The sequence below is a fragment of the Onychostruthus taczanowskii genome, unplaced genomic scaffold (genome assembly GCF_017590055.1).
Source record: "Onychostruthus taczanowskii isolate IOZ18803 unplaced genomic scaffold, ASM1759005v1 scaffold119, whole genome shotgun sequence".
NCBI classification, from domain to species: domain Eukaryota; kingdom Metazoa; phylum Chordata; class Aves; order Passeriformes; family Passeridae; genus Onychostruthus; species Onychostruthus taczanowskii.
Genome location: NW_024498340.1, coordinates 604,575 through 869,441, shown reverse-complemented (window position 1 = coordinate 869,441; position 264,867 = coordinate 604,575). Strand labels below are relative to the sequence as shown.

The window sequence follows — 264,867 nt, the reverse complement described above, 5'->3', positions numbered from 1 at the left end:
CAGGCAATGCCTGAATGGAATCATGAGAGAGACCAAATTCAGCAAACCCTTTTCTTGCTTGGGATGTCACCTTTCCTACTCCTCATAGCTGCCTTAGGCAAACTGGCCTGCTCTCTACTCACTGGCCCAGATAGTTTCAATTTCATTCATTATGGCTTTATCAACGTTAGATCAGGAAGCATAGTTCTCAATGCTAGGATTTTATTTTATTCTTTCCTCCTCGTGGCCATTAATTCCTTCCCTGCTGCTATGAAGTGTATTCTTCAGCCTGAACTCCTTAACCATCTTCCTTATCCTTGCTGTCTTATAAATAACAGCATCCTGCTCCATCCAGATCCGGATCCAGATCCAGTCCCAGCCAGCTTGTTCTATCCTTTAATTTACGAGGAAAACTTCTCTGGTGTGCAATGGTGGCTCCAGGAGACTGCCAGGTGGCTTTCGGCAGAAGTGCTCGACTGGACAAGGAGAACCAAGCTACAAATCCGAGGTGAGGAGGAGCCCACCTCTGGTGCCTTGGTCCTGCTTCTCTCAGTGCAGCCAATCCTTGCCTCACTCTGAATTACTTCTGAGCTCTGGAAAAAGCTGCAGTTGCAGGTTGCTGCTTGCCAGAGCCTAATGCCAAAGTCCTACCTGTCCAGACATCCCATATAACAAGAAAGTGCTGATGGCAGCATGACAAACCTCTCTTTGGAGCTGATGCTATGTAGTCATGTCTGCAGCTGAAGCCCCAGCACAGCCTCACCAGCGGGTTGGTTCTTGTGAATGCTATTTTAAGGCAGAAGGGGTACAATGTGTTGCCACAGGATGAAAAATGAAATTTAAAATAGTGCATATTTACAGAGCAAGGTTATTCTGACTGTTTGTGAGCTGTGATCTTTTTCTGCTGAGTACATGCAGTGCACCATCTCATTTCATTCTGACACCTGTAAGCTTAGGCAACAAAAGTGTGCTATGGCATAGGGCTCTGCACATGGACTCATCGGTGTTTCCTACAGAACTCTCACATGCTGCTAATCACTTCTGGGATGTAGGGGTTTGGAGTTTTTTGTGGAGTAGTATCAGAGGGAGAGTCTCAGTGTAAGAGCCATGGCTGCTACTTGTCCACAGATGTCTCTTCATGCTTATCAAGATCGATAAAGAGCGACAGTCACCCCCCAGTGATGCACCCTCGCCCGCAGCAATTCCTCTGGGTCTGGAAGTTGTCAAATCGCTGTTTATCTGCTGATGGCTGAACTACCCTTACCCCGAATGTGCCTCTTTCAGGAAACATCCAGCAGAGTACTCACACTGGCCAGAGATCTAATTGCGTTAAACCTTCATCTTTTAATGTTGCAATACTGTAGCAGCTGCAGATTGTTTTAGTAAAAAACAAAAAACAAACAAACAAAAAAACCCCACAAACAAAAAAACAAAACAAAAAGAAAAAACCAAACAAACACCTAAAAATAAGCCCACCACAACAACCCCTAACCTGTTTCATCACCATTGTCTTCTCCAGATAATGTCCCAGCAGACTCGGCCAGGCTTCCCTGTGACTACAAAGAGGTGTTTCACTCACTAATCAGTTCTCAACGTCTCTCCTGGCTTCTTCCCTCCGGGCACCATATGATAGCCTGGGATGTGGCAGGGATGTTCCCTCCAGAAGCTGATAGTAATCATGGTCTTTGCCTCCTCTTCCTCTCCCTCCTCTGTGAATCATCAGGAATCACTCCCAGTCCTTAATCTCTTTACTTGGGTGTCATTTGGCTGTATTCATGTTCCTTGTCTTTCTGTTCTCAGCCCTTATGGCCTAGGTCTTTGTCCCCTGTTCTAACTTGTCCTTTGTTTAAGGAGCTGTGTGCAGGGGAAGGGGGAAGGGAGGGGGGCCTGTGATGGTGACAACCCACTAAACTGAAGATTTTCTCTGTCCTTAGAAGGACAATGCAGGAAAACCAAATTCCTGTTCACCCCATTGCCATACTTTGCTTTGTCCCATTTCTCATCTTCCCTCCATCTGGGAGCTCCCAGCCCACAGCAGCTAGTCGTAGCCTGGAATGGGTGGTTTTCTCCAAAACTGAAGAAAAGCCCACCTACATTGGAGGACGAACATCATAACAGAAATGCAACAAAAGTAGAAAAATTTGGATGAAAGGGAAAAAAAAAATACCAGCATTGTATCCCACACATGAAAGTGCAGAGTAAGCAGTTGCTGCCCTATAAAGCTTGTTTAAACGCCCGCGGTTTTGAGGGAGTTTGGTACCAGCTTTGGCTTCCAGAGTAGAATTGCAGGCCAATGCACATTCATCACTCTAATTTTATACAGCTGCATTATTTTCACAGTTTATGGTGCCACCATCTCATTTATGAAGTACACACTGCAGTTACACATATGGCTGTATTATTTTCAGCACTGGAAGTTCAATTAGTAGTTTCACTGAGCTAAGACTGTCAAAACAGCAGCAGGAGTACACACCGTATTGTAGCTGCCCAAAATTTATACATGTTTATGCAATAAATACATTGCAGTTTGTGTGCTACAATTTGGGTCACTGGTTCTAAAATAATACCAGAAAAACCAGGTGAAATTTGCTGTCACTGACTCAATTTCAATGACTGTAGCTCCAGCTCTTCATTTACACCTGGGATAATTATGGCGTGATCATGGTTCACAGAAACACGGCTTCTTCCCTGCCCAGAGATGTCATGAGACAAAACACTGATGTGAGCGACTGGGTCTCTTATTCACAGACCAAGACTTTAAATACAAATTCCTGTTCACCCCATTGCCCAAGCAGTAGGGTGCCAGAAGCTGGCCTTTGGACATCTCTGTCCATAGTACTTTATTTGAGTCATTTGCCAGCACCATAAACAATCTTCCCCATTAAGAAACAGTTTCCTAGGGGAAGATGGGCAGGATGGGGAGAAGGAGAAAAATTACTCAAATTTCCTGGGTGATTGCGCTTGCTGAAAAATGTGCCAGTTTGCATGTCACTGATTTATTCCTGGTGCATTAGTCAGTAGGGAAGGTAAAAGCACAGTGATAACGAAGGTGCTATCGGGTGCCACAAACAGATTGCGAACTCTGCTTTAGTCAACATCAGTGCTGACTTTCCCCAGCATGTGCACACTAGCAAATTTAGCAAAGAGGTGGCTGTTGTTCAAAGTTATGAGAAAGAGCTTGGTTCCTCCCGAGCACTCGTAGTGCTTCTGAAATGCTGACCTTTAATGCAGGTGCTGAGCAGTAGGAAACTCTGAAAATCAACTTTTCAATGCTCCAGTTTCACAATACGCAAACCAGAGAGAATAAAAACTACCTTCAGGTGTTTTCAAAAACTTGTTTATAGTCTTCCAAGCTTTCTTCAACCTCTGCATGGAAGGTACCACTGGGACACAAAGTGCAGTGAAGTTTCCTTCAGCTCCTATGGCTGGTTCTGGTACAATGAGAAGAGGAAGGGGCCTCAAGGCATGAATCCAAATTAACAGATGTTTCTAGCAGTCCTTCTTCCTCCTTGCTTCACGAAATTATGGATCTATCCTTATCACCATCCCTTACACATGGCCAAATATAAATATAAATAGGAAAATACTTACAGCAGGAAATGAAGAGTTGTTGTGGGACTCAGCAGCCTCTGAGCACGTTTTCTTTCACATCCTGACAGAGCCTGGCATAAATTCAGCTTCTGACACACAGGGGAAAGTATACCTTTTTTTGCTCTACTTTTTTGGCAGTTGTCATTAATTTGGCTCGCTTTCCCCTGCAGTAATGTTGACAAACACATTGCTCATAGTAGCATTTTAGCAAACCCATTCAGGCAATTTATGTTTCAATATTTACAGACAGCACTGCCTCATGCCAATCTGATCTTTTTGCAATGAATATATTTTGACTTGAGACAGAGTGGGAACTTGCCTGTCACAGCCACTGTGGCTGAAAGTTTATACCCCCAGTTTCACAGAAAAATAAATGTATTAACACCCATATTATGTGGTTTTCTAGGTTTAAATTGGTGTGTTTCCTTCCTGTTCTGCTTATTGACTCATTTCCTTAAATCTGACTTGAGCTTGCTATGGAGTTTTAGCCTCAGTACACCAGTAGTGGCTGTAACACCCCCCCAATTCAAAAGGAAGAGAGGTAACAGCAAAAGACAAAAGATTTAATTACTTTCATAAGATAGTACAAACTATTATTTTCTGATGAGAGACAAGGAGAAACAACAGTGGACAGGAGAACCATGGAGCTGAAGTATTTCTTTCAGAGGGAACCTTACCTGTCTCTCCAGTGTCCAAGCATGTCTTATAAATCCCACAGAAATGCTGACCTGGATTCACAGAGTTGTCATCAATTCTCTCTTGTAGTTGAACGTGTTTGAATGTCCCTTACAAGAGAAGAACAGAAGCCAAGAGTGTTTTTTTTCAGGAGCTGAGGAAATTAAAGAACAACTGCTTTTTCCCTCTACCTTAACAAACATTTAAGGTTTCCTGTATTCATTCTATCTGGATTCCACTGGACATTTTCCTTAATATAAATTCCTCTAGGTTTTTTGTTTGTTTGCTTTTTTAAGTGGATTAAACATTTATGACTTGATACACCAGAGCACAGATTTCAAGAGCAAATGTGATCTTGCTTTTCCATGCTCAGGCAGATATTTGCTCTAAGAGAACCCTTTGAGTGTAAATACCAAGGATACAGCAAATGTTCTTGATTCAAAATTCCTTTAAAGCCAGCAGCTGTCTGCTCCCTTATATCTAGTCCATGATTAAAGAAATGTTTTATTGAATGCTTGCCCCTGGCTCTCTTTCAGCAAGGTGAGAGACCTATTCCCTATTCCTGAGATGAAGTACATTGTTGTAGGAGTGGCTGGCTATTCTATTCGGTGTCAGCTGGGCTGTGCCCAAGCCTTCCATGGCTCAAGCACAATTTCCTGCCTGCAAGTGCACCCGTTTGGACATCTAACTACATGATCTCAAGGAAGTGCTGTGGCTCTAGTTTTTTGCCTGCACTTCAGCATAGATTTAATAATGAACTGCAGGCACCCTACTTGATACTCACATTTAATTGCACCTGAACTGTCAAAATGCAGCCTTTGATCAGAGGCAAGTTTCAAGCTCTTGCTTGCGGTTAAGGAGGATGTTACAGGAAGCATCAGCCTGCATTTGCAAAGAACCCATATGCTTTAATTCATGGAGAATTTGTGGGTAATGACACTATGAGCATGAACTGAGACCCTGCCATTGGGACAAAGCTTTAGGAGTCCAAGACCAAGACTCACACATGCCGTGATAGTCTTTGGCCTTGGGCAATTCTTTTAGCCTCTTTAGCTCCCCTAAAAAGACAATGTGATAACAGCTCACTTCCCTCACAGGCCTTAGTGTGAGCTCATTACTTAGTGTCCTTAAGATACTGCTTAGATGAAAAATGCAAATAACAGCAAAGGCCAAATCCTCTCCTCATTAATCCCAGCCGATATTAAAGTGAATTCAGGTGGAAACAGGGAAACCCGGAGGAAGACTTGGCTGTAGGCCTGAAGCACCATGACTGGTCTGTCTCTGCACAGCTCACCGAGGAAGCTTCTTGAGGAAGCTATTCCAACCAGCTCTCTAGCCTCAGCTGGCACAGAAGCCCCATGCTTATTTTATTTTGATGCTGCTTCTTTTTTTTAATTGGCCGCCAAGAACTCAGTACTCCTGTTTATGAAGCCAAAGGGCTTTGGCTTGTGTTGATCTGGATGATCTGCAGGCAGAGCCATCTCCTCAGGTTCTGCAGTGCAGGAGGCATCAGTTTGAGGCAGGAGGTGCAAAGGTGACTGGGAGCCACCTGCATCCAACCCAAACTCTGTGGATGGACCAGCACCAGTGTGCAGAAACAAGCCCCAGAGGAGCCCTGTGAGGCTGGGGTCACATGGACTGGCTGCTGTAGTCATCACCCATCCAATAGTCCACCAATAGTCCACCCTATAAAAAGAGGAGCAGAAAGGCAGGTGTGATGGCCAGGGTCATCCCTTCAAGGGAAACAAAAATGGGAGACTCTCCATCAGTTGGCTGAGGAAGCTTGACTTTTAAGGCTGTCCCATCTCTGTTTTAGGGACAGTGGCACTGAGTCAGCCAGGGTGAGGGATAAAATTCTCCTGCCCCAGGCAACTGGAGAACTCTGCAGGGACTCACCAGCAGCACACATCCAGGCCCCACCTCTGCTCCTGGGGTATTTTGATTGTAGTGAAAGGCTCAAGAGACAGAGAGAGGAAAAGCTTGTTCTATGCTAAATTGACATTTGAATTGTGAAATGCTTCTAATAAATTGCATATCAAGAAGAGGCTTCATCTGATCAGCATTTGGATGAGTCTGATACTGAATGATATGGTATCCTATAATACACACATCTGAGATTATTATTATTACTACTATTATTATTATCATTATTATAATTATTATTATAATCTCAGGGTCTTGGGAATCCAATCAAGAAAATATACATAGTGGTTTCATCTAGCCTAGACTGTACTAAAGAAGATAGAACTTACTGTCCCTTCTGCCTGTTTAGTGAGAAAGCAATGTCCTCTACATGTTCTTTTGGTAAAAAGGAAAAAAAAACCAAAAAAAACCAATCAAAAACATGTTCATGATACTGGCTCACTCATACATCAGAAAATCAAGGGAGACATCACTAAGGATCAAAAGCTGGCCACACATGCAGCTGTGAACTTACTAGTAGGGTAAAGGACTGTTTCCTCCTCCTTTCCCAGCCCCACAAGTCCCTGTCTGGTCCCTGCCTCATGCTGGGAATAAACACATTCCCAGACCCAATGAACACCATAGGGTTTATCAGCTGTCTCACAACTAGTGTCTCACAACTAGTGTCCAGCTCATGGCCTTTTTCCACAGAAGCCTCAAAGAAAAGAACATGCATACAGGCAAAGACATGGTACATATCATACTAAAACATGTCCAGGGCACCTCCCTGAGTCATGGGTGCACATGACTTTTGAGTTCCATGGTCCTGTTCTTTGCATGTGCCTCCTGAGCCATGTAGCTGCCTTTACACAAGTCATGCAACAGAGAAGGAGCAAAGCACGAGCAACAGCCAACAACAGTATCATTATCTTATCAACCTTGATAAATGGAGGTGAACAGCTTTTTATGGCAGGCAAAGTATGTAATAGTGGCCATCTCAGGTTTTGAGGTGATAAATGGCATTTTCAATACCAACATTATGGTTTTCCAGGGGTAACCTCTGATACTGAGAATAAATATGCCTTTCTGCTTGTGGCAGGGAAGGGAGCCGGCAGAGCTGTGCCAGAAGGGCTCCCCACGTGTCCCCATCTCTCCCGCCAGCCCTTCACACACTGGTGATCAGGGTGATAGCAATAATTCACCTCTAGCTCGAGATCCAAGAGCCTGAAAGTCACAAATAACATTGTCATCGCCTCGTGTGCCTCACCAACAGCAGTGGTGCCTCAGAGAGGGGAAGGCAGCAGTGGTGAGGTTGCATGGAGAAGGGTGGGGAGGGATGGCTGTGGAGAGGAGCGCTCACAGGGTGGTATCCATGGCAGTGCCCAGCCATGCTCAGCACACTGAGCTCACAGACTACCAGCACCACTCCAGGGAGAGCCACCATCCCAACTGCATTGCTTCCTGTGAGGCCAGCCCATGGGAAAAATCCCCCAGGTAGGTCAGTGGGACAAGGGTTTTCTTTTTCTGGTGATTCTGAGAAGCTTCTCCTTCAGGTAGACTGGGGTAAGGTACCAGCTGTAGACACTGTGCTAGCAAAACACTTTGGTGATGCAGGGTTTCCCCACACTGGCTTTGGTTAAAGGCCTTTAAAGCTCTTGCACACTTCTGTTGCCCTAAGGGAGAACTATCACCTAAAAGTCTGGCGCTTTATACATCACAGGATGTCAGGAGTAAAATTAAGCTAGATGTTTTCATAAAAGAGTATCATCTTAAAATGCACTTTGGTGTTGTTGAGTGAAGAAGCTAGGATCAGAAGGGAAGCTTAAATAAAAGCTCCACTTTAAAAAAAAAAAAAAAGATAAATACAGAATATTTGTACCTTGGGACATTTGTTTTCCCTTTTGAGACCCTTCATGAGCTATGCTGGTGTTCAGCTTCTGACTCATACACTTGTTCCCAGGAAATTAAACACCATATCCCTGATTTTTTCTTTACATGAACATAAGATGAGCCTGTAAATGTAAGCTGTCTCCTCATTTCTTAGTGAGCATATTGCAGCTCCTATAATTATCTAAATAAAATGCACATAACTGTAAGCTAAATTGCCTCTTACACCATTAACTCTGGTTTTATCTGGCTGTTGTTAGGGACAACCACATGTCACTTATGGAAAGCCAGAGGTTTTGAGATGTAAGCACAGGGGATTCATTAGTTCCCCAGCATCTGATCTGACCCATCTTTAAATAACAGGCTGGCTTTTCAGAGGGACGATCCTCATCACTTCCTTAAATTGCTCAAGCCTCCTTTAAGTGTCTTAGACGGAGCCCATTAATGCAGAACTACCCTGTGGCTATGTGCAATCATGGTATTTGTGTCCAGCTAAAGGACTAATTTTTTTCAATATCAGACCACCCACACTTGCATAACCACAAGAATAATCCAGAAAAAAAAAAACAAAACAGGTTTGACTAAACAGGATGAAAGAGCCACCAGAGGGACAAACTTGGTTCAACATACACATATTATGCAAACAATAAATGCATACACAAATATACATTAAAGCCAAAATACCCCAAATGCTCATGGTCCTTTCCTCCAACCCAAGAAACACTATAAAGGGAAATATGTTTAAATTTTCCTTTTTGTCCTAGGTCCTGAAAGCAAAACTGGTGGGTAGAAAAGAAAAAAGAAGCCAAATTTCACTGAACAACCCCCAAATTAGAAGCAACCATGCAAAAAGATTGGCAAATACAAATATGTTGAATTCAACTTCGTGTTTTCTTCATTTGCGGTAAGTCATGGCCATACTATAAACACTGGAAAAAGATTTTAAAAAAAACAACCATTTCAGCCGGTGGTGCCTGCTCAGAGCTAATGTGCATTGTGCTGTTTGCATCACGGCTGCATCAGGCTGTTTCCTGAGAGACTGGCTTTGCATTGCCTCCAGTGCCCAGCAGAACAGGATATAGCATATTACTGTCAGGATGCACCGGGCTAGGTACAGCCAGTCCAAAAAGTTCTCTGGGCCAGCTCAAGCAGAAAACAAAAGCTAGTTTAAAGTGGCTCAAAAGTAGCTGCTCCCAGGACTCTATTCATCATCAGTCTGCAGTCCCATAAACAAGCAGGTCATCCACCTCTGACTGGTAACCAAACAGGGTTGCTTTGTTCCAATGACCTGGGAAGGAGGAGAGAGAGCTGGAGAGCAGAGCTTTGAAAAGTGTAAGGGCTTACATACAGCAAAAGTGCCCTTCAGACTTTATGAAAGGCTGTTACGCACAGGGCCATCATACATGCTATGCCACTGTAGGTCTAAGTCCTACATTTGTATTTCATACACAGAAACTAATGTGGACTGAAGATATGGACTGCAAAGGCACGTAATAAAGTGCTTCTGCATCTGTACAATTTTTCACACTCCTTTCTGTATAGCTTTTACGCTCATCTGTCCCCTGAAAACACCCTCCTTCTAAAACACCCATAACTCAGCAGTTTTGAAGAAGCAGGTTCAGCCAAGCAGAGAAATGCAAGGGTGGAAATCAAGATCTAAACCTGAAACTCACTGAGCTCAGGCTGTAGCAGGGCTTTGATCAAGAAGCATCTCTGGCAAATAATACTTTTGATTCCCATATTGTTTGGGGGGCTAAGAAAGTGCACTCTTTTCTGTCAGGAAATGAAATCCATAGAACCCTCTTTTGGGGAAAGATTTTTCCTGTATTGCATAATGATAAATAGCCAGTCCTTCTCTTGTACAGCTGCCAAACCTCTTTCTTCACCTGGGCTTTCTGAAATAGAAATATTATTTTAGGATGACATTGGGGCTGCTTCTTTAAAAATGTCAAACCAAGGAACCAACTTCTTTCCCATGCAGGTGAGGCAAGTTTTCTGATACTTGGGTGTTAACACAGCTAGCGATGGGCATGTTCCTAAACAAAATTCAATTCTTCAAAGTGTGGTTAAATAATCCACCATGTTCCTTGGGGGTCCTAGATACTTCTAGAAGATCTTCATAGCCTGGAATTAGTCTGGGGGACATTAGACTTTAATTGGAAAGGCAAATTTAGTCCAACATCCTAAATATGGTCCTAAGCCATGGCTTTAGTTGATGTGAAACACATTATTACGGACAGCAGTGACAAACTAAACAGCCACTTCCTCCCCCAGTGAAGGCAGAAATCAAGTGTAAGCTGAACCCTGCCAATCATAGCACACTATTAACAGCAGCAATTACAGATAATCACCACAACTACTAATAAAACATTATCAAGGGTAATGAAATGGGTAATTGCTACCTTTCATTTAAGAAGGTCCAAGACCATGGCAAGCCACTCTCAAGAAGTATGATTCCCAGCTCCCTTCCTATTTGACAGTGCCTCTTAGGAGGCCTCACAGCTACAGCTCAGGAAGAGAAAGGGCAAAGGTGTGTCAGTCCTCTTCCCTGGAAGCAGCTTCCAGGGCAAGACTGGGAGCACAGCTGCAGTGAAAAGTACCAGTAAAATAACTACTTCTTAAGCACTGTGATACCTGAGTGTGACTGAGATGCCTGTGGACACCCTAAAATATTTCCAGCTTGATGCTTCCCAGAGCCTCAATTGAGAATCATGCTTGCAGGCTCTAGCTCAGGACAAGCTCGTGGAAATGCTGTGGCTTGGCTTGATGCTAAGCACTGATCTTTGGTCTCCATCAAGCAGGAGACCACACATCCTCCCTCAGTCTCCCAAAATGCGTGGGTGTTGGCTCCAGGGACTGAACACGGGGAGCTGTGAGAATTAAGCAAATCCTCACTTCCAGCCTCGTGTGCATTTGCAAGGGAAAAGTTAGTGCAGTGGCATTGTTAGGCCACCAGCCTTCCCTGGCTGAGGGTCACCTCTTTACATGGTCATTGGGGGACATAGGAGAAAGGTATTTTTCCAGCTGACTCACTGTCTTCAGAGATTTGCATTATACCTCACTCTCAGACTGATTTCCCACATTCTACATTAAATTATATATGAGTAAGTGGTAACTTGTGTGCAGAGTGACACAGACCAGCAGCAGCAGTTCCCATGCTGAAGAACAGCTCATACACTTGCTTATTCTGTCAGAGGAGCTATGCTGAGATGGATGTTTGTGTCCTCTGCAAAGAAACAAGAGTGGTTATAACATGGTGCACAGGCACTTATTTGACTGGTATACATCTAAAGCACAGGTACCCAGTTCCTGGGGGATTATTCCATGAGTAGTCCCTCTGAAACCATTTGGGTAGGCATGGACTGTGCAGCATGGTCCCATTTTGTGGGACAGTACTGTTTGCACAGGGTGAAGCAGCGGGAGGCTCATCTGAACAACAGAGAAACTCAGCTTGTTTGGTTCATTTCAATATATTCAAGTAAAGGAAAGGAGTCTCAGCAATGCACAGGATAAGAATAAGCTCAGTCTTGGTCCAAAAGTGAAGTAGAGAGGAAAATTATTGTTCTTCTACATGTCTTCTAACAGTTCACACTGAACATCAAATCATATCTCAATTCCCAGCACATGCAGCTTTTTTTCCCATTCATCAGAATATTTGCAGTCACAGGTAAAAGTACCTTTTGTTGGTTTTACACTCCCCTTATATTGCTGTAAAAGAAACAGGATTTGAGTCAGTAGCAACTATGTGTTGCTGAGCACAGAGCAAATTCCCAGGGCTTTTTATTGGATTTCTCTACCTGGTACTAGGCAAATCCCCCAGGGGGATCAAAATTACTGCAAAGTCCAAGAGGAGCAAAAGTTTCACAATAAATAGCTGGCCCAGATCCAGCAGGCAGCCTGGAAGGTTGCCAGGCTGCTATGCCTGAAGTAAAGATGGCTGGAATCTGCAAGTCAGGTCCCAGCAGTGTGAGCAAATTCAGGGTGATTAGCTGGCAGGTTGCTGCAGCACACACTGGAATAGGAGGGAGATCACACAAGTCTTCTGAGCAGGTGGCAGAAGGTCAGGGAGGAAGAGGACACCAAAAAGGAGTGAAGAGACAGTCTATCTGATCACTGCACAGAAAAAAAACACCCCTTGCCATTAGAGAAAGTAGCACCAAGGCATATACAAGTTCATTACACATCTGCCACGTGTGTAAACGGTGACAACAGTATCTGGCTTAAAACAAGGGCTAGAAGACCATTAAAAAACACTTTAAAAAAATCCACACACTTTAAAATGCTATATTTATATATTGACAATAGCATGACCAGCAGGTCAAGGGAGGAGATTCTTCCCCTCTACCCTGCTCTTATGAGAACTTGCTTGGAGTGCTGAGTCCAGCTCTGGGACCTGCAATATAAGAAGGACAAGGATCTATTGGACCAAGCCTGGAAGAGGAACATGAAGATGACCAGAGGGATGGAGGATTATGTTCCTCCTCTGTGAAATGGATGGAAGCTTCCATATGAAGGATGGAAGCTTAATATTCCTCCTCTGTGGAAAGGCTGAGACAGTGGGCGTTGTTCAGCCAGGAGAAGGGAAGTCTCCAGGGAGACCTTATAGCACCTTCCACTACCTAAAGGAGGCCTGCAAGAAAGCCAGAGGAGGACTTTTGACAGGGGCATGTAGGGAAAGGTGTCCCCGCTCATGGCAGGGGAATTGGAAGGTGGCAATCATTAAGGTCCCTTCCAACCCAAACTATACTTTGAAGACTATAAATTTGCTCTATAGTTAGAGAGGAAGCACAGAAAAAGAATTTTGCCGGATATTGTTGGTGGAAATTTTCTGCAATATTTTCTATGACTATACACTGTCCAGTTGCCTTTCCAAAGATGCTTTATGGCGAAAGTGGGAGCAACCACCCTATGATGCCTCAGCAAGAAAGAGCAAGGCTCTGAAACCTGAGCAGCATGCATACTCTGAGAGACACAGTCATGCAGAGATTTGAGAACAGCCATAAATTCCATACCCTGAATAACTGAGGCATTCTGCCCACCCTGTAAATATCACTGTTAAGAACTTCCCCATTCTGAAGGCAAGCCCTTGCTGCCAGCAAGGACAGCCTACAGGGACTATGGTGGAAGCTGCTTCTCCAGTGTGCTCCCTTTTCATAAAGCTGCTTTGGGGCCAACCCAGAAATCCTCACTCTCACCTGCAGGGCACACTAGGAACTGCTATGAAATACAAGTTTATCAGTTCTAGAAATATGCATGTCAAATGTGAGCATTTGGAACAAAGCAATTTGAGAGTGAATTCCTATGAACTGTACTGAGATATAAATCTCTTTAATGGACAACCATTTCGATAAGGCATTTCCTGAACAGGATGAGAAATTATGGTTAAATTTCTAGAGACTGACGAGCAGTTCTGGGGAATGTAAAAGAAACATCCCAGGCCTGAGCAAGGAGGGCAGCACTGTTTTTTTCTCAACTTTTCTACAAACATTTCTGGAGATTAACAACATGACAGATGTAACTGAAAACACTGAATGAGTAGATCAAATATATGGAAGAGCTATTTACATTAGGCTAATGCAAGTTTATGTTTTCAATCTGTATAACTTCGCTGTGGATTTAAATCTCAGCAAATATGTCTCTTCTCCTCTTAGACAGCTTCACAAAGTCATCTTATCCATCCTTCACTGCAGCATCTCTGCCTGAGAAAATGGGATTCATAATACTTGTAAAATATCCTGTGATCTCTAGATACAGGGTATCTCCACACCGTAGAATTGCTGGCAAATAAACATGGCTTTTCTATCCCACTCACTGGATATCGAGTCTGTATGTGCAATACAAAGGGTAGAAAAATCAGGCACACCAAGCTCAGTTGCTTTTTCATCCTTCAGCCCAAGGAGCCACAGGGTGTAAATGACCTGGGTTTTGCAGCTCAGGAGATCATGACTGGGAAGAGTAGAGAGCCTGTTCTCATGTTCCACTTAGATCTGCTGGAAATCACCCCTGACCAAACAAGGCAGAGCTTTAGCCTCATCTCTGGCTCCCCCCCTTTTGCCCATTGCCCTCTCCAGGAGCCACACACGGAGATGTCCAGACAACTGCCAGGAGGATCAACCAGGGCTACAGTGCAGCAGCCTCTGCTGAGGCTCTTGCCATCCATCCTTAGCCACGAAAATAGGCAGGAGGAGCAAAGGAGAGGAGGCATGACTTTCCACAACACCCTGCGGAGGCAACTCCACATCAGCTCTTTGGAAAGGAACAGTTTTAGTTGCCGCATGTAGGAGACGTGAGACAGAACTTTACCTACTGTCACTGCAATGTAACTTGCAATAATGAGCAGTAAATGTAAACTGTGGAGTTTCCTACCACCTACAGGAAATTTCTAGTATTAGGGAAGTGTGTGTTTGTGTTTCTGTGTGAGTTTGTATATACATACAAGCTTATGTACTTTAATGATGTTGGTTATTCCTCGGAACATGGCTGAGGATAGGCTCCATTTGTCCTGCAAGATTTAGAACAAAGGAACAAATTAATCCCTACTTAGGCATCATGCAAGAGAATGGGACTCAGCAGAAAGGCAGCTCTGCCTAGGCAAGCTTGTGAAGCAAGTTCAGGAAACCCCAGCAATCCCCAGAATGTGGGGATTGCTCCGAAAAGTCTGAGCTCAGTGTCTGCAGTGCCAAGCTGCTTGTGGATATGAGGTATTGCTTTCCACAGCTGAATTTTACAGAACCCATTTCTTCATAACAAGTGACACCAGCAAAGCACAAAAGGAGCAACCCTTTTGCTAATTTGTTAGCATCTTTGGAGAGGTTTGTGTAAGAGCACGTGAATTGTCTCATATGAGCACAGTTACATCCAAAGACACCAAGAGATTCACAGTCTGCTGGCATGAGGATAATGAGGTCTAAATCTACCTCGATGTTCATTAATTCAGGTCACACTCCCACCAGTGGTGCTCAAGTTCAAGTCCACCTCTTCCAAGTTAGCACAACACTATTATGGTGTCGTGTTTCTACAATATATGCTAAAAAGCAGATGCAGAGAGGTCATGGTAAGCTTTGATCACGTGGGAGCAAAGTAGATTCTCAGAGCCTTTAAAAGGCAAGAAGAGATAAAAGAGAAGCAAGACTTCCTTGAGGAAGGGATGATGTATGGATATTGCAGTGTCAGACTATGTAAACACAGCTGCAAATCTCCACGTAGAGTCAAGCTGCTTTATGGAGTGTTTATTACACATCTAGATGGATATCTCTTTATATACTTATAGAAAACAAATATCCACATAAAACACCCTTCTGCAAGCGCTACTCAGGCCTCGTCATTGCAAAGAAATTGTTACAAGCAGGATAAGGGAATACTGTGAAGCATTCAGATCAGAGTGGTGACTACAGTTGAGCCATCCCAATGAGCTCAATGGCATTACAGTCCAGAACTCTGCAGTACCAATATCAAAGCCTCTTCTACGGTCCTGCAAGCACTGCCACCACTGGGTCTTTTAACAGCAGTTTGAGGCCATCAATCAGCTGCCAACATGCCATCAATGCAGGGAAGAGTCACCAAGACAGGTCATAGCACTGCGGTATCATTGGACATCCAATAGAAATTGGCTCTAAAAGAAATGCAGACATAAAACTGAATAAAATCAGTTAGCTTGGCAAGGGATCAGTCTGCTTCATCAAAACATTTATGGATGCAATATCTTAGCTTGCTTTCCTGCAGGCAGTCACCAGGAAAAGAAACATGGCGGGAGGGATACCTGACCCCAGATTTTGCACCTTTATAGTAAGCTCTGCAAAGATTGTTCTCAACTTGCAACCAGCAGTGTAGCAGTTTTCTGGTTCTCATATTTATTTTCAGCCAGATCAGCACCCTAATCTCCAGCTTTTGTGTCAAAACAAAGAAGAGGGCAGGAAAAAACAGACAGTAAAAAGGCATATCTCCTTTACAGTGTTTCTTCACTGGCACAAGTTTTACAACCAAACTTCCTGTTAAATTTCCTCCATACCTTGCATCACATGTATGAGTTCCAATACCACCTGTATGTACCTTCTTTTCTCTCCAAATTCTTCCAGATTTCTTTCAGAGGGGCTATGTACCAGTCAGCAGAGGCTAAGCTAGAACTAGAAAAAAGAGCTGCGTAAGGGGACTAGCTCCAGCTGAGAGAATGATGACAACTTCCAAAAGGGCCTTCAAGGACTTCTCTACTCTAGGACTGACAGGTGCTGAGTAAGAGGGATGCTTTTAACAGCTCTCTTGCTACCCCCTTGGCCCCATGGCACTGGAACAGTAGGAGGACTGTAGACAGTGGTGTCTCTTGCTGGTGGAAACCCTTGATGTGGCTGGACAAGTATTGGTGCTAACCCAGCAAAACACAGATGCTACGCCCTGACCACCTTCTTACTGCATTACACACCAACCCATCAGAGCATGTTTCTTCAATACAGGCATAGCTGAAAAATTTGGAAAATAAAATACCAAAATAGAAAGCTGGGAAGAATATCTGTAACCATCTGTTGGAGGAAACCTAAACATGAGTGTGCATAAGTCCAAGGGATCTATGAGATGAGATTCCTCTGCAGGTCCTGGGGGACCTGAGAGATGAAGTCACTTAGCCACCATCTGTCATTTTTGAAACATTGTGGCAGTCAAATGAAGTCGCTGATGACTGAAGAAAGGGAAATATAACCTCCATTCTTAAAAAGGGACATGGCCAGCAGGTCAAAGGGGGTGATTCTCCCCCTCTACTCTGCTCAGATTCCACCTGGAGCGCTGCATCCAGCTTTGGGATCCCCAGCATAAAAAGGACACGACTGCTGGAGCAAAGCTAAAGGAGCAACACAGAGATGATGAGAGAACTGGAGCACCTTCCTTCTAAAGACAGGCTGAGAAAACTGGGGCTTTTCAGCCTGCAGAAGAGAAGGTTGCATGGAGACCTCATAGCAACTTTCAAGTTCCTGAAGGGAGCCTACAGGGAAGCCAGAGAGAGATTCTTCTTCATGAACTGTAGTGACAAGACAAGGAGTAATGGGTACAAATTTAAGGAGGACAAATTTAGGTTAAATATTAGTAAGGAATTATTGGCTGTGAGGGGGGTGAGACACTGGACCAGGTTACCCAGGGAGGGTGTGGACATGTCAGTGTTCAAAGTCAGGTTGGACAAGGCCTCAAGCAACCTGGTTTAGTGGGAGGCATCCCTGCCTATGGCAAGGGGGCTGGGACTAGATGAACTTTAAGGGCCATTCCAACCCCTTAATATTCTATGACTGAAGTAGTTATGTAGCATCTATTGCATAACTATCAGATATTATGGCATCTGTGGGCAGCCTTTATTATTTCCAAATTTTCTTTCTGTATTAAAAAAACCCCCAAAACCAAAGCCCAACTTCCTAATCACACATCTTTTCCTCACAGTTGACTTCTCACTGTAGTGACTAACCAGATATACCAACCACCTCAACAGAGATTCTCTTAAACTGTGGCCCACACTTAACATTTTCAGCATAGTTGCAGCAAGAAGCTCCATTTTATGATTTAGAAACTGAAGTTTTAGGTTGCAATAACAATTTTGCAGTCATTATGTATTTTGTTAAGGGGATTCTTGTAAACTGCCCCTGCATCAGGAGCGCTTTACCAGCAGAGAGCTTCTGGTGGAGATGCCTGGCTCTAATAAAAGTATTCCACTCCTCCAAACATTGTCAGATGAGATGGGAGGTTTTTTCCCTTATTTATTTTTCCTCTGGGCAAGCTTAGTACTCAACAACCCAGAAACTTCTTCAAGGACAATACAAGGCACTCTGAATCATGGATGTCTCAGACACTCTCATGCCTGCATCCCCTCCCACTGAGGGAAAAGTAGAGAAGGGTAACCAAATCCTCCCCCAGCAAAAATGAGCAGTGACAGGAGACGTAAGCCGCTTCCCCCTGCTTTTATCTCCCTCCATGTCCTCCCTCTGTGTGTGGCTCTGAGGAGGGTGGTAAAAGGTGCAAGTTGTCGTGGGAGAAAGAGAAGCAGCATTTCTCACAGCTGAATTTTTGCCAGTATGAGCTGTGGTTCATGAACTCAGCCTCTGGCCTAAGGCTAAGTTCAGTTGTGTCTGAAGTCTGATGAAATGCTTTGCATTGCTCTAATATAAATTTTTATTTCAGCTGGGGTTTTTTCCAAGGCAGGAGACAATTCCTCTGCTTGACTAAAAAACAGGCTTTGAGCGCTGTTTGTAATGTATTAAAATGTATTTGTTTTGTTAATTTTCACAAATACCAAGTGCATTCTGCAGGCATATAAAATGTACAGTAAAAAACAAAGGTGATCCATCTAAGGATCACAGAGGTTCTCTTCTTCACATTATGTCCAGTGGAGATGATCAAGATCCTGAACTTAAGGATTTTTTAATTCATAGTGAAAACCTTGACTGTAAAAAGATATTTCTAATACAAAGTTACTAAATGGCTCTTTACGAGACAAAAATGTAACAAGATCTAATGGCTGGAAACTTGGCTAAGAAGATACAATTAATTTTAATAATCTCTAACCATTGAGAGTAATTAGCTGCTAGATCAAACTACTGAATAATAATAATTTTTTTAAATCTTAATTTCTGGCTTCATTTAATTGAAAATACACGTTCCCTTATAAGGTGCACCGTAGCTCAAACAGAAGCTCAAACAGTTACAGGGCTGAAGCAGAAATTACTCAGAAAAATGCAATGATCTGCATTATACAGGTCAGGCTGGATGATCTAATAGTCCCTTCTGGCCCTAAATCCTATGAATTATGAATCTAGGGTGCTCTCCTTGGAGAGTTTGAAAATGCTTTGCTGACACGAGGTTATAATCCACTGTCATACTGCAGGCCAACCACGGCATCACCTCAACATCCAAAATCTGTGTTTTATGGCCATCTCTAAAGGGATAAACTTTAGTTATTAGATATTTAGTTACTAGGGTATTAAATAATTCAGAGGAACGGCTAGCAGATCTGATATGTGGAAAAATTCCCTTTTACAAAGGGAGAGCAGGACAGACAGGCACTATGAATGTCCCTGTGCCAAGGACCTCTGTCTGCCCAGCAGAAGCACCATCTACTTCTAGGCTGGCATCTTGATGTCACCCTAGCAGAGCCACTGAGACCTCAGCTAAGGATACGGGCTTTTCCTCTCCGAAAGGCAAATAACCTGACCATCCATCTACCCCATCTCTGTATTATAGCCAAAAATACAGGGATGAAGACTCTCCTACTTTAGGTACTGCTAAACAAGCAGTACAGCAAGGCAGTGCATGCTCATGTGGACACACTGACACCAATGTTAAAACACAGGCATGTGGATGCCCCATCCCTGGAGGTGGTCAAGGCCAGGTTGGACAGGGCTTTGTCCCTGCCCATGGCAGGGGGTTGGAAGTGGGTTATATTTAAGGTCCCCTCCAACCCAAACCATTCTATTATTACATGATAACAAGGAATAAATTTTCAATAGGCAACTTTAAGCTATACAGGGGTTGCTTATTTTAGTTGCAGACTAATAAGACTGCAGGTTGCAATTGCCTTTATGAACTCAGCTCAAACTTTGGAAGACTTCTCTGTCCAGACAGAGTAACACAATAAAGACTGATTCCAAAGCAGCTCAGGTCCAGGAGATGTCCCACTTTTGTGTAGCAGGGAGGCCAAGCCAGCCAGCCAACCTGGCAGACATAGGTGAGTTCTTCCCCCGGCACCCTCCCGCCACCAGCATAGCAAGATCCCCCTGTACCCAGGGTCATCTATGCTCAGCAACTTCATAGGTCTGGCTGGATCCAGCCCATGCTCCCTGGTACAGCAGATCTCCAGCACGGGGTGCTGAGCCATGATCCAGAGCTTTCCTGGACTTCCTAGTGCTACTGAGGGAAAGGATTCACTTCTGAGGATCAATAAATTCTGGAAAGCCCAAAGATGTCCACTGAAATAGCATTAACATGCCTGAACCCAAATGCCTCCTTTTTACAGGGACAAGAAGAGCTTCAGAGGCCTTTTCTGGGTGGCTTATAAACAGAGAAGGGCTGACCATGTACAAACCTTGATAGTGAAACATCAAGTATGTGAACATCAAGGCTTGCAACAACAGCGACCATACAAACCTCTAAGGGAATAGAATCACTGCCGGTGTCAGAGCTGCTGAAGCAATTTTTGAGAGCAGAGCAGGCAACGACCCCAGAGAGGGTCATCCCAGGCTCCTGCTCTAACAGACCTGTCTGTGACCAGGCAGCTGCTCGTGCCCGTGTGACTTGTGTTAAACCCCTTGAAGCATCCCTCCATTGCAATAGTCCAACCCCAGATCTCCTTCCCAAAAAGCTGCTATTGAATGAGCTTGAATGCTTTGCATAAAAGCCTGATCCAAACCTGCTGAAGAAGATATTGCATTTAACTTCTGCAATCAAACCTAACAGGTGTTTTTTAATATGCCACTGCATTGCTCAGCGTGCCCTTTCTCTCCCTTCACAGTCACATGGCTTTCCTACTGAGTTTTATTTTGACCTAAGGTAGCATTTTCAGCAGGCACACATCATGTGAACAAACCAGAAAATTAACAGGCTGGTGATTTGCTGCTGCTCTTGTTAAGTCAAACAGAGAGAGCACCCTTGTCTTCATAAAGCTCCACTACAAAAACCTCAGCCAGTGAGAAGTTAGGAAGTTGCTGCTCCAGTCAAATTACCCTGAGGTCTGTTTTGAACTGTTCTGTAACCAAGAAAAAATGAGGTACCAACAGCTTTGCTTCCTGGCTGAGCCTTGCTTTGGCCAAGGACTCTTTCCTTCTGGAAAACTTGGTCCTGTTCCTTAGACTGTGCTAGGGCTTTGTTACAGGATGTACATGGGTATGAGGCGGGTGGGAGCTGTAAGCAGCAGAGCATTGACTGTCTCCTCTGGGACAGGGCTTAATGGTTCTGAATCATTGTGCTGAGGATCTTCAGGACTTGGACAAATAGATTAAACATCATAATAAAACATATACTGAAACAAACACCCTTCTTTAAATGAGGAATAACCCCGCCCCAAGTTCAACAAATGCATGTGCTTTGTCTTGGTTCCCTTTGTGTAAAGAACGGGTTCACCAATATTAGTTCAGAGCAATGTGTTGAACTATGGATTGTGAAAGGCACATCTACCACAATAATGGAGCTCTATAAATAACCTAAACTACAAACACTTGGACAGACACATGTCGCTAAAGGACTTCATACTTCAGTGGGCAAAACCACAAAGTACCAAAATAATTAAATTTGTCCCTCAGAAGCCTTGAAAATAATTGGGTCAAGTTTCCCTATTTCATCCTCTCCTATTTTAGAAGATAATTATGAACAACTCAATACACCCAGTTTCTGGAAGCAAAATTCTGCACATTCTTCTTTTTCCTTTCTGCTTCCAAAGAAGCAAACAAAAGAAAGAAAAACTGAGTCTGAGCACAGTTAGGTCTGCAATGTGCCACTGGCTTTCCTCCACACAGCTCCCTTTAAGTCAAACCAGCTGATTAGCTCCGAGATGTCTGTCTCTGTAGAATCTCTCTTCCCAGAGCCAACAAAAAATGGAATTGTGGTTGCCTGAACCAGAACAGTGCTTCTGGGATTTTTTCATGCACTCTCCCTGTACAGACGAGTCAACATAATAGTGCAACATGACAAGATGTTGAGCCACAGTGCCAAGACAACTTGCACACTTTGCATTTTTCCTATTAGAGATGCATCAGTGGTTCTGGAAGGGAAGAGAGGGAGAGGAAAAGAAAGAAAATAGCGCAGAGGAGTCAAGTCCATCTCCAAAAGCCTTTGTGCTTTCATTTTTCTATTAAGATGAGGTATTACAAGACAGTGATGATTTGTAGACTTCAAGTACTGTAATAATTTTGCCCTTTTATTAAAACTGTTTTCGCAGGGGGGGGGGGGAACCCAACAAGAAAACCCAAAAAAATCCACAAAACAACCAACTAAACACTAAAGCAAACAAAAAACCAGGACCAAAAGAAAAAAGGACCAGAACATAACAAACTACATAGCATCCTCAACTGCACACTTCATGCTAAGATGAGCAAACAGAGAAAAAACTAAAAGCAAAACATTTCTGATCCTTCCTTACAGTATTTCTGGGAAACAGTCCCCTGAGATCACACTACCGAAAAAACTGTGAGTTCCATTTCTTTTCTTAATACCAGGAATGAAGAAACATGGAAAGTCCTGAATGCATTTTCCAATTTTCATTTTTCTTCTGAACAGAGACGTGATTTTAGGCCAGTTTGTCTGGATATTTTTGATTTAAGGGAAAGAGGGTTTGTACATTATCTCTGCACCCTTCCAAACCAGGCTTCTCCCCAGTGCCAATGCAGGGTGTGGCAGCAGCCAGAAGTTGGCCTTGTGCTGCCGTTCTCCCTCCCTCAGCATCCCTCCAGCTGGGTGCCCACTGGGACGTCCCTGGGGATGTCCCCTCAGGACTCTCAGCCCATCTATGGCTGCCCCTCTCCAGCCCAGGGTGCTGTGTAGCAGGGAGCCTTTCAGCCACCCCAAGCATCCAGGGTGCCTGCTCTGGACCCGAGGGAGTGAGCTGCAAAACTGTGCTTGGGCTGTCACTACCTGCCCAGGCTCAGTCCCTACAGCAGAGCACCAGGGCCACCACTGCCCTCCGGCCCATTTTTGCAGCCCATCCTACACCGTGACCTCATCTCACAAAGAGTCTGTGGCTTCTCACAGCTCCTGAATCCTTTTAATTTGTAGTGACAGAGAAAGGGGTTGCCCATTGCCAATGGCTGTGCTGGAGGTATGCACATATCTGTTCAGTCATAAGGAGACAGCAGCTCATTTTCGGCCTTTTCCACTCTAAATGCAATGGTAGATTATGGGGCAGGAGGGTGGTATAATTTCTAATGGAAATTACCTTAATTATAAATTAGAAACATTAGGAGGATTACTCTCACAAAGGAAAGTATTATCTCATAATTGTTATAAAAAACTTACTGCTCTGCTGTTTTAGCACAGTCAGCTTAAAACCTCAAGGCTGATAAAAGAGTTCACTCTCTGTGTTCTTTTTTTCAAGTAAGGAGAAGATATTTGGATTGACTTTCCTCGCCACCCCACCCCGTTCCTAAAGTGTCTCTAAATTGCACCACAGTGTTACTGATCCCTGAGCTGTACTGCAGATGTTTGCTCTTAAAGGTCCACAAATCCCAACTGTTTGTTGGGTGACAACCTATGCCTAGGGCCCTGGCAGAGATTATTAACTTTACCATTTAGTTGGCTTCCTGACAGAGATTTTTAATCCTGTGAATTACTTTTAGGAGGGCTACATCAAGAATTTCAGAGCTGCTTTATTATCTATGAATCAAGCCTTGGCTGCACATTCAGAATATCATCCCTACTTGAGAAGAGCAAACATATGTATGTATGGGGATGTAACAAATGAGTCTTTCAGACTCATCTTGACAATGAAGTTCATGGATTTACATCCATTCTAAAGAAGCAGTAGAAAACGGACAGAAGGTCACAAGTTTCTTTCCAATTTAAAGCCTGAATTTAGCCCCAACACAGCTTTGCTCTATGGAACTATGAGCCTGAAATTTGCCAGACACCCTCAAGAAAATTAACTGGAGATTTGTTTTTTCAAATATGGCTTAGCAAACAGTTACTTTCTGTTGAAATTGACTCCTGCACTGAACCAGTAACATTTCTGCACAGAAATTTTCCTGCAAAAGTAGTTTTTGCTCTGATAAAAATTTAAATATAGCAACTAGGCAAAGACGAGCTACTTTTTTAAATGTAATCACTTTTCAGCAAAACATTTCCTCTTTGGCTTTGTCTTTCAGTTAAAAGCACTTTACAAAGCTACCTTTTTAAAGATCATAGCATGAACACTGAAAAAGCTGGCCTTATGGAGAAGGGCAAGGCTCTACATCAGTTTTTCTTTATCCATCCATAGGGTCACATCCATAGGACTATTAGGCAAGTGCTGCAGGCACCTTTGGGGCTGTGGAAGAGAGGGAAGTACATGCCAGATGTGCATCCTCACACCCATCTGTGCATAAAGCTCATGGAGCAATAGCCTTGGCAAGCACAGCAAGCTCCTTCCGGCTCGGAAGAGCCCATGCCCTCTCCTTGATGGTGGCAAAACGCCACTGTCTTAGCAGGGAAGCACTGAGCCCTGAACACACCAGGGCTGCAGAAACCTCTCCTCAAGGCCACCAGCCAGGCACGGGAGGTCCCTTGATTCCTTGGGCTTGCATCTGCCACAAGCACGAGTGTAGAAAACGGCTGCAGAAGCAGCGACATACTGCCAAAAAGGCAACAGGTATGGGATTTGCCCTTCACGGGCTATGGGAATTCCAGCATCCCTTCTACAGCTCGTCGGGCTGGGAGTCCCAAAAACCTAATAAACTGGGAGGCAGGCATTCACCATGCTGGGAAGCACGTCCTCAGACCACCGTTTGGTCATGTTTATACATTTAGGCTGTATGCAAATCTCGTGGCGAGCTATCAATTATAAATCCTCAAAGGCTTTTGCACTGTTGTAAATGATCTAGCATGAGAAATGTTAGAGTCACGGCACAAGTGTTTTCCGAAGCAAAGGCATACAGCCCGGAGCCAGGAATGAGGTAATTACTTGTACAATAGAAATGTAAATTCAGTAACCTGAAGCGGGGGTGGGGGAACACAGAAGAGATACAAGTCCTTACAGAGCCAGGTCCCAGGGGTAAGTCTAAGGCTCCAAGAGGCAAGCAGACAGGAGGAAGAGAAAGTTTTTCTATGAAGGAATACGGCAACCAGAATAATCACCTTTAAAATCAGAGGAAGAGGTAACAGAACATCCCAGCCCCAGTAGCAGCAGATAATGAACCACTCCAAAAAGCTAGCTAGTTGAGGGAATAGCCAGAAAAAATAAATACTTAAAGTTAAGTAAAATAGTAATAATTCTTTTATTAACTTTATTCTAGTATCACATACCCTCAGGCCTAAGCAAACACCCTTTATCGTTCAGTCTCATCTAGTGAAAATGCTGACTGTCGAGAAACATAAAACACAGGGTTTCCAATCCTTCCGGGGTGGAATCGGAGGATTAGTATGCTTTAACAACAAACAACAGCTGAATTTAAAAAAAAAATAAAAATCCCGGGATATCACAAACTCCCCATAGAGGAGGAAAGCTCTTTCAAGAGCAGCTAGGCATGGGATCCCCTCTGATGTTCAGAAGGGGATGGGAAGGACCCTGGGCACAAAGGGTATGCAGCACAGATCCACGAGCAGCGCTGGAAGCCTCTCTGCCTCGTGATAAAAGCCACATACCAAACCCCCATACAGAAGGAGCTCAAGAACACCTACCTGAAGGAGCCCGAGGACAGGAGGAAGACCACTAGAACCACCAGGAAGACCCCAGCAATCCCACCTCTTGGGCTCAGCAGGAAAACCCTTATTTCCTAGCTGCTTCCCATCATTCTCCAGCCCCTCTGTCTAAACAAGTCAGCTGAAACCCATAGCCCAGGGGCGCGGCTGTTCAAATGGAGAGGGATAAACCAGCTGTGTTTTGGCCAGACCTGATTGAAAACCCCAGTCCTACGGTCAGCAGTGCACTGGCAGTTAAAGCTCATCAGCTGGTGAAAATCAGCTCCACATGCCCACCGGAGGTGCAACTGTAGGAATTTGCATCCTGGAAGATTCTGTTGAATGCATCCTGGCTTCCTTTTCAGTGTCAAAAATAAAGCTTGTTATTTGCTGAGGTTTGGGGTAGGGGGTGGGGATGTGACAGTAAGATTCTGAAATGTTTAAATAAATGGAGGCAGCAGTGTTTTGAAGTACTGCTTGTTCCTCTCAAGGCTTTGCCCAAAAAAAAAAGAAAAAAGAAGGATAAAAAAAAAAGTGTGCCCTTGTGACTTTTTTATAAAACCCTGCTGCATCAGAAAGTTGGAAATATAAACAGCTGCTTTTACTGACTACATCAGTGCAGCTGGGCTGCCTAATCCTTGGGTAGCAGTGCTTATAAATACTGCTCAGACAGGCAGGTTAGATCAGATTTTCCCATGAGCTCACCCAGGATGGTTGGCTTTCATGGACAGGCATGCTGTTATCTCTTTTAGCAGCCAGCGTTTTAACAGCCGGCTTTTGAAAGGCAGCCACAGTTTTCAAAGAGTCAGTCCTGGGGAGGAGGAGAAGGAGGTGGCAGAGGAGAGTATCTTTCATCACAAACCTGACACGGGAGAAGCTGCGCCTGGATTGATGCCACTGGAGAATGTATCACTCACTGTCAGGCAGAGCCGGGCCATTTCCAACAGGCAGCGACCAAGCTGCTGCAGAGCCCTGGGCTCTCCCCGGTGGGCACAGGCCTGTTGAGACCAAAGCGCCCCTGGAACACTGGAACCTGGTTTTGCTCGAGGGGTAAAGTGTAGCAACAAAAGATATGGAGTTAACCTCCTCCCTCTGCATCCCTGAGAGCATCCCAGCACCTGGTGCTCAAGGGATGGGGTCTTCCCACTGCAACCCCTCACCCTAGAAACACCGGTGGGGGAGGACAGAGAGATGGGATGTGCTTATTTCAATGAGGATTGTTTACCTTATCATACAAGCTGGCCTTTTTAACATCAAAGGGCAGCAATGCTTCCAGTTGGACCTCCTGGCACTGTGGTTCCTGCCCCTCAGGGGTATTTATCTCAGTGGCATGGTCACCTCCATGAAGCATGGCACACCCTTAGCTAGAGGAAAGCATCCTGCAATGAAAGGATTTACTGTAGAAATAATAAAATTAAGATGCATTATCAGTAGAGCTTAAATTGCAGGAGGATGACTAATCAGAGCCCAGCTTTGGATGTCCTGTGTGGCCTGTGCCTGGCAAGAAAGCGTTAACCCAAACCTCCTCAGCCAAGACACGCAGAAAATCACCTTCAGTTCCGCTGCCTTTGAGCTGATCACTACAGAGGTGCTTCAGAACAGCAAACGCAGGGCTGCAGCCCCAGGGAGGAATGAATCCATCAGGAGTGAAAGGGGGGGAGTCCCACAAGAAGAGCAGATGAAGGAGTGTTTTGAGGAGCGCGGCCAAGGCCCGGCCCGGCGATGAGGGAGCCGCCTCAGCCTGGGCCTGCGCTGGGCTCGGCCGGGCGCTGCAGGGCATGGGCTGCCCTCCTGTCAAAAGGCATTCCGCGGGAATCTTGCTCTGGGCATTTGGCTGATGTGTCAGGAGAGCCCCGAGGAGACCCGGGAGGTGACATTATTGCTGCCGCGAAGAAAAGTGCAGATAATGAAAACTGTGGCTGTGTCAACAGCCTGCTGAGGAAGGGCTTTTTCCTCTCTATGTTTCTATTTCTTCAAAAAGAGAAGCAAATCTCCAAGCACTGGCAAAAGAAAAAAGTGTTTTTATGGGAGTCCGCTGAAAAATGTAGCTAACATGAAGCCATTTGAGCTTGCTGGCTCCACTAGGGTTAAACCCAATGCATCCCTCAATGAAGGATCCTGGGCAAAAGGGCTTTTACCCACACTTCCTTGTCTGTCCTTATAGTGATGCCAGTGGCGCCATCCCAGCTGAAAAAAAAGATGTTGAAAAAAGCCACTACATCTTCATGTACACTCAGGAGGGGCCGGTGCATAATAGCTCCATGAAGAGGGTCTGAGCTCCAGCCACAGACCCAGGCCAGGACTCAGCAACCCCACAGGGCACAGAAGCGCCCTTTGTTTCCTGAATTCCATCAAGACTGAGAAAAAAAGGCCAAAGCTCAGGTCTTCAGAGCACCATTCCTAGTTCAAGGAAGTCAGTAGTGAGCAGTGGGACAGGGTTAGTTTCGGCCCATTTGGAAGTGCAGAGACAAAAACTTCATTTGCCAAAAAACGGGTGATCCTCCTAGATGATTTCTGCCAGAGGGCACGAGTTGTCTTTAATTTCCAATTGCCAAGGGCTGCAGTAAGAGAGGGGTGAGAAGGATGGTCATTAGGAGGCCAGAGTTATTAGCCTCTGTCCTCAGGAGAAAAGATTTCATTCCTCTCTGCCTCTCTCTCTCAGCCAATTTCAGCCGAATTCAAAGGAGTCTCAGAGGTATAAGTCTCAAAACAATTGAACTTCCACATGACTGATGAGACATAGCAGTCAGGGAGAAATAAGGTCAGAGGGAAAAGCACGTGGCCAAGACTGGGCACAACTGGCCAGTGGGTCAGCAATGCCATTTGTCTGGATGGCCCCCACCTGGACACTTGAGGAACATGGCCAGGCAGCCAGGGGAAGGGAGCACAGGCACAGCCTTCCCAAGGTCCACCACGTCTTCTGCTCATGGGACATAACTTCAAACAATATAGGATATTGCTGGGAAAAGGAAACAATTTCAAAGTAATTTTCTGTGACTGCTTTCTTTGACAGGGCGTTTCTATGCTTTAGATAGAGACTCATCAAATTCTTTGGCTGCATTTTGAAGGAACATTATCTAGGTTGGAAACAATCTCCTTGTTTTCAGAGGTGATGGGGATTTGTCCTCTATGCTGCACGAACACACCATTTCCAGCACAGGGTTGCACACCTTCCTGCAGCAAGACCCAGTCAGGGCTGTAGGCTTCATGCAGCAATATCTGGCAGCTGATCACACTGATCCACTGAGCCTTAAAATTAATTAATGAGAAACTGAGAGTAAGCTAATCACTTTCAGTTACAGTTATAATGGCTTCATATGATATCAGGATGAATACCTATCAGTTTGAAGAGATTACAAGCAAAAACTGAGGAAGAGATGAAAAATTCCTTCATTTTTGCTTGTGTATCACAAAGCAAAAAAAAAAAAAAAAAAAAAAAACAAAACAAAACAAAAAACCCCACCAAATAGATGCAATCTCTTCTTTCACAGCCCATTATACAGACTCCTGGAAAGAAAATACCAGCCCTACAAGGATCTCCATTAAAAGACAGATTCGGTTCCTGTTGCTTCTGACATGGAAGTGCATGCAGAAGTAATGAAGGTTTGCTTTGCTTACGGTTCTTTGTGCACAGCTGCTGGTAATTGTTCTTACTGAGCAGTGGAGCATTCTTCTCTATGGAAAAAATCAATAAATATTTAATTCATAAATGCAAGAGAGGTGATGAGCAAAATATACAACTAATAAAGATAAATGGCTTTTGTACTCATGAAGAAGTCTCATAAAGAGTCAGTGGAAAAAGTGTCCCTGCTGAGCAAAGAGAACAAAATAAATGGGAGATTATATACTGCGAACACAGCATTGAATTAAAAAAAAAAAAAAAAAAACCAAACAAAAAAAAATTTAAAAAAAAACCCAATACACAAGAGAAAACAACATCAATGCATCATTAATGCTGAGTGTTTAAATCTACAGAAACCAGTACAACATAAAGGAAGATTCCTGAGGCAACATTAATTGGGACTTATTGTGGGCTCTGTTACTGATAATTACATACATCCAACTGCATAAACAAATTGCCAAAGCTGTATACGACTGGAATGCAAATAAGGGATGTGCAGTCATGTGCTTTCTTCTACACTGTGAGACCCAGCAGGCAACACGTGCAGCAGGAACAGCACTTACAGATGCACACACATATATATGTCCCATGGACCAGCACAAGGCAAAAATTCCACCCACAGTACCTTCAACATAAGTTGTTTGTGTTTATTTATTTGCAGGCAAGTTAAAGATGGGGCTAACAATGCATTCCTTTAGTGCTTGCATAATTTAATTTGTTTCATCTGTTGTATCTGAAAATGCTGAGACATGACAAGAATGTAACACTCCCTAAGTACTTCTATTTAGTCATTTCTATGGCCAAATGAAAACTTTGTGTTATTTCATGTCCCACACTGCCAGTAAAACTGCAGCTGAGCTAACATGCTCCAATCCCTATGCCTGTTTTCCAAAGCACAACATCCTGGGGATGTAATCTCTAAATTCCCTGCAAGGGCTTTGGAACCACACAAATGCAGCCCAGAGAAAGAGCCTCATCCATCAGAAAGGCCAAGGTCTGTCTTGGCACCAGGCAGTCACAACTTGGCAAATGGCACTCAAATTGATGCTGGAGGGGGGTATTATTTGCACCACTGATATTCCCAAAAACCCCAACAGAGATCAGGTTCCTGCTGCAAGTACAAAGGAAATTGCCCTTCATGTCCAGGTAGGCTATTAACCTTTCAGAGAAGGGGTAAAGTGTGAGTGGGTCATCCTTTCAAACAATTCCCATTTCACAGCAGAAAAACTCCCTTCTGAATGTTGTGGATTGACACAGGAATTTTGGTGTTCTGACATTTTGTTAAAAATTAAATCAAGCTCAAAAAAGTGATCCCAGACACTTTATCAAGTTACCCAAAGTTGCACACTGTGACAGAACCCAGAGGTGCCACTCTTCCCCACTGGCATTCCCTATGACCAGCCAGTCCCTCTGCAGCTTTTGTGCCTCCTCTTTAATCAGGAAAAAAATAATGGAAGTGCTCATGCAGTGTTGCATCTCCTTTGTACTTTTGCTTCCAGGCTCCCCAGCATGTGAGCATGGGGTGAAACAGACAGGGGGGACATTCTGCTTAGATGATTTAACTAATCTTATGCAAATGTACTCAGCAGTCTTGGTACCCATTGTGTCTTCACCTACATAATGGCCAAGACAGCTGAATATAGCTTTTTCCAAGGATAATAGCATTTTTATGCATTATTCCTTAAAGCTTTTTTGTGCTCACACACTGAAAAACAGCTCCAGCTGAGGAATAGCTGAAGTCAATATACTCAGTCTCTGTCCAGGTAATCATGCATCCTCTTCCCATTCTAGATTAAGAAAATATGATAATGATAGGACATCATTAACATGTTTATTTCCCCTCCCCTTTTTCTTACTTTCAGCATGTGCAATGGAAAACTGCAGTTAAACATTTATTATCACATATTTTCTGACATATATTGCCTACTTATCCTGCATTTGAGAAACAGGAAGGATTTTGCAGGCAAGACAAAACACAAAAGAACTGGTTTAAACCAGAAAACAATACACTTACCTCTCCTGAATTTATGGGATTTACTGATTTCTTAATTGTCTGAGTCCAGAAGAAAAGGACAAAAAATCCTCCCCCAAAATATATATAATATATATATGTAGTTTCCTTTAGTAATAGAAGCAAAGCCACTCAATAATGGTAATGGAAGAGTTGTCAGCTCCTCTTCCACATTCCTCACCAATTCTCAGGTTAAATTGCCAGTAATAAAATCCCCCTCGATATACCTTCTTCTCAAGGAACCAGGATTGGTCGTGAAAAATCAATGTTAGTGGTTTTTCCCCTCTTCAGTTCTGACCAGGTGTTGCTCCTGCCCACATTCATGGGTTGACCAATGCACAAACACTTTTGAGTAAAGACTGGAATTTCAAATCTGAGACCAAGGGAGCTGGAGGATTTGCTGGAGGGAGTGGGGTGGGTTACATATGAGAAGACAATCAGCTCGTGGCCACCTGAACCATTACCTGGAAAAGCTGCAGCAATGTGGCACCTGCAATAACATTCCAGAAAGCCACAAATTCTGTATAGGTCCAGCATATTAAACCTGGCTGTAAAAAAGGAATGATAGCAGACTTACAAAAAATGTAAGCACTTGAATTGCGTAATAACCAGCCTTTAACTTACGCTCCTGAGAGAGCACTTTTGACTGTTGATCTATCTACAACTGACCCTTCAATCCATTGGCTTCCACGGGCTTTAGGAAATTCCTGTGGATTTTGACAGCTGTTGGCTTATATCCAAGGTCCTTGCCTTACAGAAGCATAAAACCCATTCTGATGCTTTAAACAGATATGGAGAAAGCTCCAGCCCCCACACCCTCTGACTACAAATATGTGACTGCTTTCATTGTGGGTGTGTCTTGTGCTGTTTGATCATTGTTCAGCATCTTTCAAGTTAGCTCCCCTAGGAGGAGAAATTGCTGAGGGATTCAGGTAATTTGATGTAAACCTGTTGATTTTGAAAATAATTAAAAAAAGAAATACAAAAGCCTTGAAGACAGTCTGAATGAAATCAGAGATAATGTATCGTTTTCTAGTCTGCATTCATATTTATTATGAGAATTTTCAGCCATTCTCTCCAAATTGTATTTCCAATTTTTTTTTTTTTCTGTCTCCAGGACTTTCTAGATCCTATTTTTCCTGCTTGTTCCCTGGCTATGTAGGCTGGCAACACACTCCAGTAACAGTATCTTATTGCTTAGATCTTAATTTGAGCCCTGGAAAAATATTTTCACCTTTTTCTCCTTCTTGTTAATTATCCAGAGCCTATGTTTTGGGCACTGAATCCATTCATATTTATTCCAAAAAAGGAGATTATAATTTTCCTTCTTGTCTCCTGAATGAAAGACACCATCACACTGACACGCTTTAATTAAGTTTCACCTAACCACCAAGAACTTCAGACATGGTTTAAGAGAGATTATATCAGCAAAGATAAAATAATTTTAAAAAAATTATGGAGCCAAAAAGCTTCCCAAAACGGAAAGAACATGCAACAGCAGCACGTATCACTCTGTGGTGACATAAATGTTCACAAGGATTGAGTGAATGCCTGGTGAATGTACAGTAGCCATTGCTCCCAGGTATCTGCTGGAGGTGGGAAGGGTAACTCGAGGAGCAAGTCACTCTGACAGCAGATATAAGCCCAAATATTCTCTTTAGAAGAGATAAAAGGAGAAAGCAGTGGACTTCATTTGTAGTACTCATTTGGTAAATTTCACCCTGGCACATGGAAACATTCCTGAATTGTTACCTGGAGACCAAAATCAGCTCCATCAGAATGACCCTTATGGCCCTTATGGGCTTACGCTTCAAGCATTACATCAGCTTCTTCAACCTCCAGCTTCAGGAACTTCCAAATACACTGTAAGAAAGTGGCTTGTGATAAAGAAAAGTTACTAACAGGATTCTTGGTGGGTGCAAAATTAATGCTGGAGAAGAGCCTCAAATTACTGGAAAATTAAAATGCTGTTGGGAGGTTGGGGGTTTTGTTTTCTGGGAGTTTTTTGGCGAGTTTTTTTTTGGCCAAATCTCATTTTCAATTAAACTATTTAGTGAAAGCAACATTTGGCCAAAGCAGAGTGTGATTTTCACAGAACAGCAATAAAATATTTAGCATGTTTATGTTCCCAAAAATTAAAAACAAACCAGAACAAAATGCACAAAACAAAACATTGTGCTGAAATGGGCAGACTAGATTAGTCTTTTGCTGCAATACCTCTGGTTTTGCCCTTTGTCTGAGAAATGCTAGGCAACAGACAATTCCCACTTCATCAACTGGAGCTAGGGATGCTCCATCTGTGATGAGCTCTGATCTGTTTACAGACCTGCTTACAGCTGCCATCCCGATTTAAAAGCATTCTACGAGAAAGCTTTTCCTGTTTACAAGCTCACTTAGCCAGACTCTGGTTCTCCTGGTCACTTAAGCACACATTTAACTGAAGTGCAGGAGCAGATTCCCGAACTTAAGAGAGGCCCTGACACTGCGAGCAGGGCCAGGTTGTTTGAAGTTAAGCACATGCTTAAGTGCTCTGCTGGATTTTTGCCCAAGCTGCCAATCTTTTATAGTTAATCATTTATCACCCTGCTTATGTTCTGGTAGTTATGCTTCAGTGTGCAAATATGTAAATTGCTTTCATAAAGCTCCACGCACTGAGCACAAATAATGCTTCCTCAGCCCTTTGCAGTTCTCCAGTCCTGTGACACCTCAGATAGATCAAGCCACACTTAGAACTGGCAAGAAAGTTACTTCTCCCTTAATTAAACAGAATCATTACCGTGTTCGTCTTCTTAATGGTGAGGCACATTCACAGACTTGCAAAGTAAGCAAATAAATAATGCCAGTTAGCTCTAACCTGACAAGTATCACACATTTTGCCTCTAGAAGCATGTCCACCGATCCATCTTCCTCCTCCACTCCCAGAGTGAGAAAGGAATCAAGCTGTCAAACGTATGTAAGCATATTTGCATAACTTTGGCACAGATTAAGGTAAATCACTGCCTACAAGGGTGTTTGCAATGCATCACAAGGTAATTCTCCCAAACACTAGTGACCATTTTAGTTTTTCTTTCCCTCCTGAGGTTAATTGCTGTGAACTATGGGAGAATGTCACCTCCACTTACCTGTGTTCTGTTGCTTTGTATTCAGAAAGCTCACAACCGCGCGATTTTTCACAAAGAATTAAAATTGCCACCAGGAGAGAAAACATAGTTACTGCCATTCAGTTCTAATATATTTATTGGAATGATAGGCAGCAATGGTGCCTCACTGAAACGGAGCCTTAAAACACAATTAGTTGCAGTTCTATAAATTGCAGAGCCAGTTATTCTGCGCTCCTGCCTGTGGGCCTTCCATGCACCCACTAATGAAAAGGCTGCTTTTCCCCAGATGTCAGGTACTTTTGCAAGAAATGAGCAGCAGGAAGGGAAAATGACAGTCTGTTCCCTTGCTCTGTAGAGCAACTTTTTGTAAAAAATTATTCTCTGTCAAGCAAACTGCCTGAAAAAAACCCCTCAGTCAGCTACATTTTCTAAGAGGAAGCTTGAACACTGCTCAGATTGAGTCATATTAAAACAAATTAATGCCGACAGCTGGTCTCACAATCATTACTTGAAAAAAAATAAACCTCAAGCTTTAAATATAAATTAATAAAAAATACAACTCCTAAACAAACAAACAAAGAAGCAGCAATCTAAGCAAATGGGCCCTCCTGTGATAGACTGGCTGCCACCATGACCCACTGAACAGGACAAAACTCATCCCCTGAACTGTCCTGGGTTTGGGTCCTGGGACTGCAAAACACTCCTAAGATTCTCCTGCAGAGTTGGGCTGGCAGATAAGGTCCTGGGCCACCCAGGACACAGATTGCTGGAGAAGCAAAGGCAGGAGGGACCAACAAGAGAAACCCTCACGCTTGGGGAAAGGAAATCTCAGGAAGGGTTCACTGCACGGCTGTTTTGGGATTGGTGGGGAAATAAAGCCCCAGGAAATGAGGAGCCTCAGACAAATTTCAGAAGGTTTCTGTTCAGTTCAGGTCCTGGATGAAGATTTGGCCTTCACCCCAAATACTAGGAGGTTTTCCTGCACTATGTAATTCTTTAAAAATTTCATGCATGTTAACTTCTTTTGGTTGTATCCACCAGCTAATTACCAAGTTACATTAGTAAGTTTGTAGCATTTCAAAGGAAATATCCTGTGTTAAAGTAGGTTAGAAAAGACACAGAAAGATACCACTTGTATGAAAAAATGCATGGTGGTGAAACAGATATTTTCCTTTCACAGTAGGTCAAATATAACAAGCCCTTGATGGAAAATATCCACTCACTTCTGGAGATCTAGTGAGATGGAGACACAAATATCTGAGCAGCTAAATATAGTTCTGGATAGCAGTGCTTTGTACAGTAAGTTCTAGTGTCTCTTAACTTAATATGGAAATTGATACAAAAATAAAATCACAGTGTTTTCAGAGTCTGTCTCTGCTTGTGTGCTCACCGCGACTCACACCACCAAATTTCTTGAAATTACTCTGCAGTGTTTGTCTTGCACTGCCTCACATGCCAAGAAGGCAGAATATGATGTCCATCACTAAAAGACCACATCTACTGAGATATATAAAGGTTACTCCACAGAAAGTCAATATGAGAACAGCACTGAGAATGCCTTGTCCTTCAGCATTTCTGCAAGAGCGATAAGCTAAGTTCAATTAGAGGAGTCTAGGTCTTGGTCAGGGGTTTCCCCAGCCCTAAATGCTGGTGGTTCAATAGTGCAATGTTTGTTACTGGACATGTGCCCTTTGGATCGGCCTGTGGTTGCTGAAGCATGGAGCCAGGCTTGGGCAGGTACTGCTGGAGCTGCAAACCCCTCGAGAAGGAAGAGGAGGCAGTGGGAACAGTGAAGAGCTGTGGTAGTGATATATGGCTTTCTCATATTTCTACCTTCTCATTTCGAGGCAAAAACTTTGGACCCAGGTGTGATTGCTTTTACAGAGATTTAAATTTAAATTCAAATTCCCCAGACCTGACTCTACACTACCCTGTCCCTTGCTCAACCAATGACCCCAGAATCAGGTGTGCAGGACTTGGTGGCTGTACACTGGGTCACAGGACAGTTCAGGTCAGGAAGGGCCTCCTTGCAGGAGAGGTGACACCCTGAGAAGGAGGGTGCAGACGACAAGAAGTTCAGAGCAGAAGTGGGCTCCATTCCTGGCCAAGTCCCACTGCAGTCACAGACAGCTGGGGTGAACATGGTCTGGTGCTTTTTCTCCCCACTGCAGAGAAAGCACTGGATGATATCCAGCCATTAGTAACAGGTTTGTCAGCAGTATTGACCTGAGCAAAAGGTAAGCCTTTAAGTCAACCTCATTTTTTGTAACATTAGAGGCATTTGCTCTTACAACGCATGTGGAAAATAAAATGCAAACAAAACAAGGTGTGTTGTCATTGCCTTCACATTATCCACCTTCAAAGTTAGAAAGTTATGCCAAGCATAAGTCAATAAATAAACAAATAATGAAAATATCAACAAGCTTGATTTCAAAGGTCATGGGAAGTGGGAGAGTGCCATGCTTTCAGCCTTCTTCTTCCTCTTTTCAGTCTTCAAATGGAAAAATACCATGCCCTGCCCTGGGGTGAGGAGGGAGCTCTTGCAGGGAGCAGCTGAATTCAGAGCCTGTATAAGCAGATGAACTGGATTCAACACTACACATCCTTATGAACATAACTGTCCAAGAGAGACTGAAGAGAACTGCAAATCATTTGGTGACTGCCAGCTGCTGTGATGGTCAGCCCCAGCTCACCATAAGCCCTGCCTCATGGATAGATAACCAGGACTGATGTGGGGCTGTACCACACACCTGGAAGCTCTGCAAGACAGGTTCCCAGACCTTCCCCAGCCAGAGAAGCTCATCAAGCAGCTTCCCAAAGACAACAACAGGAGAAGACAGTTTTTCATCTTCAGGCTGCATGAAGCCATGTGATGATGGAGAAGGGGGCATCTGGGGATGTCCCACCGCTGTGACACACAGCACACCCCAGAGTAGGTGTAAGACAGAAGTTCTTCCTTCCCTACTACAACTATAACTCCCAAAAATATTCTCTTGAGCTGGCTCCTGCTCACAGAGCCCCACATCTATCAGATGCAGAGCATGGCACCCTCCATGTTCTCATCTCTTTTGCCAAAGATATCTGGATGAAATACCGCCACCACTCCAAAGCCATAGGAAAAGGGTCTTCAGGATTCACACAAACAATCTGGAGAAGTAATGAGCATCACATCCTTACAAATTAGCCGGGGCGGTAAGAGCTGAAAAAACATTTGCATTGTGGTTTCTCCAAACCAGACACCACAGTTTAAGGTTTGACTGAGGCCATGAATGTTCATTCATATCTTTGTTCTCATTCAAAAATGTGAAGACTGTACCAGACTTACAATGAACAGGCACGGCATCGAAATCACCAAAGCTTGTAAAATCTGATTTACTCTGTGAGGGAGAAGGGGAAGTTATTTAGTTTGAGTCATAAGAGGTCTTGATACAATCTAGGCTTCATCATTTCTGAAAAAACAACTCACTCCCTGGGCAGATATCAAAAGGCTGCTGTGTACAGCTTTGATAACAAAAAAGCAGAGAACAATTCCTAGTGCTGAAGATTACAAGACATTTGTATCAGCTGCTCTTCAGTATAGTTTCTCTTGTATTACACCACCTGATGGGCACCCTAGGTTTATGGTTAGCTCTTCAGGGATCCATGGATCTGAAATCAGGAAGACAGAAGCTTTGCAGAGGTTTTTAGTTGAAAAAAAAAAAATTGTGCCACCCTTCGCATAAATAACAACGTCCATTTACCTGCCTTTTCCAGCCTGAGGCTTTTACCCTCTGTAGCATCACCTGCTCCAGAGTCAGAGAGTGTGCAGCTCTGCTGCAGGTGAAAGAAGGCAGGCAGAACGGCTTGGGGTAAATTCTGCCTTCATGTCCTTCATGTGTGCTAGAAGCCTCTGCTGGCTCAGAAGCCCCTTCTGTGGCCTGAATCCTGCTGGGACCCCATGAAGAGGGATGATGATGCTTGAAGACCCAAAAGCAGAACAAAAGAAAGCTTAAACAGCCAAACACAGAATTTTACTCCCTACCTTAGCTGCTAAGGTTGGGGAGAACGTTTTATTGTCGATGCCATTTGTTTCTGGAGAACATGCATCTGTGAGAGGGAAGAGTCGACTTGGTCACACACCCCATGGGGCTCTGTAAAGTAGCTGAGTGGGAGAATTTTTGGCACCTTTCCATGCTGGAGTCAACCCAGAAGTGTGGGCCAAGACTCGAGCAAGAGCCTCCCCTGGGGAGACATGAGAACAGCACAGCCAATCCTACCTCACCATGAGAGCTGCTCTCCAGCACTCCCGTGGTCTCTGATAGAAATTCACAAATGGCACAGAGATGTAAGGAACCAGAGGGGGAAAGGGGAAGGGCAGCTGAGGTTGCTACCACCATGGCCCAACCAGAGCAAATGGCAAACAAGAACAAACCCCTGCAGAACAGCACTGGGGAAAAACAACACGCATATTGCAAATATTCCCCTGTGCTCATTGTCCCCTTTCTTCTCTTACAAGGAACAATATAAGAAACAAAACACACTTTGGAGAAAAAGGTGCTATGGAAACCATAAGCAGAAAGAGTAACTGATGCAGGTTGCACTTTGCACATTCATTTCCACTTGCCTGCACACCAGAGTATGTAGATTATTCCTACTACCACAGATGAGAAGCACCAGATGCAGTGGGCTGAGGTGCTGTTTTATTACCAGCCCCTGTGGTAAAAAAAGGCATAAGGCTTGAGCTCCTCTGCATTCTCCCAGGGACCCTGCAGTGCCAGCAGTATGTACCTCCCAATAGGTAGGACATCCATTTGCTCTTGTCGTAGATAACAAGCAGTTTTGATGAGCTTGCAGAAGGTGTGACTTACAGGTGGCAGCCATGTGAGTCCCACATTCCCAATTTTTCAGTCAATTTCTTCACACCCCATCAATGCCAGCTGTTCAGCTGCATTTGTTCTACAGACAGTAGCTCTGCAAAGCAGTCACTCCAGCAATGGAGACTGGAATGGTCAATGGCTTAGAGCTTTATGTACTGATGGGAAGCACTGTGGACAGAGGTCTCAAGACATCAGCTAGGGCACAGAAAGCTGAGGATGCAGTAAGTAGCACAATGATAGAGTATATGCTTGTGGAGTAGATACTTGTGGAGTGAGGCTGAGGTGAGGATAGCTCTCCACAGCAGACACTCACTGGATTCTGGAATGAGTATGGCACATTCCCATGCCTATACACAGACTGTGCCATAGTGGCAACTTGCCAGCTGCTCATGGTTGCTCCTTGCCTTGGCTGTAGGGTACAACCACCAGCACCAGGCACGTCCACCTTTAGGTGTGCAGTCTGCAGGTACAGCCTGTAACAAATGCAAAATATCTGCTGCAATTGAGGCCAGCTGTGAGGCAACATGCCCAATAAGACCACTGGACCACCACCTAGTGGAAAAAGTAACTCTCTTAACAGTACTCAGACACTCTCACAAGGTACTCTGAAGCTGCATGGATGACTGCAGGCCCGTGATGCCATTTTTCTCTAGTATCCAAGAAGCAGATGGAGGTTTGTAACTGGTTTTTCCCAGCCAAACTTCCTGCAGAGGGATGACTAGTTTTCAGAGTGTTTAACAGACATGTGACCATGGCCAAATGCCAGATGGCTGGAAAGAGCATTGGAGAAGCCCCCATGATGCATGTCCAGCCTTGGCTGCCAGCATCATGCACCATATGTATCAGCTCCCAGACAGAAAGGCCTTGCTGCTACTCGGGAGTGTGACACAGGGGTATTACACAGCACAATTTTTAGTGATGCCTTCATAGAATGGGCCAGAATGAACAACATTTTTTGTTTTCCTTGCTTCTCTCTTGTAATCAGTATCACAGGGAATCTGCATTAGATTCATTGTGCAGCCATTACTGATGCTTACAGTAATGGAGCAGAACATAAGTGGAAAGAGAAAGAAGGACACCAAAAAAAAAGCCTCCACATGGCATCACTTTCTGAAAACCAGCAACTTCAGCTGCAGTTTCATGACCTCTTTATGCTGATTTAACTCTGGGCTGCTATGGAAACAATCAGCCCTAACCTTCCTGCCCACCCTGTCACGAGCTGGCCCAGGGAATTTGACTGCTATTTAACAAGGTTCCTTTTCATTTGGATCAGCTACCTGAGTGTCATACTGCTCAGCCTGCCCAAGCTCAGGAGGCAGCAGCAATTCACAGCAGGATGAGCTGAAAGATGTTGTCTTACAGCAACAGCCTCACAGCACACCAGCCTTAACCTGCCTCAAGATATTCTCACAGGCACATTGACAGGGCTTGCAAAAAGCACAGCCTGTTTCAGAGATATTCCACGCGTCCCATGTCAGGTACACACAAATCGGTGACCTGCCCAGACTGATTCCATTCATGCCTTAGTCTGGGAGGTGCTTATGCAAGACATTAAACTAAGCTAGAACTTCACAGACTCCTAATGAGAGTGTATGCAAACAAACAGTTGGCAGCCAAGTTATAACAACAAAAAAAAGAAAAAAATCCACCTCCCCAAAAAACACAACCCAAAAGACAGTTGCCTATGTGTTTTAAAAAAAAAAATGTTGCTGTTTTCATTTTCAAGAAATGTGTACACTTACACAAAATAACCAAAAGCTTTTTTATTCCCATATTCCCATTGGTATCTAAATGGCAACCCTGAAATGCAAATTTCAGTCATGTGACAGCATTTAATCTGTATCAGCACAGCACTTCAATGGCTGGATAGGATTTCAGCCCTCTAGTCCATTAACCCTCATTTACATTCCAGAGCTGGAGGTTGGTTCAGAGGAAGTCTGAGGATGCTTCATCACATGGAATGATGCTTACTCCTTCTGGGAAGTCCAAGTCTCTGTGTAGTTAACAGCTGGGCCAGTCCATTCATCACCATCATAAATATGGTCAGTGACATCACCAGCACATAGTGGCTGATGCTGCAAGGAAGAGACAGATAAAAAAAGTGAGAGAAAAATACAAATTTGCTGAGAAGAGAAAAAAAAAACCCCTGACTTAAATAACCTTCTAAATATTTCTTTTTTTTTTACCATTTTAAGTAGGCCTAATTGTACACCTAGGATGTAATTTTATATACACTGCTCTTAGAAGACAAGTATTACAGCAGTCCTGTCATGTAAAAACCCAAATCTCTGATGAAATAAAATGGTGGGGACAACAGAAAACACAACGTAGCACACACCAAGTGAGTAAGAGTACCAGGTGTACTTTTAATTCAAATGGATAATTCAGTATATGTGAGTGAAACAATTGCAAAACTTTCATTTGCTGTCAACTATATCACAGAATCTAGAGAGAACTTGCCATCAGGCAGACATTCCTTGGTAGTAAGACAACTCAGATATTTATGGCAGATGAAGTGCAATTTTCTAGAGAAAACACTATCCTAGTGACAAACAGCTTTAAGAGAAAAAAAAAAAAACAAAAACCAAAACCCCATTACTTTTTCACCGAACATTGCTAAAATCTGTAGAATTCTGTGCTGTGGTAGCACATGCTAAGAGATTAAAGAGATGAGTTCAAGAGTGGCTAGTAAACACAGTATGAAAATGCAGCTTCTGGGTTAGGATGTCCTGAAGCCACTAATGATTAAAAGCCTAACAAGCAGCAAGCTTGTTCTCCGCTTGCTCAAATTCTGTTACCTGAGGTTCACTTTACTGGTGTTACAGATGGGCTATTTAGGCTGAGACTAAGATTCAATCCAGGACATTCAGTATTCTGTATTCAATGGGTTCAAGGTCCATTTGGAATTAAATCTGGCTAAGGATGTCAAGAATAACAAGCGGGGTGGCTTCAAGACACCAATAACACAAGGAAAACTGTCAAATGTGGGTCTGCTACTGAATGGAGTAGGGACCTTTGCAATAGAGGCTGCACAAAAGGCTGAGGTACTGAATGCATTCTTTGTTTCAGCCTTCACTGTCAAGGCTAGCTCTCAAGAACCTTTGAGCCAGGAGATCAGGGAGAAAGTCTGGAGGAAGGCAGACTTTCCCTTCATGCAGGGGAATTGGATTATAGACCATTCAGTCAAACCTGACAGCCATGTGCGCAGGTGCCTCCTCAGCAAGTTCACCGATGGCACAAAGCTGGGAGGAGTGGCCGATACCCCAGAGGGCTGTGCAGCCCCTCAGAGGGACCTCAACAGGTTGGAGAGATGGGCAGCAAAGAACTGTCTGAGATTCAACAAAGGCAAATGCAGGGTCCTGCACCTGGGGAGGAATAACCCCAAGCACCAAGACCGGCTGGGAAGTGACCTGCTGGAAAGCAGCTCTATGGAGACGGACTTGGGTGTCCTGGTGGACAATGAGCTGTCCATGAGCCAGCAGTGTGTCCTTGTGGTCAAGAAGGTATCCTGGGGTACACTAGGAAGAGCATTGTTGCCAGAAAGTCGAGGAAGGTGATCCAGCCCCTCTGCTCAGCCCTGGTGAGGCCACATCTGGAGTGCTGTATCCAGTTCTGAGCTCCTCGGTACAAGAGAGACAGGGAGCTTCTGGAGCAGGTCCAGTGAAGGGCTAAGAAGATGATCAAGGGACTAAGAGACAGGAGCATCTTTCTAACAAGAGAAGGCTGAGAGAGCTGAGCCTGCTCAATCTTGAGCAGAAACAAGTGAGAAGGGACCTCTTCAATGTCTGTGAGGATCTGAAGGGAGCGTGTCAGGAGGATGGATGCAGGCTCTTCTTGGTGATGCCAAGCAATAGAGGCAATGGGCACAAACTGGAATACAGGCACCTCAACATGAGGAAGAACTTCTTTACTGTGCAGGTGAGTGAGCACCAGAACAGGCTGCCCAGAGAGGCTGTTGGAGTGTCCTTCCCTGGAGAACAGCTATCTGGGCACAATCCTGAGTAATGTGTTCTGGGGGACCCTGCTTGACCAGGGAGGTTGGACTAGGTGACCTCCAGTGGTCCCTTCCCACCTCAACCATTGTGTGATTCTGTAAGATCTGAATCAGGTACTGTTAATGTAAGCCACTAGTCATTCAGAAACCAGAAATCTTCCAAAACCAGTGACATTTCAGGTTAGACCTGCAGACGAAACACTGCTGCACCCATGCATCCAGTATGGCTTTGGTTTTTCTTGGGATTACTGAAGAAACTAGCACTCTGACATGAGAGGTACCCATACCTCCTGATGTACCCATACCTATTATTCCAAAGTAAATGGCTCTTTAGGACAAACAGAGTAACTTCAGACTCGATGAAGTCTGAGTTTAGTCACAAAAAAGGATTGCAAGGAACTGGCTTAATGACCTGGAATTTCTGCCAGAGGACTCATTCAGTTTGAGAGTTTAGCCACAGAAGAGCAGTAAAGCTCATAACGCCAACACTACCAACCCTCACAACCCTGAGACTGTGACAACTCCGGCACTAGTCTAGCACAATTTAGACCTGTGGAGAAGCACCAGCTCTCCACAAAGCTGGGTTGCTAACGAGTGTGAGAGAATAAAAGTAATCCAAAAAGTTCTTCCACAGCCAGAGTGCCAGCAAGCAAAGGACCAAACATGGAGAACATGAAAACAGACTTGATACATGCTGTAAGATTTTTGTTTCAGTTGAGTCTAACTAAAACACCTCACACACCTTGCTCAAAATGCATAGTTTTAAGAAATCAATTAGAAAAATCCACCATCATAAAAGGGCTCAAACCTCAATGAGAATAATGAGTGGCAGAGCAGCATGTCTACAAGAGCCAAGCTCCTCTCCTGTTTCTGTGGGAAAGGTGTAAAAAGGGACACAGGGAGAGCATGCAGTCAGGCACAAAGCCTACTGTCACCTGGGCAGTGCACCTTGGACTTCATAGTTCACAGCACATTTACAACAACAAAGATAAACTCCCTCAAGAGCTGCCCTTGAAAGAACACCTGGGTGTGTTACAACTTTGGTTTCAGTTCTCCATGGGAAAGGACACTTCGACAGATGAAACTCAAAGTCTTGCTGCAGTTATCTTCATGGTGTAATGTGGCCTTGAGGACTGTACATTCACCCCAGGTAGATAAGGTTGCTGGCTCCTAAGGGAACAGCCACTCTGGTAAACAGCTGGACACTTAAGATTCTCCTGCCTTATTGGTAACACCTCAGCCTTCCTTCTTACCTGACACCAGAATTCTAGTTTTTCATGTAAGCAGCAAACACCACTTTCCTTGTAACTTTCAAAGAAAGTGTGAATGAGAAATCTGAAAATCGTAAGCCAAATGAAGACCCTGCCTTTATTCCCACAGATACCTCAAGGCCATCACAAACCATGCACGGTCCTCAGACAGACATCTGAGTTCCTGTGCATCCCCCAAAAGGAGTTCTTGCAGATGTGATCAGGATTTGGGCTTCCTCAAAGAAAAAAGGTCTTTGCAAACTCTCCTTAGCCACCTGTCAGCTGAAGGACTGGATACTCCGTACTTTGGTAAAGAAGAGAGTGTTGCACACACTTCTCCCTTGCTATATTGCAGAGGTCTGCATAGTTATGCTCCTTGAATAAAATATCAGACATTCAAATATCTATATATAATGCCATAGAGCACAATAAAAACAATTTCAATCTGCTTGTCATGTAATTACAAACAGCCTCCATCTCTGGGGCTCAGCAACTGGTACTGCACTGCCTGCAGGCAGCTCTGCCTGGTGAATTACATCTTAGGCTGGGGTAATGCGTATTTAAACAAAGAAAACCAGACTCTTACAGTGTATGCCACAACAGCAGTGTCAAATCTTGGTCATTATACAATTCAGAACCTGCACCCTTGACTGGATCTGTAGTTACAGTGAAGGAGGTAATGCTCAAAACAAGCTTTCTGCATCAGAAGTCAAACCTGAGCTAATGAGAAGGAGTGAGATTCAGGCAAATTAGATTCATGTGGAGGAAGAAGAGCCATTAAACAGGTACAAGAGAAGAGCATAACAGGGCACAGTGGGGAAATGCTTATAAAGGATGAGATGGCAGAGGTAGCAGATGTGGGGGATCAGGGATGCTCCACAGTAAGGCAGCATTGTTCAATGGAAAGGCGAGTGCCCATGTACAGATCAATGTCAACAGGCAAAGCTGGTGGTAGGAAATTTTTTTATCAGGGAGCAAGACACCTGCTTCAGTGTCAAGGAACCACAAGGAGAACATATGATGTACTACCACCTCCTGGCTTTGTGACAGTGTATACTGGTGAGAAAAAAAGAAGACAAGAATAATCTAAGATATTAAAAAAATCAGGGGGATAAGCAGTAGGAATCAATCTTGCTCCAAAACTTGGCTTTCTCCCAGGACAGGCTAATTCTTAAGATGACAGACCTGATTAGAAGCTGGAATGACAAGAAGATGGAGTAAGTCACCATAGCAATTAAAACAACTAGGAACAAAATAAGTAAAACAAAAACAACTTGTGCAAAGACTTGGACAAGCACTCTCCAGAAGAGTCCAGAGACATTATTTCTTTGTGACATGCTCCTTGAACTGTTCCCAAACACACACTGAGACCCCAGATTTAGATTCTGAATTTTAAGCTTCCTGCTTTTTCAGCCAGGATGCCACACCCTCTCTCCTCAGTTTCACCAAAAACAAATCACAAAACTTATGTTTTAACAGTACAACCAAGAAGGCCCAGCACCAACCCCAAAATTGACTCCGTTATTCCTAAAACCTAATAAAACGCCAGTTTTGTGCTTTATTTATGTCCCCTGACCTTTGAAATGGCAGAAGAGCAGTTCAGATCATATCTTTATCTTCCAGCAGCTATAAAGAGAAGGAATAGTACAGTATGTGTCTGTATAAAGCTATATAATAGCCATATAAAGAACCTTTAAGGTTTATCTTTACTATCAGGTTATATAACTATTTACAAAGTGCATGTACTGCAAAGATATAGCAGGCTTTAAAGGCTATTTCTCTCTCTTTCTGGAAATCTACAGACAGATAGATAAACACCATTTAAGCTGCAGAGAAATTTATTTTAGTGACAAAGAAGCTGAAAAGCTAGCTATTCCATTTGGCTGTTATTCAAAAATAAAAGGACCTGTCAGAACAAACCTCTCATGATCATGTACTACACATTAATACATCAAAAACACTATGAAAATTACATTATAATTTAAAATAAATATTAAAGAAATTTAGTGGTGTGTTCTTCTGGGCATATGATGCAACTCAGGTTACCTCAAGGAATATAGGTAGAGGGCAAGGTTAAGCACACCTTAGAAGTTTATTTAAGCTGCTGCTTTGAGCTCTGCATTCCCTGCAAGACTATTATCCCATTATTATATCAAAACAATGAAAAGCACTCTCTGAAAGATAAGCTTACATTGATTTTGGCATCACCATTAAGAAAAGGGGTTTTAAAACTTACTAAGAGGCCATAAATATTTATGGTAATTGATAATTTACTGAGAGGAGGGAATCAGTGATGCGTTGATAATTTGCAGAATGTGGTAATACAGGACTGTATGTTGGATCTGTTGTTGCTCAGCATTTCATTAACAAACTGGAAGAATGGAAGATGTAGAAATCTTCCTCCATTCAAAGACAACACTTATGTGACCTGGTGAATTCCACTGGGAGAATAAAGATATATTCTTAAGGAAAATGTGAGGCATGGTAAAATGTCATGTCATATGGTTAAGGCATAGCAGAATAGGATGCAAAAAGCCAGGAGTTAGGGGTGAAATTTTTAAAAATAGAAGATGCCAGTTCAGTAAACAAACCTTACTTCCAAACAATGAGATCCACTAGGAAAGAAAACATCAAGGTGAAAAAGCAGTGAAGGTCTTTTTATTGCAAGGGATTTAAAGCCAGCTCATCTACATGAAACTTGGCTGTTGGAAAAACCAAATATCGCCTAATGAGTCTCCTACTCACCTTGCATATTCTTACTAAGAGAGAGAACACAGAGAACTTTTGAATGTGGTAATTAGAAAATCCCCGGAAAGCCCATCACCACAAAACAGGATGAGTAAGGAAACACACATTGAAGCTTTACAAATGTGGCACATACACCACTGAGCTCTGAGAGACTTTAGAGGAATGAATCTCCACCAGGCAACTAAGCTGCTGGTTTTCTACCTCTGATTTTACTGATGTGCTAGCCAGTAACAACACAAGTTCTGATATTTTTGCTGACACACATATACGTAGTTCCTATCAGTGTGACAAGAAAAAAAGAAAAATATGAGAGCAGCTGTCCCTAAAGACTTATCCTATTCTCAGGAAAGCTTTGGCAACATGGAAAATGTTGCCTGTTGTAAGACAGGGTATTTTCAGACCTTGCTGTCAAAGCAGCAACAGACAACACTGCAATGAGAACGCCACAGAGCTGTCACTGCACTTGCAACAGGAGGACAGGAAAGAGCTGTGTTAGTATCTCACTCCCACTGGTTTTGGGAATTACCCAAAACCCCTTGAAGCTCATCTTCCCTTTCAGGAACAAACAAACAAAATCTTCTGCTGTTGCCTTGCCTTGGCTAATTTTGCCAAGCCTGAGGATCACACATTAGAAATCTGCTCAGAGGAGAAAGTTCTGGTACCAAAACAATGATCATGCTAGATGATGGAAGGACCACTTAGCTCCACACCTATGGCTTCACTTCCTTTCTTAAGCAACCTGATTATTTTTCTTATGTGCATATACACACCTACATATAAGACATGTATATAGAGACTACAATAAAATAACATAGGTGGTAGCATCAAGCACTCAAAAGTGAAGTAATGACAGAGGTTGCCTGAACATTATGAATTTCCATGTTAAAAATTAATCACAAATTACTCTTTCGAAAGGCCTTTTTCAGTGCTTTCTTCAGTGATCAAAACACACACAGGCAGAATTAGTGGTGCATAATGAGCTCTCCTAAACTCTTCAGAACAAGGCAACCTTCCAGCTGAAATAGATCCAGCAATGCACTACTGTTGTAAAGCTCTAGCTATGAAGACCATGTATCAGGGAGGAAGCTTTTGTGTACTTGTAACAATTTATACTTTTGCTGCTAACTCCCAGTGATAAAACTTCTTGCTCAACAGAACAGAAATTTTCTGAGGGTTTTAATATCCTTATTAATCTGCAGAGGAATTCAAAATAAAGGATGAAGCCCTCTGACTTACCATAAACTGACCACAGCAAGGAAGTGGGATGCCCAAGTGACATTTTCCCTGTTTAATCTAAATGTACCTCTGGCCACTAGGAACCTTCAGAAGGCAATGATGAGCAAGAATTGGAACTTCCAAAGAACACGTGTGCACACGTGTGTCCTCACGCTGCTGGGAACAAAGGGGCTCACAGAAGCAAAGCCCAGAGCACACGTAGACTAAAGAGAATATTAACAATGGGTCACTATTCAGCTTCTGTTTAAATAACAGTGTCAAGTGACCAGATTGGCTGGATTAGAAACTACGCATTCCTACCAAGCTTACTACAGCATTTTGTCTATTTTCACAGCTCAGGGAAGGTAAATCTGAAATGTGTATTCCTTGTACGTGAGGTTAATATAACTCATAATGCAAAACAAATTCTCTTATTTTAGCTGTAATTGTTATGTTTAAATGCTAAACTCTTCCCCAACTAGGGGAAGGATAAGTGTATGGGCCTTGGAAACCACCAACATATTTCCACAAGGTTCACTAATTTACAGTGAACTGTATATGGAGGCTTAACTAGGAATAAGATAATTAACAACTTAAATAAATTGTTATTTTAACAGTGATTACAATTAACTAAAATGCAAAACATTAATTAAAATACTTCTTGTGTAATTACTCTTCAAACAGATCCTACCAACTGTACTTCTTGCCATGCTGCATTTATTACTTACTCTGTATTGCTCCGGCACAAGTTTTAGCTTGGGATATGTACATGTATGCATGCACATGTGTTTAAAGTACGTGGAACATCCCAAAAGCATTTGATTAAGCAAAGTAATTGGGAAAAATGACAATAATTACGAGTAGATAAACAATAGTATGAACCCATGAAACTTTAAAATTGCAATGGAAGCAAAAACGGTACTGTACCTTGTGCCAATATCCAGCCAGCTTCCATAGTCTTTAACCAAAAAGAAAAAATGCTAGGAAATAAAACAACTTTGATTAGTACATCAACACTGCACAATTTGAAAGACAAAATTCAACCCAATTTTTTTTCAGGCTGCTTACTCCAAATTTCTAATTCTTCACATAGAATAAGCACAACACCTTTCCAGGAATGATCATTTGGACCGCAGTAAAGAACAGTCTAGGAGCCAGAAATAGATTTAACATGGTATCAAACAAAAACATCAAGAGATGGACTAAGTTCTGTCTAGCATGGCTTGCAAAAACCAGAGAAACACCAGAACTTTTTCAATAAGGAAAGCCAGGCCACCTTATTGTTTGAAATAACAACATGCCAAATAATGCATAGTACCTAAAAGTTTTCATGGAATTTCAACACAAATATCTTTGGGCAACTCTGGCAGTTCTCTACCTGTAAAGTGGGAATAACGTTGGGAGAACATAGTATTTACCTATTAGTGAATTCCCCTAATTGTAGTTGGTGGCCCCATTGATTCAAGACTACAAACATCTTCTCTTTTTGCCCTGCTGCTTTCTCTTTTCTTGATGGAATTCCTACACGTCTCCTACAAACCTCTTAGGTAATTTTTTTTTGTGGTATACCAAGTACATGGTTTCAAAATACTTAAACCAAAACAGGAGAACACATGAGCTATAAGACCTGGATATACTGGGGCTTGCTACACACCAGTAAGTACCTGTAGTCTTCTTTTGGCTTAATTACACTGATTTTATTAGTGAAATGCTATGAATGTGGTTTATTGGTATATTATTTCTTTTCCTATGGAAGTTCATAAAAGCAGATTAGTCACATAGACTTACTTGAAACTTGACTACAGCCATACCTTCTCCTTTTCTCACTCTACAGACAAATTAGCAATTATTTGGTTTTTACTCACTGTTTTTCCTATCAAGTGATATTTACAGATCACACTGTACTAAGAAATAAGACCAGGAATGCTTACTCCAAGGGATAAAACAAAACCAGCACGTATAAAGTGACAATATCAGCTCTACCTGCTGATTTGAAAAGGTTTCTATTTACCAGTGGCACTGCTTGTTGATTTGAAGACAGCTGGAGTGGGCAACGAAAATACACTTTTAATCTGCAAAAACTGTGCTGGGGGATTGTTCAGCTTTGGGCTGTTTTGGCTTGGTTTGTGGATGCAGGCTTTCTGAAGAGAGCATTTCCTGACAGCTTATTACAAAAGGCACAAAATGTCTTTTTGGATGTTGCTGATCTCCTGGATTCTGACAAGTCTAATGGAGCTGGTGGGTAAAGCATTTCTCCTTTTCCTCTCTTTTTCAAGAGAAGCTGGGGTGGGTAAAAGGTCTGGAATTCCTGAACAATTAACTAAACTCTGCACACAGCTAAAACTGATATTCTTGTTTAATTTCTTCCAAGGAATTTGATTATAAAGCACATGAGGAACTCCAAATGTTAACTTATTGCTTCATTTTGTCTCTTATTATTATAAGATCATGGCTTCTTCAGAAGCATTAATTACATGAAATTTGAAAAGCAGTGATTGGAAGAGTTTTATCTCTAAGTTATGCTAGGATTTCAATCCAATTCTCTGCCCTAGTTAGAAAAACTTTGAAGTCTGAAACAAATTCAGATCTCTCTTGATGGAATTAGGAGAACTCTGTTTCTTGATCTTATTTGAAGAGAACGTGCAGCAACAACTTACCAAAGCCATAATGTCTGAAATCACAAGAACAATGAGGAAAAGGCTGCAAAGAAAAAAACCCAGCAAAGTAAGACCATCAACTTTTCTTTATGGACACAGCTATTAAGAGCTTATTAAAACCCACAGAAAGAAATCAAATAAAGACATGATTTCTTGCATTTGCCTTTCAAACAATCAGGTACATTTCAAACTACTAGAAAACAATTAAAATGCATGACTAGGACATCTGGTATTTATAATTTCACATTTATAGGGTTTCAATTTTGCAATGGAAAACCTAACATGAGTCATTTTTTGGAGAACAAAAGAATCTTACAAGGAGCATCTGGCCCATTCTTGATGCAGAGAGCTGTGTGCTGGTTGGACCAAATAAAGCTGATTTAGGAGCTTCATGATGGACTCAGGAGTGAGCAAAGCTGCTTGGCAGGTACCTGAACTGTTCAGTCCCACCTTGCTGACAACCACTCTGATGGGTCAGAGGCTGCTAAAGGTGCTGCTTGCCTCCTTCCAAATCTCTGGATGCCCATAACTTGCTCTGGGAACACCTAGCATTTTGGTGGTATGCTCCCAAACCATGGGCCTCTTTACAGGTAGCAGTTAACTTCTGGAAGTTAGGCTTAGGCTAGTAAAAGGAACCAGAAGGGAGGAGGCAGAGCTATTTTTTCCCCCCCATTAACCTAATCTTCTTTTCCTCAACTATGTAAATCCTAAATTACATGAAAGCAATTGCTGTAACTGGCTAAAACTGGTTTCTAAGTTAATGACACTGAAGTAATGTTGCAAACAGCTGACCCATTAACAAAAGTCTTTAACTAGAATACAGCTAATTTATCAGTACTACCATTATAAAACTACAAATGTTTTTTTGGAAAATGTCCTGCTGCAGCTTTGCATGAGCATACTGGGGAGATACCCATACCAATGCCTCCAAATGAGGAACTTGCTGATATTGCCTACATCAGTTGTGCTTCATTAGTAAATCAGGATGCAACAAACCAACTGTATCTCAGACACAGGGAAAGACTTCTCTCTGCTAACCTATGGCTCAGATAGGATGTTGCAATAATAGTGCTTAGGAGGCACTCAGCTAGAGGGAATTTTTATAGGCAAGCTCCAAGAACATATTGGGACAGAATATTCCCCACTGGAAAAAAAAAAAAGTCTTTAATCTGTAATTAGGGACTTTAGGAGCAATTTGTCCAAATCAAAAAAATCCACTTTTTGCCCTCCTAAACTGCAGAAAGCCTTTCTCAACAGAAGGGCAAGACTAATTTCAGGGCATATTTATACACTGCAAAGACAAGATTGTTCCCAGGGATGGCTTAATTTACCTAGCAGGGGCAGCAGCAGCATTAAGAAGTGCAGCACAGACTTCAGGATGCCCTGGCAATCAGAGCACAACCTCTCTGGGGATCCCGGGTGCGCCTTGCGGTTTCTGCCTTGTTCCCAGGCGGATGTTGTGGCACTATCACTGCATTTGTTACCTGAGCAAAGCTAAATGAAGCTGGCACAAACACCAGACAGAGTTACAGCCACAGCCTCAAAGTGGCACAGAAATAGTTGTGTCCCCTGGTTTATGAAGGCAGTATCATTTCCCCTCTCACACACTCAGATGCACATTCCATAAAAGTCTGCAATATCATCAGCGCTGCCAAGGCAAGCATTCACAAATTGGGAAATGCTGACCTTTATGATGCTTGAGCCCTAGAAATGGAAACCACTAGCTGGTCATCTGAGCAACCCCAGCTCCTCAATGCAGCCCTGCCCTTGTACTAGCCTTGGGCATGAGGATAAATGCCCTTCTTTGGGGGTCCGAGGCCGATGCAGGCACAGCGCACACAGCTAAGGCAGAGCAGGTAAAAGGGGTGGAGAGTGTCGTGCTGCCCTCCAACAAGGAGTCACTTTTTGGGGTGCCCCATCTCTCTCTGGTAGTAGGTGGTGTTGTACAAGGAGACAACAGCAGGGTCAGGCAGAATGAAAGCAAACAGAAAAGCAGAGGGCATCACAACAAGCGAGGGCAGCTTCCTCACACTCAGCTGAGCAATGCGCAGGAGAAAGTCCTTGAAGTCCTCCTGCCACACACAAGCAGGACTTTTGATCAACCCCACACAACATCCCACAGTGATAAAATCACAGGGCTGACAGGGACCTCCTCCATCTCAGCACCATCCATAATATCACACGATGAGCGGAGGATTCAGTCATGTGCACTGGGTCTGCTGAATGGGGTGAGCAGGGCTAACAAAATAAAGTCTTGGGAGAGGGAAAACATGTTTCAAGTCTGAATACAGCACCCCATGAGACTGGGCATCCGTACTCTGAAAAGTCCTTAGAGACAGGGAAAGGACTGGCATGTAATACTGAGCACATCTGGGAAGCACTGAACTGCAATGCAAGGGCATCCAGTGCCTTTTTTTTAATACTATTTGTGGTGAGGTCAGCACTACAAAGCTATAAATTGGTTACATTACAAATGGGCTATTTAAAAAATACTATGCTATAGGCAGAGATGCAGTATAAAGTAAAAATCAGACTTTAAATTCTGCTCATTTTTAACATTATGGAGGAAAAAGGGTCTTTTCTGTGTATTGCTAACAAAGAATATTAAATATCTGATTGCTTCAGACAAGGCCAGCACTTAAATTTATACTCATTTATCACTAAGGAAAAAAACCCTGAACTAGCAGAATTCAATGAACAAAACCCCAAGCCCTAATAACAAAAGCAACATTGAGATCTAATGGGGTTTTTTTTGTTTTAAATTTACATTGAGATTTGAAAATTCTGAATTCCTCCAAAATAGATTTGAAACCCTTACTAATGCAGAAATACAGCATGTAATGTACCTCTTAGAAGACAGCTGTGTTGTGACTTGAACAGCTTCGAAAGCACATGACACCAGAACAAACGGGATCGCAACCTGTTCAAAACACAAGCTACATTTTGGCTTACAGTCATATTTACAAAAAGAACCTGGGCAGGTTGTGGAAACATTTTCCTGTTTTTGAAATTATCACAGAATGGGTATGTTACAAAATAAAATATTGGCCAGACAGGGTAGAAAATAATTTTGCAGGAAACATTTTCAGTTTATTAATAAAAACCCCCTTCCATGGTCATAGCTCAACTGCAGTGAAATAAGCCATGAGGTAATATCAAAAACTATAATTAAAGCATATCCTCACTTCATTTATCCATTTAGCATTTATCCAGTGATAAATACTTCAACAAGGCTAGAAGATAGAACTATTCAGATCCAGCATCTCACATGACAGGCTGCAGAGTTTCAAGTGTAAAGGACAATCTCATCACAAAAGAAGTCTGAATAGAGAAGGCATTCAATAAGGCAAGGGTCACACTGCCCCTCCACAGCCAAGTCAAGCAAATGTAAATCGTTCAGTAAATTAAGAACAAAACAAACTAGAAAACATGAATGCTGCCTTTTGCTCCTTCCAAAGTTGATCTGCAATCCTTATGTTAGCAGTGTATAAAACTTGACCACTGGCATCCAGAAGTTTGTACTATTGATCTGTGTCCTGTAGGACAACATGCAGTGTGCCTGTAACTTCAGTCTGCTTCCTCGGGGACAGAAGCAGCAGAAAAGCAGCGGTAGAAAATACTGCCTATTTTAATAATAACAAATAGATTCAGTCCCCTTTTTAGCAGATGCTTTACTCAAATACTAGAAAAGGGCTACCACACCTTGCCTGCGCCTTGCAAACCAGAAATACAATCCAATCTCTGACAGACTATTAAAAAACACAGAAAATAATGGCCATTGTAAAATGATAACCTAATCAGTGGAACATTCAATACCTCTATTTAATGTAATATAGATAGAGCTGACTATATATACATATATCCTCAATGTTTCTGTTGATATTATACTACAGGAAAAGCTTATAACTTTAAAAATTGTTAAAGTACTTTCAACAATTGAAATTTCCATTTCAATACAATAAACTGACCCAATGCTGTTAAATTACACTTCCCCACACTTGAGCTTCTCCCTTGGGAAACAAAATGATCTCTCTAGAAACACTACAAAGGCTGAAAGCCTCACACATGGTTAAGAAGCCTAATGAAGCTCAAATACATACACATGTTCTTTTATGAATTGCAAAGTAACAACAACATGTGATATGCTATTTATTCCACAATTCTCTGAGAAAATCTCATCAGGCTAAGATTACTAACCTTCAGTAAAAGCAAGCCTCCCATCATGAAGGGACTGAACACAGTCAAGAAACAATAGACAGAAGCAGGATCAAAACTAGAGAAACATGAAAAGGACATTACATATCTTGGAAATGGCATTTTACATTTAAAAAACCCCAGCCTTTAATGACCCTGTAACATACTGGGTTGTATATACATTTTTAAACAAGGCTTCCAATTTTATCTTCTCTTGATGAAATATTAAATCAGCAGGGACTGCCAACCTCACCTGTCTTTCTCTACAGTTTTTCTCTGATTGTGTTTTTCAAGGTGCCACGCTGTTGGTGGGCAACCAAGCTCTCTCTGCTCATCCTGAGAGCACCGAATGGAATTGAGACAGCCTCACAACCAACAAGCTCAGGCTTTTAGGGTAGATGTTACAGAGAGCAAAAACTACATAAATTGTTATCTCTCCACTGATTACTGCTTTGATTCTTCTGCCCTGATTTTGCTAGCTAAATTTACATTTAGTATGTCAACTGCAGGAAAATTTTTTTGTACTCTGTGTCTCAAATAAATTAATAAAATTTACCTGTTAATAGAAGCTATATTTCCAGTGCCAAAAAAGGCTGTCACTATGAAGAAAACCTAGATATATTTAAGGAAAATACACTAAATAAAAAAAAAAAAAACCCACATTTCGCCTCCTTCATTCCAATTTACTTTGAAAATCTAACATGAAACCACAAGAAGCTGTTCCACTGCTACAGATTTACAGCACATTAAGAAATCCAAAGCATTTTCTAGCTCTACCCTAGATATCATACACAACTATACCAATTTTAAAAGACATACTGCCTAGGTAAGGTTTTAGAGCCTGTCTTGACGCCCTTGTAAGAAAGCTGCAGCTGGCTTTTTGGGTCTCTGCCTAGCAAGATGAATACATCCCTGGACCACAAACCCAGCAATGCATTCAAAGACATGCTTTTGCAGGAAGTAATGGCACATGCATGTGTTCTGCACTACAAAAGAGATGGCTTTATTGAGGAATTGACCATGGAAGAGGTTCCTTTTTTGAGGAATTGACCTCTTAAAAAAGGCTAGAAGTTCCTATGCTATCCTTACTATAGATTTTTTTTTTTGTCCAAAGATTATGCTGAGTCTAACCATAGCAATATGGGACTCCCATTTTCTTCCTCACTTGAGGGAGGATGACTCCAGCAGTATCTGTACAGCTAGAAGCTTTTTGATAAACACTCCCTTTTTCATCCAGATACAAACACTTGCTACTACATGAGCCCATGAAAGGTATTTTTCTTGCTCCTGAGCTCATTGGAACCCAGTATAGCTCATATGGCTTCGGCTGAAGAATGGCTTTTAACTTATTTTGCATGGGGCAGAGGGTCATAAGTCAGTGAGGATGGGCTGCTGTTGCCAGAGCTCCCTCTGGTCCTTTTGCTCCTATTATAGCTCCTGCACTGGATCATTTAAGTCTCTCAATAAACAATTTGTTACCAACTGTTCAGTAGAATCGTTGGGATCCTGCATGCAATATTTTGGAAGGATTAGGTCAGCATAACTGGAGAAATCAGGCTTCCCAAGAAGCCTTACCACATCATTTCAAGTTCCCTAACACGGCAGTCTAACTGCCTAGTGCAGTTCTGCTGGTTGAGATTTATAAGAGCAGCTCTGCAATAAAACAAACAAGAAAATACCAGTAACACACAGGTCTAATCAAAATGCTAAGCATGAGCAATCTGAATCTTCTCCTCAAAGACCAGGCTATGTGATTTCTCAGCAGATGCCAGCTACTGGGCCCAATACAGGAGCCCTGGGACAACCTTAAGGCACACACAGCTCAGAGTCATAGTTGCAGTAAGACTGCTCTAGCAGAAAAGGTTTTTCTCCTCTAATACCACTATTTCTAAACATTAAACAGCATCTACATTTAAAAAAGACACAACATGTTTTGAGCAGACAAAGGAGATCTGCAAATTGATTATTTTTTCAAGAGCTGAGCAAAACATACTCAAGTGTTTTAAAGCAGTGTTTTAAAGCCTCACACTTGTGGGGCAGTGTGAGGAGCAGAAAAGGCCTTGACTCCAAGCAAGTACTGCATTATCAACACTGCTGTCATCACAAACGCAAAACACAGCCTCACACTAGCTACCATGAAGAAAATTAACTCTAGTCAAAACCAACATAGCTACATTCCAGTGTTAAAGAAGTGCTAAGTTGTAGCTTCAAAAAATACAGTTGGATTAGTTGATTTATTTTTACTAGTATTTAGTAACCGACAGCAGTAGCTTTACTAAAGTTTACTAAAAGCATATTTTTTGTTAAAATAGCAAATGAAATTGATGCATTTATTGCAAGATCTCAGCTCTTTTTAGGTATACTAAAGCAAAGACAAACATCAAGCATCTAGCAAATCGTTTTGCCTTCTTTCTTATCATTCATCTGCCTTCTTAAATTGGTATCTGTTACACTTTCTCTGCTGCAAGTTCCCAATGTCCAACAACACAGTTCCAAATTCCAAAAGCGTGGACTCCATGACTGTGACCCACCCTCTCAGAGCTGGTTATCTGACAAACTATAAAGCCTGGTTTTGTAGGAACCAGAATCGAGACAACTTCCTCCCCAGATACAGTAACTGACCTGCATAAAAACCCCCTGTGCTCTAGACTAGCTCAATTTATCTCCCATTTGCCCATCTATCTTCCATGCTACCAAATACTTTTCACTTAATTGCAGTCCCACAATGAAAGAGAAAAATGATACTGTTATCAATGTACACTATTTAAAAAAAAAAACAACAGCTGCAGTATAAGTTACAGGACCACAAACTAACTGCTGTGTTAGTGAACAAACAGCTCTTCTCTCCTAAGACCATATAATTTCTATCAGCAGAAATCACTTAAGATATAAACAATTCTAGGCCAGATTCTGGGAACATGTTTCACTACGAGCCTGCAGGAACTTTTCTTCTTGCTTCATCTTCCTGCTACTAACATCTGCTTCCTAACACACCGCCATGCTCTAAAAATGAGAATAACTTTACTATCACCTACTTCAACTGATTTGTGAAGGTGAGCAAATTCCCTCCAGCCAAAATGAAGCCAAACAAAACCAAACTGATAACAGAACTCCTCAAAAGAAAATTTACCTCAGCTGCAATGGCCATAAGTGGGCAAAGAGCCAGATTCTAAAACTGCATTGTTAACTATCTCATAAAATGCATAATGTACAAGACCACTGCCTTTTGAGCGATATAAGTCAAATCATCTTTACCAGCTTTTGTTCTCAGTGAGTACCAGGCTACAAATTTTGACTGCAGGTCCTTTTGAAACCCTTTTTTTGCCCTGGAGTGCAGCAACCAACCAAAGGATACAAAGAAGAAGGACCTCCGTACATCATCCAGGTGGAGCTGTCGAAACTGAGTTATATCCATAGTACAGGTGAAGTTGAAAACAGCAAGCTGGAAAGACAGCAGAAGGAATCAACAGCAAATATGAACTAATGGACTTAGACAGAGCCACTGTATTTTTACTGAAATGAATGAGAAATAAACCTACTTCCCTATTGCCTGGTATTACAGTATTATAATAAGGACTGCAAACATTTCTCATGTTTTCATTATACTTTAATGAATTAATGAATCTGCCAGAAAGACTGTACAAGTGAGACGATCAAATGAAGAGTGAAGCTTCTGCTGTTAATCTACACTAAAAATGAACTTCTATGCCTTAGACTTATAACCATCTTATTTCATCAGAAATATTCTTCCTACACACATACACTTCCACTGCTCACATGAGCATACAGATAAAGATCCTCAGAAATAAAAGACTGCAATTATCCTCATTTGACTTATTTTGTGAGTGAAAACAGTAAAATACTCTCCATCTCCTCTACTCAGCCCTCTGCACAATATCACTTGACTCGAAGAGAAATTATCTTCATGGAATTTAAGAGGTCAGTGAACTCCTTTATATTGGGAAAAATAAAAAAAATTAAGTAATAGACATTCAAGACTGATAACATTTTAATTTAAAATAATCTCTCATCAGAGAATTGAGCTGTATTATCCAGTACAAGATTCACTTTGCAGCATATATTAACAGGCATTCTAGGGATGATATTTTCTAATGTAAAAATAGGAAGCAGGGGTAAGCATTATTGTTCCTTTCACATGAAATCAAAAGGCTCAAGTGAATGTTGACAAACACTGAGTGACAACTTAAAACATAATTACAGGCTACCTATATTCTTTTCATTTGCACTTGATTAGTGAAGTGTTTATTGGTGTTTAATACTACTTTAATAGAATTTTATTTTACAATGAAGAGAACACCAGACTAACAGCAGACAGGCAAGCATCACAGATGCTTGTAACAAGATGCAAAAGACAGAGTGGGTTCTAGAGTGGAAGAAAAAATATATCCCACAGATGCTAAACACCTTCAGTCACAATTGTGGCATCACACTAATTGTAATTGTGATATTCAGATTCCATCCCTATTGCCTAAGATGCTACAAAACACAATCACACAAATTATCCTAGTAAAGGTAGCATAAATAGAAAATTACTCCTATTTATATTTCTCTTTTCTAGCTTTGAAGTGGTAAAGCCTGCTCTCTCAAGTTTCAGAACTGTCTTCCTTGTAGGAGCACCACAAAACCAAAGTATGTGTCAGGTTTGCTCTGGTGACTGTCTTGGCTCAGGTTTCCACCTCCAGGACTTTTCCCTAATTATTATGAGCTGCAAAAGGAAGGAAAGGTGTGTACCAACACTTCAAGTGACTCTGGCCACTTCCATGCACGTGTAGCCAGGAGGGCTCATCTGGGAGAAGCCAAGGGGAGCTGTGGCGCACACCCACCTGTCTCCAAGACGCAAACCACTGTAATTGGCACTTGGGACCTGACCAAAACAGTGGCACAGCCCCAGTTTGTTCAACCCTACACCTAACCTAAGAGCTAAGTTGCAATATGAGCAGCATGGCCTTTGCAAACTGTTGACAATATACTAAATTTTAAGGTGAACAAGTTGCATTGATTACAAAACTCCCTTTTCTCCTCCAGGCAAATCTGAGAAGGTGCTAGTTCCAAGTTGGTCTCCAGTTCCTTGTCAGTCTAAACAGAAATAAGTCTCCATCCTTGGACAAAGAGAGGACAAAGTCAAATTAAGATTTCTAATACTTCCTATGGGTCTTGTCAGAAATCAAATAATTTCATTTCAGCCTCTCACTCATGAATCTGCAATCAGACCAAAAAAAGTACTGCAACACTGCACTTACTCTGAAGAGCTCCTGTATTATGCTGAATTATCACTACACTCGACAGAGACAGCTCTGTAGCCTACAGACCATACCACTGGGTCTTACTAAGCCAGACTGTCTTCCTGCATTCCTAGAAATGGCTCTGATGTGCAATATCTTCCATAATATGAATTACAAATCTTACTTACAAAGTCATATTCCTAGTTCATGAAACAGCTAATACTGACTTCCCAAACTGAAAAGAAACATGAAGTGCTGCTTTCTGAAAACCACTCAGAATATTTATTACATCCTCACAAAAAAAAAAAAAAAAACCAAAAAAAACCAGATAAAGCTGTTAATTACATTGATAAATCTGTCAAGAGCTGTTACCTTTGGTCTGAGTGAAAGACTATAGTGCTGCAGTGCTTCTTGTTCCATGTTTATCCACACAAACATCAAACCAAACAGTGCCAGTGGAAAGAGAGCTTCATATCTGAAAAGTAATGCAATAATCATGGTAAGTGCAGCTGCTGACAACTGATCAACATCAAATGCTGACGTGTTTCTTTTCTTTTTTCTTCACACAAAGAATATACCAAGACTTGGTGGCATTCTTCCCCTTCTTTCCCCATTTCCAAATACCTAGCAACAATTGGTTGAATTTTAAAGCCATAAAGTAGTTAAATGGCAAAAACAGGAGAAACAGAGTTTGCTTCAGCTTTGTCATGTTTTGTATTTTTTTGTTGAAAGGCTGCCACAATGTTGGATGAATGTCTTTTTTAATTTTAACAAAACTGGAATAAAGTCAAAAGAAACAAGAAAAAAACCAAACCTATATGACATTAATTTTCTGCCAAATAGAATATTTCTCAATGAGAGCCACTTGGAAGTGAGGTGTTACAGTTCAACTTAAACACCAGATAGAGATTGTGTCTCTTTAGGACCTAATCACACACACTCATTATGGTGATCTCAGTTTTGTTCTAAGGAAAGACACATCTGTATAATAAAAGGAGCACTACCTTTCACTTCAGTAAAATGCTCTTTTCTTCACTGTGTCCCAATCCTTCACAAAAGCAACATCAAGTCACACTCTAACCATGGCCACTAAGCTGTTCTAGCTACACCCCCCATCTCTGAGGAGTACTTCTGACTCCTACAGCACTCAAATTCCAAAGTATGAATGTATTTATGTGAGAGATTAATACCCCCAGACAACATAAGGGTGTAAACTGAAATTGGATAACATGTAGTTTTCTCCAGTTGCACTTCACAGTACCTCCCAGGCTTTTTTCTTTCAGGATAAAATTATAATACTGATACTGACTGTAATACTGATACTGACAAGACTGCAAATGTTTCCTTTTTTATTTTTTCCTTCTTAGACAACCACCTGTTTGTCTAAAAAAATAAGGAAATCACTGCAGTGAATCTTGGGATTGTTTCTGTTGGGCTACAAACCAATTTCAAACTGGAACAAAAAATTTTGAATAGACATTTCCATTTTAATTATCAGAACCACAGGCAGCTAAACATGAAGATGAAATAGTTATGCTGTCAGTAATAGAAACACTACAGAAACACTACTTATAATGGTCTACACTTGCCTTCAGATTAAATGCCTTCAACAGAGTTGGTGACATGTGGTTGTATGCAACCATGCTCTTAGGCTGGCTTCAGTATTTCCACTTAACCACCCCTAGAAAGGGGCTGCAATTACCCAGGCAATGTGCTGGGTTATCACTACATGCTAGAAGAGTGCACTGAGGAGAGAAACACTGGACACTTTTGGCACCAGTGCCTCAGGTTTTGTTTTCTTTTTTAAGAATCGCTCCAAGATTCTCTCATCAATTTGGACATTGCAGGAAGCCAGCAGAGAACTGTCAGCACTTACATGGTCTGATGCAGGGCCAAAATACAAAGAGGGAGATTGCCAGCCTTGGAGAGAGCAACATTCATGCTTTATACAGCAGCCAGCACAGGCTAAGAGGGTTGAGTATAAGAACGTGTATGCAGTCAGGAGTAACATTAGGATCAAAACCTTAATGGGGAAGTGGGAGGAAGGAGGGGGCAGAAGACTGGGGAAAAAAAAAAGAGATACTTTAACTAAAATGAGAGTATCCACAGGAGGCAGCTACTGCAAAATGTCTGCTCCAAGATGTTTTATTCCACTTAATTTTCCAGTGTAATTAAATCCAGAGGATAAGTGGGAGGGGAGGCGGAAGAACAGTTCCTATACTCCCCATTAATTATGCTCTTAAGAGCTACCAAGTCTGAGAAAAAAGAAAGGGTTGGCTGACACAGTGTTTTCTTCATTTGAAGCGTCAGAGGAATTGAGTTTTATCCAAAAAGAAGCAAGGTCTAGTCTTTATGGGAAACAACATCCCTTTTTAAAAAAATATTACTTCCACAAAAATCTCTCAGAAGGCAATTTTCCCTCGTTTTAGGACTACCTGTTTCCTGGCACACATCATTTAAGCCATAACTAGACACCAGTGCTGAGCAGCTGGGAGAGATGCTATGTTTGTGAGCAGAAAAGCACACGTAAAAACAGCAAAAGGCATAAACTAAACCAGACTTTCTTATTTTGGTGCAAGATTGTTTGAACATACACCCTTCCAGCCACTGCCTTGTCTAGTTGAAAGGAATGTCAACAAACAGTGTTTATAATACAAGGAAGAACATGAAAGGTTCCCTGAAATTTTATTTAGTAAACTGAACAAGGAAATAAATGCTGGAAGCACATGTTACACCTTTAACAGAAACGTGCATGAGATGAAGCAGTTTCACATACAGTCCTAGATTTTCATATATAAAACCAACTCAAACAGAGTAAGAATGAAGTACCCTGTGCTGAGGAGCAGATAGGTGGACATCAGGGAGAGCAATATGCTGAACAGTCTCTCAAAGAGAAATGTGGGGCTCAGTAGCAGCAACACTGGGGAAAAAACTGCAATAAGAAGAGATACATCAGTCACAACATGCAAAACAATGCATCCTCAATAACAAGATAACTTTCCTCAGCTCCTGACATTTTATGTACAGAAATTCAATACAGATCATGTATGACCCTCTATTTTGAGAAGTTACTTTTGCTAAAGAAAACACCGTGTTTGGAATGTTTCACATTCATCAAAAGTAACTTCAGTTCTGTACCATTTTAATTCCTATCTTTCCATGTCACAGCCTTTATAATTTCTCATTTACCGATGTTAATAAGTTTTTAAGATGATGTAGAAGCACTGCCTTAAAATCCAGTAAAACCTGACAGTTTAATATTACTCTGAAAACCACTTACCATGGCTCTGAGGACCTCTGGCAGCTCCAAAACTGCAGTGACAAAGCCACTGCTCCACTGGATTAGAACCATAGAAAGGCTTGGGTTGGAAGGGACTTGAAAGATCGCCTAGTTCCAAACCCCCTGCCGTGGGCACGGACACCTTCCACTGGGACCAGGTTGCTCAGAGCCCCATCCAACCTGGCCTTCTATTCTTTGTAATTAGATTAGGAACTGGGCTACTACAAAAATGAGTAAAGAGGAAGAAAAACAGGAAAGATGGCCAGTGCTTGAATAACAGAAAGGCAAAGGGAGAAGGACAAGCATTGCTGTGACTTAATCTTTAAACCTGTTTTTTTTTTAATATGAAAACTGCATGTTTATAAAAAACTATGCTGACAAGTAACATTCATGTGATTCTTCATTGCAGTATACAAACTTCACATTACTAAACCATTCAAAGGCTGCATCAACAGTAAGTCAACATTAATAATCACTCTAAGGAACACAAAACTATAAGATATGGAAAGTACTCCCTTGTGATTATCATCACTGTATCCATTAGTATTTATAGTGAACATATCAATGAAAGAGAGGTGAGGAGGTTTTTAAGTCTTGAGGGTCAGTATGCTTTATTTCCTGCCTTTCAGCTTTGGCCACTGCTTCACTTACAGAATAAGTGACTTCAAGGGGCTCCAAGAAGGCCCAATTCAAGGAGGAATTCCACGGACCTCACTGAAAGTCAGAACAGCTGGAAATAAAATTCAGCATGGTAACTGGCCTCTGTGAATGACACTGAACATATCAGATGTGTATCAGTCTGAGTGCACTCATAGATGAGAACAGATGAGTGGCTAGTAGGTGATTATTAGTCTCTCTTTCATCTCTGATGCAATACATCAGATATTAATCATAAAAAGACCTGTAGGTTTCTGGCTGACCTACACAAACCTCTGTATATGACCCCTGCACACAGTTGTGACACCAAATTCCTCAAAAATTAGCAAGTTGCTATGATAAATTCTCACAGATGAAAATTTTAAGACCTAGCATACATTCATTTAAAAATGTCTGCTAATATTAAGAAGGTTCTGAAGAACATGGGAAGCAGTTGAATTATTGTTACACCTCCTGGTTTTGCCTCTATGTTTGCAGTTAAGTAGACTGTATGAACCATAGAGTGTTACAGGTAAAGCCACTTGGACACAGGCCTGCAGGAACCCAGCTATCACTAATTCATTTGCCTGGTTCCTCAAACACCAGTCTTGCTCCAAAAAAAGAAAAAAAATAGGTCAAAGTTAAAATTTAAACAGTTAGGCTTCATATTAATCAGGATACATAGCTGAGAAGGGGAACAAAAATTCCCTAGAAAACTTCTGAAGTATTCATATTATCCTGACACAATAATAAAAGAGTATTATTATGAATAGACCCTGTTAACTGTGTGTTTCTAGTTCTATAAATACACAGAGATGCAAAAAGAGAGTTCACTAAAAGTGCCATTCTTCCACAACTATGCAAAAAGACAAAGAGGAGTTGGACCACCTGTAATCCCACCAACCTTGGAAAAGCTATAGTAGTAGAGTTTGGTACCTTAATTCTTATTGTATCCCGTTTGTGGTACACACTGGCAACAAGGCAGGTGCCAGTTGTGGTTATGGTAATGACAAGGCATTTCTCTCCAAGAGGAGTATTGAGGACATGTTGGATGCCTTAGTGTTTTACCTGCTTATTTCTATGTTTAATTATGAAAAGCAATTTTAGCAAGTACACAAAGCTCCTATCTTGTATATCATATTTACTTAGAATGATTACTTCCAGTCTGAAAGACTTTGCTAAAATATTCAATACTACTGTGGCAGCAAGTAGATATTTTGAGTACCTACAGTTTACTTCAGCGTTAGCTTTATTTTTATCATAACCCACAACAAAGAGAATTTCTAATATACTTTTTCCTCATAACTCCAAACCTCTTTGACTGCCTGAATCATCTCTCAGATGAAAAATGTTTTTCTTTCATCCTTACACAGGAGAGAAATATAACCTTTACACTCAATTCCTGCTCCAGTAAGCCAAACAGGACTTCATCGATTTCATTGACTTTACAACTGCGAGAAATTCATCCACACAGAGATCCCCATTTAGCTTAGCAGGCTACAAAGAGTTAGGGGAGCATGATGGAAAGGAAAATGCTCAGAAGAAAAATGCATTACTAAGAAAGCATTGCTCACACACACTGATCACCATCACTGGACTTAATCTTGAATCTATTCGCTCAAACAGAAGCAGGATTGCTAAATCTGACAAGACCTGCTTAAGTTAAAACAATGTCACCAGTACAGGAATGTACAAGACAACCAGCAAGTATATGGGCCACAGTTCTTTTATTAAGTTATGTTTAAATTCCTAATCTCAACTTCTAGCAAAAAGCTGCTATCAAACTTTATATGGGATATGTTTAGCTCTAAAACAAATCCCACATTTCAGATCACTCAGGGATAAAACATGCTCAATGTTTTCTAATGGAGCCCTACAGAAATTATTTTATAGCTGAAATATGACAGGTATTGCTTCACTGTATTCCAGAAGTCCAGTAACAATTCCATTTGCTCTGTTTAATCACACTAAGATTTTTGAGTGGTGAAAAATTCACAGACTTGCAAATTGCTTTTTTCTTTAACAATTAGATACTAAGAGATACCAAACATACACTATCATCATTATTTCACAGGTATTTTGCAAAGCAGCTCTCAAAATCACTTCCATAAGGGTCACTGCCATCTGCTGAAGCTTCAAGTTTATAATGAATTACAGAAACAACCTTTGGTCATTTCCCTGTGCTCAACTGGACTGATGGCAGAACATCTCAGATCACCCATATCCAGATCCAAGTGAAACAAAAAGGGCATTTATGCCATTATATCCCTAAAAGTGGTCATCAAAATATTCAGAACACTAAAAATAAAAGATAAAGCTATTTGTAAATCACAGGTATTTGTATTTTATCACAAACCTACAAAGGACTATTATTTTAGAAGACTAACACGTATCTCAAAAAAAACTCACTTAGGAAAGCAAACACACACAAGAATTACCAGCAGTCAGATAAAGGAAAAGAAGATGTTAATGAAAAAGTGACATCATCCCCCACCCAGTCCCAGACTCCACAAACTGCCAGCATAAAAGTTTGAGAGGGAAGATTTTCTTACCTAGTGTCATCCAGCTAATAATTTGATTCATTACAGGTAATCCCTGCTTGATCTTAAGACTGTTATGGGTACTGCCCACAACATATGTCGAAAGTGCAACACTGAATATCTAGAAAGAAGAAATTGGGCAAAGAAACAAAATTAATGTATGGATCTCTGCCCTTCCATCCTAAGAAATGTAAATATGCTTTAGGGTTGCATAAACACCTCATTTGAATCACCATAAGAACAGGAAGTCAAAGACAGTGGCAAAATTTGTAACTTTTTATAACTTAGAATTAGTGGCTTTTAAAAACTTCCATCTAGATTACTTTTTATTAGCATTCTTGTTATTTATTTACACTATTTTAGAATAGTAGACACAAGTGACCTGGACCACTGATTTGACATGCTATGCTCTTTGTCAAGAGTAACTATTTAAACACTCCTGCAATCCACAGAAAACACACGTCCCCAGTCCTTCAAGGGGCACTTGTCCTCAAACAGCAGCCACAAAGAACAAGCAGAGCCTTTGGCTTTGCTGCAGAATCAGGTACAGGGAGAAGGGCAAGGCTCCTGGAAGAAGAGAAGCAGCAGCAGAACAAATTGTAGGTGTCTTTTAAGAGACGGAAAGAAGCTGTTGGGTTTTTTGCCCCCCAACTGAATTGACTGAACCAACTGAAGCAGAGCCCTCAGCCTTGCAGAAGCAGAAAAGTTGGAGAGGTTTTTTTCTTTGACTAATTCTAGAGACACCATTCAGTCATCAAGTACGTGCAAAAAACCTTTAGAAAATTACCCCATGAGTCAGTTATTTTTGAAAGGTGACAATTATCCAAGAAAATGCTTGAGCCAAGTTTTCAATTACTGCTATTTATTCACAACTCTGCAGTTCCACTAAAAGGCAAATCAAGCATGCACAGTACTTTGCAAACACGTGCTTTAAAACTGCATTACAAGATGTAATTGCAGTCGTGGCTTTTCAGTGCATGGCAACTACACCATTCACATCCACCACTTTGTACCACGTGAATAGCTGCTATTTCCCTGCTAGACTGCAGTGATACCTAGTGGGATCAGCCCAGATGATACATTTAGCATCAGCATTCTCTTTTGACAAGTTTCACACGTGCTCAGTATCTGCTGCTTCTAATTAATTTCAGGTCACAAGAACATGTACATTGTATTTCTCTGTGATATCAATAAACAAGGTCAAAAGATTAAGCATCCAAAAGCTCAGGGAATTTTAGACCTCTGATGTTTATTTTGGACACTTTTGCTGTATTTGGGCCCTTTGATAGATCTTATCAAGTTCATTTTGGTGTCACGAGCCCTGGTAATTCCTCCAATATTCCCTAGACACTGGTGAAGTCACTTGGCACTGACTGTGTCAACCTCCATAATATATCCTGTGCCTTGAAAGACTTGTGATGGCCTGGCAACATTAGTAAGCACAAGGAACTGCTGCTAAATCTATGCCAGTGTCCAGGGAAGGGCTCAGCAAGTGCTTTTGAGAATCTGTGTTCGCGTTTTAAGTAATGTTCAAACTGGTCTTGGCTTTCACCAACACCTCCAGGACTGTGGAACTGAGCAGAAGAAACTTGGAGAGGGAAACTGAGCTGAGCCAAGAGTCTCCCTTCATCCTTCACAACCCTCTCCCATGTTCAGAGAATTCTTGAACAACTTAAGAGCAGGTCTCAGACACACACCTCTAGGTCATACAGCTACAAAAAAGAAACCAAGGGTGACACCTGCAGTCCCAACACTGCCAGCCGCTCTGGCTGGAAGCTCTCCTAAGAATCAAACATCCTAAGGACCCATAGGGAGAATGGCAGGAGAACCAGCTGGGCACAAGGCTGGCTGAAAACACCCTTCCTGTCCCCTGGTTCCATCAGAATGACATGGATTCCTACTGTTGACTACTATGTTAAACAACATGTAGATGTAGCACTTAGGAACATGGTTTAGTGGTGACCTGGGCAGTGTTAGGTTAATGGCTAGACTTGAGCTTACAGGTCTTTTCCAACCAAAATTCTTCTATAATTCTAATTGAGAGGATGAAACTCATAAACTGACCACCTCGGAAACACATGAAGTCCAAGCATCCTGGCAATAATAACTTGGTCCAACATTATCAACCAATGAAAACAGCAGGTTTTCAGTAGTGTGGCAGAAACTGGGCATTACCCATGAAATGGATGGCAAAGAGAAACTGGTACTCTCTCCAGCAAAAATAAAGTTATACAGTAAGCACTGCAGCAGTCTAGCTGATGGATTATGAATGACTTCTGTCTTCATCATCACTGAATGACTTCTCAGAGATCACAGAATCAACTGGTTAGATTGGCTTAGGCTTAACTCATCAGTGACCCCAAAAATTAAGTAACAGCATTATCAGAGGAAGGCATAACCTTTGATGACTGCCTCCAAACACCACTTAGGGGGGACCTGCAAAACCTACTTTTAAGAAATCCCTTGTCAGACGCAGAGCAGGAATCTGACTGAGTGTGCCTATCTACTTGAATGCCAGAGGCCTGATCACCATTTGTCACAGCAAAATAGGTACTCTCCCCTGACTAGGGAATTCATCTCACCTTTAAAACTGTCTGGGAATTGTAATCAAAATTCAGGATCTTAAAATGAGCATTTTTTAAGATTACCCCTTCCTAGTAGAATTAGGGAATTTCATTGACTAAAAATACCAGTATTCTGACAAGCATTTTGTTTTTTGTATTCCTGTATGTTTCAAAGCAACTAAATGTAACCTAACACCAAGAAATTTATTTAGAAACACATATAATGTCTCTGTAATGTCCTTTTATCCCTCTACATCTGAATAATCCAAATCCTTTCCTTACCCAAAACATGAATGGTGGATCCCATATTTGCCATTCCCAATTAAGGTACTGAAACAAAAGTCTAATAGAGACTAGTAATTAGATGTCACTATTGTAAAATATCTTCTGATTAAGAGGAAATTTGAGGAACTTTATGATCCTCTTAAAAGTTGGAAGGAAAAGGAAGATATTACTTCCAGAAGAAGCAGGCAAAACATTTTCCTCTAATTAAGTATCACTCTGTGAGTGAATTTCCTGATTCTCTATGTTTGCTCAAGAATAGTCTGGCATTACTTTTTTACTATGCACCAATTTCTTCATCATCATGAGATGCTGCAGCAGTTGTGGGGTGAGTTGAGGTTGGCCAGCCACTTACTGGGTTGCTCCCTCACTTCCCCACCCAGTGTAAGCTTTTTTTAGGCATTCCAGCAAGAAACACATTGACAACTGTACACTGGGAATTTATGTTTTAAATACTTAGGAAAGGAACTGACATCTCTTTTCCATATACAAGCTGAAAAAAATAAGAGACATCACCACCATATTTGACATCCATTCACGCTCAGCTAAAGCCATTTTAAGCATTCATTGCTCTTTCCCTTCCTCCTTTCAACCAATTTGAGCTCCATACCTAAATCACTGATATAATAAGTGCATTGCTTTGCTCAGCAAGAAACTCCACCATACACTAAATCATAACAGATAAAGCTGGTCCTGTAATAAAACTATTATCTTGTAATAGGTTGAGGGAAAAAAAAAAAAGAAAAAAAAAGGACAGCAGACATGCAAGGTATTATTAGAATATTAAATTAATTAGCTCCAAGAACGAAAAAAAAAACCTACCTATTTCACAAAGATATAATTCACCTGAAAGAAGACTTAACCAACAGAAAACCAGCTCAGTATCAGTCTCCCATTGTTCTTCTACAGCCAGAAACTAGAACTAGGTCAGCCCCCAAACCAGCAAGCCCAAGTGTGCACATGCAACTACAGCAAAGGTCACTGGGAGTGATATCCACAGACCAAAGGTGGGACAAACTCTCAAACTCTCTAAGCTGAGCATCAAAATCTATATGCACATTGATATATCAAGCAATATAATTATGCACAGGATGGGGGCTTTTGGGAACACAGCATGATGATGTTTAAATACGCACACATGGTCCTCTTAAAATAGCCAAGGAGAAAACTCTTAGGAACAATCATATTTTTCTTGAAAATTGTGGCCTTGGTAGAAATATGTTCTTAGAAGGTAAGTAAAGATTTGCACATAAAAACCCTCTAACATTCAGAATTACTGAAAAGTAACAACTGACCTGATAAAAATATACTTTCAGATCTTCATTATCTCTGTACTTATTTTCACTTTTACAAAGAGATGCCAACGAGAAGAAAGATATCAAGATGGTCAGCAAACCAGCTGCTATTCTGCAAAAACAAACCAAAGAACAATAAAATCTCAGAAAACAACATCAAAAATTTCTTTTGCTACTGTACACTGTCTTGTTGCACTTGACATCCCACATCAGATTCAACCCAAGGAACGCTTTGGGTTTCCTAGTCTATCCTGCATATTCAGTGTCTCCAGGTTCCTCTTGGATTATCTAGCCCTGCTTTCATCCCAATGTTTCCTTTTTATGACTGAGCTGACCCAGGAGCTCCCTGCTCCTACCATACAAGTTTCATTAATGTACTGAAAAGTCCTGACTTGACAGTACCACCGTCCAAGAAGAGAAACACCTATTTCTCACTGGCTTTCTGATTTCTCCCTCTTGTATCTTCTCCCCCAGCATCAACTTATCTGCAACATCCTGAAATGTCACATATATTTTTAAGTGCTGCTCCAAAACTTTCCAGCTCCAAAACTCCCTTGAAAAGTTGCAGACAAACACAGTGTTTCAAAGGTAAAATGTTTCATCAGAAGAATAAATAGAAAGATGTACAGCCTGGGCAAGGTGAATATAAAGAGGTGTCAAAGAGGAAGATCTGTAGGTAATTCAATTCCATTTTGATTTCTAAGCTGTGCACATATATTCTAAAGAACAGAAAAACCTCAGTTTGGACCAGCAGAAATACATATATGTGTAGATACAGCTGAGAGGCTGTAACACAGTCAAAGCAAATCTGTGCTGAGTATTTCTAATGTGCCCAAGGAATGAGACTAAGAAAGGTTTTCAGAGATGATAGATTTAAAACACAGTGGAAAATATTGAGGGAGAATGTCAATAATCTTGGAAATATCTGGGCTCATAATTCTATCTGCAATCACATATTACTGCTCAAATCCCATACTTCACTGAGGATCAGGCATCCTGGCTCCGCTAAGGCACAGTATCTTCTGCCAGCCAGCAGGAGCCATGGCACCCTGAGGTAAATTCACTTTTTCTGCAGTAACTACAAAGAGACCACAAGCCTAACCCTTCTGGCCAACCACCTGGACTGCATGCAAATATGAGAGAATGCTCCAATGCCCAAAGAGTGGCTCACAAGAGGAGAGGGACAGATAACAAAAGATGCACTACAAAAACAAAAAACAACAATTGTAGAAAATCAGACAAGCAATACCAGAAAAGATGACTTGGGATAGAGAAGCAGAAGTGGAAAAAGAAGAGACATAGAAACAGAGGAAAAAGAGCTCTGCCTACCCTGTTTATTTCCTTGAATATCTCATTAGGTACAGAGTGCTACTCAAAGACAAATTATTCAAAATTGGATGGACAAATTCTGAAAGATGCTGTCACAAGTATATTGCTTTTGACTAAATTCTTATTTACGTATGATAGTGCTGTTGACCATATTTATATCCCACTGAAGCTTCTCTTTTAATGGTCCCCTTTATTTTCTTGTAAAATGTGCAAATTCTTGTATTGTACGAAATGTTTCCCTTGACAAGAAATTACGGAATTACACAAAGACCAAAAGGATGTGGCAAAATAATTAAAAGTCTATTCTCATTCTCATTAGTGAATAACTGAGGTCCTCTATAACCATGATATTTAAACTCTACATTTCAAGTCCTGTCTCAGACAGCTTTCAATAATGCAGCTCCTCACAAATATCAAAAGGCAGCCTAAATTTTGAATCAAAGAGGGAATAAAAAATGTAAAGAACAAGATGAGATTCTTACACCAGAGGAATGTTTGGTTCTCTTCCTACAACAGGCATTAATGGAAATATTGCCAGGAGCACACACAGGAGAGTCCAGATCAATGCTTTTGTCTAGAAGAAGAAGGAGGTCATGTGGACAGACAATTGTCTAATCAAAAAGAAATACTTCAGTTAACTACCAACAGCTACTAGCATCTCCCATAAGCAAAGACCCTGCATCACCAAGGAGTAAGATTAACTAAAAAAAAAAATAGCACGGGGTCATTGGTATTACAACACTTCAATGTAATACAGAAAAGAATTTCATTTATATAACCATCTAAGTAGTTCCCGAAACTCTTTGCTGGGATGAAAAAAAAACCAACCCTATCCCAGGCATTTTATTTAACTAAAAACTGTACGAGCTGTCTCATTTAAATTTTTCAGGCTCAAGTCAAATTCATATTCCTGAATGAAAATTTCATGCTACAAAACATCATCTGTGCATATCCACCTTTAAGACAAGTTACTTGATTACTCAACTAGAACAAAAAATTGTAAATTAAACAAATACAAGCCTTCATCTTGGCAGTTGTTGGAGACCAAGACTTAGCAATTTGACTCCTTTTCTCTATCCCAGAACCCTAGGTTTTAGGTATCCCCTGAAATAAGAGATGTTGGAATCAATTAATTGAAGAAATATCTCTTAAATTAAATATCATGCCACTCCATGAAGGTGGAGGTTTTTTCCTAAGAAAAACAATACAGAAAGCTGCCTCTGAGGAACAGTGTGTCCCAGCTGACTGCAGACAATAATGAGTTGACAATTGTCTTTCCGTTATCTTCAACATTTTTTTCTAATAAATGATCATATTAGTTAAAGGGTGACACTTTCACCAATCGTACACATCAACAGCATGGTCATTGCAACAGTTTGATAAATGATGTGCATTTCATATGACTGAGTCAAGCATTTTTTAGTCATCAACAATAGAAAAGTGATAGCTAATCCACAGGTACCCCAAAACTCTTAAGCACTCATTACTTCTGCTGTAAAACAGATCTATCCAGATCATATTAAATTCCCTTGCTTTGCTACATGCAGCTTATGACAGAGATGGGAAAAAGAGCATAACTGAATAAGACCCTAAAGCAGCATTCCAAATTACTCCCAACATCCTAAGACGCAATCCAGCTGTTCACCAAAGCCATACAATACCTTAGCTTGAACCCACAGCTGTGTGATCACTGGCCAGCCAGCAAAGACAAGAAGGCCAACAGTAAGTGCAGAGCGGTAGAAAAAGCTGAAGACCTAAGTAAAAAAAAAAAAACCCAAGACAGGACTGAAAAACACATAAATTCCTCAAAGAGCTAAAATATAAGACATGAGATACCCTGTTGATACATAAGGATAAAATACTTACCAGTATTTCAATTCCCAGTACACAAACCAAGAGGAATCCTATAGATTGACCAATATGAAGTGACAAAACATTTGTGGCAAGGTCTTGAATGACAGGAATTCTGTTCAAAATGATGGAACAAGATGACATTCATTTAAAAAAAACCAGAAATAATATAGCACCTTACCTTCACAGGGCAAGGATGGGGTCAGAGCACAAAAAAACTTAGAGGTACTGCTGGTCCTGCCTAGACCCCATGGTTGATGGCCAGATGATCCTTCTGCCCAGTTTTACTTGATAGAAAAAACTACAATAAAATCCTCCAGCTTTTTTCCTCCCATATTTGGCACATCTTCACCAGTGTTTGGACAAGCTTCAGATTATTCACTACCCAAACTGACTCTGAGTATATGAATATTTTTGGTTATGTTGTGCTTAATGTCTGTCATAACTGATGAAACATTCAGAAGCTTTAGAGAGAGAAAAACCTTCCTTGTTAGCTTTTCCTGTGCTTTATGAGACAGCTCATTATCTAACTGCAGTTGGTATCATTTTCTCTGAATAATACTGAGTTGGTATCTACAAATTGCCAGTAGATCAGGACAGCAAAAGGAATCAGAAGATAACAAGCATTTTTGGGCCTGGAGTAAAAGGAGACCCAAACAAAACAAATATTTCAATATGGGAGCACATTCCTCAACATGACTAGCATGTGTTCTCCAAAAGTAGCTGATGTTCCCCACACTAGACACTTTGCAGGATCATTTTGCAAAATAAGTCAGCTGCTACAAGTATTTGCAAAGATTTTAGCACTCTTTGGCAACAGTACTAAAATTATGTTTTCATGGAAATAGCTTAATTTATTTTTGCTAATAGAAAAGATCGTCTAGAATTGGCAACTGTATCAGTCAGTTCAGACACTACTCATTATGTCAACTGAAATATAAACCAGAGTCCTTTGGAATGTCTCAGGAAACACTTAATGAAGTTTTCTCCCAAATTTATGGGAAAAATTGAATTCTCTACAAAAAGGAAGTCCAGACTTGGTCTTATAAAACAGTAGTAATAAATTGTATTCATTACTTACTCTTTCACAACTGCATACCATACTGGCACTGGCAAGAGACAGTATATATAGTATGTCCAAGGACATTTTTGAATCAACAGGAAAAAAGTTATTATCATTCCAGCAGAGGCAAAACCATAGAAGAGAACAGTAGATTTCTGAAATACAAACGTTGGACAAACATTATTTTAACAGCAATAAAGTGCTTTAAAGTACACCCTATTTTCCATTTGTTAGTTACGCAGTAAAACAAATGCTATTTTAACACAGCTATGCAAGCCACCATGTGTCTCTACATAACTCTAGACAAAGCTGCCAGCCAGATAAAAAAACCAACAAAAACAAAACAGTAAGATTTGAAGATCTAATTCTAAATGTGCCTCTTCATAAGGTCCTGCAGTAAAATCTGCATGGTAAAGACATACTTGTACAATCTGGAAGCCCAATATATGCAATGTCATTTATGTTCAATGGATACTTGAAATCCATCTGAAGTCAAGGTGCTAACGGGTTTGGGAAAAAGAAATCTCAAATTTAGATTCTAGAAACAGGCTTGGAATATAACCCATCAAGTTCAAGTTCATAGCCTTACAGTCAAAGCATTTAATGAAAAGTCCATCAGCACATTTCCTCCTCCTGCCTGAAACATTTGTAATAGAACTAATTAAATTAAAATATTAAGCATTAACTCCTACCAGAAAAAACTCCACTACTATTCAGGATCTAGGAACAGCTGCAAAAGGAGGCTTGTGACCAACCTTCCACAAGAAAAACTTCCTTCCTCAAAGGACCCACTATTTCAAAATACAACAGAGAACTAGTGTTGCACAGCTCTAAAAGCCCCATAGCTACATTTCAAGATATTTCATCTTAACCTACAGGTACTGCCTTGGGCTTTTCTCAGAAAAAAATAGATACAAGATTGGAACATTATGTACTCAAAGAAACACCTTCTCAGACTAAGAACACTCTAAAGGAGAAACATCAAAGAGAAGGAAAAATTTTAAATGGGTTATCTCAGATAGGCAGGTCAGTCCTTAATCATCAGCAGAAACCCCTTGTTTGTGCAAAGAGAAGCATTAAATAGTCATTCTACATCTGCCTTTTGTCAGGTCATTGAACTATTCTTCCTTATTCAAGGACATTCAAATATCAGAAGAACTACTGGTAAGGGAAGGTTCATACAAGTTTTAAATAAAAAAATTTATCTGTATCTATTACAACTTGACATAGCAAAGGCAGCTTTAGTGTAGGCAATGACAGACACTGTTTTCTTCTGCACAAACGCTACTTTTTTGAAAGAGTTAGGTAGACAGATGCATAACTGTGTTAAATATGCTGAGAAGAAGAGACAATCAGCTCACAGTTCACCTAGATGGATTAACATCTTTTCAGGCTCCCCCTCCCTATAACTGATGTACAACTACCTTGATCTAAAATGACAGCAAATGCAAGTTCTAAATTATCTTTAAAATAGAACTTTTGCTAAGATATACCATTAGCCTAAGAAAAGATATGTCATACAGAAAGCTGACCTAGGGCAATTTTGCTTTATTAGTTTTAAATTTTACATTTGCTGACATATAGACAGAATGAATATGCATATATATGATATGCACAGAGTATAATTTATCACCGAATGAGTAAACACACACAATCAACATTTTATTCCATGTAGTGACACAAATACTACAGAGTCCAATATAGTCAGTCATGCATTGAAAGTGGAAATGAGATTCGCAATTCTGTGAATATTTAAAATAAATTTAAAGGTTATACTTCTTGCTAGGCAAAACAACATTCTATACCAAAAGAAAAAAAAAATTTGTTTTTTCATACACAGCATAAGAAGCCAAAAACTTTTAAAGATGATATATAGAGGACATGTAGTTTCATTACTCAGAGGCTTCTTGATTTTATAAGGGTGTGCTTTGCTGGAGACTATTTGTCAGTGGTAGATTAGTCACTCAGCAAATTTCTTTAAGTTGCTCCAATATAAGCTATAAACCAAATAAATTCTCTATATGAAGCATTAGCCTCACATTGTGATTCTCTAAGTATTTAGGAACACTGAAATGATTCCTACAGAAAAGGGCCTCTTATGAAAACTGAAGACAAATTCTATAGATGAAGAACTAAGATACTTAACCTTTTTTTCTGCCAGTGTCACTAGCATAAAATTTGTCTTCAACAAGTAAAATCAATATACAAAATTAAAATCTATGTCAACTAAGAATGCAAATTTTTCCTTAATGCAGTTATTAATATGCCTGATACTCAGCCTACTTATTGTAATTATTTTGTTTGTATCTAACATAACATGCATTCTGGATTATTTCCTCTCAGTTATTTGATGAAAGAAGAACTAAATCATGCAGTACAGCACTTATGAATATTTTCCATTTTAATTTTGTTTGAGCATTTTCACTAAAGGTCAAGACTATCTCATTTCAGCCAGTAGTAAAAACCTCAAGATAGCATGATAGGAATTTTCTCAGAATAATATATTGAAGGCAGTAAAGATGTTAAGTAAGTGCTCATTTCACCTACATTACAAAATGAAACAATTCCTTTTATTCTGAAATCAATTCTTGAAGTTTGGGAGAATTTCCCCTCCCCACAAATGCTTTGACCATTCTCTAGCGAAATGCTAGCTTTTTTCCTATTCACCTTTTTGAGGTCTCTCTTTTCCTGATAAATGACTGAAAATAAATTCTTAGACTTTTATACTTTGTGAAAAATCAAACCATAATAATCTAGTCAAAAAGAGCTTCCTTCATCTTTAATGTCTTCTTGCAAATCACAAAGAGCAAAAGAGCACACTGTTCTGTGAAACCACAGCTCACCTATCAAAACAGGCGATACATCTTAAAAATGCCATGATTGGACTGCACAGTTTCTGAGGACAGATGTAAAATTACCAGAGAGAGCAGGAATAAAATTATTTGCATGCTGGGGTTTTTTTTTCGGTCTTACAGTGAAGAAGCATCAATGAAACTGGAAGCCTGAAATCTGTACTCTTCCAAACAATAGAGTGCTGTTAATACTGAAAATTAAACCTGGGTAATTAAACCTGGGAAAACTAAACCTGGTTAAAGACAGACCCTTTAATAGTTTTAAATCACTGTTTTTCTCACACTTGCATTGGCATCTCAAATGGAAAGCTGTAGGAAGAAAAATTGAAGAAGCACACTCACCTCTTTATTAGCTGGGACAGTCTTGGTCAAATTGGTATGGGCCTTGATAATTACCAAAATCACGTAAGTTGTCCAGCCCACAAAACTCAGGGCAATGCTCAGACCCAGGAATAATCTATCATATGTGTGATAGTAAGACAAGCCTTCCAAAGCAAGGTTAATCAGCGTTTTGCACAGGGATACCTGGAGGCAGACACAACATTTAAGTAAAGTATTAGAAGAGTGTGAGCTCCCCACTCCACAAACCAACCTAAATGACAGCAATTGGAGCTCAAGCAGCTCCATCACTCCTGGACGTGTGTCCTCTCCGTGCTCAGGCAGAGTTTTGGCCAGCACCAACTGCTGGAGTGCATACTGCTTGGGAGTCCTGTTGGATATCCAAGTCAGCCATCACCTGGCTCCTCCACCATCCTCCCTGTCCATGACAGTGATTAGAAGGTGAATGCCACACAGGTAGCATGCCTTGAACATCACCTGCTACCAAGTATGCTATTTGGTTTTCCCAGAAGCATTTGACTGTACATATTCCAGTATAAGCTACCCCCTTAAAAAACAGTCATGTGATTCTGAAGGCACATTTACACAGGAGAAGGATTAAGGATGCACCTGAAACATGGTCACTCTCCACAACCTGAGGTATTCCCTGCTGGGATTTGATGCGCTCCACTTCAGTAGTAGCTGATACCACAAGCAGTGAATTCAGAAACTAAACTGGAGACCCAGATGCATTTACAGAACAGCTGCTTTTAGCTCTCAGGACAATTTCAAAAACCATTTGGAAATAGGAAGGGTTGTATCCAGTCTAATCATAGGTCCCCTCACTCAGTGCCTCCGCTGGGGAGACATCATGATAATGACCAAGGGTTTTCCCACCGTGCCATTTGGGTGTGCTGTGATTTACCCAAAGGTGGGAAGCTCATCCGTGTGACTTGGAAGAGTACAGTAACAAGGTGAACATACACAATGAAGCTTTTTTATATGTGCAGGTATCCAGTTGGGATTCAACAACGAACAACCCAGGAAAAGGTACAGTAATTACTGAAGAGATCACAAGTCTGCCAGTGGGCAAACTCACCCCCAAAGACATCTATTCTGTACAATTCTGAGTGCATATTTGCAATGCAAAGAGTTGCAAGGTTCAGGCAAACAATCATCCAAACCCCAGGTTCTGGGAATGGAGGAACCTTTCTGCATTGCAATACAGGATGCTGAGGATAACCAAGGCACAGGCACAAATCTGATGTGTGAGCGATCAAGAGTGAACTTGAACACCTGGAGCACTCAAACAAGGAGTAAAACTTACATACAAGCAACAATACAAAATCACAAGTTCTACTCCTGAAATGCATAAAAATGTCTCCTATCAGTAAATGTTAACAGCTAAGTACAAGTATTAAGAAACCAAAAAGAAAACCTTCTCCCACAGTAAAATAGATGAATTTATTTAAGCTGAATGGTTTCCAAGTTACAACAAAGCAAGTAAAAATGCATAAAATAGATTCAGCTGTCCTGTGCATAAAATAGTAATTTATTACCCTAAGAATCATTTAGGAAAAAAGAACTGATCCCTAACACATAAGCGAAGTCTTCCATGTGCCTGGCAGGTTAAATATAATCTTACATATTCAATATTTTCATACCTTTTAACACATAAGTCAATGACCAAACCAAATATGTTAAAATGAAAGACTTCTTGGTATCATTTAGCTCTACAAATTCTGTGAACGTCAGAATACAAGCATTGGTGAACTGCACCCATCAAGTACCCTGTCACACAGTGAGTGTTAGCAAATGCTTAGGAAAGTAATACTGGAACTGAGAAGCATAATTTAATGTATGGCTCCCAGTCTGACACACTGAAATGTGAAAGTAAAACCAAGCACAGCTGGTTCAGGTAGAAAAAAAAGCATCAGGTAAGGCAGGATCTATGATGGAGCAAGATACCACACTTTTTTTTCATGCAACTAGCAGTCTAAGTAGTGCAAACATGAACTACATTCCTCAGTTTAGCTCTCAATTTACCCTTTTCTAGTGTGGAAAATAAAAACACACACTGTGTGTCATTATACGATGAAATAGTAACAAACAGTTTAAGAAGGATGAGAAAAAATACAGCAAGCCAGTATTATTTATTAGAATTGGTATCAAAATGTAAAATTTTGAGGATTTACAGTGGGGTTTTGAGTTAATGAGATGTGTATCATAAAGAAGGAAAAAAGTTTTATTTCTCAGTTAATTTCAATGTAAAGGAAAAAACCCTTATATATAGCAAAAACAGACTTACCGCTTCATCGTACTTCTGCTGCTGAATATATAGTCTTATTTTTTTTAAAAAGTTGATCTGTTCAGAAGCAGAAAGTGGTCTGTACAACAATATAAACAGATATTAACATTTCTCCTTTTCAGAACAGAAAAAATTAACTTGGTAATTAAAATAATAATCTGTAATGAAACCAAAATATTCTGAACTTCATTAGAAGCAATTAGTTAATTGAGACTAATCTATTCCTCTGCATTCATCTTCACATGTGTCAACACAGCTGCTTTTTAACTTATCTCAAAATTGCTGCATTAATAGACATTTATGTAGCTGATCCCATCTAATACTGCTGAGAATTCTCTCTTGTGCATTATTATTGACCATTGCTCTGGACAGGAAGCATGGCACATAGAAAAATTATGCAATTTAATTGATTTGAATATGGCTGTAAGCAGTTGATAAGACAGCGCTGAGTGAATTGCTCCCATTCCACGTTAACAGTAGACGATGACTAACAATCTTCTCTTCGAAAAGCATGACTGTGTCTCCTGTTACTCAAGGAGCTATTAGCTGAACCTCCAGAGCAGGGGATAACACAGTTACCTGACTACACTGAGGTCAGTGATCAAAATCTCTTGGATTTTAATGAATCTGATCATAAACCTAAGCAACTGCTACCATTCTTCCCTTACAGAAAGCAGCAACCAGGACAAACAAGCCAGTTGGCCAAACTCCACCAAATGAAGGGAGAAGGAGCTGTTTCTCCTGTACTATTTTCTTTCCACGTTTAGGGACAGCAGCAGGCCTGAGAGTCCCAGGCTTACCCTCAATAAGTTATAAGCCACAACACAGTCCCTGTTGCTCTTGGCACCACAGACAAGCCACCATGGGCCACAGCTGACAGCCAGGGAATTCATACAGCAGGTTTCCTTCACACCGTCCAGAACATGGCAGAGGCACAGCACCAGCTCTCAGCATCCACAGCACAAGATGGTCCCGTTGCCTGCCTGCCTCCCTCTCTCCTGCTCCTCTACATGCCTCATTCATGCCTCACCACCAACCTCATGTTTCAGGCAGTGCCAAATCAGGTCACTCCCACCATTTAAATCAGTAGCAGCTGCCCATGTGGTCACTCAGCTGAACCACGGGGGCAGGTCTTGATTTCATGAAGCTGCTGCATGGAAATAATCATTCCTGCAGTTCCCAAAAAGCCATGAATCACTTTTGCCTACAACCCAGTCTATAGGCTGATACAGCACTTAATAAATATGTCAGCAATACATACATACCATCCTTTGAGCCATGAAATATATTGCAAGTATTCTGTGCCTGAACAATCTGATTTTTAATAGTAGTAACATCCTGGTATATTTTGATGCTATTTCATTAAGTTCAGAGCACAGCAGTATCATGCAGGCATCTTCCAAAACACTGATTAATTGGAACAGCAATTTATCTTACTTTTGAGAAGAGTATTACCTGTACAGTAGCAACTGTATTCAGAAAAGATTTATATCTTTTCAATCTAGAAAAAAATTGAAGGGTGGTATGTATAAAGAAGTAGGAAGAAAGAGGTCCCATGGAAAAGGAAAAAGGGAGAAAAAGATAATCACAAGGTCATCATAAGAGTTTGATCACCTGAACTTTGAGGGGAAAACAGAAGATTTTAGAAACCAGACTTGAAAAATAGCAAAGTGAACGTTGGCTTTTTCTGCACCTTCATGATATGTCTATGTGGAAGCCAACCTTACACCTCCACAGGCTGAGAGCTACAATTAGAAACAATTCTTAAAGGAGGCAAACCAGACACCAAGCCCTGGCTCAAGGAAATCTGTGGCTTTCAGATTCTGCTAAATTGTTTGGTAGGGGAAAGGGAGCAAAACATGCACTCAAGATGGGAGTTTCACCATGCGTAATAATAGGAGGAAGAAAAGTAGGAGGGGGAAAAAAAAAAAGAGGAGGACGGAAAAAATAGGAGGAGGAAAAAAGAAAAGATATCTTAGTTTTTAGGTAAGGATTTAAAAAAAGTCTGGAATAAATATTCAGAAGCTTTATTTAGGACTTAAACACATTCAAGATGTTCCTATGTTCCCTGTCTCATTTTTATTGTTTTACACATCCTGTTTTCCACAAATTCTATCCTTGTCAAATTCAATGCAAATTTCTTCCAAGCCAAAATCATGTTTTACTTCATATCATTAGTCATTTAGCTATAACCCACGTATTATCTTTTTATTCTCACTGAATTATTATATTATTAATGAACAATGGTCTTCACCTATTCCTTCTTAGAGGACAGCACCTAGGATCTCTGTACATGGATGGTGTAACAGAATAAAGGGGGTTTTCAAACAGTAAAATTTTGACTAAGTCGAACACTGAAAACAATTATTTTGTCAAATTGGGTTACCATTGGCAGGTGCATTGTTAATTTTCAATAGCTAACATCATAACGCACATGTTACCTTACTTCCATATATATAATTTTAAAGACATTGAATTTACAATTGTCTAACTATTGTTTCTGTAAAATTTATGAATTTCACCAGAAACTAAGGACTATTCATATATAACTATGAAAATGCAAGGAATTATAATTTTCTTAAGTATTTTTTATCTCTGTATAAAGCAAAGAAGTGATTAAAGAATTTTTGTAGTTTACACCAGTCTAAAAAGGTTACCAAATATGCTGATAATCCCTCAAGAATGGGCATAGTTCACCATCAACAATTTATCATCCACTGAGGACACTGTTTCCCTTCCTGAAGCTGACAAAGTAGATGAGAGATTTAAAAGAAATCTAGATATAGCAGGAAGCGTAAAGAGACAAAGATGAGCCATGAACAGAAGTGGAAAGTTGTCTATGAAAAAAGCCATGGACTTTAGAAATGGTGGTTCTATAAAATCTACAAGACTTACTAAAAACCAAAACCACATGGAAAATTTAAATCTGAGAAGTTAAAGCTTGAACTGTTTGTAGCACCACTTGATTTTAACTTAAACTATTTTAAAGCTCTCCAGCAGAAAACTGTGTCAGGAAAAATAAACTGATCAGAGCTTTTCCCTGTGTTTTACTATACAGCATCCCAGAGCTACTAGCAAAAGTCAGTGTATTCTCAAGATGACCTAATATACATATTCATGCAATTAATATTAATAGCAATTAAGTGAATTTCCTGATCATTATTAGAAATATTCTCAATTCTAGAAGGAAAATGAGGGTGTATGTGTATATGCTTCTTGCTAGCTATCCACCATCAAAATCCAATTCTAACAAATTCAAGACGAATAGTCTTCCCCAGTAAAATCTGAGGTCTTTTTCCATAACACAAAAATACCTGTCCTATTAAGAGGCACACACAAACAGAATTCAGTCAGTGGATTCAACTCTGTCCTCCTTTTGTTAAAAGTATTGCAAAATACATGCACTGTAAAGGGTAGTACTCAGACGTTTAACTTGAAAGAAAAAAACATGAACTCCACAGATTGTAAACACACATGCATTCACAATATCATCAGGATTCTAAAGACTTAAGATTACATTCTTCACAGAAAATTATGGTCCTCCTGGTGGAGTAATTTTATTTTTCATTATGGCTATCAGAAATTAACTTCCTGGTTCCAGAGAGAAATCACAGCTTCATCCATGAATAAACATAATTAATTATGAAACAAGATGATTGGGCTAATCATGCAAGTGCTTGTAAACTCTCCCTTCTGAGATGTTAGTTACCCTTGTCATAGGTATACCTGACAAAATTAATCTTTCCAGCACATCATTCATGCTTCATATAAGCTAAGCTATTTGACAGCAATTCACAACAAGACTGTGATGAAGTACATTCACCATAGCAATGTCAAAGGGATCTCTCTTTGGCCAATGAGTCTTGTTTATCATCACACTACAGAAATTACCATCCCCAATGGCACAGGTAGCATGCTGCAGACAAATCACGAAATAAAAAAAAATCTCAGAACAGAAGGAGATGCCTTGCAAATACATCTGTATTCACCACTGCTAGTTTGTTAATTTTATTATGCCTGGTTATTTGGGTAAAGATTTATGGTAATTTTATTGCACAGTACATTTTCCAGAATTCTGCTACAAAAAGTAACCCCTTCATGTCTGTATTAGTTGAACACTTATAATGCTACAGATTTAATAATGAAAGCCAAGGAAGGACCACAGACCTGTAGATGAAATGTACAAGACAAAGACTGAGATCTTTGCCTAGCTCATTGTCAGATGAAAACAAATTCATTTCAGCTGCTTACCTATACACACTCACAAACCCCATGTACCTGACTATGTCAGCTTATATGCGTATCTACACCTTTCTATCACTACCTTTTCACTCTCTCCATCAGAAAAAAATAAAATATTATACATCCTACAACTCTTTGATAGTGGCAAGATTTGCAAAAGACAGTGATCACATTTCTATGACCCTTATCCAGCAGCAAATCAGATGTAGCTGTTCAGCAGTCTTTTAACTTCTTCATTTTGGCTGCTTGGGAGATGGGCAGGAAAGCACCTGCTCCTCCTGTTGATGCAAAACCAAAAAGTTAAAGGATATGGACACACATCCCTAGACCTCTGTGCCAACCCCATGATGGAGCAAAGCCATTTGCATACAGCATGATAGGATTTTGTATAGGTGGCCTTCTTCTGAACACCACATAAAGCAGAGCTTCTCACGTGCTCTGCTATGAAATTTCTAACTCCAGAACTGTTAGCAGCAAAAGAGCCATCAGATTGACACTGACCCAAACAACTCCAGCAACCTCCTCTGCCAAATTGCTGAGTAATTACAGGTTCTTGTCCTCTTCTCCAGAGAGAAGATCCCTGGTACCCGAGTACAGGGATCTTCGCAACCTGAAATAAATCACCCAGAATAAAGTTGCCCATCTCTATGGGCACCACCCACCCTGCAGAGCATCCGAGGCCTCTGCCATCCAGACATGGCAGGGGGCAGGTGCCAGGGCCTCTCTACTCTCCCCCCATGGGAGTAAATTGCCAGCAACACAATCAGCTGAGTATGTTCAAACTCTGTTGCCACACACTCCTCTGTGAGAGGGCCATACTGCAGAGCAGAGACAGCTTCCACTCCAGCAGTTCTGCAAGCAGCTGAAATAGTACTTACAGGACCCACTGTTACGGCTTTGATCCACAAAGCTATAATTTGATCCACTGCTGGCAAAACGTCATCTTGAAAATGCAGATGTAAGACTGGACTGATGTTTTTGCAGGGCTGCTATTCAAAAGCAACTGAGCCAGTGCAAGAACAGGCTTCAAAAATGCAATCTCCCATGAGAGCTGCCTTCAAACATGCCCAGTGCACAACAGGACGGTATCCGAGAAAGCATCAGGTGGGTAATGGGAGAGAAGAGACACAGATCTGCCTGCATTCAACACTATTAATGTGCAGAAACATGATTGCACACTTATTTCTGCTCTACAACAAATTCACTCCAGTTAGCAAGCCATGAGCGCAGCGACTTAATATTGGTGACAGCGCAATCACAAACGAATCCAACTTGGTCATTCTCCTCTTTCTTGCTTCCTGTTTACTTTTCAAAGTACTGTGCACAGTCTTGTAGGAGTAGAATAAAATGCATAAGAGAAAACCTTCCCACTTCTTCAGCAGCAGAGAAGAATCACAAAGGCAATGAATGGCAAGTGACGCAAAGACTTGAATTCATTCAACAAAATGTGAAAAAAATTGACCAAGTAAATATTTCAAAAATCAAAGTCTGGAACCATGATATTTCCTTTCTGTTGAACTTGCTGTGCAATACAGAGTACATGCTGATACCTGGGGCAATGACCAGGAAAAAGAAAGCTATTACAATTCTATGGATCTCACCAAATTACCTATTTACATGAATTTTAATGGCCAGAAGCCAATTTTTTCCCATTTTCAAAATGCATTCAATTCCAGTTCTTTAGATGTGCCTTTTCAGAAAAAAAGAACTGTTTTATAGTATCTGCCAAAGACAGACTGAAAGCACATACTATGAGATAAAGAGACAATCCTTTGCATATATTTTAGTTTTCATCAAAGAGTGAAGCTTCCAAGATTAAACAATTTGATGGGTAACTCAGCGATCCTTAATTTGTTTAGATGGCCTTAATTTTACTTCTTTACTAAAATATTTTCAGGTAAGCTGTTAAAATAGGCAAGTCCTAAAAAACTTCATATTCATAATTAGAAGATGCCATGTTGATTACAGATTAAAAAATTACAGTCATTATTTTTGGTATACTAGAGTTATGTTTTTAAAAGAAAATGTGCTCTACATATACCTACACTAAAGGGTTTATTACAGCTTCATAAAGCCCACAACCCACAATATTCCTTTTCCCAACTTAATCTAATCTCTTTGCTCCTGCTGTTCCACTGCCAGGACTTCCTGTTTTGGAGAGTCTAAATTCCAAGTGGGTTTCTGTGTTTCTGGAGTTTATGACTAATGTGTTCAATTTTTAGTCAGGTAGTGTAGTTGTAGGGTTGTAGTAAGTTACTTTTGCAACTCAGTTATCCTTTTTCTTTTAAGTATTAAAAAGCACTGCTGGCACTCAAAAAGAAAGAAAAAATATTAAGAAAGTCAATAAGAGGCTCCAGTTTTTAAGTTCTGAGGTTTTTGTCCTTCAAAGCATAACGAAATGAAAGGAGGACACACACACTTACACAGGCCAAAGGTAGCAAAAAGTATATTTACTGACACATTGCAGAAGCCTGTCAGTACATCTACGCTTTTGTATTCATCAGATTCACAAACATGCAGAGGAGGACAGCGGGACATCAGTGAAGCCGCAGGAAATGGTCTGACTGCTAATGCTCTAACCCTGGACTGTCAAGTCTCAGGAATTAAAATAGCCTTTAATATTCACAAATCAGAATCCCTGATGTAGCATATTCAACAGCATAGTGCCTTAGGATATTTATGTAAATCCCTTAGATAACAAAGATGAGAGAAGAAGGAGCTGACAACTAAACTGCCAGCTGCCAATTGACTGAGCAGAGAAGCAATTAAGGTAACTGGGCTGCACACAGCATATTTTGCATGTAAACTACTATGGCAAGAGCTTCAGAGAAGCAGAAGCCAGAAGGGAGGAGACCACACTCCAAAACTGTCCCTCTGGTCCCTTTAAAGCAGAACTGAGAAGCTGGATGCAGAGATCTTCCAGGGGCAGGGGGTTTGTCCAGAAAGCCATAGCAGGACATGATGCCAGAGCCTTGGAAAGGGGAACTGCTTTTCAGGAAAGGTGGAAAATCCCTGAAGGAGAAGAAAGGCACCATTTTTAAAGTCTCTTCTATTTTAGCAGGGGAGGGATATGTGCTGACTGTAATTAACAACACCATGCCAATGCTGCAAGTCCTCACATCTGCAAGATACATGACGATGTATATCAATGACTTATCTATGATTTATGGCAATGAGCTGGATCTAGGTACCTGCAGTGTTGTGGCTTTGTAATGTCCTCTTCTGCTCCACAATCCTACATGCCCATCCTAAACTCTAGTGACCATTTTTGAAGCAGCTGCATCCAGAGCAGACAGTTTGAGCTGTGCTGGGCTGGGCAAGTACCTACTAGCAGGGCCCCATGGCCACCAAAACATGTCTGGGAGACCCCCATACTGATGCTAACTAGGAGACCATGGCACATCAAGGAATCAGTGATCCACACAGCCTACGCAGACCCAGGCCTGTGGTGCCCAAACACCTTGGCCAAGGGACAGACCCAGTCAGCTGGTAGGAACAGAGGAGCCTGCAGGCAACTCCCACTCCGTAACAGGGATTACACTGCTGGCCTGTCCTCATGTATGTAAGAGCTGCAAGAAGTTCTCATGTGAGCCATCCTTCTGTCTGACAGCAGAAATTATCACCAGGGTTGATTTCTTGATTGAAAAATCACATAGCAGATTGAATGAGCAAAACAAGGGAATGCCTCCACCGCCAGTATCCATGTGGCACTGCCAGAAAACTGATCCCATGCTCCACAAACACAGGTGCCCAGCATCTGAAGGGACGTACGATTTACCTGCTATCTGTATTATTCCATTCATTTCCTATTATTAAAACAGCTATTTTATTAAGCTATTTGTTATTGGGCCTTTCTTACTGGGATTCAGAAAGAGCCCTGTCTCTGCCCCTTACCTCATGCCCCAGAGCAGAGCATTCTCTATCCATCCCCCTCCTACCACCTGCTGGAAATCCTCCCTCACTGTCATTGCACAAAACCTGAGAAGTTCCACGAAAAGGACAAAAGGATTTATAGTACATGGAAATAGAGAAATATACATTAATCTTGGGATATTTTATCTTATATACCTGCCTTTTAGCTCCTTCTAAAGACTTTACCTACTTCCTACTTGATAGGAAATCCAATTACATCCAATCCTCCTGTGCAGAAGCCGCTGCCAGTTAGCTTTTCATGTACCAACCAAAAGCTCCCGAGTGCACTGCTGAAACTCAAGACCAGCAGGATGTCTGCCTTCTAAGAGGACTGCATCCTCCCTGAGCAGCAGTGTGCTTCAGACATGGCCTATTCAGTACGAGAGAAGCTGACATTTTTGCCAAAGAACAGACATTGATTTCTCCCTGAAGAGATACTACCTTAACTATTAAAACAGGAGGGCTTTTCTTAAAAAAAAAAAGCCATTATTTTCATTTGAGCACTTTGTCTCTACAGCATTGTAGTTCTATTTTTTGATGTATATATACATGTTCTTAAAGCCAAGGGTGGAGGGGAGAGGGCTGCCAGTCTGTCTCCTGACACCAGCTAAAGGTGCCCACACTGGCTGGCTTGTGCCAGCAGTTCCAGCAGTAGCCTTATGCCTAGATTCACACCTGATAACACAATGGGGACAAAGTGGACAAAGGAAAGGGCTGGCTGCCTTGGAATTGATGGAAGCTGCTGCTCCTTCCTTCTTGACCACAGGATGAAGGGGCTGAAATCCCAACAGACAAATCAGTGCTTCTGCTAAATAAAAGGTCCTCTGAAGACAAGCATTCCAACAAACATGCAGCCAGAATAATCACAGACTATCCTTCCCTACTGCAGTATTTTCACCCTTTCCTCCTGGCATTCAGTGCTTAATGTTTGCTCTTGCAAGCATTATCACATGTATCACAAATACCTTACATATTACCAGTTATTTCAATAAATGCAATTTATTTAAACAAAACAAGAATAGCATGTTTCAAAGGGTGTACTCACATCCTGAGGAACCCTGCCTTGCTTAGTGGTGGAAAAGAAATCACTTGCTTCACTTTGATCCAAATGTCAATTTTGTGGGAATATCTATTATTTAAGTTCTGAAAGGCCATCAGACAGAGGGAACAATGTAGTACTGTATCTCCAGTCATCAGAGAAAGGAAGAAAAGAGAGGTATTTGTGCACATGGCAGGTTTTTGAAGTTTCTGTACTCTTCAAAGACAGTCTACATTCTTTTCTGACACTGACAAAATACATAATGGGCAATTATGTGGAAAGACTCAGCCTCTTCATGATTGATACTTCCTTGCACCAAGTCCACACAAATGTTTAAGGAAGTTATATCTCAATTCATACTACAGGATAGAGCAAAGGAAGAGTTACATTTTCATATAGTGAGAAGTACATTTTTATTAATTAAATGTACACTGGACATGAAAGATGCAGTGACTGTCTACACAAATATGCAAGTTATAACTTGATTATGCACACAAAAGCAATTATTTGGTATGATTAATATGTAGTATTCAGACAATTACGTTACTTGAAAAATGCAGCATAAGGTGGTACAGGATTTTACATATATGAGAAGACAGCTCAAGTATCTTATTTAAAGTCAAGTTTCTATTTCCTGATAAAAAATACCCTCCAATATCAACAAAAACTTCAAGACATTCAATATAAAAGCACAGCTAGTGGTAAGCAAGCACTGATTATCCTTTAGCTGTTCATCTCTTGGATTTTTTTCTGTATGGTGGTTCTTAAACTACTGTTCCTGCCATCTTACTGTGAGGGACCAGAACCTGATCAGCTGGAAGCACAGCCATCCCTGAAAGCAGTGGATACACCTGGACTATGCAAAAGGACTCCTGTGCGCTTTTATGTAATTTTTTATCTTAAATCTTTTGCAACTGTTGGGACAAGAAAATTGCACTAAATGGTTACTCAGATTTTAGGGCAACACTGATGCACCATTTACTCACCACACACCCCTGTCCTTCTGATACTTCTTACAGGATTACTTCCACAGGCCAGAGATGCCAACTTCAGGAATGATTTTGCAACAGTAGCATCTGGCCCCTTGGCACACTGGTCTTTGAGCTGTGCCAGTTTGGCAGCTGCCCTAAGGTACATCAAATGGTCAGAAAGCTCAGATAGTTCACCATCCTGGACATCAGTTTCCCTCTGTCAGCAGTCTTCAGATTTGTCCTCTCAGTTCCTTCAAAGCATCTGGTATCTTGGCACCTCCTTTTCTTACAAGCAAAGGTCAAAGCATTGTGCTTTTCTTCTCAGAAGTCTGAGAAAAGCCTATGATTTTGCTAAGCAAATGGTTTTTGAAAAAATGTCTTTTGTAGTTGGGAAAAAAAGGTAGGGAGAGAAAGGAAGTGGGAAGGAAACTAATTTCAGATAGTAACTTCTTTCATATGTCCAACTAGAACTACAGGTCAGTATTCAATCTCAGCAAGGGATACTGCACCTTGCCTTGCAGAATCACACTCGGAGCTGAGTTTCTGAAATGTATTCTCAATAGTTTCACAAGTAGCCTCAAAATACACTTTTACCCAGATTTGTTCTTTGATGAAGGCACTTTGATAAACAAAAATGGCATTACTAGCAGCCAGACACATCCTTATTAATAGATAGAGCTATTCAAACTCTAACCCACCTCAAGTCTGGTCAAGTAGACACTGCTGAAGTTTCTATCACATAACACAATGTCCAGCTGCATCCTCCTTCTCATCATTATACACCTGACAGATGGATTTCAGAGAGAGATGCCATTTAGATCCAAGTAGGAAAGGACACATATCTACTGGCCTCCTTCATTTCCTGTCCACTGTGCCAGCCACACTTCTGCTAGGGGTGAGATTCCCTGTGCAAATCAGAAGCTTGATATCAATTCAATATTCTTCCTCTGTTGCCAACACTTTCAAAATAGGCTTATTTTATCCATAAATACATATGTGTATACTAGCTTAATGCTTTTGGTGCAATATATTCAACATACAACTCAAATACTGTTTTTTGAGTCATTGCAGCTGAAGGTCATGAACAGTTTTCTACTCACTCAGTAATAAAACACCTGAAAATGAAACTAGAAAACAGGACTTGCCTCTCAGATTGCCAAAACAAACATTTTAATGTTATTTCTGACTGAAAAAATTAAGTTCAGGTTATATTTCTATTAAGTTACAATTTCTACAGAATATATTGTTTGTGAATATATCCCCCTCTCTCCCCTACTCTGAAAACTACATATTCATTAGTAATTGCACCTCTAAAACCAGAATATTTCAATCTGAAATTTTAAACTCCGATTTCTTCTGCAGCTCATATCTACATTTCTATTATACAGACTTTGATTCAACTACATCATTAAATAATTTAAGAAATTCAGTTCTTAGAGATATCTTCGTTCATTTTCAGGTCACCAAGCTGCTGAAATAACACAAAATCTGTAATAGTCACAAACATAGTACTTAAAATTTTCTACATAACTCCATGATTCTAAAGCACTTCAGACATGAATTACCCTCCACTAACCTCCAATAAACTATGAAGAAGAAAAGAATTATGCTGGAGAATACACTTTCTGAGCTTCAAGTTACATATTTCAGGCACCAGAAGGATTCAAAAGGAGTATAACTCCTTTGTACAGCAAGTGAAAATGAACAGAGGTGGAAGAAGTTATTTGTGTCTGAATAAAAGGACAGCAGTGCAGAAACACAGCACAGAACTGTGCTCAGCTGCAGCAGCAGGTAAGGCCAATCACAGGTTAACACAGATCAGGGGTCAAACCTGACATTAAACCTGATCTGACAACTCCCAATAGCATGCAGTGCTGCAGAAACACAACCTCCATACAAATACCAATGACTCTGAAACACAGCACAGCATATCAAGATGTGTCCCCACCTTTGCAGTTTTAACTTCTGCTGAAAAAGTAACCATACCCTTCTACCCACCACCAAAAAAGTGTCTCAGCAAAGACAGCAGAAGGGGATGTATGCCTTTCCCTCTCTCTCTCATTCAGATTCAAGCATAATTTGTGTGATTAACTGATGTGGTTTGTCTTATACTAATGCATCAGATCATGTACCTGCAGCAGAAGTTCAAGCTTGTGTTCACTGCACACACATTCAGTCATCTGCACGTGAAAGGGGGGATAAATCTACAGACAGGGCATGCCTAAAACTACCTTCAGTCTTCCTTTGGTTCCTGCAAGCTGGAGCACTAGGAAGTTACTCATCTGTTTAAAAATAGGTTTGTGTTCAACCACTTCATCCCAACTATTAGTAAGAGGTTGAACAAGACCCTTGATAGCTTCCCAGACACGAACCAAGTTTTGAAAGTCAAGGAGAGCTGGGAAGACTAATCAGAATGTGGCCAAACTACTCCCAGCACACTGTGGGTGAGTATTTATATTAGTGTGTGACCATCCATGGTATGAGTCTTTTTCTGCTTTCCTAGAATGAATAAACAGCATCATCTTGAAGCAACAAACAAAGTCTTCACTACCCATAACATTCCTGTAAGGCATTTCACTGTGGTAGTGGATTCCCTGCCTCCCCCACCCGCAATGGCTGCTCCTCAAGGCTGACAAACGCCTTGCCACAACAGACCCTTAGCAAATGAATAACAGCATGCCAAACTTAGAATCTTAGCTAAGTAACACAAAGTTGTGGTGGTTTTACATGGGAGGCATTTACAGAAGTGATATAATGCTTTCAGGTTTGTTTTGATTCTTATTACTTTTTCTATTAGTTTCAAGTTTTGTTCGCGCACGTATAATGCTTTAGACACCAACCACTGACCAAGTCTGGAACTAATTCTGGACCCAGACGCTTCTAAACTCCCTCTGAGAAGGAAGTTAGAAAGTAAAGGGGTCTTCTCTGAATCTCACAACACAACAGGAGGATCTCCATGTCAGCCTTTTCTGACCCATCCTCTATGCAGTAAATAATCAAGTGTGCCTTGTCTCCAAATCTTGCTAACCGCTGTCTTATTTACAAACATTGTGAAACAGTTATCGCTTCTCTCTGAGGAGTGAGGTGCACCACTCCATCCATGACAGTCACACATTCAAAGAATTAATTTGGTTTCAAATAAAAACGTTTCCTGGAACAACTATTAATCCAAATTTTGATTCAGAAAATATTGTAGAGTATCTAAAGAAAATAAATTTACTTTTGCAGTGGACCAGACCAAAGTAATGATATATTTATACGAAGTTTTAGTTGCATTTTCAAAGTGATAAATGTCTCTGGCATTTCCACTTAAAACAATCCAACATACCATAAAAAAGGAAAGACAGCAACCCATAAAGCAATTGGTCATAGTTAGATCCTTTAAAGATAAACATAGCATTAAGAAAAGCACATCCCACTGTATAGACTCAGTCTTATTTCTCAAGGAAAGGTAAAACTGAAAGAGCTGCATAATCAAACTAATAGTCATTTATCAAAGAGAACTGTCCATCCTTTCCACATGGGCATTTTATGTCACACAGATCAGTACATTCTTTCATAATGCAGCTGTCATTGTTATTCAGAATTTGCTCTAAAGGAGTCATTATGTGCCCAAGATTAACTTGACTTTTGTCTCGTGGTCTGTCTCAAACCTTTTCCTTTGAAGGAGCTAGAGGTATAAAGTAACACAGCAATTGTCTGTTCAGACAGACAGCAGTCATCTTTAACAACAAACATACTTCACTGGAAGCGACTCAATTACGTTTTACTGCTGCTATGATTTAAACACCTTAATTAACATTACTCTGTTTCCCAAAGGAAAACAGCTGCTCTTGGTGACAAGGCATTTTTGGAGCACTCCACAAACTGCGAGCAGAACTGAACACTATCACAAGCAAAGCTTTTAAAAACCTTTACAGAAGAAAGGAAAAGGAAAAAGAAGCTTTAATTAGATAAGACAGAAGGATGAGGGGAGCAGTAACTGTTCCATACACTAGAGCAGAGTTCCCAGATACACAAATCACTACAAAGACTCCCTCAACAGCCCTGGAAACACTAAGACTAGGCAACACAAATGTTAAACATTGTAGGCTTATGTTCTGGATGCAATGCATTTTATTTATTCTTCATTAAAATCACATTTAAATCACAGAAGAAACAATTCTTAGTTCAACTTTTAGATAAATATATATATATAAATTAACAGATTGCACTTCCTGACCCTACAAGGACTTGTATCTCCCAAAGAATGCTGAAAAAATGCCCGAAGTATAGCAAGAAAAAAATCAGTGCAATCTATATAGCCACAGTGTCAAAAAAAGCTTAGAAAAATAAGCCTTAATGGAAAATAAAATGTAAGGAATAGATTTTAAAAACTAAATCTATCTTAAAGTTCTGGTGAGAAGAAGCAGTTAATTGCATAGAGTTCTAGTGCAAAGTTTCACAGTCGGATAAAGACTTCCATCTAAAAAAGACTTAAGTGACTGAATGTGTTGTTGCAGCTCACTGAAATACCAAAGCAAGTGGTAAGACAATCAGGTAAAATAAACATAGTTTTTGCAGACACTTACTTGAAGGGCGTGAACAGAATTGACAATGTAGTTTCCCTCTTCTGACTCATCTTAACCTGCATAAAAGAGCATTAAATCATTACATGCAAGTGGCAACAAGAATAAAAATTGTATCAGGAATTAAACTACAAGAGATCACAGAAGATGTCTAAGACTCTGGAAAAGGAATGAAATCACACTGTCAATAGGCTGTCCATAAAACTGGGTGTTATACTCCAGTATGCACAATTCCTCTGAAACTGGAAACTGAGCTCCTGGAAACTCAGACCTGCTCTAAAGTAAATAAAATTATGCTCCAGCCAATGCTTCTCAGAAGGCTTTCTACAGTTTGCAGGACAAAAGGAAGACACGGCTGGAAGTGTTACCAGGCTTCAGACAACCACCCTGAACGAAATCAGCACTATTTACACCAGACAGGCACCAGCACACTGCAGCAAACACCGCCTGAGCAATGCTGTAACTCAATTAACCTGCACATGGACAAAAATATAAGGTTTTGATGCCATCAGAGCCACTTTATCCAAGGTCCCCCAAATCATCTTCAAGGCCACCTGCAGCTGCCTGACTCAAGTCTGACAGTTGGCATAATGTACAGTCAGGAACTTCCTAAGCACACTACTTGTAAAACCTGACAACTGGAAGTGGCAACCCACACATTTTATCCTATCCATCCAAGGCATCATCTCCAGGGAGCACAAATCGTGGTCAGGTCAGCCCATAACAGGAAAATTAAAAATCTACTTGGCATGTCTAAGCCAGTCTACTTCTGCTTCAGCAAAGGAAAAGGAAATTCAAAGGTAATGCAGACAGGATCATTCCAAATGCTAAAAACAAGCCAACAATAACCCAGCACTACAGAACAAAAGTAAGCTCAAAAGAAAGGAGAAGCAGAACTACTTTCATTTTTTAAATAGTCTCCAATTTGCCAATTTAACTGAAAAATATCTGAGTCATCCTTAATTCTTAAAGTAGAGGTCTTCCAACTGCAGAGGTGATATCAGCATGCTTCAAACTTCATGCCCAACCCCATCAGTTACTTCCCCTGTTAATATGCCAGCTCTCCACCATATTTTTGAAAGTCATTCTGCTGCTGACACTGCCACCCTGGTATACAACCTTTGTGAACCTGGCATTTGCAAAGGGACAGAAGATGCTGAAGGTGCTAATCTCATGCAGGCCATCTCATGCTAGTTCATTGTTTCACTATCATGACAGGAATTTCCAGACAGGATAACAGTTCTTTTGTGTCTCAGCTTCTATCTGTGCAGGATGGTTTTCCCTCAGAGTATTTCTATGCCTTGCCAAAACGTGGATTTTGGACAGTTTCTCACTCCACTGCTTAGTGAAACAGAACCTTTTTCATTTGGACCACTCATGTGTTCTCATAATGTAATATGCAATATTAAATTAATCAAGACAGAGGAGCCAGAGATGAACACTTGCAAAGGAAAACAACAGATATAACAGAATTAGCTAAAAGTTAATTAGGCCACTAATTTAATTTCTTTAATGCACAGGGGCCTTTTACTTTTCTGATGTGTTTTTGTACTGACCCTGATCTAAGGCCTTGTCTCCCAGCCCCCATTGCCAAGGCATTATTTCCCTTCTCTGGTACTAGCATTCTACCTACATACTGCAAGTAGGTTTACATTAACACCAATCAACATCACCATTTTTGTTAAGAAGCAAGAAAAAAGTTATTCATTCTCCTTAGAAAAAACCAACCAACCTTCTTTATTAAAGTATTTCAAGCTTCCTTAGGTAACTCTCACAGCTATTCAATCAAATGAATGTGCATTCAATTTTAATCCTTTCAACTTGGAACACTATGTATACGATAAGTCATACAATTATTTTACACATAGCAACAACTATTATTCAAATAAGTTGGGCTTTTTTTACCATATGTTTGGTACCTTAAATTGCTCAAGAATCTGAACAGCATTGGTAAACATGCTTTCTGCTTTGAAAAGAGCACTAGTGTTCAGATATTCCAGAGGTAGAGTTCCCTGAGGAAGAAAAATACACATAATAAGTAAAAAAAAAAAAAAAAAATTAAATAATACGAATTTCTCTTAACTGAATTGCTGGCCAAATAAGCAGTAAGAATCCCTGAGGAAGAAAAATACACATAATAAGTAAAAAAAAAAAATAAATTAAAAAATAGCAATTTCTCTTAACTGAATTGCAGGCCAAATAAGCAGTAAGAGCACCTCAAATTACTGCTGAAATAACTCATGTAACTCCTAAGAGAAAATACTCTTCTCACACGGATTTGCAACATCATAGGGATTTTGTAATATCTCAGCTTCTACAGGAATGCAAAAAACATAAATAACAGAAGTTGTTACTAAACTATATACTAAAAAATAATATCAACTCAACTTCTAATTAGAAGCCATTTTTGGTACCCCTAAAAGTCTTCCACCCAAAGCCTCACCTGGGCCTGACTCAATCCAGTACTTGTGGCAGGAAAGGGAGTAGTTCCCATGCCACCCTGTGTTGGGCAGCTTTCCTCACATAACCAGCAATGACTGCAGGACAGGGGGACAATCCCTGGGACAGAGTCTCCAGAAGAAATATTTCAAAAAATATGCTGTAAATAGGTGTTTTATATGTGAAACTATCTGCGTGACAGCACACTAATGAAATGGTAATTGCCAATTCAATATTTATGAGGCAACTTTTGGACAATGTAATAACACATGAGAGATATTAAAAGAAAAAGCCACCTCACTGTTCACTAAATTAGAGGCACAAGATAACATCTGAAGAAAGTACACTAATTTAATAAAGAAATAACTGAACATTAAATTGCAGGAACTGGCTTGTCTACAGACTTAGATGATCAAAATCATGTGTTATTCAAACCATATTGCATTTTTACCATCCCTAAAAACAAAGCAACAAAAAACTTTTATATAGCTCAAGAGTATGAAGTTGCAGATCACAAAAGAACCAGCTGCCTCTCCAATTAAAAGCCCTTTACATTAAAAAAAAATTAATTTGTACTCTAAACTAAAGATACACACATAAAATGAAAACTACAAGCAGTCTTCACACCCTATAGCACTTTTACAAATCTGTAAATCTTGCTTCTCACACACCTCAAGTCTTGTCCCCAGCACCTCTTCCTTTAAGGTGAACAGATTGTTATAACATTGAACAACATTTGTACTTCTTACCACAGAGTTCAGGGGGAAAGGCACACCGATAAGGGAAGCCATCAGTGGTGCTATATCAGCCTGTGCAAACAGAAGCATTCCCATTTTAACATTGTTTCAGCCTCCAGAGATAATAAATTCAGCTTAATTTGAACATGTCTGCATATGCAAAAGATAATTATGTAATATTGCCAAGTTATACGTACAACTCTCCTTTACAGTTTTTTGGTTTTTTAGTTTCTAGTAGTCATGGCATGATTAGATTCAAAATGTGAAGCTCTGCTGCTGAACAAGCTTGAAAAAATACATTCCATTTAAAAAGTAAATATAATCACCCCAGTATTTATTTGAAGGAATTCAGCAGCTCCTTTACTGCACTCAGAGAGGCATGCCACTTTTTATGACTATTGATATGACCAAAATAACTCATTTCATATTTACAGTTTTAAGCAGTATACTGGATATACTGCTTTTCACAACATTCTTTATCCCAAGCTTCCACAGTGCAGATTACTCACCTTCTCCCCTTCAGAGGGAGTTCCTGAAGTTTTTTAATGTCCAGCCAGGCCTCAGAAAGGCCCTTCAATCTACACCAAGGATCTCATAAAATAAGCCATCATTTCCTTCTATTTGTAATAACAAACACTGCCTCTTACCAGGTTTATATTTTCCTTTAATATAAAACTACACAACAAAAGTCTTGGTTTCTGCAGAATAAATCTGAAGAAATTACACTGAAACTACATGCACTGCTCCAGCTTCAGATCTACTGTGCAGACTCCAAACCATTATTTGTGGAGAACAGTACACTTGGAGTGTAATGATAATTAGAAGTCTCATTTGCTATTTTTATCCCTAGCCCCACATGTACTACAGGACAACAGCTCTGTCTTTGGGAACTCCATTACCCAGGACAAAGTAATACTCAAGACTCTTCTTTACAGTCTCAAAACAACATTGCCAAAGCTCATACCGACCTTGAGAGGAAAACTGATCTTTTCTGTAGTTTTGTACTAAGGCTTTGCTGAAAGCACTTGATCCAGAACATTCCCAATTTGAACCTTCTAGCATGAGATCATTTCCTTTGTTTGAGTAGGTTTGGAGTCTGTTATTCATATATTGATTTTTGTAGGATGATGAAGCACCAGAGTTTTAATAAAGCTTGACTGATTTAGGATCAAAGGAAAAATTGTTCAAATTCTTTTCTTCCTTGACAGTACTAATTGTCTAAATTGCAAAATACTTGAGCCACAATCAAAGATGAAAAACACTCAGTTTACCACCATAGCAAGAAATGGTTTTGATTTTGTGACAGCAGATTGGGAGACCTGGTATATTGTACTGCACTCTTCCTACAGCCACGTGGGATCACTTAAAGACATGGTGCAATATGCACCTTCAGAAGAAGTTGTGTGTGCAGCTGTCCCGTGCCAACAAGCAATTTAAACTTATCCTCATATTGTTATTGCGGTTCCTGTTTCTAGGGAAATGGTACATTGCTGTGATCATTCACTGAAATTAGTAAATTACTTTAAATCACACAAAACTCATAATTTAAGGGGAAAACTTATGAACTATTAAATTAGGTTTGTTTGATACCTGATTGACATCAAGCCTCTTCAAGTTCTCCAGTTTCCATTCTGCAAGAAACAACAGAGCACCTGAACAGCTAATCTACACAGATTTGAAAGGACAGTTCAAGTTCAGTTGACATTTACTATTTTGTTGCCATTTTCTGTAAAGTGTTGATACTAAAGAAAATTATGATCTTACGTGAGGATGCTAGCTCAAGAAGGGTTACAGATAGAACTCAACGGGCAGAAACAACAAAATGTATTCATTTCAGCTCACATTTTCTTTTATCCAGCAGGATAAATTGCTGCCTGCAATTGTGACCTAGATCAGTGTAGTACTGCAGTAGGAAAAAGGCCAAGGCTTTTATTTTTTTCAGCGCGGTGATGTATTACCTCCTGTGTCAACTAAAAGAATCAAACCCAGATTTCGGAGATGTATAGCATCTCTTCAATAGTTTGTAAAAAAGGCTACCCCAAGGTCCTAAATGCACTGGTACAGCATGGTACAAACATTATATCCTAAAGCTTTGGCACATCACACAAAAACCTGGTTGAAAATTGTATTTTCCTGCTCTATGCTGGCCTCTAAGGAAACAAAGAGAAAATTGCTTTCTTTGGGGGTGGAGAGTTATTTAAAAACAGAGTTTAGCAAGGTTTGGTTTTGGTTTTTTCTTTCATACATCTGCAGTACTGCACACACCAAACATATTTTCAGCAATTAGTTCATACCACTGCGACCTTGGGGGGTCTGAGTACAGGTCCATTGTTATTTGGTCCCACAAGCATCCTGAAGAGCAGACTTGTACTTGAACAGCAGTGAGACAGCTAAGGGGAGTTCCCATGGCAACACAGGGGAAGTATTAGCAGCATTAATCACCAGTTCTGTTAAACTCACACCAAAAGGTACAAGTTTGCTTCCTTTTGCTTCCCAGAGAAGGAAATGGATTCGTATTTCTAGAAACAGACTCTTACCCATATTTCTAGTTATATAAATGAACTGCCCGTTTTCCCTTTAAATATAATTTTCCAAAGAAAAACATTGGAAAACTGTCTATACACACACAAAATGTGCCTAAGGTAGGAAGAAACTGTATCTCTGCTAGAGAAAACATCTCTTTTTGTTAAAACTTCTTCATCTCTGCATGCCCTACTCAGATATTCCAAAATGCAGAATTGAAGACATTGGCTTTGGACCAGTAGCCACAGGACACCGAGCCCAGCAACTCCTAAGGACTGGGACACAGCTACAGACTGGTCAGTCCAGGCTGTACTCCCAGGAGTGAGTACGTGCTGCCCACACTGGTTCATGATTCCAGCTCACTGTCTAGGTTTCCTGTACAGTGCTCAGCAGTTTTCCACCCACTTTACAGAGTGGTTTTTTTTTGCCTTTATCCTGCCCTGCTTTTAGCACAGTCCACTGGGCTGTCAGATGCAAACAGTCCAGGGAAACAGCAGGGAAGTGCCAGTTCAGAAAGAGGCTGAGGATGACGATACACAAACCAAAGAAAATCTCACATAAAACCTCACGGAAGCCAAACTACTGGAGGGTACACTGAGCTCCCTCAGCTGTGCCAAAGCAGGCTGAGCCCCTTACAAAGCAGGCTTGTATCAAGCACCCACATCCTGATGCTGCAGGAAGTTGTGTGTTCACTGACAAGTTCCTCTGGGCTTGTGCCCCAGGGGCAACCATCAGCCCCCGAGAAGCTAGAGAGCAGCTCTGGATTCTCTTTCTTTCTGAAGAACAGTCAAACCAGTGGCCAAATGGGTAATAGCACATGTTGCCCACAGGATGCAAGGCTGCCATAACAAATCTTTCCAATAGGATTGCATGAGCAGGCCTGAGGGAAGGCACAGCACAGGTGATGAGGAGAAGGCTGCCAACCCAGAGCAGATTCTGTGCCCTTCTGGCCATCTAAGGAGCACAATCATCTCTCTGTGACAAACTGGACACACTGGCAGGCTAAGTCCTGCCTGTTGGCACTGCTTTGAGGGGTATGAACCCTCCATGGTAACAATGAAAAGAAAGACAATTCACTGAGCTACCTACAGCCTGCTTGCACTGAACAGATCACAAGAAGTTTGTCAGCTTTAGAAACATTCTGTCAATATTTCCATAAACACTTGGAGAAATTAGAAAGGATTGTCAATAGATGAAAGAACTTCAACATTGGAGCATGCAACTAGAAATGTAAGCCTGACACCTGCATACATCAGTGACGCAGCAGTCTTGAAAACGCCCTCCTCCCCTGCACACAGTCACAGCTGCAGCTGCATGGAGCAGGAAAGACAGATTCAAAGAACATTTCAAGAGAACTCTTTTAAACAGCTTTTCTTTTATATGTTACCTTTGTGAAAATATCTGGGATTGTTACAATGGAGTAGCAGAACTGTATTGACCAGTGCAAGTGCCAGGTTCCATTTCACCAATTCTCTCTTTACTTCTAAGCTATGTAACCTACTAGAAGCTCTGATGCACTACCAGAGAGAAAACAGTCCCTTTTTTAGAAGATACTTATTACTCAAATAGAAATTCAAACTCCCAAGATACTCAGAGCGTCTCAAATCTCCAATACAGATCATCCTTGACAATTAAGAATCTGTAAGATCTAAACAAAGCAACAACGTGCTTGACAGACACTAAGCTAGTCAAAAATTAACAGAGGTGTTTCTGATGTTTGTTTTGGTGTGCTTGGTTTTTTGGTTTGCTGGTTTTTTTAACCATCAGAAGGAAAATATGAAGCAGGCAAAGCAGGGTGCAGACAAATATTGTCCTCTAAGTTGTCCTCTAAGTAAACACACATTGCCTAAGAGATGAGGGCCATATAGCTTTCCCTATTGTGCACCTGGGAGTCAGCTCAATGCTCATCTTTTTTGAGATCTCTCACATCATTTTCATCATGACTTGAAGTCAGATGCTGAGGTTTGCACTAAAGCTGCTGAGAATCAAGGAAATTGACAAATGTAAAATTCAGCTACTATAGATCAACACTTAGATATCAAATGTCCTTAAAAGTCTAGCAGATCAGTTATCGCTGACACCAAAATCAGTTGTTTTATTCTGTTTGCCTTTTTTTTTCCTACAACTCATTTTCAATTTTATCACAGATGTCATTGTTTTATAGCAGCAGTCAGGCACAAAGAGTGAAATGTTAGCACTACTTCTGAAATTACCTAATCAGTTACCAAATATCTTCTTGAGAGCAGGGCGGAGTTAAAACCTCACAGCTGAAGTAATTTTTGCCTGTTTTCTCTAATGTACCTTGACAAACAATCCAATAAAATAGGAAGTCATTACCTCACTGATCATGAGCAACAACCCAAGACTCAAGGTGTCTTAAGAAACAGCAGGCCACAAGAATGAGGCACATGAAAGAGGACCAGCTTGAATAATTTAATCACGTGTGAAAGACTCTCTAACCCCACTGATATTTCAGAAAGACAGCGTTTTTTGCATTATGTACATGAAATGACAAAAACTCATTCTTTTTTAAAAGCTTACTCTTAAATAAATTAGAAAAGGGAAAAACAACAGTGAAGAAGCACAGTTTTTCATAGAGAAAAGCTGTTTACATTTGCACAACAGCTGCAAGGATTCAAATGCGACAAGACAGCCCCTGGAATGTCCACAGGGTTGTGCTGTGAAGTTAGAATGGAGTCTTTGAACTTATCAACTTATGTTTCTGTACTAATACCATTCAACATCTGGGAGTTAAAAATTAAGTCTCCTGGAATGCAGTTTTAGGAGCATGAATAGCCTCCTGTCAAAAAAGAGAAAGTCTTCAATTCGATGATTAGATAAGAAAACTGCCTGATGTTACCTATCCAGTTTTGCATAGCTTCTCACACAAAGCAAATCACACTTACTGCAATGGAACACAAGCTAGTGAAGCTCAACAGGTGTAATGGTTAAAAACCTCTCCGTTTCCACCACAATCTTTCACTTCAGTTTTATATTTCACCTACCTTTCAAAAAATTGTCTTCAAAGACCTGGGTTGTAACTTTCTGTGGATAATTTACCCCAGCACCCCAAACAATCAGTGGTGTTAAAGTTTCTGAGGGATGACCAGCTCCATGGGATCCTAAGACACACCAAACAAGGAGAGAAACTTTAAGACATGTGCTATAAAAACAAACAAAATCTAGATGCACTAATAGTATGCACACATGTACTAAGCTCTTGATACAGACATACTAAATGCCTGTTAGAAGCAACCTATTCCAGCTTCATAGCTTATTTTTACATCACTAACCACAAGGGCTAAATTAAAGTTTCAAGTTGGGAAATCGGTAGCAGTTAAGTCAAGACTAAATAGATAGAACTTTTTCTATTAAAACTCAAAAATTTTTAACATACAAAAAATAAAGCCATAGTATTTTTAAAGCCTCAACCTATAGAAGAGTTGCCAGCTCAAAACATATACATGTGCTTGTCCTGAGCATCTCAGTGAAACCAGGAATGCCTGATTTCAGCAACATTAGGCACATGTGAAAAAAAAAATCATATAGAACTGACCTCTGAATAAGAATTAGACTTCCACTTCAAAACCAGGAAGCAATATGCATTGCAACTGTCATCCTTCCAACAGTGATAGAAGTTCATTTTTAAGGTTTTAAAGTCTAGTAGCACATTGCTTAAAAATTGGTAAAACATTCCTTTCTTCCCTGGGGAAACAGATTCCTTGCAGCTTAACATATCAGCTACCAAAAGCAGGAAGGCTGAAAACTATGACATCTCAGCAGCAGTTGTACTGAAGCACGAGCCACAGAAGCTTGAAAGAAACGCTGGTCATTGAACCCAGTGGGTGAGGTACCAGAGCAGTGAGATAACCCAGCCTTAAAGGGAAGGGCTAGTTATAAAAGGCCTGTGTGGGTCCCTGCATGGGCTACAAGATGACACATTTGCCTTATATTTGCACAGACACATGCTCTTCCCTGTCTATAAATATAGATTTTAATGAATACAAAGGACAGACAAAGCACACTGTTGTGCAACCTCAAGGCTATTCCCAACCTCATACCTAATTCTGTCCTTAGAATAGAAAGTGGCACAGCTGAAGAGCCAACTTTGCTTAGTTTAAATAGCCCAAAGCTTAAGAATACACTGCTCTGGGAATTAGAGTTCTGATTTTTCTTGGTAGGCACTCTCTGGGCTCAAAAACAGCAACAACTGCTCTTCTTTGAAAAACTTTGGAAAAAAGGCTTATGGAGAGAGCACTTCCTGTATCTTCCATGGACCAGGGATTATTTCTTATATCAGTTATATTCTTATTACTGCAGGAGGAAAAGTGATATTTTGGTGAGTTTACATTTTAGCCAAGCCACAAGCTCCATCAGCATTTCACTGAGATTCTGCCTCTATGAACACTTTAAGGCAGATAGAGCTGAGAGAGGCAGCTGTACCCACTCCCTCCCTGTTATAAAGAACTGTTTCAGTTCTGATCTAAACAACAAGGGGGGAAGAAAAATAATTCTTTTCAGCTGATTCAGTTCCAGGTTCTACCTCCAGCACTCTCCAAATAGACTTTTTCAGGGAAAAGGGGGAAAAGGGGGAAAAAGGGTGCTTTTTTTAGCTGTCTGTTCCACAAACCAGCACACCACATAGGTACTTTTGCCAGGATGGTAGCAGGAACAAGGGGCCAAGGTGAGGGTGGGTATGGAATGCCCTGTGTTGGTGGTCAGCAGTTCCATCTGTCATCAATTTAAAGCAAAACCATGGGGTCAGACTGAGAAACAAGTGACTTCATTGGCTTTTGCCAGCAACCACAGTGTCTTTGACCATGTCTAATTCAGATCATATTATTTTCCCTAATAGCCCCCCCCCCCCATCCTTCCAATGTTTCATTTGTTTTAGAACTGGTGCACATGCCATTCTGCAAATAACCACTGAAAGGCTGCAGCAGGGGCTGATACTACCAACCAGCTCAAATTAAAACTCCTGAACTACCCTTCAGACAGCTCACAATGGGCCTGAGCAGAACCTCTGGGTTTGCTCTTGGGCTTTCTAAAGTGCACTTGAAAGTTATTAACATTTCTGGCACAAGATCAAGCTTTTCCTTCAAGACAGAGATGATGGAAAACTATGACAGACCCGTGGTTCTCAAAGCCTGAAGAAGTTACTCCTAACACCTTTATTCCCCCTCTAAAGGATCCAGTGCATACTGAGAACACCCCTGCAGTTCACTCTGGCAGCAAGGAAGGCCAACAGCACCACAGGCAGTGTTAACAGGAGAATGGTACAGAGAAAGGATTGCTCTCCTCTCTTCAGTACCTGTGAGACAACCTCTAGACACTGGATCCAGTTTTGGGCTCCTCTGGTACCAGAAAGACACCCATCATCTGGAATGGTCTCAGTGAGGAGCACTTGCCCTGTGAGAAGCAGCTGAGGGACTGGGGCTTTGTTCAGCCTGGAGAAGAAATAGCTTTGGGGAGAACACAGCAGGGCAGCCTGCCTGTGCCCTGCTGGGAGGGGGCTTGAGAGAGGATGCAGCCGCAGTACCACTGGTGCACGGTGGGAGCACGATAGAACAGACATAATTTGACACAAAGAAAGCTCAGATTGCAGATAAAGAAAACCTTTCCCCCTCCACGAGGGCAGGCAAGCAGCAGAACAGCCTGCCCAAAAGGGTTGCATAGGCTCTATCCCTTTGAGGTTTTAAGGGCTCTCCTGAATAAAGCCCTGGCATCTCTGTCTGATTCAAAAGCTAAGCCTGCCTCTGCCTTGAGCAGGTGGTTGGACCTCCTAAGATCCCTATGATCATAAAAATAAATAAATACATATAAATATATATACACCCCTTCCTTATAAAATAAATTATGAAAGATATTTTTTGTATGTTTCAAGAAATTATCAGAATTAAAAATTTACTGCAAGATGCAGTCAGCTCAGCAGTAAATATTATTCAAAAGCGACTCTTTTGCAAATGAACAGAAGGTAATTAGGCTGATTGGATAAGTGTACTAATATTTTTGTTATTTCTGATGACAGAAAAAAATCTGCAGCCCTTCAATTGAAAAAATTTAGGATTTCACACACAGAAAGATGCTGACTGTTGTTTTGCCATGACCACGCCTGGAGCATGATTCAAACGTATCCTAGTTAGTAGCTGCAAACAAGAACCATGCCGTGATTCAAAAGTATAGTCAGTAGCTGCAAACACACAGTATTGGAAGAGAGACTTATCCTTTTCACTGGCTGCACACAAGGACAGGAGTGTTCTTAAGATGCTTGAAAGAAGAAAGAATTAGGGAAAAATGTCTAAATGAACTTAGCACTGCAAACTTTTCCCATCTGCCCGCAAAGCATTTGGCCACTGTGGCCATACCCTTCACAAGTCTCCTCTGTGGGTATCAGCACAGTTGGCCCCTGCCTCACTCTCCTCTCTGGACTCTCAGCTCCTTCACCTGTCTCCAGCACCAGCCTCCTCTAGAAAGATCACAGAGCAGTCCCTTCCTTTCTGCCGTGTTTAAAAGGCCAAAATAAGCAAAAAGATTCTGCACCCCTCACAAAACCTCTCCCTGCACAGTTTTTCACCAGCTCCTGGACAGATTTCCCACCTTTTCCAGGTGCTTTAGAGCACTGAAGTGAGAACTGTATCTCCCAGAGGGGCTGGAACAAGACCAAATTTGCTGTTGGCAGCCAAATAACACCATCTCCTCCTGCCTGAGGTGGTTTTCTGTAGCAATCTTTCTATCTCTACTAGCAGTCACTGAGGAAATGAAGCTTTAACTTAGTGTCTTTTTTCTGTACAGACATGGAATGCAGCTGTCACAGCAATTTGCATGGATTTTCATACAAGCAACACTTAGGATACCAAATCAAAGCAGGGGTTCCAAAGCTTCTCATGGGACAGAACTCTCTAATCACACACCAGATGCCCATAAATTCAACTGACTCAATATTTAAAAAGACTCACCCCAATCTGTCATTCCATGGTCAGAAGTCAAAATAAATGCAGTCTTTCCATCATTTCCATAAAATTTCTCAATCAATGAAGCAATTTCTTTCACACCCTCATCAACTTGTTTAATATTCTCCTGGTATTCCCTTGAAAAAATAGGAAAAAAATGTTTTATTTCACCTGGCTCTTACACTTGGTATAAAGCAACTTATTCATGGTCATAAAGCCCAGTCCTTTGAGTACAGACAGCTTTAACCTCAACCGAACATCAAGCTAACAAAAGGCTTCCTAGATTTAAAATCTCTCCTCCTCTGAGTCTTACTGAATATTACATCATTGCAGCACAGTTTGAAGGTTACTGAAACCACAGTTTCAAATGGATTTATACTTGAAATCTGACCTGTCCTTGATATAAGACTATAATTTTACTGCTCACAGCTGCCAGGCAAGTTAAGCAGAATGCCAAAACTAAGGAACTCTGGAAAATTCAAACACCTTAAATGGTAAGCTGCAAAAATTACTTTAAGCTGGTAATTAAATGGCAAAGAAAGATCTCACCAAGCAGTGCTTTGAGATGATTCATAGATCAGGATAGACTCTAGTTTTCTGGAATAGAGGCTAAATAAAAAATCTGTATATTTTTAGAAAAAGTGACTGACTTTCAGGCAACTAATTTCCTATCTGTTGATAAAGTCAGTTTTAAAACTGTTTTTAAAAAAATGATAATAAACGAGCATTAGACATACAGCAAGTATGAACTTCAGAATGATGCAGGAAATCAGAGAATTTTAAAAGTAGGCAAGGATCAAGAGAAAGACAAAATCCTGCAAAGCAGGATGTGAAGAAATTAAAAGAAAGTTCACACAGAATAACACACTTCAAGAGGAATTGGTGATGAGAACTGTTAATCTAAACTCTTCTCTTTTTTTAAGTGTAATAAGGAAAGCCAAAACATAATGCTGAAATTTTCCATTATTGCTGAGCTTACTGTTGTCTACAAACTCAATGATATCAGTTCAGCAGTGGGGTATCTGAAGACTGCACCCATTTTATATCTATAACTGCATTTCCTACATATCCTCTAGATTATGTATTGGCTGCAACTAAGAAAATTGCTAAAAATCAGATCTGAATACAGGAATATAACCCAGCATACTATATAGAGCAAAAATCTGCCATTTCTATAGACGGGACCTTAAAAAACAAAATAACCCCAAACTCAGAACGTGGTAACATATATTACCCCCAATACTACAACTCTTGTTTCTGCCTTGATAAATTGCACTGTTAAAAAAGTCACTATATGCATTTAAAAACAGTAAGAAAGATATGTTTATTATCTCAATTACCTCGAGTTTGGCCGATGAGCATGTCCATTGGTGTCAATGCCTAGCAAATGCAGGAACAGAACCACTTTCTCTTCATTCAGAGCAGAGAACAATGTTTGATTGCTTCTGGAAGAATTAAAGAAGCTCTGTATGGAATAAGCCATTAATACATTAATTTGAGTAAAATAGAAGAAGATAAGCATCTTATTAGAACTAAAACACTGCTGTTTCTGTGTCAAAGTACTAGTAGTTACTAGAGTTAAAAAAGAGAAAAAATAATGACTTCCCAATTTACAGCTTGGAGGACACCTACTATCAGTAAGGTCAGTCCAAATTTTCAGCTAATCTAAGACAACATTAACATTGAAGTGTTCTTTTGTTGTCTGGGGGGCTTTTTTGTTGGGTTTTTAATTTGTTGGTTTGGTTTCATACAGGAGTTTCTTGAGTTTGCGTAGGCAAAAATACATCAACCCTTCTTTGCCTCCTGTATAAACAAACTGATGAACCATTCCTGAGTGGCACTTATGGCTCACATTTCTATTGATTTACTGAATTTAAATTGGAAGCAAAGATCTCAATATTCTTGCTTTGGAAGCAAGTTCTGCAGGACTGAGGTACCAAGCTACAATTTGTTTGCAGAAACTAAATAAAAACAGAACAAAACACGACATGCTTTGCAAATACATGAACTACAGAACATACATCTGCCTTGCACATGTCCTACTTAAGCATCCCTGAGGCAGATGCCAGGGGAGAATTTTCCCCTTGGACTGAATGAGTCTTGACACAGCTATTCTGTGTTAGACCAGCCACGCTGCATCAATGCAAAATGCAGGCCGACAGCAAATCCAGCATCAGCTCCTCAGTAACAGCACTGCCCAAGGAAACAAAGTTAGGTAGGATCTTGGTTCAAAAAGCATCTAGAGAACCTTCCAGTACACTAACATAAGTGAGAGTGTCTTTGAACTTCATGCAGGAGTCCAGGAAAAAGGCTGGTAGAGGTAGGGAAACATTTCTGCCACCAAAGGACAGGGCAGTCCAGCACACAGCTGTGATAGTGATGGAGCTCTTAAAATCTAAAGCGCATACCTTGTATAAACAAAAGTCACTGTACCCAGGGGAAGACTAAAGTGGCAGTAAGGATATCACAGTGAGCTGTGCCAGGAAACCATGGCAGTATGCAATTCCACTTTTCTAACTCCCTGAGTACACACAAGCTGCATGGACTAATATTTGCATGCTCTCAGCTTCAGCTCTTGTCCAAACAAAATCATGACCAAAGTCCAGAGATATTTTAAATAAAGATACAAGAAAAAAAATCCGATTACATTAAATAGCAATATAATTATTTTAAAGGAGATTTTCATTTCCCACAGAGATCCGTCCACCTGCACACGTTTGACCACAGACTGAAGAAGCTTTCCAGAGCACACCAGTAATTTGCAGGATAGAATAAAACTGTTTCCTTAATTTTAATTAAATAAAAGGAAATCAAAACAAAGCATATCAAAACAGACAAACAGGAGAACTCCAAAATTAAATCTTAAAATGCAGATCAATATTAGAAGGCATATGTTTTTCTATCATAGAATGATTAAGCAAAAGAAAACATTCAGAGGAAGGCAAGGCCTGAGCTTCTCCTCTCCCACCAGACAAGCCCCAGTGATACAGCAAAAGCATCCCACTTCCCCAGTCCCATCCACCTCATAAGCCAAAGGAGCAGCAGCCAGAGAAGTTTGCCCAAATCCTGGCCAATTAAAAACACGAAGAAAGAAGACAAAAGGAAGATGAGTGCAACCTAAGATGTGATGTCTTTTCCCAGAGCAAACAGCAAACTTTATCCCATGAAACTTGAACAAAAATGGTTTACTGAAAAAAAATCCCAAAAACCAACAGAAAAGTCACCTGGATTGATGGCTGATAAAGGTGGTGAGTTAGCAAGCAGGTACCAAACACACCAAGGGCAAAAATCACTTCACCTTGCTCTGGATGTCACTGAACTATTTGCTCAGAAGCATCCTTGTATCTCCACATAGCCTGCTAAATGCCTCTTCTTTTTGGTACTCAGTGTTCACAAAACTCAAGTCCTACCTCTAGTTTCCAACCCATCACTCTATTTTAACTATCTTCCCATCCCGTTCTTTTTTATTCTTGCTTCCCTTTTATTTCCTCTATTCAGTAATATTGCCTCCACTGTATATGCAAGCTGAAACTCACCAAGAAGTTTCAGGGACAGCAGTAATCAACTAAGAGGCTGAGAGCACTCAGTTTTTCCAGCCTCAAGAAAAAGCAGCTAAGGAGAGGTCCCATTGCTGTATAAAACCATCTGCCACGAGGGTGAAGGGAATCTCCATCCTCTGACTGAGCCAGACTGATCAGAAGGCCTCAGAGATGACACAGGGGGAAACTCAATTTGAAAAGTGGAAAATTGCAGTAAGACACAGACTTAAAAATTATTTGGTAAACCATAACTATAGCCAGATATTGGCACAGCTGCTTAGAAGACTTGCCCTTGGAGACGGTAAAAATGTGACTGGGCACATTGCTCTAACTGAACCTCCTTCATGAAGAGATCTGGACTCAAGATGACCACAGCTTTCTTTCACCTTGCTTTTTAAATGATTCTGTCAACTTTTGTTTGATTTGCTTCCAACTAACAACAAAATAATGCACTGGTTATAACTGATATGCAACTTAATGAGATGAGCACAAAGTTCCCCATTACAACATTTACAGCAAGCTGTGAATTTAATTACAATGTAAAACTAAGTAAACTACTACAACAGATTTTTAGTTTTAACTATGTGAAATCTTGATCTAATCACTTTCCCCCTCCGATGGGAGAAAGCAAAGAAGAAATAAAGACTACTTAGAAGGTCTAAAAAATTATTTACAGGTGTCTGAACAAAATATGAACTTGAAAGCGTTGAACATCTAAGTAATTTGGGACTTTGTTTCCTCAAACAGTGTCTTCCATGGAAGCATGATTCTTTAGTAGAGCTGATAAACTGCTGCTGACTGCATGTACTAGAGAGACCAAACTTTTTCCTTTCACAAAGCTCCTTAATCTAGGACAAGTTAATTTAATTGGCTGCTTAAAGCCATGCACACTGATTTGTGCTGATGGGAGAGTTTAAATAGTTATGCCAGTTTTCAGATGTAAAACAAAGTACAAAGGCAGGACAAACATATATGCCAGGTTTGGATCCCTTGAGCATGATCATGCACAAGACACTAACACATTTTAAATGAATCCTAAAACCATTGCATTGCTAATTAGAGCAGAGCTATCTGTATTGAAATGAACTGGCACAAATCAACATCTAGTCACAGCACTGTCTGCAGAGCTTCAAAGTTTAACATAATTCAGTTCTGGACTCCATCCACCACCCTGCACAGAAGGGACAGTCTGAAGGCTTGGGTGGCCTTTCTCCAGGAGAAAGCAGACAAAGGAAGAATGGAATACTGTGTCCAAAATGAGAAAAGAATAAAGGAAAAAACCCACAATTTTTTGCCATCTGTATCTACATGTCCTTTTCAGTGAGAAGACATTAAATGAATATCCTATCCTTTGATCATAATAAATTGTGGTTAGGCCATTACTGGAACTCATGTCCAAGTCTGAGTTCCTGGAATTTTAAACTTTTTACCCTAAAAAAAAAAAAAAAAAAAAAAGAGTTGAATCTTCCAAAACTATTTTCCACTAAATATTTTCAAAAATCAGAAATGCATCAACATGATCTTTTTTTCCCATTAGTTAATCTAGACTCGCAGTATTTTGCTCCTTTGTTTCTTAGCAAAGACTCAAACTAGGATTTTGGTAAAAGTTATTTCACTGAGAATCATAGAGCCACATTTCAGTGATTAAACTCCAGTCCTTAATTATTCTGCTGGCTTCTTTTAAAAAAAAAAAAAAAAAAAAAAAAAAAAAAAAAAAACAAAAAAACACAACAAAAACCACAAACACACCAAAAGAAGCTCCAAACAACCTCCAAACAACCCAAAAACCAGAAAGAAACCACAGTCCATCAACTCCATGCCCATCTGGAACTCCAAACCAGTCCTAAGTTACTATTGCACTTTAATATTGCTGAATTTTCACACTGCGGTAGATAAAAAATCCCACAAAGTCTAGTCCATGGTGTATTTTCTGTTCCAAGAAAGGGTTACAATCACCTTGTGACATGAGGAGACAGGACAAGACCTATCAAGTGTCATACAATTTTCTTCTGCTCATGATTTAAGCATAGATACAAATAAAAAGTAGTTAAGAGTTTACCATGTCCTGACAGTAAGTTACTGTTAGTTAGCACTTTGAAAGTGAACAAGCAATTTCAGAGTGCCAGCGCTAGCAGCCCAAACATAAGTTTGCCATTCTTCATTTTAACCCCATCATTTTTCAGGGCAGAGAAAGATACAAGTGACCCTCACAATGCTTGGGACCTGTGGACTGCAGAGTAGAGAGGAAGTACATTTGGTGGTTTTTGCTTCCTAAAGAGTAAGAAATCCAGGGACCATGCTGGCCAACATATGAATTAAACAATATATTTTTACATGCTGGAAATAAAATACAAAGGAGGAAAAAAAGAGAGTAGGCAAAGCAGAATTTAGATTCCAGCATACTGTCATACCTACTTATATATAATCTCACAAGCACAGCTGAAAGTTGTTTGAGCTATAACAGCAGAGTGACTTTGGTTTCAGTAAGCCTCAAGTTTCACTCTCCTGAAGCAATTGTTGATGTGTAGTTGAAGAGATGATTAATGGAATGTGTGGCTTATGCCAGTCAATCAAGTCCTATCCATCCACAGCAGGGAATTTAGATGGGTAAAATAAGTCTTAAAAATAATGGTGCTGGCTCCAAGGAAAAAGTAATCAGTAATGACATATATTTTAAACATATCATTATAGCTTGAAAGGATAAATGCCATTGGGTGTTCTGAAGCAAAAGAAAGGTAGTACCACCCTCATATACTTGTGCAGCTTCAAATGACAGCAGGGTGCAACTTTATGACAACAGCTACTGAAGTGTAACTGACAGCCTCATTTGATTTGTATTATTCATATGCATTACAACACACAACATGGCACAAGTGCACATTCAGGGAAATGATGGCACTTAGAAAAAACATCTTTTCACCTGCAAACTAAGAAAATCACTTCCTTTGAAAATTAGCAAACTATAATGAACTTTTCCACCCTATGTCACTGTTTAAAGCAGAACTACCTTTCACTTTCTAAATGATGATGATTTGGTTTATTGATTTATTTTGTTTTTTGTTTGATTTGATTTATGCTGGTTAGCTATACTAATGCATACAGTCCAGAGATCTTGTGAAAAAAAGTTTTAAGTCTGAAACTCCACTACCATCATTATGAGATCCAGAAGGTAACTCACTTAATTGCTTCAGTGATACAGATATTTATACACCAATGCCAGAATTTCTTAATCCAGAACAAATGAGGCAGCATGGAATAACATAAATGAAGGAATGAACAAAAAATCAGAAATCATGTGCCTTGGAGTATTAACACGGTGAGAGTGTCACAGCAAACCACAGTCACAAACCAGCACTGACCCAAGCCAGCTGAGCAGAGCACCACAGCAACAAACTGTACAGCTCCGGGTCCTACGCCACCTCCACCTCACACCCTGCCCCCCAAAACAAACTGTGCCTGCTCTGGCAGCCACAGCACTGTGTGAGCCACAGCAGAAAATCAGAAGCCAGCTACATCTATCAGGAAAAGCGACACAGCTTGACAAAAAAACAAGTCCATAATATTGCTTATTTTGCTTTCATAACAAAGACTTATCATTTCTATCATGCTGCAACAGCTGCTACAAACTCCTTAACTAATTGCAGTCAAGATCTTAAAGGGTCTGTAGTACTCCAAGATGGCTATCACATTTTTGGGCAAACAAAACAAAGCCAAGCATGTTTTTAGAGGGAACTTTTATTAGTATTAATTTTTTAATTAGCATTGAAGGACAAATACTTCCTTTAAGTATCTATTACACTTGTCATGAAAGTGACAGGCTCAAGAAATTTTTGCTTATGACCCCAAGTGATAGGTCTTTCAAAACTTTCTTCCTTTCTAGATCTCTGATACAGTGTTAACAGGTTCTGTGATAAATTTAACATGCAACTGTGCTTTTTATAAACAGGTAGCATAAAAAGATTCTCTGCTTACCTTAACATGATCAAAAACCCATATGTCAAGCTTGGCTGCATCTTCTGCTCCAAAGTCTTCACTTTCTGCTGCATAACAAAATGTATAAACATGATCTCCAGTAGCACCTGCAACAACAATATAGACAGCATACAAGATATGAGATTTTTTGCCTTATTTATGAGATTTAGCCAAAAATACTTTCATGCACAGGAGTAGAAACCTACCAAAAATGATGATCCTGAAAGAAGTCAAAGAAATTTTATCCTTATTTTAAACTTTCCCATAATTAATCCTTTTTGGAAGCCTGGATAACATTTTACCTCATTAGCTTATCAGCACCTCAGAGGAATGAAGAACAATGTTATCCAGTATGCTCAGGCGAGGAAATAAAATGTGGAAAAGCAGATAGGAGAAAACCAAATCCCAGTTTAAGCAAATTAAACAGAATTTGGTTTTGAAACGAAGAATTTCATGGATAAACTTCTAACCAAGGAAGATACATATTCATAGTCTTATTTGAACAAGTGTTTTGGGGGCAGGCTGTTTAAGAAAAATATGCTCAGCTTTTGGTAGTTCAACTGACAATCATACAAGATAATGCCTTATCCATGAGGTCTCTTCCACAGGAAAACATATCACATACAACAAAGGCAACAGGAGGGTTACTGTATTTCAATTCCAGCCACCAAAGGCCCAGTGGATAACTTCAGGGAGAAGATATTCAAAGTCTGTATCTTTAAAAGAAGCATCCAAAACAGAAAAGGGAGAACTACTCAACTATGTTAAGTCACAAAGTACAACACAAGGGCCACTGATGTGCAAACACAGCATCTGGACAAGGCAACTCCATTCTCTACTCACTGTCAAGGGAGCAAAGCAGAGAAGAGAGGGGTTGGGGGGAAGATAAGGACTGGCAAGAAATTCAACTTCATAAGTCCTGAACCGATTTGAAGCTAGGTGAAGTTTAATTAAACAATTCCATCAATGGCAGAGCTGCTACAGCTCAGGGGTGCCATTCATACTATGACTATATAAACTCCCAGAGGGGAAAATGTTCTTCAATCAGTTGATGACCAGAGAGAATATATCCAATCTGCTGTATGTCACAATTATATAATGCAGTTGTGTAAGCTTCCAGGCTTGTGAATGAACCAACATCCCAGGATAAGGCAGCTGCTGAACCAAGATTATGTGGAAACCCACACAAAGGGATGCAGGAAGATGAAAGCTGGCACAGATTTTCTGATGCAGCTCTCCCTTGCACCTCTGGAGATGTTACTATTACTTATAACACAGAACACTCACTGCAGTTCTCAGACTAAAAGAAAAGGAAGAAAATACTGCCAGGCATTAAAAGTGAATGCAGGAATTGCAATTGGTGGATAAATGAGTTCAAAAGAAGAAATAAGTCCTGTCCATCATTGCCAGGATGACTGATAGTTTAAGAGGATAGAATGCTGTAGTGTTTATCACAGTGTCACAGCAAACCTGAGGAGTCCTTCCTTGAGAAGTGGCACACCAAAGAAGCTAAATGACAGCACAGAGTTTGCAGAACAACAAAGGAACACATCTACCACTCACCCATTTCTAATTTATACCAAAGCAAAACAAAACAATCCACCCAACCTTGCACTGCTATAAAAAGAAATGGCGGCAAAAGGAAGTCATACCAGGAAGATTTTGAAAGTGCCTGCATATCTTATAAAATAAATGTTTCTTTTCTTTCCTTTTTTTTCTGTTGTTTTTTTTTCTTGGGGAGTTTTTTTTGTTGGTTTTTTGTTTGGTTTGGTTTTTTTTTTGTAAGAACTTTTACTATGCAAAACATTAGGAAATATTTTAGTTCTATTGTTTGAGGGGACAGGCAACAGTATGCCAGCACTTTTTTGAAGTCTGGGAATGAGGAAGCAAAGATGGATAGAGAAGTAGAAGAAAGTCAGGGATGAAAACATCTTTTAGAATGACAGTACTTTGCTGGGTTTGATGATGCCATTACACTACAGGAAATAACTGGAGTTGCCAAAAACTCCCAAACAAGATACCACCTATTGCTTTTGCTCTCTTCTCTGCCACTATATCTCACACTCAGCACTAATATTCACATATTAGGATCAGGGATGAAGTTATCACACTCTTAAAATAAGATTTAGGTCCTGCAGAAAGTGAATGTCTCACTCTGTTAGTGGGACAGGCTGTGCCTCTGACAAGTCTGTCATGGGTCAGAATCCAGATTAGCAGGAGAATTTGCCAGCAAATTTTGCAGGCACAAAACAGGGCAAAAAAGAATGAATACACAGTCAGACACTGAGCAGGACAGTGTGTGACCATTAGAGAGCTGTCATCAAATGCAGCCATGTGAGGGATATAAGAAATTCTGCATTGCTTAACAATAAGAAGATGGAGAGGTCTGTCTGTCCAGAAGAATCCTGACAATGGTTTGTCCCAGTTGTTCACATGATCTTGATGATACCTTTCTTCATACTCAAGGTAAAACAATGACCCTAGCCTTTCTGGAAGCTTCCAAAAAAGAGAAGGGCAACCCATGAAACAAAGGGCAATCTGGATGTAACAAACTAGTATCTACTTCCCCTCAGAGAGGCAACAGTCTCAGCTCCTCTTGCAGCACGACATTGTAATATACTCCAACCCAGACCACTGATAGAACAGTACAGGGCTGGATTTTTCTGGTCAGACCTCAAATCCTGGCAAGTCTAGAAGAGAAACTCAAAGTTCTAAGGAAACAAATCAGGCATTTTCAAGCCCTGTTATTTTTAGATAATTTCAAGGCTATAATCTAAAAACATCACTGAAAATAAAGTCAAAATTAGCACCATGAATTTGTGTATCTTAAATGAGTTTAGCTATCAGAAACAAATACCTTTTGTTTCTAATAGCTAATAAAATATTAATAGTCAAAACCCCCTTTTAATCCTGCTCAAGATACAAAGGTACTTCAGACATTTTCTCAGACTTAAATACCAATCACACGATCATTAAAACTTTGCCAAATTTAGATTTCATGTATATCTATTTTGATATTTTTAAAAAATCTGTGAGCATTATTTTTTTACTTCCTTATAGAATTCCCAGCCATTTTCTTGAGATATGCATTTTATTACAAGAAAAGTACCTAGAGAAAATAGACAATGACAGGAAACAAAGTATTTTTCTATCCTTCCCAAAAGGCAACAGGCGTCATACAGTCTTTATGCATAATCCAATGCAAGTGGTGAAACAAAATTTAGAACATATTGGCATGATAAAACATACACAAGAGTCCTGTGGCCTCACTAATTTGGAACATGAAAAGAAAGAGAGAAATTGAGCTATGTCCCCCTATCTCCTTCTTGGCTTTTTTGTAAAAGTAAAGAATGAACACTTGATTCCTTTGCCTTCTGTACTATAAAACGTGGCCTCGTTGAAAAAAAGGGAACTAACTTTCTCTAAAAGAAATTAATCTATCCTTCTATCATGAGAAATCATGATTCATGCTCTGACACAGCATCTATTTCTCAGATGCATTAAACTTTGCCAGCTTTGGGGGATTTTCTTTCCCCCTGCAAAAAGGAAGCCGCATTGATACCACTCAGAACAAGTCACATAGAGAGTATTATCCTTGCACATCTCTTCAGATAACATCAAAGCTGCTCACAAGTCCTCTGCTTATCATCTTACTCAAACAAAACCAGTAGAAAGACAGGGCTCTGGGAAGTTCTTGAATTCTCCAAATATTTTCCCAAGAACATATCCCTTAAAACACAAATAATCTGTGCAAGGGCAACTACCTTTCCCCACCACCATCACACTATTTCCAAATACAAGCTGTAATCTGAGGTCATGGGAAATTATCAGGAGATATTTTTACAGCTCATCATAAATTCATGAGGCTTAAGCAAAGACCAAAAAAGAGGGGCGTGGGGGGGAATGTCAGGATGTGAGGGGGAAGAGACATGAGTTCAGAAAAAGTTCAACAATCATCATGAGAAATATGATGTATATTTTCTCTAAACCAATATTACATTGCACTCCTATCCTGCCTATCCCATTTTTCTTATTATTTATCAGTACCAATGCCCAGAACAGCAGCACACGCCCTTTTCACTCCAGTTGTTTATTCTGAGATGATGTGAAAGGGTGTATATGTACTCATTCTTCCAGGAAAACAACAATATTAAACTTGGAGAACCTTTAAACGTTTGAAGCGTTGCTCAGCAATCTCTGCACGCTCAAACACCAACTGCATCAGGCTGACAAGATTTTAACACACTGCACACCACAGGCAAAAGACCTCAGCTTCAGGAATAGTACCAGGAAGTTCTTGCTTGCATACAGTTCTTCCCTTTACATATTAATATTGTGAGTAGAAGCAGGATAATCCACAAGAAGCTACTTCTTTAGCTCCAACACTGAAAAAGCATGGCTGCAGTTCTATCTCCCAGCTCACTCGAAGCTGCAGGCTTGGAGAAAAATCTCAGCTGCAGGCTTGCAAAACAAGAGTTTTAAATCTCACCACAGAAAAAAAATACTATGTCCTTATAACTAAAGGTGTGTTCTTTTAGTGTACTCACAAAATTAGCTAAAGTCTATTTAAATAAATGAGAAATAAAGAGTGATATCCTCATCAAAAGCCTGCTTCTTTTCCTCCACCCCATCTTCATTTCACAAGCTAGAAATCAAGTACACAGAAACACAAAAACTGAAAATAATTTTTTCACCTTCTGCTCTAACTCAAAAACGCTAAGTGTCACTATTTTACTACCTGATAACTATGTGTTAAAGATTGATAAAATTAAGTCTTACCTTTTGCAAACATTGGCAAAATATCTGGGCTTCCCCAGCTCCATGTATATTTGCTTTCATTGAAAACTGAGTCAAATTCCACTGGATTCTCCTTCCATCCTGTTAAACAAACACACCTGCATTTAAATGGCATTGCCATAAGATCTCATTGACTGCTAAAATTGATAGTCCATGCAAAATGTTGTGGGTTTTTTTATAAGTTTTCCCTAAATTATTTCACAATTAACTCCAAGTTGCACATCTTGATTTTAATTTCATTTAAACACCTATTATAATTACTCCCCCATTCATTAAGAAGTGAACTGAAAACCAGGCCAATTTCATTATGCAAGGTTTCAAACAGGCAAAGCACACAGGTTTACCTTCTAAACAGCTAACACTTCGCTGAATTCTGCTGTTGCCTGAACTTAGTTTTTGGCATTTCAGGCAATAAGATATAAATTTCCAGAAGTCATGTTCTACTTTCTTACAATAAAACCTTCAAGATTTTCTGTTTCCATGAAAGGCACTTGACAGAAATATGGAGTTGCTTTTAACTAAGTATCCCTGCCAATCCTGCATTTGTAGTGATTGTCGGAAGGAAGAACCTTTTCATGAGGAACACAGACAAGACCAAGTAATTCCTCCCACCTCCCCTGTCCAAAACCAGAACACATGACTAGTGTTCAGGCCTGGAAGTCTGGGGGAAGGCAGAGGAGTACACAAAAGACCAACTCAGTTATGCAAAGGGTTGTTCCGCATAAATAAGCCCCAGACACTCAGTAAAAGCTCTGGACAAAACACAGGCTTGGAGCTTTTACTTTATTTTGCTCCTGATTCTTCAATTCAAACTACCAATGGTTCAGCTGAGACACTGCAGTTCATTTCTTGTTTGCAACATCTATTTAGCCATATCCTAGTGCATCCCAAATGACAATTGAAAACTGTTACACCAAGAGGTGAGGCCGTAAGATGCTTCTGCTTTTAGGTTCAGCTAAAATCAACCATATTAAAAAAATATTAATTTATGTAAGCTATTTTCTTAGCTATCAATATTAGCATTTGAAAACCAATCCAAAATTACTAATTTCCATATCATCTTGGCATACAAACTACAACAGAGGCATTTATCAATAATCATCCAGAAACCCAACACATCACTGAAACACTGTACTTTGGAGGACAACATTCAAAGCTTTAGGACCAGCCTACCTTTAGCAACTGCACTGACATCTTCATAAAATCCAGCAATAAGTGCAACGTGCCCTGGCCTGGATTCTGTTGGGACCCGGGTGTGAGAGATTCCCCAGCTGCCATTATTCTCTAGAATACTCCTGAAAAAAGGATTCAAGGCAGTAAATGTTCATGACTTGTCAAAGTACAAGAAATTCCAGATAAAAAGAGTGACAGGTAGATGTGAGGCAGGAAATGCAATAAAAGCCCCAAAACCCAAACTAAACCAGATTTTCACTACCACCTGCTGTGCGGTAAAACAGGCAGAACGTTAACCTGCAAGTAGTTCTATATTGCAACACCACACAGAGAACATCACACTTGTGGCCCATCAGCACTGCAAACAGATGAGTTCAGCTGGTGTTCTAATAGACTTAAAATTAACATACTATTTTTTTCTGCTGCTTTCCTCTTTAGCTTTTTTCCCCCCCGACAGACTGTTTCTGCCTGATGTTACTCTTCTTTGTTCTTTCCATTTAGCCCGAAAGTGTCTAGTTCAATCTTATCTTACTCTTTAAATACACTCAATTATAATTAGCTCTTGTGACCATGTCTGGCTTTATCTGTGCTGAATCTTGGAAGCAACATTAAGAGAATTTGAACCCCACATAAATCTAAGGTGCAAATAATCTTGGCAACAAGAAGAAAATTTAAGTAAACCTTGCATCTTTTGCAATTACACTGAAGTGAAGGAGAATGCATTCTCACCACATGCACAGATACACATCCAGTGTCTAGCTTTTATGCACATACAGTAAACAGTTACAACAGATGAAAGCCAAAGAAAATAGAGGACAAAGCCCAAGCATAAGAAACAGCCTCATAAACTATTCTCATCTGCTGAAGATCTGAACAGCTGGAGCCTGTCAGGAAGCAAGAGGTGAGTGTTATTATATACTGTTTTCTTGTCTCCATCTTCTGGAAGAACAGAAAGATTCACTGCTCACTGTCACAGCATAGGGAAAAAGAAAACAAAACACAACAGGACATAACTTTTACTGATTTTTAGGAAAAAATGGCAGAATCTCCTGGAAAAATTAAAAGTAGTTTTTAATAGTCAAGTTATAAGAAAATGAAAATTTTGTTGTTCATGATATAAGCTGCCAAATTTGCTATGTTTATGTGTTTTAGTCCAAGTAAATTCTAAGTTCTTGCCTTTAAACACCCAAAAGTTTCAGGCTCCACTTCAAGCTTACAGCATTCACCATTTGTTTGGGTTTTTTTTAAACTCACCTTAGACCGCACATCCTCAGAATTACTTGAAAGCTCACAGAACTACTTGGAATAGCCCAAATACTACACCGAGGAATATAAAGGCATATAGAGACAGCTCTCTAATTTGCTATTCCTACTCTCATCTCAGCTAGGAGATAATGCAAGTTGTACTGAAAAAAGTAATTAGAAAAAAGGATTTATATATTAGTCAAAGTGGTTTCTTATTTTTCTCACTACAGTCTGATCAGGATGTATTGCACTAACATCCATGAAAGATTTAAAACAAAAATAAAACTCTTGCAGATCTTCTCAGACTTACATTGTAACAACAGGTAGAAAATTGATTTAATTAAAATTTCATTTCCATTGAATTAGAAAGTAACTCTTTACCTTTTCTTGTCAACAATAGGATGACTTCAGGATCTGAAGTCAACAATAACACACACAAGGCAGAAAAAATGACATCTAAATTTGTCATTTCCCTACTCAAAATTCATTTAGATACTTGGAATGACTTCAGTGCCTTGTACTCAGAAGAACCACTGAAAAAAATTAATTTCCATGACAGCATAAACATTAGCTACCCATAATAACAATGCTAAGTATCAATATGATATAGTAATGTGGCTGAAATATGACAGGCAAGGAAGAAAACATCTTCCCTGAAATCACCATTGCAGCAGTTCAGATCACTTATTGGCCCTCACAGCTATGACAACACTGCTGAAAACCAGATTTTTTATTAATATTGTGGAAGACTAGGTACTTGGCATACATGTATTATCCAACAATCTACTTCAAGCCTAATGGATATTTATTTTTAATTCCATGTACCTACTAAAACTTTGCTTCTTTTAATAGCACAGTGCTACAAGAACAGCTCTTGCTCACTTAAAGACAACTTTTCCTCATGAACAATGCAGTAGTTCCCAAGGTACTCCACTTGGATAAGGCTAATCATCTGGCTGTTATGTTGCTCACTACTATAAAGTAGGTAAGGGACTGAACACTTGGAACTTAAGAATGAACATGCAAAAAAGTAAAATTTATATTAAATTGCATATACCTTGAGTTAGTATTATTGAGAAAGGAATATTCAGACAGCAACAACTGGGAAGAACAAAAAAGGAAACACTTCCAGAAACTAACACATGATCTTGTCAGCCTGTTGACAAAGCTAACTGATGGAAGTTGTGTAGCTCAGAGGTGCAGGGACAAAACACTGAACCTGTTGCTTCAAAATTGTGGCAGCTTATGTAATAGATCTGAAGATATGCTCTGGGTTGCCTGAACCTCCACATTTCAAAAGGCACAGCATGCCTTTTTTTTTTTTCTTTTCACCATCTCTCACATATACATGCTCACACACATATGTACTTCTATGCAGAATGAGAGATGAGGAATTACAGATGGCACTTCACACCTCTACTGGCATTTCCTTCCACTCAGCAAGCTACCAGCATCTTTGCTCGTTACAAGGCAGTTCTTCCCCTCCATTCACCCATGTACTTCCAGCACCAGCGACAATGCTTTACTTATACGGATTTTGAAATAAAAAAGTCCCTAACTCCACAAACATGGTCAAGCAGAGCAAGCAAAAGTGACAATTTTCCAGCAGTAGACAAGCTAGTACATACCCTAACTTTTTTCAATATAGACATGATAATGCTGTGTTGTCATCTTATTGCAAAAGCTTCATACCTTCTTGGTGATTTCTCATGGGCAGCTCCTCACAGCACTAACTCCTTCCTCACAACACAGCCAACAAACGCCATGTAACTTCTCAACTAGCCAACTTACTCTTTTACAGTACGCATCCTAATTGGACCTAGCTGTGGCCTATTAAGGGCAGGCCTGTTCCTAATTCTTGGTAATTAGTGCAGCTGCAACTCCTTAGGGGTGAGATTACCTTCATCTCTATCTCTATGCCCCTACATTCCATCCGTCCACAATGCTGAGTGGATAAAACTTAAAACCTCAAACCACTTAGTAAAAAAAAATCCTGATTATAACTTTTTCCTGGCCACTACTCACCCCTGCTCCTAGTGATGGGGCCATTATAGCATTCATACCTTGATGAGGTTGGTTGGTGGTCCAAAAGACCAACAGTTTTACTGCTAAGAAAAGAAACTGCTCTGGGATAAGTGTGAAGTCCACTGCTAGAATACAACATGGTAAACTCACACTGATGTGGCAGACACCTGTCAGTGGCAGACAGCACCTTATAAAAACAGTAACAGCAGTAGAAGTAGGTACAAGTAAGCCCATATTGGCTGGCAAGCAATATAGCAAGGACTCCTCACATTTCTGTACTAATTTTGCAGCAGTAGACTGCAAAAGCCCTAAGAGCTTTAGATGACTGATTATTTGGGTTTGCTGTGATATTCAAGCCAAACCAATTCTATGATCACACAAAAGTAGTCTCATTTAATACTGCCTTTTTTTCAGTCTAGAAAATTGTCTTATGCTCAAATAATTACCTTGACATAAGGAGACAGGGAAAGTTAACAAAAATTTGTTCTAAGCACACAAGGATATGACTTTAAACACTTTTTAGCAGGATTTTTTTTTTCACAGCCTTAAACTAAACCATTCCTTTCAGCAATTAGACACACACTGTAGAGAGTACAAGGGAGGCAGCAGGGTCACGCACACAGGAAGGGTGGAATGAAGAGGAAGTGGCAGCCTGCTGTTAGATCTATTCAGGACATCTCTTTTAATCACTCCTTAAAAAGTTTTGTCAGTAGCTTAGAATTAGAAGACAAGCACATTAATGTACTACTACTGTTAAACTGAGCATCCAGGAAGCAGTTTAAATTAGCGAAGGCCAGGCTTCAGAATTGATACCATGCTGATATGAATGGAGAAAGTTCACTCCCCTCTCAGTTACTGGCTATCTGTAGAGTTCAGGGGACAATATGGACTCAATTTACACTGTCCTAGTTTTAGTAGCTTTCCTGACAAGGGACGCCAAGCCAAGCTCACGCATTTCTGCACAGTGTAACTCTGCAAAGTTGGTTACTTCGAAGGCAGAAGGAAGGCAGTATTCAGGCCACGGCAATTGTTCTTCTTGTTCTCTTCTCAACATTGTATAGAGCTGCATCCAGAAGCAAAACCCTGTAGGCCAGCATAGTTTTGGGCTTACCGCAGGTAAGGTGCCCGGGGTGTGCCACTGCTGTCCAGCTCATACAGAGAATCTGCTCGCAGACCATCGGCAACAAAAAGCACAAGACGCTTTGCCGGAGGTGGCAGTGGAGTCTGCTGAGGCGTCATTCCATGGACGAGGGGAGAGCTGAAGTAGATGTCAAAAATGGAGACCAAGAACACACAATGCACAAGGAGCCCAGCAAGAATGAAGACTGGTATATCCATGGCAGCAGCCGGCTGGCAAAGGCAAAGTACAACACTAAGAGAGAGCGAGAAAAATAAAGTTAGGCAGACGAGACTTATCAGAATCAATATTTATTTCATTTGTTATGGAATGGGAGCAACAACCACAGACATCCCCAGAATCCATAATCAATTCCTGCTTCCAACAAGCTTTTTTCCCCAGAAGTTCTGGTCAGAATCACTGCATGACTAATTCAGATTTTGACAACCATTATGTCTCAGCAACCCATCTCTGGTGTTTAGGGGTTTGTTAGATGGCTTCAAAAAACCACTGAATCACAAAACCACAGTTTGTTTTGTGAGCTACATCTGTGACAGAAGACTCAGACACTGCAATGTCTCCATGAACATACTACCCTCTACTGGCTGCCTGCATGACAGAGCTGAAGTCTGTTCAGGTGAATACAAGCCAGACAGCCAAGAGAAAGCCATCCTATAAAAAACATCCATCCAACACTGCTTTTTTTTCTCCAAGTCTGCCATCAAATCTGGGCTCATTATACTCTGCCTAGAAACCAAAACCTTCTTTTAAAAGAACAAAGATGCTGTGCTGAGCACAGAATGCTATTCCTCTTCTAAAACACATGGCGAAGGCACAATAGCTGAAGAATTATGTTTCAGGAATTATTATACTCCCTTTTTGAGTGTTTTTTTCCCTCCCTGTCATCCTCTGATGTCATATTAGAGATACAAATATGCTTAATAATGGGTACACTGGAAAATGTCCATGTTTGCCAAGCGTGCTGTGGAGTTCCTGCAAGGCCTCCTAAGTAAATACGTAATTATTTAAGTTAAGTAGGAAGTAAATATGAATATTGGCTGAGGTTTAGTGTGGGACCTGAGCCTGAACAAGGCCTAGTTCTGACAAATGACTATTAGTGCTGTCCAAGCTGCTTAGTTATTTAAATATTAGCTAATTATCCACCTTAGCCAAACATCACCTCCAGTCAACAATTAAGAAACAGATGCTCTTAACAGCCTGGAAGGTTCAGACTACCTACGTAAATACACACCTCTCTCTGAAAGAAACAGTTTGTTTAAGAATCTAGTTAGAGTTTCTCAATGACAATATATTTATTAAGTTTATCTTGTTACTTTCAGAATTCCAGTAGCTGAACAGACACAGGCAGCCACCATATGGTAAATCTACCACTCTTACCCAATAAGGATAAAAGGCTTCACTACCACATAGCCTTAACTCTGATCAAAACTCTGAAAGATGTTTTTTAAAACAAAAACTTAAAAGGCCAGGAAAACCAGAGGAAAAAAAGAAACACACTAAAAAAGATTTGAAAGATAATATACAATATTACTTACTAACCCAAAGAAAATTGAGATCTGCATGCACCTTAAACATAACTTCCAATTCCACCCACTTTCCTTACTGAAACACAGATGCAACAACTCCAGCTCTAATCTGAAACATTACTATAGCAATTTTGCATTTGAGATATTTGGAGAGAAAAGTAAATAAAAAATGGAGATAACAAAATAGTCAAACACTTCAAAGAAATATGTAGTAGTCACATTTAAATGAACAAAAACTTTTTGTTAAGCAGGAACTTACAAGCTTTTATGTCTACAAGTGAGATTCCAAGAGATTTGGAATATCTGTAAGTATCAGTTCATTTATATTTTATTTTTAACTATTCAGAATTCCTGCATCAATTTAAATAAATGAAATCACAATCACAGAAATACCACTAAGTTCTGTGCCAGAGCTCATTTTCTTCAATCAATTTTATTTTCCACAGGGCTTTTTCTTTTGATGCAGTTGTGCTTGATAATAGAATATGAACTACTCATGCCTTAAACTGATGAGACTAAACACCCTGCTAAAGAAAGCTGTTACTTCTACTTGTTGCATGCTCCCAGTGCTACAATTCTATAGCTTAACATACTCTATGTTCTTCTAATTAAAGGATTAGTAACCTAATCTGTTTTCTGCACCAGCTAATTCTCTTTGCTTTAAACTCTCCCCAAGCCTCAGTCTTTGCAAACAGAAGAGTTCAATCAACACAATTCAAATGTAATGCTTAGACTATAGTATCTATAGAATTAGTGAGAAAAGAAAAGAAGAAAAGGATATTTTCTTTTGCAACCACAGTTTGATTACATTACATCAAACCATTTATCTGGGCCCTACATATCCTACTGCTCAACCATCACATGGTTTCCAGACAGGCAGCTCCCAAAGCACCTGCTCCTGCCACGTCCCTCCCTTCTGCCTCTGCCTTGGCTTACACTGCTCCTTGAATGCAGGACTTGGTGTGTCATCACTGAGACACAACGTTGTGAAACAAATTCTGTCCTCAAAGTCACAAATAGTTTCCCACAGGTACAGAAGCTTTGGAAAGCTCCTAATTGCACTCAGCTGAATGCAAATTTCTCTACAGAGCCTGGTGCTCGACTGTTCCAAAAGCTATGGAAACAATAAGGATAACAATTTCAATAGCAATTTCTTCCTCGCAAGGAAAAAATAACCAGGATAAAAGGAAAAACTGGATTAAGCACTAGCTTATAAGAAAAAGCAAAAGGCACAGCCTGTTGAGAGAAGAAAAATAGAAATGTATTAAGCATACACAATTTTGAGGATGAGGAGCCATACCTAAATATTTATGACTAGTGCCAAAACATCTCTGCCCTCAGGTGCCTGGCCATCCAAAATGTGGATAAACAAACTGTCACTTGAAAATACATCTTATATCTTTCTGTCAAGAAAACTTGAGCCAAAGATATCTCAATATTTTTGTGCCCTGTGATATTTTCTCAGGCAATCCCTAAGTGCAGTACCTTCCACAGTCCTTGTTTTCACAGGGCAAAACGCAAGCTTTGCTCAAATTCTGACTGCATTACTCTGCTTTCTTCTGTTAGGTCATTGCCTGTCACACCAAGAGGAAAGACACTCTGAGCCCTGTAGATAAGAGAAGCATGTTGCAACCTATTTGCCACTTGTCATTTCTTACTGCCCACCCAAACACATCACTTGCTACAACAGAATCCTGGAATCCTAATACAATTCAGACAGCCAAATGACCTCCTCTATAGACTCAGCCCAACTAGTAAATTATCTATCAGACTCTAATTTATATTCCTTTCTTTCTACATTTTCCCCCTTTTGTCCATCACCTAAACTATACAGAGTCAATAATGATACTGATCCAATCCCCAGTATGCCAGACCTTAAACTATTCCAATAAAATACTTTTGTTCAAACAATTTGGAGTCAAAAATCACAAAGCTGGTGTGGATTCTTAAACAAAGATTCTTTTCAGATCCTTAACAGGAAAGTACTAAAGATCCACTAAACTACTCACTGCCTGTTAAATGCTAGTTGTTCACATGGAGAAATTAGAAAATGAGCAGTGCCAAGGTGATGTAGGGGGCTCCAGAAACTTCAGAGCTTCTCACTTCTTTGGATGCTGTACAGGAGCAGAGAAGAGACTGACAAGATGCACAGGTGAGATCGATCTGAGAGACAGCAAGGCAGAACCAGCAGACACCTTCCCTGAAGTCTAGGAGATTAAAGAAAGAAAAGCAGCAAGGACCTTCTGACTGCAATTAATTACTTTTCCAGAATAAAGCGATACATGCAGGTTAGAGAAGGGTTTTTTGATGGTTCTCTCCCCTCACTCTGAATTCTCAGGGAGAAGGTTAAGCTCCCAGCTGGTGGCAAAATACTAGAAGAGACTCTTTCTTTCTTTCTTTCTTTGTATTCACACCTATCAAAACAATACCAAAAAATCCTGCTATAAGCCACAATTTCCTTTCCAGCAGCCACATCAGCGCAAAGACTAAAACACCCAGTTTTAGTGATGTGATAGTGGCAAGGGAGCAAGACAGTTGCAATAAGCCACCTGTCACCATATTTTATGAAAAATCCTTTGCTAGGATTTTCCCCTCCTGAGGAGCTGAGGGCCTCAGGAAAGAAATGTAAACAATAACTATCTGCTGCTGTGGAATGCAATAGGTGTCTCTGTGAGTGGTGGATGTTGGTTGTTTCTAATTAAGAGCCAGTCACAGATGCAGCTGCATCGGACTCTGAGAGTCACAAGATTCTGTTATTCATTCTATTCTTGTTCTTTCAAGCCTTCTGGTCGATCTTTTCTTTCTGTTCTTTTAGTACAGTTTTAATGTAGTATTTTAATATAATGTATATCATAAGATAATAAACCAGCCTTCTGAAAACATGGAGTTCAGACTCGCGTCTCCACACACAACAGCCACCCAAGCCCAACTCTCCTTCACATGAGCTTTTCCCTCTTTTCAAGTTTCTCTCTTTTCAAATCTGTAATTTGTTGACAAGACTGGTTTTTTCCAAGCCTTCTTTTTGATGCCATAGAAGCTACATCTGCAGCACCAGGCTGGATCAGGTCCCTCAACAATTAACATGATGGCTGACATAATTAAATGCAGCACTCATTTTCCCCAAGTAATCTACATCTAAGTTGCATTGCCTCTGAAGTTGTAATCTTTCAGCATTATTTATAAAGCAAAGAAAACAATACTTGCACTGCAACACAATATAGTTCTTCATACAAAATGCAACAATTCCCTTTTATATTTTTATTTCTCTGAATATGCAGTAAAACATGGAATAAACAACTGCATGGAATATGCCCCATCGGCAGGAATATTTTCTTAAGGACAATGTAGTGTCAAAACAAGGAGCTCAAGGCACATTAGTAATTTCTTTTAGAGGGGCCATGCTTCACTAATACAATCAAGTCTGTTGATTAAAATGAAGAAAATCCATTGCAAATGCATTTTGAATAAGCATCAATGGCCTTATCCATTACAGAAAAAAGAAATACACAAGAATGTCTGCTGTGCTTCTGGATAATATTTTTCAATTAAACAGTGTTGTGTATTTTGTAATTTAACTGTCAAAGTTGTGACTGTCCAATTTGTCTACACATTAAAAATGATCCTTTTCTTAGGGCAGAGGAGCAAATGGAATTTGGGTGGTCTGACAGTACTTTGCATGATATGTCAGCTCTAAAGGTGCTGTTAGCAGTCCCTACCCTATTCTTTCACTAATTTAGATTTTTAAAGAGCTACACTAGTCAGGAAATGCACTCAAGTCATTCCTGCTGTCACAGCCCACACCTACTGACTGCACAAGGCTGTAATTTATACAAGAGATGTAACCAGCCAATTCTGAGTAACTCTCATATCTTCACCCACTACTCAAACATAGGAAACGCCAAATCCTCACCTTGACTTCATCATGTATGAAGTGGGAAAATGATAAATTCTCTTTATCAAATTTTCACTTTTTTTCCTCTATTGAAGTATAACATACTCTGCCAGACAATGAAACTGCAACTACAGTATTTCCACTTGCTCTGGCACTGAAGTGGCTTTTGTAATTCAAACCATCTGTTTAAAATTATTTTATGTTCAACATCTTCACTGAGCATTTTAGGGATTATAATAACAAATGACAACTGTTTTAAATTTTAAATGTGTTCAGTAATGCACATCCAAACCCGAGGCAAAGAGCTCAAAGAATACTTAATTTTCTTTTTAACATCGCTTGATAATCAAAATTACTCTGCCTGCCTAGAAAAGCCTCTTTTGCCAGAATTTTTCAGGAAGAAATTTGACTATGGCCTGCAAAGCATCAATGAAACGTCAAGTGTTCCAATACTTGAACACACCGCAAAGCAGTCACCCCAGTGTCAGCCTATGCAATTTTCTCTGAATTACCCTTAAACATGGGAAACTGTATCCACAAGTTTCCCAGGAAAAAAGCCCATACCTGAGAACAGCACTGACAAGGGGATAGCAGTGATAAAGAGAACAAGAGCACTTTATTAAGAAACAATTACTGTTTTGAGGCATGAAAGAGAAAACAAGAGCACCACCCTTTTGTACCACTTGTTAGCCAAGTGGAGGCAAAACATGGAGTAGAATTTTAGTGTTACATTCACTCAGGATGCATGCAGCTAAAAATTCAGAATTCTGAAAAAACAAAACCCAACAACAAGAAACCCTGAGTGATCTTGCTGTGAATTATTTCACTGGGTAACAGCATTTGGAGGACCTATGCCTGGTCTCAGGAGGCATCTGCAAATCCTCTTGCATATTTCTTGATTTCTAAGTCATTCAGTAATGCTCTACCAGCAAGTCTTCTTCAAACATCACTGTGATACTGTATATTTTTTTTTCATCTCAATATGGACTGTTTAATTATTTTTTTTTGTACCACCAAAAGTAGCAGATTCCCTCAGATTTCTGCATTCTTCAATAAAACAAAAATGTTTCTCTGTCACTGTTTTTTTCTTAACCTCCTTGGAGATTTTGTAGACAAATTCTTCATATTAAAAGTGTTACAGGACACTTTTGGGGAAAGAACATCAGCCTGACAGTGTCTAATAAAACACACCCTACGAGTTTTCTCAGGTCAGGGTCAAGGGACAAGTGGCACTTAAGAGAAGACAAGCACATGGAAAGCAGCTTGCCACAGCAGTCTCCTGTCCTACTGGAGCCCTCCCTCACAATCCAAGGCTGAAGACCCCCTGGGGTATTTTTAAAGCCATTTGCAATAAAAATACACAATAAAGCAGAAGTACCAATACAAGCATGACAGATCTGCCCTTTAACAACAAAAGGGGCAAGGATCATACTTTAAAGTCATATAACAAATATTAATGTAGAACACACAGGGATGAGGATGAAAAAAAACTTTCAGCTACACTCTTGCAAAACTAGTTTGCAAATGTACTATATACATACACACAGAGCGGGGGAAAATACCCTTTAACAAAAAACAAACAAAAAAAAAAAAAAAAAAAACCAAAACAAAAAAAAAACCCCAGTGCTTTAAGTGCTTTATGTATGTTCTAGAGAAGCTAGTATGAATAATGAAGGTTTTAAAAAGTTGGCAGAAGTTGTTTTGCTTGTACTAAGTCACATTTGCTTACTGAGAGCGGCCATTACAAATTAACAAGAATTACGTCACACAGCAACAAGCACATCTGTTGGATCTTACACATAAGCCTCGGGATGCAAATTTACCAAAATCTTCCGTCTGAAGGAAAAAAAAGAGACAACCTTCCAAGCGTAGAGTTATACTTTCTTAAAAGGCAGTCAAATAACCAATTTGTAGTTTCCCACCTTTTCAAAAGTTGGGGTTTTTTTCCTTTCTTTTCTTTTTTTTTTGTTTTTTTTTTTTTTTTTTTTTTTTTTTTTTTTGTTTGTTTTTTGAGGCTTTTTTTAGAAAAAGACTTGAAACTTTTTGGGTTCAAAAGTACTATTTAGTTATACTAGCAAGTTGACTAGAATGTGTAGCTGAACACTATTCAACCGGCTAGCATAATCTACACTTTTTACACCTTTCCCTGCCAAACTTGCATTCCGAACAAGGCTGACACGGACAAGGGCAAGTTAAGCTCCCTTAACTTGAGAATTCTTTTGAGAATAAAATCTCCTTTGAGGCCGGAGGTGAGCGCGGAGCAGCGGCGCGATCCCCGCGGGAGCGGCAGGGCCGGGCACAGCCCCGAGGGAGCTGCGGGCGGGCCGGGGGCGCTGCCCTCCGTCCCTCCCTCCTTCCTTCCTCTTTCCCTCCCTCCCTCCTTCCTCTTTCCCTCCCTCCTTCCCTTCCTCCTTCGCACCGCCCGGCGCTCTCCAGGGTCCTGCACCGCGCCCGGCACCACGGCACACCAGAAACCCGGCAGATCCCACCCCTCCAATTTGAAAGGAATTGCGATAGTCAAGCTGTAAAGCATAGAAAAATGATTAGATGGATTATGCCTCCTTTAAACGAGCATCAAGTGATGATACAAGCGTACACAGTATTTGTGCAAGGATACTTTGAGGTCCAGTAGGAAATCTCTATGCAAAGCAATCACCTTGTCTTTAACTCTTCCACCAGCAGCCATACTTGCTCACAAAGGAAACACTTCCCTGAGCTCCCATAGGACTCAAGAACTCACTGAACTTATCAATTACTGCAGCCTCAAATACTGGCCTTGACTCTAGCACAAAGTTCTCTGTGCTCCTACACTGGCCTCGACTAATCAAGTAGTTAATATTCATTAGCATTTATGATACATCAACTTGCAAACACCCTCTGCTGAAGCCCTGTGAACTTGTATTTGTTTTTATTACAAAGCCAAGCCACTTTTCATTTGTATAAGACACCTTTATTTTTCAGCTGCTGACTCAGTCTAATAATTAATGGAGACAGAAAATTATTCCTGAAAACAGTGTTCTACCTCTTTGCAATATGGGGAACTGCTGACATAAAATAAAAACTCCCCAGCACTCAAACTCTTTCAGCAAATGAACAGCAATAGAATCACTGTAGAGAAAAAAAGAGCTCAGAAGACAAACCAAAAACTGCTAGGGAGAAACCCACAAACCTGGAGAACACAGATGGGCAACAACTCCCCAGTTCTCATATTTGAGGTGATCTGGGTATCAGTTAATCACTTGTACCCTGCCACCTATAGGAACTTGCTTGTAAGTAAAAGCATATTTCCCAAAGTACTTGGAACCAGCAAGGCAAATATATTTTATCAGGTCTTTTATACAAAAACATCTGTCATGGGAGTAGCAGTTAGCAGAACAAGAGGCTTTCGAAGCCAGCACAGCTGCAGACAGCTGTCCTGTCCTCCTCTGCTCCTGCCCACTTATTCCCAAGCCAAACATCTTCCTTGGGCTGGCACAGCCAGGTGTACAACTGGATAGTTAAGCATTCTAGAGAATGAACTGAACTGAAAATAACCTCAAGAAAAAAAAAAAAAAAAACCACAAAAAAACCCCACCAACAAACAAAAAAAACCCCAAAAAACCAAAAATCAAGCAGCAGGAAGTATAAAGATGACTCTGCTGTAGTTTAGCTCCCTGAATTCCCAACACAAACCTCTGTGTTGGCAGCAGGACAGGATGTCATCTCCTCCTAACAAAAGACCTAATTCAGCATGTTCAAAGCATGTCCTCAGACTACTTTGTTCTTTGACACTTGCATCCCACATTAGTTGTAGTCAGCAGGCCACACAAGGGAAAAAATGCTGATTTTTTTGTTCAAAACTCTGCAAATACTAAACTGAAGAGGAATAACAAGAAGCAGACAGCAAAAGCACAGAGCATCTTCCCTTCGCCACCTGCACTGTCCCTCGCCACGGTGCGGCAGGGTGAGGCACCCACCTCAGAGCCTCTGCAATACCTTTCTGGGCAGCCTGCAGTCCAGACAACGTGCTCCATCTTCCAGGCTACGGTGAACAGGACCCAAGTAATTCAATACTCAAGTGTCTGTAGTGTCAGAAAAGGTCACGTCTTTGATTCACAATTTGTATTTCCTCACTGAACTATAACAGAAATTTTTCCTTACATATTCATTCTCACAAAGCCATAAATATACCCATAATAAAGCCTGAACAAGTTTTCTAAAATACTCCTTAGGCTGTTAGTGTGTTTGATGTCTTTTTTTGAGGGTAGGTTTTCAAATACCCATTGTTTACAGTAACACTTCAAAACAGTAGTTTCGGAAGTAGAAAAACACAGCCAAACTTGAATTCAAAGGGACTTTGGGGAGGTTGTTTTCTTTAATTCAAGTCTTCACCTGATTTCATGGGTCACTATCACATTTTTGGCGACACTGAAAATATTTCCAAGTGCCCCTTCACACTGCTGTACTTTACTTAAAATCCAAAATTTAAAAAACCCTTATAAAGTAGGTTTCTCTGGGTAAAGCTACTTCTGAATGTAACACACAAGTAACTATTAAGAAAATCCAAAATTTAAAAAACCCTTATAAAGTAGGTTTCTCTGGGTAAAGCTACATCTGAATGTAACACACAAGTAACCACTAACTACTGATACAGGCTGTTCTCATTAAAAAACATTCCCTTGGAACTGGAATGGACAGATACAATTTCAGAGACATGGCAGAGGTCTTTAACCACAAGGTACCAATATTATGCAGCTCAATATTTGCATTATTTGACCCCCACGAAACATAAAAATATTTTAGAACTCAGAGTTAACAAAGCACTAAAATTCATTTTTAAGGTCTGAAAGCAAATACAAAAATCATTATTGCCTTCAAGTTTCTTTTGAAAGGAGGCAAAAGTCAGCCTTCAATAAACACATATAGACACTGATTCGTTCAGGTGGCTCACTTTTAGAAGAAAACTTAAGCAAGAGTTGGTAGAACTCACAGATCAGTATTATTTTAAAGTAGAAATCAGATTTGCTTCAAATAGTTCTCCATTATTTTGTTCCCTGTGCCCTAATTGGGATCCCAATCAGATTTTAAAAAGCTACCCTATTTCCTTACAGGACCCGCTAGAACACATTAATTCATATACTTCAAGTATTCAGCACAGAAAAAAAAAGTTCTAGTATGTACCTAATGGAATTAATTCTTTGAATGGAATTAACCTTGTCTGTGGGAGCTGAAACAGAAACCCCTTTAAAGCTTGACTTAAACTGTGTGCTCACTGGCTGTGAGCATGGCTGATGCTGCACCAGAGTAGTGCAGAGAGAAAGAACAATTTACACACCCATGACCCCATCAAACAACAGAGGGAACCTGAAACCGATCATATGTTTCAGTTCATTAAACTCTCAGGCATTAGCTCAAGATTTAGCACTCCTACTAAAATCAACACAGTAAAAGCAAACATTTTTCTACTCATTTTTCATCTCAACGACCATACATTTAAAAATTCATAAAACAAAACATGCATAGACTGAAAAAAATTGTTTACACCACCTCCTCAAAAAAAAAAAAAAAACTCTTCAGATATTTTTTGCACAAGCCCATGTATTTTGGAGTCTTAGCTTTCTGAGATGCATTTAGATATGTTGCTCTTCAGACACAGAACTCAAATCCTTAAAAAGTTAGAAGGAGACAGCAACTCCACTAAGAGACAAAGCAGCTTGATGAACAATCTGCCTCTCTTAGAATGACTACTGAATAATTAACTTGCAGCTGTCTGCCTCAAGTAGACCTATATAATGCTCCATTTCCAGAACCCATGCAGCTTTTTCTGCCTCACACATCCTCTGAGGCACTACACTATCAGGTTTTCTTCTCTGGTTTCTCAGAACAATACCCCTTTGGCACATAAGCTCTTTTAAGCATATTGTTATAAGCACATTTTTCTACCTACACTCTTTATTCCTGGAATACACATTGCAGCATAGACAGCTTTTTCCCAGCCACCCATAAATTATTTTGGAGCAATTGAGTGACAGCTGTAAATATTTAATGTAGTTTCCAAACCTCTTCCAAAGCACTGAAACAGTGGGACGGTTTTACACAGATTTTCGGCGTGGAAGAGTGAAATAAGTGAGAAATAATGAGTCCTTAGTGGCAGGGCACAGGGAAGCGGGCAGAAATGAGTTTCTGCAGGGAAAGGCAGAGGCTTTCTCCGGCAGGGAAAGGCTGCGGGCTCCTTCCCAAGCGCTGCGCAGCCGGCGGGTCGCCGCCAGAGGCCGCTGCAGGACCCGGCAGGGCTCGCCCTCCTTCCCGCAGGAGGCGAAGCACCAGAGCCGCCTCACAGCCAACGCGCCCCGGACACGCCCTAGACTCCAGAAAGGAAAGGAAAAAGCAGAAGGTTTCTTTAAAGGTTCTCAATTCCACCGGAGCAGCAACGCTAAAATGTTTTTGTCCCTATTTTTATTGTGGTCCCACTGGAATTTTAAAGCATTTTCAACACTTTGTTATTTTACTTTATGCTACAACCAGTTCATGCTTTGTCACTTAGGCTCTTTTTAGTGTATCAACAACATAAAACAATACAGCAGTAATAAAATCCAAAGATTATTACAGGACAGAAAGCTAAACTGAGTATAAAATTTACAGAAAAGTTAAGCAAATCCAAAAGCGGAAAGCACCGTCCTTTACAGCACACCACCATGTGAATGGAAGAGTTTGGAGCGAGTACTCCAGAGTGCTTTCAGATCTCCATGTCACTGCCAAACATTCACATTAGTCTATTACCAAGGGTTCAGCCCCAAGATGCAGGTCCTAGCAGATCAGCTTTACACAGATCTTCCCTTGGTGGGAATGGAACATCATTTTCAAAGAAATGAAACAGAAACCAATGCTGGCCCTGGTTTGCATAGTTTCCAGTGAGCTGAACTTCCTTCAGTACCACACACTACCTGCTGCTACATTCCAGCTTCAAGTGTTTTGCCAGGTAATACACAAAGCAACCACCATGCATCATCTTTTTAAAAGCGATAACTTCATACTTCCAGAGGCACAACTTCATGGACTCATAGAATTGTTAAGATTGAAAAAGACCTCAAAGGTCATTGACTCCAGCTGTTAACCCAGCACTGCCAAGTCCACTGCTAAAACACATTTCCAAGTGCCACACTGACGTGTTTTTTGAATATTTCTAGGGATGGTGATCCCACCACTTCCCTGGGTAGCCTGTTCCAATGCCTGACCATTCTTTCAGCGAATAAATTTTTACTAATATCCAATCTTATGCATATTAGGAAAAAATTCAATGGCACAACTTGAAGTGATTTCTTTTCCTCCTATCATTTGTTACCTGGGAAAAGAGGCCAACCTCCACCTTGTTACAGCTTCCTTCCAGGTGGTTGTAGAGAACAGGAAGGTCCCCCCAAACTTCCTTTCCTCCAGGCTAAATGACCCAACTCCTGCAGTCATTCCTCATAAAACTTGTGCTTCAGACCCTTCACCAGCTCCACTGCTCTTTTCTGGACACGCTCCAGCCCCTCAATGTCCTTCTTGTAGTGAGGAGCCCAAAAATGGACACAGGATTCGAGGTGCAGCCCCACCAGTGCCAAGTACAGGGGGACAATCACCGTCCTGGTCCTACTGGCCACACTACTGCTGATACAGGCCAGGATGCCCTTGGCCTTCTTGGCCATCTGAGCACATTGCCGGCTCTTCTTCAGGCAAGTGTCAGTCAGTACACCCAGGCCTTTTCTGCTGGGCCAGCTTCCAGACACTTTTCCCACAGTCCTGTCAGATGTAACTTGTCCAGATCCCTCGGCAGAGCCTTCTCATGCTCCGACCCCACGGGAGCATCATTCTCCTCCCTGTTCCCTTTATCTGGCTCAGGGCTGTACATCACAAGGGTAACTGCCTTTGTCGTTAAAGAGCGAGGAATAGACTTTTGTACCACAGCCTTTTCCTCATCCTTTACCACTATTTCCCCTTGCATTCCACAAAAAGATAAACAATCTCCTTAGCTCTCCTTTTGCTGCTGATGTATCTGCAAATACATTTTGTTGTCTTCACAGCAGTAGTCAGATTAAGTACTAGATGGGTTTCAGCCCTTCTAATTTTCTCTCAGCACAACCGTACAAAATCGCTGTAGTCCCCCTGAGTTGCCTGACCCTTCTTCCAGAGGCCATTAACTTACTATGCACCTGTGCTTGTGCCCTCCCTCATGGCACCAACACCTGATGCTGGGACATGGCTCACACACCCACCGGGAATGCGGAGTTACAGAAAGACCTTGGTTGGAAAAGGCCTCTGAGATGATGCCATCGAGTCCAGCCCATGACCGAACCCATGTCACCCAGACCATGGCACCGAGTGCTGTGCCCAGTCTTTTCTTAAACACCTCCAGGGACAGCGACTCCATCAGTTCCTTTGGCGGTCCAATGTCCATCTGCCCCGGCGCCCTCGCAGGGCGCTGCTTTCCCCGGGAAGCCCCACCCTGGCCCGGCCAACGCAACCCGGCGAGGGTCCGAGCCCCCATCCCGGGCTCGGAGGCCAAGCCGAGTCCCGCATCCCTCCCGCCCCAGCAGCGCCATGAGCCTACTCGGGCTGGGCGGGCGCCGTGGAGGCTGCGGAGCGAGCCAAGCTTTGCGGAAGCGGAGAGGCGCAGCCTGTGCCCACCCCCCTTCCCGGTGCCTCAGGACCGGCCGCCCCTTCCCGCCAGGACTCACTCCTCTTCCCCCGCCGCGATCCACGGCCGCTTCCGCTTCCGCCCCCCGCCGCTCCGGCCCCGCCCAACGCGCGTGCAGGGCGAAGCCCCGCCCCTCTCCGCGACCGCGCCCCGGACCGGTCCCCGCCGAGGGCGTGCCCGAAGCCCCGCCCCCTGCGCGTGGCCACGCCCCCAAGCGTCTCTCCCGCCCCTCGGGCCCCGCCCTGTGCGGAGGGGGCGGGCGCGAGGCCCGGAGGAGGCGGGGCCGCGTGCCGGGGCGCCGCTCGCCGTTGGCCGCGGGAACTCTCGCGCGAGCGGGGATCCGGAAGCGGCAGCAGGGCGGGTGGGAGGCCGCCGAGGAGGCGGCGGCGGGGAGTCGCTGTGGCCGCAGGTGGTGGCAGCGCCCGCGGCAGCAGCAGCAGCATCGTCAACACCATCAGCACCATCGCAGGGGCCTGGCAGCGGCTCGGCCCCCGCCCCGCCAGGAGGGCTGTCTGCGGCGGCGTCTCCGCGCAGGCTTTGCCGCGGTAGCGCCCCGGCAGCGGTCGCGCCGCGCCGGGCTGTAAGATGGCGGCGGCGGCGGCCGGCGGGGGCGGCAGTGTGAACCCCTTCCTCAGCGACTCGGAGGAGGACGAGCCCGAGGAGCCCCGGCCCGGCGGCGGCAGCAGCAGCAGCACCGAGCCGGGCGGGCGGGCGTACCCGCAGCAGCAGCCGGAGCCGGCGGCGGGGAGCCCCGAGGAGCTGCCGGGTCTGCGAGCGGCGGCGCCGGGCGATGCCGCCGCGGGGGCAGGGGAGCTGCCGCGGGTGCCGATGGACGCGATAGCGGCGCAGCTGCTGCGGGACCAGTTCCTGCTGACGGCGCTGGAGCTGCACACGGAGCTGCTGGAGAGCGGCCGGGAGCTGCCCCGGCTCCGCGATTTCTTCTCCAACCCGGGCAACTTCGAGCGGCAGAGCGGCACGCCGCCCGCCGGCGGGGCCCTGGGCAGCCTGGGCAGCAGCAGCGGGCTCGGGGGAGCCGGCGGCAGGGAGCCCGGGGCCGGGCAGCTCAGTAAGTGACCCTGGCTCGGGGCCCGGGGGGCTGCGGGAGGCGGGGACGGCCGCCGGTAGGAGCACGGGGCTGGGCGGGGATGGCTCTCGGTGTCGCTGGGCGGCCGGGAAAGGCGTTTGGCATCGCTCCTTCCCTCGTTCCTCGCTCTCTCTAACCTGCGCGGGACTGACCGAGGCTGTAGGAGCGGGGCAGACGGGGCTGAGGAGCTGCGCTGCCAGATCCGGTGTCACCCTGGTCCCACAGGCGTAGTTTCACCGGGCTTCGGTATCTCTGTGAGTGTCGCGGGTGTTTGCCAAATGTGGGAGAAATGATTTCCAGCAGCGTCTTTAGTGTTCACTGCCAAAAGATGAGTAGTACGGTGCTAGGAGAAAGAATGGGGTTTTAAGCCGTGAGTGCCACATGTAAAGTCTAAAAACTGTCAGAAATGGGGTGTAATGAGCCAGGGTGTCGTTTCTGCTAGTGCACCTAAAGATAGGGCTGAGTTTCACAGCTCTTGCACAACTAATACAATGCTTCCTATAATTAACACTACCCTGTTTACCAAGTGTCTGTAATCTTTGGCTAGCCAAGGAAATGGGGAACAGTAAATATACTGAGTTGGTATATTTAGGGAGCAAAGGGGGTGCAGGTGTTTGGGCAGTTGTCAACAACTGGCCTTAACAGCTTTTGTGTTTTAAAAGTAGCACACATGGCTTAGAATAAAATCACTTCTGTGTCTTGTCAGTGTTGCTGTCAAGACACATAGGGTCCTACAAAGGAGGTAGCCTGTGGAAGTGGCTTTGGGAAAGAGAAGCTGACCAGCCACCTGACTTTTGAGACTTAATGAACTCGTGGGAAGGTATTGGAAGGAATTATGGGTAGCAGACAGGTGAAAGACATAATTATGTGTTTACCAAGATACCTAAAGGTATTTTGTGAATACTCCTGTATTTTCGTTTCTTTTAAGAGTTTCTGATGTCACAAAGACATGAAGCTGCACTTTAAATTTGGAAATAACTAGTAGCATCTGGATGGCTGGGATGATAGAGACAGCTAAACTTCAACTTGTTAGTGCATTTCAAGATCTTTTAAAAAATGTATGGCTTCTTTTAAAGTTCCTGCTGTGTTTTTATGTTCTGCTTGTCTTGTTTATGAATAATTAGAATTTCATACTTTTCTTTGTCCAACTGAGAGCTTCAATGTGGTCTTCCTCATGATATGATTAGTGAATATTGGAAAAACTTGTGCTTCAGGGCTTTAAACTGATAAAAATTTCTGTTTCATCCCCAAGCTGCTTCCTTGGGGATTCTAGTAAATTAATCTGATTGATTAAATATTCTCTTTTCTTTGTTAGCATAGTACGTTGTTTCCAGTTATTGATACTGCACCTACTTCAGAATTAGAAAAATAGCAGCCTGTGTAGCTGTGTTGTTATGCATGGAAAAAAAAAGACCTCTTGCAGTCTTAGAGCAATGTGCACTTATGTAAGAACATCTTAATTATTATTTTGCTGACTTGCTAATTGATAGATGTCTGTGGGATGTCCCTGTTAAAAAAAGGAGGGAGGAGGCCGTAGCAGTGAGGAGAGAGAGAAGGGGGGACTAACAGTTTAGACAAGTTTAATAATACTGAAGTGGTGAAATTAAATATCATGCTAGACCTTATGCTAAAGGTGTGTCTTGAAATCTGATATCTGCAATAGGTTAGAGAGTGCATTTCAAAGGATTTTTTTTGTCTCAGCAGTAATTCAAAAGGCACGTCACATTAAGTGACATTAAAAGGTGACAGATGCAGAACAATGAAAAAGTATTTTTATATAGCTCAAGTAGTTTTTTAACTTAGTGCCATCAGACTTTCTTGCAGTCTGGAGTCTAGCATTGAGCTAGCAATTGTGACAGCACTGTTCAGACTGATTCTGACTGAACAAGGGATGATGGTCTCATGCCTCCATAGTTATGCCATTTTCCAAATACTGAAAAGTAGATTGCAGAAGGCTCTGATGGGCTGAAAATCATGGACTTTAGAAGAGTTCCCTCGCTTTTTTTCTAAGCATCTGGTATTACTTGATTTAGGTAAGTGACTGAGCTATAGTTCAGATCCAAGAATAAGTCTGAACGGTTTCCTAAGTTAGTCACGATGTCCAGTTTTGTTGAGAGATCCAGTCTGTTGTACCTGCCTTTATAAGAGAGTTGTGCATGTACCTTCTCTTGCTTTAACATGCCCAAAGGTGTTTGAGAATGAACTACTACTTTTCCTAATAGAAACTATTGATGTAGAAAGTAGTGCAGGTTGGCATGATTGCCATTTCAAGGTCATGTGAATTTTACGCTTCAGTGAAATAAAATTCATAATATCATTAAAAAAATTATTTATATTGATTTCTGAAGTCAGAATTTGTTCTCAGTGCTTTGTATCTGCTCCTCTCAACCCCCAAGTTAGATTAATCTCTCTGGCTTTATTCTGAGGTTTTTCATAATTGGAGTGGATGCAGAAAAAGTATGACTGGCAATTCTTATTGAATGTGAAGTATGTTTGGAATGCTGCCTGAGGATTTCCACTGAGCAGTAGAAAGCTTTCGTATTTTACGTGCTGTACAGAATGGGAGAATTTCAGTACAAGTGTTTGGTGCTTAAAAGGACTCTGAGAAGTGCCAGTCTAAACTCTGAGTGCATGCTGGAATTTATTTTGGTGTGGTTTTATTTCTTCTCTTTGTCTTCAAAGACTGTTACAAAAAGATTTTGCTGAAGTGTCATTGGATTTAAACAACCAGCATCATGTGGTCAGTGAGTGACTTAGAAGCTGTTTTGTCTTTGAACCGTGCTTCAGAGCTCTTGCTTGCAACAGCAAATGACAGTCAGATGACTGGGATTTCTTAGTTCTTTGCAAAAACACCCTTCCTTTTTCCAGCAGCAGCAGCATCACATCTACAAATTGAGATTAAGATATATTGTAATGAAAAATGTGGAAATGTTTCTTCCGTCTAGCAACTTTGCTTTTCTAATTTGGAGCAAATTTCATTCATTTAGATGCCCAGCACTGTGTAGAGTAATCCTTCATGTCCTGTATCTCAGCTAGATGTTCCCAAACTTCTGAGTGCTTCTTCCATTGGTTTCAATAGCAGTAGTTTCATATGTGCTAGAGCATTGGATACCACTTTTCTAATGCTACTCATGTGAGCAATATGGTTTGGATGTCCCTCATTCTTACTGTATTCCAGATCTTTTAGAAGGCTTTTGTCAGCACCTGCACATTAAATATAAATTTTTGTCCCTATTATTTTTGCATAAGAAGGTACAGTACAAGTTGAGGTACTCAAAATTTAGAAATAAAACTGTGGCTCTAATGTCTCATCTGTGTTCCTGGACAAACAAATGTTTATTTGTTTGTTATACGCATGACCATAATTCGATCTTGTGCATATAGGGTGAAGAAAACTTTTTAATGTGATTGATATGATGCCCTTTGCTTGCTAGGTTTGATGAATGCCCTTTCCTGAAGGAATGCAGCTTATGCTGGTAGGACTAGTGTTAGTCTTAAAATTTGCCATATATTTTTTCTTTATTGCTACAAAAGTGCAGCATTTCCAAAACTTGAAATAGCTTTAATGAAAATCATAAGGGGTTTGAGCACTTATGTTACATTTGTGGTTTTCAGGAGATAATTTTTTTCTAGTTACTGTCATAATAAAATTGTTTATAGCTTTCTGGGGATTTGATTCCAGTTATATTAAACTAATCCATGAGTACAAAGATATAAAGTATTGCTGCTTCATAGTGAGCTCCAGGCTTTGTTTATGATTTGGGGTGTTTGATTTTCCTTTGGGTTTTTATTTGGGGGGTGGAATACTGTAATGCATTGCTCCTTTTGCTTGTAACCTTTGAAATTCAGATGGATCCTACTGGAAAAAGTGAAGTGGGAGGAGTATGCAGATTCTACCTTTGTGAGAGGGGATGTCTTGGTAAGAGCTCTTCTCAATCCTGAATCACAAACCTTGTAATTTTGTGTGGAGCTTTGCCATATTTCAGCTGAATTTTGTTCTGAATGAGAATAGAGCAGAACAGGGCTACTTCCAAGCAGTTCATTATATCTCAGTTTAAATAGCAGTCTAAAGAAAACAGGAAATTGAGAAGACAGCAAATAATACTTGTTCTAATGACTACTTCTTAGGTGTTCTGGTGTTGTCAGCTCAAGTCTTTGGCTTGGTACTTTATGAAAGCAAACACAAATACCTAGTCCTGTTGGCTGGATCTGCAGATAATGGGATGTAGACTGGCATCTTGTGAGTAAGAGTGGTTTCACTACCTGATTGGGAATACGTGCTCCCCTGAGAAAGGATGGGATGGAAAGGTGCAGATAAATAGGTAATCAAAGCTGCTGGTCATCAACAGATGGGAAAGGCTGATGGTTGTCACTTTTAATGAAGCACAGAAAACATCTGAAAGAGTTGAGGTTTGTACGTAATGCTGAAAGAAAAGAAAGCAGAGTTCAAACATGCTTTGAAGGTTTCAAAACTGGCAGAAAAGAGTGATGCCTGGAGGAAACCTGAGAGGCTTGATAGTGCTCTGATGTTGGCTTTACTGATAGGGAAGCCAGGTGAACTTTTCCTGTTGTGATTGCTTTAAACCCACTCCATTTTACTGACACTGGTGTTTCTGGCAGGTTTTCAGTGACATGCACTTCACAGCTTACAAGCTGCTTATGTTAAGGCTTTTGCAGCTGTTGGACTTGTCAAATTACTAAAACTGGGTGTTTAGTTTTTGGACTGGAAACTGTCCCTGATGGATGAGTCTAAGCTTTGGCTGATGTCTGTGTTGGGCTGATTTGGGATGTAATGGTAGATTGTTCAGGAGACAGGTTAGTCCCCATAAGTATGCAACTACACAAAGAAGTAACAAGGTAAGGTAGCATTGATAAGCATGAAAATTATGGACAAAGAAGCACAGAGTAGAAGCCTCTATTATTAGGCAGGTAAATAGCAAGTTATCTGTGATGACTACATTGTATTTTCCCCTGTCATAACTTAGTGCATGCTGTGGTCCTTTTAGGATCCTCAGAGCTATGAGACGGGGAATTTAATTGCTTTTGTCCTGGCTTCTGCTCTGTTCCTGTGCTAGAGTTCCTGTTACTTTTTGATGTTGGGGCAAGCAGAAGTGAACCTCTCTATATAGGCACTGTAGCTGGTTCAGTTATGTGTGTGTTTAATCATCCTGTTGCTGAAAGCTTCAGCGAAACAAGCTGGATTTGTGCTGAAGCAGCACACCATTCTTCTGATGGTTTTGCTGTTAGGGAAAGAAGAGATTGGGTTTTGGATAGGTGGAAAGAAGGAAATTAGAATGTTGAGCTAGAGCTTTGCGTTTCAGAATCAACCACTGACAACTTTTCTAAGTTCTCCCATATGTAATTTCAATTCTGTGTAAGTTATATCAAATTTCCTGTAGCTTTTTTTGCCTCTGAGAATTATCTTTTTCTGAACTGAAGATTCATAAACTCTGTCCAGCTGAGAGGATGCTTGCTGAAAATTTTACACGAGTTTCATTCCTGGTAAAAAAGTTTGTCTAGTATTTGAAAGCAAGTTATTATCAAGTAGATATCAGCTTTGTTGGAAGCTGATCTGTGTGCAGTCTGTCTCTGTTAATTGAAAATTTGTAAATACTGGGCTTCTGTGTTCTATAAACACAGAATTAATAAAAATATGGGAAAAAATCTTTTTCAGGACGTTCTTACACTTCCCAACTAAACTGAGATTTTTTTACAAAGTCTGAGTTAGGTAACTTATATCTATGGAGCTCTCTAAAATATAGTACGAGGAGTCTTTTCCTTTTAAATGGGAAGATAAGTCTTGAAACCTTATACTGCTGGGTTCAAACTGACAGCTCCTTGTCTTCAAGGTGGTACTTGTATTTGGATTTCTAGGGTATTGTAAAGTTGCAGTTTTGAGAAACTGAATTGGAATCTCCTCTAGCGCAGTAACATTGAGTAATTCAGTGAAGTTTGTAGGCCTTATATATTTATTTATGATGTGAATGCCTGATACATGCCACTAAGTATATTGAGTGTGTTGGACAAGTAGTTAAAAAAACTGTAATTTTTTTTTTTTTGAGATCAAGTTGAAAAAGCTTTTGAGAAATAGTGAGCTCGCTCTTCTAGTGCTCTGTAGGGTAGAGGCAATTTTCTTCCTCCCTTCCTGCAATATAACTCTGCATGATAGTGATGCAGCTGATTACTTTGTTGTTGAATTGAAGGAAATACTATTACGTAAAAAGTCACAGAACAAGAATTTCGTATTTATATAACAAGTACTTTTTCATCTTGTTTGATGTTGGAGGAGAAAGCAAGCTATGAGCTGTTTTGTCATTTGAAAAAAATGTTTGGAGTAAGAGAAATCATGGCAAGAATAATCTCAGCATGGCTGAGGTGGGAAGGGACCTCTGGTGGTCATCTGGTCCAGCAGATCTCCTGCTCAAGCAGAACTACTGTGACCTACAGCTGGTTTCCCAGGATCATGACCAGATGGCCTTTTAAGTATCTCCACATATCTCTTTTAAGTATCTCTCAGCCTTCTGGGTAATCTGTGCCAGTGCTCAGTCACCGTTACAGTAGAAGTGTTTCCTGATGTTCCAAGGGAACCTCCTGAGTTTCACTTTGTGCCCACTGTCTGTGGTCTGTCACAGGTCACCACTGAGAAGAGCCTGGCTCTGTCCTCTTTGTGCCCTCCCTTCAATTATTTATACACATCATGAGGCTCCTCTTGAGCCTTCTCTCCACACTGAACAGCTTCATCTCTCTCAGCCTTTTAGGAGAATTGCTTTGGTCTCTAGTTGCTAGTTGTTTATTTTTGGGGTTTTTTTTTCATTCTCTAGGAAACATATGGACACAAGTGAAGTTTTAACTGGAAAATTTACGACTGTCCTAAGAGAATTGTAGATCGTGGGCAAATGAGAACTTACTGAAATTTAAATATGAAAAAAACTGAGCAATACAGTGTTTGAGAATCCAGATAGATATTATCCATACACTTTAAGTAGTCCTTCAGCCAGGACAACCATTTAAGGACTAAATTGAGACGATCTTGCTTGATGTTAGCCTTTAACAGAAAGCTGGATTACTGCAACAAATGGAAAACTCCTTGTGGTGCAAGTTAATGGATGCATTTTGGACAATGCAGTCCCGCAGCATCAAGCATATGGAGTTAATTTGATGCTGGTGAAGCTTTCTGATTTCTGCTAAAGCCAGGTGGGGTAATGAGCTGGAAGGAGTATCTCCATGCTATGCTTCACCTTTAGCTGTTCTGTTTTGGGAAGGTCTGCTTGCTCAAGAGCGCTGCAGCTCAAGCTACTCCTTGCACATGTGTAGGGGGTCAGGCTGGGTTTGATGCTTTTCCTAAGGTTACACTCCTCTGGACCTCCTTGTTCACTGTAGCAGCATCCAAGTGCTTTGTGCAGGGCTGACTAAATTCTTTCAGACTCGACTAATTTGGATGCTGCCTGAGAATGGCTATGCAATAAACCTCTCTCCAAAAGCTGCCTGGTTTGGTATGGCTCTCCAGGAGATCAGCCCAGGTGCATCTGTATCATAACCCAGTTCTGTGAGCGTGTTATTTCTGTGCTAGGGTCCACAATCTTACCTATTTTCTACTGGTAATTTCATCTTTCTGATGAGCTTCTGCAGTATGCCTGTCATGGGACTAAGAGTAATACTTTTTTATTTCAATGTGTCTGCAAAATATTTGTTTTATGTATCTGGTGGTTGGGTTTTTTGTTGTGGTTGGCTGGTTGGTGGGATTTTGTTGGTTTGTGTGGGGTTTTTTTCTTTTCTTGGCCAGCAAGCATAGGTTAGTTTACTCTAACCAGCTGTAGGTGTTTACCTTCATATGCTTCCTATGAATTTTTATAACTTGCTATAAATATGAAGTAGGAAAGTGTATTAATCATCTGTTTTCAGTCTGGTTTGGATTGCCCATCATGGACTAGTACTGAATGTCTGTTCTTGGTAATTGCTAAGTAGATTGTTCTGACAGCTTTGAAGTTAATTTTATTCTAGTAGCTTTACTTAACTAAGTTTTCATTTGACAAGGGTCTGAAGTCTTTTCAGAACACACGAATTTGGAACATTCTGCAGGTCTCATTGATTAAGAACAACTGGGAGAGAGCAAAAGAGGCACTTGAGTTGCAAAGCAAGGTTGGTACATCAGGTGCTTACAGTTTAGTGCCTGATGCAATGAATTAATTTAAGGCTTTTTGTTCCATCCCCGAGTTACCACAGCAATGTGGAATGTGTTGATCTGGTAAAATTTACTCTACAAGTTCAAGTTGAGTTAAAAAATTGTTGTGCAAGTCTGTTTCTACTGTAAAGGTTGTATGCTAGATCACATGTCAGCTGCAATGGATCAAGTTTGCTTTGCTGAAAGATCCAGTATCGTTAAGCTTGGAACAACTTGACACATAACAGAAATTTTAAATGCAGCAGACTTTTAAAACTTTTCAAAGTAATACTGCTCCAGAGATGTCTTATGAAATGTGGTACGGTTAAAATAAATTTGCAGTTTTATTTATGGGGAATTAAATAGTTTAATTCATTTATTCATATGTATTGCACAACATATCTATTTCAGTTGCTATATAAGGTGGTCACAAATACAAACTGTGAATTGATTATCGTTTATTAAAGAGTTAATGATGCCTGATTGTTCAATTTAATGTAGAAAGGACTTCATTAAAACTCTCTGGGTTTTCACATTATCCCACATCATCTATCACACATGCTCGCTCTCTCTCGCAATTTGATTTCTTCGCTTATGCTTGTGTGTAGTTCAGTACTAATATGGGGCTTAAGCATATACAGAGAGGTACTAGAGGAAATTATTATTTTTTCCCAATTAATTTGTTAATTCTCTGTTTCCTTGGCTTCTGCTATTTTGTGCCTGTGATATTGTGCAGGGTAGCTGAAAATACAAGTTTATTCAAGGACATACTTTTTCAGACCAGTAGCTCTAGAAAAGAGCAGGCCATCTGCTGCATGACCCTACTGGCTAGTTTATTCTAGGTCTGGAATGTTTAAGGTAGGTAAAATACCTCACTTGCAGACTTCTTTACTGCTAGCAGAAATAGACCTGAAATGTGTATTTATACATCTGCATTCCCTTAGGTCTGAATTTCAATAGTTCTTTTATTGTATTTGTAGCACAGAGAAGAAAGGGAAGAAGTGTCAGACCTGAGTAATTATCATGGAAGCTTGTCAGTTGGGATCTGTTATCAGAATAGTTTGCCTGTATCTCTGCATTTAAAAATTAGGTTGGGTGCCTTAAAAGTAAAGATAAGCTATACCCTATAAAATATGGGTACTGTTGTTCTTTGCAGATGTCTATGAAATTTTTTTCTGACCTTTGATTTGCAAGCACCTTTAAGTTTCGGCTTTGATCTCTTCATGACATAATTTGCTTTTAGATGGAGAGGTTCCTCCATGCAAGAAGGGGTTTATGTGTATATTGGGAGGAGGGATGCCTTAACTCACAGGAATAGCACAGCTCATCAGGAAAAAACTTGTGTGTTTTCTAAAGTTACATGGAAATATATATGGTTCTTTTAAACTTGTATTAGTAATAATCCATGGCTTGTTGGTCAAAAAACTTTGCAGTAGGGGGCTTTTATGGGTCTCACTTCTTAGAGATCTGAAAGAGTATCTCAGAGTAAGTTGGGTTTTTTCCCATATGTATCCCAGCTGTAATTTCATGCTTTTCTGACATTTTTAATCCCCAACAACTTTCTTTGTATGATCATTCATAATTTTTGGCATGTAATTTGCTGCTGTGTGTTAAGTGTAGAATATTTTTTGTTGAATTATCCTGTTTTGTTTTGGGTTTTAATTCATAATAAAATCAAACCTTAGCAATTCCCTATTTTAATAATTTTGTTCTGCAAAACAGATTTTCAGTGCCCAGTTCAAGAATGAAGTGCAGCTTATTCCTGTTGTTGCAGAGAGTTGTATTCTGGAGTTGTACTGGGTTTTTTCTTGCCTAGAAGTAGCTATCAGGATGGTGATGCTAAGGAATAATTTTTGATAGCCTCAGTCATCCACTTACGTAACTTTCAACGTCTGGTTTTATTCAGGATAAGCTAGAAGGCATTAACCTGAGATGGCTTCTAAGTAGGGTTGTACCTGACACTGAACTGGCAGGCCTTGTTTAATGTTTGCCCCTAGTGAAATCCTATGTAGTGAAAATTTAATTTAGTGAAGAGTGTATTATTATCAAATAAAATTACTACTGGTAGATTAAGTTGCTTGTACAATAATTCAAACACTAATGTTAAAACACTTTAACTTTAGACAAAGTAAAAGAAAAAAAAGAAGACTAGACAAAACAGAAATTCTGTGCTTCTGGAAGCAGAGCTGTGCTTGGATGAATATTCGGAGTTCTTGATATAAATCTTTGTAGAATCCAATACCATGAACAATGTTCTTAACAGTTTTTTCCAAGCCTTTGGTATGTTTTGTGTTCCTGTTTGATAATGCTGCAGTAAATGACAAATCAATTGTATTAACCAATTGGATAGAACGTATTCAGAGTGTTCTTTTGCTTGGTTTTGAGGTTTTTATCAATGCAAAGTCATGTTTGGTTTTGCTTCTCCAAACAGTGATGTGTGAGGGTGGAATTTGGAATCCACTTGATGGCCCTGATAGCATTATAGGTATAAGTTACTGTCCAGACCTTTACTATATCAAAAAGTCTCAAAAAGAGTCTATCTCCCTGTGATATGTGTGAGCTATCTGCCTTACAGCTGTTTCATCCTCCATAGAACCATATAATTCATATACAGCCTGGCTTAAACTGGGAAACATGTTGTCCTAGTATGTGCAATATCCAGTGGGAAGCTGCTCTGATCCTGCCTGGGAAGGATTCACTTTTAGTTCCATTTGTACGCTTACCAAAACCCTACTTCCAGTAGCCAGTTATTTCTCCCATCAGTGTAAGATGTGGTTAGCCAGCTATTTCACTCAGCAGTTTAAAACCAGACCAGTAGTCTGGTTTCAGGATTACAGATATTTTTCAGTACAAGCGAACATTTAGTTAGCTAAGTGAATCTGTCGTATACAAGCATAATATCGTTTCTTCTCTTGGAATTTCAAGGAAAAGTTGTGGATTTCTGGGTCTTCATATTTTCCATTTGATTAATTGCTAGTACATGATGATATGATTTCCTGTGATCTTAGAGGAAATGTGACAACTGGGCTGCTTTGTCAACTAGTAATTTTTAAAATCAATTTGGATGTTTGCAAAGTAAATTGAAATAGCTTCTAAAACATTAATTTTTAAAATATTTTTTCTTGTGCCTCCTATCAATAAGTAATGCCACTTAATTTATCTATGCTTTTGGCTAATTTACAGTGTCATGAACATGTAAAGATTATTTAATGAGATTTTGTAGAAGACTGCAACTTATTTTTACTTAATGCACGTACTGTGACCATACGGTTGAAATTAAAATACAGCTAATATGATCATTCTTGATGCCCTTTAGGTAACCTGGTAAAAATAATCTCCTTTCATCATCAGAGCGAATGATTTTCATATTGTGTATGTCAGTGGTGGGGGATGTGTCACTTTGAGATTGCCTTATATTTTCCTACTTTGGTAGTTATGCTCAACTTTCAGGGAGAGCTGAATATATGCCATGGGAACAGAAGCTGTCAGCAGAAATCTGCATGTCATTTGGTGCCAGTTCTGGAAATAAGAAAAGAATTAAAATTCCTTTCCTCTGGAATGAAGCAATATTTTTAAAGACTGTATAAGTTAATAAGCAAAATGTGATGTTGAACCCAATTTTTCACTTCATAAATGAAATTAAATGCATTTTTTAAGGGATTAAAGATCATCTTATCTTTGAGTATATGAATGTTGGCATTCTGACTTAGCTCATCCTTTTCCAGTGGTGAAGGTAAGAGACAAGAACTGTGCACAGGCTCTCCTTTATTGTCCCTATCTGTCTCCTGGCATTTCTCTAGTATGAATTATGAAAACTCTAAGCCTATTTCACTGCTTCTCTATGCACTTCCTTGTTCCATGTTGAGGTGATCCGTGTTCTGCAGTTGTTTATACCTGCTCGTCAAAATTGTTCTTGTTACTTTGCTTTTACCATTTCTGAAACATGAAGCTGACAGCAATTATTTTGCCAGCATTCAGTAGGAAAGCTTTTAGCAAAAGGGAATTGCTAATTATAAAGTGTTTTAATTCAGAGAAAGAAGCTAAAATCCATGCACAGGAGACGGTTGATAAGAATGCACATACCAAGACAACAAAATGGGTTCCCGCTGCTGTGGCAGATTGGGTTTCTTTCTGGGAAAGAAGCAGATTTCAGCCAAAGTGTACTTTTCCTTTTCACTGGTTTCTCCACAAGAAATTGCTTTGATATTCTTTGCCAAATCACTTGAGACAAAAATATTAATTTTTATTTTAAAAATTATGTGTTTTCTTCTAAAAAATGGAATTTTTTTTTTCTCTTCCACCTTCAGTTCAGAAAAATGGTTCTATTTTCTGAATGCTGTAGTTGAAATGCTTCCACTCAGTGTCCTGGAGTACAACTGTTTGTACTTCAGACAAATGCTATTTCACATTCCTCAGGTGAGCTCTGTGACTGAGCACAGCCCTTCCCTTTGATTCCTTTCCTTCTAACAGCCCTGCCCGTTTTCCTAACAAATGAGGCTGTTGTGCTGCCAGCAGGGAGGTACCTTTTACACCCTCTTGATCCTTTTTGGAGCAGTTACATCCTTTATGGAAGTGTAAAATGCGAGGTTATAAGATGTTTTTCTATGATTTTCTGGATAATGGCATTAGTTCTAGGAGTTAAACCTCTGCTGCAGTGGTCAGTAGCAAGGCCACAGACAGTTTTCCCCATGGTGACATTTCAGGCTGGTGAGGCGATGGCACAGGCCTGCTGCTCTTCACTGTGGGCAGGTTCAGCAGTGCCTGCGTGCCCTGACTGTACCAATAATGACACATCTTGGGTTAGGAGGTGTGCTAATGGGTGTGGACTTTTGTAATGGGAAGGAGGATCAGCATTACTGGCAGAGTGAAATAATGGTAGCAGGAAACCCATGAGGGCTGGTGTTCCCTAGCAGATCTTCGTTGGTTTAATCAGTCTGAATCTAGCTGTTTGTGCATCTTCCCAGTGTCGGCCCCTACGAAAGGAAGTCCGATGTTTGCTTTTATTATGAACGTGGTGATGATAAAGCAAAGTCAAAATGGTGAATGTACAAATTTCAACCTGTAAATTGCTGCTGTTCATGCAGGGGTGGTGCTTAAGGCAGTTTCTGGGTGTTGAAATCATAAACCCCCTTGGTGTTGCTTGTTCCTGTAGGACCATTAAGGTTGTCGAATTGATTGATATTGTGAGTTGTTAGATTCACAGCTGCTGGTGTGATCTTAAACAGCTTCCGTTGTCTACATCCTGACAAAGATTGTCATTACCCCCTGCTATTTTTATAGGCATCTGGGTTTTGGTGGTTTGGGTTTTTTTCAAGAAGTTTTTGGCTTTGGCAGATGAGTTTGTATTTTATTCCTGTGTTTTTCAGTTCTCGGGGGAACCTTGGCCTCTGAAGTGCACCACTAGTAATATAAAGAAGTTGTGTTTCTTATGGGTTTGGATGCTTCAGTAATTGTGATGTGCTTGACTTAAGTTGAAAATTTGAGCATTGTTTCTCTGTTGTTACTTTGCTTCTGTTCACAGATCAGTTAGAAAATTTATCTGTGAACATGGCAAGTCTGCAGGGGGGAACATTTTCCTTTCTGCATTTGCCGTAGCAATGCTGTGTGTGAGACTTGGTTACTTCTCTTCAACATCAGCTTTTCATTAAGATCTCCATTTAAATGTTGTTTTGAATTTGATTTCAAAAAATGATCTTGCAGCTCCCAGTGAAATAAGTTGGAGCAATATCTATTCATCAAGTCAATTCTAAAAACTCTCATATTGCATGAATTCATGTTTACTTTTGAACTTAATTTCTTCAAATGTGATTCCCACTGGTTTATTTTCATAACAGTCCATTTTCCAATGATGCTGTATAAAGAAGAGTTGCTAAGCTATATAGAACAGCCTACAGAGAATTACTAAATCAGACTAATGTCTGAAAAAATTGCAGAGGATAAGACTGGAAGCTGCATATAAGCAATGAGGTTTAAAACCAATGACTGAGTAGAGACTCACTGAGGAGCAACAGCCTGTTTCGTTGTTTGCATAAGAAAGCATTGTAGCAGGAAAAAACCCTTTGGTAGATATAAACTGTATACTGTGATATACTTTATGTCCATGGAAGAGACAGGTTAAGGTTTTCAGGCAACTCTTGATGTTGAACTCAGTTAGAGTTGGTAACTTCAGTACCTCTGTATCTTTGAAGTATAAATGCTTTCATCAATCTTAATTCAGGTGTTATTATTTGAGTGCAATGCTGGTCTATGTGTAGAGAGGATGTCACAAGACCTTACAGTACAATTAAGCACAAATATACAAAGAAAGTTATTAATAGATTTTTGTTTTGTTTTGTTTTTCTTTTTTTACATAATGCAGAATGGGAGGAAAGGTTAAATACTTAATGATGTTAGTCATGACAGAGTTTGACTGACAAGTGATGAAATTGCTACTATTTCCACTGACAGATAAGAGGTTTTTTGACAGCTCTGTGGAGTTTGTTCTTTGTTAATGTGACAACATTTCTAATGTAATTAAAATTATTTTTGAAGTGCTACATAGAAATTAATTTCAAAAGGAGCGGGAAGATACTAAGGTACTTAATATAATTTCTGCATATTCAATTGTGCTAAGAACCTGTTCAATTTATTTTAAGTTCTGTTACCAAGTAATTTGTGGGTTTTTATGATAAAAAGGTGAATATGTGGTTCAACAGACTTATCAAAATTGCATTTTGGTCCATGGTTTTTTCTTTGCCATTCCCAGGAAATGAAAAATGTCAAGATCAGATCCAAACTTTATGCTGGTTACTGAATTTCTTGATTTTTTTTTTTCTTTTTAAAATTCAGTAATTATAGAGTGCAAATATTGTACTGCAATAGCGTGAACTGTGCTTCCTTTGCTTTTGTTAGATACTGCATTCCTTAAAAAATGTTAATTAAGTGGGTATGTACTGAAGTTAAAAGATAGATCAGGAGATATGTAAAAAAGTATTTGGTCATGGTGACATGCCTTAAAATCCTAAAAATGGGAAAAAGAAGCAGTGTTTGAGGCAGTCACAAGTTTCTGTTAAAAGGGAACTGCTTGAAACTTGTCACACAACACTTTGATTTCTTTTACATTCTCACCTGTGTGTCCAAGCCAGAGTCCTTGGCCCTTGTGGAAAAGGGGAAGTGCTACAATGCACTACTCCTCGTCTGCTGTGGACAGGCGAGAAATGCCATCTTTTAGGGGAGCAAAAATATCTTACAGTCTGTTCAGTAAACTTGCTGTAGTGCTGCATTTTTGGTTCAAGTTTACTGATGTACTCTCTACTTACAGAGCTTCAGAAAATGCAGTACAACTTGAGTCTTGGAGAACATGTAGCCTCCAATTTATAGTTTCTATGAAATGAGATGCTGTTTTGACTCTCTATCACTTTCTCTATAAAAGATAGGCAACTCTTCAGGATTCTTTCTGATATCTTCTTTTTTTTTTTTTTTCCTACCCCTTAAGATCGTGCTGGAAGCATCAGTACTCTTGATTCTTTAGATTTTGCAAGATACTCTGATGATGGCAATAGAGAAACGGATGAAAGAGTAGCAGGTAAGTGTTCTATATGTTTTAGGAATCACAGAATGTTAATTTTACTGTTTAACTTGTTGTTTCTGGCATAAATATGTTTAAATGAACATTTCTGAAGATGACAAGATTTCACTGAGGTGGTTAAACTAGTTGCTTGATGTTGGACACTTCTGCTGTAATTACTGTAAATATTCAGGCAGGTGTACTTGTGTATGATTCCAGATGTCACCAGTGCAGAAACACGCAGTATACTTGGAAATTGTGCCCAGCCTTTAACAATAGAACTGTATCCTGGTATTGCCTACTGACTACTGCTGTCAAGCTGAAACATTCACTAAATTACTCTGCATAGTGGTCTGTTACTACTTCGTGGGTTAGAGCTTTCTGATGTAAAGATCTGTTGCAAGTCATCTCTTAAGCATAGCTTTCATCAAGATCAAATAAGCACTTCCAAACCCAGAGCAAATTTGGGATTTACTCAGTTCCATAAATCTCCTTTGCTACAAGTCTTAATTGTAGTGCTTTTCTCTCCTATTTGATTCTTTGATTGTATAAGATTGGGGTGTTTGCCTTTTGTTCTAAGCCTTTGGTACTTTTAACTTCAGGATCTATTACATCACCAAAGGCAGGACTTTGTCTTATGTTAGAAATTATTTTACTAACCACTTTTGCATGTGAGCCATGTTTCTCTGTCCAGGTTTTTTTCCAAGTTCGTATATTAAGTTATTCACAGCTTCCACAGAGAAACCCATAAAAGCTCTCTAGAAATGGCTACAGAGCTCTGTTTACTTGTTGTCAGTTAGTAGTGTTCAATGTCCTGAGCTCACGGAAGTTGTCCATGCTGTGACTTCTGCTCACATGGTTAAGCTTTATGAAACCTGAGGTGATGCAAGCTGCCATGTCTCTCTTCCATCCTGTTGTCTCTGCTCTGAATCACCAAGCAACAAAAAGGCTGACGAAACATAGTTCTGTAAAGGATCTTCATTTGGAAATTTCATCTCTGGATCAGTCTGAAATGGTGGGGAAAATCTCATTTTTCTTACCTGGCCAGTGCTGCTGAGTTGAAGGACTGCATTAAATTCACAAACACAAAGCAAATCCAGGTATTTTGGTGTTCTGGTCTAGAACTTACTGTTCATCACTTTATATGGAAACTTCCAGATTCTTATTATTATTTAGCTACTCTCTTTTTCAACATACATAGTCCTTTTTAAGGAGGCAATAGTTGTAAATAGAAAACTCATCTTCTAAACAAATTGTGTTTAAGGTACCCAGGCCTTTGTGAATTGGGTCCTGGAGTGCAAGGAAGAAACAAGCAAAATCCGAATATTTTATTTATTTTTATTATTGTAGTAGATTTTTCCTGGTTCTAGTCAGTATTTCTTGGCAATAGTGTTACTGAGAGAGCTAGTTTGAGTCTTGCTTGGAGCTGTCCTTAGAATTGGATTGGAGATGATTATAGAAAATATAGACCAGTCAGAATTGGCATCCAGTAGAGCCAGTAATCTTCTGACAAAACATTAGTAACAAAATATTGATTACTTCCAGCATGAAATTAATATAGCCTAAAATTAAGTATTAAGTTTAAATAAATAGTAAAATTGGTCAATATTTTTGATAATTACTACATAGTGGTTGACTGCTGTCATATGTAATTGATGAGGAAATTGTATGTCAGGATCTTTACAGTTCTGTGTTCCTTTAGAGATGTTTTTCAAAGAGTTCTTAAAAAATAACATAAGAACTTGAACAAAGTAAGTCTGAACATTATTTCTGGATGTTTTTAAAGACTGGAAATTTTCAAAAATATTTTGTTCCTACTTAAAATTCTGGTTCAGCCATAATTGCTTAAAATATTTTGCCTCAATCGTGTTTAAAGCTATCTTCCTGAGCAATTTCAAAAATTGATAAGTATTTATTTTGCACATTAAAAAATTATCTCAACAGATGTTTCAAAAATTTTGCAAAGCCAGTTTCTTCTTTAAACAAACTCTGGCTTATAACTCTTGCTTTTGAAGTTATTCTTAGCTGCAAATGCACTTTGAAACCTAACTGGAAGTCCATTTTGCCTATTTCTTCTAAAATTCTTTCTTTTCTGTTAAGAGCTTTGATGCTTAGGAGATTAAAATTGTAATCTGTTGTGAAAGCTTGGGGCCATGATCTAATAGTCATATTTTTCTTCTGATAGTTCTGAAGATGGGGTTTGAATAATTTCTCTTTGTAAATGCCTTTCTTATGCTCCTCTCTTTGTTTTTTGCTGTTTGGACAGAGCACATGATTTCCATATGAGTTCCCTGTCGTATCAAATGAAAGATAGGACATAAATGCACATCAGTCGCTAAATGAAACTGCTAAACTGGTTCTGAGTCAGAAGGAGTTTAAAACTGAAGTTATAACAAACCCACTTCACAAATACTTTTGTGTCTTAGCTGTTAGCCTCAAATCAAAAAATGCATGCATATATCATCGTCTAAAGCCACCACACCATATTCCATTTGGTATAGAGTAGTGGTAGACTAAGCTGCCTTTTTTTTTTTTGCTTAACAGTCCAAAAATTCCTGGAAACAATGTATCAGCTCTTGTTTGAAATTGATTTCAGTATTTAAAAGCTATTAGCCCACTTCATTCCATCTGGAATTAGAATCAAAATTTGGCCTATAAACAAACATGTTTTGAGGAGTTGCTGTGAGCTTTTCACTTGGGAAATCTGCTGGAAGGAATCTAAGTGAGTCCCTTCTATAATATTATCTACTTGACTGAAAAGATGCAAGTCATAGAAGACAGTATGTGGATAAGTATGACAAAACTAACTATGCAATTTAGAAAACATAGGTTTTCTTCTTTATCTACCTGATCGTAATGAAAATGAAAGTTGTGTAACAATTTGGATGATACATTTGTAATCCACTAAAACGAAAAAAAACCCAAAATGCATCCTTAGAGCTTGCAATTTACTAGATGGAAACAACTTGTTCTCTAAGACTGGTAACTTTTGAATCCAAAGTCATGTGTTGAGTGCTTGAAATAATTGCTCCTAGGTTAGACTCAGTACTGAAGGATTTGTTAGGGGTAGTAGACCTCCTCCAAATACTCATAATTTCCAGAAAGCAGCTAGAGACTGGAAAACCTGCTCCCTTCCTGTGTAACAAGGGTACACCTAACTTGAATACCCACAGGATTTGTTTAAAATAGGTTGCCTGACATTCAGACTAAGGAACTGAATCGTCTGCCGCATCTTAAATTTGCCATGTTCTAAACCCCCTGCTTTGCATAATTCAAAATGTTTATTATTGCTAACCTGCCTTTGACATCAACTGTTTTGAGAATCTAATAATTTTAAAAACACATGCTGTGTTTTCAAAGATGATAAAATTAATCCTTCTAATCAAACTCCATTTCAGACATATGTATTCTCAGATTTCCCTGTATTTGCATTGATTTCTAGCTAGTCTGTGTCTCTGATTAGAAGAATAAGATTTGAAAGGAAGTTCAAAAAACACTTATTTTTGAGAATTTCATTTACCTAGACTCAGATTCACAGTTTCTGCTTTTTACAGAGCCTTTTTTTTTGTGTTTTTTTTTAGTAGGCACTATTAAATTGTGCACACCAAAATCAGAGGAAAATCTTTTAAAAATCAAACAAAACTTCAAAACAGAGAACAAAAGGCATCTGTAGTGCGACAATCACTTGCTAACATTGTGCTGTGTGTACTTTGTTCATTAAAGCAGATCTGGTTTTGTCTTCCCGTTACCTGTCTGAAGCCTGTGAAGAAGTTGTAAGCCTCTTCACTTTCCTTCCAGGTTGAAGGTCTCCAGGGGCTGAAGCTGAAGACAGGTCTGCTGTAGTTCAGGTCTTCCCTGTAGGTGGTCCTGTCTCATTAACTTCAAAGCATTAATGAGGCTGCTGAGTCAAGCATTGGCCTCCCACTATTAGAGAGACAAGTTCTCTGTTACTTGCTCATGAACCCTCTTGCTGGGCTTTGGTTTTGTACTGTGGTAGTCATGTGCTGAAGTACAGCTTTCTGATTTGGAGCTATTTGTGTTATGTGCTGAAGTGTTTCACATTTCAGGGCTGCCTTTTTTCTTAATACTTCCATCAGGAAAGTAGGAGCTGGGAAACCTCAGGTCCTGAAGTATGTTTGGGGCAGTGGCTTCATTGCTAGCTGTTGTCAGAGAAATTAAATTTCTTCTGAATTGATTCCAAGTGTGTGTACAGATTCATCAAATTTAATGGGATGTCATACATGTTTTAGAGGGCATGATTGAGGACATCTGGAGTTCTGCATTTACTTGGCAAGGAGGAAGGACTCAAAATGTCAGTTAAGGAACCACAGAACTTGTAACAGTATGAAAGTGAGGAAAGCTGCGTAAGCACAGGGGCCCTTGATACTTCAGAGGAAAACTACTTTTTTGAAAGAAAATGTCCAAATGCCATACAGTGGCTTCAGAACACAAAAGTACCCTTCTACCATTATCTGAAGTACTGGGTACTTCATAGGGAAGTATGCAAAAATCTGACAAGGTATTCTAAATGTAGATTATATAATTCTAATGTAATTGGAAATACTGCTGCTTACACAACACAAATGCTGGATGATTTTAGAAATACTGTTTATTTCCTCAACTTTTTGGCTTGGCTCAATAAGACTGCTGTTCATGTAGATCTCAGCTAATTCAATCCCAGTTGCAGGTGGTTCTTTGTAGGTATCTAAGGTCCAATAACTTGTGAAGTCATTAAGAAATATGAGTCAATAGAATAAGACCTTTGAGAAAGCTTAATTTGGAAATTTCAAAGCTCAGCAGACAAGCTACTCATTCCTGATATGCACTTCTCTTTAAAGGTGCATTAGATTAGCTGCATGAAAACTGAAACATTTAAAAATTTCTGATCTGAAAACCTTGGTCCAATGCATCATTGCTTGCTTGAAAGATTCACTCGTTTTAAGTTAGGTTTTGTAATTTTTTTCAGGATAGTAACTGTAGTGATGGGAAACTTCTAATAACGAAAAAGCCATTTAAAAGCCATCACTTTTAATAAAAAGATCCATTGAAATTTGGATCATTTTCTCCCCTAAGGTAAACTAAATTGTTCAGAAATGCCCTTTCCTTGTAGGATGATTACCCAATCTCAAGGGTCTAAGTTTCTCTACTTTCCTGGTGCAGAGCAATATCTGATTCTTTCCTTTCTTAGTCTGTCTGCAGCAAAACTTTTGGACATTATTCTTAAGGAGTGTCAGCTCCTTCACCAGTTGCTGGGAGTTGTACACATTATCAGCCTAGTCAAGCATGAAGCTAAGCTTTAGCTTGGCTTTATCAATGCTTCTGAAGGTGTAGCTTGAGCTTTGTAACAGGAGAGGGGGAGAGGCATCAGGTCATTCATGTTAAAAGTCAGTAGTTCACAATGGTTACAAATAAAGGGGTTAAAGAGTTGCCTTTTTATGTAAGAGAATGCTGTAGAATCAACAAATGGGGATTACTAATGTTGATTTCATTGGTAGACATGTTGAATTAAAAATCATTACATGTTTTGGCAGAAGATCACATTTCAGTATAACTTAAAGAGCTTTTAATCACCGTTTAACATTTGACTGAAGTTAATGTTGTAGCTATTTACATGTGTAATTGTATAAACACCTATAAACGTCTTCAAATAAAAGCTACCTTTGTGACTGACTTGAAAGCATCAAGGTTTGTATGATGGCAATTATCATGGTGCCATTAGTAAGATTAGATCAAGTACAACTGTAACAATGCTGTGTTGTGGTGGGATTATGTGGCTGTTTTGACATGCTGCCAAGTGACAGCTTCTCAGATATACTATGTCTAGAATCTTCTACTGTGTAACAGAAACATGCAGCAGAGTAATCTACTTTTAAGGTTGACTGGGTAAAGTCCTAATGACTTCTAAGAATTGTCAGCATCGTCACAGTTCACTAAAAATCAATTCTTGCCGTCTGACATGGGTTTGTCTGACATGAGTTTTTTGGCTTTCTACGCCTTCAGACATGTCTTATTCCTATTTTCCTTAATTGGATTCCTGAGTTTTTATAGTTTGCATTTTTTTTCTAACTTTTTTTATTATTTATATCATTCTAGTTCAGGGCACTCCTGATCTGCAACTGTTCTGGTCTTCTAAAATATTTTACAAGAGTAAAATGTTAACACATAGTCGTTTCCATAAGAAAAATTGCTTAATTTGAGTTCTTTAACATTTTCAAAAAGTAACAAATCAGTATCTTACAACTGTGAATAAGTAACTCAAATGCAAGGAAGTGCTAAAATTAGGTACTTACTTCATGATGAGAGTGTTTTCTAACTTTGTTGCACAGAAGTATTTGCAGATCAGCATTGCTGAATACTAGAGAGATTTTACATATTTTATTCATTGTATCCTCAGTTGCGCTTTTGTATTGCTGCAGTAAAATTCTGTGCATCAAACAAGTTACTTTCATGTAGCAAATGTGGTGTACTGTAGTAACTCCTTCAGTTTCTATGCAGAACTGCAAACTGAGTGAATCTTTTTTCCATGAGTGCTAATTACCACAAGTCTTAGATAGAGATGCTCAAAAGAGGAACTGGTTTTATTTGCAGCCTTCAGTAATATTTTTTTACCAGCAAAGTCCAATGCAGTGTTTCTGCTGTGCATTGTATTCTGTGTAAATATTTGCAAATGCCACGTTAAATTGTTTCCAGGCAGTGACTAAAGATCTCATTGAAACTTTCTTGTTAAAAGTCACTACAACATTTTTCCTTTTGTTTGGGAATAAAGTAGATATTAAACTATTCTAAATAGGTCATCTAACACTTGAGCATGGTAGGTGTTCAGTGCTCATCTCTACCAGTTAAGGGTCCTTCCTTCTGGTAACTGTATATTTCAGTGTGATTAGATTAATATGACAATTAGGGAAATGCATGTATTTATCTGGTCATCTCTTAAATAGGTTTCCTTAGATGTTCTATATGTAAATGGCTATTAAAAGAACATTTGCTGTATGTTTTGCAAAGGCCCAGGGGGTTGAAATTTGAGGCCACCATATACATACGACCTCAGCATCAAAACACATGAAATCCCAGTGCACACAAATCACCACTGGCCCTTTTTGAAGGAAACATTGGAACATGAGAAACAAATAAGAGTGACTAGGGGAGTGGAAAGGTGAATTAAGAGAGAGTAGAGAACTAGAATTAAGTATTTTTGAATTTAAAGCTGACTCTAGGTCTTTGAAAGTCAATGTAAACTTTCAGGAGTAATGACTTTTTTCCTTTCAAGCCTTTTTATAAGTACTGCAGAAGAACTGCATTTTTTTGGGTGTTTTTGTTCTTGTGCATCTTTCTTCATTTGAATTCAGTGAACTGAATTCAAAATCCTAATCAAATATAGAGCATTCCTAAAACTTCACTATTTTAAAATAGAAATTTAAAATTACTTTTTTATTTCTTAGTAAGATAAAGTACATTTCAAGATCTGCCATTTAAACTACTAAAATTTTGGTGTATGATTTTATTTTCTAAAAAAAGTCTGTGGTGTCAATGGGACTGTACATTCACTTCATGATTTAAGCTTTGCTACATGGAGACAGCTTCCTCTGCTGCCACAATATACTTGTTTCATTTGGATCTGTGTTCTTATTGCCCACATACTCCTCTTGCTCCCAAAAAACCAAAACATGAGCATTTGACAGCATCAGTTCCCAAATACTTTCCCAAAACCTTACAGCGAGTCCTTGTCAGACAGCTTGAAATTTTGACTTAGCTAAGCTAAGGCCAGTGAAACTATGGAAAATGTTCACCAGTTTGCTTTCAGACCAACTCTGCTGCATGTGTTCATGAGTTCCATAAAGATTGCATGCTTTACGTTTAATACAAACGGTATCTTTTTTTTCACACCCATCCTTGCTTTTTATATTTTATTTTTGTTTCCCTTGCCTTGGTTGGATGCCTGTGTGTGTTTAATCCAAATCCCTGTCCAGTCCTGGAGTTTGAACTACGGAAAGCCAAGGAGACCATACAGGCCCTTCGAGCCAACCTGACTCAGGCTGCAGGTGGTGTACATAAACCTTTTCTTAAGTCTCTACTTTAAACAATGTAGAAGTAGCTGAGCTCATCCTCTGTGAGAGAGTAAAATTTAGTTACTTCTTTTTTCCTCCCCAGAAAATGAAGTTCCTTTGCAGGAACGAACAAATTATAAATCAAGTCCTGAAATTCAGGTAGGTGGCTGGTGATAAATTAACTTTGCATGGATTTTAGTATGAATATGCTTCCATAGTTGGAAGGGAGATAAACAAAAGATCTAGTGTGTTTACTTTTTTTTTTTTTTTCCAGGAGCCAATTAGACCTCTTGAGAAAAGAGCTCTAAACTTCCTAGTTAATGAATTTTTATTGAAGAATAGTTACAAACTTACATCAATAACATTTTCAGATGAAAATCATGATCAGGTAAAGTTTCGTTGTGGGTTTGTTTGGGGTTTTTTGCACGCCTGCTTTCCATATTCTGATCTTGTCATAAAGTCAAGTAAACTTAAGGGATTTTTTGTGTGCATGTAGTTTTCTTCATATATATGAGTATTCTAAAAGTTAAATATGTTAGTTAGCATTTTCTTATATAAACCATGGTTTGAAAACAAAGTAGTTTGAGCAGTAGCTTCCCAAAATTTGTAGGAAGGAGAGACAGAGTGCTTACATTCTTTAAAGAAGCAAAACAAGAAGTGAAACACTCTGAGTTAGATATTTCCTTGTATTCTGGTGTGACACGCGTTCAGTTGAACTCAAGGATCTGGATCTCAAACGTAATCTTTTCCTTAGATCCTAATCAGTTGACTTGTGCAGGATATGCAGTTTACTCACTGGTTGTCTTCTGGGGATGAGTATGTGTGTGTGTGAGAGTACTTAGTCACCTGTGGCATTGAGTACAGTATTGAATAAGCTCTTGGTAATAAGGTGTTATCCTGGCTCTTTCCCAACATAGCTATGCTTTGATGCATTTTTCTTAAGATGATCAGTTTTATATCTCTGTTGGCTTACATTTGATGGGAAGACTATCTTGAGAAGAATGTTTGGAAGGTTCTAATTACAATCTGACTGTTTCTGGGTAGACAAAACACCCAGTAATATCAACACCCAATATGTATCACAAAATGGGAATATTACCAGAATAATTAAATATAGAATTTCATTCAGTTTTATCTGAAACTGGTCCTCCTGTACTTTTCCTACATTTCATATCCCAATCTGTGACGCAAATATGTTGTTAAATAGAATTTCTGAATCTTCCACCTCCACTGAATATTTGCACTTAACACCAAATACTTGTGAGAATACAGTCCCCAAAAAAGAAAAGTTTAACAATTTCTCTTGTTTGTGTTCTCAGCTGAGAATGTTTTGTGTTGTGAGACTATTACCAAAAAAGAGCAAAATTCTTTATTCTAAAAGGTAGCATACTGCAATTAATATATAGTAGGCACATTTTTTTTCTACGTTATTCACATAATTCTTTGAGAAAATAATCTTTCTTCAAAGAAATATATGTGACCAGACTATGGAAAAAATATAGTGAAGATTGGGAACAATAGGAAAAAAGTTTATACCAATACTTAAACTTAATGTCATTAAAGAGACCATCATAACTCCTGTGTAACAGTGCACAAACTTGCTTGTATATACAGACATGGAATATTGTTGTACTAATAGGATGATAAGGTATAAATGAGCAAAGCAAGAATATAGAGTGATGGTTTAAGACAGGAGGCCCTTGTATTGTTTGCATCTCACTATCAGTGTTCTACAGAGGTGTTTAAGCTATATTAGACATCAGGAGGAAATTCTTCATGGAGGTGTTAAACGTTGGAACAGACTGCCCAGAGAGGTGGTGGAGTCACTGTCCCTGGAGGTGTTCAAGAAATGACTGGATGTTGCACTTACTGCTCTGGTCTTATTTACATGCTGATGATCAGTCAGAGGTTGGGCTTGATCTCAGAGACCTTGTCCAACCTAAATGATTCTGTGATACTGTGCCTGTCTTCCCTAGGGAAATTCCACCTGCACTTGTGAGTGAAATGGGAACAAAAGCAATATTTCTGCCTTGTATCAACTGCATTGGCTTCTGCTAGAATTTGAGCTATGTTATTTCTAATTCTACAAAGTGTTCATGTCTTAGCAAAAAAAAAAAAAAAAAGTAACCTATGTGGTTTGGAAGGTACTCTCTCTACTATGTTACCTAGAGCTGCCTTTGTGGTCACACTGCTTTGTTTCCCAAAGTGGATCCTTCCTCTACTATTGCTTCTTGCTGAGTTAAGCTTCTCTTTGATTTACTACAATGCAGTCTTGATGTGATTATTTTGCTATTGCATCACCTGTGGTCAAATGAGGAAGAGACAGGAAAATAAAAGGAAGCATATTGTATGCCTTAGTTTCTTTGATTCTTTTGAAGGATTTTGAACTTTGGGATGATGTAGGATTGAACATTCCAAAGCCTCCTGACCTGTTACAACTCTACCGTGACTTTGGAAACCATCATGTTGCTGCAAGAGATGTGGTGGATGCATCAGTTGGTGTGGAAGATGATGAGTTAGAGGCTGACACTCCTATACTTGGGACCGTCCCTGTGTTTGAAACAGCACCACCGTCAATAGAAGTAAGACTGTACAGAAGAAATGTTACAGCTGTTTGATGTACTGCTTAACTTGGTTGTACTAAACTCTTCTGTTTTCTGTCTTGTGTTTAGCAATGTTTAATAGTGCAAAAATTAGAAGATCAAATTAGTGTGTTAAACAGTGAGAAATGGTCTTTGATGGAACAAATCCAAAGACTTGAAAGGTATGTTCCTATCAACCTACTTGACTCTTGATAAATGTTGGATAACTTTTCATTGTTTTTCTGACACATATATGGAACCATAACTTAGATACAGGAATTGACTGGGAATTCTTCAGGGCAGGGCAGTCTTTCATTTTCAATACATAGTATTTGATTTAGAAAAAGGAGGCAACTTCAAATTGACTATTTCCCTTTATTACCCATACAATTTAATTTTGTAACTTCATTAGTTCTTTGAAAACAAACGCTTCTGATATGCTTTACACAGTTTTTTTTCAATTAGCTCTATGTCATGCCTTAGTGTGTACAGCTTGCAAACACTGTCAGAAAGATGCTTGTTTTAACATCTGATGTCAACCCAGTTTTTCTTTCTGAAGAGCAAGACTAGTATATGTGATTGTATCTTTAAGCAAAAAAAAAAAGGTAGTTAAAAGTTTGGTCAAAACATGTCATTCTGTAAGCCATAGGGTATCATTCCTCTTAAGAGGTCTACTAATGCAGTGTGTGGGAAAATGCATAAATTTTAAGTGGCTTTATTGACTTGCATAGTTACCATTTCAAACTATAGGACTATTTCAAACAGAACAGTACACCACTCTAGTATTTTATGTTTTGCATCCTGGGTAGTGTTCTGTCTTGTGACAATTTGTGTTCCAGTGCTCAGATTTAAGCCAGAAGGAGATAAAACTGTTGTTACTTGCTTGTTTTGTTGATTCACTCACTCAGAATGCAACATTTTTCCTGCTACTAATTATTTACTGAAGTGCTCAGTGAAACTAGTGCTTATTTGAACAGTTTGTGTGATCAAAGTCATTTCTCTTATAGGAATTCTTAAACATACATGAATTGAAGAGTATGTTGAGCTCTTCAGCATGTTGTTTTATTTCTGTGCTGCAGTGATATGATTTGAACAACATTTGCATGAAAGCTACAAAAATATTTCATATTTGCTTTTTCAGTGAAATAGATCTTCTCAAGAATGAAAACTTTTCTGTGTCAACTGTTTATGGTGTAGCTCCCCATCCTTCTTTAAAACAAGTGCCTCTCACAGTCTCAGAGGACAATGGACGGTACTTGGATATCAAGAGCTCTGAGAATGACAGTAAACATGGCAACATTGAGGAAACAAGCCTTGCTTTATCAGCTGAAGTGGATTCAAGGACTTCTAAAGATGATATGCTAAATTCTGTGCCCTCTAAAGAGACAGAGAAACTGTCCTCGTGTCCTCCATCATCTAGAGCTGCAGTCCACTTTGACAAACCTAATAGGTTAGTGATAAGTTGTAAATTGCATGGTATTATTAAAAATTCTTGTCAAGTGAGTAGATAATTTTCTAACAGTGAAATTCTGCCAAATGAATACATCATTTGTGTTTTGAAGGCAAATAAAAGACTTAACATACCTGTAGGGTACAGTGCTGATATTTTTATGTTGTTCCTAACCTCTTTAGGAAGGAGTACATATGACAAACCTAGAGTTTTAGTTTTAAGTTTCAGAAATTCTTTTCAGTTTCTACTTGTTTCTAAACCCAGCCCTGTTTGTTGCAACAAAAAAATAGGTAAAATCAGAATAGTGAATGGGAAGACAAAAGAGTTCTGTTTTCTTTAAATTTTAATTTAATGATTCTCTTCTGCTTGAAGAGTTGTTGGGAAAAATTTTTGCTTTTTCTGTGTAGATGTGTATAACTCTCCTAGAGAGCAGTACTATTTTTCATTTACTTATTTTGTAATTATCAGAAAGGTATCTAATGGCATATTGCCTTTTTGAGTTTTGATTTTGGGGCAAGCCTTCACTGGGTAGCTATGATTCTTCTAACTAAATCAGGGTATTTGTGTTGTGTTATTACTTGGAGACTGAGTTTGTGCTTGTAAGTGTTCTTGAGAAAGCCCTTTCAACCTGTACAAGTGTTTTTATAGTGAAAAGGAGAAGTGATTTGTTCATTAAGTGATAGATAAACCACTGTAGTCATCAGGAGTAACACAGACCACAAACATAATGAGGGTATGTACAACTTGTAATTGTTACCACTGTGGACAAAGATATGCAAGTAGCTCACCTTATGATCTTACTGTTGCTGTTTGTAGGGAAGCAGGCATCCATCCTGCTTTGTCTTTTGTCCCTTAGTGAGATTTTGCTGATGTTGATACTGTAATTTGTTTCTAGAATTATCTTTCCATCTGAAAATACCAAGTAGAAATCTGTGTGACATTCTGTGCAGATAGAAAAATAAATGCAAGCTTGTAGTGGAGGGGAGGAAGGAGCACCCAAAAATAAAAAGAGTTGCTAACCTGCTAGTAATTACCTTTTCTTGCAAACCCTAACAATCCTGCTTTCTCTGGGTTTTCTGTACTTCTTGCACTAACTTCTAAGGTCAGGGCTACTTTTTCAGTGATACCTTAATTTTTAGAATTGGACAGGAGGAAAGATTTCTGGTTGGTGAATATAATACTTTGGAGTCTCATAACAAATTTCTTCTCTCTTAGTTGACTATACTAGTGTTGAACAGGAAAGTAGAACAGCTTAGATTTTTCTGGAAGGTGGTCAGTGGTTCAGTTTAAGCTTTCCAGATTTTTTTCTTTTTATGTTTCTTTCATATCCTGGCTAAAAATCCAGACTATGTAGTAATCAAAACTTTGAGTTGTTGCTATATAGTTGTCTACCTACTTTCATTTGGCTTGTTGCAAGTTTCTTCTTGCTCAGATTAATGGTGAGTGCTGGGTGACATTAAGGGCATGAATATTAGATTGATGTTTTAGGGATAGTGAGGGTGTATATCAAAATAGGATTAAATCACTGAGTGAGGAATGAACTGTGTATTTCTAGTGGAATTTATGACAGTAGAAACTAGAAGGACATCGTTTGTTCTGCTGATCATAGTTGTTTTAACTGTAAATGTAACATAGATTTATTTGAAAAGAAGTTGAATGAAGCTGTGAATCCCCACTGAGTTAAATTCACAAGTCCCCTCAAATGCAGTTCACTGCAGAAATAAAAAATGCATGTGTAATATGTAGCTATTTTTGTACTCTGCTTTGGGCTTAATATGTCAGCAAAGGGTCAAAGGAAAGCATATTTGATACAGTGTTTTACAGACCAGTATCTAGTACTAAATTTTCTTCCTGGATTATGCCCTAGGTTTGTAATAATGCAGTATTTTTTTCACTGAGGAAATAAATTATTTGTTAAATGTTTTGAGATCTGCAGGAGAAGCAGCACAATGGAAATGCTGGATGTTTATTGATTTCAATCCACGTTTATTTATAGAAGACAATTACTGTCATTTATTCAGAGTGTACTGAGAAGGGTTAACAACTAAGACTCTATCCTAAAAGGCAAGATCATTACTACTGTATCTGTGGAGTGTTTTCTTGGCATAAATCTTGCCCAGATGGGAAGAGAGAAGGGGAAGTGAGCCTGCCTTGTGTGACTGCACTCAGAGCAGCTGTGCGTGCATGCTGGCAAATGAGGACATGACCATCATTGGAAAAATGCCTCCGTTAACAGATGGCAGCGCAAAGCACTAGCAGTGGTTTAAATAGACTGCACCACATGTGTTTATTCAACTAATTTGAGGTGTGTGGTAATTTGCACCAAATACAGGGTGTTTCTGTATATAGCAATCCTGGGTTTTTGAATGAATTGAGTCTTTTGTCTCAGAGTTTTATAGAATAGAATAGTAGGGCCTGGGCTTTTCATTCCTTGTTCTTTCTTCTGTTTGGACGTCTTCACTGCTGGCATCTGTTGGCCCTTGAAGACACTTGCCACTGACTTGTCTGCAAAAGGCCTTGGTCTTTTATTGTTTTTGTCCAGCGTAGCCATCAAGGATTTGGTTAGACTTCATTAAAGAGAAGCTTTCTGGACTGCAAATATAGCCAGCAATTTTAAGAGGATCCACACTGCCCAGCGCTTGCTGTTGTTTAACCCACAAGGAGATTAAGTGACATATTGTCATACTTACTTTTCATTCTCTGCAAAGTGGGAATGGAACTTTGCCCTTGTGTAGTATTTTAATTAGGATTCCAAGTGGGAAAGGATCTGTTTTTCTGCAGAATGAATGCCAGGTTGAAGGACAGCCTGGGTAAAGGGCTGGCCAAGGCCTTGCCTCTGTGTCAATCTTAAGCTGCTGCTTTGCAGTGCTTGCTTATGTTCTCCCAATGTAAAAAACTCTGCAGTCTTGAGTAGAGCCTGTAAATCCTTCACTCAAGAATATTTTACAGCATAAGGACTAACATATTGTGAAAGAGGTCTTTTACAACTAGCTACTGTTTAAGTAGTTTAGCAACTTTTTTAAAGTGAAACTTGCACAATTGCACAAAACCAAGCTGAATAGAATTAAAACAAGCTTCCTTCATTAAAATTGAAAATGTACTTCAAGAATCTATACTGTTAAGAAAAAAAACGATTTTAAGCAATTATTAAAAAATCTTGTTTATCATAATTTTCTATATAGTGAGAAGAGAAAAGCTGGTATATTTATTGATGTCCTCTTGAATTAGTTTAAGTAATTATAAGTAAGATATTTGATTCTTAATGGGCTTTTTTCAGTTAGAAAAGGGTGAATGATGTTGTATTCACTGTAAGAAGTATTATGTTTCAATCTATTAGATAAAATGTGTGTCCATGCACATAATCGTTTGTGTGTTGGGTTTTGTGTGCTTGTGTATATTTTTGAGGGTTCAAAGGTGTTACCAATTTCCACATAAAAAATAGGAGTTGCCTCCTCTCAGTGTCATTAGAGGACTCAAACAGCAGATGATGGAAATGGGTGAGATGCTTTCTGTGCATAGTTTGGAAGGCAAATGTTGTCTTTCTTCTTTAATAGTGGATGAAGCAGTGTTAGATTAGCATCTAAGTACAAGGCCTCAGATAAGGCAGAGGAAGTTGTCATTACTGGGAAAAATAGGGAGCTGCTGCTTGCCTGTTTAATGTAGTGGTCAGTAATTGTTTTCTGAGAACATTTCTGCCAAATTACCCTCTTCAGACACAGCTGTTTTGAAGCTTTTATCAGGGTTTGATATGGATGCTTAAGGCTTTGAGTAGCTCGGCTGCATAGGCTGGTGCTGGATGTGGCCATGAGGCAGTGCTTGTGCAGATGCACCCTGTATGAGGGCTTAGACAGCAGTTTAAGATTGATTTTGAGGTTCTGGCAGCATTTGAATCCAAAGTTAGATCCCAAAGTGGCAGTTGAGCAAACTCTATTCAACCCTGAAGCTCATAACTTGACTGACTACTCAAACGCTTTTATGCAATTTGCAGAATCAGAGCGTTAAGCAAAAATTTTGTTTCATGTGATTTCTGTGCCCGCCCCACCCCGTTTGCATAATTGTGTGCTTCCTCTTGTATTGCCTAAACTTCCTTTTCTTCATGCTTTAGTCCTATTTTTGTCTGTGCAGCAGTTTGAAAGATGTTTTATTTTTTGGAACTAAAACTAACTTCTTAATTAGGATAATCAGGGTTTTTTCTTGCTACAAACTAAACACCCTAAAAGCCAAAGATAATATTAAAACTTCTGTAGTATGAATCACTTGAACATTCTTTCTGGGTGTCATTTTACCTAGCCAATTAAACCAGAGTGGAAGGACTCGCCTTATCACCTTTCTGATTTATGTTTTCTTCCCCCTCTCCCTTTTTGATGATATTTCAGGAAATTGTCACCAGCTTTCCATCAAGCACTACTGTCTTTCTGTCGGATGTCAGCAGACAGCCGTTTGGGATCAGAGGTATATTTCCAGTTGGCATAAACTAAAAGATCCTTCATTTTGCATGGCAGCAATAGTTAAACAAGCAATAATTGCTTTGAAACAAGACATGGAAAGATTAATCTATGTGCATGAAAGTTAAGAAATAAAGATATGTTTTCAGATTTTAAGCTAAATATGAAACCTAGTGATAGAGGTGTAATTACTGGGAACTTTTGAGTCTCTACAAGTGGATTCATGCTTTTGAAAGTACTGACACATCAAAAACTTACAGCTTAATGTATGGAAATAAATACTTTTCTGGTAAGTGATCAGTCTGCTGCAATTTTTATTATTCCTTTCAAATGGTGTTTTTCTGTTCCTGTGCTTCTGAAAAAAGCAAACAAGCAACTTGGTTTTCTAGGTATCTCGGATTGCAGACAGTGAGAAAAGCGTCATGTTAATGTTGGGACGCTGCCTGCCTCATATTGTTCCTAATGTGCTGCTTGCGAAACGAGAGGTGAGGAACCCTGAAATTTACATTTTATTTTCATCACGATATTTTGTTATCCATTTTGAAGATGAGGTGTCTAATTTCATGAAAGTCTATTACTTGCAATCATGTTCTTACTTTTGTGCATGCATCTCTGCTCCTAGAAAATGGTTTTACACCTCTGTCAGGTGAGTTCAGTAAACCTGCATAGTATCCTAATATTCCTTCCTCTGCTTAAGGCACCCATTAGCATTCAGCAAGACTGTTACTGTAGGTCCATCTGTTTGTGGTAGCACAAATGTTTTTGTAAGGGAAGACCATATCCATGTGCATTGTAAAAACAGGGTCTGTAACTTGAAACATTGTTTCATTTATTTCGTCTACCAGTTTAAATAAGGAATAAGTTTCAGATTCTTTTGCAGCACTATGTACTTAAACAAAAATAATTTTCAACAAACAAATTATTTTAATATCTTTTCTTGGAAGCTCCATGTACCAGCCAAGTGAAGGTTCATCAAAAATACCCCTTTATAAGAAAATGAGCACTCTTGCTTATGTTTTCCTTAACTTTAATATGAGAATGACTAAAAATTATGAAGATGTAATGTATATTTTAAATGTAACTGAAGGTGATGGTTTGCATAATAATTCATGCTATATAGCATACAAAAGGAAGGAAAAAAATGTGACTGGTTTTGTTCTGCTTTGTGTAAATATTGCACATTACCAAATATGTAAAGAAAACTCTAAAAACTGAAGAGATATGAAGGAAAAATTCAGTGTCCTTATGGTTGACACTGAAATAAAGGGTTTGAAGTAGCATATCTCATTGAGCAAGTTTAAGTCCTTGTTGACAGGACCTACAGTATGGTAGACTTAGTCGTGTGTTTTGCATAAATTCATTTTAAGGCTTTGAAAATTCCTCAAGAAATTTGTACTGATCCTGTAACCTGAAATTTTTCTACCATACAAGTAATTATCAGCAGCTGACATGGTGAACTTGAGATGTGTACTGTGTTTTGAAAATTCATAAAAGGCTTTTAATTTTTGAGGGGGTGGGGGTGTTAACTGAGTGCTCTGGAAATGCTTCTGTCTTTCACAATAATTCTGTGAATGGTCTTGGATCAGTGCTTAATTTCTGATTTCTTATTTATTCCTTTCCTTCCTTCTGCTTGGCAGGATGTGGTATTTTGGCTCCTTTTCACAGCTTTTAGCATAATCTGTGTAATGTGTTGAATATTTTCGTGACCTTTTAGTCTGTTTCCTATTTGATTCCTACTTAGGTTGTTTTACAATGGAAGTTACATTTGATTACATGTATTTTTGCCTTAAATTATCTGCTTTAGTTTAATTCAAAAAGCCACAAATGACAATTGAGTAATTGTATTACATGGGATGCTTAATGTTTCAATAATTGAAATTTGTTTTAAAAATGTCTTCTTTTAGTGACCTGCCACCTTTTGCTGTAACTGTTTTAATGTTCTTTCTGACATAATCGTGGAACTTGAAGGAAAAGTTGGGTAGATATCTGTCAGTATTTATCCTAATCAAATTATGGAAAGCTAACCTAAGAACTAGGATGTCTTCAACAAGGTATAACTTTGACTCTTGTCTGAAAACAACCTTATAATGAGACTTCTGCACAGAGAAGTGGTGTAAAAATATACCTAAAGATCACTAATTTGGGAGAGTTGTGTAACAGGTTCAGATCACAATGCAGAGTTCTCGCCAGTCTGCTCTGAAACAACAAGAGTGGAAGTATTTAAGATCTTACACTATCAGTGTATTAGGATGGGAGTTAAACATAATTTTTTGATGACTCCCTGAAATGTCTTTGTTCTGTAAGCATCCATCATGTTGAAATTGCTTGCATAATCTTAAGCTGAAAATTATATGCTGTGCATCTTCATTTCGGAGAAACTGAGTTTGCCGAGGCTGACGATCTCTCTGTAGTTGTTGTCCTTTACCAGAGATTCAGAAACCATTTTTCCTGTGCTTTTAAACATCTTAAGGTCAGTGGCAGCCTGCCTGATCCAGTAGTAAGTGTTCTGGCAAATATTATAGTTGACATTTCTGAAGTTATTTGTTTTTGTGTATTAGTGCAGCTTTAATTGTTCTTCGGTGTCTGTAATTTAGGTTCCAATGGAAGGCAACAAAGAAGGAAAGACACAGTATTGAGTAGGGTGGCTGAGGGGATAATCTTAATTGCTTCTAAAAAAAGCAGGTCAACTGTGTAAAATCAATAATGCATCATACAGGAAAATTGCCTCAAAGCAATTCATAATTGTCAAAATTCATGTAACAACATATAAATTTAATTTTATTTTCATCTCAGGCATCTAGGTTAACTTAACTTCCTGAAAACATGTACATCAAAATTTAGATTTGTATATGAATGCAATCACAAATAAAGGAGATGTTACAATCCAAGTAACAGTTAAGTAGAATGACCAGTAACAAAATGCTAAAAAGCAATACTTAAAAAAAAAACCCCGCAGTGTTTGGGGTACAGTCTGTGATAATACTTCTTGAAAATGAGCAGCTTGGGTTCGTAAAAATTTATCTAGGTTGGAATCTGCTTTCTCAATTGTCATTTTATCACTTACAATACATTAACAATCAAAAAATTGCAAAAGTAAAATCAGCCACCTTCTATTTATTAACAGATGTACCATAGAAAAACTCCTTTGGCTAAAATTTAATTAGAGAGAAGCAGTCCTTTAAAATTTTTGTAATAACTAATAAGTGCAATACTCATTTTTCACTTTCTAAGACGTGAAAGTCAATGGTTTTTTGTCAGGAAACAAGAGTAACCTTGTTTGTACGTACAACTTCCATATTCTGCAGTATAATGGAGTTTGGCCCTGAGTAAAGCTTTTGCTTGAGATCTTATTACTCTTGTTCTTAATCAGCACATTTATTTAATTATGTCTTTCATATCACCCATTGTTCCATTGCTTGTTTTTAACTTCTTTTGTGTTATGCAAACTTAGCAAAATCGTGATAGTGGTCTACTGAAATGCACCACTGAGTAGTTATACTGAGGAACTGTTATTTATAGAGAGTTCAACATGTTACGAATAGAGTTTTGCTTTTGTTTGTAAAGTTGAAGCAAAGGTAGTGTTAAGTCTTGAGACTCTGGATTGATGCCATTCTCAACTACACTAGATCTCCACTGTAGACTGAAAGTAATCACATTAATGTGTGGTAACTGCACATAAGTATCACCAAGGCACTTCAATTCTCCTACAAGTCTCTTAAAACACAGTAGAGTTGAGTATCTTGCCATAAATTTTCATCTCACTCTTATGCTTTAAAGGCCATAAAATACTGGCTTTGCTAAAGAAATGCAAAAGAAGACTGCCAGATCTTGGCAGTATACTTAATTGTTTGCTTCCAGGGGTTATATCTAGCAGATTTCATCATGGTTGGATATGGATAAAGGTGCATAGACCTGAGTTGCTGGGCATGAAAATTGTCAGTTGTCAATATCTTCTAGATGACCACTGTAATTTCCCGTTACAGGGGGAGAATAAAGAAATCTAAATGAACAATTGCAATACTTTGTTACTCTGTAAAACTTAGATTGCAGTAGGCTTCTATAGATTATGTTTCTAAAAAACAGGGGTAGTATTGACCACAGCCTGTTTGCTGGTCGTTTTCTAGTGTATGTGCAGTGCTGGTTTTGGCTTGCAGGTCTGTTTTGTTTGGCAGGGAGGAAGGGTGCACATGAGACATAACCATTTTTTAAGTCCCTTTGTTCCCTTCTCCTCGATAGGAGGGCCTAGTGCAGTTTCCTTAGAGTAAAATAACTCAGTCTCATAGAGAATCCTTTTCATCTCTAGTCTGAAAGCCCATGTCTTTCAACACTTGGTAAAGCTTAGACAGTTCATGGATGCACGGAGTTAAATTTGATGTTTATGCAAGGAGTTTTATTTGATGTTAGCTTTTGTTATATCATAAACTTTTGTATGTGTGTTTTCAAATAAACAGTAGATACAGACAAAGTACAAAGTTTTTTCACACCCACACCCTATCATTGATTCTTATGTAAAAGCATCCCTTTGAGATCTCTGAGAGGCTTACTTTGGATCCTGGAATAATAGTCTCACCCTGTAAGAGGTAATTAGAGCTGTGATTTTAATATTGGTAAGATTAGTAGCACAAAGTTTTGAGTCATGCGTTAATCCTATGATTAAACTTTTTTCATTTTGAGACTAAAAGAATTAATTTGGAACTTTAAATACATTCTTGCCCAAGACAGTCCCTATCAGTGCATGTTGGTACCTGCAGCTATTTCAGTTGCAGACAATAAGATTATTTCATTTTCTTTACTTGTTGGCAGAGGCTAAGTTACAGAATAATTTTAACAGAGTATTGGTTCACAATATAAGCACTGACTATTAAAGAAGATTAAAAGGCACACACTAACAAAATTGATCATGTCATACTGGTTTATATATTGTTGCCTGCAATATTAATACATTCATATTTGGAGTAACAAAAATATTATTTGAACCTACTGAAGTAACCAGTCTTGACACTTAGCATTAATTACATGTATTCTTTGAGATAATTATTTTGCTTATGAACACTCCAACAATAAGACAGTAATTAGTGAGAGCAGTAACATGCAGAAGACTTGTTGGAATGTTTAGCAAAACATTGTTATAACAATGGAAACAACACTGACAGAAAATTCCTTGCTACCTTCTGAGATGCTCAGTATATGATGCACTTTAAAAAACCCCAAAGTTTAATATTTTGTTGTAGTACTTACCATATGTAGAAGTATAGTTGCCTAGTATAGGAGTATAGTATGCCTACATGTAGGCATATAGTTTAGATGGTACTAATTACTATTAAAAAGCCATGTTCTTTTGACCATAATGAAGAGAGAGCTACTCCGTATGTCCATGTAAATGTTGCCTTTATTGATAACTTAACGCAAATAGTGAATCCCTTTCAAAGATAATGGAAGAAGTTGTTCTAAGTTAGGAAGTTGTCCAGAGATACTATGGTGAGAAAAATATGAGTTTTTCCTTGGAAAGACCTACATGGAGAGTTACACAGAAGTAGAGCAGAGGGAAGATGGGCTGTTTCAGTTCTCCTGTGCAATGTGTTAGATCAGTCTCAGAGCACTGACTGTCAGTCACCTGTATGTAGCTTCTCTCACAGTAAAAGCAAAATACCTTTGCTCTTCATTCTGCATCTGAGTAGCTCACAGGTATAAACTGCCTCAGATTGGAATTCGGCTTTTCAATAGTAGAGGTGGGACCTATGACACATAATGTTTTATTGCATTGAGCTGCAAGTGCTGACAATGTTATGATGTCAGTCTGCTTGGAATCTAATGGGAAAACAGTATCAAAGCTCTGGAAGTCACTCTTCTTGCTATGGTCATGAGTCACTAGTCACCCCTGTTGGCTAACACCAACACGAACTATCAAAACTCATGTTCTGAACTCAAAGGCAATAGAGAAAAGAAGTACTTGGGGATGAACAGAATGTTTAGCAAAGTTCCCAAATTAAATAGAGGGAAAGTTGTTGGGTTTTTTTTGAAACTTAAGTTCTTGCTTTATGACTGTCAGCACAAGTGGTATTCCTTCCCGAGGAATGCAGAGTGTTTCAAATAGCACTGGAAGTCCACTCCTTGATTATTAATAATTAGACAGAGTCTCTACAACCACATTGTGAACTTGTCTCTTGAATCTAAACAGCCAAATACTAATCTTACCATGTTTTATTGGAAAATTGCTACTTTCTATAGCTTCTCTGCTGGCTTAAAGAATGAAAAATCTGAGATTTGTAATACAAATCTACATCAAAGGCATGACCCTTAGCAACAGGAAAAAATGAGCTCAGACCTACCTGTAGGTTGGTTTTTGTTCTTAATGCTCTTGACTGTCCTTAGAAGAATCTGCCCCTTATAAGTCCTTGGGAGACTTCACTTGACCTGTTTCGTCCCTCTATAGAGCAATTTTGTTCTTCTGGTCCCACAGTCCCCTTTGCTTCCAGTTTTACCTTCCTGTCCCTGAGGACTTCAGGGAGCACAGAAAACACTGTTTGAGACTTCTCACTGTTTCTCCACTCCCGTTGATAGAAGGAACTGTAGAAGCCCTGATGCAGCGATGCAGAGAACACTCTCTTCTCCCATAGTATGCATGAGAGAATGTGACCCATGGACGAGAAAATACAGCTATTTCCGTCAGCTATAATAACCAGCTTTCTACAAGGTAAAGAACCAGCCTTGTATCTGCCCATGTCCTTGCTGTTAGGTTACTCATTAGCCTTTCAGACTCAAGGCAGCAGTTTCTAAGTGAATATTCTCAGGTGTTGTCCTTTCACACAGACTCGGCTGAAAAAAGACAATGTTAACTTCCTTAAGTTCCATAAGAGGATTAAAAAACCCCCACCTCATGGTACTACTTTAAAATCTAGCAGTAGTTCTGAGTAAGCAGTTGAGATTTTTGAGTAGGTACTCAAACATACTAAGGAAGTGAAATCAATGTGTTGGTTTCAACAGATGAAAAAAAAAATTCCATAAATGTCCCATTTCATGGAGTGTATTCTTTGTAAAGTTTTTCATAGGAGTATTTAAGAATACTTGCAAGAGCAGTTGAATAATGTGAATTTAGAGTAGATTTCAGAAAGTTAGATTTCACTAAATAACAAATGTTTAATTAGCTTTAAGTTTTTAAATGAGCTTCATTTTTTATGGTAGTAGTTATGTTCTTTACCTACAAATTCCAATCAGATTTCCTATTTAAAAGATTTGAGTTTAATGTGTAAGTAGTGGTGTTGAGGCAGGTATTATTTTAGTAATATTCTTTCAAGTATTTTTGAATTAAAGCAGCATTTGCAGGAGAGAAAATTCTATGCAGTCCAAAAAAAAACTTAAATAGGTTAAACCCACTGCCTTCTCATAACTTTAAATGGGCAAAAATCTTAAGTAACCAAAAATAATGAGAAGTAATGTGCAGATTCTAGAGGAAAAGAAGCTCTCTGCTGAAGAAAGTTATTTAGTTCTTCATGCAATTTAATTTTGTAAAGTTTCTTTAATGGAGGCCTTCAGTTCATGTCATTTTGTGTTGTGCTACACTTATTGTAAAACAATCCCAGCTACTCTTAAAAGTATTTAAGAAGTGGAAATGTTCCAAGTATTCAATTCTATTTTTCATTTCTCCTTTTCTCCTTTTAGATTTTTTTAAGTGATAGGTAGGATATTTCCGTGTTGTCTCTTCTGTCATAAATTCCCTAATCTGTATCATAATTGAGTTAAATATTGCCAGTGTATCTTCCAGAATCATAGACTGTTAAAATACAGTTCAGGTTGTGTCTTGGTCATGTTTGGACATGGAAAATAGTGCATTAAGTAGAATTCTTTTAAATGAAAAATAAAAAAAGGCTTGTCAGGAGTTGACTAGCTTAGGCACTGCTCTAAAAGGGAGTCTTGTTCTATGTTTAGTATAAATAGGGCTCCTGCTGTTTAGGAAAACACAAGAACATCATGATTAGACCTCTTTGTCTGCTAGAAGAAATTTGCACCTCCCTGCAAAGTCATTCTAAACAACCACAGATTTTCCAGGTTTTATATAATTTCTCCCACTAACATTAGGTGTGTTTCCCACTGTCACCTGCTTATTTGTCACAACTTAATAATTCACCAAAGTATTTCTGCTGAAAATTACTCCAAAGTACGCAGCAGGTGTGCAAGGTAATCTCCAGATTACTTGCCCATGTTTTTTTCCAGACACTGAAGTTTTTCTTGTTCTTTTTTTCCTGACCTCCCAGTGTGATATTTCTGTCCCTAAGATATTAAATCACTTAAAAACTGTCCGGCTTCCAAATTCAGTTGGAGTAAAAGCTCACATCAGCAAGGTCAAGGGAAGGGACTTCCAGACAATGTTTTAGAAACATTTGTTTCTTCTGGGAATGAATACCATGAGCTTTGTAGGCATATTTAGAAAGGAGGAGGCTTTCACTATTAAGATCTTTATATTTTCTCTCCATGTTTTACATAGTATTTCCTTTGTAATTTGTTCTTTTAAGGGATTTTAATTGCTCCAAAAAGAAAATTCAGCTTCAGAGATCGTTTTTGTATGGAAAAAAAAAATCATAGAACCTTTGCAAAAATCAGATAATTGTCAGTCAACACGAAATCTGTCTGCAGTCACCTTTACCAATGCATGTTTCTCAATGTTTATTTTTTCAAACTTGTGCACAAAACTGTGTGGATGTTTAATTGGAAATTTTAATCTTTAACTCCGTGGCATTTTTTCATAGGAACTTTATTCCATAGTTAGCTGTGGAGCTTCAGTTCAGTAGGTAGTGAAAACAATTGAAACCATGATTGTCCTCTAATTCGGGTTACAGGTGACCTGCATATGTTAATTGTCATCTTTGCAGAGCTTTTCATTTTATGTGCTGATTCTCCCCTGATTTTTCCTAGCAGGAAAATAATTCTAACTTTTGTAGACCTTCACTTTTCTCAAGTCACTTAATAAGCCATCACGACTCCAAAGTATCTTTTCTATTTGTTTTGATGTTATGTGATTTTAGATTTATCTTCTTAGTTTATTTTGCAGTAAATGAATGTATGCCCAAAGCAATTTTACTTTGTTTGATTTTCCCCTACCCACAACTTTTTTAGGAATTGATCCCACTCATACTGTGTACAGCCTGCCTCCATCCTGAACCAAAAGAGAGAGATCAGCTTCTGCACATACTGTTCAATTTGATCAAACGACCAGACGATGAGCAAAGGTGTGTTTGCACTTGTGTGATATGGGACAAGCAGGAAGTTTTTTCTCTGTGCAAGCAGCAGTACTAGTAAAAAGTGGATATTATTGGGTGGTATTAAACAAATTTTGTTTAAGCTGGTGTTTTGCTTATGTAGTGTTGACAAATTTATGCCAAGTTCAGGACTTTCCATTTCCATGACCTGTACTTCCAGTTACTGAAATGTAAGAATGTGCTTGTAAGCTACAGTGTAATTTCAGTTCCTTTTTCTGTTTAAAGATGAATTTAAGCTGTTTGTTAAAATGATCTTTAGTGTCATCATTCTTAGCACTGATTGATGTCAAAATCAAAACAGCTTTTTTTTTTTTTTAAAACCTGTCTTAGTGATCTACATGTTTGTTCAGATGACTACCACATTTCTTTAGGGAAAATAGTGCTCTTTCTACATATGGCTCATTACTATGGTAGCAATAAAAAAATCAGAAGAATGTAGCAGTGATGTAGGTCTGACAAAGTGTTAAGGACTTTGTTTCATTTTGGTTAAGCTTCTGAAACAAATTACACCTTTTGTTCTATAAATTTAATTCTTCAGTAGTGCTCAGGAAATGTGACTTTGTACTGATCTTGATGAGAATATCCTTAAGGTTGAAAGACAGTACCCAAGCTGGTATGGTTCCTTCTCTTAGCTGTGGAACAACTTTTATTGTTTGATCTGTAGCTCTTCCATTATTTTCATTAGAGATGTTTTGGAAAGCATCTGTATCTATTGTTGCTCTAGGCTGTCTTCAGACAAAATAGGCTTTGTGAAATAGGTAGAAAGCATTTCTTTTGGAGACTCTCCAACCTGAAGTGTTCAGGCATCTTTCTAAACTGTTCCCATGGTAAAATTTAGAGATTAGGTGTAACTGAAAGCCATGGCTTTGGAGACCAAAAAAAAAAAAAGCTTAAATAAGCAAAAGCTACTTGTAGCATAGTGGCACCATGTAGATTGAAATTACAAAAATATGCAGTCTTGGTTCTACTTCAGAGTCATTAGAAAACTGCTTCTGAAATGTTTTGAATGTCCCAGTGGATTGAGAAGCTAAAATAATCTGTGGTTGAAGGGGAAGGAATTTGCATGTCACTTGTAGTCTCTTATGATTAATTTGTTAAAGAATTGGTGGCCTGTCAAGTAGACTTTTCATATCCCCCTATAGGTGTATTAGGTGTGTCTTTTCCAGCAGTTAAGAATAAACAAAAAACTTTTTCCTGGAATTTGTTCAATTTTTGTTGCAAATTAGAGATTCATATATAAAAATAACTTGTTTCCATGAGAAATCTGGGAAGAATAGTCTGCCATAAACTCTAGGACAAAGCATGCATATACATTATATACATCTGCACACGTAGAAATAATAATTGCTTTTAAAGGTGCCATAACCTGATGGAAAACCAGTCAAGATTCCATGAAATAAAAGAGATTCTGAATAGTAATTAAATAGAACATACTTTTTTGGAATTTCAGGGGGGTTACATTTATGGATTTGTATGGAAGCATATTATGCATGCTTTGTTTTTATCTAAATACATTTAAATAATATTTTAGCAGTCTTATGCAATATGAAGTGAGCAGAGACATTCAGATTTAGTCACCAGAAGATGATGTTCACTATCTCTTGTTACTTATTTATCTTCTGCTGTACTGCACAGGCCTACTATATTGTACCTTGATGCAGCAGCTGATTAGTTGACATTTTTAATTTGCTAAATGCGAGACACTGAAGTGTGACATTGCATTTCTAAGAATGAACCCGTTAGAAGAAGTATTTTGTTTTACAATGTCAAATATCTGAAGTATGTTGACAATTATGCAGAAAGCCTGGATTATAACTGTTGCCCATGGGAGATGCATTTTGGTGCTTGGCATATTTCTGTGGTCTCGTACACTTACATAATATGTAACAAGGCCACTTTTATCCTCATGGCTTTGCTCATTAATGTCCCATTCAACTTTTAAAAATGCCTATTAAATTCTATTCTGCAAAGGAGCAAAAATATATTCACATAACCTCCTTTTTTGTACAATTATGTTAGTTTTGGAGGCTAGGAGTCATGAAGAAGTGGGATTAATGTTTGGCTGTAATTGGACTAAGATTAAAACATTGCTTCAGTCACCTCTTATTCAGATCCTTACAACTTTCCTTTCCCTGACATGCTGACTGATATAATATGCTGTTAAAATGATTGCAGTAAAATATTTAAAACCTTATTTTAAAATGTTTTTGAAATATCTTCAAATTCTCATCTTGGTAGGCAGGGCAAAAAGAAATCTGACTTAATTTTGAGGTTTCATGGAACTTTTTAGAAAAGATTTGATGTAAGAAAAAATATTTTATCCCATTTAGAATGGAGAAAAATTCATGTGATTACTGTGTTCTGCTGTTTCCTAAGGTCTTAAAATATATATTCTCTTGCCCAGTTGTGTGATTAGGTGCAGTGTATAGAACCAAAGACAGTAATTCAAATGCCTGGTTTGTTTGCAGTAGAACTGACAATCACCACAGGCTTTTGTCTCCGTATTGCTGTCAGCTGTTGATTTCTTGAGTCTTATCTAATAATTTTTGTTTTCTCCCTACTTATTACCTTAATCAAAGGCCTAGTTCTCCGATTGTGGTAGAGAGGTAAAAAACCCAAACACAACACAGAAGAGCTTGGTCTGATTGTTGGCGTAAAGAATGCTGGGATAAAAAAAAAAACTTTTTTTGATAGGATCTTTCTCCTAAAAAATTCTTAAAGTGAATGAGTCTTTTTTTGATGGAGTATATTCTCTAAGGGGTTGAAAGATAACCAGCAAAATCTCTGCCTTTCAACCTTAAGGGGATGCTATTGCTACGGAAAATATTTAGGAGTCTAGACATGACACTAAAATAGTAACAAATTAATTCTGGCTTAAATTTTACAGAGAAATAATAATAAACTCTGTGTGGTGTCCTGATCTTACTAAGGAGATGATAAAATTGAGTCTCATGTGCACACATTATCATTTGAAACTGGGTATTTAATAATTCATGTAGGCTACAAAGGTAAATAGAATTGGTGAATTGCATGCAAAGTTGGTACTATTCCAATCTGATCAACAGGAAAAATAGAAGTAAACATATCTTAGCAAGATAGACACTCATTAAATAAAATACCACAAATGACAATTTAGTACATAGTCTTACTGAAATTTTATATATACCTCTGTGCCTATAAAATTGATGGAACAGTGGCAATTACTTGCAAACTTTAATGAAAAGTATAAAAGTAAAAGAATACGAATAACAGGTGATCATAGATCCTACTGGTTGATTACCTGCTTTCATTTTTTAGTGGGCTTTAGAAGATTTCTCACAAGAGTGAAGTTCCATGTTTTGTGTGAGATGACAGTAACTTGCATGTCAGAATGTTGCAAAACTATGTCATAAAAGAAATAAGCTGCTTGCTCTGAAGAAAGTTCATTAAATCTCACAAATGCTTCTAAATAAACTCAATTTACTTTGGTGAAATACTGATGGTATGATAGTAATAGGTAATTTAGATCCCTTTACTGCATAATAGTATTCTCTACTAAGAATTAAATGAGGGATTTAGTCAGAGACTCCCAATCTCAGACTTGAGGAAATCAGATATACTCAAATCAGAGATTCTCAGACTGGTTTATGGAGTTGAGGATCTGCAAGATTTTGGAAAAGGCATTCTGAATATAAAACAGAGTAAAGTCAGAGAATAGTTTGGGTTGAAAGGGATGTTTGAAGGTCATGTAAGCAAATCGCCACCCTGCAATGACGGGGGTATCAGTGGCTTTCTATTTAATATTTAGTTTTTAAGTCAGTGTGGGTGGTGTGAAATCTTGACTGCAGACAACTACCTATCGCCTGTCAGCATGCACTTTTCCTAACTTAAGGAATGTATATTGTATATTATACAACTTTATAAACAGGTTAAAGCTTTAAATTTATCTTTTCAGACAGATGATACTGACTGGGTGCGTGGCATTTGCCCGACATGTTGGACCAACACGTGTAGAAGCTGAACTTTTACCACAGTGTTGGGAGCAGGTAACTGATTAGTGTTTGCTTTATGCTCCAAAATCAGTTAAAACTTCATAAAATTGAGTTTTACTTGTTCAAGGGGGAGGTTTTGGGTTGGGTTTTCAGAAAGATATTTGAATGTTCTTTGTTCTCATCATATGTATTTTTATCTAACATTAAAAACACCTCAGAAGCAGAAAGCTTATTAAAGACCATCTGGAGAGATTTTAGTTACCTGCTTGTACTTGAATAAGCTTGTTATATTGAAGTGTAGATAAGCACAGATTCATCATCAGTGTCGTGTAACATACTGCTAGGTAGGTACCAGCCTGTTGGAAATCCATTTTCATTCAAAGATTTTATTTGCTGATTTTTTTTAATGTTGTATTAAGTCCCTGGAGCAGTGTCCACACCAGCTAGTTTAAATTCTTAAACAGAAAATCAAAGACCAAAGTACTCATAAGCAAGTCTCTCATAGTGATCTTTTTTTACAGATACTCCAAATTAATAGAAATAACTGAACAACCAAATGGAAATGTTTTTTACTGTTTCATCTGAAGCATAGAACCAGAATAACATGAGTTCAGGTGAAAATCTGTTGTATTTTCCTACCACTTGAAGGAAAGGGAGTTCATCATTGCCTAAAAGACAATGAATAACTAAGCCATGACGGAGTGGGAATGCCTGCTTTGATGGCAGAGTCTTTCTGGTCTGGTAGTTTTCTACTGTTCCTTGCATAACACAGCAATCTGTGTTTCCCAATACAGTCTAAGCTTTAATAGCCTTAATGCTTTCTGACAGTAGAAGTACGAATTATATGCAGCATTTGTGCTTGTTGTGAATGACTGATGTATCTGGCGATTAAGTGAAGGTCTCATGACATAGTTTGAAAGGAGCCATACAAAGAATTCTGTATTTTTGCCTAATTTTGTAATCAACATTTTGTTTTCTTAGTCCTCATGAAATTTTAACTGTGCTTGAAAAGAACTATCTCACCTCAGTAAGAGCACATTTTTCTCATCCACTTCTTGCTAATTGCTGATGCAAAAGAGAAACGAGTCCCACTGTACAAGTACAGCATATCAGACTGCCAAGTCGTATGGCATAGTGCACTTACCTAAGGCAGTCTGCCCGACTTTGTTTGGCAGTACTGGAACCAGGTCATTATTTTCTCCACTGAAATACCAGCTGAATCTTACTGTCACAAGTCTTGAATTTGTAGAAGAAACTTTAGTATAGACATGATTTTCTACTTTTTACAGTGGATGTGTAAAATCATGAAAAATATTCATGCTCTTGGTCTCTAACCAAAATCTGTTTACAGATGCAAAGGACTGGACCCTTAGGAAATTCATCCTTTTCATTGATACATTGTGGAGCTCAGTTATCAGGCTAGACTTTTTAATCACTCTACCTGCTCTTTTGCAGTTAAAATTTGATAACTGACTCAGTTTAGTTGAAGGCTCTGTGAATGCTAAAAGGGTCACTCAAAACTAGTGACCAGTTGTTGGCTTCCAAAATTGGAATACTGCTTACTAAAGACAAAAGGAAAACAAATCATAATAAACATTTTAGTTACATTTCGTTTCCAAGGGCTACTCATCTTCTGTGAACACAAACCTGGGAGAAATTTCAGTCTTTTTTCCTCCAGTATGTCTTTGCAATATCGGGGTGATATTTATATTGCCATGCCAGACCACCTAAAACCAGCTGAAATTAGTCATTGCTGTTTCCCACAGGTAGGCAGAGGTCCAGAAGATGTGTGTCTCTGCTCCCAGTGGGGAATTTGCATTTGAAAAGATGGCACATAAGTAAAAGATATTACAGAATAATAAAGAAGTTAGGGTTGGAAGGGACCTTAAAGACCATTAGCTCCAAGCCCCATCCAACCTGGCCTTGAAAACTTCCTGGGCATCCACAGCTTCTCTGGGCAGCTTGTTCCAGTACCTCACCACCTTTACACCTAGTAGGTTTTAAAGCAGCCTCTGACTTGTCCATAATATTTTTCATCTGTGAAATCTCCATACTTCCAAAAATTATTGCAGGTGCTCTACTGATGAATGAATGCAAAATAATTATAGACACACTCAAAGAATGTTCTCATGCTTGAGACTTCAGTGTTTAGTCCTGAAGCTGTTAATTTAAGTCTCTTTGAAATACCTTTTCCACACTTGATTCTTGAGAGAGTTCTCAGTAATTTCATACCAGAGCAGTCAGAGTCAGGCATCATGGTTGAATGTGCTAAGCCAGTCATCTCAGAAAGTTGTCAGGTTGGTTGTGTCATTTTTTCTATGTAAATATGTGCTGGCTATTTCCAGCGACCTTCAGATGTTTGGAAATGCTTTGTAAGGCTGATTGCTCCAACACCTTCTCAGGAGCTGGTGTGAGGCAGACTGGCCTGTGTTTTACTAGCCTGTCTTATCCTTCCTGAGGGTAGCAGTGACATTTGCTGTCTTCCAGTCCTCGAGAACTTCCCCCATTGCCACAACATTTTGTTAGTTGTCAAGAGTGTTCTTTGAATGCCATCAGCCACATCCCTGAGCACCCATTGGTACATCCCCATCAGGGCCCACAGACTAGTGTATGTCCAATTTCTTCAGATATTTCCTGGCCTGCTAGTTTCTGCCCAAGGTCCTCCTGGTGCCAGAATTTGACATGGATTTTAGGGACCTCAGAGTACTGAAGGCAAGTCTTTCAAGATAGAGACAAAGTCAGTGAGTACTTTGGTCTTTTTTCATGGTGAGATGGCTGCCTCACCAAAGCTATACACTACATAGAAAGAAAGAAACAATTGCACCAAATGCTGCATATCCTATTTTATCTGACAGCATCAAAAAATTCACATTTTACTCTCAGTGTGGTACCATAGAAGTTTTTATTCACAGAGTTTTGAAACACTTCATTGTTTCACTGTACAACCATTACATGGACCACTAAATCTGGCTCCACCAGAATGTGCACTTGATTCCAAAGTGTCAATAATAAATAATAAATTTGTAAGGCAGAATTTTCAAGCAACTTTTGAGTAGAAAGGGGAACTATCACAGGATCAAGAGATTCTTGGTAATAGGAATTGTTTTTAGAGGTGTGACATATTTATGCTGGATTTGAGAGCAGAACTTGAATAGAATGCAAATGTGCGTGTCTTCTTTTGACTGATTGCTCAGCAAGACCTGTGCAGCAGCTCTGCTGCACTGCTTGGCTCAGAGCACTAGAGGGCACTTGTGCAGCTCCTGGAGGAACAGTGCCCCTGAAAGGCTTCATAAGACAAAATATTTCATGTCATGCCAGTTCAGGAGTTATGCAGATTCTTTAGAGTACAGCAGCCCATCCGCTGCTTTCCTTTTTATTCCGTATATGCACATGCTTCTCATAAACGTATGTGCTTCTCTGACTCTTTCCCTACTATAAGCTATGTCTTAGAGGATAGCTGCCTCATTTTTATGCCTCAGTGCAAGAATTTGAGCTGCTTAGTACCCAGGTGCAACTTCTGTGAGCTCAATCAGTGTTTCTTGAAGAGGTGCAGACACACCCCTCTAACAGGGTGTGCACCCCTCTGCAGTTCATTCTAACCACATTTTGAATGCTGGTTACTGCAAAGCAAATAGTCCATCTGTTTCTCTTTACCAGATCAACCACAAGTACCCAGAGCGACGGCTACTGGTAGCAGAATCCTGCGGAGCTCTAGCACCTTACCTTCCAGTAAGTATTAATAGACTCCAAATACCTGCTGGGGAAAGCAAGGGAAAAATCTGATGCATAATGTAAGCATCCTATATAATTTTAAATATTACCAAGTGTGTATGTTATGCATAGACAGTCACATTGTCTTCTACGCTATCACACATGAGATTCATAAGTCACTTTAAGAAGGAGAGAGTTTGTTATGAAGAAATACAGGTTACTCTAACTATAAAATGTTTCTAAAAATAATATGAATATTCATGTCAGTAAAAATGAGGCAAAGAAGAGATAGTTAGGACCAATTAAGGAAACAATCTATGAAAAAGGAATTGGCACCCATCTGTAGTGTTCTTCAGACACTGTGGAATGTTACATCAAGAGTGCTGCCAGTTAGAAGAAACAGTGAAATTATGTCAGTGGTAAACTAGAATTTGAAGCTTCAGAGAAAGGGTGGGGGAACTTTTTTAAATTAAAACCCAGTTTCTCCAATTTAGTGATTAAAGTCTAGGCCTATAATAGTTTTACTGCTGTTAGTTATTTTTGGTTCCATGTGAATGAAAGGACCTTAGTTCTGTGCTTACTAGGACAAAAGTCTCTCTAATGAAGCTACTGACATTTTCTATTCATTCAACTTCTATTGTGAAAGCAGAACATGTAAGATTCATAAAGGACTTTATGGTTGGAGGAAGGGATTTTGTTTGGGAGTACTAATAGAAGTGGAAACTTTTTATTACAGTTGATACAAACCTGCATTTCTTGTTTCATTTGCTTTAACAAATGTGTTTCTCATTTACAAACAGAAAGAAATTCGTAGTTCATTAGTACTTTCTATGCTGCAACAAATGCTAATGGAAGATAAGGCAGATCTGGTACGAGAAGCTGTGATCAAAAGCCTTGGCATCATTATGGGCTATATTGATGATCCAGATAAATATCAACAGGTATCATTTGGTTTGGGTTCTGGATGTATAAAATGCTTTCTGTAGCTATTTCATAAATAATGAAAGAGGTTGTATAATAATAGAGAGTTGTTTAAATTCCTGTGTTTTTATTAATTCTTTTGAGATACTTTTAAAAATTGAATATTTATATGTATGTTGATTTTACTATATCACCAAGACAAAACAGAAAAACTACAAGTAGCCTTCGAATTTCAGGTGTAAGCCTTATGCAGAAGCTGCTCTAACAGTTCATAATTTGCCTTTAAGAACATACCACTTCACTGCCCCTCTGATATTATTAGCCAGTTTGGCATCATCCCTTACTAACACAGATTCATTTGCTACAACAGAGCCTACCTATAGTTCAGCTTAGTGCTGCCCAGTAGTGTTTCACATAAGTGAAAATAAAGAACTTTTCTCTTTGAGTTTTTGAAGGCAGAGTGGTAAAATGTGTGTGGTAAAATGTCAGTTTTTGGGAAATAATTGCATTCTTTACTGTCTTTTATCAGGGTTTTGAACTGCTGCTTTCAGCTTTAGGAGACCCTTCAGAACGTGTGGTTAGTGCAACACATCAGGTATTTTTGCCTGCTTATGCTGCCTGGACAACAGAACTGGGAAATTTACAGTTCCATCTTATACCTACACTGCTTAATAAAATTGAAAAATTGCTCAGGGTATGTACTCAGCTGTTTCTACACTGGAGAATTTTCTTTGTGTTCTTCACTTGTACTTGGAAGAAGGAAAAAAAAAAAAACCCCAGAAAAAACACCAAACCTCCCCCAAACTAAACATACTCTTCTTTAATACTGTTCTGTTTTATATCCTAATAGCATTGTCCCATGTCTAAATTGTGTAGAATTTGGTAAACTGCACTTTTTATTAAATAAGCAAGAAAAGTAGATTTGAATGGTTAAGTTAGGCCATTTCCAGTTATGATCCAGTTTGCACATTTCATTTGATAAATATCTCAGAAGTTCTGGAAAAATTGTATGCCTCATAACTGTCTAACACAATGAAAGAAGATGCTTGCCTTCAGGGTACAGATGACTTGTTTATTCAGTTTAGATGCCTTCATCTCTGAGGCAAAGGATCCACATTTCCAAAACGTGCTGAAAAATGTTCTTTCAAAATATCAGTCTGTTCATCAGCATGAACTGCTCAATGCCAAAGGCTATATTGCCTGGATCTTTTTAGTAGAGGTGACCTGAGAGTGGCAAAATATGCTTATGATTAGGCTAAATTCCTTTATAATTGGTGTGTCTGGGTAGAAGTTCATCACAGATGTGTTGATGCCTTGCCAGGGAATACATGCCTAAGGAACAGATCTTCCAAACTGAAAACTTCCAAATTAATGTCCTGTTTGTTTCAGGAAGGAGAACATGGCTTGGATGAACATAAGCTCCACATGTATTTGTCCGCCCTGCAGTCATTGATTCCTTCACTGTTTGCACTGGTGCTACAGAATGCACCTTTTACAAGCAAGGCTAAACTTCAGGGAGAAGTACCACAAATAGAAGGTAAATTATTCTTTCTGTTACGTCATTTTTTTATATTGGTCTGCCTTAGTAAATTCTTAAGTAATGCTTCCCTTTTTCACCTCTTGCTGTGCTTGAAATACCTGATTTTCACAAAAAATTTTCATCTATTTTTCTCTACTTCTTATAAGAAGATTTTAGAAAGCAAGGCATTTTTTAATTGTACTTCCTAAAGGTTTCTAAAGAACTGATTTCCATTAATAGCCAATAATAGCTCAGGAAGGCTGACCTCAGATTCAGTTAATCCTTACAAATTTATGGAGTGGGGAAAAACACAGCATAATGCAGCAGCATCACCAGCTGTTATCTATTTGTGTAATATCCTAGAAGATCATCCCATCCCTGAAGTGTTCAAGGGCCAGGTTTGGTGGAGTTTTGAGCAACCTGGTCTAGTGGAAAGCGTCCTGCCCATGGTAGTAGGGTTGGAACTACGTGATCTTTAAGGTGCATTCCAGCCCAAACCATTCTGTGACTGAATGGCCTGATGGTGAAATTGTCCTTAGATCAGCAAACCTAGCTTGTGGAGTGTTTTCTACTGTTGCAAATACTTTAAAGATGTTATTGGTAGCACCTGCCACATGCTGATAGTAGTGCTGTGTGTGAAGATGCAAAGGGAGGGTAACAAAGGAGAATTTGGAAAATAGCTAGTGGTACATTACTGTCTGATACTCCTTTGAAAATGGATACCATGGTAAGGCTCATCTATCTGACTCAAGTCATTTGAAGATGAGCACTTTCTCACTGAGTGGTTACTACTTAAATAACAAATTCAAAAATTTCAGGTTTCAGCCTAGTCTTCTACATGCTGAACAAGCACAGCTCTTTCAGCCTTTCTGCGTAGGAAAGGTGCTCTATCTTTCTGTTCACACTTTTGTAGCCATCCTTGGGGCTTGCTCCAGCAGGTCCATGTCTTTCCTGTGCTGGGGACCCCAGAGCTGGATGCAGCAGTCCAAGTGGAGTCTCATGAGAGAGAAGCAGAGGGCTAGGATCACCTTCCCCATCCTGCTGGCCATGCTGTTTTGGATACAGCCCAGGATAGTGTTGGTTTTCTGGTCCGCAAGCAAATATTGCTGCGTCAAGTCCAGTTTCATCATTCACCAGCATCCCCAAGTCTGCTCTCAATCCCTTCATATCCCCCAGCCTGCATTGCCCTGACACAGGTGCAGCAACTTGCACTTGGCCTTGTTGAGCCTCATGAGATTCCCATGGGCCTATTTCTCAAGCTTGTCGGTCCCTCTGGATGGTGTCCTGTCCCTTAGGTGTGTCACTGCACCGCTAGCTTGGTGTCATCTGCAAACTTGCTAAAGGTGCACTTGATCCCTTTGTCTGTGTCATTGGTGAAGAGAGTGAACGCTACTGCTCCCAGTATGGACCCCTGAGAGGCACAACTTGTCACTGATGTCCATCTGGGCATTAAGGCATTGACCCCTGTCCTCAAGGTGTGAGCATCAGTCAATTCCTCATTCACTGAAAAGTTGATCCATCAAATTCATATTTCTCCAGTTTAGAGAGGATGTTTTAGAAGACTTACAGCAGTCCAGATAGGTGACATCTGTGGCTCTTCCCTGTTCACAGATGTAGTCACTCCAGCATAGGGGGCTACTAGGTTGGTCAGGCAGGGTTTGACCTTGGCCAGTCTGTACTGGCAATAATAACATCATCTCCCTGTATTTTCTCTTTTTAACTGAGGGTTACATAATCTCTTCAGAGATGATTTTAACTCACTAATTTTTAAAAAGCAAATTGATAACCTTTTAGAGAAGGCACTTAATGGATTTGACAGTTTATCTGTTGTTTCTGACATCACCCCCATGGTATTTTCATCTTCTTTCATCTGTGTTTGCTCGTTCTCTGCTGTTACAGTCACTAGGTTTCCCCGACCCGTGTCGCCTCTTCAGGACGTCGCCGTCATCATTGGAAGCCGCGAGCAGCTGGCGGTGCTGTTGCAGCTGTACGATCATCAGCTGGAACATGAGGGCACCACAGGCTGGGAGACTCTGCTATGGGTAGTCAATCAGCTGTGAGTTCATTTGTGTCTTAGGGTACCTAATTTTAAAACATGTCAAAATTTATAAATCTTAAGCGTGGTCGGGTTTAACAATTACTGAATATAAGAATGCTAAGAACAATTGCATTTGAGAATTACTAGAGAGAAAAACTTTATTTTAGGCAGTTTTATTTTCATGCTGAATTGCCTTTGATTTTATTCAGAAAATATCAAGTCTAGCAGAACATGAAGGTAACTAATTGCTCTGTAAACTTTCTTTTTGCATCGGTATAGTTAATTATCTTATGAAGTAAATATTGTTGTATTCTGACTGTCTCGTGATAGCAGCAGATGTTTGAAAATATGGGTCAGACTTTTCTGGCACTTAAACCCTTGCTTTCTTCACGGGTCAGGAATTGTACAGAACATGTAGCTAACTTTTTATTAGAACCAGTAGTGTTCTGTGTGTGTAAGTACTTATTAATATAAGCAATAAATCTATACAAATGTAAATGGACAAAATCAGAAAGTCAGAGTAGTGTTTAATGTCCTTTTGTTTCCTGATTTTTAGGCTACCACAGCTTATAGAAATAGTTGGCAAGATCAATGTAGCATCAACTGCTTGTGTCCATGAGTTCTCTAGATTTTTCTGGAGACTTTGTAGGACATTTGGGAAAATTTTTACAAACACTAAGGTAAGACATTACTTCAAATATTCTACATACTTGGTAAAATATAGTCTCTATATTTACATTATGTTGGAACACCCACAATTTGTGACCTTTTATGTTTTCATGTCATTGATGCTTTTCTGTAAGTACATTTAAACCTGCTATTTTTAGAGTTCTCTTTGTGTCATTTTCTGGTTTTGTTAATTTTGGAATTGCCTTCTCATCTTGCCCAACCAGAGGCAATTTTTTTTTTAACTGTATTCTTCATATTTCCTTTGTGAATAACAGAGAGAGTAGGAGAGATCATCCTAATTCTGGTTATTTAACAACTTTGTTTCTTCAGAGCAGCATGTTGTTCACTCTTTGCAGTGTACATAAGTACTCCACCTTTACCTGATTAAAAAATTTGAAGTGGATGCCTCCCCAGCCTGAAATATTTTCTGTAGGTGGTATCTATACATTTTTATCAAGGAATTACATAATTTTTCTCAATAAAATTTTAAAATACTTCAAAGGACATTGTCAAACATCAGAGGATTACCTAAAGATAAAACTCTGTTAGCAGTATGTACTGCCTCCAGAGAGGGGATTGTTGTTGTTTTGTTTTGGGGGATTTTTTTTTGCTTCGTTTTGCAATTATTTTTATTTTTCTAAGTTAATTGACACTGGTGACAGGTCAATTACCATTGACCAATTCTTACATGCGTTTCATCATCCTTTGCATAGGTAAAACCACAGTTCCAGGAAATCTTAAGACTGTCTGAGGAAAACATAGGTAAGTAGCTGTTTACTGAAATAAATTGATCTTAATTGCAACAGGAAAAAAATTTTCAGTCTCTTGTTCAAATAACACTGTCAGGCTGCAGTTCTCAAATTTATTATCTTTGTGAAACGTTGAAAAAGCTAGTCTTAATCTGATTGGAACCCCCTGAAATTGTAGATTGTGTGTAAAGTAAAAACAAAATCTCAAATCCAAATACTTCTTGAGTATTATTTAAGCACATTTCAGTATATATGCAAATATATGCATATAAATTATTCATGTATATATAAAAAAGTGATTGAATCTATAATACTTTAATACACACATGTAAGTCTATTATATATAATACATATGTTCTATACTCATATGTATGTATAAAACCTCAATTCTTAACTGTGTTTCATTAGATTCCACAGCAGGCAATGGAGTGCTAACAAAAGCCACAGTTCCCATCTATGCAACAGGAGTCCTTACATGTTATATTCAGGTAGGTTTGGGTTTCTGTTTCTTTGTTGTGTAAAAGTATGTGAAACTTATTTTAAAAAAATATCTAAACATTACTGTGTCATTGCAAACTTAAGATAGGTAGATGAATGGGCAGCTGTAAATACATCTACAAGCAAACTTTTCCTAGTCAGGTGGTGGTGCACATTTAGATCATGTGTTACCATGCCCCTCTGTCAGAACTCTGTTGATGTTCTGAAATGGGTTCTCAGCCATTTAATGTGAACGTGGCAAACATCATGGTGCCAAACAGGTACTGAAACAGGTAAATTGCCATTTGAAGTCTAGTTAGAGTCTTAAAATTTTGATGTTACCTAGTACTAAAACAAGCACACTATTAATCCTCCAGCAATGAGCAGTCAAGTTCTAGTACACACATATCCTACAGGAAAAAAAGGAAATTCTTCATAATCTTACAAATTTTTAGTGGATTATGATTTATTAACTTTCAGGAGTCATAAATGTGCTTAAGTACTGTTCTTAGAAGTTTCTTTAAAAAAAGAATTTATGCATGAGTATGTGCTTAGTAGATGAAACACAATCTCTTCATGTGATTGCTTTGAAAGGCTCTTGTTCTTTAAACACATTTTTGAAGTTCCTAAGAAAATTGTTAAATGCTTAATCTCGTTTGTTCTTTTTCATAGTTTGTCTCCTGTACAGCTATAGATTGCCATCATAACCTCAGCAGTCCTTCCAGCACATTCATCACTGTACTCCCTTGTTCCCCTCTTTCAGGAAGAAGACCGCAAGCTGTTAGTTGGATTCCTGGAAGATGTAATGACCATGCTTTCACTGTCCCATGCTCCTCTTGATAGCCTGAAAGCTTCCTTTGTGGAACTAGGGTAAAGAATATACCTTGGGGTTAACTACATCTGAATACATTAGAAGCTTTTATTAAAAGCTGCTGATCTATTTGTAATTTTAAGCAGCTGTGATGCTTTGGGTGAATAGGGGGTATACTTGCTTTTTTTCCCCTGATGTAAATGCAGTTTCTAGGTTAAAAATGTAGCAGTTGGAAAAATAAAATCTAAAGTGTAAAAGAGGAACACCAAAATCCAAACAAAAGATTTCCACAAAAACAACTCATTGAGAAGGCAATGGAAATTGATTTTCTATTTACCATACTATTGTCATCTGTTCTAGATATGTATTTGCTTTTGATAGAATTCATTGAAAATTATGTTCTTAAAGTTGAGCTTGGGGTTCTTTTAATTAACGTGAAAAAGGAACATATTTTCTGGACTGCAACATGTTGCAAGTCTCTCAGAATAAGTATTTTGTATCCTTCAGAAAGGATAAATGCTGGAGTTTTAGATTTGTTGAACGAGGAATTCTTAAGACTGCATTTTTTGGGTAAAGAACGTACCCAAGGCTTGGCAGTATTTTTGTTTGATCAATTGCCCAACTGTTTTGTTCTAGTGCAAACCCAGCTTATCATGAACTGCTATTAACTGTTTTGTGGTATGGAGTTGTGCATACTTCTGCTCTTGTTCGGTGTACAGCTGCTAGAATGTTTGAGGTAAGTGTTGTCCAAACTGTTTTTCACTTTTTTGTAAACTGGAGTTTATTTTTTAAAACAGGGATTAATCAGACAATGTTGCTACATTCTTGATAATTACAAACAACTTAAATAAGCTGTGTACTGTGTGATGGAGCAGGAGGTTGTTGTTCAGCTGTTTCTGTATCTGTTCTCTGTTCAGCAGCACATCTTTCTGTAGGTCTGTAGTTAAATACAAGCATCTCTGAGTTTTAACTTCTGCTTTTGCTATTCAACACATCATCGATAGTCTAATATACAACTTACTATTTTCAGTAGGTCTTGTGTATGCTCATACAATGCACTTGCATTGCAATTCAAGCTAGTTTTCTTTGTACCAGATATGGTGGTGAAGACACACATGTAACCAATTTTATATTTTTTGTGGAAATTAAAAGAATTCAAAAAGAATTTACAGTTACTTTACTTGCCTCATAATGGCAGCTTCATTTTTCCCTTAATATCTATCAATTCTGATCAGAATAAAGACTGAAATGTACACCTAGTAAGTTTGCTTTTCTTTTCACATCATGCCTTTGTTTCATCAAATGTTAATTTTAAAAAGCATATGCAGAAACTCTGGGACATACTCCATTGGCTGAACAAAGAGAACTCCCTGGCCTTTGCATGTTAGAAACACATATTTCTAATCACCATTACTTTTTCCTTCTCTTTTTTTGGGCATTTTTCCATATATGTCTCATTTGGATGGCTTTGGAGGGGACCTCTAGCTGAACCTGACATCTTGTGTCCATTTGCAAAAACTAATCTGAAGTCTGCCTCAGAAAAAAAAGCAGTTAACATATCCATCAGCTTTCTTTAGTGACACTCTGCAAGTCAGTGCGGAGAGAGCAGTAAATAACCACAGCAAGCTCCATCCTGAGACTTCAGTTGAAAACATCCAACAATGTCCTTTTTTTCCAGTTTGTTTGGGGTTTTTCTTCCCCTCATTTTAAAAAGGAAATGGCAATTTTTGGACACTGTTACAATCCATTTGCATATTTTCCCTCTCACAAAAGCATTTCTTATATCCTATTTGTAATAATAAGCTCTTTTTCCCTAATAAATATTCGCCAAACATATGAAAAGCCTCAGTTATAACAGGCTGTTGTCTTGGTTGCAGCTTCTTTTCAAATTTAGCTGATTGTTGATTATTTTTAGGCAGTCTATGCATGCTATTTCATATCTTGTTTCTTTCCATATTACAATTTTTACAAAGCCTAGGCAGCTTTCTTTTAAATGCTTTTCTTACTTGAAAATAGTAGTATATTGCTGTTTCCTGGATAGCCATGGCATACATATGTATACATGGTATTATGTAAATTTGGGAAGTCACCTGTGCAAAGAGGTAGTAATAACTAGTTTCACTACTGGAAGATTCCATCACTCAAGGAATTTCTGTAACCTCAGAGGCTGCTGAATGGCAAAGCCCAATGATTAGATAATAGGATGACGGGTATGTGACCTGCAGGACAGCTGTATGAGAGCAGTGAAGATTCTGAGCAGCACAGAGACTGCAGGCCCGACTGCTTTTCCAAACATCTGCAGTCTGTTAAGGGTTGGAAGGACACAGAAGTGATGTGGGGCCTTTCCACTCCCTTGCTCCTTTGGGGCTGGAATCTTTGTGCTACCATTTTTAAGCTGTAGTATGTATAAGTAATTATCTAGAGGAATCAAAAAAAGGTAACAATTTACATTGTCTGTCTCACTCTAACTTTACATGCTGCTACACGGCTCTGCCCACCCAGCTGTTCCTGTTGCTTCTGCATTAATGTTTGTAGTCAGCAGCTTCCCATTTGAATGTTGATGCAAACAGATTTGATTACTCTGGTTTGAATGTGAATATGTATAAGTTGACTTATACATAAGCTTTGCTAGTCTGTTTGGGTTCAGGGCTAGGAACACATCTTCAGAATGACACTTGTACTATAAAGCATGTTTTATTTTCTGTATGATGGAATGCATCTGTTCACCATGCTTTACCATACTTAAAAATGTGGCAGACCAGACAGGAATGAAGCTGAGATCATTCTAAATTATTTGCTAATTACACAAATCCCAAGTGTTTGGGTTTTTTTTTTTTTTTCAAAGCACTGTATAACTGCTAGGCTTTTCTCTTAAAGAAGATTAATAAAGAAAACTCAAGTCTCTGTTTGTCCAAGATTGCAAATTATAAGCAATCTCTATTTTAATAAGTGTGGAAATTAGTAAAGCTGTATGAGAGTAAAACCATCATAAGCAAACTGTGAGCTATGTCCTTAAGAGCTTTGAAGAGTAGCTCATGAACTCAACAGATTGGCACTTGGAGTTGTTGCCAATGTAAATAATTGTGAAATGTATTAATGTTAAAATGTTGTAGTTGAACTGACATCCTAATACTTTCTGACTAACAAGTATAGGATGTTGCAACTTTGTTACTCCAGGTGCTTTGCAGCAATAGTGTCTCATGTTCTTACACAGCTTCTCCCTGTTCTTCCTTCTCCAGTAATTGTCTGTGAGGCCACACCCTGTTCCATGTCTGTGTGCACTCATGCATGCGCACACATACACGCACACATAAATGTTGCTTAATAGGAGCGACTCCTTTATATAGAAGCTTTAGAAAAGTCAGGCTCCTTTGAATATTTTACAGCTTACTTTGGTTTAAATTCAGAGCTGGTAGAGCAGGAATGCTCCAACAAATAGCAGAATGTAAAATCTTCTCTAGTTAGAGGATGTAAATACTGTCTGGTTTTGGTACTGATATACTGACAGCTACTGCTTTTTGCTGGGGAGTGGCTTAGAATTTAATTTGTGTTCATTATGAAATATGAGTAATCAGAATATAGCTAAATATTAAAAAGACATTTCATAATTCTCATATAAACTTACTGATAAGATTTTTGAATTCATCTCCTACAACCAGCAAATATATGCAGACTTCCTTATGTGAAACACAAAATGGAAATATCTAATCTTTCCTCATTTTATTAATGAAGACAAAATTCATCATTTTGTTGGATATGAAAAAAGTATGCAACTTGGTTTGAAAATTAGTGGGTTTTCATATGAAGAAAGCAGGTAATGGGCATTTGCAATATATGCAGCAAATGCTTGTATATAACTACATATGTAATGTAAAAAAATCACCTGGGAACATCTGGATTTAAACAACCTTGTTGTGTTCATGGATAATGAGTTTTACTGTGATTTCAAGCTTTTAACGTTTGGGATGCACAGCAACAAATACATCTCTTCCTTAGTTTGCAAAAAATCTTGAGGAAATACATTTCATGGATAGTTCAAGGATTCTCCATTTTCTCCCTGCACAGACCAGCATGCATATTGTTTGGATGGTTGTTGAATATCAAGAAGTCCTGAATGATTTTCAGGAAAACATTTTGGCATCTGGGAAGGTGCTGTTTGTCTCATTGTAAAAGGTGTGAGAGGTATCACTCGGTGTGGGGAAATCTACACACATTTGGCCTAGTCAAGACTTGTGTGTTGCATGTGACAGCCACCTACTATGATAAATACTGTTGTGTTGAGTTAGGAACAGCATTTACATGAAATCATCAAATTCAAATTGACATCGCTTTAGCACTTAATTATACATAACTTTATTTATAGTTATAATTGTATCTGAAATAAAACATGCAATTACTTGCTAAAGGTTTGAGTTCAAATTTTAAAATATCTGAAAATAAAGAAAACGTTGAATTCATCATGTTTGTGCTGACTGCCAGACCACTTTAGCTTTCTTCATGCCTTTGCAGTTATGAAGCTCTAGTGTAGCAGTATTTGCTTAGCTTCTAATTTTGGTTTGCTTTTTGTGTTTTTTTCTTTCTCTCTCTTGGTTTTGCCGTTCTTCTTCCCATGATACTGTGCTCGCTCTTTCCGTTCATCACCTGTGATACCCCCCTGCTCCGACCACTCAGCTGTTGGTGAAGGGGGTACATGAAACTCTGGTAGCTCAGAGAGTTGTTCCTGCTCTCATTACTCTCTCCAGTGACCCTGAAATGTAAGTTCCCTGACTGCCTTATATACCTGGCATCCCTCTTAATACTTAGAAAGAAATAACCGTCAGTTATGTCTCTTAATCTAACTGAACAGAAATTGAATTACTTTTAAAGGAAAGTAACCTTTGAATCACTTATTTCCAAATAAAAAGGTTTACTGCAACATCTGGAATTAAACTGTATAAAAATTCTGAATGAACTTGAAATAGAAAACTTAAATCCATGTAATTACATTCTTGTTTATATTTAATCATGTTCTCAGTTTTCAAATTTACTTGCATAATTTCTAGCAGAAAACTGGATACTACTATTCTGTAATGCTATCTGCTTTGCTACTGCAAAATTAAGTATCATCTGCATTAATGAAATGCAGAGTACTTTTGGCTGCATCTCATTTCTGATAGACAACCGTGGCACTTCATTTCGTGGACATTCTGATGTGGTATTTCTTTCAGGCTAAGGAGGGGTGCTTTGCTAATCTCACTAACAACTTGTTACTAACAGATGCTCCAGCATGAATAGAGTCTTAGTGGCTTTAATGTCTTGTGTGGGTGACTAAACCAAGAACAACCCCAAGAGTCTGCCTGCCCATCCTCAGTCACAGCTAACCCAGTTCTTCACGTTTACCAAAGCGTTTTTTATTGCATGTTGACTGGTTTACAGCTGGCTCTTCGAGGCATGAGTGAAGCGTTAGTTGACAAGCGGGTTGCTCCGGCCCTTGTTACCTTGTCCAGTGATCCTGAATTGTGAGTTTCAGACTGAGACCTTGAGTTAATCCTGTCTTTTTCCTGGTCTGCTTTTTTTTTTTTTTCTCCCTTTGTCATTGCTAGAAACTAATGTAACTTAAAAGTACTAATTTTTTTTAATTTTTATATAAGTAATTTTGTTCTTTGTGTTGACTACATCTTAAAGACCCTGTTTTTCCTTTGTAGTTCAGTAAGGATTGCTACAATCCCTGCTTTTGGGACCATCATGGAAACTGTTACTCAGAGAGAGGTAAGACACCTGTTGTCACCTATGTTTTTGTAGCATAAGAAGAGAATGTTTTTTTTAATAGATCCAGAATAAAAGAGCAAGTAATAAATTCTCTTTCTCTCTCTCTTTCTCTCTCTCTTTCTCTCTCTCTTTCTCTCTCTCTTTCTCTCTCTCTCTTTCTCTCTCTCTCTTTCTCTCTCTCTCTTTCTCTCTTTTCTCATATTCTTTTCCAAAGTGCTTTTGGGTTTTGCAATGGACTTTTTTTTTTTCTCTCTAAACAAACCAACCCTTGTAACTAATAAAAAACATTTCCTTCTAAATCTCAACCAAACATAAACAGAGACAGATAAGTAGAGGGGAGGCCTGTGCTAGAAGATGGGAAATCCCATGCTCAAAATGGTTTTTTTTAAACCTTCTCCAGCACAGTTGTGAAATCTAACTCCATTATTTCCAAATGAAATAGTTATATTTTAAAACGGTGACCAAAACCATCCACATATTGTGCTATTGTATATTGTACTTTTTTAGATGCTTTAGGGTATCCTGCTTGGCTCCCAAATACTTTAGAAGAGCACAAAACTCTTCTTGTTCCGGTTATGTCTGCTGGTTTAGCCCTTGGTGTCCAAGATGGCACTGAAAGACATAGTAACATCAGCAAAGTATTCCTTGAAAATAATGCAGAGATGCAGTTCCTCCTCATTTATTAAATGATGATACTATGGTAATAGATGAAAATTCTGAAGACAGTCAGGATTCTGCTGTAAACAGTAGAAAACTGGATTTTGTTTCATGTAACAACTGTGCAATCGCATTTCTTCTGGAAGTCCTTGCAGCTTTTTGCAGAGCTTGCATTCTTCCCGTAATTTCAACATATTCTAAAAGAATGTGTTTGAGGAAATGTGAGTAATGTGAGTCAAGTCAGTGATGACTCACACGTACTTGGACGATGGAAAAGTTAGAATTTTGCAGCTTGGAATGCATGCCTATAATCAGTTGGGAAGAATATTGTTTTGTTGCCACACAGAAATTACTGTATCCATTGCACTAATTATGATAAGCCTTAGAGTACAGAGGTGAGAGCACCTTCCAAAATGTATCATAAAATGTTACTTTTTCAAGCTTGAATCCAAATTAAATGCCTATCTCATTTTCAGTTTTCTAGCCTTTAGTTGAAGAAATCTTTGTAATCCCATTGATTTTATGACGGTTACTTTTGCATCTCTGTCCTCTACAAAAAAAAAAAATAAATTCAACCTATTAATTGAGATACATTACAAAAAAGCTATTAACTGATTTCTAATTAAACAGGAAAAGTCAGTAGTTATTAGTTATTAAGTAAGAGGGAAACTGTAATAGCAGGGAAAAAAAGTTATTATCAGACTCAAGGAAACCTCAGGAGGAAAGATCAACTATATGGGAGCACCTGTCTGCTGTTAAAAGATCAGATTAAAACTCTGGTAACAGTCTTTAAAACATAGAGGTGCATTAAAGAGTTTGAAACATCCTTTTAGAAGACATCTGTAAATTAGAAGAAAGTCCAAGATCATCTGAAATACAAAAAATTGTAAATTTTCTCTGAACTGATCATAACAGTTTCTAACATCTTGATTCTTTTGTGTTCTTTCTATTTCTCTGGGAATATTAAAGCTTCTGGAGAGAGTAAAAATGCAGCTGGCATCTTTCCTGGAGGACCCTCAGTATCAAGACCAACATTCTTTACATACAGAAATCATAAAAACATTTGGAAGAGTTGGACCTAACGCTGAGCCCAGATTTAGAGACGAATGTAAGTTGCATCCATGGGAAGATGCAGTCTTCTTCTCTCTGTCCAAAAGCTAATAGGTATGCTGGTTGCATTGATGGGGTTTTTCTTTCTTTTCTGTAAACTATTATTATTTCAAAGGTACTCCAAGGTACCTTTTTATTTTAGGTGGTGCTACCACACATTTTTGTTTCAAGTTTGAGTCAATCCATTGGATGTGCAAGGTCAATCCCATCAAAAGCAATTGCTTGCTGTTCTTATTCCATGCTGATACGTGAAGTTTCAGATGCCTGCATTTGTCATATAGCACCTCTTCAATGCTAAACAAGTCTGTGGAAATCAGTTTCATATACTTACTCCTGTATTTACTTTTCCAGTTGTTATTCCACACTTGCACAAGTTAGCCTTGGTCAACAACCAGCAGTCTGTTGATTCGAAGAGACTGGATATCGCTACCCACCTGTTTGAGTCCTACAGTGCTCTTTCCTGTTGTTGTATCCTTTTTTCAGGGGAAATCTAGCTGTTATTTCTCTGGTGGTGAGAGAAGCTAAATATTAGAGAAATAACTGAGTTTGTCTTTGAATCTGTGGTATAAAACGTGATCTATTCAACATAAGGGGGAGGTTTTCAGAGGTGGTGAATATCGTGGATTAGCTGGACACCAGGTGCCCCCCAAGCCACTCTCCTTCCGCTCCTCAGCAGGATGGATGAGGGTGGGGGAGAAAATCAGATGGAGGAAAAACTCACGACAAAATAAAGGCAGATTAGTATGGAAACAAAGCAAATAAAAAGATTTTCAGGGCTTCAGCACTTGTAGCAATCGCTCAAGAACACAAACATCATAATAACAAATGGTGTCCTGCCCTGCCACCACCACTTTCTCCTAGTTTTGGTATCTGAATAGGCATCATATGGTGTGGAACATCCCTCTGGTCAGTTTGGGTCAGCTGTCCAGGCTGTGTGCTCTCTCCCAGCCTACAGATGCGGGGGAATGCTGAGAGACAGCACCAATGCAGTAGCCTAAGCACTGGTGTGTTACCAACACCTTTCTAGGTATCAGTGGAAAGCACAGCACTGAGGACTGCTGTGCAGAAAATGAACTCCAGCTCAGCCAGACCCCATAAAGTGGAACTGATAGATATTTCAAAAACAAAGCTAATAAAAACCCTCTCGATCTTAAACAATAAACTAAGAAAAAAAAATCTTAAAATAATTATATGGATACGTGAAATACATGATGTTAAATATGTTAAAGATCTTTTTTTCCTTTTTATTAGTCATGAAGTGTCAAGTGCTGTTCCATTTTCTTAGTTTTGCTGCTGCCCTTGTGTTCCATAAAACAACATTATCAGAAGACACGAAAAAAAGTATAATTTAAAAAGGCAATCCTTACAATACCTTAACAACCTGGGTTTTAGTTATTTCAGAGGATTTAATGGTCAATCACTTTTTGCCAGGACTGAAGTGTTTACGAACTGACATGGAACATCTCTCTCCAGAGCATGAGGTGAGCAGTAATCTATATTTACTGAGTATGGGATGTGGGTAGAAGAAGTTGAAATGTGATGGCATTTAAAACCAGAAGTTAAGGAGAGCTGCTCATAAGTGGTTTCAAAACATAACATTGAGGAGGTTTCTTTGATAAAGAATAGGTCATATGATTTCAAAACCAGTAAAATCTTGTAAAATATATTTCTAAGCTGAGGATCTCTGCAGACTCTACTGTCAGAAATGCATGTCAAAACACAGATCTTCCTAGACTGAAGAAAAAGGAAATGTTTTTGCCATCTTTATGTTAATCAAACCAAAGATGCACTAAAATCAATGGCTACAATATAATCAATGAAATGTAGATAAAAATTGTGGAGTGCCGGAAAGAAACTATTAAGGATTAGGGAAGTAGAGTCCTAAAATACCTGGGGCACACTTCCTATCAGGATTACTGTGTCCAGTTCTGGGCTGCCCAATACAAAAATATGGACTTAGTGGAGAGAGTCTAGTGAAAGGCTGGAGGAGAAAATGATGGATCTGGGACTGTTCAGCCTGGAGAAGAGGAGGCTTAGGTGAATTTTATCAGTACCTGAAGAGAGGTCCAAAGAGGACAGTGCCGGGCTCTTCTCAGTGGTGCTGAATGACAAGACCAGAGAACCATGGGCAGAGCTGGGTTTTTGGGGATTTTTTGTGACAATGACTAAGCAGTGGCCCACGTTGTCCAAAGAGGTTGTGGAGTCTAAATGCTTGGATACTCAAAAGCCATCTGGACATGTTCTTCCTCGGCATTTGGCTTCAGGTGGCCCTGCTTGAGCAGGGAGTTGGACCAGATGATCCTCCAGGGGTCCCTTCCAACCTCCACCACTCTTTGATACTGTGAATTATAAAGAGCAGATTAAAAGAAGCAGACAGGACAACGTGGGTGTGAACGAGATCTTCTCTGGAAGGAGGCGCTTACAGAAATCAGCAAAAAACCCAAAAAAGTTAACAGAATAAGCCAACTTAAATAACTTGAAAATCTTGGCCATATGCACTTTTTTGGTAAGTACTTGAACACGATGAATACTAACAGAGATTGAAACAAAACGATGTTAAGTCAGTAGCAGAAATAAGAAGTGTTGTTTTGTTGGGGAAAATCTTAACAGGATGAACATTTCAAGGGATAGAGGAAAAGATTTAATCAGAATGTACAGAAGAGTAGTGTTGTAGTCTTTGAAGGTTAATACTGCACTTTGATTAATTACTTCATATGTGAGAAAATTATTTTATTTTCCTTGTATTTGCAAAAGTGACTGAATTGAGATGACTCTATTCTCTGGGAGTTCTAAGTTCTTATATTCAGTAACAAGGTTCCTTCCAGTTACATTTGCCATCTAAAAGCCCATAGTATCAATCTTTTATTTTCTGTATATTATTACTGGAGGAACTTTTCAACCTGAAAGGACAGAACCTGAGTTCAGAAGGCTGAGTCAAAAGAAACAGCATCACTCAAAGGCAACAGCGTTGTGTTCCATACCACGGGCAGCACTGGAGGTGTAGCAATGATAGATCCTCTGTGTTCAGAGAGAGGTGCGAAATGGACTGGGAGGTCTTAAACTTATATCTGAAAGCTGGAGTTAGGCAAAAGTTGCATTTTCTTTCACCAAGAAAATATAATCGGATAACTGATTGAATACTGGTACTTCATTTTTTAGTTAATGTAACTTCTAAAATTTAAAGACATAGTCAGTTCAAAAGATACCCTGAATTAGAACAACGGGTTTGATTGAGTTTGAATCTTGTAGTCAGAGAAAGAGCTGAGGACTGGAACAGGATTTAAAATAAATTGATAAGTAAAGACAGCTCTCAGTCTTCCATTACCCCAATTCTGCATTACTGTACTTAATTGACTTCAGTCATGATGCCAATTGCTTTGGCTTTTTAGCTGGTGAGCAATATAAAATTGGAAATATTTACCCCTGCTCCAGTGGGTTAGAAAACTCACTACAGGCTTTACAATTTTTATCCCTTTTCTTGTAGAAATGGATAGGTAGGACTTGGTCAGCTTCCCACTTCAGTAGGATGTTTGTAGCCATCATGATAGAGGCTTCTGAGACCCAGTGAGTTCTAGTGTCTGTCTTGGAAGCCTTCAGTCTGAGAATCATGTTTTATGAAATGAATGTCATTTACTGTCTCAAATAATTAGACATTTGCATAAACAGAATTAAGCCTTTTTTCACTCTTTTGGCCTCTATGGTATTATTCAGATGGCTTATCACTTGACAAACACACATTTTCTAAATCACAGAGCCTTAGCTCTAATGGCTTTAACGTCAGTACCGAGTTTATGCTCATCTTGGAAGGGTAACATTGTGGAATTAGCTTGTGTGGTCCTGTCTGGCAGCATTTACCACTCATACCTCATACTTGTTTTCCTTTCTTTCATGTAAATAAAAGTGTAAGTTGGGCATTTAGGAATGCATTAGGGCATTCCTTTAAAGATGAGATGGTTCTCATCTTTAAAGGAAACATTTTCTCATCTTTAAAGGCAACATTTCACCTTGTGCAGACACTCAGATACTTTACCGGCATCTGTAATTCGATGTCAAGTCCCTTCTTCCTCATTTTCCACTTACCTTCTATGGGTTTTCAAAGTGAATTTGAGTTGCATGATAGTGAGTCAGTACTTGGTAAAAATATTTAGTCCATATACTGCAGTACTGTTTATAAGACTTCAGTATGTTAAGTCTCTTAAGTGTCTCTAAATATAGAGTTAGTGCTCTAAAATATTTCTCTTTAAGGAGATGTGATTTCATAATCAGTCCTATGACCAAACAAGGAGAATCCAAAGGAATAGGTCTGAGCAGTATGTGCAAAGCCATAATGTAGAAATTTAGAAATTAATTTGCGGAAGAGGCAAGAATTGCTCCACTTCATCTAAGAATTAGACAGCCATCCCAGCAGGAGCTGTGCAATGGATGGGTAAGCCATCCTGTTATTGAAATGATCCTGGGTCCTTGATGAATTATTCACCCCTTTGATCAAGGCTTCATATTGTTGATATTTGGAACATCTGGATTCAGATGTACAAAAATGTAGGAAAGTTCCAGTGCACAGGTGGAAATGATAAGTAACAAAAATTATGGTGACTGTGCTTGAAAATTTCAGGACTTTTTTATATAGAACACAAAGCCTGTTTTTTCACTAGAATTCTAAATGTATTTCTGTTGTACCTCTGTACTCTTGAGCATTATGTATTTGTATAACTTTTTATGCAAATGGGGGACAGCAAATGTAGCAGGAAGAGTTCTAGTCCTGTTTGAATGCCACTCTCTGAAACACTCAAGGGTGTGTAACACCTGCTACCTAAAATGTTTCAAATGCTGAAATCATACTTCTAGATAAATGGTGTTAGCAGTGGCACAGGTCTCCAGACCAGGCCACATCTTATCAGTGTAACTAATGGTTGTGCTGCAAACTTGACAGAAACCAGCATTTTAATTTATGCAAATACATTTTAAAATAGTTATCAGTTGGTAGTAACCATTAGTGACTGATCTGTATTTTACAGATTGAAAATAGTATTTTTCCTTTGTTGTGTATATTCAGGTTTGGTAAGACAATACTAATTTTAATTGCTTGTAGCTTTGAGATTTTAAGTTCAGTGTCTCAAAAAAGTATTTAGCTTCCTTCTGAGCTGTGGCAGAGGAACTTTCCATTTATGCAGTGTGTATATGTGTGTGTATATGTATATATTTATAGTTTCATACTTTGCATTCTAACTTTTTTGCCTAAGTGTTGCAAAACATGTCTTGGTTTGAAAAGACAGGTGTCTGCTAAGGAAGGCAGGAGCCTCTCTTGAAATGGAAAATGTAAACCCCCTCCCTCTGAATTCTTATAATTTTGAAATTAAGGGACTCTCGGGCAAAGGTATGGGAGTAGAAATAACAGCTTTTTATTAGGAAAAGTAAAAATAAAAGTGTAGTAATACAAAACAACACTGACAGAGTCAGAATATGACCTGACACCCTGTTTGTCAGGTAGCAGTCCCATTAAATGGTGGTTGCAGCCCTCCTGCAGTGGCAGATGTGGTGCTGTTGTAACAATGGGCCTGTGGAGGGGGGTAGTTTTCTTCTGAAGGTCCAGTGGTGGTGTAGATGGGCCTGGTCTTTCTCTGGGAATCCAGTGGGAAAAGGCTGCCTGTGGTGTTCCAAATCTCAGATTATATCCACGTAGGACTGCTTGGCTCCTCCCCCTGGACAGATCATTTCACACTGGGATGATGTAATTTTATCAATCATGCAATGAGATTCAATGGCCCGTCAACAGGAGATATCTCCTGGAGGGAGGATGGGTTGTGGAAGAAAACTGCCGAATTAACAGAAGATAACTGCCCCACCTCTAACAGATGGCAGTAGAATACACAACCCCTGCCACATCTTGCATTTGCAACCTAAGACAAAACACTTTTGTCTTAATGTGTTAAAACAGTACTGTTGTGAACAGGGAAGGGAGTCATTTATCTGTCCCATGAATTAACTGTATAATTTTGTTTTAAAGACTGCTATTGGGAATCATTTCCTTATTTTTGGATAAGTGTAAAAATGTCAGTGTGGAGGTGTCTTCAGTCTTAAATACTCTGCAGAAACCTTTAACACTGTACTTGCTTAAATAAAAGGAAAAAGCCATGAGTCATAGGAACTCTGGAAGACACCAGTGGAATGGTATCAAGTTGATTTTAGCACTTCCTTCCATTAAGATGTTGTCCTAGGAAACCATCACACTTTTTTCTTTACTTACTTTTTCTTTGATAGGTTATGTTCATGAAGATATAGTGTGTCACAGATGTGCGATTGTTTTAGTGCTGATTTTAAAAGCCTGGGGCAAAAGGATGGAGTCCTGAACTTCTGTAACTATTTGGAAAACATTTTCTTCCTTAAGTTATTTTGAATTTTTTTGTTGTTTCTAACTGCAAAGCATTATCAGATGACTGGAACTCAAAGGCACTTGATTAAAACAGAAATGTTTTAAACCGTTCTGCTAATGTCAGAATTATTTGCAGAGTAGATTTCATAAGAAGTGTTAAAGGAAAAATGTCATATGTCATGTATCTCTCTTCCTTATGTGTCTTAGGTTATTTTGAGCTCCATGATAAAAGAATGTGAACAGAAAGTGGAGAACAAGACCGTCCAAGAACCGCAAGGGTAAGACTTCCACTTCCCTTTTTCTGTGTGCCTCCAGAGTAGTGTTCCGCAGAGTGTATTCCATAATGGTGTCCAAGGTTTGTGACCTGGAATCCTGCACTGACATATGGTGTATTTGAAAACAGAGTTTGGAAACTTTAATACAGTGGTTGTTTCTGTCTCCAGTGTAAAACACGAGACAACAATTATTTTTATAGGAATTATGTTCTTGGTTCTTAATTTTTTGTTCATTTAAAGCTGTATTAAATTTCTGTCCTGAATCTGAGGAATCAGGGAGTGCCTGGCCTAAGTGCTTAGAGCAGCCTATGTAGCAGACACTTTGCCACCCATGGGGGTGGCAACCTGCAGACTGAGGGTCCTGGTTCTGGTGCTGGGAAGGGCTTGCTTCAGGCTGCTGTCCTGGTTTCCACAGGACTGGTGCACACAAGAGCAGTTTCTCCAGGGTATAAACTAACCCCTGTGTAAGTGTGCTGGTTGGGCAGCAAGCTGACTTTGGGAAAGTGCCATCTGTGTTGCACTGTGGTAAAACACCCTTTCCACAAATACAGAGCAAACCCAGCTCTCCAGGGAGGCAGCAGACGCACAGTGCACATGCATCCATTTGCTTCACCTGTAGAGATGGTATCATTTGTGTGCACTTCCTGATAACAAAAGTAGCCAACAGACCCACCTTGGATTTGGAAATTGGAATGCTCAGTGTCATTATGATGAGTTGTGTGTGCTCTTTTGCCTGCTTATTGCCTGGAATGGCATGCCAGCAGGTAAATTCTTGTGGATTATTATATAACTTAACAAATCCTTCACAGTGTTGCCAAGGAAGTGTGTGAGAAGGTATCTGAAAAGAGAATCTGTTCTCAATCCCAATGCTTTGTCATGAGAATTGAGACAATTACTGAAGCTTGTTCATGTCATACATCCTTATCTGTAAAAAACTTCTAGAATTTACGTCTTGAAAGAGCTCACCCATAGTCCTGGAAGCAACTGGTAGTCTGAGAATGATTAAAATAAGAAAGGTGTACAAGAACTCAACAGAAGAAATGTCAAGTAGAAAAAGGGTCAGTCTCTCAGGCACCAAGCAAAATACTTCAGGCTTTACTAGTAGTAAATACTTTGAAATGACAGGCCTATTAAGGGGTTGCAGAAACAGATAAATGCAAACCTCATACAACATCTAATGTATTTTCTTTATGAATGCAGCTGCTGAAAACTAAGATATGAAAAGGATAAGTCTTTGCAGTCTGTTCCTTTGTTCTTTAATTAGCCTTCCCCTTTCTTACTCAATGTCAGGCTATGGTTGTAATCTTGTACTGTATAAAATTAACAAGAAATATTTTACCACTGAAGAAATGACCTTTTCATATACGTAAATATCTCTGTTTTCTTGCTAAGTGCTTGCTAATTTCAGTTCCTAATTTCAATGACAAATACGTATTTGACAAAGGATTTAAATACAACTGGTGGGGTTTGTTAACAGCACGGCAGTGCAGGCACAGAAACCAAAATGGGTACAAAAGCAATCTTCTGATGTTCTTATGTCTTTTCCCCTTGCTGTTAGAAAAACTTGGTCAATAATATGGGATCAAAGAAATAGTTTTTTCAGAAGATTAAACTTGGCATTTTTAAATGTTGGGTAGACACTTTTGTTAAACATTTTGTTTAGCAATTAAGATGATATTTTAATCATGGATAACATATGACAAACTGATTGCTATAAAATGCCCATTAAGAATGTTTGTTTTGGCCTAGAGTTTCCTCATAAAACAGGCAGAACTCTGTGTAGCATCTGATTCATCTAGACACCAGGAAAAATTTTATATTTACACATTATTTTTATTTGTGGGTTACGTTTTGTTTTGCTTTTTAAATAATGGATTGTTTTAACCAAGATATTATTGCTTTGTTGGGTTCTTTGATTGCTTTTTAAAGATTGAGACTCAAATAATTTGATTTCATATTAATTTTTGATTTCATTTTTGCTATGTTTAAATATTCAGTTTCCACAATAATGGAAGTATTTTGGAGGCTATTTTTTTTTATTATTGAAACTTCTAAGTATGCAGGATGCTGTGGATTATGTTTCTGTTTACAGTAACAGTACTAGAAAACATGAACTCCTAGACTCTGTAGTTGTTACTGTTTAATTTTTGACATCAAATGGCTGATATCCCCCAAACCGTTTCAAGAACCAATAGGAACACCTCCTTGTTTACCTCAGTCTTATTCAGGATCATTAGACTAATGAAAGCACAGTTTGTTTAGAACTACAGGTTTGTCACCAATTGCTGGACTTTCTTTTCTGAAGTGAGCCATTTTATTTTCTTGATGCTGCTAATGCTTGGAATGTACAGTATTTCCCAAATAAGTTTTCGTAGCTACACACAACTCTAGGGTCCCTCATAGTCCGAGACAGCTTCTTGTGCTTAACTAGCTGATAGTGAGTGTAAACTGTTACTTACATAATTTATATGCCCTTGCTTTATCATGAAATCAAAGGAAATTGCAAAAGGCATCCATCTTACTGTAGCAGTAATTTCCCAGCTGAGTTTTATCAGCTGGAAATATGTGATTCATTAGTTGGCTGGAGATGTTTAATCAAGCCAAAGATGTCTGGCTACATGATTGTGCCTGAAATAAATATTTTACTTTAAAAGTTTATAATTAAACTATTTGCAAATCCACAATACAGCTTTAGTGAGAATCTTCCCTTTTATTTTAAGGTACTTTAAAAAGAACCAGAAATCATTACTAAGCACCTTTTTTCTGTAGTGTGCAATGGGAGAAATTACTGGGTGTATCCCTTCTACCTTCGAAGAAATCATTCAAGTTCTGTTGAAACAATTCAGAGTTAACTTCAGTTTTATCTCCTTGATGCAAGTGTGTCTAACAGAATTGTTTATAACTTTTCAGACTGAAAAGTCAGTTCCTGGAATCTGGCCTTTGCAAGTAAGACAGATTTTGTGGTCCTAGCTATAATTTTGAAATGCAGAGTCCACGCTGAGTTCACTAGGGATAATTTATTTGGTAATGTTTTCTAAAATTGTCCACGTCCAATGTTGATAAAACTTGCCATTTTGACTACAAATATAGGAAGTATGGAATATTTGTTAATATTCCTGCTATGTATATTTACTCTGTCTTGAGACAGACGACTCCTACTGTGCTAAACAATTTATATATATCTGAAGTTGAGCTCACTGATATGTTGTTAATTTTAAAAAAATTTAAATTATTAAATTTTAAAATTATTAAATATTATTAAATATGTTAATTTCACATAATAGGGATAATTTCTTAACATATTATTCAAAGCTGAGCATGCTGTAGCTTCAGCATTGATGGATTGCTCCTTCAGTCCAGTTTGTGGGAAACCTATCAACTCTCCATTGGCCTATGTAGTGTGTCTCAATTAGGAACATCCAAGCACAGGTAACAGGAGCCACATTCACAGCAACCAGAAGAAGCAGCTCCTTACCCAGCAAGGGGCTGACCCAGTAGGGCTCAGGGTTTGCAAGAAATTTATAAGGAGATCAAAGGAAAGCTGATCAAGTAATATAAAATAAAGATTTATTGAGAGTTACTAGGTTGACAGTCCTCACCATTTTTTAACTCTGTTCAGATGGAAGTAGTTGGAAAATGAAGAGTTGAAAATTAAGGAGAGAGGTCACTGTTTTGTACTTAACTTGCTTTTGCTCATCTCTACATGTCTGCTAATGTCACTGTTGGAGGCAGGATGCTTGGGTTAGAATGGTCTGTGTCTGAACTGATTCTGGTGAACTTACACTAAATAAACACAAGGATTGACATTTCTGGTGAAAAGGCAAAGCCAGTCTTTCACAGAGGTAGTTGTCACAGCAATTCCCGAGTAGTTAGCGAATGCTAATGTGGTGACATCCAAAGGTACTAAAAACTAGTGCACAAAAATATTTTGCCATTTTCACGGGCACTGTGAGCGCATTATAATAAATTTAACAGTGTATACATGGACTAGGTAGTGATGGATTTTCAGTTCTTCTTCACAGACTGGTCTTTTTTGTTGAAACCTCTGAAACACAAAGACAATTTAATTGCTTAATAAATAACAACATGATGTTCTTTTTATTTTGTAGTCTCATGCCACTAAATGTTTTCCTTTCCTAGCTCGATGTCAATTGCAGCGAGCCTGGTAAGTGAAGATACAAAGACCAAGTTTTTGAACAAAATGGGCCAGCTGACTACATCAGGTGCAATGTTGGCTAATGTGTTCCAGAGGAAGAAGTAAGATGAGAAAAGGAACTCCGAGCTAACACTAAGGTGGACCTCACAGAGACTGGTTCCTGTACTTGAAGTACTTGCCTTTTAATTTCTTCTGTCTTATGTTCTTGTAGTATAATTTTATTCTAACCTCCAAAGATATTTGCACTGCTTTTGAATATCGCTGTGTATCTGTTAATTTTGGGTTAACTGTGGTTGATACAAAACTGAAATCATAGTCTGTACCAAGTCCCTGTTCTGTGTTCTTGTCTTTCCAGCATATTTTTTTTATATAGTGGAAGGTTTTGGTTTTTTTTTATTTTCTGACAGGATATCAGCAAATATCTGTATTATACATGGAGCTATTCTGACGGTACTTAAAATAATGTAAATTTGAAGTCATTGTCATGAAGTAATAAAAGTGGAGATTACTTATGTATTTAAATTATGAGAGAGTAATGCAGATTTTTTAATTATGTTTCTAAAAAGAAGAGGAAGAGCCACCAGCATTTGTCTGTGCTTCTAGGGTTGTTTTTGTAAGTATTGTGCATCTTGAATCCAGAGGAATTGCAGTATCTAATGTACGAGACTGCTTGCACTGCATCAGTCTGCAGGGAATGCTCATGTTTCACATGCTTTATGCCGACATTGTAAATGCTGTACAAAGTCCTTCAGATAAAATTCTCACACCTATGTGGTTTTTTGAGGGATTGTTTTCTTTTGTAGGGGTTTTTGTTTTATTTTAAAGCACTTTACAAGTCTACAGATCCACAGGCACATCCATTAAGTAAAGGAAAAACATGATAAATTAATAAATGTTTATAAACGTGTAAGCTACTACACAGGGTCCCCAGTACAGTTCTGCAGGCAGGGGAAACCTTATGCAGGAGAGAGACAGCTTTCGTCTTGCACTCAGTGTGCAGTTCTGTGGACTGTGGAAACTAAAGATATTTTGTTGTTTAGATTGAATTTCAGTTCAAATTTAATTTTGGAGTGTTTGAAATAATGCTGAGTTTGATGTGCTGAGTTTCTTTAAAATGTTAAGTAGACTGCCTACATACTTTTTGAAAATGACATTACAGGGAGTATATTCAACTACCAAATATTTTTGTTAGTAAGGAAGCGTTAACAACTAAATCCTTTTCTTCCTATACAGCACTTTTTTTCCCCCTCTTTATGTCAATGTAATCTGAAAGTAAACTCAAGTGCATGCATGAACTGGTATGAGGTAACACAATATAAAAGCTCAGGCGTTCTCTGACACGGTACCATTCAGCTGGAAGTACGGCCGTCTTTGAGGACTAGGAAAGCAAAAAAGAGCAAGGAAATAAAGTGTTCCCCCTAGAAAGAGGATATAGATGGAATAACAGGTCGGGTATCACCCTTAGATGGAGATAATGGAGATAACTTGAGGCTTCTGCCTGCTTCGTGTCTGTGCTGTTGGCTGTGCATACGCTGTTCCTGCCACGGCTGTGTTGTGACAGGGCCTGCTGCTCACGTGCGCGCCGTCGGTCCCCTCGCGCTGCACTGATGGAACATTTCTCTGGAGGTCACAGACTGCTCCATGCCTTCGTGTTGCTCGTTACCATGAAAGTACGCTTTTAGCAGACTGACTGTGAAATAGAGACATTCCTGAGGAATGGGAAGTGGTGACGTTCCTCTCTATTGTTTCTGTTGTCAATAAAAAGTTTTGTATACCTGCCTTGTCTTGTTACTTCTCTCTTCTCTGAAAAAGATAATCACATCAACAGAGCTGTTACAGGACACATATCTAATGTACAGAAATTGTTTAGCCTTAACTCTTTTTACGTAGCAGGTGGTAGACTGAACTTGCTCACTTTCCTTGGCTCCTAGACCTGTGGCTTTACTGCCATTTTCATTCAGGGTCTCCTCCTATGTCTCCTGTGCCACAGTTGTATTTTGGATGTTTCTTCTCCTTCTCTTTTCTGACTTCTCAAGCAGTTGCAGTGCCAGAAAGAACTTTGTAGTCATGAGACTGAAATAACAGGTCCATGGTTAAGCTGCTGCTTTTTAAAGCAGGGCAGCTGCCTGTGAGAGTGGCTGCTCACCTATGCTGAACTTCATCCACTGTTTGGAAAACTCGCGAATTCACACAAGCCAAAAAACTGTGACAGCAATTGAACTGTGGAGAGGGATGAGACTCTTTAGTTTGTTAGTATAAGTGTAGCATCTTTACCCCCATAGGGTAATAGGTCTAATGTCTCCAGCCCCTTGAAAAGTGTAGCTCTTGCTATTCACGGTTCTGCTTCACACCAGTTGTAGGAATTTGAGTGAGGATCACAGGAAGACCAGCACAGTAACTACTGAGGTGAGAAAATTACTGTGTAGGCAGCAAACTTCCAATGCAGGCTGTCTTCAGGAGTTTTGCCTCCTAAATTTCAGGTCTCTGTTAGTATATGTTGTTGCAGGAGTTTTTCAGTCTATGTTTTAAAATATGAACAAACTTTTAAGATTTCAAGTTGGTCCGTGGCGGGGGGCTTGGTGATTTTTGGGCTTTTCTGATTATTCCTCCTAACTCTGTCACTGTAACATTCAGGACTGGAAAATAAAGGAGAGACCCATTTAATGAGAAGAATTTCCAGAATATTTGAAATTAACCTTTCCCCCCCCACACACACACCCTTTCCTGTTATTATTCAAAATAAGTGAACCTTTTGGGAGAAAATGTTCTGTTAAAAGAAAGCAGTTCATCCCCTAAGGGTTGTCTTCAATTGCTTATGGCTCTGCCTGAGTAAGGATTCTGTAAAAAACGTAAATGTTTGCTCTATTGGCATTGCCTGAACTTTTTCAGCTTGTTAGCTTTAAATGTCAAAGGTCTCATGCTGCTCCTAGTGAAGTTTCAGACAAAATCTTTGTATCTTTATTTAAAATATTGACTCTTGTGTTCTTAAAGAAAAGTGATCAGTGGGCTGAAGGTACCTGGCTGCCTCAATATATGTTCTCTGTAGATTAAGCATAAAGCTAATTGGTATTATGCCTATATTTGGTTCTGAAAGATTATTTTCTAGAACTCTAAAGTAGGCAAATTGTTCTTTTTGTATCTTCTAAGCAAGGTGAATAAAGGGAACTCCACAAAAAAAGGCTGCTCAGTCTTCTATTAATCTCTTCCTACTCCCCTACTGCACCAAGAAGAAAAACAATCCTGCTATTTCTGTACATGAAAGTATATTCTGGGTAGGAGAACTAAAAGCAGTGTTTGAAAGGATTTGGGGCTAGAAAAGGTGAGGAAGCTGATGGATTGAAAGTTTAAAAATTATCCATTAAAAAAAATCTGTTGCAAAGACAAGGAGTTTTTATAATATATTGTGGGAATTCATTGCTACATAGTGATAAGATGATTCAAAAAGATTCTGCAGAAAAGTAGATTTGTGGGATATTTCTACTCTCTGTTGTGACACTGTTAATGGCATTTCTCTGTTGCAGGAGTCAGTGGCTCTATATTTTAGTGCATTTATGAAGGTGGGTATAATGCATTCCAAATGTTTTACGTAATTTCCCATATGGAATTTACTGATGATGATATTTAAGTAAACCATGAAGTCCCAGCACAGGTTCATGGAGCAGAAAGTCACTGATGTGTTGATACAGCAAACTGATTGGCATGGCACTCATCCAAGGTGGAATCACAGAAGTTTGCGTCAAATGTTAAGTGCTGATGAATAACAAGAATGAAGGCAACAAGATTTCAAGGAAACTGGTTCACTGCTTTTCGGAGTGAACATTTGGCTAGCGGTTCTTGTAAATACCTTCGGATCCGTAGCTAATTTGGTTTAGACTATGAAATTGGTCAGCAAAGGCCCAGAGGAGTGTGGTTGTTGAATAAAGCTATTCAGGTCCTGGATGTCAGCAGTGTACATGCTATATCGTGTGTTAACTAATCCAGATGAGTGACCATGAATGAGCACTCATTTTTCCAGAGAAGCTGTTTCTGAGGTTTAGCTTAGAAGCTGTTTTAAGGTTTCCTTAGGTTTTATGCTGGCCAGTTTTCATCCATACAGGTAAGCTGTAGGAAAAGATGATTCTGCTTACAGAGTTAGTTACAAGCAAGTCAGTGGCAAACAGCCTCTGTCTTTGGAGGCATCTGCACCACGTGCTGAACTTGAGCATCCATCACACTTCCAGTTTGGTGAAAGACTTCCTTAGGCTGAAGATTTTCATTTCCTAGAAACTTCTGAGCATGAGCAGTTCTACTGCAGAAGTGAGTGACTTGAAACAGTGACTCACCACTTGGTGTCAAGGCCCAACACCATGGCAGTGGTCAGTCTGGTTTCTTTCCCAGCACTGGGATTGTATGTGCTCGCCACTGCCTCCCTCAGTCGCCCCATGTCAGGCTGGTCTGCACCCTCTTGACTTCACCATCCCATAGAAGCAGAGGGCTGTTTGTTCTACCATTTAAATACTGTTTGAAAATAGGGCTGTTTGCAGTGTATTTGAGTATTTCCATTCCCAAAACTATTGTGACTGTGGCCTTGTGCTGCTGCTCCTTACCCTGCACTTTTACAGAGTTTTTTCCCCATTCCATAACACCTGAGAGGCCTCTTCAGGGGATGGAGGCAGTGCAGTGGAGTCCTGCTGAAGTGACAGCAGCGGTAGCAGAGCACGTGCCTGTAGGATCATGTGGGTTGTTCTGAAAGGCATTTGCATCTTCCCTTTAAATACGCTGCAAGGCAAGGGGAAGTGGTGATGGGGAAGAAGCAGCTGCAATGTTTAATAGGCAATAAGGGCTCATTTAGGTTTAATCTCTTGCTGACAGGTAAATGCACTCCGTTCATCTAAGTATGAGTTAATCTCAATCAGGTGAGTTTTCAAAGGAGTTTGGGATCATTAAGTGTGCTGTTGGATAAAATGGCAGGGTGACTCTGGGGAGCTGGTTATGAGGTGTTGCCAAGGGGTTAGGGTCTCAGTCTCCCTGCTGGTAGGTGTTTGCCAGCGTTCAAGACTCATCTCCAGGGCTTGAGGAGTATCCTGGGCAGAGCAAGCTCCCCAGGCCATGCCAGTATTGCTCTTGTCCCAAGGATGAACACATGACTCAAATCTTAGAGGTCGACAGGTATCTTATAAACATCCAAGTTAAAAATTCACCATGACTTTGTATTTCCTCCCTGGAGTATGCAGGCATAGCTGTTGCCACAGTGGCTGGTGATATCCTATCAGCTCAGTGTCTGCTTGCACGTACTTCAAATATCTGACGTACTAGCGGTGGTTGGGAGCGTTTTTCTTTTGAATGCTGTGGACTTGAGGTTTTCAGACAGGCATTTAGCAGTGGTACATTTTTGTGGGATTGTAAAAGGTGTGTTGTGTAAACCACACCAGTGTGACTAAGGAGCTTTATTATAGTTGCTCTGTCATGGGAAATATTTGTGTGTTTGAAAATTTCAAGGAGATTCAAGAGCAAAAGAATGCTATGGAAACTTGCCTTTCACAGGAAGAAAAGAGTTTCAAGTTGATGACATGATTTTATGTATGGGTTGGGGTCTTTGTAAATAATAGATTTTATTTTTTTAATTGATTTATTTTGATAGCTAGAGTTCTTAAATAAAACTAGAGCCTCCTGTGCTAAAATGTGCAGATATTTCTCTACCTTTTTTCTCCAAGTGTCGAAAGCTCCACATGCTGGATCATAGAGTAGGGCTCCCTCCCTGCAGTGGGTGATGAGGCAGCTGAAGGCAGCCTTTCTCCCTGGTCCCATGGCAGACTCTGTACATGGATTGCTGGTACTCCAGAAGCTGCACATCCATCTGCCCTGCAGGGCATCCCCCTGATTTAGAGGGATCTTTCCTAGAGCTTTGGCTTTGCACTGCACTGCCTTTCTTGCTCACCTGCTGAGAGGCAGGTGCTCATATTTACACAGCCTGTATTTAGCCCACAGACTGAAACCCCAGATAACCTTTGTGACGCATACTGAAAGAAAACTATTGATCGCGATCGATCAAAACCCTTCATCTCATCCTCTATCCCTCAGTAGCGTGTGAGAGGCAAGGGAATGCCTTCACAGCCTTCCTGCACATGAGAAAAGGTTTCCCAGGATACAACCATCTGCCTTTCAGCATTGCTTCTGTACCCAAGTTTCCATCACGTCACTTTGAAGACCTGGATTTAACACAGAGCCTCCTGGTTCTCCCTCCTGGGGAAAGGGTGCATCACAAGGTGTTGGTGTCCATGTGCAGGTAAGGGGAGTACAGTGGCATGGATAAAGTGAAGGAACAGCTGGGGACGTAAACATGAGTGTACAGGTGCTGCTCAGATGCCCTGCTGTATCCACCAAACCATTCCCAGCCTTTTCTTTTTGGGTTGAAAATTTAGAAAGATGGAAGACAAATTCGGGCATTGGCTGGGACTGAGCTGCCATTTGTCCAAGCTCCTGTAAAAGAAGAGTTTTTACACTGATGCTGAAGGGGTTTCATTTTCACACAGCTACAGAATTGCAGTTTTGATGTAGATAACAACTTTTAGAATAGCATTTAGCAGGTAATACCCACTTTTCTCTCTCTAGGAAGGAAGTAAGAAGAGATCCATACTGACCGCAGCCCTGCTAAGTGGTCAGCGGGGCCCACGGTTTGTTTTCCATGGCAGGCACCACCAAAGAAGGGATCCTGGAATTATCCAAGGTATTATTTTCATTCTGTCACACCGCTAAGGCTGCACAGGGTTTTCCATCTCTCCTTTTTCATAAGAGCTTCCCAAAGGCTAGTCCAGTTTATGCTTGTGTCCCACAGTGGTGAACAGAAACAAGAGGCACCCAAATGTCACCAGTAAAGCTGAAACCATAATACTTCAAGCATTCTGGTTTTATTTAAAACAGGTGCTTTGCAAAGGTAGCTGACAAAATAATGTCCTGTAAGAGAAAAAAAAATTCTAGAACAGGCAGACAAACAGGCAGACAGTTTTGGTATAAATGTTTAGGTTTTATCTGTGCTACATAGAATGATATATGTGATAAGTGTGAGAGAATTGACAGTGCTACACATTGCCCGGTTCATATTTTATAGCATTCACATTTTAGTATCTAACAATCTACTGCAATCCATAATTAAGACTGTAAAGCACCCAGTAGTGGCTTCTGCGGGTTTTGGCTCAGAAACATAAAATTTAACTCAGAGGAAAATGTCTGAGCTTTCAAAAAGAGGCTGTTTTCACATAGTGGTAGAAAATGAGAGAAATTTCAGCCCAAACAAGAAATATTTCAGGCAGGATCAGGGGTGAGAATGCAAAAGTAATTGAGCTGATGTGCAATAGTGACTGCTCTGGAGCTCCTCTGAGCTGCACAGGGCTTGGCTTTACTCGATGCCTTCAAAGCCTTCACTTGACACCTTCAGAGCAAGCTGGTAACACATCTGACTGATAGTGAGAGTGTGAGTTTGCTCTTGTAAATCTCTGGTTAGAACGAGCAGCTGGTAAATAAACACAGCCTATAGCCTTGGAGTTGTGCTAAATGTGAAAAGGGGAAGAGACTTAGCAGACTGTTCTGTTTAAAAAGAAACATTTCCTTGTACCATAAACACAAACATTTTAAAACATCCTGGCTGGCACAGAGCTGCATGTTTTCAGCAATGGGTGGATGAGGCTCCAGCAGAAGGATTTCACCCCAGTGCTGTCCCTCCCTCTTTGTGTGCTCCCACCAGGACCAACCAGGACTAGCACCGCTGCCAGCAGCTGGGCACACACCTTTGCACATGTCACACCTTGCAAAGCCCCAGTGAAGTCTGCTTTGCATTTGTTGCCTACCAGGCAAGATGGCTGCTGTGGCCATCCCTCCCACTTCTCACTCCCCAGTCAGTTGTGTTCCGGACCAGCAGCCTGTCCAACCCAAGTGTGGTGAGACCCTGACTCCTCAAGCAGGGTGACAGGGCTGTGACACCGCACTTGCAAGCTCGATGGCTTGCTGAAACCCATCAGCATGATCCCTGCCCAGTCACCTCCAGAAGAGCGAGGGCATCAGGAGCAGCCGCTGGCCCTAAGCCAGGCATGTCATGCAGTATTGCTTTGAGCCACAGCCCACTCTGGAGCATCAAACTCATCTAGGGCCACCAGTGCCCAAAAAGCCATGTGGTGTCAGAGAATGAGGCCAGGACCTGCAGGAGCACAAGGACCTTAAGCAGGACCTGCTTGAGCACAGATCAGGCAGGGCATAATCCTTGCTGAGGACATCGGGGGGGTCAAGCAACTTTAAGGAGATTAAAAAGGCTTTGTGACCCCTGGGAACTATCTGGGGGTGAAGGTCATAGCTTGATGCTGCTGTGGAGGCAGGCCCTTCACTAGTACAGGAAAAAAGCTCAGCAGCTGTTTCTGTCCTGAGCAGAAATCAGACATCATTCCTCTGAGCAGAAATCAGACAACAGCACCACCGAGGAAGGATGAGTTTTTAATATTCTCTCCATCTTTTGTGTTTGAATGTATTTATTTGAAAACATAGAGAAAGTCTAGGTTTTTTTCCTGGTCAAGGGTTAAATCTAAATACATAAGTGAAAGAACAACTTCCTTCTTTGCCTAAGTCAGAAACATACTCCCAAGCTCATTGCTCAGCATGTGAGCACAGGGCAGGTTTTGTGTCCAACAGGGCCAGCTCCCCTGGATCCTCAGCCTGTGTAAATAGCCGGGCCCTGTCCTGCCGCACCACAGAGGATTCCTGGGCCGTGTGAGACCGGGGACATCGCTGCCGGGCCGGGCCGGGCCGGGCACGGCACCAGCTGCAGGCTCTGGCCTCCCGGCAGGCGCTGCCGGCTCTTTCGGGGGTCAAGAGGCCACTGTGCAGCGTTCCGAGTCAGGTCGCAGGGACTGGCCCCGTGCACGGCCTGGAGTGGTTTGGGAGAGCTCCCAAAGCACATCTTCCGCTTTTCTTCCCCTCTTGGCAGCAATCCCGTCCGCCAGCTCCCGACATCAGCTAAAGTTCGTGGAGGGGGAAGGGACGGAGACCTCGAGCCGTGCCAGAAGGCCGCGGCTGGCACCCACATGTTGCACGGGCACCGAGAGGGGAGAGGGCACGAGAAGGGATGGGACAGGAGCTCTCCTCAGGGCTGGGGACACACTGAGGGAGGATGGGGGGCGAGGTGGGAGGCTGCCTGAGGCCCAAGATGTCCTCTGACAGTGACAGGCGATACCCGGGGGCGTGAGGAGAGGGCAGCAATTCCAGGGGAGATGACAGCGAGGAAAGGTGCCGGGGGCTGGAACGGGAGGGCGCAGAGGCGGAGGCAGGTGGGTACATGGCCCTGCCGAGAAGGACTGACCGGGAATGCAATCCCCACCGGCCGGAGGAGGGACGTGGGCAGGGTGACTAAACTTCTTGTAAAAAGGGGTGGAGAAAGGAAAGGGAGGGACAAGAAGCGAGGAAAAAAAAAAGAGCCCTGCATGTCAAGGCTGAGGAAATGCTGTGGGAACTACAGCCAGGCGCTTTTTTTTTTTTTTTTTTTTTTTTTTCTTCTTCTTCTCTCTTCTCCCCTCGTGTAGCTGAGAGGAAGGAAAGGAAGAAAGAGAAGTAGTCAGCTCAAATGCGCCTCGCTGCGCTGCCCGGGCGCGGGGGCTTGGCTGGAAGGATCTAGTTTCCCTTCGGTGGCAGGAAAAGGAGCCACGGGAGGAGGCAGAGACGCACACCCAGACATGCCCGTCCCGTCAGGCTGCTGGCTCCTTCTCCTGTGCCTCGCTGCCGCTGGCGAACAGGTAAGGCTGGGAGCCGGCGGAGGGGGCAGTGGGTGCCGCATCCCGCCCGCTGGGTTGGTTTGCTCGTCCCGCTGCTCGGGGCGATCGGCATCCCGCGGGGCTGGGCAGAGCAGCTTCGCCTGCCTTGCCCCCCGCTCTGCTTGTTTGGGTTTTGGTTTTGTTTTTATCCCAGCAACTCATAGGCTTCTCTCGCTTCTGTAAAATCAAAGTTGTCCAAACCCAAAGTTGCAAAGGAAGCCAGGGGATCTGCAGGGAAAACAGCCTGCTTCTGCCGAGGGCAGGGTGCGAGAAACCAGAAAATATTTGCAGTGAGGTTGTTGAGGGATATAATTTGCATGTAGAGTAAAAATAAGGCAGACTCCACCCTACCGAACAGATTTATTCGAGAGAGCGTGGGCACACTTGTCCGTCAGGCATGGGACGCGGGGTTTTGGCAGCCCAGGTTCATCTTTCCAGCTTCCCCACGGGATGAGTCCCCTCACGCTCTGGCCATCCCGAATGCTGGCGGCCCCGGGACGAGGGACGGCCTTGTGACCCCAGCTCCGCGAGGGGAGAGGCTGAGGCTCCGAGCGGCCGCCTAACTCTCCCGGAGGTTGATGTGCTGCCCATGGCAGAGCCAGGAACCCGAGCCCGGAGCCAGGTCAGCCGCCCCAAAGGGCAGCCCTTTCCTCTGGCGGGGGAAGATCTGAGCGAGGTTTGGCGCTGCGGTTGTTTGCAAACACAGCGTGCTCTGGTCGCAGCTCTGTGCGGTGCCAGGTGGCTGCTGGGCAGCGTGGTACGCTTGGGATCGCGGCTGGTCTTCCTCTGCTGTCGGAAAAACCATTTTCTACAGCCAGCTCTTGCTCAGCCTTGTCAGTGGCGCACATCGCGTTTCCTCCAGCAGTTTACATCGGCAGAAGTTTGCTTTGCTCTTTCTAATTATACAGCTTAAAAATCATCCTTGTCCCTTGTGGTTGTTTAGACCCTTCTAGACTGGCAGGATTTACAAAAACCATGCTACCCTTTATTTGCACTTTATTTCCTCCATTAATCAATGTTTGGCAGCCTTGCTACCATTTGTATTTATTTCGTCTGAACTTCTGGTATTTTTCTGTGTGTCATTGTTCTTGATAAGTTATGTAACTTAAAGTGCTTCCCTCAACATGGGGATGTAATTGGGCCATGGCTGGGTTCCCTGAAAGCAAGGTGCAACTTCAAGAAAAAAAAGATAAAAACCCAAACCAAAACAGAAAACCCTCTGCTGTCTACAGCTTACAATTTCATGTCTGACCGCACAGTCCTGAGAGCCTTTCCTTTGGATCCCTGATCCTAAATATGTTGCCTAAAACCACACAGGCCTTTTTTTCCCCTCTAAAACATACGTTTCATTTTGTCCATCCTCACACTCAGGCTTCTCTCAAATCGCTGCTTTCCAGGTGTCCTCCATATGTATGTGAATGAGCCTGCAAATTTCAAAAGTGCCTTGTACATCACAGCTTTCAGGGGGTTTTCCCTGTCCCTCAGTATCCTCCGTGTCTTTTTCCTGCCCTGGTGCTCAGGACTGATCAATGCAGCAGGAAGAGCAGACCTCAATACTCTTTGTACCTTTACTTCAGGTCACTAACCATTTACATGCCTGCTTCCTTCTGGAGCCATTTGGGTTTAGTGCAGTTTTTCCTTTTGGAATATCCTCATTGCCTGGAACTAGCTCAGCTTTTGACCAAACCTTGGAAATTCAGATTTCCATGATATAGCTCCTGGCATATTTCAGGTACTGTGATGTGGGAGCCAGAGCTCCTCATCATTTCTCACCTCTTGATTCATAGCCTTTCACAGGACACAGAACAAGGAACTTGTATTTATTTTGGGCTGATGTGTAAAGTCTTTCCACTGCCTCCAACACGTGCTTAATTCTGAGTCTGTGTTTGTACAGGGTGCAACTTTGCATCGCCGTTGCTTTGGACAAGTAGCAGCACAAAACTGTTGGAAGCTCCAGGAAAGCTGTAGCGTAAAGATAAGGATAAAACATAATTTGTCAAAGAGCCCATTAATTTAATATTCTGCCTTCAAGAGTGAGCAGAACCTACAAGAATGTGAAAGGCAAGCTTAGAGAGGTGCTGCTCTGGAACAGCCTTTCAGTTTTTCCTTTGTCTGACTGATCTGAGCAGTGGTTTCTTAGAACAGTGTTGCTTTCTGATGGAACAAATGTGAGAAAACCTGTGGGGGGGGTTGAGGTTTTTCTGATGCATTTGTGTTAGTTTAGACTGGGTAATAGGGTGGAATCATGTTTGAACGGTGATATTGGCAATGTATTTCCTGCAAAGAGTGAAAAGCATTTGGAAATGTAAGTTATTGCATACTCACTCATAATTCTGCTGAGAACAGACATGATCATTGTCATCATTTTCACCAAAGAGGAAATGGGAACAGAGAATTCGTGACTTGCTCTAGGTCACACACCAAGCATGGAGCAGAACTTCTGGGAACAGAGCTCAGCCCTACTTATCTTGTGCTTCATCTACAAGATGATCTTTCCAAGTGATTTGTTTTGGGCACCTGTCAGAGGTATTTTGCTCTCTGGGGCATGATCTGCTCAGCTTCTTTGTGCAGAATAGTCACATCCCTTTCCATGCTTAACACCAGTAAAGAGTATCAGTGTTGCTATTAGATGGGAGTCAAAGTCTCTGAGAATGTGCATTTGCAAATGTGCAGTAAATCAGTTGCACCACAGATTCATCTCCCCTTGTGTGGCTTGGAATGGGTCCTTCTACTACTCTGTAACATCTGCTTCATAGATAAAGTTTGCTCATTGCAAGCATTTGGAATTCTTTACAATATAGAAAAGTTTTGGCCAAAATATAGATTTTTCTCTAGCTTTCTAAAATGCACAGTCTGTATGATGAGAGAGGGGAAAAAAGAGTGTAGCAGTGACTGTACTGTGTTACATCATGGGCTCTCCTGGTCCATTATTCCCACTCTGATCAGGACCAAAGGAATCATTCAGTAGAGCAAAAGTTCTACAATATCTAATCTAAACTCCTGGGCTTCAGCATGGGCTTCAAAGCTACTGTAATTCAATTTGTAAAATTTCCCTTGCAGCAATGGTTCCCGTGAGGAACGCTGGCAAGCCTTCTACTGTTTTGCAGTTTACCCCAGAACATGTGAAAAATCTCACAGCACCTCATATCAACAGAATATAATGTATGTAAAACTACATCAAACCACAATTTAAGAGATCTATCCCACTTCCCCTTTCATGTTAAGCATCATCTGCCTGATGTAATTTCTTCTTTCCCACCAACAGGACCAAAACAAACCTTTGCCACATTTCACAAATTGGTAGAATTCAAAGCTTATCAGACATATCGAGGGTACTGACCAATGTCATCTAGGTCACAGGGCTTTCTTCATACTGTGCCAGAAGGAAAAAAAAAACCAAAAGAAACAGGTCAAGCAGAGAGATAACTGCATCCCTAAGGATCTTTTTTTGTTTCTATTGCCCATTACTGTCTATTACCCTCAAGTTCCGAAAAGTGGGTGTAACTTGACAGCTGGGCAAGAACCAGTACAGATGGTAAAAGGGACGCATGTTTAGACTGGTTAATGATTTCCATGATTTTTTTCTGCATAGAAAATCATGGAAACCTCAAAGTGGTGCCCTCCAGTGTCACTTAACACTATTTAGTACATCCTTGACACTATTTAGAGGAATCATACTTGAGTCGGGCTTATCCATCTGTCCCTAGGAGTTCAAGTGGTGAAAGGCTCTCCTGTAGTAGGTACATAGTGCAGATGCAAGGAAAAGGCAATGCTTGCTGCAAGGCTGTCCTCCTGCTTCTCCCTGCCCACTTCCTCTCTGTATGACCAGGTCTCCAGGAAGTCTTTGTGGTGACCAGAGGCAGGAGGGTTCCTGCCACCACATGCCGTTACCACAGAATTCAGATCTCCCTCCATCCTGTGCCCCGTGCTGCAAGGAGCTGCTCTGCAGCAAAGGCTGCAGGACACTTGGAGGAGATGGTTGCTTCAGGAGCTGGTTGAGCTTACACAGGAGGGAAGAGGGAAACAGAGGTAGCTGGTTCATCATGCCATCAGCTGCAGCTCTGCTGCTTGCATAGACTGTCCCCTTCCTTTCCATGGAAACTCAGCTTGCAAGGCAGCACTGGCTTCTGCTGCAGCCAGACACCCCTGTTTTTAAGGATGCCTTGGTTGGTGTTGCTTGCATGGAGAAGCAGCTGCTCTGAGAATGGCTTATTATTGCCGATGGAAAATGCAAAGGCAAAATATTTGTATGTTGTAAATGCAAGATAAAAATTAAGTGATGTTTAACCAAGGTTGCACTCTGGACTTGAGTAGGCCTTGGTCTGTGCGGCACAATAGCCTGCCTGCAAGAACTTGCCCCTTTTTATGACTTACTCTTCTTTGAAAATGGTCCAAAGTTCATGTAGTAGAAGAAAAACGCCACAAGCAGCAGTGGCTGGAAGTCACAAGGTGGGCTGCAGGTGGGAATCCGGCCGCGCTGGCACTCAGGGCAGCCTGCTGTTGTGTCTGCCCTGGGAGAGCAGGACTTGGTGTGATGCTTTGGCACTCGGGAAGGCAGTTTTCCTGATTTGTCCCTGTCTGTGTGTCACCGCAGTGTGCCATCATATTTGTGATGGGGTGCCTTCTGGAGGGCTCAGCACTGCACAGCAGGAGCAATGCTGACATCACCCTGGCACTCCAGGACATCCTGGTTTGTGTCTCATACCTGTGTAGCCACCTCAGCTGCTTTGTGCAGGGCTTCTGATGGTTACCTCTTTTGTTTGCCTTCTCAGGGTGTGAGTTCTCTGAGCATGGCTTTCTTTGGTGTTTGTGCAGTGCCCAGGATGTCATGGCTGCAAAGGAAGCCAAAGAGTCATTAATCACCTTGGGATAGCACCCCATCTGTTTCTCACCAAAGTCACAGGGAGGTCTGCCCACGCAGGCCCAGGAAGGGAGCGGATACATTGCCCTGGCAGGATGCCATGGTGTAGGCTGCAGCATCCAACCCCCATCCGTGTTCTCTGGATCATCCTCTGGGTCTTCCTGGGTCTTGCCCAAGACCCCAGCAGCATCCCCACGGCAGAGGCACATTCCCGACACCACTTGGCCAGATGTGTTTGTGCTGCCTCCCTGCAGCATTCCCAGAGGAGTGGGTGGAGCAGGGGCTGTGGCAGGGAATGGCAGCATAGTGGGCAGGCAGAGAGAGCTGAGACCCAAGGTTACTTCTCAGCCCCTGCAAAACTCTCTGGCTGCCTCCCCTCTTAAAATCTAGATAAAAGAGACCAGAAAAGGCTGTGTTTTGGTAAAAGAGCAAAACTGGCCGGTTTAATCCACCCTGCAAGAGCCAATTAGCCAAGGAGGGGGAAAAAAAATGAAGTCATTCACCCTCACCACTTTGTGGCTACTCCAAAAGAAAAAAAAGTATATAGGGTCTGTTCAAGAATGGCGAAGAACAACATTTGTGACTGCAGATGGACGCAGAATATATTTAGTCAGTGGTCAAAGTGGAGGGAAAAGAAAAGAATCTTGTATGGAAATAAAAATACTGTGAAGTTTTGTTAGGCAACCCATTAATCTGGAATGCAGAAATACAGATAGGGAAAAATGTGCAACTAGGTTCATATGAAGTCCTAAAATTGCTTATGTAGCACACAAGAAAATCTATTTCGAGTGTATTATTTTGCCACAGTGAAGAGTTTTGCCTTAGGAGCAATATATGCTCCAGTAACTTTGCATTGTTTGGTAGCAAGGCTGAGATGGTTCCTTGAATCTGATCTCACAGGAAGAAAAGCTCACCCCTGCAATACCACATGTTGTAAAACAGCCTGCTTATGGAAAGCAGCCAGGGCCTCTTCCAATCAGGGAAGAATATTTCCATAGACATTACTGGCCGCAGCCACCGGCAGAGCTGGTTCCTCGTGACTGACACCTAAAGAGTGAATTAATCAATTCTCAGCCCAGTCTTGAGCCCTTTATTAAAGGCAGCAATTCCTTCACAACGGAGAAGGTGCAGATAGAGTCATGCAGTCCTCCCTCTAACTCACACTGAAGCAGAATGGTCTGTGGGTGTTACACGCGTCCCCCCCAGACAGCCATCATCCCAAAGCAAGGGCTGCAGCCCCACCTCTGCCCTTCGTGTTTCTGCCTGCAGAGTGTATTCAGCAATTGGACAATGCTAACATCCAGGAGAAGGAAGCCAGAGCAGAGTGTCAGGTGGTGAAAGCAAGCTTCCTCTCTTCTACAAGCTTTCTCATTCTGCCCAGCACCTCAGCTAGGATTGTGGGATCTCACTTCACATATAAGAGATTAGCATGTTATGTTCCACTCTGAGGGCATGCTGGAAGGAACTGGTACATAAATATACAGATTTTAAGCATAGAAAGTCCACATTGGACTGGCATCCAGCCCAAGAAATCTGTCATGGTCATTTCTTCATTAAGACTCAGCTTCAGCTGATGAAGCATAGAAAAATGATCTGCTGAACTAAAATTCAAGAGGAGCATGCTCCCCCTAAATCATTGTAGCTTTACTGGGTTTTTTAAAAATTTTTTAATTAAGCATGCATGGGTGTAGAGTTACTCATGATGAGTCATTGAGACAGTACCTGGAGTGATAAGGCTACTAAACTTTCCTTTGGAGCACTGCTCTCGCACCTGTTCATTCTAGAAGAGATTTGCCTCTGCAGGCCTTACCACAAGCACACCTAGGTATTAGCTTTGATAATGTCATTATTCTGCTGCCTTTATTTCTGCTTGTTATGGACTGTTGGTCTTTCTGTCCAGCCTTTTTGTTAAATATTTTGGTCTGGTTAGCTTTTGGCTTCTCAGTCTCTGATTCACCTTCAGAGTATTCTACCTAGTAGCTGTTAGTCTTTGAATTGCTGCAGCTGTGGGTACACGTAGGTTAAAGCATGAGGTTTTGCAGCAATGTGCAGGCAATGTGCAGGCACTACTGACTGCCCAGGCAGTGAAAATGTTAAGTGTGCCCCTCTGGCTGCGGTGTGGAGATGACTTTGTCTCTGAATGACAAATGTTGCGCACGTGATGGCAAGTCTTCAGCCCGTAGAAGCAGGCTGGCTGATTCACGGCTTCAGTCAGTCCCTGTTTCAGCCCTGCTGTCTCCCACCCCCATTGTCTCCCATCCGATATATCTGATATACCTGAGGTTCCTGTCTGCCTGCCCCCACCCCACCGTGAGAGCCGTCAGTGCAGCACTTCTGCTTTGCGTAGCTGCTGGCCAGAAATAGCTCTGGTGGGTTTGAGATTGAGGAATGCTCCTTCCTACCGGTGGAGCAGTACCAGTTGCTCAGGTGTTTGCTTTTGGCTGCACGCTGGAACAGAGGGACAAGGGGAATAGGCAGGACAGAACTTCAGCCACCATTTGCCCAAGTCCTGGCCGCACGTTACAGTTTTCTCTTCACCTCTTCATTGTTGATTTTATCCCTTATGCTCTTTCTGGCCTCTTCAGGCATTCAGGCTGTAGCAGGGTTTTAAGGACCTATTTTTAAGAGTGAAATAATATTTAGTTTAAGCTGCTGCCATTTCCCGGCTCTATTTTACCACGTGGTGGTAGTTCTGTGATGTGGTTTACTGGTCACTGGAAAGTTGACATCACCAAAAGCATTTCATTCACAATCTAAGATTTTTGTGATGAATTACAGGCCTGCAAGCAAATAACTGGAATTGCAAAGCTGTGACTTGGGTGCTGCTTTGATTTAATTTTTATCAACAGTGAAGACTGTCCATGAAGGAACTGTTGCATGCAGCATGATTATGATTAAGTCTTTAACACAGGACTCCTCTTTCCCCTTGTACACCCTCAACTGTAAAATTTTCCAGAGTTGTTACTATTATGTGCCTCAAGAGAGTGCCTGGGAGCACCAGCCACAGCAGCGCCCATCAAGAACCAGATTCTGTTTTTACTCTTAAGTAATTTTTTGGGAAGCCTCTGAAACTGGCAATGGGCTGAAAAAATCTGGGGTCTGGTTAGCTGTACTGCTGACCCAAAGCAGGTGGGAGGCTGGAAAGCTGTGGGCGCAGTTGGTACCTGTGAGGGGAGAGGCAGTGGCTCATATTTGAAGAAGCAGCAGCAGATGACTGCAGAAGCCCTCTCAACTGTGCTTGCAGGGGCTACTTCAATTCAGGAAACATTGCTCAAAGCTCACTCCTGTTGACAAAGGCTAATAAAGCCCCAAATCCACAGATTTTTTTCAGTTTTGTAGCAGGCAAGTCTAAGGACCTCAAAAGCAAGTGGCTTGGATAAACCTGGGCTCCAAAGTATAAAGAATGGTGTGTGCAAGACAGGAGAGACCAAAGTTGTCTTTTCCATAGGTACATTGATGCTGTAATAACAAATGGAGAAAAAAAATGCGCTTTACTGAGTGAAATGATGACAGATGACTTGAATACTCTCCAGAAACAACTACACTGATCAAGAAGGTGTCATCTTAAAAGATAGTTAGCCCCTTGACATGTCTCTTTGCATCTCATTTTTTTCAAAACAGATTATCGCTAATGAGCAATCCTCATTGAGGCCTCAGGTTCTTGTTCAAAAGTGTCATGGGAAAAAAATTGTGGAAACCCCCGACCTTGTTCTTCCAGATTTTTTTTCTTTTAAAGGAAAGAGGCCCATGCAACTCTATCTTCTCTGAAATGTGAAGAGCAAGAAGAGTAATTTTAGCATCCATGACACAGAGCTTCTGCTGCCCTCTGATTGCTCAAGGGCACAAAGAACAAATATTTCCTTAAGCCTGAGAACAGGAGTCTGAATGCTGCTGGTTCTCCCCTTCAGAAGCACCTGTGTGTGTGTTTTTTTAAGGTGTTAGTAACGCAGTGTTGCTTTGTAATGCTGTCATCAATGTTCTCCTACCCTAAAAGCACAAGCACACTCTTACTTAGTGTCCTTTTCAACAAATAAGCGAGACAAAAACCCAAAGCTAAAAAGTCTGCCTGCAGCTCAACACCAAAACACAATCTTTCTGCAAACCTTGATGTAAGCATGCTTGTTTTTTCCAAAATCCATTGTGGTAATCATGTGCTTAAAGGTAAGCAGGTGTTGGTGTTCTTTACCAAACTGGATCTACCAAGCCTGGAGGAGGTTTGTCTTTTTTCCCCTGGCTTCTTCCCCTGTCAGATATACTTGTTCTGAAGTAATACTGATCAAATGGGAAAGCTGCGTGGTTTTTTAGGAACTGGTGCAAATCTGGGTGCTTTGCACACTTTTGAAATGACAAATTAAACTTACACAGGATACCTAGAGCTCTCTGAAGCACTTATTTACATGTGGTGGTGGGGTTTAATGAGCAGCTTCGTTAATAGCGAGACCATTAAAGGAATGACCAGGCTGGGTGTAATCTCATCTAAGCACTTCAGAGGAAGTTGGCACTTTCTCTCTCTAGATAAGAGCTTGGTGGTCACTCTGACCCACAGGCCAGCATCCGAGGAGAGGAAGGATGTTCCAGGGGTAACGGAGCAGACTTGGGCCTTGGGAGACTTGGTTTGGTTTCCTGTCACCTCTGTAAAGCCAGATGGCCTCCTGGTACAAGTTCCTCATCTGCAAATGAATTGCACTTCCCTGTCTCAGAAGGACACATTGGCAGGAATGTGCTGGTGATGGTGAAGCATCAGGTCATCGTGCTGCCAGCGGCACAAGTACTTCCCATCCTCCAAAGGAAGTTAATGTACAGTTTGAGACAGACACATCTGCCTGGCAGAGGGATTAACATGGGATAGCCTGACATCAGCAGAGCTGTGTTAGCAAAAAGTCTTGAGTTTGGCTCCCACCAAAATTCCAGGTTGCTTTGGTTTCCCTTCCTGTCAACTCTTGCCCCAGCTTTCATGCTCAGCAGGTCCAACCAGTCCATACCAGGCTAGAATCCCTCACCTTCACCTGGGGGTTAGCCCCATGAGAGCCTTGTCTTTGCACCACTGGGAAAAATTCAAAAGAGGGAATATTGCAGCTTTATGAATGCCTTGGCTTGTGTGAAAAGGGGAAGGACACAGACACAGAAGAGGCTGCTTATTGACACAGAGCACAGGTTAATGCAGCTGTGACCTATTCCATAACAATAGCCCTCATTTTGTCGTAAAGCCTGGTGGTATCAAATGATGTCCAGCAGTGGCTGAGCAATTAGCCTGCTCCCTTCACCTTGGTTCCAGGGCCCTGCTGCTTCTCCTCAGGCTGAGTTGTGATTCTCAGAAATTACTCCAGACCCTTTAGCTGAATGCTCCTTAGCAGATTTGCATATCCTTCCGCAAAAAGGATGACTTTGCCCTTGTTTGACACTTCAGTAATTTTTTTAGTCTTTTTGTCTAAAGAGGAACTATTAAACAGGGGCAAAGGAGGAAAAAGAGGATATTCTGTAACAAAAAGCGAGTGGCTGAGACTGCTTTTGGTCTCACCACTATTGTTACTTTTGTGGATGGCTGGGTAGAGAATCAATTGCTCAAGACACTCTCTGTGCTTGGTTCCACGTCATCACCTCAGCCTTTTGCTGGCCATCTCAGTGTTTTAGCCTGAAGTGTGTTACAGAAAACGAGCTCTTTCAAATATAGGGGTCACTGAGCTGTGTCGCTGTTCAGCTGCCAGGCTGGCCCAACTTTCCTTTTCCTAGATTGCCTCTTCCCTCACCAGCACTGCCTGTTATCCTGTGCCCCTCCTTGGAGGTGCCGTGTAAACAGGGAATGCAGTGTTTGTTCCAAAAAGGCATTATCTAATCACAGGAAAGGTACTTCTGATGAATGCAAAGAAAGAGACAGGGAAACAATGAGACAAAGAGGACTAGACTCTTAATTTGACCTGGGGTTGTGTTGATGATTAAAAAAAAAGCCTGTAAGTTGTTTATACCCTGCAAAAATACAAGAACTCAAGACCTCTGACTTGTGCTACTTTTTCAGTTCCAGACACAGCTAGCACAGTTTTGATAAACACAAGTCATGCACCAACCCATAGCTCAAACTCCAAGCCAGAAAGTGGTGTTTAAAAAAAATCCAGTCTTTTTTGGTCATCCTAAATATACAAGACCCTTTCCAGCATCAGAAGAGGGCAAGGTGCTTAGGGAAAGCTATTTTTTTAAAGAGGTTGCTATTCCTTAAACTAGAAAAGGAGAGAGGAGAAGATATAAAGACTTGGAGGAAACAAGGGGAGAATGCTAAGCAGAGGAATGGGAACCAGCACCAGCAGGCATAGGGTTGTCATGTGCTATTAGATGGCAAAAGCTCCCTTTAACTGGCAGAAGAAGCTTTATTGCAGCTTTGTCCAAGTTAATGCAGTTTTCATGGCTTTATCCAAGAGTGAAGAATTCCGTGCTATGGGCTCAATTTTGAATCACCTTATTTAATTTCAAGATCAACTACTGTGAGGTGTTGAGTTTGCCTTGAGGACTCTGGGCTGCCAAAGCAGGGTCAGTGACGGGCTGGGCACAATGCTTGGCTGGCCAGGATCCCCAGCACAAGCCATGCCCTCAAGCCTGAGCTCTGGGTGGGACCGCTGTGTGCACAGGCAGCTGAGAGCTGGGAGGGAGTGCAAAGGCCCATGAGGGCCAGAGGCAACTCTGCTGCCCGCTTTGCAGATGTTCTGTCATGTACCCATTTCAGGTGGGTGGGGGAGAGGGGGTGCTTTGTGTAGATTTGTGTTGGTTTTGGTTTGGGTTTTTTTGAGACACAAAAGCTGTTGGGTAATTGCATCACCTTTCTGGATGGCTGCCTCAGTTCCATGAGACCACCTCTGCAGGACACTGTGGGAGCCATAAAAAGCTGCAAAATTTAAGCCCAGTATTTTGTGGGACTAGCCAGGAGCATTTTGTATCCCAGCGGGAAGCTGGGAACTTCTTCTTTTTCAGGAATATAAATCATTCACTTTGCTTGTTTGCTTAATGCTCTGCATTAAAACTGGCAGTTTCCCAGGTCTTGATCTGAGGTAATTTCTGTGGAAGAGACTACAGAGGTATCTCTATGCCTTTTTTTGCCTTTACAATTGTTTTAAAGTAATAAATTTTAAATAAAAGAGTGCTGTAAGAAAAGGTTATGTAGCAGGCCAAAAGTTCACGACAAATTGCAAGATGGGTTATTTATTTGTCACCTGGCTCTATTAAAAGTCCTTGTGTGTACATCATCAAGTACATACTCTCAGCATGTCTACAAAGCACCTTTGAAGTCACAAATGTGGGGTAAGTTTTATTGCTTGGCTATCCACAAGAGACAGACACAGAACATCTTCCTTCTCTCTGCCAGCACTGGGACTGGGTAGGTCTGGAGCTCTCCAAGTGTATTGGTTCTCATGTCCTCTCTTTCCTTCCCTGCTCCAGCTGTCACTACAAACCACTCCGCCGTGTGAGAGCGAACAACACTATGAGCACTCTGGCCGGTGCTGCAGGAAGTGTGAGCCAGGTACGTGAGCACTGCCGGGGCTGTGAGGCTGAGAGGCTCCTTAGCAGCTGCTCCGGGGTGAGGCAGCCAGCTCTCCTGACTGCTGGTGGACTGGCACGTGCCCTGCAGGTGCCTGATCTCAAGTGCCTTCCTAGGGCAGGAGTGGTCCTGCTGGCCTCAGCAAAGGCCACAGCAGCTGTTTTGTTGGGATAGCACTTAACCAGTGCGGGAGACGGAAAGGAGCTCCATTCTTGTGCTCCCAGGCTGTCCACTTCACAGATGTTTCAGTGTCACACTAAATGGGGACCAGATTGACAAATTAAAAGGTGCAGGAGGACATGATTGTCCACAGCAGTGTTAGCAGCCAATCTCTTATTTTTCTCTAACCTCCTTAGACAGCTGCTCTACAGCTTCCAGGTGACCTACTTGTCCTTTCCTCAATCACAGGGAAGTATTTGTCTGCTAGATGCACTGCTACTTCTGATAGTGTGTGCCTGCCATGTGGCCCAAACGAGTATATGGATGTCTGGAACGAAGAAGATAAATGCATACTACATAAAATATGTGATCAAGGTGAGCTGTTCATACTGCAAAACCTTTTAATCCAAATTAGTGAGGCATGAAGATGGGAAAGTGGATCTAGGGAAGTTGCTGTGTTCAGGTGCCCAGCACTGAAGGCTGAGCTTGCAGAAGAGCCTGGCAGAGAGGGAGGTCCCCGGACAGCAGAGATCCTGTCCTGTGCCAAGCACCATGACTGCAGTCTCAGTGCTGCTGATAGTGATTATCTTCTCTGGGGCCATTCACCCCTGTGAGCTGATTTTAGAAGTTGTCCTTTTGCCCAGCACACTCTGCATTCACTTCCCCTAATGTGTTTGTCTCACCCTTGCAAATGCTGTGTTTATTTTCTGCAAAAGCCATAAGGAAATGTATTGTTTAGAAGTGCAGTGGGTGAGGAACCCCGTGCTGATCAAGGGTCTCCCGTGCTTCCGGAAAGACACCATTTCCTCTGACATGAATGATTTTGCATCTGCCATTCAAGCAAAGCAAGTAGGAGGTTCAGAAACGTGAGGTTTGTTATCAGAGAGATTTTTACTCTCATCTGCTTTCTCTTTTAGGGAAGGCCTTGAGAGAAGTGAACCCAGGGAACAGTACGTTCCAGCGGCAGTGTGCTTGTACAATGGGCTACCACTGGAACGAGGACTGCGACTGCTGCCAGCGAAATACCATGTGTGCTCCTGGACTTGGAGTCAAGCCTCCTGGTAAGATATAGAAAGGGGATGTACAAAGTGAAATGTCCAGCTCAGGCCTACTGGATGAGGCCAGCATCCTGTGGGTTGTGACATTAGAGAGGGTCCTTTAGACTCTCAGGTGATTGTCAACAGAAGATGTATGTCTGAGTTGTCATTACTGCTTCATATCATCCTCCTGGACTGTGCACTTTTTGAAGGCTCCTGCCTCCATAGTTTAAATAGTATCTTGGATCAAGTGACTTCTGCAAGTTGTCACGTGGACATGGCAGTAGTTAGAAGGTGTCCAGTACATTTCTAATGTTTGCTGAGGTGTCTGACTGTGAGTCACTAGGTCATGCGTTGCTCCTGTATTCAGAGAAGCACTCTTCTGGGGGTGTTCCTGAGGTCAGATTTGCAGTCTGGTTTTGTGAAATGACTTTGCTTTGCCACTTTTTAATGTTACAAACAAGTTAAAACTGATTAGCACTTTTCAGGTAGCTCGTGTATTCTGTTTTGGATGGCTAGTAGTGCAAAGGTTTATTAGAGACATTTAATTTAAGTGTAATTAAAACCAGATGCAGGTGTTTTGTGGGTGGAAAACAGTTAAGTTCAGAGTGAACTCTGGGAACAGCTGCACCAGGCATAAGGAACCCCAAAAAAGCAGCAAATAATAGAGAAATGGAGGAAGAAATGCTTCATGTGTCTGGAGGGGAGTTGCTGTTTTTTCTCCAGCCTAACAAATCCTGATGCAGCATTTTGTTTACTGTGGCTTCACAGAAGTGACAATACCAGTAAGTGTCACTGTCTGTGGCACAGCATCATCGTGAGGGAATAAATAGAAGGGGAAGGATGTAACAGCTGTGTGTTATTTTTCAATAAATAACACAAATGGCTCCTGGTCATTTCTCATTTTGATCATGTAGAGGAGTGCTCAGGTGAGGCTTTCCGGGGCTTACATGGGACTGTCATTGCTGCCCTAATATAACCTAAGACCCCACCCTTTATGAAAGCTTTTAGGGGGATTGTGGGAGGAGAGTAGAGCGGGAGGATGGAGAGCATAGTCACCTTCCTCTCACTTGGAAGGAGCCCACAGAAACTCATCTATGAAATTTTTCGTTCCTACACACAGTGCAACAAGACAGGGACACAATGTGCATACCATGTCCCAGAGGATACTTCTCAAAGGTCTCTTCATCCACCGACGAGTGTAAATCCTGGACCAAGTAAGTCCTTGGGTGTTGTAAATGGACCACACCAGCCTGAAGGCAGGGAGAAGCTTGGGCAAAAGCATTTCTCAGTGGGGTGTTCCAGACTGCTTGTAGAGCACACAGAGCATCAGCATTGGCTGTGCAGTGATGAAGGCATTGTCAGGCTGAAGCTTGAATTCTCCTTGGAAGAGAACAATAAAGAGCAGTGACAACAAAACTGCTGAGCCAAAAATAAAGTATCTGAGGTTCTTAGGGGTGGAGAAATGTCATATTTTAAAACAGAAAGTACTGCTCTGCATAAGTGTAGGAGGCACAACAAGCTTCCTTGAGAGAACCTAGCTTCTTTGTCTTTCTTTTTTAGCTGTACAGCTCTAGGAATGGAAGAAAGTGTGCCTGGGACTGACAAGTCTGATGCAGTTTGTAAAGAACGGAAGATGCCTGAGCCATCAGAAGATGGTTTGTCTCCTCATAGGGGTTGTTGATTGGAAAGCAGCAGGGAGGAGGAGGGATGTGATTATTAGAGGTTTGGGCTGACTTAAATCCATTCTCATTGTGGGTGACTCTAGGGAGAGCAGCTGTAGACCAAGACAGTGCTCTTGGAAAATCCCATCTTTAAAAATTGTTTCAGGCCTGTGACTCTAGGGCCTGTGTCCACTATTAAGCTGAGTTTAACACCTCCCACTAAAACTGCATGGCAGCATTGCTTTTACAGCCATGTTATACCCATGACTCCATCACATTTACAGCTTGTTCATTTTTCTGTGCTTTCTACACACACATTACATGTATAAAGACTAGCAGCTCCTCTCCTTGCTTATTTTATAGCAATGGATACAGTCTCAGCCTGATCCTTCTCAGGTATCCCTTCTTGCCCACTGTTCATTTCCTTTTTCAGTTTGGATATGATACCAAGGAGGTTGCTTGCCTGACATGCAGCGATCCGTCATAACCTGAGATAAAGGACAAATTTCTCCACCTGTATCTGTAGTCTCCATGAAATGTGTGTCCTCTGTTCCCTGAGTGAGATCAAGCTCAGCCCAGGGGCCTGCTGGCAGCTTGCAAGGGAACATTGAGAGAAGCATGACCCGACAACATTGCTCTGTAACACCAGGATTCTGGGTTTTATGGAAATGTCTTGGTACCAGGTACCATCAGTGTGGCTGCTTGTCACAGAACTGCATAAGTGCTAGAGTTACTGTTCTTATTATAGAAACTAAAGATCAAATAGGAAGGAAAAACACCCCTCTCCTGTAGAAGAGCAGGTAAAATGAGCAAGGATTGTCTTACTGCTGAGTGCAGACTATGCTGATGGACTATCTCTTTTACACCCTGCAGGAACAAACAGGATCTTGTACGTGTTGATTGTCATCTTGTTTTTCGTGACACTAATTGGCATTGTCATCTTCATTGTATACTACAAGAAGAAGGGGAAAAAGCTGACAGGTACATCATAGCTAATGGTATTCATGGGTGTGACAGCTGTGGCTCTCTGTGTGCTCTGATTTCATGGGTAACCAACACATTAAGAAGCTCAGGAATTACACTGGACATTCTGTGCCATCCCTGTGTCTGTCCATATGCATACGCTTTATCTAGCCAGACTAAGAATTCCTCTCCTCTAGGCAGGCGGTAATTTACAGTGCACTACACTTGACCCATGGAGTGACCATCCTCAGGGCTGACATGAGTGTGATTGGAAGGAGGAGGGCTATTCCTGGGGGCTTTCACAGCAGCCTGGCTGCTCTGCATCCTGTGCACCTGGCACAGCTGGCCCCTTGGCTGAAGGGAAGCAGGGACACATAGAAGTCCTGTCTCCTTCACCTTACTTTCCCTCCCACCTGAAACCTGCATCTGGACAGGTTAAAATACGGATTTTAAAATTGATGTGTATTTGAGAATATGATGGAATCCTCAGGGCTGACATGAGTGTGATTGGAAGGAGGAGGGCTATTCCTGGGGGCTTTCACAGCAGCCTGGCTGCTCTGCATCCTGTGCACCTGGCACAGCTGGCCCCTTGGCTGAAGGGAAGCAGGGACACATAGAAGTCCTGTCTCCTTCACCTTACTTTCCCTCCCATCTGAAACCTGCATCTGGACAGGATTTTAAAATACGGATTTTAAAACTGATGTGTATTTGAGAATATGATGATGTTTTTAGCTGAAGACTGAAGTTCTGATGAGGTATTGAAGAAATACTAGAAGGCAGTAGTATGAATAGTTAAAGTATAAAAATAGAAAAATTCTAGCCAAAGGCATACTGGATAACAGTGGGATACTGAGTTTATTATTAATATAATAGAAATACCTTTGTATTCCTCTACTCTATGTTAAGCCCTGGGTCTCTTAGTGAAGGACATACAGAGGTATTGTTCTGTTGGTTCTTAATTTTTTCCCCCTAAACATGGGAAGCTTTTTCCATCATTTCCTTTTCCAAGTGCTAGCAATTTATGAAGAGTTTGGGAGCAGTGGAAAGGAAGACAGAACTCACTTCTTGTAAAGTGTATTTCAGCCCATGTTTTAGAAATAGGCTGCCTCTGCCACACTAAACATGGGTTGTGCTAAATCTGGAATTTCTGGGATGGGCTGGAGGAAATGGTGACTCTTCTCACAAACCAAATACTTGTGATGCAGAGCAGGTTAGGGAGGGAATGCAATTTCTTTGACTTTTTTATTGCCCTGCTGCTCTGCAGTGACAGAGCAACATTTGCCCCTCATGGCCTTTGCATGGGGAATCCTGCTCACCCGGCCTGGGAGAATTCCAGGCTCAGGAAGAAGCCCTTCCTGCATATTGTGGGTACTAGTGGTAAATCAACATCAGAGCAACAGAGTCATTGCTGGGAACTGGCAGTGGCTGCACAGCTCATCTATCTTCAGCCATGCAAAACCATCTTAAACTTCAAATGTACACGGGACTTGAGCCCTGCAAAGTCTCCTGAATTAATAAAAAGAAGCCAAGAATTGCTCATTGCTTCAGTTGTTGCCCTAAAGCATGTTGGACTTAAAGCTTTTTCTTGGGAGATACTCCAAAGAAATTGGAATGAATTTCCCCATTAAGCATACCCTGATTAAGTAGAGTATGCTATATTTGAGGCTGCCATCCTGTGGTTTCAGTGGCTTACCCTCTTTTCTCCAGGCTTCTCACTCCTGTCTGGGAAGGGCCTTTGGGCCATCCATGTGACTTCTCTTGAAATAGACCATTTCTGCTGTGAGCAGGTCGTTGTTGGGCCAGTCATAGCTTGGTGTGACATATGACCAGGAAAGAAACCCCATTTGATGTGGAACACAGTTTGACCGTGGTCTATTTTGGGAGTTTGGAAACATTTGTTCCACAGAAATATATCTCTGTTCCAGTTACAATGAATCCTCAGCTAGACCAATGCTGGGACACTTGAGCAGGCAGTAAAAACAGGCTTGCTGGTTTTATTTAATATGATATTGCGGGTTGTGAATGACTGTGGGTGTTTAGGTCTGTGGTCAACTTAAGTGCCTGCTATATGTTACAGCTACTTTTTTGTTTTCCCTACAGCAGATCTACAGAACTGGGCTAATGAAGTGTGCAGCCAAATAAAAGGAACAAAGGTAAAGACAAAGATGGTAGCATTTTCTCTTGTTTTTGTGTTTTCCTCATGGCATTCCTGACATCCCTTCTGAAGCAGATTCCAGGGTAATCTTTGGCTAGAAAACAAATTTCGAGTTCCTCAAAAATTGCTCACAACTTTGGCTTTTTCAGTCGGGTTTTCTGTAAATGTGAGGTGTGTGAAATCACCATTCACAAATAGCTTCTGAACCTGCTCTCTGGTTTCAGCCACTTTTAACAGAGATAAAGGTCTTGTGATTATTTAATAATTATGATGAGAAAGTTAATCATGAACCCACTGGTTGCTGAGCACCTGAGACTGCCTAGGAGAGAGCCTTTCTAAATCCTAAGTGCAGGAAAAGCTTCAGCTGAGTTTGCCCCTTGTTACATACCAGAGTACTCACAGGGAAGAAACTTGGATTTGGGTCATGCCAAAAATGCCAGGCATGCAAGGGATTAAACACAGAGCCATCAGCTAAAGAAACTGTTTGGCTCCTTAATTCTAGGGAGGAAGAAATCCTGCTTGTGCATTCCGATACAAAATAAGTAAGAGCTTTTGCTCTGGAAGAACACCAGCTCCATGCTTGAAACAGATGGTAGCACTGCTTCAAATTCATGTGCACAGCCTGCTTAACACAGTGGAAGTGGACTGAGGTGTCCCTAGTGTCCCACCACCCCTTCTAGGTGCTGTGATGAGCTTAGCTGTTGAAAGACTCCGATTTCATTGCTTAAAAGAAAAACCAAACATACCAAAAAAACCCACCTTTCTGAGCAGGCAGTTCCTCTTTTGTCTCATAAGTCTTCATGCAGCCTCCTGTCTTGGCAGCTGCTTAGGTCCTCTGGGACAGAGGAGTGAATCAACAGCAATTAGTGGCTGGCAGCACTTACACTCTCTTTTCTATCCTGGAAGATCTGAACAGATGCTAGAAATTAAAGGTATCAGCTCCCAAACACTCGTCTTTAAAGCACAACTTGTACAAGCTGAAGAAAACCCATGAAGTGTTTCCCAATCCTTTGTTTGGAGCCGCTGCCAAAAATGTAGCTTTACTTTGTCAGTTACTGTGACAACAGGATGTCATGGGCCTTTGAATTTTTTTGTCCTAGCCTTTCAGGTTAATACAGCCTTGCTTGTGTTTTCTTCTAGCTTGTCTCAGAACTTCTGAATCAACCCAGGATCTTTCTTCAGTCATTGCTGATATTAAAAATTCAGCCCCCAGTAAGGCCTTCACAGATCAATAGCCCTTCAGACACAAGGGAGTGTTTCCGAAACCTAATAAGCACTTTTGTGGGTCTTACTAATGGTCCATAAGGAACAGCAGAATTCAGCAACTCTTCTAGGTTTATTAACTCTTCTTGAGTGGCCTTGAAGAAAAAGCTAGGAATAGTTGTCTCACAAGACTGAATGTTATTGCTCCCCAGGCCACCAGATTCCGTTCTCAACACCTGCTGAGCCCAGCATCACCAGTCACAGTTTCACAGCAGAGTACAATTGCACATCAAGATTCAAATATAGCAGCACTGCTCAACCTCAGCAGCTCCACACAGAGGGAGGACTGTGATCTGCCTTTTCCTTCTTTGTCTAAAAAATAACTCCATGTTGATCTATGTGTTAAAGACGTTTTTACTTTCAATTTCTTTCAGGAACCCCCCAGGGATGCCCTTGTTACTGTGAACATCACAAATGCTTCTGTCCCCCAGACTGCTGAAGGCACGTGTCTCCTGGTCCCCTCGGGCTCTTCTGTCCCTGGAAAATCGTGCTGCACCTCTGGTCACACTCCTTGCAGGAATGAGAGTCCCAGCACAGAGCCTTGTGAGGCAGGAGAGTTTTCTGTGGTAACCGAGACTGATGATTACCAATTCCCACCAGTTCCCACGGAAGACGAGTACATGGATAAGGATCTCAATAACACTGATTATTTGTCTTTACTAAGTCAGACTGCCAGTAAAGCCGTGTCATCATTTTCAGAACCAATGGAGGCAGGGGAGAATGACAGCTTGAACCAGTTCTTTCCAGGTATTGGGAGCACAGAGGATGTATCAGTCTCTCAAGGCTTTCACCCTCCTTCCAGCACAGATGGGACACACATTGCCACGGACCAGCTTCTACAGAAATCTTGCCAAAATGCCCACAGTTGCCTGAAGGTAACAGGCAACAAAGACACAGATCATTTTGCAACAAACTGTGACTCAGAGAAGATCTGTGTGAGGTGTGGCATTTTGTACAGAGAATCTCCCCAAAAGTGTTACAAACCCTGTCGTGCTGCAGCTGACAGTACCTCCACCTCCCCAGAAACTGGTTCTTGTGCCCAGTGCACCTGTGGTTTTAATTTTGTCTCTGCTGGTCAGAGCACTCTAGCAAACGATCTTGGTATGGAAGATGCACCTTCAGATAGTACCAACGTGAAGTACCAGAACACGAACGGAAGCACTTCAGGGACACACAGAAGCACTTCAGACCTCCCTCCAGCATCTGGTAAGCCCATTAGGCTTCACCCATACACAGTTGTATGGGATTATTCACTTTGCTAGATCAGTAGTATTCAGAGGATCTGATTTAGGAGAAGAAAATTATTCTTTTTCACTTAATTGCCCTGAAGCTAGTCTGAAAAAATATCTGAAATTGTAAGGCCAGTTGGCTTGTATTGAATTCTACAAGAAGAATGAGCCCAGCAGGGGACCATTGTTCCACCCTGATTTAACTGGCAATGCAGAACCCACCTTCTGGCTGTCACTGCAGAGGCCAGGCAGTTCTGTTAGCAGAACACAATGTAGGGACCTAGAGGTTGAGCTAAGCAAGGATGCATAATGCTCAGGCAGATACTTTTAATTCACCGATGTGCACACATATTTTTGCCATTAGATTTTAGTCCAGTTACATTTATACAGTGCTCAGTGAAACTCCAGCTGGAGCTGTAAGCTGGTGGCCGTGGTTGGGTCTAAGAGATTATCTACAGTTTTCTGCTTATGGCTCTTTGTTTTTATTTGCTGGGATATAAGCATTCACATGAAATGGTTTCATACAGACACTGTTTCTCCATACACATATGCTTTGTTCCCTAAACAATTCTAAAACACTGATTACTTTACTAATTGTCTACCAATTTATTAATTGAGTAATTGTCAAATGAAAAGGAAAAAAAGCACTGAAGCAAAACCAGCAGAAGGGAAGTTATGCGCCTTCTCTGGATGAAACCTTCCTTCTCCAGACTTTTTTTGGTACAAAAGTCTGCAATCTGCCTGTAATGTGTTATTAGTCATTTTAGATTATAATCTCATAAAGTTAGATGGTCTATTTTTATTTATATCAGTGCACTGCCAAGCATAATGAGACCTTAGTGTTGAGTGGGACATCCAAGTATTACTGTAATACCCACAGCAGTTGTAAGCTGTTGCCTCTCTTTAAAACCATGTTGTTCCTTAAAATTTCTTACAGAGACATTCTTGTCAGTCTGCCAAAGCCCCAAAACAACACACTTGAAGGCCCTTCCTCTCTGAACATGCATTCCATATGAGAATCTGAAAGTGTGTAGCATTCATCTTCTGAAGAGCAGAAACTTTCTGCTGCTTCAGTTTCCTGAAATCTTGATGCAGTTTTACTGTCTGGTCTATACAAAATGCAACAGGAGTAAAGAGAACACAGATTATCTTCTTTATTATTGTTGGACTCTTGAGGTACAAGTGAAAGCCGGGTTATATTTGGTACTGCGGTACTGTTTTCTTTCTAAATATGACACAAAGAGAAAGAGAAAATATTAAAGAACAATAGAGCAACTGGGAGAGCTTGGATATAAGTGCTGTGCTAGCAAGTGCCATCTTAGATCTGCTGCACAACTCTTTATACAGGATTTTAATTGTGTCTGTGCCTTTGGATATGTACATGCTATAGTGCCATCTGGTGAAACCTGAGCACAGATACCGTGTTCCTAATCTGCCAGTTTTTTTATGCATGACTACAGGAAGATACTGACAGAGCTGTGGGCAGTATCAGAGCGTGGGTTAGTTGATCTGTGGGTACCCTGGCTTGTTGGCAGAGTAATTTTTCTGCCCACAGAATGGCCATGTCCCCCTGGCAGTGCCTGGTTGCATGAGGACTGGGACAGGGCTTAGCCACAGGTTCCTCACTGAAGCAGCCCAGGCATGCCAGGGCTGCATGTGTGGGTGCATCAGCATCTGTCATTTTGCTAGGCCTTGTGAAATGCCCAGATGGAATAAATGTGCATGTGAAATAACTTTCTGTAAAGCTTTTCAAAGCAACTGGAGCCACCAGGCTTTGCACACAGTTATGCTAAAACAGAATGGTACAAAAAAGTGTAGGTGAAAAATGGGAAGAAAAAGAGCATGGTAAATTCCATGAAGTTTTGGTCTTGGTTCACTAACACTCAAAATGACAACAGAACTGGTAAACTCTGTCCCTCCTGTGAAACAATCCTAGAGGACCAAAGTGGACCTCTGGACAGGTGCCCCTTCCAGGGCTCACCACTGGAGATGGAGGTAAGCCTTCAAGCAGTTCTTCAAAGCTGCTCACAAGTCCTTCTCACAAGCCTGGAGGCAGTCAGAACATGAAGGATCAGTTCAGGCCCACCTCAAATGCTGTGCAGGGCTACAGCATAACACGAGTGCAGGAAAACTTAGCTGACTCATAATTGGGACTGGTTTTGCAAAGCCTTTCACTTCCAGATCCCAAACCAGCCTGGTTTGGCAGTGACAAACAGTTCTCACCACCTAGAGGCCATTAAATGTCTCAGAGAAAATTATTTGCCTGCCTTGTTCCAGTTCTTAGTGGACAATTACCACAAAAATTAGTCTGTCTTTGTTATTAATATCAGATAATCTGAAGAGATCAAAAGGCTGAAACACTGCAGAGAACAATGCCTTCACTCTGAATGTGTCCCTTATAATTTTCAGGTTGGGAGCACTTTTCTTGCACAGTATAGGAAGCTCTTGTGTCCATTTTCTGTGCTTTCAGGCCTTAAATATCCTTTTGTTTCAGCATGGTGTCTTCAGAAAGCACAGAAGGTCTGCCAGCCACATTCAGCTAAACATTACGAATGTGTTAATCTGCCTTTTTTTTCCCTTCCCACTGCTACATATATTTCTAAATTTTTGATCTCGTGCTGAGCACTGGTAACTTTATTCACAGCACCTTTTGCAAGTGACAGGCAATCTGTTTAAAGACAAACAGTTATTTTTGTACTGCCGTTATGCCCAAGACTTTGATTCATGGCAAACAGCCACACTGAGTCAAACACAGGGGAAAGAACCAGCAGGGAAAAACTCCCACAGAGAAAACCCTTATGGACATCTCATGTTAATCAACAGCACTTGGGAAGAAAGCAAAGAGCTAGCAATGCAGTGGTTTAGGTGAAATAAATAAGATTGCTTAAGGGAGGCCTCCTGACTCCACACAGCTGGAGACCAGTGCCCAGTGCTGGTGTGCAAACATCACCCGTGGCCAATGGAAAACAGTATTTCTCTGGGCTGGGCTGTGTTTATCTGCAGAGAAAATGGGAATGTCTCAGGTGTTGAGGAATATCATGAAGAAAGCACAAAATATCTAAAAGGAGTCGGATCAGTCTGCAAGTAATGATGAATTGAAGCACGGCAGGAAAAATATTTCTTAGTAAGGGTGTTGAGAGGCTAGGAAAATTTTGTTGGTTTCTTCAGTTTATTTAATTTTCAAACTTTAGCAAGCTTGTTAGTTTGATGTTGGAAGTTTGTTCTCAGTTATTTTCTTTCTGCTCTGAGGAAAGTTTATTAATTCCCAGAGCCTGATCCTGCTGTCACTTAGGTCAGCAGCCCAGTCCTTGAATAGCAGAAGGATTGCATTTATATTGAAAAATCTCTAACCTCAGGCAGACTGACTGAAACCATAACTCTGTTAAGCTGCTATAATGTAGACTCTGTCTCTTCAATGGCATCAGTCTCCATCCAGCTAAATCCCTGCAGAGGCTAGATGAGTGCCAGAGTGTAGCTTCATGGAGGATCTGGACTATATAGTTGTCTGTTTTTTGGACACTGTGTGACTGTGTGATCTGCTGTTAAGTCTTTCAGTATTTATTCAGTAAGCCTGCTACCTAACCCAAATGGTAGGACCGATTGGGGGTTTATTGCCTCTTTGGTAAACAATGTGATTTCTGGGACTCTAGGAAAAAATAAATCTCATAATCAGAAATAATTAGCATCACAATTTCCTCACAAACCGCAGGCAGAGGCAGGTTGGACACTGCTTTGTGCATCAGGCAGCACAGGGGACATGAGATCGTCATCCTCTCTCTGGCTTCCCAGATCACAGCTCAGAGGGAAAATGTTTCCAACTCTTCCAGACAGGGTCCTTGTGTATGACAGACTTTGTCCTGAGAAGACAAAAATGGAAATAATGAAAAGGTCCAGTGGAAGGCATTGATTATAACAGCATCCTCATGTCACGGGGGAAAAAATAATGGAACAAGAACAAAGGCACCACAGCAGATTAAGTTCACTGCACTAAGTGTCCACCTTGTGAGGGGAAAGTATTAATCATGTGTGTCTTCTTTTCTCCCCCGTCCTTCCTTAGGAAATGTGACTGGAAACAGTAACTCCACCTTTATTTCAAGTGGACAAGTAATGAATTTCAAGGGAGACATCATTGTTGTCTACCTTAGCCAAAACTCTCAGGAGGGGACAACGGCCTCCTCGGGGCTGAGCGAGGAGAACGTGGGCAGCCCGGTGCAGGAGGAGAACCTCAGCCGCTGCGAGACGTTCGCCGGCAATGCCCAGCACTACAAGGAGAAGTGTGCGGAGCTGCAGGGCGCCCGCCCGGCCCCGGGGAGCGGGGGGCCACGGTGGCCTGGTGGAGCCCTGGCCCAGGAGTGGGGCCCGTCCTGCGGTGGACAAGCCTCCCAGCCCGTGCAGGAGGAAGGGAAGCTGGGACACTTCTCGGAGAAGGTGTTGAACTGAGGGGACACGGTGTCCTTGCTGCGGGCCAGGGCACCGGCACACAGCCCCCGACGGGGTGTGGGGCTGCTGCCGTGCTGCCAAAATCCTGGGTGTCACGACAGACTGGGAGACTGTTGCCGCCCCTGGTGTCTCCGAGGAAATTTTACAGCTGGAAGGACCCTCATGGCACATGTCGGTGGGGTGGTGGTGCTCTGGGTGGAGGTGGCCGATGACAATGGGCACATGCGTGAAGGTGGGCACGCTGCCCCTGTTGCAGAAGCAGCAGCAGGGCTTTCTCCTCTACCCTACAGGGAGATGGGCTCCCTGCCTGTCCCCCATTCCCTGCCGCCTCTCCCTGGCAAGTGGCAAAAGGGAGCTGAGATCCATCGATCTGGGGACTCTGTGAGGAGGAGAGCACTGCTGGCCAGGTGGGCAGGATGCTCCTGGAGAGGGCACGGTGTGGCCAAGGACTGGACTCATGGGGGCCCCTGAGCTCTGCCTCGGGGTTTCTTCTTTGCAACTAAGCTGTACCCATTTTGCTGGGTCTTGGAGGTAGAAGGAAGCCATGGTGCTGCTGAAGCCTTTGCCTCCCTGTGGTGATGTGGCAGGTGGCATCATCCTTTCCCATCTTTCCCCAGGGAAGCAGACATTCCAGTCCCAAATCAGCACCAGAGCCAAGGTCCTGGGCTGCCCCTTATTGACTTGTGGGTAAAAATAGGTGTGTGTAATGCTGCCACAAGCAGATGATAACATGCAAAATACAGCTGATATGCCTTAAAAGCATATCAGATTAATCTCGAGCAAAGAGCATTTATAGTGACCCTGATTCACCTCTGCCTTATTGCACCTCTCCAGAGGAGTTCAGACCTCTGGAGATGAGAGTGATGTGTGCCTGGTACACTGCTGCAGGAATAACATCACTATAGTTTAAGACAAAGAGCTACTAGCAGAAAGAGATAAAGGAAAAAGGGTCTGTGACAACCAGCTGTGGGTATTTCCAGGAGTTACAGGAGAGGGAAGGATTACCCAAAGATAGAGAATTTGGTCAAGGTCAAACACTCGTTCTTTTTTCTGCCCAAACAATTTTGTTATTCCCTTTGCTATTTTCATTAATAGGCAAAGATTTACTTAGGTAGCATGAAGCTATTTCCAGAAGTTGGCCTGTGTGAGCTGAAGTCAGAGTGTAGCTTATGAGCAATGGGACCAAAGGTTTGGCATTAAAGAATAATAGTAGTTGTATTTAGAAGAGAATCTTGGCTACTCAGCTGGCTTTGGTTCATGTCCAATATCCTGCAGCCTTCTCCAGCAGCCACTGTGGAGAGAAAGATGAAGGGAGCAAAGTCTCAAAGAACTCCCAAAGAAAAAGATAACATTTTTAATGATTTCCTGACAAGGGATAATTTTCTGACATTCTCCTGCAGGTGTGAGTGCTGCAGGCATCTATCTGCAGCCTTCAGGAGGGCAAGTGCTCTGTTTCCTGCCAGACAGCAAAGGGATCTCTTACCTAGTGTAGCTTCCCTGTTGGAAAAGGTCTCTGGTTGGAAGGGCTTCTTCCCATGAATGTTTTAAAGTTGAGGGGTTCACTGCATAGCTGCTGTTTGCAGTAGTACTGCTCTGTGGGGAAAGAGTACCTATAAAGCTGACAAGGTGATCTCTGTGTCACAAAGGGCTTCTCATGCATAAAACAAAAGGATGGGCTTAGCCACCTTCACCTTTCAGGAGAATAATTCTGCATTGTTTATATATCTGGGATGTAAAGTTCAGTACAAATGTGCAAGACTCTGTCTTGGGTGACTGGCAAAAAGGGCAAATGAACAGCCAGTCTCACTTCCACCTCTATGTGGCCTTTGAAAAACTAGATCACCCTGGCCTAGACTCAGACAGGCAGGTAGAGTGTCCCATTCAGTGATGGCCCAAGCTACCTCTGCCTCTCTGAAGGTGTGTAACTGAGGCACTCTTGTCTGTGGGATTATTTTGTCTTTCCTGCTGGATCTTTTACAATCTCTTTCTAGTCTCTTCTGGAGTAGTTCTGTATCCCCTTGGCACGGGTACAATACAGACAACGAAGCAGAACCACCATCACCTTCAGGAAAGGTGGTAGAGATATTTTCCCACTTCATCTTAATTTTTTCAGTTGTTTTTTTCTGGAAAGCATTCTGCAAGACATCAGTCCTGCTGGAAAACATCCAACCAGCCCCATTTACAGGGCAAGCAGGACGAATTCTTGCCCTCATCTCTGTGTAAATTACCCAGGTCTGTCTTTTTCTCCTTCTGCAGCTTCTTTCTTCCCTTGGTTTGTAAAAGGCCACCAGAGAGCAGGCTCAAAATCCTGGTTTGAAGGGAGATAATGGGAATTTATTGTGTGTCCTCAATGAGGACACATTTTTCACTTGTTGAATTTCAGGTTCCTACTGAGCAAGGATTGAAACTAGGATCATCAGCAAGCATGAAGAAATTATTCCCATATGGGAAACATGATGCAGCAACAGACCCAGTTCTTTTTCTTCCTCCAGAGTCTATTCCGAAGTGAAAAAACAATATCACAGCCATTAGCATGCTGCATGTTCCCTGGGTCTCTGCCTGGCTCCTCAGACCAGGATCCCAAAGGGACTTCTTTTTCTTCATGATCTCATTTGTCATCAGCTTGGAGCTGGGAGTGGTTTTTAGCATCTGTTTGTACAACAGGGACCTGTGCATTGGGCACTAATTTGGAGGCTTCTGGCTGCTATTGTAATACACATAATTAATGATAATAAAAATCTGAAATATCTATTTGAGAAAAGGTGAAGATTTTATTTGAATAAAGGGGGAAATGAAATACATTATTATATGCCTCTGCCTGTTTAAAGAAAAAGAAAAAAGAGCAAAATGTGAGCATAACCACATTCCTAGTTAGGCTTTTGTAACATTTTCTGTATGTTGAATTGTTTTAACAAGTGCTTGCCTTCCACAATGTGTTCTGCAGTGCTAATTCTGCACCTACACTCAGCCTGATAGGTGCTCTCATAGACTTGGTGTGGTAATGCTTTACTGCTGAGAACTAGGCACTGATTCCAACTAATTCCTGAAGTTTCCTCCTGCACAGCATGCATTTTTACAAGTCTTTTAGTTTGAGGAGTCGCATGAATTATCCTTGGTGAATACACTAGGTGTTCTAGAAAGTCAGCCACTTTCAGAGGTAGCAGGACAGGAGTAATTCATATTTATTCATTCCCATGCATATAGCCATGGGAAAACAAGGACACTGGAGCAGGCCTTCTTATTCCCACGGAACACAATATGGCATTGAAGACCAATGTAGACAGTAATGGCTGTTAATCTATGTACTTTGCTACATGTTCACACAGAGACTGGAAGTGACTCTGCAAGCTTATAGCATACCTGGGAGTAGCGCCACTAAAATGTCATTTCTACTTGTCCATTCAGGTTTCCTCCTTTTTATCAGGTTGATGGTATCTGACAATTACACCCCTGTGTCTATCATAAAACAGAACCCTGATGAAAGATGTCTTTGTGCTTATCAGGTATTTAATAGCACTCTCATTTTATCAGATACCTACATGCACATTAGGCAGCAGTGTCCTTGTAAAAATAACCTACCATGACTGAAGAATTCACTTCTGCAGCACCTTGGCAGACCCCAACATACACCCCTGTTTCCCATTGCTGTCACTTTGATAGTGTGGTTGCTTGGGTTTTCCTTCTGCCAAGCATCCAAGTTGGTTGTGGCCTCCAAGATGATTGTGTTGTCTCTGCAAGCATTGCTGCAGTCTTGCCTTCAGGCCCTCCAGCTGACTTGTCACATCTGTTGTGTTGTAAAATGTGAGCATTCAGAAGCATGAACTTTGTGGAAAAATGCTTTATTACAATTCTCTCTGGCTTTTGAACAAGGCAATGACCGCATAACATTAAAGAACCCTGTTGCGGTAGGTGACGATGCCAGAGTGTCCAGTCGGATGTGTTTTAACACTGCTTTTTTATTTCTTCTTCTTCTGGCTAGTTGGTTTATGGTTTCTTTGTTTTGGCTGAGGATTACCACAGCTCTTCTGGTTCATTTCTTAGCCTGCCTCACCACTTGGTCGATCCTGGGGTGTTGCAGTGGTTTTTACTTGCATCAAAGTTGACAACTCTGTTCCATCATGTTTCTATTGGTGGTCCCACATTTCTATACAATATATGCAGATGGCCATACATGAAATTGCTCCTATTTCAGCTTCACAGGAAACTGTTGGAAAGGTTTCCAAAGAGAGCAAAGGAGCTCAGGAGTGTTTGAGACCACCTGTGTGAGTGGGACATACACAAGTCAATGGGACTTGGCAGAATGCATCCAAAGCTTCTGGGAGGGCTTGCCAACACCGTTGCAGGGGCACACTGCAACATCTTTGACAGGTCATGGAGTTTGGGGGAAGTCACAGCTGACTGGAAAAGGGCAAATATTACACCCATCTACAAAAACAGAAAAAAGAAAGAGATTTGGGAAATTACAGATGAGTCAACCTCACTTGAGTACCTTGAAAAATTACGGAGTGGGCTCTCCTAGAAGCTATTTCTGGGCATGAAGAAGAAGAAGGCAACTGGGAGAAGCCAACACATACCTTAGCTAACTCAGCTTTTTCCCACTGTCAGCAGTTTGTTATTTGCTTCCTCATTGATTCCATAGAGACTTGGAAGCATCACCTTCCTCATGAAGAACTAGGCAAAGAAGGCATAAAAAAAATCTTCAGTTCTCCCTCTGTCATTTATTATTAACTGGCCAACCCCACTCAACAGTGGACCTACCTTTTCCTTGTCCTGCCTGCTAACACATAATACAGGATGTTAATATTTTCTTGCTATTCTTGGCATCTTTTGCCAGCTCAGGCTAGGGCTGGACTTTAACCTTTCCCTCTTCATCTCTGCGTGCCTGAGTGATATTTCTATATTCTGCTTTGGAAGCCTGTTCCTTTTTCCATCACTTTCATGTTCCTTTTTTTTGCATCTGAGCTCTTTCAGTATCTCACTGTTTAACCAGGCTGGTTTCTTGCTGTGCCTGCTTAGGTGGGTGGACTGCTCTTGTGCATGGAGAATGCTGTCTGAAAGTCTCCCAATGCTCCTGAACCCCTTTGGCTTTCAAGGCAGACTTCAGGGATACCTCCAGACAGCTCCCTGAGCAGGATGAACTGTGCTCTTTTGAAGGTCTGGGGCTTTATGCTGCTACTCACCTTCTTCACATTCCTTAGGATAATGTTACCAGTGCAGCCGAGGCTGCCAGTGCCAGTCTTCAATTGTTTGAAGAAGTTTTTATCTGTTTCCACATCAGGAAACAGATTCCATGGCAGACATCTGCCACAAGCACTTCCTTGATGGTGATTCCTCTGATTTTGACCCAAAGACACCCAGCTGATCTGTCCTCTTGCCCATGTCTCAAATCACTCTTTTACACAGAGTGTAATCCCTCCTCCTCTTCCACCTTTTCTATTTTCCCTCAAAAACTTGGAAGCTCTTGCTTTTTTTTCTAATAGAGCTATTTCCTTAGATGGTTTCTAAAATGATAGAAAAACCTCTCACCAAGTTCCCTACTGTTGTGCCTTTGTCTGGTTATGGGTAATAAACTTAATCTCATGCCTGGGAATGGGCCTTCAAATTTTCCACCTGTAAGCAGGGGAGGATGAGAGGCAAGGGCTGGAGCTGGTGTGAGGAGCAGGGCCTGAAAGATGTGTTCCCTCTTCCCACTGCCCTGTAGAGATGTGGGGAGAATATAGCAACTTGCTGCTGCTTGAAATGGCAGCGTGGCCAGCAGCATCCTGGAGGCTTTGTCATTCCTGGTGTCCAGGTATTATCCCAGTTATGTCCAGTACCAGGTGTTATCCCATGAGACCTCAGTCTCCTCTGTCCTGCAAGGGAGGAAGCAGCTGGCAACTCATCCAGGGTTTCCATCAGACGAAATCAGGCCTGTGTATATCTCTCTCAAATAAAATCAGTGAATACAAAATGAACTGAAATTTGCCATAAGCAGCACATGAGGACAAACCATTTCAAATGCAGAAACCACTGCATCAATAGGCTGTTCCTATTGATCATCAGTGTATATTATAATGGAAGGCTATTTATACAAAGTCTCAGTCATTTGAAGCACCTCAAATGAGTATCTAGAAGGTGTTTTTTTTAGCATGCAGGCCTGCCATTGCAGTTCTCAATTGCATATCCTTAGGAAGCAGCTTACTTTCTTTATTCTCTCTGGTTTTGTTCTGCTCTAACATTCACTTATCTCCCTTTTAGTGTTGTAGGCACCACTCAAGCACAAAAGTTCTTGCTCCCTGTGGGAAATACAAAACAGTTTCCCCAGTGGACATTTGCCTTTTGCATCATTTCAGTTTCTTGTTGGGTTTTTTGCAAGCTTAGCTGGTCATAAATGAGCTAGACAACAGATGGTAGAGCTCATGCTATAACACAGAAAATTTTAATTTAACAGAGGTTTCCACTTAAAAATGCAGCTGCCCATTGGTGCACGGCCAAATTTTCTTCTGAGAACACACTTTGAATGTATTGGAGAATGAGATGGATGCAAGTAGCTCTAATGATTGTCTCAGCAGGCTGCTCATAAATGTTTCCTGCAACCCCTGTTCTTTTCATCCACACGCCATAGATCCAACCTGTCTGCTGGATGAGCCACACTTCAGGGATACATTAGAAACCTGTCCAGTTCATTGTCTTACACTTACACAAAATAATCCTTGCCAGGATTTCATTCCCTTTGTCTGAAGGGATGCTCCAAATATGACAGAGGCATAAATAATAAATCCACTTAAATGCTTGGGTTTTCTCAGTCAGGCTGGCCTGCTGTATTTAAATATTGATATCCTTTGGGTCTGTTCTCTTCAAAGTCATGTTCTTTGACAGGTCCCATTTGGGTCCACTGCACTACACTTCTGTCTGCTCTGTAGAAAGTGCTACAGCTGGTGGTTTGTTGATGAAAAATACTAGAAATCAGTTGAGTATTCTTTTGTTCTTAATTAGAAGGAGATGGAAAAACACATTGAAGAATTATGTCCAATTAATAATTTTTAAAAGTCTTTTAAGACTTGTTTCCTTTTGGATCTTCATGTTTTGGTTACTTTGCAGTAACAACTCTTCCCTGCCGGCATTTTTTTCCCTTGCAGGATAACTGTGTGTTGCTGAGGATGGCTGAGGGGCAGGATTGCTCTAAATTAAAGATGGACTGTATTTCTAAGTGAAATGTCTCACATGGTTCCTTTGCTGGATGAATGGACACAAAAAGCTTTGCCCTGCTTTACTGTGACCAGAATATGACTGCTGCAGGGACTGCAGAGCTGTTGACATGATTCCCTTGGAGTTCATGCAGATACACTGAATAAACCAAATCACAGCCACAACTTCTTTAGCTTGCATGTGAATAACATCAGCTGACTGTGTTTCAAAGAGCAAAGATATGCCTGGGTTTGGGTGTTTTATGTTATTTTGGTTTTTTTTTTCCCCTTCCCTCTAGTTTTCTTACCCTGTCCTAAGCTTATCATTCCTTTTTCGGTGTAAATACAAAGGTCACGGTTTCAGTACGGTGGGTGACTCATTCTCATGTTTGAGCAATGTGATCAAAATGGAAACTTAGAACTCCCGGTGTGGTGTGTGTCCCATGCCACCAGCCTGCACAAAGCATGCCTTTGTGGATGCTGGCTCTCCTGAAGGGATCCGGTGTCACGTGTGTCATAACTTGAGTGCGAGCTCGGAGCAAATGCTTTTAACCTGACAGTGCCGCGTATGTTAAAATAAGGCAGATCGCTTTTTGCTGTCGGGGAGGTGCATGTGACACCTTTAGCAGCCGTGGGCATGTGTGTGAGTCTGTGTGTGTGTGTCTGTGTGTGTGTCTGTGCGTGTGTGTCTGCGTATGTCTGTCTGTGTGTGTCTCTGTGTGTCTGTCTGTGTGTGTCTCTGTGTGTCTGTGTGCGTGTCTGTGTGTGTCTGTGTGTGTGTGTCTGTGTGTATGTCTGTGTGTGTACCTGTATCTGTGTGTGTGTGTCTGTCTGTCTGTGTGTCCGCCTGCGCCCAGCGCGGTGTGCAGGGCCGTGCCGGGCCGGGCCGGGCTCACGGGGCGCTCCCTCGGGAGCCGTGCCAGCCCCGTCCCGCCGTGTCCCGCGGGGCCGCGCGGTGGCGCCGCAGGGCAGCCGTGCCCTCAGGAGGCGGCGGCGGCCGGAGCGGGGCCGAGGGGGAGGCGCGGTTCTCCGGCAGGCCCTCTCTCCAGAGGCTGCTATTTCCCCCGGGCACGGCTTCTCCCAGCTGCCAGGAAGGAGAACTTGCTTACTGTCCGGCCAGCGAAGCGAGGCGCAGCCAGCGGAGCCCGGCCCACAGCCCTGAGCTCCTGGCAGGCCATCGCTGCCCGCGGTGCCCTCAGCAGCCCTCGCCTGGCCTGGCCTGGCCTCACCCCCGGGCAGCGCTTTGCCTGCGGCTGTATGAAACTGCAGAGCCACAGGGCCAGGGGTCCTGAAGAGCCAGCCTGAAAGGAGACACGGCTGTACATAAAATACCATATAAACTACCCTTAAAGTCATAGAACCAGAGAACAGCTTGCGTTGGAAGGACCCTTAGATGTCATCTAGTTTCAAGCCCCCCTGCCATGGGGCACCTTCCTCTAGACCAGGTTGCTCAGAGACTCATCCACCTGGCCCAGGATACTTCAGAGATGGGCATCCACAATTTTTCTAAGACCTGTTCCAGTGTCTCACCACCCTCACCGTGAAGAATTGTTTCCTAATATTTAACCCAAACCTAGGTTAAATATTAGGAAACATTTAAACTTTCTGTTTAAATCCGTTCTCCCTTCTCCTGGCACTACATGCTCTTGTAGAGGCCCTCTCCATCTTTCTTCTAAGCACCCTTAGATACTGGAAGGCCACAACCCCAAAGTCTTCTCTTCTCCAGGCTGAATAACCTCAACTCTCGCAGCCTTTCCTCATTGGAAAGGTGCTCCACCCCTCTGATCATCTTGGTGGCCTCATCTGGACCCACTCCAACAGGTCAATGTCCTTCCCTCCTGTTGGGGACCTGATAGATGGATGCCCCACTTCAGGAGGGGTCTCACCAGGGTGGAGTAGAGGGACAGAATCACCTCCTGGCCACACTGCTTTTGAAGATGGAAACACTGCAGCATCGTGTGGCAACATTGTTCTATGTGTCACTTCCTCTATAGCTAAATAATTCTTCCTGCTGTCTAAAGTAGACCACTGCTGCCATGGTTCAAGTCTGTATTCTCATTTTCAAGCCATTATATAGAACAATATGTACTATTCCTGTGCTCTTCAAATATATATTTTAGCCTGCGTCACCCATTGACCAGTCCTTAAGTGAAATGTATAAATGTTGTGCCCAAAGCCCACGGGATTGCGGTCACGGAGCTTAACAAAGGTCTATAAATAGGGTGACCGGGGTTCTTCAAGGAAATGTAAATATGGACTCAAAATGGAAAATGTATCTAAATCCCTGAAGCTGCTTTGAAATCCTGAGCTGACGAGGATAAACAGCCACAACAAATAACATAACTGAAATCTGAATGGGAGGAATAATAACTTATGAACAGATGCTGATGGTCTTAAAATGAGATCTTATCAGCTGACAAAGTCAGTGGGACCTTGGGCTCCATGCACACAATGCACATAAGTATGTATTTTACCAAATGGATAAACTCAGGAGCTCAGCGAGCTGGGCTGCAGCCAGCACTGTGTGCCACTCACTAACTTGCTTTACAAGAACAGAAATTCAATTAGTAGAAAACATAATCTAAAGAGGAAATTATTGGTTTTACTGGTCCTGTGCCAGCTAGAAATTAAACCTTTGAAGTCAAAGACTCTTTTGTACTAGAATTAAAGCTTTCTTATCTGACTACTGTTGTACAGGGACAAGAGTTGCCTCCATTTGAAATAATTTCCTAGAAGTCTTCTAATTTCTGAGCTGCCTTTAAGAGTAGAAATTCTGAAAGAAAAAAAAATCCCTTTCTTAATAGAGAAAAAGATCCCTTAGAATTTACTCTATTGAAAACTACTATATGGAAGTATTTTTTTCCTGCTGAGTCTAACACAGGCCTCCTTTCCTGAACTAAGAATTGCATTCTGCTTAATAAACTCAGCACAAAGAAAATTATTCCTTTTATAACTACTATAACTTCTGCACTTTGGAGTCTGATGACACTTTACATTTTAAAGATGAAATACATCTGTGTGGTTTTTATCCCATTGCCATTTCTGTAAAACATGATGTATGGCTAAAATCTGGCTTACATGTGAAGAGTATATATATATATACACTAGAAAGGAAAACATTAAGGCTGTAAATTTATGAACAAGGACTACATATTGCAGCCAAAAAAAAAAAAAAAGGAAAAAAATTGTAGAATATTTGTGAACAGATTCCAACTTTATAGAAAACAACACAAAGAGACTTGGGGTTGCTTTTAACAAAGCAGAGGCATTGTAAAAACATTAAGGCTGTAAATTTATGAACAAGGACTACATATTGCAGCCAAAGAAAAAGGAAAAAAAAAATTTAGAATATTTTTAGAATAAAATTTGTAGAATATTTGGGAACAGATTCCGACTTTATAGAAAACAACACAAAGAGAATTGGGGTTGCTTTTAACAAGGCAGAGGCATTGTGTGGTTGGTTAAAGACTGAATGTTGTATTGCAACGCTGATAAGTAATATTAATAATATATAGGAAATACATAGTATACAACTCTAAAGAAAAAGCATTAATTCTGAAAGAACTTTTTTCTCTGTTTTCCCCAAAGTTACTTGCATACAAATTTAAAGACAAAAGTGCCTGAAAGATTTTCTGGCTGAACATCTTTTCTCACTACCTGACTCGCCTGAGGTGAAGCATTTGGCATCTCACAGGAGGCTGGTGAGCCTCAGAATCTTAGTGGCCATGCAGGAGTCTGCTTGGTGTCTTTGTGTTCAAACCAGTCTCAGTAATCCAGTCCTGTAAAATGCAGGTCCCATCACTCAAAGCCCAGGCTGCTCTTCTGCCTGTGTAGACTAAAGCAGGGCTTAATGTCCCAAATATCAGGGAATGACCAAGGGTGGGTAGAGTTCAAATCACTCTGTATGGCACTATAAAGAAGAGCCTAGTCTTGGGGTTACAGCCTTATTTCATCCTGCCCCTTGAGAGGGCTTAAACCCTCATCCCATTAGGATAGGTGGACCTTGTTCACTCCATTTTGAGTAGACTTAGGTCTTCTTCTGCCTGTGCTCATTCTAGTTTTCAAGTCAGCTGTGAAAATCTTAGCTTCTTTTCTCAAAAGTTTTTGCCATAGGCTCCAGTGGCTACAAATTAAGTAATTGTTGTTCTGCTACAGAGAAAAGAATCAATGTCACTTTTCAGACTGACAGTGAGAAAGATGTGTGTCTGCAAAGAGCAAGACATGAAGGGTCTCTTTTCCCTCCCAAAAGGGATGTCTGATTAGAGCAGTTTATACCCTCTAAGGCTGTCACAGTAAGATGTTATGTGCAACACAAGACTCCTGGATTCTGCAAGCAGCCCAAATATGACTTTCCGATTGGACTCATTAGGGGTCCTGCACCTAGAAGCACTGCTTGTGTAACTGGCCCACACATAAATAATGGCACACACGGAGAGAAATGCTCTTGGAAAGGCCTCATAAAATTGAAGCCTGTATTTTATTTTCTAAGTAGAAGCCATAAAGTTTCCTCACCTGACGTTTTTGCTCCTCTCCCAAGCACCTGCTTTGCTAGCAGCCCTTCTAGCCCTCCTGCCCACAGCACAAAACCTGCCCTTGCCAGTCATCTGCAGCTGCCTCAGTGGCTGCAACATTAGCAGGCAATTTGGTGACAGTGAGGCAATCACCTCCAACAGTGTTACAGGGAATAAAGCTGTAAAGATGGGTTTGACTTACCAAAAGGGAACTTCTCCACAGGTAAAAAGCTATTTGACTTTTGAGTAATTTCTGTCTGACATTGGATTGCTTCTCTGTTTTCTATTTAACGCACACTGATGCTCACTGTTTAACATACACACACCCCTGTTTAGCACACAGTGACACATCAGTATTCTTGTGGATGGTGTCCCCCAAAACAATGACTTGCTGCTCTATGCCGAGCTGTGGTGTTGTGACCCCATTTCTCTACTTGCCCTCCCATTTCAAACACCACCCAGCTAACAGTGTCTGAACAGCAGACTGCAGAGGTGATCTTGCAACACCGCTGTTGAAAGGTCCTGGCACTATGTTGCCTGCTGGGTGGAAAAAGTTTGCAATTTTTCTAAAGTTTCAGAAAAGGTCACTGTGTTTTCAGAAGGTCTTGCTGCTTAGACCCATTTGCATCTACACGGAAAGAGATAAATTCTCTGTCAGTTAATTTGAGTGAACTCCTAGGGCTCTGGTTACCCACATAACTTGTAATCCTGCTTGAATCTGATTATGTTTTTGACATTCACGCTTCCTCCGCAGATTAAGGTTTTGTAGCTCTGACCTATATTTGCTGAGCCAGCAGCTGCAGCTCTGTTTCATCACATACTTGTTACTGCCTCTCTGTTGCTGGCTTTCAGTCCCATAATGAAGTGGAGTGGAGCGTGTGCCCCAGCTCCCAGCTGCCAGACCTCATACATCTTGCTACGTGGCCACTTTCAGGCTTTCAGGTTTCTTTCAGGCTAAGGTTTCAGCCAGTGATGGGGGATGACAGGAGAGCCAGCACATGGTCCTTCCAGCATCTGCAGTGCAGGTACAAAATAGGAAAGAGTATCCAGACAGTAACCTCCTAGACTGCTTTCACAGAAATTTCCACAGCATTTTAAAATGTATGGACTGTGTAAAAGTGTTTTCTTCTTGATATTGTGAACTTCCCATCTTCTAATTTGCTGAATATCCCATCTTTTTATTACAGAGAAGGAAAAGGAGAGGCTCTTGATATCTCCAGATCGTTTCTCATTCCCCATGCTTGCTGTCAGGCCCCCCCCCCTAGTTTTCTACTTCCTAAAGAATATAGTCTCACTCCTTCAGATCGCTTTTTATTTGGAAATTAATTCTTACTTCCTATTCTTTATGAACGCTTTTGATACTTCTTCTGAAATATTTTAATCAGTACATACATAATATTATACCACAGTCTGACCAGTGCTCAGTCATTTGAGACAGTCTTAAAACATTTTCTTTTTTTTTCTTTTTTTTTTTTTTACTTGCAGTCTATTCTTTAAGCCTTCTCATATATTGTCAGCATTTGTGATTGCATGATAAGTAATGACTTTCACTGAGCTGTGCATTGCCACCTGGGTCGCTTTATGAAATTGAGTAGTTAGTTTAGAGCCCTTACAGTGCTTGAAAATGCTCTCGCTACTCCTCCAGCATGTATTACTTTACATTTACCAAGACTGAATCTCATTTCTGTTCATGTAACTAGTTCTCATCTCTGAAGATAGATAGCAAAGCATTCCAAGAGGGCAATCTGCTGGGAAAAATATAAACTTATGTTAGTTACCAACTAGCCTGTTTAACGAGGAAAACATCCTAAGGGAAGAAAACTCTGTGCAGACTTCCCTCGAGCAGCCTGCTGAGGTGAAAAGGTGGAGACTTTCTGGTTTAGACGCTCAGATTTCATATGTAAACAATATTATAAGGCAGCGCCGTTTGTGGTCTGGAATATAGTGTTGCCAGGATTCGTGAATGATGCTTTTCATTTGCAGAGCCAGGGCTGGTTGGCTATTGTAACACCCTGATCTTAGAGATATTTTTAATGAAATGCATTAGATGAAACAGTGGTGCTGGCTTCTTTCTGTAAATGTCTGTAGTTTTGAGTCAAATATGAAATGAAGGCTTTGTCCTAGGTATGTAGAGAAATTTCTGTGCAGGAATAATCCTGGTGAAGGATATTCAGACAGCACACAGATCCAGCTTTTCAGGCAATCCTTTATTCAGGATTTATTAACACAGCTTTTCCTGCAAGCCAAGAAAAAAAAAAAAAAGTAAAAAACTCAGACAGACATTTCGGGCACAAACATGTCTTTCTGGCAGTCTTGGATGGCTCACTTTCAAATCTGGAAACACCCACTCCTCCCTACTGTCTGGAGCAAGGAGGTCACTGGGGTGTTTCAGTGCACTTTAATGACTTTCTGCAGGGAAGACAACCCAGCCTGAAAGCTGCTCACCTTCTAACAGATTAACTAATTATT

At 40.5% G+C, this 264,867-nt stretch overlaps 3 protein-coding genes across 6 annotated transcripts; 2 read left to right on the top strand and 1 right to left on the bottom strand.

The window, feature by feature from the left end:
* Positions 1 to 40,706: 40,706 nt before the first annotated feature.
* On the bottom strand, positions 40,707 to 140,002 carry PIGN (phosphatidylinositol glycan anchor biosynthesis class N). Its single transcript, XM_041427789.1, has 29 exons — positions 139,950 to 140,002; positions 125,812 to 126,072; positions 121,431 to 121,552; positions 120,240 to 120,338; positions 115,461 to 115,567; positions 109,290 to 109,414; positions 107,956 to 108,086; positions 104,005 to 104,121; positions 100,067 to 100,107; positions 98,489 to 98,548; positions 97,220 to 97,312; positions 95,304 to 95,359; positions 80,569 to 80,647; positions 78,285 to 78,467; positions 75,109 to 75,245; positions 74,043 to 74,142; positions 73,838 to 73,930; positions 72,659 to 72,750; positions 70,848 to 70,959; positions 66,719 to 66,827; positions 63,080 to 63,182; positions 60,623 to 60,725; positions 58,363 to 58,449; positions 55,564 to 55,619; positions 55,011 to 55,086; positions 53,660 to 53,733; positions 50,814 to 50,856; positions 49,084 to 49,136; positions 40,707 to 41,024 (listed from the first exon to the last, which is right to left on the bottom strand). The coding sequence occupies exons 2-29, from the start codon at positions 126,036 to 126,038 to the stop codon at positions 40,901 to 40,903; spliced, it is 2,802 nt and encodes a 933-aa protein (XP_041283723.1). The 5' UTR covers positions 126,039 to 126,072; positions 139,950 to 140,002; the 3' UTR covers positions 40,707 to 40,900.
* Positions 140,003 to 140,265: 263 nt separating this feature from the next.
* RELCH (RAB11 binding and LisH domain, coiled-coil and HEAT repeat containing) lies at positions 140,266 to 217,545 on the top strand. Of its 3 annotated transcripts, none has more exons than XM_041427776.1 (29): positions 140,266 to 140,975; positions 156,629 to 156,718; positions 164,668 to 164,739; positions 164,849 to 164,904; positions 165,020 to 165,133; positions 167,124 to 167,327; positions 167,418 to 167,509; positions 168,469 to 168,777; positions 173,154 to 173,229; positions 173,612 to 173,707; positions 182,334 to 182,446; positions 186,411 to 186,501; positions 190,105 to 190,176; positions 190,959 to 191,099; positions 191,609 to 191,773; positions 192,469 to 192,616; positions 194,498 to 194,654; positions 195,193 to 195,316; positions 196,019 to 196,067; positions 196,463 to 196,542; positions 197,295 to 197,401; positions 197,979 to 198,078; positions 202,758 to 202,840; positions 203,027 to 203,090; positions 204,717 to 204,855; positions 205,209 to 205,325; positions 206,250 to 206,338; positions 211,435 to 211,505; positions 215,643 to 217,545. In XM_041427776.1, the coding sequence occupies exons 1-29, from the start codon at positions 140,495 to 140,497 to the stop codon at positions 215,761 to 215,763; spliced, it is 3,621 nt and encodes a 1,206-aa protein (XP_041283710.1). In that variant the 5' UTR covers positions 140,266 to 140,494; the 3' UTR covers positions 215,764 to 217,545. The 3 variants fall into 3 exon arrangements, with proteins under 3 accessions (XP_041283710.1, XP_041283708.1, XP_041283709.1); XM_041427774.1 differs by lacking the exon at positions 202,758 to 202,840 and adding an exon at positions 202,014 to 202,096 and having other exon boundaries at positions 215,643 to 217,544; XM_041427775.1 differs by lacking the exons at positions 202,758 to 202,840; positions 206,250 to 206,338; positions 211,435 to 211,505; positions 215,643 to 217,545.
* A 7,528-nt stretch (positions 217,546 to 225,073) lies between these two features.
* TNFRSF11A (TNF receptor superfamily member 11a) lies at positions 225,074 to 253,470 on the top strand. Of its 2 annotated transcripts, none has more exons than XM_041427781.1 (10): positions 225,074 to 225,410; positions 237,712 to 237,793; positions 238,220 to 238,345; positions 238,888 to 239,031; positions 240,131 to 240,224; positions 240,571 to 240,665; positions 241,545 to 241,652; positions 243,738 to 243,787; positions 245,427 to 246,258; positions 250,339 to 253,470. In XM_041427781.1, exons 1-10 carry the CDS (start codon positions 225,351 to 225,353, stop codon positions 250,719 to 250,721), a joined length of 1,974 nt encoding a protein of 657 aa, XP_041283715.1. In that variant the 5' UTR covers positions 225,074 to 225,350; the 3' UTR covers positions 250,722 to 253,470. The 2 variants fall into 2 exon arrangements, with proteins under 2 accessions (XP_041283715.1, XP_041283714.1); XM_041427780.1 differs by having other exon boundaries at positions 243,735 to 243,787.
* The last annotated feature ends 11,397 nt before the right edge of the window (positions 253,471 to 264,867 follow it).

Bases quoted from the DNA above. Each gene is read 5' to 3' on its own strand.
- RELCH (XM_041427776.1), top strand. From the start codon at position 140,495: ATGGCGGCGGCGGCGGCCGGCGGGGGCGGCAGTGTGAACCCCTTCCTC. The intron at 198,079-202,757 runs GTAAGTGTTGTC...ACTGGTTTACAG, and splicing joins CAGCTGCTAGAATGTTTGAG to CTGGCTCTTCGAGGCATGAG. The intron at 202,841-203,026 runs GTGAGTTTCAGA...TTTCCTTTGTAG, and splicing joins TTGTCCAGTGATCCTGAATT to TTCAGTAAGGATTGCTACAA.
- TNFRSF11A (XM_041427780.1), top strand. From the start codon at position 225,351: ATGCCCGTCCCGTCAGGCTGCTGGCTCCTTCTCCTGTGCCTCGCTGCC. The intron at 240,225-240,570 runs GTAAGTCCTTGG...TTTCTTTTTTAG, and splicing joins GAGTGTAAATCCTGGACCAA to CTGTACAGCTCTAGGAATGG. The intron at 243,788-245,426 runs GTAAAGACAAAG...AATTTCTTTCAG, and splicing joins GCCAAATAAAAGGAACAAAG to GAACCCCCCAGGGATGCCCT.
- PIGN (XM_041427789.1), bottom strand. From the start codon at position 126,038: ATGGATATACCAGTCTTCATTCTTGCTGGGCTCCTTGTGCATTGTGTG. The intron at 104,122-107,955 runs GTGAGTCTTTTT...GGTGTGTCTTAG, and splicing joins CCATGGAATGACAGATTGGG to GATCCCATGGAGCTGGTCAT. The intron at 60,726-63,079 runs GTACTTCATTCT...ATTACTTTTCAG, and splicing joins TATCTGCTCCTCAGCACAGG to ATATGAAGCTCTCTTTCCAC.